Source organism: Lichenostomus cassidix, chromosome 5, assembly GCF_008360975.1.
Source record: "Lichenostomus cassidix isolate B80296 chromosome 5, HeHo_3.0, whole genome shotgun sequence".
NCBI lineage: Eukaryota > Metazoa > Chordata > Aves > Passeriformes > Meliphagidae > Lichenostomus > Lichenostomus cassidix.
The window spans coordinates 22,477,119-22,758,057 of record NC_139486.1 but is presented as its reverse complement, the minus strand read 5'-3'; the positions used below and the strand labels follow the sequence as shown (position 1 = coordinate 22,758,057).

The 280,939-nt window shown below is 45.1% G+C and overlaps 6 protein-coding genes across 27 annotated transcripts; 5 read left to right on the top strand and 1 right to left on the bottom strand.

Annotated features, from left to right (window-relative positions):
- The first annotated feature begins 22,477 nt into the window (after window positions 1-22,477).
- FOS (Fos proto-oncogene, AP-1 transcription factor subunit) lies at window positions 22,478-25,196 on the top strand. The gene is made up of 4 exons (XM_085061746.1): window positions 22,478-22,783; window positions 23,200-23,445; window positions 23,569-23,676; window positions 23,798-25,196. Exons 1-4 carry the CDS (start codon window positions 22,643-22,645, stop codon window positions 24,413-24,415), a joined length of 1,113 nt encoding a protein of 370 aa, XP_084917872.1. The 5' UTR covers window positions 22,478-22,642; the 3' UTR covers window positions 24,416-25,196.
- Window positions 25,197-63,883: 38,687 nt separating this feature from the next.
- Window positions 63,884-83,483, top strand: JDP2 (Jun dimerization protein 2). 2 transcript variants are annotated; one of them, XM_085061743.1, is made up of 4 exons: window positions 63,884-64,008; window positions 76,754-76,977; window positions 81,514-81,618; window positions 82,430-83,483. In XM_085061743.1, the coding sequence occupies exons 1-4, from the start codon at window positions 63,978-63,980 to the stop codon at window positions 82,613-82,615; spliced, it is 546 nt and encodes a 181-aa protein (XP_084917869.1). In that variant the 5' UTR covers window positions 63,884-63,977; the 3' UTR covers window positions 82,616-83,483. The 2 variants fall into 2 exon arrangements, with proteins under 2 accessions (XP_084917869.1, XP_084917870.1); XM_085061744.1 differs by lacking the exon at window positions 63,884-64,008 and adding an exon at window positions 65,386-65,528.
- On the top strand, window positions 65,420-103,653 carry BATF (basic leucine zipper ATF-like transcription factor). The gene is made up of 5 exons (XM_085061745.1): window positions 65,420-65,528; window positions 93,619-93,806; window positions 98,301-98,652; window positions 100,471-100,575; window positions 103,005-103,653. The coding sequence occupies exons 3-5, from the start codon at window positions 98,587-98,589 to the stop codon at window positions 103,209-103,211; spliced, it is 378 nt and encodes a 125-aa protein (XP_084917871.1). The 5' UTR covers window positions 65,420-65,528; window positions 93,619-93,806; window positions 98,301-98,586; the 3' UTR covers window positions 103,212-103,653.
- Window positions 103,654-113,262: 9,609 nt separating this feature from the next.
- Window positions 113,263-146,655, top strand: FLVCR2 (FLVCR choline and putative heme transporter 2). 4 transcript variants are annotated; one of them, XM_085061718.1, is made up of 12 exons: window positions 113,263-113,952; window positions 124,751-124,892; window positions 126,100-126,240; window positions 131,087-131,154; window positions 131,916-132,019; window positions 138,500-138,610; window positions 139,039-139,144; window positions 139,619-139,730; window positions 140,138-140,193; window positions 141,784-141,883; window positions 142,008-142,148; window positions 145,020-146,655. In XM_085061718.1, coding segments are annotated over exons 1-12 (1,596 nt in total). In that variant the 5' UTR covers window positions 113,263-113,439; the 3' UTR covers window positions 145,022-146,655. The 4 variants fall into 4 exon arrangements, with proteins under 4 accessions (XP_084917844.1, XP_084917845.1, XP_084917847.1 ...); XM_085061719.1 differs by lacking the exon at window positions 142,008-142,148; XM_085061721.1 differs by lacking the exons at window positions 141,784-141,883; window positions 142,008-142,148.
- Window positions 146,656-147,100: 445 nt separating this feature from the next.
- Window positions 147,101-149,762, bottom strand: ERG28 (ergosterol biosynthesis 28 homolog). 4 transcript variants are annotated; one of them, XR_014852538.1, is made up of 5 exons: window positions 149,398-149,665; window positions 149,119-149,209; window positions 147,784-147,902; window positions 147,455-147,627; window positions 147,101-147,240 (listed from the first exon to the last, which is right to left on the bottom strand). XR_014852538.1 is itself a non-coding variant. In XM_085061741.1 (4 exons), exons 1-4 carry the CDS (start codon window positions 149,528-149,530, stop codon window positions 147,548-147,550), a joined length of 423 nt encoding a protein of 140 aa, XP_084917867.1. In that variant the 5' UTR covers window positions 149,531-149,665; the 3' UTR covers window positions 147,101-147,547. The 4 variants fall into 4 exon arrangements, 2 of the variants coding, with proteins under 2 accessions (XP_084917867.1, XP_084917868.1); XR_014852539.1 differs by lacking the exon at window positions 147,784-147,902 and having other exon boundaries at window positions 149,398-149,762; XM_085061741.1 differs by having other exon boundaries at window positions 147,101-147,627.
- A 40-nt stretch (window positions 149,763-149,802) lies between these two features.
- On the top strand, window positions 149,803-278,751 carry TTLL5 (tubulin tyrosine ligase like 5). 15 transcript variants are annotated; one of them, XM_085061706.1, is made up of 34 exons: window positions 149,804-149,941; window positions 150,444-150,573; window positions 154,347-154,456; window positions 156,284-156,366; window positions 157,164-157,270; window positions 157,795-157,925; window positions 158,446-158,528; window positions 160,524-160,593; window positions 161,479-161,563; window positions 176,785-176,886; window positions 177,008-177,099; window positions 179,118-179,225; window positions 186,275-186,356; window positions 187,260-187,321; window positions 188,019-188,110; window positions 190,894-190,935; window positions 193,790-193,903; window positions 194,266-194,357; window positions 194,938-195,000; window positions 195,926-195,964; window positions 196,933-197,078; window positions 198,067-198,358; window positions 202,512-202,632; window positions 204,221-204,370; window positions 206,522-206,622; window positions 208,946-209,079; window positions 209,704-209,814; window positions 210,216-210,626; window positions 212,075-212,265; window positions 225,910-226,064; window positions 254,150-254,327; window positions 261,430-261,650; window positions 268,631-268,716; window positions 278,190-278,751. In XM_085061706.1, the coding sequence occupies exons 2-34, from the start codon at window positions 150,494-150,496 to the stop codon at window positions 278,228-278,230; spliced, it is 3,975 nt and encodes a 1,324-aa protein (XP_084917832.1). In that variant the 5' UTR covers window positions 149,804-149,941; window positions 150,444-150,493; the 3' UTR covers window positions 278,231-278,751. The 15 variants fall into 15 exon arrangements, 13 of the variants coding, with proteins under 13 accessions (XP_084917837.1, XP_084917832.1, XP_084917825.1 ...); XM_085061699.1 differs by having other exon boundaries at window positions 202,512-202,695; XM_085061704.1 differs by lacking the exon at window positions 278,190-278,751 and adding an exon at window positions 269,446-278,176 and having other exon boundaries at window positions 202,512-202,695.
- The last annotated feature ends 2,188 nt before the right edge of the window (window positions 278,752-280,939 follow it).

The following is a 280,939-nucleotide window of genomic DNA, read 5'->3' as shown; positions in this document are numbered from 1 at the left end:
TACTCTTTAGGAAGATAGCATTAAATAACCACTGACACCTCTGGGCTGCTGCTTGCCCTGGCATCACCTCGTCTCCATTCCCAGCCTCCCTCCCTGGGAGAGGGGCTTCTGGAAGAACATGCACAAGTGGGAGCAGTGACTTGCTCTGCGGTGTAACCTGCCTTCACACAGGCCAACAGGGAGCAGAAAAATCACTCAGGTGCCTGCCTGGTTATGATCCCCACAGTTGCAGTCAGCTCTTGGGGTCAGCTGCAGATATTTGGGTATGCTGAGAAATAAGGAAAAGCAAGAAGAAAGAAATGGATAGTAACATTGCTGGAAAGCAAAATACCTTTTTATTTCTATTAACTTGAGTAAAAAAAAAAAGACACAATTTTTCCACTTTTATTCCTTAAACGTCACTAGCTGTGTTCTCTCTCTGGTCAAAACATGTCTTTAATGACAAGCAATAACAAGGGGTCATTACAAACTTCCATCTAAAGAGGCTTTAAGCAGCAAATTTCCTGCCTGGATATTCACCTGCAGAGCATTTTACAGAAGAGTTCAACACTTTTGCCTACTTGTGCTTGTACTTACTGAGAAAATATGATGAAGCCCTCCTGCAGGAGCAAGCACTCAGCCCAAATGTACAGTGGTGGAGTGACCTCCATGTTTGGAGGGAAATAAAAAGAACCTTCACCAAAAACCCCCAAAAAACAACAAAATCCTCCCAGCAGCAGACCTTTGCCCTTACTTTAAGCTCCAGTTTATTGTTTGAAATGAGACTTACAGCCACTTGATGGACATTTCAATACATTTTCATTTCTCTTATCAGTTCACAAACCTTCCCTTACTTGGACAATTAAATTATTTGGAAACTTAACCATAGTAAAATAAATATTTAGCTCTTTCTGCAATATGTCAAAGTATATTTGCACAATGAAAACATTCTTTCCATTGCAGTACTTAAGGCAGAAATAGCTATTATTTCACAAACTTTAAGAAACACAGATTACTAGAATATGACGATATGAAATGTTGTACCATAAAATGCCTGACGAAACGTGCACAGCATGACAAATCTCTTCATGCAGAACATTCCTCAAACCAGTGATATATACCCAGACCTCTAGCATGTTTGAAACATTCAATAATGCCTTATTTTCCAGAGAAAGTGGCTTATTCGTGTTAAGGTAGCCTTATTTTCTAAAATCAAAGAGCAAATCTGTGACTGATTACAATCCCTTCCTATTGTGGCCATTTTGTCACAGTACATTTTTAGACAAGTTACATTTATGACCAACAAATTTATCCCCTGTTTTCTGCTGTAGTCTCCTCTCTTGTGGATGCATTATTCTAGAAACTGCCACACGGGCAAGTTCAGATCTAATTATAAAATCCCCTCAGAGATCCTTTAGTGCTCCAGTGTGTTATGAAAGAAAATGGTACAGAACTGCCGTGAGTCTCTTCACAATCTCCAGCTTTTGGCTCTTTAAAGCACTTAAACATGCAATGGGGCAATCTCCCTTGAGTGTGCAAAGTAACTTAGAGCAATCTCCCTTGAGTGTGCAAAGTAACTTAGAGCAGAGGGAAAGCATTTGAAGATCCTTTCAGCTGCAGGTTAGGAAATAACAGTCTTGCAGGGACATGCCTTAATGTTTCCACATAGTGGAGGCTGACAAAATGAAATGCTTCCTGTAATTCAGAAACACTGAACAGAGGTGAAGGAGAGATTGATAACTTGTTACACAACTCTCCAGATGAAGCGATGACCTATTTTAGCTTTATCTGCTGTGTTGAGCGTTGTGGGAGCTCAGCAGTCCGCTGGAAGCAGGTATTCATTCTCACTGCCACTAAGCCATAGACAAATGGGTGTATCCCTAAAGTAAACATTAACATCAGCTGCCAATCACAGCAAACTGCCAAAATTCAAACCATTTTGTCTGTGTATATCTTTTATATCTCCAAATATCCCTTAATGAAGTTTTGCTGCTGTCTTGAAAATTATGACGAAAGCAATTAATTATTCCGCTTTCAGTTCTGTTTTAGCAAAAGAGCACCAGAAACTTTTGGGTACCTCTATAGTCTGAGGCAGCAAAGGCCATTGAAGAAAATATGCATTTTTCCGCCAAGTTTCTATTTTTTTCCCAGCTGACAAAGTTCACAGTGTTGGCAGTAGTCAATTCCTGCCATACCAAAAAGTATCTTTTATCTATGATAAATGGCAGAAAACAACACTAATTTACTCTCCCTGTGAAACAATGTGTATGAATGTGTATGAATTACATAATTAGACCTTTTTTTTTACTGTTTCTGCGTCAGCTGCTGTGTCATTTTTGCATTTTCTTCTTTTGGACAATAAAAAGTTGAAACAATGCTCCTCTTAAAAACTATTCCAGACTTACTTTTATGCTCTAATCCTTTTGCATTCTGCCTTGCACCTGGCAATCCACTACAAGCTACTGAGAACATTCTATAAAAATTACATATGCTTTTCTATGCCAATCATTGTTTTTACTAACCATACAAAATTATTCATCCACAACTTCTGGAAAGTGCAATGCCACTTCTTTTAAGGGGCTATATTTGAACTCATTGCTGGGATATAACTCTCACAGTCACAATTGTGATCACAATCCAGATGGAGATGTTATTCAAACAACCAAAAATAAATCAGTAGCTAAACAGCCATGAAACAGCACTACTTTGCCTCTCCTGTAATCTGTCCCAGAGATCCCATGTATTGTGTGCTGGCCATATAGGTAAAATATATAGTGTTTGGATAAGAGGTGTGGAACAAAACAACCTTTAGATATCAAGCAGTGTAAATTGAACCCTCTGAAGAGAAAAATTATTGTTACAATATATTTACATGTATCTGCTTCCATTTCACCCAGTGACGAAAGTTATTTCTACTCAAAGTACTTCGAAATGCTGCATGGATGTGAATTGCTTGAAATCGAGTGTATGGAGCTTACTCTAAACATGAACATGAGTTCATTTAGGGAAACAAAACAGCCTTCATCAAAGACAGTCCAGGTTCAATCACACACAAACCGCTTTGAGGAAGTGAGCATTCACAATTCTTCTCTCATCTCTCCCCAGCACTTTTCCTGCTGCCAGACAGGTTTTTAGCTTTTAAGTAGTAGCCTGACAGCCCTCCCAGCTTTTTGAGGAAATCTCCCACTTCACTTCCCAGCAACTTTCACCTACTGTCCTCCTGGAGCTCACAGGAAGCCCATATCCCTTTCCATTTCCAACAGATGGCTCCATGCAAAGCCCTGCTTCTCCCACAGCCCCAGCAGCAAGCACCACACCAGCTCCCTGTCCAGCAGAGGCCTGCTGGCCTTTTCTGCTCACCAGCAACTGTGTTGGGATTAACTTTTCCAGCAAACACAGAGTTCACCTAGAAACCCCCAATCTCTGCAAGACGCAGCTGGCTTGTTACCTCCTCTCACCCCCTAGCCCTGTCCTCCTCTAACCTTTATGACAAACATGCCTCTGTTCAGGGAGGGTAACAAATTACTGTTTACACAGGCTTTCAAGAATCTCGACAAAAGGGGTTTTGTTACCTAAGCCACAACTCTAAAAAAAAATGGAAGCTTGGGGTATTGTCTTGTCTCAACAGGCAAACTCTCCAATGTTAAGTCATACCTTATTTTTCTTTCAGTTGTGAAACACAGTGCAGGCTCACAACACAAAAGAGAGTACATTTAAATTTTGAGGCATAATTTTATAGTTACTTTTTCCTTAAAAACCAGAGCTGAGATCTATTTTATCAAATGCCTATCTCTGCATCTCATGGTACAGGGGGGTTGCATCCCTTTCCAAGTAATGGAGAGAAGTTATTCTAGAGAGGTCTTCTTATCCTGAACCAGACATCTAAGTCTGATGAGATAAATCCCACTCCAGGTTTCTTCAAACTGAAATTATGCTGAAATCGAGGTCTAATCAGCAGTTACATTGTGTATTGTTGCTCTGCACAAGTCTGACAGAGTTGTCTCCTTACTCAGTGTGCAGCATCTTAAATAAGAGGTGGTTGGCCATGCTAGGTCCACTTCCCTCACTCACCTCATCCCTGCCAACCAATGGGGACCCCCAGGCCAGCTTCCAGACCACCCAGATCAGCTCCTCCACTCTCCTCTGTCCGGTAAGGCTAGATATGGATGTGGCATAGGACAATGGAGAAGTCCAAAGCAGAAAGACAGGACATATTTACTCCAGCATCAAACGACTGTGAGTTACACTCAACCACAGGCCCCCAGAAGAAGACTCACTATCCTTTTTGAAACATGTACTCATTTCTAAAAATCTGGATCTTTCTGCCAGTCATATCAATTTCAATGCTTTTTAATATTGCTGAACTCTTTAATCAGATGCTTTCCAGAGCTGCTGTCCAATGTCTTCTGTAAAGGTATTTACTTGAAATCAATTTTAGATTTTCATAACTGAAAGCCTGTTACAGAACCTGTCCTCCAGTTGTACCTCATGGGAACATAGTCGATTTCACTCTTAAGGAAAGTGGCTGCCTAAGCCACGAGGAGACAGCAACTGAGGGAAATAGATGAGGAAATGTACCAGGTTAGATACTAGGAAAGGCTTGAGTATCAGTGTGTCTAAGGGCAACTCTTCCAAATGATCCCCAGTTAAGACAAGCTGTGACCTCAGTGGCATTTTTAAAAGAAAAATTCTGAATTGAATTCTTAATGTAACCATCCAGAGAGACTTTCACATGTCAAAAGTAATGTGAAAAATATTCAGGAATTAAAAAAATAAACATTCATGTGTAGAGGCTGTATTTCTTCAAGGGCTAATTTTAATTACTTGTAACTTTTCAGATATTTAACATTTCTATCTGTCTTTTCTTAGATCTTTCCTTCTTATACATAGAGAATAAGTGCAAGAACACTGGGGAGGGAATACCAAGACAATAGAGTGCTTGAATGTCTATTTGAAACACAAAATTAATCTCAGCTGTAGCTATGGAGCCATGATTTCTGAATTATATTAGCCTCATATCACTTGGTAAGAATAAAAAGAGGACATCTATACACAGCAACACTATCTATTTCAAAGATATCTTCATGCTAGATTTAATAGAGTACCAAGCCAGATTCTCCACTGAAGACAATGGTTAATGAATTCTTCCAGACTAGCACATTTTTTTCAGCTCAGAACAACCTTGCTGATTATTTAAAGATTAATATGAAGAACATTCCTCCCTGCAACTCATAAGAATGGCCAGCATCTAACAAAGAGCATAATGAATATTAGCTCTTGTATGTCAACAGCAGTGCAGCTGAATGCTGCTCAAGTCGCCAGTTCTTGGGAGGAGGCTTGGCAGCAAAGGCAGCAGCTAGATAGGATGTTTATTGGATGTCTTCCACCAGCTGCACTGCGTGGTGGCTTGACTGTTAGATTATAAATATTTCCCCTTGTGAAAAAGGGAAGTTGGCTGGATGAACACTGATTCAGCAGGACATATTCATAGCCTCGGCAGAGATTGGTGTGTAAGAAAGCAGGAATGGGAAGCATTGATTTAGGCTTGGGAAGTCCCCTCTCTCCCCAGGCACATGAGCAGAGCACTTGTCTCTGGAAGCTAGTCAGCATGGCACGTGGGCAATAGGAATATTAATAACTCCTCTACAGCAAGACTTCTGGGGGCAGGATGGCTCACCCAAACCACAGCCTCTGTGGCCACTCCGGTGCAGATGGGCAACTTCTGCATTGAGGAGTTCCTTCTGCAAAGGCAGAGCTGCTGGTCTGTGTGGGGGTGCAGGAGGCCCCCCAAATCCCAGGGAAGTAGTACTTTGGGGATACTGCTTTACTCACTATTGGCCATCGGCAACAAGTCACTAAGTCACTCCTAAGCATTGTACCACAGGCTGGTGGGCCATGCAAGCTTTGCCAGTGTGCCAGGCTCAGTGAGCACCAAAGACCTGACTGGCCACTGCAATGTCTGATACGGAGAGTATTAGTAGACAGGCCCTTTGGAGAGCTGCACGTGGAATGCCTTCAGGCTGAAAGGAGTGGAAAAACAGACAGTGAAGATAGATAGGATGTATAATCGCAGGTTCTCATCCATCTTGCAGCATGGCTAGGAAGAGCTGATGAGGATCAAGTGGTAAGAGCAAAGTGGAAATTTCCTTTGCCCTGCAGAAGCCTTCCCAAGGGGTGTCAGAGTAGTGGGATAGCTCTGGAGTTTGTCTCAGTGCTGGCTTTGTGCAAATGGCTCTGACTCACCAGGGCAATTCTGGACCAGGGGGTTTTCCAGGAGGCAGAGGCTGAAATCCCCAGGGATGTTGGTCTAGACAGAGTGCTCTTCCCTTTGACCTCATTGAGGGCCTCAGCTTCCTCTTTATGCAAGTAAGACTAGCTACCAGGACAGGTTATTTTGAGCTACAGAACAGTTACGAAAGAGGAATATGCTGCGGGTTTGAGGAAAAAGGTGCTCCTGTTGTAAGTGTCCTTTTCAGACCACAGTTGTGCCAGGACACTCATTGCTGCTGCTCACAGGAAACAATTTTTATTCCTGACATCTAAAGAGACTCAAACAGCCTGAGAATGGCTCTTTGCCTGACACTGGGCGAGAGCTGTCAGAATGATCTCCATTTCCCCCAGGATAATCAGAGGGAAATCCCAGTCATTAAGTCTTCTGTCAAGTGTTGACGTAAGAGGGATTGCAAATTAATCCTGCTTCCCATTCATCTCATCCCAGCAGAGATCCCGCTAGTAAAACCAGTCCTCCAACAGCCGCAGGGAAATCCCAGACTGTATCACAATGCTGTCCTGCCCTTGCCTGTTACAAATATACTCTGATCTTTCATGTTCATGTGTTACATCTTCCATTCCTCAAGAGCTCATGTGCAGGAGAAGGCACAGGTGAGGTGTGGGTGCAGAGGAAGCACAAAAGGCTTACAATATTCTGTGCCATGGAGATATATGGCCCTCTCCTCACTTTCTCAGCAGCTGGTTCCTGGCTGTCTCACCTGCCTTTAGTGTCTCATAACTCTTCAGCAGCAGCCTGTCTGCCCTGAGCAGGGCTGACTTGTGGAGAAAGGACATGTTATTGGGCCCTCCTGGCCTGTCCTATCTTTGCTGGTCCTTTCCACCTCTGTCTTCTCTGCTCTCTCATAGGCTTTCTGCTACAAATAAACAAGCAATTTCAGTGAAATGAAGGAACTTGGTAACCTGGGCAGCCAGAAGATGAATGCCTCCTGTCTAGTGGCAGGAAGCACCAGGAGCTCTGCCTGCACATGGTGTCATTGTCATGGGCAGCACTGGACAGACCCCTGGAGCAGCATCACAGGGGCATGAGGCTGCACTGAGTTGCGCAGACACAGATGTTTGTGGCTGGAAGAGTCACACAGGCCTTGGTACCAACCCAGGGAAGTTGGATTTTGCTGTACAGTCCTTTGATTCCCAAACACAATTTCTGAGCTGCCTCACTGAATAAGCAACACCAGCCTGTGCCTCTCCAGGCACTCCATATCTCATGGGATTGTCATAGGCCAAAGAAGAAGATAACAGAAGATGCAGGGACACACCAGTTCTGTACTGTACAGCTGACATTTGGATTGCAACAGGGCAATTCCTCAGAAATCAGTGCGATAAGATAACAAGGATCAATGGATACTCAGGAAACAATGTCCCCAAGGATATGCAAGCAACTTCCAGCTGGCCTTGTCAGGCTGAGGGCAGGACCGAGTGAAGAGGCACCTCACTGTGTGACACAGATACTCCTCCTCTGATCCAGCCACTTCTCTCCTGTAGAGTTTTCACCTCCAGGAGCTCATGGGGGAGATGAACAGACTTAATTTGTTCTGGGTGGTTTTGGGTTTTTTTTCAAGCCCAGCATGAGGAACTGCTCCTGTGGCCGCCTCACTCACCTCTTGCCATGCTGCTATATATATATCAGTGATTCTTGCCTCCAGGATCTCTCTGGGATCCGAGACACCTCTCCAAAAGGAGAGGTATTCAGCACTGTCATATGACAGAGGCGGAGGAAGAAAGTGGCAGAGGTCCAGGGGACGCAGCATATATTACCTTCACAAGTAGGCATATGTCCTTCAGGTCAGGAAAACAGTTTTAAACCTTTTGTCCTTTTTTTTTTTATGTTGTTGCTTTTTCATAAGTAAGGAATAACACAGCAATTTTCTCTGGGGGTCATCATCTTTAGCGTTTAACAATATATTAACTTGCTCCCCTTCACAAGTTTTTAGCCTGTCAGCTGAATAAGGATGGAGAACATTAGCCCCAGAATTGAGGACAGGATACCAAAGCACCCATACAGACACACAGACATGGGGGGAAGATGTGCCCAAAGGTACAGAGCAGAGCAATGTCACAGAATAATAGACTACCACATACCTGTTCAGACTAGTAAAACAGGCAAAAAATATCAAAGCCAACTCATCTGAAAGAGAGCTGAAGTTAGACACCTTCATCTGTGTGTACTTTGGACAATGACACTATTACTTTTACCTAGCAATCAGGAGCTTTGAGCAATTGAGATTTCTCATGTCATCAGGGAAAGGCTCAGACCTAATCTCTGCATGTATGCAGGAGTGTAGGTGTTTTCCAGTTTCTCATCTAGGCTTTTCTCCTGGCTTTATTTTTCTGTACATTTTATTTTTTCTTAAAAGGGTCTGAGTCTCCATACAGTATTTTCTGAGTCAGCTTTTTGCCTCCTTTCAGTACTACATGGCCTGTGGCTCTACCAGGCTGCAAAGTCAGCAGACAAGGGGACCTGGCCAGCTCTGCAGGTCACCTCCCAGGGTACAGCAGCAGTTCTGGGTTCCAGCCCACAGAAGCAGGTTTGCTAGAAAGCTCTGGCAGACGTACTCCTGTTCCAGTGCTCCTCTGCTCGGGAGGTTGACCACAGACACAGTGAATCCAGAGCCTACAGAGAAGCCCTGATCTGCCCACAGTGAAGTCCATGCTGGAAAAGTGAGTGTCAGTGCAGTGCTGAAGCCCAGCTTGCGTGTGAACGCTCAGTCTGCATTCCCAAAAGGCAGCGATGAGGCATGGAGTGGTCCCTGTGAGCCGTCGGCAGCCGTGCTCCCCTCTGCCGCCTCCTCTTCCACACATCTATCCCCTGCGGCCACACACCAGCCTTGCTGACAGATCTTACTTGAAAGCTCTGGCAGGCTGTGCCACTAATGGCAGAGCCCTGAGCCGGCTCCCTCCGTCTCCCTGGAGTCCCTGCGCAGACGTAGGTGCACGTCATGGCCTGCTCTAATTTTATCCGTGTTTGATGGAAGAGACGAACTGAGCAGCAGGGAGGCAGCTATTTTGGTTTTCTCTGTGGCGGTGGGTTATATAAAGCATCTTGCCATGACCCGCGTCGCTTGGGAGCTGCTTTGCTTTCAGCCGCCACAAACCAGAGGCTCGGACACTCTCTGCCAGCAGCAGAGACCTCCATGCGTGTGGCGGCTGCGTGGGCCAGGTGTGCTGTATGTGCCATGCGTGCTGTGTGTGCCATGTGTGCCGTGTGTGTGTGCATGCATGTGTACAGCAAGGGAGAGTGGGTCAACGAGATTCAGGGGTAACCATCTCTAGGGCCAGACTGGCTGTCCTCCTTGCCGTGCGGTGTGACATACACTCAGGGGTTTCCCCCCGTTCCAGCACCAGCACATCACACGTGTTCCCACAGCAGCACAGCAGGCACAGGCACAAGCGGGCAGCAGGCTGCCTGGGGTGTGCAAGCTTTGGCTGGCTGCCGCAGAGCACTGCCACTCTCATCTCACCCGGGCAAGAGGAGTGGCTCCATTAGGTGGCAGCAGCCACAGCAGGAGCAGCATCAGAAGGCTGCTCTCCCGGGGGGCCATCTGTGGGTGTGCAGGAGGCCCGTGGGGCCTCAGAGGTGCTTGGCAGAGCCAGACAAGCATTGGTACCAAGCTGGAGAGCTTGCTGCCTTTGGGTGCAGGAAATGGGGGGGGGCTTGCCCTCACTTCCTGGTGCTCTGGGGTACCTCAGTCTGACACAGGCCAAGCTGCTGTGACACCCCAAGGGCTGCTGCCTGGGCTGTCCTCCCGCACGTAAGGCACGATGCAGTTAGCAGCTGATGGGGATCCTGTCCCGTGCTAGCTGACCGCAGTGCCCATCCTCGGCGCAATGGCCATTTCCCAACTGCAGGGAGCGGAGGCATTACGCAGGGCTTCTCGCCCATGTGGGCTGTGGCTCCCCCACGCCTGGCCCTCCTGGGTGGTGCATTAGTCAGCGATGCTCCGGTGCTTGGTCCCAGGCTAGTGAGGCAGGGCAGCAAGTTTTGGGCTTGCCGGCTTGGGAATTTTTGGCTGGAGGAGGCATGCATGACCGGGACTCCTTCCTGTGTCTGACACAGGAAGAGTCTGCCAACATCTGAGTTAGGAGCTAGAGCCCACTGCCTGGAGGGAGTTTTAGGGAAAGCCTCTTGCTTTTGTTTCTTGTACAAGCAAGCAAATTTAATAGCACAAGCCAAAGCAATTAGGACGTGTCACGATGTCGATTGGCACCTCTCTGCCTCTCGAGTCTCTAGGTACTTGCTTACCCTGTGCTCAGCTCTGCTGCTGACTCATGTCAAAGCCACCTTCTCCCTAATGACCAGGGGTCAGGCTAGGACCCAGCCTGCTCCGTGGCTCTCCTCGCTCCCACGCAGTTCCCGCTGGGCCTCCCGCCGTGGCACCGGCAGGACGCACCCACTTCCTAAAGAGTCACCTCCTGGGAACACTGCCCAACCTTTGCGGTGGCCACAGCATCCGACTCCCTCCCCCTCCGGGCATGTGCCTGCCTGAAAGCCCATACCTTCTGTCTGGCAGCTTCCGAGGAGGCACTGCTGGGTGAGGGATAACCCGCAGGACAAGGGGGCTGTGGTCCATGTGCAACCACCAGCCACCCACCCAACGAGCTACTGGCTGGGGTGAGAGAACTGCATCCTTAGGGTGTTCCCAACAGGACCCATATCTGTCTTCCGCATGCATCCCCCACTGGCGCCAGGAGCCCCAGCCCCCTCAGCACACCACCGCATCCCCTTTGCTGGCACGATCCCCGGGGAAACCGGCGGGCGCAGAAGGCATGCCGGAGGAGGGACGGCTGTGCGTGCAGGAGCGTGCATACGTGCACGTCAGGGAGAAGGAAGCGGGGTTGTGAATGCTGGAGGCGTTGTGAGCGCCAGGCACAAGCTGACAGGCAAGGCTGCCGCTCCCGTAGGAAGATAAACTGTTTCAAAACAGTCACGATCGCAGTGAGTAGTTCACTCCAGAGTGATCCTTCTTGCTAGGGAGGGAAAGGATAATCATAGCCAAGAGGAGGAATGTAGCATACGGGGGAGCATCCAAAAAATTATGCGAGTGTGTGTGGAGGAAGAGTATTTGTGTGGAGAGTGCAGCAGCTTTGTAAGCCCCTACAGATGGGGTGCAGACACAGGAGAGAAGTAATACTATTACACAGTAATGCAGTAACACAGTCCCCTCCAATACTGATATGGAATGCTGCCCGGGAGCAGAGGTCACTAAACCTGCCAGAACTGGCATCAGAGCAAACAAGAAATGCACAAAGAAACTAAAATGCTTCAGGGAGTGAAAATGTTATAGACTCGGAATATACTGGAATGGGAGAGCAGCCAACTAGCCTCCTCTCAGTTCTGCAGAGAAGGGCAAATATATTCAAATATTTTGTGAAAAGACTGGTGACACACCCCCAAGCCCTCCTGCAGGATCTCAGCTCCAGCTCTCCTTTCCTAGTGCAGCAATTCAGTAAAGACTTATCCCAGTCTTGGACTCACAAAGACTCTGCTGATTACTGGAGCCCTCTTAGCCTGAGGTGGCCTGTGTGGCCATGCTTACACTTTTTTGGTGCTGAGGCTGTTTGGAGTGGTCTAAGCAACTCCTTGGAGCTCGCTCAGATCCTCCCTGTTGTGCCAGTGCAACACTGTACTCGACTGCGTGGCAAACCAGATCCAGGAGCTGTTCTGGCAGAGGAGCCATCATCTTTTGTCTTCATGGGGTTAGTCATCTTGCTCATTGCAAAGCTCCTGAGCAGCACTGTGCACCCGGGCTCAGCTCAGAAGGTGCTAACTGTGCCTCCCAGATTTGAATCAGCTGATACAGAGGGAGTTGGGCAGCTGCCAGCACCACACCCTGTGTCGTGCCAGCACAGACGAGTCCCGGTCCATCCCGGTTGCAGCTCTGCAGCAATGGAAGCCGAGCTGCCGTAGGCTGGGTTTTCCCACTCCTCCTGGCATGGGACCTAGCCTTCTCCCTGCACTGGTTGCTGACTTGTGACTTTGCTCTCAATCAGTTAATCATGAGAGAATGGCAGAGGACACATTGACAAAAGACAGCAAAGGGTTTTCTCTGGGGTTAGCACAAGAAGGCAACTCTTCATCCCACAGCTGAGAGCTGGACCTGGTGAAGAGTGAGAATGAGGTCCCCCAGTGGGTAGGATACCCTGGCAGCAGCTCAGCCCATGGGAAGCCAGAGCAGCAAGCTGCTTGAGCTGACCTTCAACTTGCTGAAATAAAATGTCCTGTTTCCAGCCAGGTCAGCTCTCTGAACTGGCTTTCCACATGGCTGCATGCTCCTACATGTAGTGCAAAGAAATTAAATATGTGACTCCAGCAGGAGGGGACTAGGAGCACCTCAGAGCTACATTGCCATCCCCCTCACATCTTAGGTCTCCAGCTGCTTACTCTTGTCCCACAGCCTCACTCACCCGGGCCTATGTGACATGGGCCAGAACAGATTTGGGATGGAGCAGGAGGGGCAGGGTTGGGCAGACATACTTCTGGTTGTTGAACTCTGTCCTCTGCTCTGCTGCTCCTTCCCTGTCCTCTGCCCCACTGCTCCCTCCAGTCCTGAAGGTGAGGTCCTGCAGTAGACAGGGTGGCAACCCTGGCTGGCAGGATGGGGCACTGAAAATGCCAAGTTGACTGAAAAGAGGCACAAGCAAATGAGGAGAAGGACATTGGGCTAATTGGTCTTTGTGGCTCCCTGCAGCCCAGAAGCTGCGAGCGCCTGTGCTAGCAGCACTGTTGCCTGCACCCTGGGATGGGATGGGATGGGGCCAGAGGGCAGACAGCCTGTTCTGGGATAAGGGGAGCAGCAGGAGTAATTGGTGACATTTTTCCTTTCTCATGTGAATGCAAAACGTGGAAGAGAAGCCCTCTTACCATGGGTATGCGTCTGGAGCATCCCCCCTGTGCGGGTGTCAGTAGCAGGCACTGCCCAGGGCAAGGACTGTGGGAGGGTACATGTCCTTGTGGGACATCCCTCCGGCTGCCTTCAGTCGCCCTTGGCATGTAACTTTGGACATACTCTGCACTGCGGCCCCAGACCCCAGGCGTGATCCCTGCCTTTGACCACCTAGCCACACTTTCCCACACGGCCAGCGGTCTCCGGTAGCAGGTGACCGGGTAGCCGTGGAATGCGGGGAGCTGCCGTGACCATGCAGAAAGCTTTTTCTCACGCCCGCTGATTACCTTCCCAAACACCGGCACTTCAGGCTTGCCCTTGAGAAGCAAACACTAATTTGAGCCACACCCTTTCCTGCCCTGGGGCTGCAGGGCGAGGGTATCCTCAACGTACGCCGTGTTCCCCACCGAGGGGTGTGGGACAGGAACTAACCCTCGTAAAAGCGCCCGGATTGAACCTGCTGCCCTCAGCCTGCCAAACTAAACAGAGCTGATGTAAAGCAAACAGCAATGACAACAGCCTGGCTGCTGGCGAGGGTTGGGCAAGCAGCTGGTTTCCAGTTTGCTGGCCTCAGCAGATGGCGGCGGCGGGAACAGTCGCTGGGAGTTCCCACCCCGCAGGCACCCGGCGCAGCGGTCGAGGCCGGGGCGGCCCCGAGCTTCCCTCCTCTCCTGTCTGCCAGCAGCGCCTGCGCAACCCCCAGTGCAAAGGCAGCTTTTGGGATTTCAGGGGAACCACCCAGCCGGCCCTGGCGCGGGGAAACCGGGAATGCCGGTGGGTGGGTCTCTCCGCCAGCCACCCTCCTCGTCGGCTGTTTCACCTAGGAGGGCTCTGGCCGCCACACATTGTAAGGGAGGAAGCTGATGTCAGAGGGAAAGACGTCCGAAGCACACCCAAAGGCCGGCTGCCGGGGAGGAAAGAGTGCGCCAGGAGCAGGGCTCTCTGGAGCAGCCCCTGATGCCCCGGAACGCAGGGACGAGCTTTTGTGCTGTCTGGCCTCTGCTGGGCACTCCCGCTGCTGGCGACAGGAGCACGGTTGGCACTGGGTGGTCTGCTGGACAGTTTTGGCAGAGCAGGTTTTTCAGAGGATGCTGCTGGGAAAGAATGCTGAGGGATCAGGCCACTGTTCACGAGAAGGACCAGAAAACACTGCAAGATATGTGGTTCACTTCTCAGTTTCCACTTGTTTCAAGGCTAGATTTCTCGGGTTTGCTGGACATGCACTTCACATCCACACTCCACTCAGCAATCTGGATGATGCGCACAGCAGACCTGTGGCACATGTGCTGGGGGTGCTCAGCCAGTATCTGCAGCAGGGCAAGACCTCAAGTGCACTTCTCTCAGAGCAGTGCCTGAATGGTGGCCTCTGTGGCACAACCACCCGTTCGTCCGTCCGTCCGTCCATCCATCCATCCACCCCTTTGACCCTCCAAGCTCCGGGCTCTTCCTGCAGCTGGGCTGTTCACACTGCCGGCCAGGCTCCCCAGTGCAGCGGGCTGCACCGCTGATCTCAGTTAAAAATAAACCCTCCACCTCAGCGGCATTATTTTTAACCCTGGGCCCATCTCCCCGCTCAGGTTACCAGCCCGCGCTCTCCCGGCGCACGGCGCAGGGGCGCCCAGCAGCCACAAGCCGGCCGTGGGGCTGCCGGCTGAAGTGACCGCTGCTAACCCACGCCCCACACCGCTGCCTTCTGCCCGTGGGGGCTCCGGAGCTCCCCGGGCTGGGCCGGGCCGAGGTGCCCCGCCGGCAGCCGCGTGGGCAGGACGCCGGCGGGGGGGCTGGGGCCGCCACAGGCCCCGCCCGCGCTCGGCTGCCGCCTCCCAAACAAACAACAGCCGCTCCCGCTGCCATGGCGACCGCGCCGCGCCCCGCCCGCCGCCGTGGCGACGGGGCCCCGCCCCTCCCGCGCGGCTGACGCGCGCTCCGCCGGGGGGAGGCGGGAGGGGGAGGCCATGACGTCGCATGCCCGTTTCCACGGGAACTACGAGCCTACGTCACGGGTTTGTGTGTTGTCAACGTCCCGCCGTCTCCCGGGCAACGTCAGGCGCCCGGCCCGGCCCCGGCAACAGCGCCGCTATTGGCCGGGAGGGCCGCGGGGCGGGGCCCGCGCGCGCCGGCTCCGCCCCCTCCCCGCGGCCGTGGCGGGTGCGGCGCGCGCGGTGTGCGCGCCCGGGGCCGGGGTGCGGCGGAGCCGCGGAGCCGGGGCTGTGTGTCTGATGGCCCCGGGCCCAGCGGGCACAAAAGGGACTGTCGGGCTTGAGCCCAGCTGGAAATCAAGCACCACGCAGCTGCTCGCTCAACTCCCCCCTCTCCCCACCACCCCGGTGAAATGGGGAGGAGGTAAAACTTGTAGATTGAGATTAGGACAGGATAATAATTTTAAAATAGGTAAAATACAATAATAATGACAAATAATAGCAATAATAATGATAATGACAATAAAAGGGAAAGGAGATAAAACCAAACATGTGATGCACAATACAATTGCTCACCACCCCACTGGCTGATGCCAGACCCCAGCCCATCACAGCGATTTGTGTCTCTCTGGGGTTGCCAGGTTGACAGCACAGCTTTTTACAATATTTTAGGAGTTTTTCTGGATTCTGCACTTGTCTGGGGGTAAGATGCAAACACCTTGGGGGTGTCCACTGCCCTAGGTACTTACCCATACAATCCCACATGCACTACCTGCCATTCTGAACGTGCAGGCTGACAGGGTGGGAAGATCTGGAAGCCTGGCTGGGATGTTGGCATCAACAAGCACCCCAAAACTCCAGTGTCCAGTGCAGGTAGGCCTGGCAGCATGGAGGGGTCCTGCACAGCTGTGCTGCATGGCAGCAGGGAGGCAGGGTGGTGTGTGCTGGGTGGGGCCAAGTGCCCGGTGCCCCACTTCAGCTGCATGAGCTCAAACCCACAGCTCCATACTCCAATTCCTCACCGGCGCCAGGCCATTCTCTCCAGACTGTCTCCAGCTCCCTGGGAGATGCTGGGTTTTCCTTGGGAAGGCAGGAGGGAGCCCCTGTTTAGAGGAACCAGGGGCAGGGAGCCCTCCAGGCCACCCTACTGGGGCTCTGTGCTGAAGCACAGGGCGCCCTTCTCTCCAGGCTGGTGCCTGCCCACATCTGCACTGGCACTCAGTGCCCAGGGAGGCCAGCACCGTCAAGTGGTGTCTCACACGAGTGAGAGGTGCCAGTTTTGCAGCCCACTGAGCTCTGTTGAGATCCTAAAGCAAATAGTGACAAAACAAGTTATTCTGACCTCACTGGCTTGGCGGTTGTGCCCCTGGCAGCCAGGCTCCTGGGAGGAGAGCACAGAGGACAGGTCCTCCATGTGTAATCACCAAGTCAAACAGTCCCAAACTGGACTGCTGTACCTCTTCTGTGAAAGGTCCTTGAGTTTCCAGGCCTAGACTCTCTGGCATATTTATTGTCTACATGTTTAACATATGACCTTGACATGGAAGGAAATGGACAATGTCTTCAGATGCTGGTAAGGGCCTGGATGATGGCAAGAGCTTTTCTTGACTTGGAACAAGCTGTGATTTGGTAGCAGTGAACAAGAGAGACTCCTCCAGCCCCTGTTCACTGTGCCAAGGTGGAGCAGAGCACACAGATGATCTGTAAATGTCCTACTCCTCCTAGGTCTCTCTGCACAAGCATATGCTTAGCTCTGGTTGCGCAGAGACTTAGGAATGAGTTAACACAAAAGATGTTTCCTCTTCCAGGAGCTACCCCCAGCCAAACCAAATTGCTTGGCAGATCTGGATGCATGGGGAGGATCAAAGCCTTGGGGCTGGGCTGGCAGTGCTCTGCACTGTTTACATGTTTACGTATTCATGGCACTGTTCATCCAAGATGATTTAATAATATTGAGTTTTGTATTTGTTACGTTTCTTAAATACCATCTAAGGAACCTCAGCTTCCTGGGGTATTCCCGATGTTTGTTCCTAGGGCAGAGAAGGCCAGCTCACTGCAGAGACATGCCTTATTATTTATTTTCTTTCTCTGTTACTGGGGTCTCTATTCCTGCAGTGGCAGCATCTTTGCACTGAGCTGACTGTTCCCTTTGGCTCTGCCTTGAGTGCAGCCTGACTGTCCAGCCAGAGGCACGGCTCAGTCGGAAAGGGTGCAAACACCTTGCTTTCAAGTCTTGCCATTTCTTTTCAGCAGCAGCAACCGAAAGTCACTCCCCTGTGGGCCAGGGCGGGCTGAGTCTTTGTGAGTCCCTGTGACAGCCCTATCACTACAAGAGTCGAGGACTTGAGAAGGGAGATCTTACTTGTGTTTGTGGCTGTCCTTCAGGGCAGTCCGCCTGGCATGTTGGTCTCTGCAACTGAATGGCACAGGAGGAAGGTGATCTGGGGACTGCTTCCAGTTGAAGTAGGGTTATTTCTGCAGACAGTGACAAAAGCTCAGACTGTCCTTCTTCCTCCCAGACCATCCTCAGCTTTGTGATCCTTTGTTTGTCCTGAGTCCCCTTGAGCATTTCTTTCCCCAGAGCACTCCCCAGTCACAACAGCTAGAAGGTTTCTTTCTGTCCTGAGCTAAACAATTTTCAACATCCTGTCCCTTCACTTCAGCTGCTTTGTTCTCCATCTGCAACAAAATCTCCTTAGCTAAGCATAGTGGCATTTTCCTCCTTCTTCTCAGCACTTCCTCCTTTGCTACCTTTGGCCCATTTTACTCAAGAGCCACTGCACCAATAGAGGAGCAGGACCCCTTTACCCGGCCCCAGTCCCTTTACCCAGCCCCCAGCCCAGATGGCACAAACATCAATATCACTGCCCAGCCCCTCAGGAAAGAGGTAGCTTGTGCAATGTGACCATCCAGCTCCCACCTCCAGAAAGCTCTTGGACACAACAGGAAGCCCAAGTGTTCACTTGATTGTGTGGGGTTTTATTGCAGGCATCTTGTGGGGTTCCATCAAGGAAATCAAATCTGTGCTCACCTCGTTTGGATCTTGTCTGATTATCAGAAAAGTCCTGCATCAGCCTGTCTGTCACTGAGTTTGATCATGCTGCCTCTCATCAAGCACGTTTTCCTCTCCTCTCCTCCCAGCCGGTCAATGCCCTGGAATTATAACTGTGAGGATGCACAACGCCCTGGGATGGGCCTACGGTGCTGGGGCTGGCGGGGAGATAAGAGGCCAGCCTAGCCACAGTGTTCCAGCTTTGTCACACTGCCATGGCACACGTGGTGCATTAGCGGCGGCAGCAGCAGGAGTTTTGGAGTTCTGTCTGGAGAACTTTGTGTCTGAATTACTCCAGGTTGTGAACCCTGGCTCGTGGGGTGATGGCTGCCAGCCTGACCCTGGGGCAATGGGGTGCGGAGGAAGTGCCGCGATGGGCGAAGCTCTTTCAGACCTGCTGGCTGTGAGAGATGCATGGGTTCCTCAGTGTGTGGACCAAGGTCCAGCCGTGACTGGTGAGCTAGTATCCACCATGGTGCAGGCAAATAGTGGTAAGAGCAGGTGGGATGTCTTGACAGCATCATCCACAGTAATTGGCAGCCCGTGGCATGTGGCTGTGTGACCACGAGATGCCGGGATGTCTCTGCTCATGGTGTTTATTTTTTAGGATGTCCCTGTCACACATTCAGCTGCTGTGATTATTAATTACTATTTATACTTTGCTTTGGGTATGCACCGTACTTTTAAGACCAGAAGAGGTGGGAGCCCTGCCCTCCTGGAAGTTCCCAGGCTAGGTGGGAGGGCTATAGTGTCTTGGGGGGAGTTCAGGCCACTTGGATAACATACTAAGGGCCCTTCCTCCACCCTTTACTCCACAGCCACATCAACATAGGGGGCAGGCTCCCATCAGTGGTTTACCAGCCCCCTTTCCTGCTTTTCCATCCTGTTTTCTTCTGAGCCCTGCAGCCTCTGCCTGGCTCCACAAGCCTCCCTGGGGCCAAGTGGATGGAACGGATCCCGTGTATCATGCTGGGAGTGAATGCAGTGTGGGACATCAGGAACAGTGGGTGTGCAGTTGTGTGCAGGGAGAATTTCACTAATGCCCCTGGAGCCTGCCCACAAAGTCTGTACTGCAACAGGTACTCAGGTTGTGTGGCTCCTCTGATAGTATGGGCAGGATGCTTGGCCAGGCAGTGATGACTTCTAAGTGCAGGGGAGCTATTTCTTGGTGTCCACAGCAGTGCCCCTTGCATGCCAGCACTGCTGCTGGACTCTGACTGCCTGGTCTCCTTCCCAATGACCCCAACAGCCCCTGGTTAGCTGGAGGCAGATGTCCATCTTGTTGTGTGCCTGGAGAGGGAACATGGAACTATGCTGCAGTCAGTGCTGCTGACAGAGAGGGGGTTGGAGCTGTCATGAGACTACAAAAGGGCCATGCTGCTGGCATGAACTTTCCTCTGGTGCATGGCAAAATTTAGGCACAACCATCTCTTTCCCCTGAAGTGGGTTTTGGCTGTGCAATTGCACTGGCCCACACACGTCAGGTGGTTTTCTGGTGTGATTTTGCAAGGCCAGGCTCAGTTACAAGCTCAGATGAAGGAGGGGTGTGAAAGTAGGGCCAAGGTCCAGTGCTGCACTCTGAGACTTAGGAGCTCACTGTTCTGTTGTTAAGTCTCGGAGCTGCAAGCTTTCCCATCTTCCTGCTTGGAAGGAGCAGAAGTGGAGGCCAGGCAGGTGGAAGGGTTCTGTTGGTATGCAGAACAAGATCCTTATTGGATGAGTGCTATCCTTCTGCCCCGCCGGCACCATTGGGATGCCCAAGAAATGCAGTGGGTGTGGTCTCTTCTGTCTGGCCAGGCATCTGGGTAGAGCCATCTCCCCGCTGGTGATAGTCAGCAGCCACCTCCTCCTCATGAGCACAGGACCCAGAGGTGCAGCGGGCTTGTCTGGAGAAAGCAAAAAGTTCCTAGAAGTATGTGTCCCTGCAGCTGAGGCCCAGCCAAGCACCAACAGAGCCTGGCAAAACCCTGCTGGCTCTGGTTGTACAGGTTTAATAATGTAGTTTTCACTGAACTCATGCTCTGGTTCTCAGCTTGCACTAATTTATGAGGGTCTAATGTCTCTGCCCATTCCCAGCTGGTAAGGGAGGAGCCTCTGTCAGCCTGGCATGCTGGTGAGGGCAACTGTGTCACCCGGGCAGGAGAGTTCACACTCTGACTCTGTTTTGTCCCTGCGGTACTGCCTGCTTCCTTTTTTTGTTCTCACACATACTGCGGTAAAACGTGTGCACCCTGTGTTTGGAGCAAACAACAAACCCACGTCATGTGTTTTCACTTTCTCTGTTTCGGTGCCTCCACGTGTTAAAAATGTGTGGCGTCCATGCACTTTCCATTTGGTACAAACAGATCATGCTTGGTTGCCAGTGGAGATGGCAACAAATGGTTTGCATGAGCACCACAAAAATATTGTGGGCTTTGGTGAAATGGGTTATCCCCCCTGATTTCCAGACACTTATTTTGAGGAAAGTAGTTTGGCTAGAGGAACCCTGGGGCGGTTTGTGGACAGCAGGCTAAGCACTGTTTTTCTGAAATGTGCCTTGCAAATGCCTGGGATTGGAAACTGTGTCAGAGGCTCTTGACCATGCTGGGCACCAGTGCATCAACCCAGGCCCTGCTGCAGAAATGGCTGCAGAAGTTTGGCCTGTTGCTCACCGCTGGCGGGGTTGGCAGGGTTGTGGCTTTGCTAATCTGCTGGCACATCCCTCCTCTGGGCAATGCTGAGGGCCTCCTCTCCTGCAGCCTAGGGCTCCTGCAGAGACCATGTTTGCCCCACTACTTCAGCAGCTGGCATGAGGGAAGTGCTGGCGGGGGCTAAGAACCCGTGGTAGCACAGGAACCTGGGGTGACTGATGCCTGCCCTGAGATGGACTAGCCCGTTGGGCCAGCATTGAGCTGATGAGAGTAGCACTGGCCCCTCGGGTCCTTTCCCAGGGAGTGGTGTGGGCCGTGAGCTGCGGCAGTCCTTGGCTGTCCCCTCTGCTCTGACGGGCAGTTCAGAAATAGCAGCTGGCCCAGTTCTCCCGCCCCCGTGGCCCAGATCTCTAAGAACGGCGGTTGCTCGCGCAGCAACAGCAACAGCAGCAGCATCAAGCGCTGCATTTAGCCCATGAGCTCAAACAGAGGGAGAGGCTGCCAGCAGGATCCCAGCCTGGCTGGGTGACGCTCCTGCCTGGAGACTGCGCTGCGGGCTCTGTTTGTTGCTGTAAACACGCTCCCTGCTGCAGCTTCCCTGTTACTATCTATAGCCGCGATCTCTTGGCTCCCGTGCAAGGCGAGTCTGCGGTCTGGCTCCCACCTTAGCCTGACCTGAGCCAGGGCTGCCTGACATCCCCGTCGTGGGTGGGTGTCTCCGGGCTTCGCTGCAACAAGGATCAAAACAAAACCCAAACTGGAGGAAAGGACGAGCCTCACCCCTCTCTCTCCTCGTCGGTGGTTTCCCGGTGGCCTCTTGCCCATGCTCTTGGCGGCTATCCCAGCCCCCCCGAGCACTGCTCCCAAGCTCTCCCGACATTCCCGGGGGGCTGCAGCCCCTCAGCCTTCCCTGGCAGGGCTTCCCACCGCCCTGTGCCATTACCCTCATTCTCGACTCTTACAAACATACATAATAGACAAGTTAATAGTGACACATGAGCGTAAAGCGCTCCTCGCTGCAGGGAGGGGTGTAGGTTTAACTTTCCGTGCGTGGGTCCCGCCGAGTACCTGTGCCCAGTTAAGGGCAGACCCCGCTCAGTGCTGGCGATGGGGCTTGACTTGCAGCGCAAAGCGCACCTCTGCCGCACCAGGCCCCTTATTCGCCGCCTTCCTTGGAGCATCTTGCTCCGCGTCGGGGCTGTGCGGGGCCTCGCTGAGGGGAGGGGGTCACCTGCTGCGGCACGGCACCCCCAAGGGCAGTGTCGGTGCCCCAGAGCCCTGGCAGGATCTCGCCAGGCGGGAGAGGGGAGAGGGGGAGGGGCAGTCGCGTCCCGAACCATCCCGTCCCGCGCGCCGCCCGCCCGCCGCACTTGGCTGCAGCCTGGAGCGCTTCCCGTCAGTCACGCCCCCCATCTCACAGGATGTATCCCATATAAGGATATCTGCGTCAGTGGGTTCCCGAGACCGGCCGTACCACTCCGCGCGGGGGGGAAGCCCCATGGCCGCTCCCTCCCGCTCTGCCCTGGGTCCCCTCCGCCCCCGCGGCCGACCCCCACCCCATGGCGCGGGTCTCTCCTGCGGGGGGCGGTGGCAGACGGCGCGCGGGGCGGCCCCGGGGAGGCGCGGGGCGGGCGCTGGGCGGGCGCGGGCGGGTGGCTCCCCCCGTGGGTGCGGGTGGCGCGTCCCCGGTGACGTCGTCGGGAGGGTATAAAAGGGAGGCGCGGCGCGGTACTCCAGCAGCTCAGGCAGCCCCGGCGGTGGAGCGGAGAGACGCGCGGCGCGGACCGGGCACAGGGACGCACGCAGCCGACCCCTCCTCGCTTCATCCCCAAGGACGCTTCGCCACCGTCGCATCACCTCTCACCTCCGGCTTGCGCGCACCGAGCCGCAATGATGTACCAGGGCTTCGCCGGAGAGTACGAGGCGCCGTCCTCCCGCTGCAGCAGCGCTTCCCCGGCCGGGGACAGCCTCACCTATTACCCCTCCCCGGCTGACTCCTTCTCGAGTATGGGATCGCCTGTCAACCCGCAGGTGAGTCGCCGAGCGTGCCGGCTGCACTCTTGCCCGGGGCAGGAGCACTCAAGAGGGGAGGGGACGGGACGGGACGGGACGGCAACGGGTGGTGCCGGGCTGGCGGTGTCCCCGGAGGAGGTCATGCCGGGGACTGGCGTGGGGAGCGGCCCCGGTGCCGAGGCGGGGCGGTCGGGGGGTGCCGTGGCTCGGGCCGCGCTCTGCGGCGGGTGTGTAAAGCGGCTTCATTGATAAAACGCGAGTTCATTGAGGAGACTCCGGAGCGGCGTCTGCGTCAGCGCGGACGTCAGAGATATTTATAACAGGCCGCTCTCGTGTGGAGCCGGCGCTGGCAGCGCGGCGCCGCGGCCCCGGGGACGGCGGGGAGCGGTCCGGGCGCTCCGCTGACGGCAGTTCCCCCTTCTTCTGACCTACAGGACTTCTGCACCGACCTGGCCGCCTCCAGCGCCAGCTTCGTGCCTACGGTGACGGCCATCTCCACCAGCCCCGACCTGCAGTGGCTGGTGCAACCCACTCTCATCTCTTCAGTGGCCCCCTCCCAGAGCCGCGGGCACCCCTATGGCGTCTCAGCGCCCGCCCCCGCCACCTACTCCCGCCCCGCAGTGCTGAAGGCGCCGGGCGGCCGCGGGCAGAGCATTGGCCGCCGGGGCAAAGTCGAGCAGGTGAGCGCGGACTGGAGTTGTCGGGGGCATGGGGGGGATTGGGGAGACGCGCGGCCGGTGGGCTGCCCCGGCCGGGGCGCACTGGGCTGGCAGCGGTACTGAACGGCCTCTCTCTGCCCGCAGCTGTCCCCGGAGGAGGAGGAAAAGAGAAGGATCCGCCGGGAACGGAACAAGATGGCAGCGGCCAAGTGCCGCAACCGGCGGCGGGAGCTCACCGACACGCTGCAGGCGGTAAGTGCTGCTCGGGAGGTGGCGGGGGAAGAGGGAGTACCCGGGGGCGGGGGTGGCAGGAGGAAAGGGACTCCAGCCGGGAGTGATGCCGGCCCTGGCTGATAGCCTGCTCTCTCTGCAGGAGACCGACCAGCTGGAGGAGGAGAAGTCCGCGCTGCAGGCGGAGATTGCCAACCTGCTGAAGGAGAAGGAGAAGCTGGAGTTTATCCTGGCGGCCCACCGGCCCGCCTGCAAGATGCCCGAGGAGTTGTGCTTTTCCGAGGAGCTGGCAGCTGCCGGCGCTGCTACCGCGCTGGACCTGGGCACCCCCAGCCCCCCCATGACCGAGGAGGCTGCCTTTGCTCTGCCGCTGATGCCTGAAGCGCCGCCGGCCGTGCCGCCTAAGGAGACCAGCAGCAGCGGGCTGGAGCTCAAGGCTGAGCCCTTCGATGAGCTGCTCTTCTCCACGGGGCCGCGGGAGGCCTCTCGCTCTGTGCCCGACATGGACCTGCCTGGGGCCTCCTCCTTCTACCCGTCGGACTGGGAGTCGCTGACCGCCGGGACCAGCGGTGAGCTGGAGCCCCTCTGCACCCCTGTGGTGACCTGCACTCCGTGTCCCAGCACCTACACCTCCACCTTCGTCTTCACCTACCCCGAGGCAGACCCCTTCCCCAGCTGTGCTGCCGCGCACCGGAAGGGCAGCAGCAGCAATGAGCCCTCGTCTGACTCCCTCAGCTCCCCCACCCTCCTGGCCTTGTGAAGGGCTCCAGCATTGACTGACCTGCTGGGCCCCGTCCCCTGCCCATGCACCCCCACGGACTTGCAGCTGTGCCCCATGGGGCTCCCCAGGCCTGGGGAAGGCCCTGCCACCGCCACCCCCTGTCTGGCCTGGTGCCCCGGGGCCTGGCAGAGCGTCATGCACCGAGGTCTCTTACCTCTTCCAGAGATGTAGCAAATCGCATGGAGTTTGTCTTGTCCCCAGTGGCCCATCCATGAGAGCTGGTAGTCTGTAGCATGTCCCACATGGCTGGGTAGGTGACTCCCTTCCCTTCTTAGTATCACTAGCATTAACTAATTAATCTCTTGGTTTTAAATGATTGGAATTTAACCTGGTGCTGGGTATCTCCAACTCGTATCTAGTGCAGCTGATTAACAATAACTACTGTGTTCCTGGCAATATCGTGTTCTGATGACTTAGCAATGACCCATCTTACGTGGGGGGAAAGAGACTCTATTTTATTTTCTAGTAGGTAGATAAATAGCTATATCCATGTACTGTAGTTCTACATTGATGTTCATTGTAACTTTACTGATCATGCATTGTTGAGGTGGTCTGAATGTTCTGACATAAGTTTTCCATGAAAACGTTTTTATTGTGTTTTTAATTTATTAAGACGGATTCTCAGATATTTATATTTTTATTTTATTTTTTTCTACCTTGAGGTCTTTTTTGACATGTGGAAAGTGAATTTGGATGAAACTTAAGCATTGTTTGCTTATTTATTGTTCAGAGACATTGTCAATAAAAGCATTTAAGTTGACTGCTGGAACTGTCCTTGTGTTACCTTTTGCATTCGCTTCCCTGCAACCTCAAAGGGGTTCCCTAGGCTCTAATTTGGGCTGGACTTTATAAACAGCAGACATCTGCTATCTGCCTGAGGCTTAGGGTGCATCATGGTGGGAATACCATTTAGGCCAGCCCTGTCCTTGTGCTGGTGTTAGTCAGGGCTGGCTGCGGTTACACCCATCCTAGTGGGCACCAGGGTCACTCCTTATAGCCTTCCCTGGCTGATCTGTCTGGGTCTGGTCCCCTTCTGTGTGTGCCACCTCCTGTGGCCTTTCAGCAATCAGCTGGAGGTCTTGCTGTAAAGGTGGCTAAAGGGGCAGCTGAGTTTGTGCATCTGAATCAGGGAGGCCACCTCTAGGCTGGGGCCCACAAGATTATTTCCATGTGCCTAACAGCCCAACTTCCTTCTTCTCCTGGGTGAGAAGTGGGCATGCACCCTGGCTCTGGGTGGCCCTGGATGTGGTCTGGTTCCTCTAGGAGTAGCTATGGCCTATCTTCTTTGGGACATGAGGGGAGGAGAATTGCATTCTTCAGTTTGGGCTGAGTGGTATAAGGCACACCACTGGCCCTTCAGTTTCTATTAAAGCTAGCCCAGTCCTTGAATGAATGAGTTATGGCAAATGGCACACACATTCTAGGAATATACTGCCTCCTTGGGGTCTCTGCAACTGTGGCCTTTCCTGCTGAGTTAGAGGGGCTGTTACCCTCTAACACCTGCTGCTTGTGCAGTGAAATGTGCCTCGCTGACAGGACAGCTGTGGGGCCAGGTTACCCCTGCATGCAGAGCAGTAGTCTGTCCCCTCCCTAATGGCTGCATGTGAAGAGTGCCACGAGAGCACCAAGGCCTACCTGACAGCCTGCAGCCCTGTCACTCCAATCTGAGAACTCCTTTCTTAAAGTGAAAGCAAAGATGCCACCTGTGCTGGCTAGCATGTGTGTCTAGCGGAAGGCCACCTTGACACCATGCTCTCAGGAAATCACTGTAGGCTGGCATTCAGGGTTGGCTTTCTGTAACTCCACATTTCCTGGTCACTGCAGCAGGCTCTGCTTTTTTCATTCCTTCCCTAATCAGAACACACACAGGATCTATCTCATCTCAGTAGTGCGTATTGCAGCTCCATGGCTTGCTCAACAAGGCCTGCCCTGTGCAAAAGCAAATATTACATGCACAGCTTCCTGTCTTTCAACACTAATCTGTAGGCAGAGCTGACAAGTGATGAAGAATAACCCCACTTGTGACTGAGAAGCAGCTACTTTCACGTTGCCACTTGAGTTTAGACAGGCAACACCCAGGTGCAGCAAATGCACAGTAGCACTGAACCATGAAGCAGTCATGTAGGTGGTAGGTGTTGCTGCAAGAGTCAGACTTATGTGACAGGTAACCCTGTGAAGTCAGTAAATCCGGAATCACAATGTGCTGTGTTGCTGAAAGACGATTGAATTCAGAGCTGAAGAATTCAGGTCTCTGGGAGCCCATGCATGCTGCTGAAATCACCACTCAGCAGAGGCAGAAAGGAACAGGAGTTCACAGAGTCCGAAAATGCCACACAGTTCCATCTAAATAGGTGGAGTGATCCTGGCCCCATCATCTCTCATGATCATTGGACAGGCTAAAGCAAAATTTAGAGCTAAATTCAGAGAGACAGCAGTCCTGCAGCCTAACCAAGGCTTTTCTTTTTAACAACAGTGATAGTAAGTGCCAAGTCTAAGTGTCAGCTTTTGCACTGGTTGCGCAAAGATGTCAAACTCAGGGGTGGCACTGCATGAGACACGTTATGTCTAACCCCAGGCTCCAGCCCTACTCCTTGCCTTCAGCCACAAACAACCCAGAATTCACAATGCGCTACATAAAATTTATGGCGTGTTATGAATGTGATTTATCTGTTTCCTAGCATTTGAGAATTATGTAGTGAAGTTGCACTCAAAACAGTGGGAATCTGGCCACTATCTTCAACTGAGGAATAATGCAGCAGTCTCTGCCTGCAATGGGTTACAAGCATGTGCTTCAATTACAAGCTGTATCTGATACATCACACAGATATCAGCACAAAGCTTTGTGAAGCACAACACCGGAACGAGATAAGACACGCAGGTAACGCTCGTGTTAGTTCTGACGCCTCCTGCGCTCCTGATCGCTCTGAGGGCAGTAGTGTAATTAATTCTTAGAAATGCAACTGCAACACAACGCAAGCGGAACAGTGGAATTGTTGTTAAGACTTACAGAAAACAGAGCTACAGCACAACGTGAATATCCTTAAACGCGTTTATGGTAGAATACAGAAGGGCTGCCCAGCACAGCAGTACCTCCTGCCCGGGCACAGGAGGGTGCTGCGGATCCAGGGCAGCCTCGCTGCCGACAGCAGCCGCAGTCCCGACACGCTCCTGCGCGCCCCCGCCCCCCGCCTGCGCCGCTCGTGCCCCCGGGCCGCGGCAGGGCGGCCGCTGCCGGTACCTGAGATCGGCGCGAGGCTCCCGGTCGGGCCGGCCCGGCGCGGCCCCGCGGGGCTCTCTCGGCGGGCACAGCGCGGCCCGGGCCCTGCCGCGCGCCCCGCCCCGCCCCGCCCCGCCCGCCGCGCCTGCGCGCGCCCGTGTTTACTGTTTGGTTGCCGGGGCGCCGCGCGCGGGCGCGCCGGGGACGTGACGTGACGTCGCTCGCCCCGCGGGGACGCCGCGAGCCAGCGCCGTGACGCGAGCGCTTCCGGCGGTGCCCATATATGGCAAGGCGGCGGCGCCGCGCTTCCCGGGGCGGCGGTGGGCGGGGGGCGCGTGCCGCGGGAAGGGTCCGAAGGCGGGCCGGGAGGAGCGCCGGGACGGGCGGTCGTGTTCCCCGGCCGTGCCTCGGCAACGTCCCCGCGGCCGCGGACACCGCTCCCTGCCTTGCCCCAGCCCGGCTGCTCGCAGGTGCTGCCCGCGGTGGGCTGACAGGGCAGCCTGGTCTCCCGTTTCCGACGCTCTCGTTCCCTTTGCGGGGTGTCAGGAGAAAGAAGGAAGGAAGGAGTGGGGGTTTCATGCAGCTGGGTGCTGAGTTCCAGGCGAGCTCACACGTAGCGGCTCTCGCCGCCCCTAACTAGGCCTCCGTGGCATCACCCCTCCCCCTGGAAATCGCCGTAGTTAGCTCTGAGCTGGGAGAATTTACCCGTGATCGTGGAAGATCAAAGGTGATGCAATTTGACTTAACATAAAAAACCAAAACAACAACAAGCCCCCAAAACCCCCCAGAGTTAACAGCTGGCTTTTATCTCTATTAGGTGCAAGAAAAGAATTACCCTTTTTTTTTTTTACTGCAGTTGCAGCGCGAGAGCTGCTCTATGAACCTGGCTGCAATGTACGGGGTGACCAAGGCACCTCTATCCTTGAACACTTGCTCTGCCGGTTCTTGTGCCATTTGTCTTTTTGTTACTTTGCCAATAAATCTAACTCTACTGCTTTCTGTCAAAATAGAACAGGAAGCCTGCCAAAAAGTTATCAGAGCCAGTAGACAGTCAAAAATAAATGGATTATTCAGAGGAGATAAGGTTCTGGAGAAAATATAAATTAGTGTTTTGCTCTGTGCTCACTGTAGAGGAACTTAAGAATATTCCTGTGTTTGTACTTGACTTTGTGAAAGATTTATCAGAGGATATGTTTCAAGCTGAAGGCCTGTAGAAAAGGTAATTAAACAAATGGCTAAAATAAAAAGTGTCAAACAACTGGACTGCATTATATTCATCCAAGAGTTCTAAGAGAAGTCAAGACTTAAAAAGCTGAGCTGCTTACTAATGGGTTTTGTGCAACATTGCATTTAGAAGTGCTTTGATAACAGAGAATGGGAAGATAGTTAATATGCCAGCTTGGAAAAAAAAAACAGCCTGAAAATTTCTGGATAGCTGCTGAGCATTGAGCCTGTTCTCTGTACCAGCTAAGTTAGTGAAAACTTTAAAAAGGTGAACTGGTGGGTGCAGGGAGAAAATGGTGTACCATGAGAGCTGGCAGAGCCTTTCAAATGAGAAGTCCTGGCCTCACACATTGTTTGGAGTCCTGTGAGGAGTCAGCAAAGCATGTGGACAAGAGACATTCAGCTGATACTAGCTACTTGGGTTTCTAAAAAGCATTCAACAAAATCTATGAGCAAAAGCTTCTGAAGAAATTGAGAAGTTTTCATGTGGCTAGATGACACTGCATTAAAGATAGGTCTCTGTAAGATGGAGCAAAAATATTTCTCAGTAGAAGGAGTCCATATGTGAAGTTCCACAAGGATCTGAATTGGAGCCTGTGGACTGAAAGGAAAGGTAGTAAAATGTTACAATACAAAGTGAGTGTGTGGTAGAATTTGATGTACATACATGTAATGTGTTTTAAATAGGAGGTGAGCAATCCATTTCAATCATACAGAAACAGCCTAGAAGCTGATTTATCAATTGGGAACAAGATCTTTGCATAATAATAGTTCTGTGAAAACCTCAGCTCAAGGCTTGGTTAAATGAGCAAATCAAGTGTTAGGAGGTAAGGAATAAGAGCAAGAGAATAAAGCAGAGAGTGTCATTATGGCATGGGATAAATCCATGGTGTGCCAGTGCTTTGAATGTTGTGTACAGTTCTGATCTTTAGAAGAACATAGAGCACTGTAAGAGGTTCAGAGAAACAGATGAGTGTTAGGAGGTCTGGGACAGCTTCTAGGTCAGAAGCAGGTAAGTTAACTAGGACTTTTCAGCTCCACAGACACAAGTGAGGGGAGGTTTCTTTCAGTATAAGAATTACGTGCAACAAGCAAAACTTGGGGGAAATGTGGGATAAAACCAAACTACAAGGTTGCTCATTTCATATTGTGGGTACTTGTGGGTGCTTTTGCCTGATTTTGTGGATACTACAAGGGGTTTTTTTTGAGATGAAAAGTCCAGAAAATGAACACAAGTAAAAGCTAGTGAGGACTATTAAATACACAAATATCCCCTTTGGCTGTGGAAGTCCTGATTTTGAAATTTTTGGGGCCTTAGGGAATAAGGCAGTGAGGCAGCACTGCACACTGACCACTGATTTTGTCCTTACTACTGTCTTCAGGTGATTACTGCCAGGTAGTGTCAGAAGACTGTGGCTGATAACAGAGAGGGGCAAAAGCTGTGCTTGATTTCAATCAAATATGACTCTTTCTGTGTGGGTTTGTAGGGATTTAGCTGAACTTTTGCTCTTTCCTGTGCTTCCATATTGTAATGGTGTTTCAAATTTGTTTAAATTACCAGATGTGATCTCATATGTCCGTGCGCCTTATCTGTTCAGATCTTTTGCTGATAAGGTTGTTCTTTGGCTCTGCTTCCGGTTGCCTTTCCCGGCAGAGGTAAGCTGGTGACCCAGTGAGGTGCTGAAGTGAAACCAACAACACCCATTCTTCTCATTTGGAAACAGCGGATGTTCACAAGGGACCTGGATATTATATCAACAGGATATCACGGGAAAACAAAAGAAGGCTGTAAGCAGCATGTGGACAATGTATCTTTATTATTTCCAGTTAAGGAGCTCTTGTTCTGTCATGTGTTGTCCTTTGCCCTGCCACTCCCCTGGCATCTTTAGTCTGCAGAACAACAGATTTTCAGCTTTTCTTCACTGATTATATTTGAGCTCTGTTGTCGCTGTTGAGCAGCTAGCAGAGTAATGAAGGCACCACTTCTCAGTGGCAAGAAGGAATGACCTTTATTGTTTTGATTTCATCATATATATAGAGTTTTCAAAAGTCACCCAGATTGGTCAGTCAGAAGCCTTCCCCCAGGCCTGATTGGCCAGGCCTGCACTGTCCAAGTTCTGGGACACTGTTCCAATAACATCCAAACTTTATCTTTATTTATAAAACACAAGAAAAATTCTCATGGGAAAACCTGTGCTAGCCACACTCTGTTTTTATACAAATGTTTTGTAACTTGGTCTGTTAGCGATGGACAACCAGCTGCAACATTAAAGGAGTAATTTTAATTCTGATTGCATTGCATCTTCCACTTGGTAAGGATTGAGTGCTTTTTAAATAGCCCATCTTGAATCTTCTCATGCTGGGGAAGAAAGGAAGAGAAACCAAGTCATCATATAGTATTTATCTGGTTTTGTTGGCAAAATTAAATATTTCTCCTGAATAGGTAATGGTATTGCAAAGGCCATAAAATACAGGGGCAGTGTTAGTCTTAAAGCATATCATCTGAAAGGCACACAGAATTCAGATATCACAAGGATATTTGGATTTTTAAGTAAAACATAATTTTGACACTGCTTTGAAGTATAGTGGGTGCTTCAGCATGAGAGTGATGCAATTCTTGCTGTGAAGCGTTTGAACTCTAATTGTAGGAAAAATAACAGTAGCACACGGTAGAGAAGGACAAGCTCTGTTACAGCATTTAGGCACGTGGTATGGCAATTGAATTAAAATAATAACGTAACCTAATGATGATGTGTCACTAACCTCGAGGACACCAGGAAAGGTAAACCAAAGTAATTTGCTGTCATTACATGAGAACTGAATACAAAGCCAATAATGGGGTTTCGGCACAGATAAGGATTTCACTCCAAGACTTTCAAAGAATTCAGCTCTTCAAAACTTTAACTATTTGTGGGACTCTCAGATCCTGCCATTCTTCTCCCCCCACCCCCCCGTGGTTTTTTTGCTGCTACTTGTCAGCAATTTCCAGGTGGCACAAGCTTGGGTTCCTTGGCTTGGCCTGTGCTGCTAAATCAAAGAGGGTGGGAGTCACGCTTGGGCATTTGACTCCTTTTCCACTCTGCTCTACTACACAGTAATAATTCTGGTTTCTGAAACAGTCCTGGCCTGTGTCAACCAGCAATATCTAAGATGATGGCTGAGTGTAGTTCAGAAGCTAGAATGTGTCCAATGAGCAGTGAGCAAGACTGTGTGAAACTGGACTCCCTCCACTCTGCTGGGTGATCCAGCAATATCCTAGCAGGTTTCACACTATCAAACCCACCTGTGTGCTTTGGCATATTACATATCCTTTAGCTTCATGTTGCAAATCATCCCCCTGGGCTACGGCACAAGCTCTCATTTATTAAATTCTGGGTGTTTGAAATAACACTCCTGAAGTAATACTTACTTGACACCGTGTGTAGTTCGGAGGTGACCACAGGCCAGGTGCTGTGTAGTATGGATGTGGTGAGTGACCGCCTGGCCCTGAACCACAGAACAGTTCCTGGCCCAGCTGTGCTTGGCATTGTAGATGCTGCCTGTGGCAGGCTATAAACAAACTCTGGCAGGTTAGAGGATTTACCTTGCTGTAAGTGTTGTGTAACATATTCAGTGTTCCAAAAGGAATCCTGATGACTACAGTGTTTGATAAACTATCTCCAAATCATCCTAAATATGGGGTGGGATTTAAAAGAAACATGAACTGATGTTTACTGAATGGTAAATACATAGCTGTACTTGGTGGCAAACATGGTGAAAAAACACACAAGGAAACATGTTACTCTACCTGGTTGCTTATTTTCAAGATCTTTATTTCTGTCTGGGAGTTAAGCCAAGTGGCATGGGAGGCTGATGGGATGGTTTCCACACTTGAGAACCACGGAATAATTATCACATGAGCTACCTAGCCCGCATCCCTCAGAAGGGATGATCCTGATTAGGAACATTTATTTGAGAAAAGTTTTATCCCTACTCTACATACCTCTAGGTTCCAAGGGCAAGTGCTTCCCTGGGTCTGAGCCCCAACACATTTAGTCAGGACATAATGAAATTCTCTTTGTTGTCACTTTAGTCCTTTTTACAGAAAGATGCTACAGGAGTGCAAGACTCTTGCTCATTACATCAGTATAGTATTAGCATGGCTTCTTCATGAACTTGTCATATAGTCATATGTCATACACATAAGTCAAGATTTGCCAAGAAAGTTGTAGCACTTCAGAACTGAGGGGGGGGATTCATATTTTTTAGAACCTATAATTTGAGAAAGATTTTACTCTGCAAGTATTTTCATGCCAAAAATAAAGGCCTCTTATTTGCTTATTCCTTATAGAGTAGATAAGGATGGTCCTGGAACCAATAAGATGGTTCTGGAATGGTGATAAATGTGCCAACCTATTCCATTTGCTGCATGTATAGAGTGTAATTCCATGCAGTTAAACCAAACAAAATCTCTCTTTTCCAAATCACTTTATGACCAAAGTTGGCAATATTTTTCCACTCTGTGCCACTTTGTCACTTGCTGTTGTATCATCAGACATTAACTGTGGCTGAAGGCCTAGACTGTTGGGTGCACGTGAGAACTATTATCATAGCTAACTTAAGGCACGTGTACTAGCACAGGGAATGACCTCACAACTTCCAATCTTGTAATAAATATAACTTAATTACTGGATATTGCATGATAGTTTGTGCCCTGCAGGTGATCAGGCACAGAATGTGGTAATGACCAGCTCTGACTCTTAAGCAAAGGTTTGTATTTCCTTTTAAGATACATTATGCACTGAAATAATCATTGGTGTTTATGAGGATAAAGTATTTATTATATAATGTTTTCCACCTGAGGATCTTGGAGCTCCTTATGGGCACTAATGATTGAAGTGTTCTGTTCTACTTTGCAGCTTATCATGAACCATTCAAAGCAGCATCTGAGCACTTTCCCATTAACCTCAAAAGTGACTAATATGCAAATATGTGGTTTGTTCCCCTCTCCTCTCCCCAGTGGATTTGTGTTGCAGTGCGTTTTTGTTACAGGTGTAAGCAGCATAGCTTGCAGTCTGAATGGGCAGGCACTGAAGGGTCCTTAGGGAGCTCATTCTCCAACTTTGGACAGATCCTTGGAAAATTGTGTCCCTTGCAAAGGCCAATATTACATTATTTCAGAGGAGCTACAGTTACAGGATATCTTCCCGTGTGGTCCTGCTATCTTCTGTGCTTTCATCCATGTCATTCTATTTTATTCCTGGCTTCTACACATTTACTTGTCTGACCTCTCAATGAAATGGTTCAGGTAGTTACACTTCACAACAAATGTATTTATGTGAGAGAGTTAAGCTACTCTGAATCCCCAACCAAAGTTACTGCAGAACCAGTCAAGTGCTAATACGAGGCTAATGGAAGAAGCAGACTGTAGCTGACAGGACTGTATGAACTCCTGTAGAACAGCATATCCAGGGCCTAAGTGACTTGCCTAAATTCAGTTTATGTTTCACCATGAAAATGATTAAACACTGGAGCATGTTGCCTGGAGAGGCTGTAGAACTTCCAGCCTTAGAGGTAATCAAAACTTAACTGGCCCAGGCCCTGAGCCACCCCCTCTAACCCCCCTATTCTGAGCAGTGATGGGTAGGGTGGCCTTCAGAGACCCCTCCCAACTTTTGTTGATGCACTGAGTGTGTGAATGACACGATCAGTTGGGTCACGGAGAGCTGAGTAATGCCCTGGTGGTGTGTGTGAAAGCAGATGAGTGGTAATAGGGTTTGTGGCAATGAACTACTCCAGATGTGTGAAATGTCTCTATGTATATGTATGAGCATCTCTAAGATCTGGATGACATGCTCTGACAGATCTAACTACCAGTTTAAAATATTATCTTTGCTGTCTATAGTGGGTTGCTAGCTCTCCTGGGTTACAGCCTGTGCTGTACTCTTGCCCATGCCCAGAGCTATTAGCTAACCAAGTGACTGAGGAAAGGGGCTTGTGCAGAGCTCCCTGATGCCCAGTGACAAGGACTGATGTTCCCATTCCTCTTTTGCCTCCCCTGGAACAGATGTGTTAACCCAGGACAGGAGAGCAGGGTGGAGAGACTTACATTGGAATGCCTGAAACCACTGATCATAGTAATCCACCCTGGAGTTAGACCCCTGAGGCAGCACTTCTAAGCTCAGCAACCTCTAAACACTCTTGGGGTCCCAAGACATCCATTTGCTGGAGTTTCTTTTTGCCCTGTATCTGATTTTCTGTAGGTATTATTTGTGGATAAAGTTCTATGGCTTAAACCAACATGCTATAGTTTATACTGGAACTGACAGCAGTGTGCAAATGTGTTTGTGGCCTTGGTGCTCATTCACACGATGGATGTGAGCATGATCCTGAGCTGTAGCAAAGCTGGCCAGTAAAATGGCCCGTGTCTCCTGGGCTTTGGCAGGTCCAGTGTCAGTTGAAGAGTCTTGATGCTACTTGGGATTTCATCATCCCAGTGCCTGGAGTCATGTGGTTATGTAAGAATTTAAATTTCAGTTTTTGTTAAGCATGTGTTTATATCTCGAGATGAAGGAGGAGAGTTGGGCAACACGAACCCTGTAGCCCCAGACGCTTGAAGCAACAAGCAACGTCCAACGCTGACAGCAGGAATATGGGCAAGTTTTCGGGAATTCTGGGGGTCAGGCTCGCGGGCTGGCATCCGTGGGTGCAGCCGGCTGGGCAGCCCGACCCCCCGGCTGTAGAAAACGCCCCCGGCCTCTCTGTCCCTTGGCCAGGTCCCCGCGGCAGTCGCTGCCCGCGCTCCCTATCGCCCGCTCGGCTCTCGGGTCCCCGCGGCAGCTCCCCGCTCCCCGCCGGCGCTCCCGGCCGTGCCCCGTGCCCGAGGGGCGCATCCCGCAGTGCCCTTCCTTGGCCGGTGGCTGGCCGGGGCCCTTTCCTGCTTCCCTGGGCTGGACACGCAAAACTTCAGCCCTGGGCGGTTCCGGCATGTGTCTGCAGCCTTGCAGGAATGTTGCTGGTCTGGTGGGGAGTCGTCATTCCTCGCCTTTCACTGCTCCCTGCTGGTCTCCGGGAAGTTAAGCACTGGGGGCGAAGAGCAGAAGCGACTAGTCCCAGTTGAGGAGTATTGAATCAGGATGCTCTGACTCCAGAGGTCATTACTCCAGTCCCTGGCTCAGAGCAGGTCCAACAAGAGTGCATTGCTCACTGTGTTGTCCAGTTGGATTTTGGATGTCCCTGGGAATGGAGGTTCTACAACATTTCTGAGTGACTTGATCCAGTGTTTCATCAGTCTTACAATAAACAAGCAGGATTTTGGGGACAACTTCTGAAGAGTTAGTATTTCCTTACTGCTTTCCCAAATATTTCACAAATGTCAAACACTTTTTCAGTGAAGTGGCTTGTCAGCCAGGTGGCACCCAGTACTGTTTTATGGAGTTATTCTCTCCCAGCTGGGGGACTTTGCATTTGATTGTTTTTGGACTTCACGAAATTTTTATCAGCCATTCCTCCAGCCTATTTGGATTCGTCCAAGTGTTAGCACTGCTCTCCAAGCACGTCAGACACCACCCCTGATTTGGTGTTGTGCATTAATTTGCTGTCTGTAAGCTTTGTCACACCATTTAGGATGTTAGTAAGGGCATCACAGAGTACCGAACCTTAAGAGATGCCACTAGAGTCCACTAGTTGTCACCCGGACTTTGTACTGCTGACTGGCTTTGAGTGTGGTGATCCAGACAGCTTCCAACCCACCTCATTATTCATGAGGCAAACATGTGCCTATCTCTCTGTTTTGTCTCTAAGCGTATTAGGGTAGGTGTCATTGAGAGCTTAACTAAAGTCAATTACTGGCTCAATCAGAACCAAAGAGCTGATGCTCCGTCCCCAGTGCAGCAGTCTGCTTTGCCAGAATCCTCTAGTCCTCTCCACAAAACCTCTATCTCAGCCACTCATCTAATCCCATCTCCCATCTGCACTGACACTGCTCTCAGGCTGCCCTCCTTCCTCTCACCAGTCTGCTTTCCCATGGTTGCTGACCCTCACAAGGGTGCTCCCTGAGGTGGGACCAGGTAGGCAGGTAGACTTTTCATGGAATGGACAGGTTGTTGATACATGGCCAGACTTGTTCTCACAGTCCTTTGCCTTGCTGTGTATCTGCTGTGCAGTCTGATAATTGAAATTCCCTTTGATGAAATCTTGTTCTTAATCCTCTCAAATATGTACATGTTCTGATATTGAGTCTAGTTTATCTAATGAAGCTTTGGATAGAGTGGTCTGTTCCTGTAAACACTGGACAGACCAGGGGCCTGGCAACCTCTTATCAGATTTTGCCCTAGGAAACAGTAAAAAGTCAGAGAGACTGTAAAGTAGAATCTGGCAGGGACTGTGTGGCTGGGATCTGGCACTTGTGAGAAATGCTGAAGACTAAAGCACACCACACAAAGGGCTTGGACTACCACAGGCTGTGCTAGTCAGGGGAAGAGCCTTGCTTTTGTTTATTTTATTGTTTTTTTGACTCTTTGTGTTCTGCATGAAGGACTTAGAGAGATCACCTGTCTTGGGCAAGCAAGAGAGCCCAGTACTGATCAGCTGACAGAGACTAGATCCTGAAAGGAGTGTCATGTTGTAATTACCATGCTGGAGGTGCAGGTGGTACTTAGGCTGAAGGGTTCACAGGAGGCTGCTGAGCTTCTTGGATTAAAATATTGTGTTGTGTGTCTAAATTGTGGATCATTTCTAAAGGAAGTAAAAATGTAGGAAAATACATCCCAGTTGAAGGGTACCTCAAAACCTTCTGCACTGCTATTAAATTACTTAAGTCCTTGCAAAATGAATAGCAAGAAAAAAGCCCAGTCAACATATGCCACATTACATTTTTTTCTGATCTTTTGAGCCCAGGACAGAAATCCCTGTGTGGTGAGAAGTTAGGATCAAGATTTGGATAAGAGTTTAGGTAAAGCGTACAGTAGAGTAGCAGCACTGCAACTAGTTCACAAAAGTAAGCTTGTCTTCACAACCATTGCAGTCACTGCAGCCAGACAACCATTGTGGTGGTTGCAGGCATGCAATAGAAATCACCACTGTTGTGCTTGTAGTAGTGGTTAATTACCTGTCTTGGAAAGGAAACAGTTTGTTAGCAGTTATTCAGCAAGAGAGTCCTGCCTGTCTTACAAACTCTGCTCTGCTCTCAAGTCCTTCAGAATAAAAGTGGAGGCATAGTGAAATGTACAGGCAGTAATAAATGCTGCCTCTTGTTTTGTTGATGCTGGGAGCAGGGGCATTTTGCTGTGCTGACTTTCCTTGTGACTGTATCAGTCCTGGAGAAATTGACTGTCTCTCCTGAGGAATGTCAGGCGTATTCCTGACCTTCCATTTGGGAACCCTGTCATTGGAGTTGCTGAGCTGTGTATGCAGAACTACCTCAGAGACCCTGAAGGAGCTGGCTTTGCTGAGCAGGTTTAATAGCTGCAGTACCTGAGAAGCCTCCTCTGTTTGCTGGGCCTGACAGGAAGGTCCTTCTGCTCCTGCTAATGGCCTCTGCCCAAATACCTCAGTACATGAGCTAGCTCCTGTTAGAGCTGGAGAGGCTGGGTGAGTCCAGCCAGGTGTTTGGCAAATGCTTTATAAGGAGCAAGCTTTTCCTTTGCCTCTCTCCACCCTGCAAACCTTCTGCTGACAGGCAAGATGTTAAATTAAAGGCTATTTGTGGCCCCTATTGATTCTATCCAAGGCTTTTCTGTTTTGTTTTGGTTTTTTTTCCTGTAGAAGCCTGACACGCAAAGTCTTGCACTATGCCTTTCAAATCAGGCTCTGGATCAAGTCTTGCAGATTGTGTGCAGCTGCAAGATTGCTGGAGGGGTTTTTATCCTTACATCGATGGAGCTGGGGCAAAAAAAAAGCCAAACCAAAACAAGGGTAAATCACAGAGCCAGCAACTTTCTTGGCATCTCTGGGATTGTGGTTCCTCCTGCCCCTCCGGCCTTCAGAAATGTACTCGGCAGAGCTGCCTGCATAGAAAAACAAATGCTTCCCAAACCAAAACAGAGTTGGGTGTTGGTAGTGAATGGGCCAACACTGCGTGCTGGCGTCATCTCTGCCCACTGCCAGCACGTTGTCATAGGAACAGCTGGATTATTTTACAATCCAGCTGTGGAGCCAATTCTCCAAAGGAGTAGCCTGGAGGGAGGAGAGAGGGGCAGGCAGAAGGCAGCACTGCTAAATTTTCTGGTAACTGGAGGGAGGAGGATTATTAATGGAGGGAGGGAGGGAAGGATTACCATCTATCACAGCCCGAAACCGCAACTAGTAATTTCCAGATAACTGACTGCTGTTAGCTGCATCTGGGAATTACAGGCTGACCTGTGGGAGAAGGGTGGTGAGGAAAATGGCAAATATGTTTGTGTTGAGGCTGATAAGGTGTCTCACGGCATGGGGTCCTGCAGAGACCATGGCTTGCCAGCTTTGGGGAGTGCTGTGCACCTGTATGGCACCCCACCACCCCAGAAATTTGTAGCTGATCAATTAATGAGTGTTAGCTCACCAGGAAAATGATTCATCTCTGTTTCCCTTGCCCTCTTTGCAAGGTTTGTTGCCCCGTTTCCTTTCTGGAAGTTCCTTGGATCCTGTTTTGAGGCTGCAGAGCACTTAAGGCATTGTAGGTGCCTAAGAAGAGATTTAGTCCTTGTGCTGGTGCAGACTGTCATACCAAAGTGAGCACACTCGGTCCGATGGCAGGATGTTTGCTCTTCAAGTGAACTCCAGGCCTTGTGGTTTAGCAAGTCACACTGGTTCGGGGCTTGACGAGTGCCCACGATGAAGATTTGGTGACAAAAGCCAGGAACCTACAGCGGCTGGGAGAACAAAGGCTTTTGCTCTGATACAGCTGAGGCTGCCGCTCTTCTGAAGGGGCAATCCAGGCAGAAGGAATTTGTCTGCCTGCAGAGCGCTCCTGGCCCAGGGAGAAGTGACAGCAGGCAGGGAGGCTCGGCTGGAGGCGGCGGCGATCCCAGGTCACCGCAATGCCGTGTCCAGCGCGTCGGTACACCCGTGGCGGCTGAAGCGAGGCGCTCCCCATCCCGCTGCCTCCCGTGGCAGCGCTGGAAGCGGCGCGGTGCCGGGCCGTGCCGGGCGGGCGGCGGGAGCTGCCGGCGGCCCCTATGAGCGGCGGCCGGCAGAGGGCGCCGGCGGCGGCCGGGCCGCTTTCGCTCGCGGCGCGCGGCCCTGGCTCGGCCAGGCTCGGCGCCGGGAACTGCACCGGGAACTGCACCGGGAACTGCACCGGGAACTGCACCCGGCTCGGGAGCCGCGCCGGGAACTGCACCGGGCCCGGACTGTTGCGAGCGGCCTGGGCTGCAGCTGCTGGGCACGGCCGGGACACAGACACAGACCGCCGCCCCGGCCGCTGCACTGCCCCAGCCCGGGGAAGCACGGCGCGGGCAGCTGCCTCTCAGCTCCGCCAGCGTGCTCTGCAGCCTGGCTTGGCTCGACAGGAATTCTCCTGCCGTCAGTCACAGGGAGGGATGTCCAAGTAAGAGCTGACCATGGGTTGATTACCAGGACAGGGGAATTAGTCTTCCTTTCCCCATGGCAAATCATGCGGCTGCTCTGGTAGGCCTGACTGTCTGTGGAGAGCCCTTCCCTCAGTTCGCAGATGACGCCAGGTAGCAGGAGAGTGTTGATCTGCTGCAGGGTAGGAAGGCACTGCAAGGGGGATGTGGACTGGCTGAGGCCAATGGTACAAGGTTTGACAAGTCAAGTGCCAGCTCCTGAACTTGGGTCACAACAAATCCAGGCAGTGCTACAGGCTGGGGGCAGAGCAGCTGGAAAGATGCCCGGCAAAAAATGACCTGGAGGTGCTGGTCAACAGCAGCCAAACATGAGCCAAGGGTGTGCTCAGGTGGTCAAGAAGGCCAGTGGCATCCTGGCTTTTGTCAGAAATAGTGTGGCCAGCAGGACCAGGGTAGGGATTGTTACCCTGTACTCGGCACTGGTGAGGCCACATCTTGAGTCCTGTGTCAAATTTTAGGGCCCTCCCAACCAAAAAGACAGTGAGGTGCTCAAACACATGCAGAGAAGGGCAACAGAGCTGCTGAAAGGTCTGAAGCACAAGTCTTGTGCTGAGGGAGCTGGGGGTGTTTAGCCTGGAGAAAAGGAGGCTCAAGAGAGATCTTTTTGCTCTCTAAAACTGCCTGAAAGGAGCTTGTAGTGATGTGGGGGTCAGTTTCCTCTCCCAAGTAACAAGTGAGGGGACAAGAGGAAACAACCTCAAGTTGCACCATGGGAGATTTAGAGTGGATATTAGGAAAATTTATTCTCTGGAAAGGTTGTCAAGTATTGGAACAGGCTGCCCAGAGAAATGATTGAGTCACCATCCCTGGAGGTATTTATAAGACAATTAGATGTGGTTTTTAGGAGCATGGTTTAGTCGTGGACTTAGCAGTCCTGGGTTAATAGTTGGACTCAATGATCTTAAGGGTCTTTTCCAGCGTAAACAATTCTGATTCTCACATGCAGTCTTTGCCATACCTGGAAGGGCAAGTCCAATTTTATTCCTTGATTTTGAAGTGATGAGTGTGTGACAGATAAGAACTACAGATAAGAACAGAATGCCAGTGAGCTTAGAAGACCCTTACATAGTGATTTTGCCCTTTGTCAGAGCTCAGAAAAGATACTGAGCCTTGTTCCATACTTCATTTGGCATTTTTGTTTATCTCATGTATGGGTTGATGCTGTATGTGCAGACTAGAGCCTAAGAGAGGTTTGAAAGGGCAATACCTGTCCTGTACCTTTCTGGTTCTTAACATTTCAATTAAATGTAAGTCAGAGTTGCAAAGAAGTATTTTAGGCACTGCAGTACCTTCTTCCAGCCCTCCTTCCTCCATTCTTCTGGCTCCTCCCAGTGGTCTCTGTTGACCCTGCCAGAGAAGACTTGCAGTCCCCTTTAGGGGCACAGTTGGCAGGACTTTGAGTACTCATCTCCAATTTAGCTTTCAACATGTGGGCTTCTTTTACCAGCACATCTCCAAACTTGTAAGAGAAGCTCCAGTGAGAACTGGCAACTTTAAATTATTTTCAGGATTTGTACTTACTAGGGAAGATACCTGTTAGAAGAAAATTACTTCTGGACTTTTTAGTAGTGCAGTTCTGGACCTGGCACCTGTTCTAAAGGAGTTATTTGCAGATGAAAATAGCACTGGACCAGAGGTCAGGGTTTGGTCCATAAAATATACAAGGAAAATGCTTTTCCTTATATCTAAACTGCCATTCCAGTTAATTCCACATTTTTGAGGACATAGAGATTCCTCTTTTTTCATATTATTTTTGGTCTGTACTACTTTGGGGACATATTTAAGGAGGCAAACTGCAGGCAGTGACTAATGAAGTGTCTCAGATGTCTTTCCATGGTAAGACAGCCACCAGTGTGGAAAATATTGGTCTTCTTCTGAGGGGAATTTTGTCTTTTGCTTTCTGCTATAAGGAACTCACTTTCTTGTTCTTCTTTATTTTAGGCCGCAGCAGGGGAGAAATATTTAGGGGGTTTTAGGCAAGTCAGAAGGAGCTTTTTTTCCTAGATCTTCAGCAGCTTCTCATCACTGTGACTTTCAGGTGGACTTTCTTTCCAAGTTACCCCCACTCTGAGCTGTTACATATTTACTTGGCCTCATCTCCCATGCAACCTGGCACTGTGCCATCGCTTGGCAAGACTTGCCAGCTGAGTGGCTGTTGTGGATCATCTGTTGAGCAGAGTGATTTGGCCAGAGCTGTGGCACAGGTTCACATGGTGCAGCAACAGCAGTGGCAGCCCTGAGCCTGCTGATAAGCAGATAGGTGGCAGTTTCCAGTGCATGGATCAGCTCTTGTGACGTGTGTAATTAGAGCAGCAATTGCTGGGTCCCTAAGTTTTGCATGGATGCAATGCAGGATCTCTGGTTGCTTGTGATATAGCTGTATGGAACATTTACATTTCAAAAGTTTGGTGTTGATAGGTAACAGGACTGTCCACCAGTAGAAATTACTGAAGATGAGACATGGAAGCTGGGGCAGAATATGGGAAGGAAGCAGAGAGGAAAATAAAATTTATATGGGGTAACTGTGGGAGGGAAGGGGAGGTATGACATTGGCTTTTATGGGGAATTATTGCTGTGGCTCCAGGGAGGAGCAGGCAGCTGAGAATTGTCCTGTGGAATTACTTGATCCATGTTGGCACTTTGAGGGTGCCATGTGGTAGCTGGAACCCAGCTCCACTCCAGGAGCTGCCTAGCAATTGCATGTCCCTGGTAAGGTGAACCAAGACCCTGTAAGGAGAGGCAGTGTTCAGCACCCAGGCTGCTGTGCCACTGCTCCTGCCAGCAGTGCTGGTGATGTCAGTGTGGGAAACATGCAGCACTTAGAGCGTGCTGCTGCCCAGCTCCTTCTGCCTTTCAGGCTCTTTCTCTTCTTCAGTGGTCCTGTGTGATGCACTCGTGGCCAGTGATGGATCCTTTGTTTGATGCTTCATCCCCAAAAAATAAGCAGTTCAGCACTGAACCGTGCTTAGCTGCACTCTTTGACAGAGCTGCCCCTGCAAAGACGAGCTTCAGGCACTCCAGTGCATTGTTTGTCTAAGGGATTCCCAGACTCCTGTGTTTGAGACTTTCTTCTAAGGAGTCCAAATGCTTTTTTTTGGAAAGGGGTCATTAACACACAGTCCTGCAGAGCGCCTGAATGCTGGCCTTGACAACAAGCCCTGTTGTCTTGAACTGAAGATATAGATAGGTGTGATGTTGCTGGGTCTTGGCATTTGGTATCCTTCCAGGCATCAAGTATACCACTGACCTTCAAGTAGTCAGGCATTAAAAAATAATAATGAATTATGTCAGAGTTGATTCCTGTTCCTCTGACTCCAAGAGTTCTTCTTGCAAGCTTTTCAGTTTCCTGAGCTAGACATCAGGCTTTTGGTTTGGTTTATTTTTGGTAAGAAAACACGATCAGGTCAGTTTTGAACCTCTAGTGTAGTCTTTATCTAGAAGCAAACTTACTGGAATCACTTGATGATAAAAAATAAGTCAAGTGAAGACCCTTTCAAAAAAATTAGATGTGTCTTTGCTCATCATGGTTACAATCTTGCTATTGTAGTCATGAAATCCTGTAAAGGAGAAAAGCTTGAAGAATGGAGAAATGTGAAACTAATTAGCTTGGTGTCATTGTCCAAGCTGAATGAAGTGCTGAAAGAAAATAAACATTCACAGTGAAACACAGCATGGATCTAAACAAATTCTTTCAGCTTTAGTAATAATCTGTAGGGCTTCCTTACTAAATGAATGACTGGAAATTTTTTTATTTTAAAGCTGGGTTTGTACTCTGACACTACTACCACTGAGGCTGTGCAGTTCAGCATGGACTCGCTCTCACCACAGAGGTCCAGCCAGACTCTCTCTCTCCTGTCAAAGTGTTTCTTTCTTGCAGGCAATCATGGTAGCTGCATGTGTCTACTAAGCATGCAGCTGCACACATAGTTTTTTATTTGGACTCCTGCCTTTTAAAAATCAGACCATGAGTGATTATGGTTTTTAAATTTGCTTTGGAACTAGTATGATTCCTGAGACTGCCTTCATTTCCAGAAGGAGCTGGTCAATGCATTTGTCTTTAGATAAAGAAATTTCTATACTCTGGCCTGGATGGAACTTGTCAGCTGCAGGAAGGATTGTAGCTGCAGTTACGTGTGCTGTGAAATTCCCAAGATTCCCATCACCACCCTCGTTTAAACATCCCCCAGCCCTGCTATAAACAAGTGAGAGACACTCACCCTGCACCTTGGCTGTGAGCCAAGGATCCTGGAGCTCTGGCTGGAGACAGAAGGGGAGAACAGAAAATAGTGTCAGCTTGTGAATCATCTCAGTGGGGATCGACACCCACCATTAGCAAAAGCAGACAAACCTGGGGTTGCTGCTTAATAAGCAGTTTTATTTCTTGTCCAGGTTATAATGTGTAAGTGAGCTGGAAAGGCAGCAAAGCACCATTGGCAGGCAGCTGCCTGTGCTTCATGCACAGAGGGCACCTTCTTGGCCTGTCCAGTTGCAGCAAGATACCTGTAGAGCTGTGAATGTAGTGTATGAAGCTCTTGGCTGGTTTTGGATGGTTTCCTAAGGTGACAAAGTTTATGTAATCATGCTGTTTACCATGGGGCCCATCGGGCAAGTTTTGAACATGCAGAACAGTTTCAACCAAATTTGAGAGAAGGGCAGAAATTCCCAAGGTTGTTAGATTTCTACAGGTTTTGTGAGGTTCTAAAGATGGACAGAAGCATCAGGCCTGGTTCAGTGCAGTGCCAAGGAATAAATATGGAGAGTGCAGTTGGTTTGGACCCTGGTCTGGCATCTATGTCCAGGGATGTACAGGAATCACAGTGATGTTGGTACCACAGCCAGAACACACATACATCACATCAGGACTAGCCAGAACAGGGGATGGGAGAGGTGGGAAGAGCAAGCCAGGATTAATGCAGTGTGGGAGAGGCATAAAAAGGGAGGGGACACCAATGTGGAAATTGGTTCACCAGCTGTTTTCATCTGTTTCAAGATCCTTATCTAGACCAGCTTGTGCTTCTTAATTCTGGAAAGAAATCTAGGCAGTCTGTGCTCATGAGTGAAGATTTAGATACACCTCTATGTAGCTTCATGCTCCTGAATACAAGACTCGGTTGGCTGCATTTTCTAAGCTCCTCCTTAATCAGGGTTGAAGCTTGAAAGCAGTGCCTCCATCCTGAGGGACTTTGCAGGGATTTCGGTGCAACCTGTCAGCTCTTGGCAAGTTTTCAATGTGGCATGGCTTCTTCTTGTGGGAAGTCTTCACTGCCTGGTCTATATATGCTGTCCCCTGTTGCAATCAGGTTTGTGGGTCAACAAAGACTAGGGGGGTGCTACATAGCCCCTGAAGTTTCCCTTGGGTACTGCTTATGCAGAAACTTCATGGACCCACAGTCTTATGTTTGTTTGCTTTTTTCCCCTTTTTGTTTTGGGCATAACCAGCCTCATGCTCAAACCTTAGTGTTTGCCTTATGGAGCACCTTATCATATTACGCTGGGAGAGCTGTAGCCTAGCTTTGCAAGATGATCTCCTGCTGTACAACTGTTGCCAGTGGATCCTTGAGATTATTTGCATACCTTGGGAGTTCCTCCTTCATCTGTATTACACTGCACTGCGTGTAGTGAGCTGATTTGCTGGGTTGTCCATGTGCCCTGTGACTCTGGGGTCACCTTGACTGGCCACCCTCCTCTCCATTTGGATCTGGACCGCATGGCCTTCTTATCCGTGGTTCGAGGGTGCAACCAGCCCCCTCTGGTTGCCATGCTCCCTGCGTCTGCAAGGTTATACAAGGAAAGCTGAAACTTTCTTGCCAGAGGCAGGGGAGCAAATTCAGTCTTTGGCAGACCTGGAACAATGAACGGCTTGGAGAAGGTGTGCTTCCAGGACACGTGCCAGCACTGAACCAGCACCAGTGGCAGGTTTACAGAAATGCCACAGGCAAAACGAGAGCTCTGGCAATTCACAGGCTCCCCAGGTTTCACAGGCAATCATCCAGCCTCACCTCTTATATAAGACTGGCCCCTTCATTTTAAGTAGTTACCTCTGTCCCACACCCAATAATATGGGCTTGCCAGCAGTGCTTTTGGGAGGTTAACCAGCCTCAGTGCAGAAACCAACGGAGACAGGGAATCTACCGTGTGCATGGGTTGATCAGCCACACTCTACAACAGTGTTTTATTTCTAATCAGAGGTTGGCTGGTAATGGCATCCGGCTGTGGTTCCCGTTCTTCCTTTCTTCAAGAGATTAAAGACTTTTTGAGTGCCCCATGTTTACTCCCTGGGATTACAGTGGAATAAAGACACTTTCTTTTGTTCGAGATTCTAAACAGGCTGATCTTACTGTGGGGCAAATAGTGCAGCTCTCAGCCATTGCAGTCTGTCTTCCTCCTCCGTTCCCCAGTAGTCAACATCCCTTTTAGTCGGGAAGTGATGCTTTTGCCAGTGCTGTACGTTGGCATCATGTACTTTCCTTTACCCTTACCCACCATGTTCTTCTCTGAGTGTCTACTGTGAGGACTCAGGCGGGATTTTAACCCATATTCCCGAGGGGAAGTGCTTGGAGTTATTTTATATGATGCAAGGTGCATGTTGAATCAGAGAGGGACAAAACCAGCAGTAACAGAAAATCTCTTCTGATTTGTAAGGGCCAAAAGGAATTAATCATTGCAGGGAAATGGGCCCTCTCATCTACACAGAGGGTGGGAGAGAGAGAGAAAAGAAAGTGCCTTAGAACAGAGAAAGGAAAGAAAGGTCCTTGCAGTGCCCCTGTCAGTACTAAAATAAATCTCTGAAGAGAGGGAGAGGGGAAACAATAGCGGCAGAAAGCTGCCAGAGGGATGGAAGAGCAGAGCTTTAGGAACAGATCTCTTCCTGGTGAAAGGCTGCCAGCTCTGGACCTTTGTGGTTAGTTTGCTTTGGTGAACCCTGTAACTGCTGGCATGCACTTGTCTTTCTCATCCGTGGACTGCTTGCTAAGTAGGCAGAGTGGTGATATCGAGGACAGTATCCTAGCAGGAATGTAGCTGAGCCATTGGATCAAATACTGGATTTGAACCAAACCAGTCTTGTTTTGGAGCAACTAAACTGTCCAGTGGGCTGGAAAAACCTCTGGGGAACCTTGACTAAGGTTGCTAGAGAGCAGTGTAGCAGAAAGTTTCCATCCAAAAAGGATCCAGGCAACATGTCCTTACAGTAAACAGAAGAAAGCCTTGCAATTCTGTGATCCTAAACATAAGGGGGAGTAGATGAGGCAGCTGGGAGCAGGCTGACAGCCTTGGGATGTTTTATACTGACAGAGCACATCTGTAGAGCAGAGCTGCCAGGCTGTCATGCAAACCCACTGGGGGACCATCTCACACTTCAAGCACATGCTGTCTGCAACTCTGGGGCTCCTCACACCTTCCTGGGTGTGATTGCAGCAGAGAAGCAGGTCAAGTCATTGGCATTATTAACAGCAAATCTGACATCTGCACTGGCCAGTGGAACAGCCCAGGCATTTGGTTTGTTTATTTTTCTTCTGCCTTTGGCACTTTTTCTCTCTACAGAAGGCGCCTTGAGTGCATTGCTAACACACTGCTTGGGGTAAGCACTAAATGAAACTCCCACTATTTTGAGGAACCCAGCTCAGGCATTTTTTTTAATGACTGCTGTTTTTTTTGTGATTCTTGGATAAATTGAAACTAAAACCTCTTTGCTGACACACTGTTTTTTTCTGTTCTGCTGATAGGCTCTTCTGTGACTGCAAATCTCCACCATACCCAGATTCTTCTCTCACTTGGCCTAACTTGACACTCTGGACTAATTTCATTAATGTCAGTGGAGACATTTCCTCTTTATGCTGGCTCAGAGCTAGTTTGGACATGAGCCCCACCATACCTAGAGGAGAGCTGCAGCTATCAAGATCTGTGCAACAGAGGTGAACTTGCTGGAGTGCAGAATGTGAGCGCTTAACTGCTGGGGACTAGGGAGAGCTGCTCTCCTTCCTCCAGCTTGCCAATGGCTTTGCCAAGAGCAGGTTTTCAACTGGGAGCTGTTAGTTTCCCCAGGACTTGCTCTGCAGCACTAGGGAAATGGATCTTTGCATTGACCTTGGCCTGGTTGGAGATATCCTTCAGAGGCACCTGCTCTCCTCCTCCTTCTCCTACTTTCAAACCTACCTTTTAGCATCCTAGTGCCTGGAATCATGAGCTACTTGCTTTCTTGATCTTAAAAACAATGGGAATGTTTTTAGAATGTTAGGCTCTTTGGCGCAATTAGAGTCTATTTTTAGCTGAGTTGCTCTTGAGGGTAGTTGAGTAGGTATAGGTGCAGTGTCCAGAGATGAGATCTTGGGGGCTTGTGACTGCTAGGATGCTGAGCAGAGGTCTGGTGAGCCTGGCAGCTGGGATTCACTGGTCCCTCTGGGGGTGTTGCAGGGAGTGGGCTGGGGTGGGTGTAGCTGGTGATATATATAGGCAGCCAAAACCTGGTGTTGTAATGTCTGAGACACTCTGAGTTTGGAAAAGGCCCCGATGATATCACCGTGCAGAACTGTTAATAATGCAGGAAAGAAAATGTTCACAAGTCCTTTCCAGCTCTTTATTGGACAGGAATTAATACTCCCTCTTCCTATGCCCATCGCTCTGTTGTGAAATGGCTTTCTCTCACTGCCGGGCATCAAAAGGGACAGTTCTTTCCCTTTTCTTTCTTCTCCTTGCTGTTGCAATCCCCCTACCACATGTAGCAGTGAGTGTTGAGGGCAAAGAGTGTGAGAGCAGTGGCCCTTCTGCATGAGCTCCCTGTGAGGACACTGAACTCTGCATACCATCCTCCAGTTTTTCTTAATCCACTTCCAGAAGAGATAAACAAGCAATGGTGCATTTAGTGCTACCACAGATTATGCAAAAAAGAGATTTAGTTCTGCAGGAGCTCTCCCATGCTACTTCTCCTTTGTGGCTGCTCTATCTCTGCAGTTCTCCGTACCACACAACAGCCCAACATGACTACCAGCACTCGTCAGAGCCCCTTCTAAATCCTGCAATGGACATCTGCTTGACTGCAAGACTTTCCTCGTTCATTGTGGCTGTGGCCTGCTGCTTAAGAAAGCATCTCTTTCCTGGAAGTGGGGAGTGATACCATGCAGAGATTGCTTAGTTGCTCTCAGCTCTGCTTTTTTATCGTGATCCACCCACTGTCACAGGATCCTTGGGAGAGTGGGAAGGAGAAGCCCAAAACGAGCCAGTTCATGTGAATTAAGTGAGCAGTATTCCACCTGGCACGAGGAGCATGAAGAATGATGTCAACCAGTGACTGCAAGAACTAGGCAATTAGTTCTGTGATTATTCTCAATGAAAATGTGAAGAAGAACTTCATGTAAACAAGACTAACAGACTGACTGGGCTGGTGTGTTGTACTGAGAGCAAGTGAAAATAAGGGCTGTTAATCTGCTCTGGTGGGGGAACTTTCTCTTGTAGCCAGCTGCTCATTGCCAGTGCATAGAGACTTGCTTCCCCCCTTCCCTAGTGCATGGGCTGGTCTTCCTTCCTCCATCTGTGATGGATGAGATCAGTGTGGAGCTCCCGCCCTCCTGCTTGCAAAAGAGCCAAAGTCATGGGCAATTTGAGAAAGGGGCAAAGCAGGTAACAATGGTGGCTTTCACAAAACTTCATGTCCTGAACTCACAGATTCCAGCATGGACATTTGCCTTCAGACTGGCTGAAAAAGGACTGTGATAATTTGTTTGTGTTTGTGAGCAGCAACTTGTAACAAGCATGGTCCTACCCTTATGGAAACAGAAAGATAAGAGATTGAATTGATTTCCTAATAACTTTCACTAATTTTTGGAATGCAGCCCAAAGGACAGCAGTGGGGAACAAGTCAGGCAGGGGGTCTGTATTACATTATGCTTGCGAGAAAGGCCCTCTTGAGGAAGGGAGTGAGGATCTCCCCTGAACAGTTTACCAAATATTGTGGTCTGAACTGGGGGCAATTGGAGGTGTTGACAGACAGGGGAGATAGATTGAACATAATACTAATCAGTTTAGCCAAAAGATGACATAGGTGGGGGAAGCATTGCTGTCTCCAAACATCTGTGAGGAGATGGGGATTGCGTTAGCAAAGGAGAAAATTTAGACTTAGCATCAGGATAGTACTTCCTAGAAGTGAACTGTATCTCTCCAGGGAGGGGGTGGGAGTCCCATTATCTGGCAAGATGGAAACATCAGTAATAACAAATCTGATTATTTGTTATGTAATGATAGCAAATAATGTAAAAGGAGTCTTGATAAAGAGCTAGAGTTCTCTGATAGCAACCAAATGCACAAGCCTGGGATGAGCAGGGTGGGACTTGATGGGTGTCTGGTGCTGACAAGGGTGCCCCTGTGAGTTCTGCCTACTTCCTTGAGCCACAAAGCCTGTATTTAGGTTTTTGTTCACTCAATACTTCAGAGCAGAGGTAAGTTCAATTCCTGGCCCTTTCTCTGAGATTTTTCATTTGAAGGAGAAGAAGACTAGTACAGCAGCGATCAGTTTGTGCTTTATTTGCCGGTAATGGGATCCCAGAGACCTGCCCCCAACAGCTTGATTCATTCACATGCTGTTTGGAGTGGAAGGATCTCCCAGCAAAGAATGCAGAAAGGCAAATATATGTTTTGGTTGGGGGCTGTTCTATGATATGAGCAAAGGACTGGAGTGAAGTCCTGAATGAACAATCAGATCCAGAAGTATGTGAGAATCATCTCCTCTGAGATGTGGCCAAGATCCATGACACCCTGGCAAAAGGAGCCCCGCCTACAGAGCAGGCAGAGCTGTAGATGAGAAGAGCAACTTGGTCTATGGAGCAAAGTGAGCCCCAGACACCCAGATTACAGGGCCAAGCCACTGGGTTCCTCTGCAGCTAGTTTCTTTATACAACACTCAAAATTTGGGCTTAAGGCCAGTGTTTTGGGACTTTTGGTTTTGGTCACTGATGAGCCCTTGGTTTGCTTTGGTGCTCAGGAGCAAGATGGCAGCATTTAATTTTCTTTTCAAACTGAAAGCCAGTGCCAGCCCTGGAGTGTTAAAATGTGAAAGGGGAATGCCCGTCGCCTGTGCCCTTACCCACTTGGTCTGCTGGTGATTATGTCCTGAACAGTAATCATAAAATAAGAGGAAAATTATGACCTAGGAGGTGCTGGAAGAGCTGCACCACTCCTGTGCATCACCTGCCCCATGAGTGGAAGCGCAAATGGATGACTCAGGGCCTGAGAGCACAGCTGTGGCAGTTGTCTTGCAGGGTCCTGGCTGACAGTGGTTGAATACTCTCCATGGGGGCCAATTTCTCTCCATAACAAGCTTTGTGAGGGCTGCAGGAGAGGAGTTTCCTTACAGCAGCCCCACAGCATTAAAAGGTCAGAGCAGAGGCACCTGACTATGCAAATATGAGGCATGGGCAAACATGGGGAAAAAATACAAGAAAATGGGCTGGTGGTTGAAGACATTTTTTATCCTGAAGCACTTTTGTTGGAGTACACAAGGAGTCCTCTCACAGTCTATAGGAAAGCAAGCACAAAGGGAAAATAAACTCTAAGAATCAGGCACCTCAACAGCCAGATCAGCAAGGCTGTTGTCCACAGGTATCCCAAAATAGGCTGACTAATTTCAGAGACACTTGCACTCCCCTTAGTCCTGCTGCCTTCATCCATGAACAGACCCCCAGTGTGCTCCTGCCAGGTGTTTGTTAAACTGCCATGCGGCGCTTGGGGGAGCTGAATGCAGACAGGAAGGGCTGAAGAGTGGCTGCTGGCTTAGATGTGGTAGCCAGCCTGAGCAGGAGGAGCACAGCATGCTTGTTTGGAGATCCACCTGGATCCTTGGAGGTCCACCTCATGGACGCTCCCTGGTTCCCTAGGATTATATGAGATAGCAACAAACCATTGCTTCTAAGGATGCTTCCAACTTGCCCTGATGTGCAAACCATACCTGCTCTTCCTCCTCCTGCCCTTCCTCAGCTAAAGGCCCTCTTCATTTTTGTGTTGTGAAGTGTTCAGCTGCCTTGAGGCTGAAATGATGGAAGTAATACCCAATGCTGTCAAAGCTGTCAGGTCTGTTTTCCATCATAAGAACCCATGTGGCTTACCCAGAGCTAGCTCAGTACACGGAAATGGATCAAGAGGAGTGGCCTATCATAGGATCAGAGCCAGCCTGCAGTGCAAAACTGGTGGTCAGCTTTTCTCTCAGGTGTGACAGATAGATGTAAAGAGCCCCAGCTGGTGTCATGCACACCACGTGCAGTATGAAAGGAACCTCAGAGCTGCATAAAATTTATTTGCAATGTCATCTGTCACTTGTCTGGCTTGCTGATGGCCTGGCTGAGAGCTGACCAGTTATCCCACCAGCTCCAGCTCTTTTTTGTGACAGGGGTATCTAAACCAAGCAAGTCCTGAGCTCACCTGTACTGAAAGGGCTCCCATGCCTGGCTGCTTAGCAGGTGTGACAGTGCTCAAGAATGGTTGACAGCAGGAGGCCAAACTGATCTTGTCACAAGAAGAGGAACCACCACAGCCAGCACAGCCAGCCTGGCTTTGCAAACCACTAATGAGGGCAAGCACTTGGGGAAATGGTCAACCCTCCACCCTCCTCCAACTCTGCTGCTAGAGCCTGGCCTGATTTGAAGCCTGGATATGAAAATGTCTAAGAAATTAATGGAGAGTCCCATGAGGCCAGTACTGGGAATGATCTGGAGTGGAAGTTTCCCTCATTCCCTTCCTAAAGCAGACCTGCTCTGGGCACCATGAGAGCCCAGAACCTCTGGAGAGGTTAACTAACCATGGAGAAGTTAACTCTGCAGCTGGGGAGACATCTGTGATTTGGCAAGGATAGGTTCTTTCCACAGAGGCTGCTAATTCTGCATGACCTAATCTGGGTTTGCTGCTTTTCTGCGTTGTGAGTCACAGCGCGCACAGTCCTTTGGTCACTGTGGCAGACTGCAGGACTTCACGGTGGCCTTTTGCTCTTCCTACAGATGATGACTGTCTTTGACTTGGCTGTCATGTGCTGTTTGATGCTTTCCATTTATATCTAATAAGATCACCACAATCTGCAGCAACAGTAGTTTGTACACTAAGATTTTCAAAGCAAAAAGCAATATATTAGCTGGTCAGGAGTCTCACTGGTCCAGAATGAAGCCTGTATGAAAAAAAAGTCCCCAAAGAAGCCATTGATAACTTTTAGGAATTGAAGACCTTGGTGTGGCTGTATTGTGAAGTTAAAGCTTTACAGAGCTGGGTGGAGGCGAAGAAACGTGTGGTATAAAAATAAAGCAGAAGTTGATTATTCATTGCAAGGTGAGTGCTGTCTTCCTCATCAGCCTGCCCAGCACCCATGGAAAAGCTGATGCCATCAGCAAATCCAGCCTCTTGACCAGAGGACTCTCTACCCTGCTCTGCACCTACTAGGACAACTGAGCCCTGAGACTGCAGATTCCCAAGCTGCGAGCACTGGGACATGGGTACCAGATTAGCTCTTTTTATTTCCTTTCATTTAGCAGGATCCTGCAGAGCTGGGTAGCTGCCAGTCAGTCTGTCAAGACGCAAACTATTTTGGGAATTTTTATGATGGAACAATATTTTTTTGGTAAACAAACGGAAAGCTGTTAAACAGGGACCTTCACCTCTCAGCTCCTGGTTCAGCTCCCTCACTGCTGCAATGCCACAGTGACTGTACTGTCCACTCTGCAGAGCTCCCTTCATGGCTCCTGCAGGGGCAAAACAAATAGCAGCTCTTTTTTATTTCTTTTTCAGTAACTCCTCAACCAGAAAAAAAAAAAAGGAAAAGAAAAATAAAAACGGGGGAAAAAAAAGAAAAAAGAAAAGAGAGAGAAGATAAAGAGTGATTTTGCTTTATGCAGCAGAAGCACTTTCTTGGTGGACCTAATCCCTAACACACCTGAGGGCAAGCTGTATATTGTCTCTGTGTGTCATGTTATCTGACCGTGTAGCATCTAGTCATATCCCATGCTGGATTTCCTCAGGCCCACTGGTGGCACATGAACCCAACAAGCTGTGACAGAGGACTGACTGTGTACAAAAGGAAGACTTCCTTTTTCACAGTGTCTGTTAGTAGGAAGCCCTGATGGAGTCATAGAGTGCTCAGAGGAAGGAAGATGTTTGACTGGAAGAATTGAGCAGGGAAAGAAAGGGCAGAAACATTTCCCACTTTAAAATGGATGTAGTGTGTTCCTCAGGGAAAAACCCATAAGGGAGCAGTGAATCCTTTTTGCTGCCATAGGCTAAAATTAGTTTCACTATTCCTCTGTATTGGTGGCAGTGGAGAATCTAGTCTCACGGGGGCTATATGTACCCCAGCCTTTGGGGGAACTGATTAATGGCTATCAATTGGAATGAGCCAAGCCATTTGTCTGCTCCACATCTTTTGTCCACGTCATGAAGGCAATTTGTGGTTTTCCTTGGTTCCTGGAAAGTCCAGTCCAGTTTGTACAACAGTGCTGGCTCACGCAGTCCCTACTGGCAGCCCATTAACTCCAGAGCACGCAGATCACTGAAGAATCTCGAGGGATGCCATTCTTCTTGTGTCTCTGCCCCTTGTTCCACTCTCAGACTTATCAAGGAATTGTAGTTTGCCCCACTAACAACTCGCACAATGGGATCTTTTGCTTGCACCACCCTGATTCTGCCTTGGCATCTCTCCTGTAACTCATTAACTATTCTTACTCCTAGACTCTGCTATTAATGATTTTTTTAGAGAGGCCTTCAGTAAAGTTGCTGATGAGCAAGTGCACCTTCTCTCTGCCCAGCTGTCTTCCCATCTCTGTGGGCAGTTGCAACCCTTGCACTAATCCTCACCCTCTCTCATCCTCCAGTTTTTAGGGGTTTTTGCTTGCTTTTGCAGCCTCAGCAGGTCAGCTCTGGCCCTTACTCTTCTCCATTTCACTCTGATGCTTCCTGGGATTCTTCCCATGCCCATGTGTATGCATGAACCTCTTCTCACCTATAGGTCTTCAGCACCCTCCCAGGGCAGCTTCCCCAACCCACCGTTCCTGCTCCTCCTGCCCTCTGCACAGAGTGGCTTCCTTGGCTCTGTGTTTTGCTCTCTGCTTTGTAGGAGCAGAATTCAGCTGGCCCCACTGTGAGAGTGCCTGTGCTGTACATGAGTACTGACAGTCCCAGCACTGCTAGGGGGACACGGGCTGAACATCTTGGGAACTGCAGAAGTGATGCACACCACTCCTCAAGCTCCTTGGCATTTAAGAGACCCCCATTCTGCAGCTGAATGTACAGAGACCAATTTACTGAGGTCTTTCGGATCCTAAGTCTGCCTTTTAAACAGATATCTAAGCTCTCTGGAGTCCTGCAGCTCATATCTGCTGTGACTACAGCTTCTGCTGTCTATTATTGGAACCTCACTCCTATTTCCTCTTGTTTTGGCTTCCCTCTTTACCCACTAGCATCCCCTCTCTTCATTGCATGCCACATTTATCCCCATGATTTGAACTTAAGTGTGCTTAGTTCGTCCATCTGCCCCACAGAGAACATACTTCATCATCAGTAAATAGCTCCATGATTAGTAAATAGCTCATCTCTCTTCCTTTTGATCTCTTTTCTCCTGAACTGTTTGTGCTCTTCTGCAAGGCTTTATCTCTTTAGCACTCAATGACTTACCTAAATCAGTGCTGTTTATGTCTATCACTCCTGTTCCTCCTGCTCAGCCTTGTTCCTTCCCTAAAGATGGCTTATCTTTCTGCTGCAGTTTATTCCTCCAGCTTTTCTCCACCTTGGTCTCCACCAGGTTCAGGTGCATTTTGTTTTCCATGTAAGTCAGGAGCTATGCTCCAGAAGGATCACCACATGGGAGAGGGGATAATCCTACAAGTCATGCCAATATAATATGTTTTGCTTATGTTTATGTTGTGCCTCTCTCGGCCTTAGCCTATAGCTGTCCAGCTCTGTCTTCTTCATGTCAAACCATCAGCTTGGGTCTGAGCACTTGTCACCTGGAGGTGCAGCAGAATACATGGGTTTTGTCCCAGTGATGCCTCTGCTGTAACTTGTAGCTCTACACCCGAAGCACCAGAAGGACCCTCTGCATCTCTGGTTTTTATGGCTGTTTCTTTGGTCAGGTTGTAGATAAATATACCCACAAAGCTGGAAGACAACCTAGCCCCTCTGTGGGTGTGACAACACCCAGCTGTACTACCTGGTCAGGGTGCTTTGTACTTGGGAGGAGCAGGGAAGAGGTTTCAAATGGTCACACTGGCAGAAACAGCACTCTGGGCAAGAGCTCAGAGTCCTCCCTCATCTTCGCTTGGTCCTCCTATGCCTCCGGGAAGGATGTTCTTTCTTTCAGCTTCCAACCTGCAGGCATCTCTTGGTCCTCTGTTGTTTATGATAGTGCAATTTGTTGCCTTGGAAATAAGTGCTGGTTTATCCCAAACAGAGCCTACAGTTTCACAGCGCAATCAAGCGAGAGGAGCAGATGGTTACCCCATCTCTTCTGTTGTGTTTCCCATTATCCTCATCCACAGTTGGATGACAGTAATCTATGATTCAGTGCAAGTATCTGTGGCCCGGCTGCATCTACCCATGTAAGCTGGGGAGCCATGTTTCTGCTGGGATATGACATGCCTTTGTGTCTAGCATCACTATTTTGGCTTCCTGCAAATGGAACTTGACCAAAAAGTAAAAAAATCCAAACATCTTGCTGACTTCAGTGGTGTCTAGGAGCAGGGGGCAGAAGGAAGGTTCGATACCTGTAGTTTCTGTTTTCCAGGGCTTTGTAGTATCTACCCTTAAGCTTTCAACCATCTGCAACTTCATTTCACTGTTTTATATGTTGAACTTTGGACAATATACACCTTGTACTCTCTGTAGACACTGGCATTCTCCTTCTCTGGAGCTCTCCTGAAGCTCAGCTGCAGTTTGGGAGCAGCTGTGGTAGGTGGGACTCGGGGAACTGGGTGGAGGCTAGATCTTCATGCAAATACCTCTGCTTGGAAGCAGTTTTCAAAAGAGCTGGTGGTCCAGAGACCGTGACATAGTAGTGTCATGGCTCTAATATGCATTTGGAGAATGGAAGAGATGTGGGGACTCTACAGGGCTGAGAAGGCTTCAGGATCTGAAATGGCTGGGAGAATCAGCACTTCCAAACCCGAGATGAATGGCTTTGCAAACAGTTCTGCTCTCATTCCTCAGTGTTATTCTTTGTGATTCAATCTGATCGTTTGAATTCTTTTCTGAGGCTTATGTCCTACCCAGCACTTTGCAGTGAGTGCTGTCTTTCCTTGCCTGAGCACATTTAGGCTGGACATTAACAGAGTATTTTTTCCTTTCCAAGCAGTAAGATCCTTGGGGCAGCTTTCTAGTGAGAACAGGGAGAGCAAAATTCCAATTGGTTTCATGATTGAGCCTGGTTAGGGAATTATATAAGTAACACTGTTAGAGCTTGTGGCTGGATTTAGTGATCTGGTGTCTCTTTTAGTTCTACCTTTCTGGGAGCCAGCTATGTTTAAAATTCATTTGAAGAAGGGAACATTATCCTCAAGGTTCAAATGTTCTGCATTAAAAACGGAAAATGGAGCAGAGGAGATTGAAAACTGGTTCTTGCCTAGCAGCAGGGAGGCTGCAGAGCCAGGGCAAGAGAGGAGGTTCGGAAAGAAGCAAAATTACTCTAGTTCAGTGCGGAGATGTGGTATGGGGAGGGCGAGCCTGAGCCCTGGGGTGGGCAGTTGTGAGTGACCAGGCAAGGAGGGAGGACCAAGTGTAGCACCGGGTAGGGGCTTCAGGCCTGTGAGATCTTGGAGGGGCAGAAGGCAAGAGAGTTGCTGTTTCTGCACAAGCCATATCTGGCCCTTTTTATTATCACTGAACTTATCCTTTCTGCAATGAGTAACTGACTAAGGCTCCTTGTGCTGCTCCATTAATCTGTGGCTTTCCATTAACAGGCAGGTGCTTGTACCCAGGGGACCACCATGCTGACTGCCAGAGATTCCTGGCACTGGGTACTACAGAGTTAAGCAGCCAGGCTGGAGTATGCAAACAAACAGTGAGACCTGTACTAACAGCCCTGCTTTGTGTTAGTGGGAAGCACAGGCTCCAACTTCTTCCGATTTCTCACCTGTCCAGACTGGTACAGAAAGAAAATGCCTCTTGGAGTTTCAGAGAAAACCACACCTATTTACAGTGGATTCCCCAGGGCCCTCCTGTGGGGTATTAACCCTTCAGCCCCAGGCCCACAGTCTCCCTTTGGTAGGAAGAATTCCCCACCATCCCTGGGGAAGTCAGCCCTTCTACCTCCACTGCTAGGATTTTTCCTGCTTGTAGCCCAGGGCAGTGGCCCATCCACTTCCTAGAGCAGGTCACTGCTTTCTTTATTCTCTTCTCTGTACGGTTATCTCTGTCCTTTGCATAGCTGTGTGCTGGGGCTCCTTCTGTGTGAACTGGGCTTCCTGACCCAGCTCCTTCCTCCACAAAGCAAAACTTGCTATGCTGTGTTTGGGTTGGACCTGTGATCGTGTCTATGTGTTTGTCTCAAACCCCACCAAGTTTCCCTGAGATACCAGCTCATCCCTCCCCCTTGAAATATCCATGCTTTCTTCAGACTTCTTCCTGGTCTCACTGTTTGCTTTCCCTCCTTTCCCTGGTTTCTGAGTTTTCTCGGAAGGAATCCCGTGCTCTGGCCTCCTCAGGCTGGAGTGTTGTGTTGTTGTTTTTCCTTTCGTCGCTATGGGCAGGGATTTCGAATACTGAGCCAAGGAGAGGGAGGGAAGAAGAGAGGCAGTGAAAGGAGGGACTACAAGGGGAGGGGTGAAGAAAGCCAGAGAAGAGAGAAAGCAAAGTGTTCAGGGGAGCAGGGTAAGGAAGAGATGGTGGAGAAATTAAATGGAGAAGGAGCATAGAGGGGATTGTGGAGAAAAAGAGTTTTGGATAAGTATCAGAAGAACTTTTACATCAGTTCTTTTATTAATTAATGCTGTTGCTGCAGACAATGATATCTGGAGGAAGGCAAGGAGCCCCCACCTCTCCCTGTCCCCAACCTTTCTGGGAGGTTATTCCAGGCAAAGAGATCCTTCAGAAAATGAACATTTAAGCCTAAAGCTGCTGGTAGGTGCCTAGGCTGCAGCAGGGAATATGTTAGATGGGAATCTGTCAGATAAGGAGAGAATGTGAAGTACAAAGACCCCCCCCCCAAAAAAAAAATTAGAGGACCTTCATTCAGCCTACTGAAAGTAGGAAGCCTGGGAGAGGACTGACATACGTTTTGGGAACAGGGAAGAAAGCAGAGTAGCTAAGGAAGCTTAAGACACTGCAGAGAAGCTAAATAATTGGTATACCAAAAAAGAAAAAGAGACAAATTCTTCTGACAGTGCATCTCAGTTGCTACAGAGGACGCACCCTCAGGCAGTGGGAACTCTAAAAGCAAGGCTGGTGTCTTAAGAAACAACAGTCCCCAGGACTGGGCACAAGTGCCTGAGGTGCAGAGTGCTAGAAAGTGACAACTGTGTGCAGCAATAGGGGAGGACAGAGGGAGCCAAGGAATTGCAGACTTAGGTCTTGTTTCCATCTCAGGTAAATTGTTAGATATTCATTAAGGATCTGCAAGCTCCCATATACATGATTGGCTACACTGCAGCAAGAAATTTACAGTTCGCTTTCTCTGCAAAGGAAAATCATACTCCTGGAGCTGCTAGAAGTTATGGAGTGTTTCCTGCTGTAGGAAATAACAGCAGGACGTGGATTTTCAGAAAGCTAGAAGCACTGTCTTTCACAGGAACTTCTTGATGAGGCTAAGTGGCCACAAGGTGATTTGTGCTGGCACGGCTGAAATACTGCAGAGAAGTAGAAACTGTAGGCCCTGAAGGCTCAGAGCAGTCTGCCTCTGGGAGCCATATAAGGGTGGCTTTATAGCAGAATGGAAACTAATCCAGACAATAGTGAGTCTGGGATAGACCTTGAGCTGGAATACACATTCAGCTGGAATACTCTGTATGCTTCTCATCACCCATGCTGGGGAAAATAGGGGAAATAAGGCAGATAAAGAAAGTTACTAAAAAATGAAACTCTGTCCACATGAGCAGGGATTGCAAGGAACACAACATGTCAGTTTACAGAGAAGATACATGGGGAAGGGATATGAATTAGATAGAACTGTAACTTTTTTAGGAAATACTGTATATTTCAAAGTTTAAGCCAATGCCTGACACAGATAAGAAGGAAATACGTTTCTGGAGAGGTTATTCCACAACTGTCCAACATAAAGATTATTTAACTTAAGGATCTGGCACTGTCAGAGACAAGTTCTTGCACAGCATTTGCCAGCCATGGTATCTAATCAGTCCTATTTTTATAAACAAGGGGATTAATCAGCCCATCAGCCTGTGTGGCACTGCCTGACCACTGTGATGGTGACTACTCAGACCTTAGCACTGCCACCAGCCCAGACACAGCTGCTTTCCTCCAGTGCCTTAGGGGCAATTTACCATCCTCTCACTCTACTACTTGTGTGATTTTTCTCTTTGCTTCCCAGCCCAGTTCTGCAAAATGACTGGAAGTAATGTTTTTTGAAAGTAAAATTGGACTAGAAATGAGTTAGGGTTTCATGAAGGGAACAGTTAAGTCAGAATTGAGTTGTGGCCACTGGGGATGGTATGACATGTAGCCAGAGGTGGCAGAATGGCAGCTACATCTTGTACCACCACCATCCTCTCCTGCAGGGTAAAGCTCTTGCTGCAGATAGATATTGTACTCTGGCTTACAGGAGTTTGAATGTGCAAGTCCTAGTTCACATCCTTCATTGAATGGTTTTCAGAATTGGCCATCAGGATTGCATACTAATACTGAAAACAAAGATCAAGGAAAAGGGAAGCAGATTCATGAGGATTTGGGTGATTAAAGTGTATGGGTAACAGGTGAAACGCACTGTTTCATGTAGCAAATGTTAGATGGCAAGTGTGGGAGCAAGGAGCAGGTCTGAGGAATCCCAGTTAGGCAGAGACACAGCACAGATCTCTCAGCCTCAGTGGGTGGGAGGGGATCATTAACCCTGTCAGTCTGCACAGAGAAGCAATGCCAGAGGGAATTTTACATGTAGAACATCAATGTGGCCTTATGTCTCCCAGACATGTCCCACATGCATGTTGTTGTGCTAGTCAGCCCTGAAGAGGTTACAGAAAGGAGGTGAACTGGGGTGGCTAACGTCCTGATTAGACTAAGAACATTGATTAATTTCAAGCACATAAAACTGTGCATGGATATGCAATGAAGATGTTCAAGTCTAGTGTATCATTGGCTTTCTTGGCCAAGAATGTCCCAGGGAGGTTATTGGGAGCTCATCTCCACTAAGTGGCATCAGGAGGGTACAGAGGGCAAGCAAAGGACTACCATTGCTGTGGTCTTAAATATGCTTTCAATCCATTTGGACAGGGCACATTAAATGTCGGGAACCCTCAGGAGCCTTGTCTGTGCTGTGAATCTTGTTGCTGTGCCATGGACAGTGCTGAGAAACCTGGCAAGAGGGACTAGTGCTAACACTGCCTCCCCTGCCTACCTTCAGAAGACAAGGGCAGCATCCACTCCTGCTGTGAGAGGGCCACCACACAATCCATAAGAGAGCAGTGAAAGAACAAGGGTGGCTGCGGAGCTGTCTTGTGGTGTCCTGGCCTAGGCCTAAATCCAGATGATGAGCTGCATGGTTTGTCTGTGTAGAGAAGGCACAGGAATGCATGCTGGCAGGGGAGAAGCAAAGACTTTTCCCAAGGACTGAGAGCAACTACTTTGCAGTCAAACTTCTGTGCTGGTGCAGCTCTGTTTTGCTCTAGAGTTCTCTCTGTTCCTGATAACTTTCTGGCCTCATGTTGTGTTGCAGGGGCTGTGTTTCCACATCCATGAGCCTTCACCTTCCACACACTTTATTTTGGACAAAACTATGCAAATCATCCCTTTCATCTGAAGAGAAAGCCATCTGCCAAGCAGCAAGGTACTGACAGCTTTTTATGTTCTGTGCAGTGGAACTTTTGCTTTTTTTTCTCCTGTCTCCATTGCAAATGCTGCCATTCACATTTGGCTAATTTGTCTTTGTCAGCACAAGTTTTCACACCAGCAGGAAGACTGACCAGCCCTGGTAGGGTCAGACGTGTTTATCTGCATCATTTGGCAAACAGACTGTTGTCGGTGACTTTTTTGTTCACTTTTACCCACTGAAGCCACAAATTCTCAATGAATTGTTACGCCTTTTCTAGCCAAAATGAACCTATCTGAAAAGTAAACATGTTTGGTGTTTACATGAGGCAAAACACAGCTTGGGAAAACAACAGTTCAAGCACAAGCAGATGCAAGAGCAAGGAAAATTCCCTTGTGTGACAAGAGTTCCCAAGTCAAGAAAGAATGATGCAAGTTTGTCCCTTTAAACATGTACGTAAGCACTGTCCCAAACAAGGATTGCTTCCCTGCAACTAGCTCTTCAATAGTTAAGTTAAGTAAATTGCAGTTAGGACTAACTTGGATTATTATAATAATGGAGGCTTAGCTGCCCTCAGGACCTGCTTCCCTGGGGAAGCAGGGAAGGAAAGAAATTGTAGGCTGCAAGGCTCTCTTCCCCCCTTCCCAGTCTTCTTCAGCAATCTTGAAATCAGTGCACTGCAAACGTGATGCAAGTGCCAGTCATATACAGACTGGTGGATATTGGATCCCTGCTCCCATCCTGTGGGGGCTGTTTGGGAGGGAAGGGGTCAGTACTCAAGGCTGGGGCAGTAGATGTCTATGTTGCAATGAGATCTCCCAGCTCTGCCCACTAGAGAAAGGGAAATGAAAAAGGGGGAAACAGTGGAAGACTGAGGAGGGAGAGCTCTGTCTTCCAGCCCCCAGTGGAGAAGGGGAAATGGCACTTTCCCACCTTCCCCAGGGTAGGGAAGGGCTGCAGGAGGAACCACGTGCTGGACTGGACCTTGCTCAACCAGGTCATCAGCGTCCTCTGAAATCCCCCTGGTTTGCCCTCTTCACTCAGGATGCAGCAGTTGTGAGGAAACTGCCGTGCCCTGAAGGCAACTTGTCTGATTTGCTAGAGAGAGATACTGTTTGCCAGCCACATTGGGATACGTGCAGCTTAAGGCACTAGAAAAGTCTGTCCTATCTGATGTAGGAATGTGAAGGAATGCATATGGGAAAAATATATCTCGGCTCACATTTCTCTTTTCCCCTCAAGATGAGATGCCAAGATTAAGGAAATAATGGGGTTGTATGCAAAAGTGTATAAAAAGTATTCTGCCTCTCTGAAAACAAAACAATCAAAAAGAACAACAGCATGAGAAGATTAGGAATGAAGATACATGTGCAGTATCCTGCCAAGCCAGGAAGTTGTCTATTTCTGTAGGACAACTTGGGCAAATTATATCCTATATTGAACACAGCATTTCTGGTCCCCTGTTGCTGCTCAGTCTCAGATTTCCCCAACTGAATTCTCTTTCTCTTGCTGAGATACAGATGAAGAGGACAAGGCTGAAAGTGCTGATGTTGAGACCTTGTGGATGATGAATAATATGAATCCTCAGTTGTGAAAAGAGATTAAACTGGTGAATGCTGAAAAGAAACAATGACTGACAAGCTGGGGAAAGGAAAACAAGGTAGGGTGGATGGTGCCTCTCTGTGCCGCTGGGTGGGTCAGAGGGGTGGCACTATCACTTAGCTGAGTAGTGCTGCTCAGCCCAGTGGTTTTGCTAATCACTCTTAGGATTTTGTCTTTCCAAAGAAAAAGGAGCCTTTCTGTCCTGAAATGCTTTAGGAGCAGCAGCCCTGGAGCATCCAGTACCTGGCAGGTTCGGCATGGTCCTCCAGTTGTGCAAAGCTTTGCTTCCCAGAACAGTTTGGTGGATGCAGGTGGGAAGAGGCCAATGTGAGTGAGAAAGAGGAAGGAGACAAACACAAATCAGTTATCAGGAAAGCCCCAGTCTGTCACCTGCTCCACCATCCCCATGTGACATCAAGGTGCTCGAGCAATGGGCAACATGAGTATGCCTGTGTCTCAGGCAATGTCCTCCCAGATGTCCCAGTGATAATAAGGGAAAAAACCAAAACAGCTGAGCAGAACCCCTCTGCTTCCTCCTGGTTACTCTCCATGGACTGGTTACTCAAGGGACTGGCGGAGCTGGGGCTGACAGCCCTTGACCCTTCCTTGTGTGAGGGAGACAGCGTTGTGTGTGGCATAAGCAGGTCAGGCTGGGGTAGGGATGAGATGAGAAGGATCTTGTCTCCTACTGGACAGTGGAGTGACCCTGCAGCCTACCCTGCCCCTGTGCCTTTGCTGTCCTGGGTGGGGTGGGCTTGCAGCTGGGGGACACTGGAGACTCTCTCTGGTCCTTTGCCTCCTTCTTCCGAGGCGCGGGACTGAGAAGCAGAGGCTCCGCACCAATCGGGCTGGCTCGGGCACTGCTGTGGCGGCACCGGGCCGTGTCGCAGGGGCTGTCCGGGACCGCGTTCTGGCGTGCGCCGGGGAAGGGGGGCGACGTGGAGCGGAGCAGAGGGTGTGTGGAGGGGCGCAAATAGGAGCGCGGGGAAGGCGCGCACCCGGCTGGGGGTGCGAAGTCCCGGGGCGCCGTGGTGCGGAGGGGTCAAGGGGTGCCGGAGCGTGCCGGGGATGCCGGCTGCGAGGGCAGAGGGTTGCCGAGAGGTGGCGGGTGCGGAGTCCCGGGGTGCAGGATGCGGACATGCCGGGCCGCGAGGCGCGGGTTGCCGCTCCGTGGGGTGCGGGATGCCGAGGTGCGGGATGTCGGGGTGCCTCGGCTGGTCCCACCCCTGCGCGGCGCTCCCCGCCCCGCGGCCCCGCTCCCCCGCCCTCCCTGACGTGTGGCGCTGGCAGCCCGGCCGGTTCCGCATTCCCGACCCCTCCCCGCAGCCCAGGGGCCGCTATATAACCGGGGCTGATGCAACCCACCCCGCCGCCTGCCACAGCCTGCGGGAGGCGCGCACCGGGGCGGCGGGCGGTGGCGAGCCAAGGCGCCCCGGCGGCGGCCGGCACCGACATCGGCACCCGGCGGGGCCCGGGGGTCGGGGCAGCGGCGGAGGCGGCGGGGCTGAGCCTGCAGCCCGCGCCCGGCCCCTACGGCCGGGCCCCGCGGGCACCTCTGCAGCCCGGTCGCCCTACACGGTGGGTGCGGGTGCGGGCGGGGGACGCACCGGGCGGGCCGGGATTGCGGCAGGGGGCGGGCAGCAGCGCGGGGCACCGCGGGGGTGGCGGACAGCGGCGGCGGGGGCTGAGGCAGGGGGCGCCCGGAGGAGCATCCCGGGATCCCGCGACAGCGGGCAGGGTGCTGCTCTCCTGGCGGTCGGGCGCACCGCGGAGATGCCGGGAGACCCTCCACGGGGGGCGGGCACAGCCGCACGGGCGGCTCAGAGCGGGGCTGCTACCCCCGCACCCGGCGACGCGCGGGGGCTGGGGCTGGCTCTGGGGGTGCCTGGCTCTGGGCTGCTGCTGCCGCACTGAGGAGCGGCGGGGAGCGGCCTCCCCCTGCTTTCGGGCGCTCACTGCCTCCGCTTCACCTGTCGGCCGGGCGCGCAGGTGAGGGGCGCGGACTCCCTGCGGCCGCCGGCCCGTGCCGGGCGCGCTGGTTGTCGCCAGCCGTGTCTCCAGCCTGGGAGGCCCGGGGAAGGAAAGGGGCCCTGGAGGTGCCCCCACCGCGCGGTCCCAAGTCCGCTTTAGCAGTCAGGCATGGAGTTGAATGGAAGTTGCATTCTTTTGCACGCTCTGCTCCAGGAGGCACTTTTCTTTTTTCCACGGAAGGGAAATAGGTTTGAGAGCAAATTGGGGGAAAGGAAGAAATACCAAGGGAGCAAGAGCCACATTATGTTTCCATTTTCCTTTAATGAAGGCCCTGTGGAGGTGTATTTGAAAACACAGGGTCTCCTATGCCTTCAAGGAGGGTGAGAACACTGTGCTGGCTGGTTCCAGAACCATATGCAGCGTATGGTGGCCAATGAAACGGGGCCTGGCTCGTTCTCTTGCTTGTCTTGGCAGCCTGCTCCATGGCTTGCATTACCAGCCCTGGAACACAACCACTGCCAAACTGTGAGTGTGTGCGTGTGTGTGTGTGTGTGTTTGGACTCCGAGAGCTCAGCAGAAGCAAATGCTTCTGCAGCTCAGACCAGGATTTTTTTAGCTGGTTTTAAGAAAACTTGCATAAAAACTCTGCCTGGAGGCTCTTGACAGAGTCTGCCCTGGGAATTTGTTGATGAAAACTTGTGTGAGGGCATCTGGGAATGCCAGTCTTTGGAGTTCAGATTCTTAGTATGAGTGCTAGCGATTTAAAAAGGCAAAAACTTGCCCATCTCTAGGGGATGAGTGTGTGGGTGCAGGAGCTGCCATCCACACCATTCCTGGGTCATGCAGTGATTGGCTGTCTCTGGAGTCTGTGGGATTAATATCTGCTGAGTTAGTGTGCAGATTATTGCCTCTGCCTCCTTGTTGAGACACCTATGGATGCTTTTCCTGCATCTTCACAGTTGAGTATTTCCCTCCTTACAGGATGCAGAGGTCTGTGTGCTACGTTCCTTGCCAAGGAAGAGTAAATACTCCCTCACACCTCTTGCCTCCTCCTGCCCTGTCCATCTGAGCAGTGTGTCCAACTGCTCAAGCAGCACTGAGCATCTGCTCTGTGGTCCTTCCCTGTGCTAGTGTTTGCTACTTCAGCTGCATTGCCTGGGCCAGGTACTTGGCAGCACACAATGTCTTGCGTGTGAAGCTGTAAGAGAGCTCTTTTCACTGCAGTGGCTGTTTGTAGTCGGCTTGGCCCCAAGAGCAGGGGAGGCAGAGCCATGGTGAGTGGCATGGACCCCTTGCCAGCATGTGTGTGTCCTGCAGTGCCAGTGCAGCAAGGAGGGGGCATTGCAAACCTGATGCCATCTGTCTTTGGCTGCATTTCTCTGTTGCTTAGACTGTCCAGAGTATCAATCCAAACATTGCAGGCTATTTTAACATGCAGCCAGGGACCTGAAGGCACATACGGGCCTGTCAGCTGAGCAGTGCTGTTGCAAACTAGCCAGAGCTGGTCTTTATATGGATTAGAGGTCTTTGTGGATCACCCTGGTATTCAGGGCATAATTTTGAGGAGTTGGGGGGGAGGGGGGGTGCCTCTCATCTCTGAGGCCATCCTTTGCCCCTGAGGGCAGAGCTTTGTGCTGGAGTAGGATTGTGTTCTTGAAGATTCTAGCCCTGACCACATGTGGTTATGTAAGGTCCTGGGTAATTTCAACAAGTCAGTTAGGCTGCAGCTCAGATGCTGAGGTTTTCTCAGACCAGGATATTCCTTCCTTCTCAAATCCCTTTGAGCTGCTTCAGGTACAAATAGGATAGCTTTTACCTTCCTGCTCGGTACTGCTGTCCAGTGGGTGGTGCAGCCACAAATAATTAATTGCAATCTTAATAATACTGTGATAATTAATGGCATTTTTTCCCAGTTATTCCAATTAACTCTTACAATAGAGGAGCCTTGCTATGGTAGGTACTGTACAAAACCCTGCTGTCACAGGTTGCTTGCAAGTCAATCGCTGCATTGCAGTGGTGGAAGCAGCTAAACTAGAGCTTTTTACTGCCCTGTGAAGTTACAGAGGAAAATGCTCTGGGAGAAAGGACTGTGAACTGACTGCTTTGCTAATGGCAAATGCGGATTATTTCTAAAGCTGAGGACTGGAGAACCAGTATCCACTCTCTGCATAAAAGGGATAAGAAGTCAAAGCATTAGACAGGCAGGTGTGGAGGCCTCATGGCGGGACTCAGTTGGATGAGGGGCTGCAAAATGGCATTTCTGGCAAGGAGATGCTGTCTGTTCTGGGCTGCCCCGTGGGCACAATGTAGGAAGCTTTGAGCTTCCCTGATGGAGAAAAGGAGGGAGGGCAGCAGAGCTCTCTGCATTCCTCTTTTTAGAACGCTTTTCATAGCCTTCTGTCTGTGAATGACTCGGATGTTCCTCCTGCCAGCTAGATGTGCAGGACTGAGCCAGAATGTTCCCACTCATGAAATAGGTTTAGAATTCCATCTCCTGAGGAACAGTTCTTCACAGCTCCTTCCTCTGTTCAGAATTGTGGCCCCCCCCACTCACTCTGTGAACTGAGGGTGGGAGGTTACATGTATGGGTGTTCACAAACCCTGCAACTCTTCTCCCATCACATGGGGTTGCCTGTGGGAGGAAAGGAACAGCAAGAATGGCAGCTTGGAGTGTCTGTGGGAAGGGCACAGATGCATCTTTTCACCTGCAAACCTAGAACCTGGTTGTAGGAGCTGTCTCTCCCTCCTGGGATGGAAATTGAGTGTGGAGGTACTACAGTAAGTAGTGAGATACCATACTGTCCTGCATTCTGAGGTGATGTGCTCCACTTCAGTGCACAGGCATGCTGTGACCATGCCTTTAACTGGTCTTTAAATAATGGGGCATTACTGTGATGCCATAAAACACTAAGTTATGTTAGGTCCTCGGTAAAGAGAGAGCATGCACATTTTTATCCCAGTGGGTGTCACTGCAGCTTTTCAGTATGCTACAGGTGGTGGGTTCCTTGGCATCAGCAGGTTCAGGAACTGAATGAATGAATAAACAGTGGCTGTTAAAGTCCATGTTTACCAGCGAAATTGCATGGGTATCTGAAAACACTGGTTACCCCCAAAGTGCTTGTCTGCTGCTGTGTTCTGATGTTTGGCAAGTAGCTTTGACTCTGATCACTGTGACACTTGGCACTGGCACAGCAAGTTACTACTTTTAACAGGGCAGAGCAGAAGAAACTAGACAGAAGATGAGATGACCTGCTGTAATGTGTTACTCAAAACTAGATCCATCTAAAGCAGATAGCTGTTGTGTAGCAATGGGAGGGTATCATATTTTAGACAGCAGAAGAAAACTGTAATTGCATGGCAAAGTACTTGTGGCACTGGGACTATGAGGTAGTGTCTTTTGGCCTTTATCATGCTTAATGTGGTGCTCACTGGGGCCTGAAACTCACTACCTTCTTCAGAGTGGAAGTGGAGGAAGGCCTTTTTCAGACCATCAGCACCCTACAGTCTTCTCAGACAGAAGAGTCTAGATGGAAAAAAGCAAGTGGCTCAGAGCTTCAGAGGAGTGATAGCCAACTGCCCTGTCTTTGTTTAGGAAGTTACATTCTTGGGGCATGAGAAGTTGGGTATGTCAGGAAAGGGCTTTCATATAAATCATCTTTCTGCTAATAGAAGGAACTAGATAGATTCAATGTATGACTTACAGACTGAGCTAACTTGATAGCCAGGAGCTAAAAAATAGTTTTAAAATGGCAATAAAGCCATAGTAGAACCTAAGGAACTGGAAGTTACTTCTCATATATGGTAGTGCTGTTTCTGATCTCCTAAGCAGAATTGTTATTCCCTGTTGGCCAGGAGCAGATGAAAGGCCAGTTGCTGTGACTTAGGTGCTCCAAGACAGTTCATACAAATGGCAATACTGTGTAAGTGCTAACACACTGATGAAGAGATCAAAGATTGCTTGTGTGGTGGCTTGCAGACTTTGGCAGTGTTCTGATGCTTGGCAGCTGACAAGTAATGGCAGACACCCAGGTCGAGCCTGGTGAGAGAATAGCAGGCAAGCATGGCCTTCATTCTGCAGGCAGCATGGAAAGGGCTGGTGGGACAGACTATGCCTTAGTGCGATGCTTAACATGGGCAAAAGGGAAACATGCTGGTAGGTATAGAGAGTGTCAGAATCTGCTGGCTGGCAATATTAGATGCTGGACTGGCTCTCCGAGCATCAGAAGGGTACTTGGATCAACCATTGCAGATGTCAGCACATGTAAAATAGCTTATATTGTAAGAAACTATGATTGTATTATGGACAGCAAAATTGAAAAGAAGGCTGCAAATAGCCCTCACTCTTGCCAAGGAAGCTGACACCAGAGATAAGGCAGTAATGGCAATTTAAATTGAAGTGTGACCGTCAGAGCCTGCTTTGAAATGTCATGATCCTCTCTGCAGGATGATGCTCTTAATGCAACAGTGGCAACTGCATGTGGTTTAAAAAGAAACAAACAGCGCCTCTGGATAAGTGAGGATATATAGGATGGTGGATACGAACTGAGGCAGTCTATGTGCAGGGAATTGAATGTATGATTTCAACACAGGTAGGCATTTCTGTGCCAGTTTTAGTCTGTGGGTAAGAATAGCAGTGAAGAGGTGGCAGGAGGGGTGTGAGTACAGGCTAGCAACCAGCGTACAAGCCCCCAGGGATACTGGGTTATGTGAATTATGCCTACGCACGTTAGATTTATGCTGTAACTGCTGTGCAAACATCAGCTTCTTTAAAAAAACAAACCCCAAACCAAAGAGTCCCCTGAAAAAGCAGCAACCAGATCAGTATGGGAAGAGAAAATAAAACAACCCAAAAAACCAGAAGAGAGAAAAAGCCCAAGAACATGAAGATTAGAACTGTAGCAGAAAGAATAGAAGGGTATGTGGAGACAGTGTCACCAAGGAAGCTGAGAAATTGTATGGGACAATAACTTGGTAAAGCTTCGTCCCTCTAGGTTGTGCGTTCCAGAAGTTTACAGACTCTGACAATAGGGGAAAAACTAAGAGTAAATGGGTACTGCCTGTAAGAAATATGAAATCAACCAGTGTCAGAGACGGCTGACTATAAGGACATAATTGGAGAATAAAGCACAGAAACACTTGAAACTGTTAGGAAAGACGCAGCAAAACCAAGGTGAGCAAAGAAAGCTATACTGTTCTTTGCTTTTTGGGGGTGAGACTGCTGATAAAATAACTGAGTTGACTGAAACCACAAGAAGAACAGTGCCAAAGCAAGGATGCAAAAGTTACTGCAATAATTAGGAGGGTTTACAGACATTTCGGCAAGAGGTCAAGTCTTCTGTTACAGCATTTTAACCAGAATAAGGGAGTGTAGAGGCAAAGCTAAGGAGATGCAAACTGAATTTTGACCAATGAAATCACGTGTTGACTAGATTTTTGCTGCAAAGATAGTTGCTGAAGAGAGCGTTGAATACCATAAGCTACTCATCATTGAACTGAAATTGTAAGAATGCCTTCTCTGTTTCACAGTTCTCTCTGGAGCATCTTGATATCATGGCTCAAAATGATGAATAGCATTGGTGCAGAAGGCAGAGTTATGGTGAATGTAAACTCAAGAAGCTGGTGTCATGCTGATCCAATGGTCATATGCAAGAGTGCACATTCTCTTTCCCCTCGCTGTGTTGCTGTTGGCTTCATTACTTGAAAAAGTCTAGCAGTTATAATGCATAGAAAGGAGTTGTGTGGTTCAAATGTAGGACACTAGAAAACGTAGTTTTTACTGAAGACACAACTTTTCCAAGCTTGTGTAAAGAGACGATGAAAGACCACCTGACATTGAGGGGAAAAAGGCTGTGTTATCAATCAATTTTGAAAAGAAAAAAAAATCTAATAAGAATCCCAACTAAAGCACTGTGATAGAAAGTGAAGGAATACAGAGGTGAGTTGGTTCATGTGCCTTAGAAATAGCAAACACTGCAAGGGAATATCCAGAAAGGAATTAAGAATTGGCAAGGCATCAGCTGTATTCACCCCATCCAGCAAGATGTGGTTGTTGAAAAGCTGCAACTTAAAGATCAAACTCAGATGCTGAACTTTAAACTTCTGCCCTACCATGTGAATGTGGTAAAGTATGCTGGAGCTACAGGTAGGCATGTCCATGTCTGCCAGGGTAATGGCCTTGGGAAGAAAACTGAAGTATTAAATAGAATTCCATGCTCTGGCTGTTTTAACGTGATCAAAGTGCAACTTCTCACCTCTGGCACTCACCAGAAAATAATGTGAAAGTATCTGGGACTTGGGATGAAAAGAAACTTGTGCTTACATTAGGAAGAAGCAAAGGAGTGGAATAAACTTGGTGTTTGTTCAAGTTTGACTCCCTCCAGTCAGAAGGAGTGGCAGTGGCTGGGGCTGAGGGCCATCAAGAACTGGGGAGATTATCTGTCACTGCATCCCTGCTCTGCAGAGAGGGATGACACCTTTCCTCATTCCTTTTTATTTTTATGGTTATAGCCCTGCTGGGAATGGTGTTATGTTCCTCTCCAAGGTCTATCTCAGTTTGACTGTTGGCAGTTCTCAATGTGCTCCTGAGTGTTCTGACCCCTGAGCAAGATGTCACTTGTAGAAGACACTCTTCCCCCCTTTCCACCTAGTTCTCAGCTCATCTTAATGTGCAGGTTTATGGTTTTCCAGAAGGCTCCTGGCACTTTGGTTTGATCAGCTTAAGATTTAGTTTACGCTGATGCAGGTGTGATCTGGGCTTTGGCAGTGCAGTCCCTGGATCCAGGATATATTTTTAGAGCATATTGGATACTGGGCCAGCCCCTTTACTCTGACCTGTGTTATGTTACACTGGTATGGAGGCTATTTCAAGGCATATTAAGCTACCAGATCAAAGATGCAGAAGGAAAAGATATACCAGAGGAAACACTGTTTTCTCCAATCTTTAGCCAGTTGTCCCCAGGGAGCTGCCCCAGGCTCAGGAATGCATGGGGGAGGATGGTGAGTGGTCAGATTGTCCCACAGTCTGAAGAATGGATTTCTCCTTGCTCCTTATTTCATAAATTGCAGTGACCCTACATTCAGTCTACCTGAGGACCTGGACTGTCTAGCCGGGGTGCTGTTATCTGCATGTCATGGTGAATGACAATTAAGCACTGCATTGCCAGTCAGTCAAGGGAGGGGATTGTCCTGCTCTGCACTGGGGCAGCCTAACCTTGAATACTGTGAGCAGTTTTGGGCACAATATAAAAAAGATATTAAGCCATTTAGAGAGCATCCAAAGGAGTGCCATGAGGATGGTGAAGGGCCTGGAGGGAAAGCTGTGCGAGGAATGGCCAAGGTCACTTGGTCTGTTCAGCCTGGAGAAGAGGAGACGGAGGGGAGACTTCATTGCAGTTACAGCTTCCTCAGGAGGGGAAAGTGGAGAGACAGGTACCAATCTCTTCATTCTTGTGACCAGTGACAGGACTGGAGGAAATGGCATGAAGCTGAGTCAGGGCAGCTTTAGGCTGGATATCAGGGAAAGGTTTTTCACCCAGAGTGTGGTTGAGCACTGGAACAGGCTCCCCAGGGAAGTGGTCACAGAACCAAGCCTGACATAGTTCAGTAAGTGTTTGGGTAACAGTCTAAGGCACATGGTGTGATTCTTAGGATGTCCTGTACAGGGCCAGGAGCTGGACTTGATGATCCTGATGGCTCACTCCAACTCAGCATATTCTGTGAATAAATTAAAAGCAAGTCTAGAATGGATTTTGGCATCCAGTGCTGGGCTCAAGTCAACTCTTAGCTTCAAGCCTGTGAAATGGTGGGTCAGGGCCCCAAATCAATCTGTGGGAGACTTCAATCAGATGCTTATATACTTTAGCTGCTGATTTTTTTTTTTAAATTTTTTTTTTTTTTTTTTTACTTAAGCTGTTCAAGCTGGGGATGGACATTTATGGGATTGCTGGTGAGGGGTGTGCAGCAGCTGGCCCAGGGTGCGCTGCTGTTGGCAGGTGTCTTCCTCAGTGCCACAGCATGTCTCCTTGATGGCAGCATCAGGGAAATGGCCAGCTCTGCAGTGTGTATGGCTATCCCAAAATGATAGACTGAATTTAACTCCACACAGCACTGTCCTGTGGCTGTATGTCCTGGGAAGAACCTCTGGAATCACATCCCCTTTGCCATGCCACCTCATTGACCTGGTGCTTCCCTGCTAGGGAACAATCTCTGAGGAAGATGGTAGGGATTTAGGCACAGTCCCTAAATAACTTGTATTCTCCTATTGGGAGTGCAGCCTAAGGGTGTGATGGTGCATGTTTCTGGAGGGGTGAAGCATCTTAGCCATGTGTAGGCCTGAAAGGAAGGGGGAAGGAGGTAGCAAGCAGCTGCAGAGCCCAGCTGCATTGGGCCTCGCTGGACACCATACAAGATGTCAGTGCAGATTCCAGTACTAGGTGTTAGCACAAGATTCCACTGCAGATGTGGAATTACAGTTGTACAGTTTAGAGATTGCTGTGGAAGAATCAATACTTCACGCCAGTTCAGGTCCTTGCAATCTCAAGGAGTTGACCTGTAGTCTTTTCTGCGGTCAAGTATCATTATCAAATATTTTCTCTTTCTTTTCTGTCACCAAATGGGCAAGAGTCCATTTCATCAGGTAGTATCACTTCACTTGAGGAGTTACTTGTCTGTCTTTCCCTGTCTTCTCCTTTTCATGCTTCAACGACCTTATGCAGATCATCTTCCCCCTGCCCAGCTTCTTGTCCCACAGCAGTGCTCCCAGCTCTGCTAAGCACTGTCTCACTCTCCGCTTCCTGGTCTCCTAAGGGATGACTGGAGCAGAGGGCTTCATTCCTACTTGCCACCTCTTTATGGTTTCGGTCTTGCTGCATTTGCTTTCCATGTTCTTTCTCAAGTCCTGTTGGTCACAGCTGACCAAACTCTGTCAGGGGACATCTCATGCTGACACCTAGACCTCTTCATTGGCAGATTAGACTGTATGACAGCTCACAGCTCATTGCAGTTTATAGGCACTCTCTGCTGCAAATCCTCCTGTCTTGTCACACCAGTACAGCTTGCACAGCACCCGTGCTGGAAGCTGTAGAGCTTGCATTAGCCTCTCTGCCCTTGACTAGCCTGTATGCTTGTTTTTCCTTCCCTTCTGCTGCTTATCTCTGGTTCCTTCACATTAACAAATATATTAAATAATCTCCTGGGTAAAAAGATGTGCCAGCACCAAGAAAACCGTAACTCCTCTGTTGTCATTATTAACCCTGTTCAGCCTGCTTCGACTGACTCCATTTGAGTGGGGCGGCTGGACCAGGTCATTTCCAGAGGACCCTCCCAGCCTCAACTGTTCTGTGACTCTGTGATCCAGCAGTTCTATTTCACATGCAGCTTTACTCAAGTTTTCAGCCTGGTACTGACATACATCTGTCACCCCAGGATGACAAGTGCTAAGCAGCTGTGGCAGTTGGCGTGGCAATGTATGTGCAAGTGAGTCTGCTGAGCACAACTGTACTGCCTGGGCCAAAAGTCAATATTGCCTGTTACCTGGTCTCTCAGCAGATGGGAGGAGATGCTTTGGAAACAGCAGAACAAGTGTATGTTATCCCTCATTTAATGCTCCTGCTTGCTCTGACACTTGGTGCTATGAGAGTTTCCCCAGCTGTTTGTTGAATCCTGCCTTATGACTGGTTCTCATGGTTGCAGGAAGCTGCACAGTGAGATTTTGGGTCCACTCCTTCAGCCTGTTTCTCTCTTGACATTGCTGGTTCTTATCCCTGCTGTGTTGGTGCATCCTGCACAGGGGCAGAAGCAGGTAGATGCCTGAAGGCTCCTACAGTGTGCTGGGGCTAGTCTGGCTGGGCAGAGCAAGGAAAGCAGTGCACACGCACTGGGATGTGTGGTTGAGTTGAACAAGCGGGGCAAATGGCTACTGTGTGTACAGAAGTTGACACTGCATGTTGTAAATAGGTAACTTCTGAGTGTCCCAGGCCAGTTACACAGCAGGGATGTACTTACATTGCAGCCAAAAACCATTTGCTCCCATGGCTTTTGGACTGATGTAACAGCTCCAGTTACATGGACTTCCCATTTTAGGTTTAGTTTTTTTATCTCTTTGGTGCTTGTTCTTCATATTTATTGATAATTGCCTTTCTCCTCCCTATAACTGACTTGCTGAAGTTTGCCCCTGATCCCATTCTTACTTATACTGCAGCTTTTTCCTTTTTTTTTTTTTCTTTCATGGTAGAAGAAGCCTTTTGAGCCTTGTGCCATTTCCCTTCCTCTCCAGCCTTTGTTTCCTCATGCCTGTGCTGGGAGATGTTTGTAGAGTGGCAGATTTTTTTCTTGCGGTTTTATCCGTGGTCTTTTTCTGTACTGTGTCCCAGCCCTGACCAGTGGGCTGAGCCTGCCCAAAAGAAATCCATCCTAGGGCATATAACGGTCCTCTTTGTGCCATTTTCTTCTTGTACTAATAATCTACACATTAATTAATCAATCAATCAAGACTCAGTTAAGAGCAAACCTTGACCTGCTGTACTCCAGAAAAAGGTGTCCATGGGATCATGTCACTGTCATTGCAGCCAGCTCCTGTTCTTCTGGTGCTTTGCCTCTCAGGTCTCTTCCTTATCTACACCCCAGTAGCCTATTCTTCCTAGCAGGACTCATACATTTTCGCTTCTATCATACAGATTCTTCTTATTGTCTGTCTTTGCCCTTCCTGGGGGAAAATGTCTGCCTTCCTTGATTCGTACCCTCTTAGGTGATGGGACTGTAGCATGAGTTTGGTGTGTGCTGTGTCATGAGGCCCTGTAGCTGGGTTGTAATGGGATGTCTCACTCCCCCTCCAGCCTACGAAGCTGTTTCCCCTGCTATGATGCCAGGGCAGATCCCTGACCCGTCGCTGACGGCTGGCGCGCTGCCTGGGCTCGGCCCCTTGACAGGACTGCCTGGCACAGCCCTGACTGCCGAGGAGCTGAAGTGCGCCGACATCCGCAACATCGGGGCCATGATCTCACCACTCCACTTCCTGGAGGTGAAGCTTGGGAAGAGACCCCAGCCTGTCAAAAGCGAGGTGAGTATTGGGGGCTGCTGGCTGCAGGCAGCCCTGTAGGGCTGTTGTCTGCACCTGTCTGGGTTTCCCTTCTGCCTATGCTTGGCTGCCCTATCAGGGTGGCCAGCAGTGTGTTTATAAGCTTGTCAGCTGTCTGTTTGGTGATGTGTGTGTTGGCAGCTGCTCCACTAGCTGTCTTTTCCCCCTGCCTGACTTTCTGTCTCTGGCTGGCAGTGGTGGCCTCAGTGTCCCAGACCTGACTGGGCCCATGCAGCCAGCTGAACTCAAACCCTGCCTGTGGAGTGGGGTCACCAGACGCAGCCAACATGTCCCTAGGTTGGGACATGCACCCAGCGCAGAAGTTACACAACCTGTCACCTGTGTCAACAAGCCCTTGGTGCTTCTGGCATTGGTGTTGCCTCTCCATTGGGGATGAGGTGTGTGGACAAGTGGTGTGGAGCAGTGACTCAGCCTGTGCCAGAAGTGCTGCTGGCTGGGAGCTGCTCCTGTCCCATTGCTTGGGGTAGGCCCTGGCTTCACCTCGAGTCTCCTGGGAGAGGGAAGGTGGGTAGTTTCTGCTTAGTAATTTCAGGCTGCTGTGTCAGAACTGGCTGAGGGGACTAGGGATGTGCTTGGACAGTGTTTTCCTTGTATGGCTGTCCCATGTGTTGGTTGTCCAGTGTTTGACTCTGGCTGTACTGGTGGTGAGTGTTTGCACCTCCTACTGCCTGCAGATGGAGTTGGGAACCCACCATTTCGGAGGTCCCATGTTGGTGAGGGTGGTGGCTGCTGTCAGAAGGTCTGATAAACAGCCTTCTGAACAGAGCATTTGCTCCTGTGTGAGGTTACCTCAGATGATGCCTTGTGAGGATGGGGTGATGTGTGGTCTCTGGAAGCATTAGCAAGGAGGTACTAGATGATGTGAAAAGCTGCCTGTGATGGGCTGTGAGCTGAAGACCATAAAACATGCAGTTCCAGGGAGTAACCCACTCTCCAAATGGTGCTGATATGGGATTTAACCCAATTCTTTTGGCAGAAGCTCAACAGCAGCCAGGCCCACCTGTGCAGAGCATCCCTGTTCTTTCCCTCCACCTCTTGAAGTGGACTCCTGCAGGTAAAACTGATATGATGTAGTCCATCTGATCACCTTGCACAGGAGCTCTGTGGCCAAGAGAGTGTCCAGTCAGCTTGTGCACCCTGGAGATTGCCTGGGAAGGACTAGGCAGCTCTACAATGGCAGGAGCTGAGGCTAGGATACTGTGGGAGGCCATTGTAAGGCCCTGGGGGATGCTAATGGCTTTGATTCCTCTATGGGCAAAGCAGTCATTCATGGATTTGCAGCCGAAGCCAAATTCTCTTCCAAGCTCTTGGCCTGGGTGTCATGCAGCAAATGGGCTGCAATGCCTGCCTTGCTTCATGGGTTGGGGAAGAAAGAGGGTGACTCTGTGGCTATGCTGTCTTCCTGGGCCCAGCTCCTTTCCTGGGGCATCTCAGGCACTTCCAAGCTGGCTCTGCAAAAGCTGCTTTTGCTTTTTTAGGGCATGGGTATGTGATGTCACTGGCGTCTGTGTAACAGGGACAGGGCAGTTCTGCCCCACAGCAGAACTGGAATTGCTGAGTGTCCTCTGAGCCAGCTGTTGAGACACCATGTGGAGGAAAGATAAGAGGAAATCCACTGGCAGCCCCTGCACAGCTACCTTCCATGCAGCTGGTTCCTCCCCTGCCTGGCCTGTGAAGCTGAGGAGTTGTAGACAGCAAATGGAGCTGCCCTTGGCAAGGCTTTGCAGCAAAAGCCTGAGGGAGCTGAAGCAGTAGCAGCTTATCCCATGAGTAGCCAAGAAGCTGCCCACGCATAATTTTGCAATACAGTCTGCAGCTGCTTTCCTCTTGCAGGGAGCTGGAGCCCAGGAATGCTGGGTGCTGGCATGCCACTCTGTGTGGTGCCTGGGAGGACAGGCTGCTCCCCATGAGTGCAGGCCAGGCAGATCTCTCTGCTCTGCTGGGGTCACCAGTGTCTCCTGACATTGAGGTGTTTGTGCCTGGGGACACACACAAAACCCACACAGTGGGTGTTGGGTGCTGGCTTCTCTGCAGGATGATCAACAGTTCCACTGGGAAAACTGCTTTCCTCTTGGGGCAGCTGTAGACAGGTGCTGCCAGGCTCCTCCAACACTGAATGCTGTCTGGGGTGCTCCCTCCGGGTCAGAGCCCTGCTCTTCAGGCAGATGATCACCTCAGTCTCTGAGCCTGCTGCCTGTAGCAATTCAGGAGGCATCCCCTGACCTTCTACCCACAGGGATCCCCTGGAGATCAACTGCTGAGATAGGCTATTGGGTGTTACATCATCACTGTCCCTTGTGCCTCTCAATAACATCCTAACTCTCAGCACCAGGGCCATGTCACCTTTGTGAACTAAAATAAAGCAGAAGCAGACGGGGAAAACCTTCTTTCTTGAAGAGAACTTCTCTGCCCTGAGAATTTGTGGATTCTGCATCCCTGGGAATGTTCAAGACCAGGCTGGATGGGGCTTTCAGCAACTGCTCTACTGGAAGGTGTCCCTGCCAGTGGCAGGGGTGTTGGAACTAGGTGATCTTTAAGGCCTCTTCCAAACCAAACCTTTCTATATTTCTATGAAGCTACAGAAGCTGTGGTCAAAAAGCAGAGCTAAGAAGTCAAGATACTTCTCTCTGTGCAGAGCCACCTTCCTTGAGCATCTGTACTCCATCTGAAGGACAGACCTTTGGTGGGCCCTCTGTGGGGTGGAGTTGGGGTCAGAGACAGGTCACTTACTCTATAATTCTGGTTGAATGGACCAATAGGGCATGGAAATGTCAGGCAGTTCCCAGGGCTGGTACAGTTGCTGGTTGCTCTTTCAGGTCCTGTTACACCCCAGCATGTACTTTTGCAGCGAGGTTTAGGGGTTGTTTTTGAGCTTTGGAGCTGTGACCACATGTTAGCTCTCTGCACCCTCCTAGTAATCTTGAACTAAAAGGCCAAGAGCTGTCATAGGGGTAGATGAGTGGTTGGTAAATGTCCATCTCCTCTTAATTTCTGACAGGAAATTTTTTAAGAGCTAGCAGTGGAATGTAGAGTTAGAGCCTTCCTGATCACTTCTGCTAATACCTGTCACATCTAAGTTAAGTGGGTGCAGAAAGCTGTCAATTTCTGACTGGACTTGGGGGTATCAATGCAGTTCCCATCTTTGCTCTCCCAAGTGTGGTACATTGGTGCTCCATAACACTGCCTTGGCAAAGGAGTGGTGGCAGCCTGGCATTATGGAAGTCTGTGCATAGCTTGTGCTGGCTTTGCCTAATATTTTAGCCCCAGCTAAAATGGCAACTTTGATGTAAAGCTTGGAAAGTAAGGTAGAGAAGATGCAAAGCCTATTAGTGCTATGAAGCTTGGATGTTGCCTTTTACAACATGCCACGTGCTGTGTACTGGGCATGTAGCTTACTTAAGCTACCCCTTCACTCTAACTTTGCTGAGTCCATGTTTTGTCCAGTCTTTGTGCATCACATTGTAGTGTCTTGATTAGTGGGTTTTGGATTTGGTGACTGTTAGCAGTGTGCACAGTTTACTGTGGATGATGGCACATGCAGACTTCATTACCATCAGGTACTACTGGTGCACCTATATGTGGGGTGATCTGGTGGCCATCAGGTACCAGTCAATAGGAATGAGGCAGTTCAGACTGACACATCAAATTTTAGAGTCCTAGGCCAAATATGGGTGAAAGCACTGGTGACCTTTTCTTCTCTATCCATGCTACAAAGTATAAACTGACTTCACAGGGCTTTCCAGCATTCAGATTTGTCTTGAAGGAGCTAGTTTTGGTTCTTGGATGTAGGCATGCCATAGACCATTTACACAGGCTTTGTAGCATATATCCATAAATACCTTGATTATGGGTTTCCAGCCCATAGGGCTTATTGGCCTGGCCTGTGTGGTTTGAGTCAGAGAGCACAGAGAACTGAGTCATGGTGAGCAGTGCAGGCGCTGCTGTGTCCTGCCTCCTTACAGGGGACGCAGGACCTATCCCCAGCTTACTGTGGTGGCCCTGTAACTCAGGCAATGCTGAAGCTGCAGCAAACAGGCCCAGGTACTGAAATGGGGCAAGCCCAGCTGGAGTATCTTTTGGGATTTTCTGCCTCTCGTCCTTGGCTGTGTGTGTGATGCTTTCAATGTCTGTGCTCACAGAGCTGTGCCTGTAGATGTCTGTGTGACAAACTGCCCTTGTTGCTGGGAAGGGGCTCTATTCTCCATCTCTGCCCTCTCTCAGGGCGGGAGCAGCCCTGTGAAGGGTTGTCTCTCTCCTGCCAGCCATGTCCTCAGCTGTGGGTACAGGTCTCCCTCTGTGTTCCCACAAAGTGGAGTTAGAGGCTGTAGCAGCAGCACACCTGGTTCCTGATGAGGATTAAATCATGTTGCTGATGGCCCATGACTGGGTGGCTGCCACATTGCCCTGCCATGGGTGGGGCTGCCAGGTGCTCACCCCTACCTCCTGCCCTGACCCACACCTGCTGGCTCTGATCTGGGTTTCTCTGTCTTCTTGTAGCTGGATGAGGAAGAAGAGAGAAGGAAAAGGCGCCGGGAGAAAAACAAAGTAGCAGCAGCACGATGTCGTAACAAGAAGAAGGAGAGGACTGAGTTCCTGCAGCGGGTGGGTGCCCCAATCTGTCCCAGGGCACAGCAGGGACCTCCCTAGAGTGGTGCTCCAGCTGCAGGCAGCATTGCCTCCTGAACTGTCCCTTGCCTCCCCTTGCTCCAGTGCCCTTATCTTGGAAAATTCAGTCCCCCTTTTTCATGAGGCTGTGAACGTGGTGGCCATGTACATGCCCAGGCAGAGCTTACCTGTGCTACCAGGGCTGGAGGTGGGCTCTGGGCTTGGGGTGAGAGAGGAATGATAATGTCTCTGTCTCAGTGCTGGAGCAGGAGCACCCATATGAGTGTGGCACAGGACAGGTGCTGGCCCCTTTACCAAAGTCCTAAAGATTTTCCCACTCAGAGGCCAGATGCCCACTCACCTGTGACCCCAAGGCAGAAAAACTGTCACAGCACCTTGCTGCTTTTCTGCAAAGAGTGGTGAGACATGGGCAGATGACACAGCATGGGACAAGGAGTCATTTCACAAGGGCAGATCCTTACAGATGGAGTAGGTGAAAACTTAAACATGGGTTTGTTCCCAAGCACCTCACCAGACCACAGAAAGCATCCAGGCAGAGGTTTTGCTGTGGTGCAGCAGAGGCCTGCCCCAGGTGGTGGCTGTGTGTTTCCCTGTGGTGGCACACATGGCAGCAGGGCTGGGGATGAACTGCCTGGAGGGATGTGGTGCCTTGGCAGGTCTTCAATCTGCTCCCGTGCTGCAGGGGCTGAGGGGCAGCACTGAGCAGAGGTGACTTGTTGGCCAAATTGTTTCTTGTATCTTGTCCTGCTAGATAAAGTCACATGCGGTTGTGTTCCTGTCCTGCTAGGAGTCTGAGCGTCTAGAGCTCATGAATGCTGAGCTGAAGGCCCAGATAGAAGAGCTGAAACAGGAGAGGCAGCAGCTCATCCTGATGCTGAACCGGCACCGTCCCACCTGCATCGTGCGGACAGACAGCATCAAGACGCCCGAGAGTGAAGCCAACCCACTGCTGGAGCAGCTAGAGAAGAAGTGAAGGTGGCACTGGGCCAGGAGGAGGAGACAGTGGTGCAGGGTCTTCCAGGGTCTCTAATGTATGTACTGTACGAAGAACTGTGCACCCAGGCCTGGTGCAGCCAGGACCCAGTGGGCTTCCTTGGGAACTATGAACCAAACATGGGAACAGAGAAGATCAGGAACCTGCCAACCATGTACTCTGAGGCTGAACCTGGGAGCAGTGCTGGTGGTGCCAGTGAGGGCACCCTCCCTGTGATACCTCATCACAGCCCTTCAGCCTGCTCTCTGCCCTGGGACCCATGATGCCACAGCATGTCCTGCAAGGACCACGCAGCCGTAGGTGGCAGGGGCTGCAGGCTGAGGAGCGGCTGCTGTGTGGTGCCCACCAGCACCCTGCCCAGAGGCTGCCGCTGCTCCTGGTGCATGCTCCGGAGGGAAACCCAAACCCAAGAACCACAAACACTTGATGCAGCCCCGTCTGGTGGGCAGGCCTGTCGGGGCTCGGTGGCGCAGGCGCCCCCCACAAGCACACTCAGTATAATGTTTACAGCCCAGCTGTCCGTGTCGGCCGTGCTTTTGAATGCACATTTTTACTCTTTTTTAAAGTATTTTTTACAAAGTTTTTATACAGTGATCTCTATATGGATTTATATAATCACTAGATGTGATCCCATAGAAATGTATGTTATAATGATCTGTTTGTTACAAACACATATGCCACAGTTATCTCCATTGTGTTTCTTGTCTGGTAGCATCCAGCTCCTTTCCTGGCATGCTGGGAAGGGGACCAAAGCTGCCCTCTGCAGTGGTGTCACTACCCTCTCCATCCATGTATGTCCTTCATAATATTCAGTTCTGTATCTCTCAGTAAATGTTAACTTTGCTTATGCTGTCCTCCTGTAGCTCTGTTTGGGTTAGCACTGTGTCAGCATCTGCCAGGGCTGAACAGGCCAGGTGTGTTCCTGGCTGAGTGGGATGGTAGAGCAGATCCCAGAGCTGTTTTTGGTGATTGTGTTAGCAGCTGTGGGCCAGGAGAGCTCACCCTAGAAAAGCTGGGAACCTTGGAGGCAGCTCTGACTGTTGCCAAGCAAGAAGCGGCTCAACACTGCACCAAAGAGGATAGGCAGACAGGGCTTGCCAGCTCAGGTGAGGGAGGGAGGCAGAGGGATACCATCTCATCCTTAATTGGTCCTTCTTGTTTCAGTCCCACATACAGCAGTTTGAGCTCATTTCAGGGATAAGAAAGAGACAGGGGAGCCATCACGGTATCCTTGTGGTGGTGATCCCTTTATGTGCCTCTGTGTTTCCTTCTGTCCAGACCATGGAGCTTGTGGCTCAGATCTGACCCATTCCTCAGCTGCTGTCAGGAGCCAATCTTTGTACTTCGAAAAACATAATACCTCTGCCTTTCATCAAGCTCTGCTGAAAGGATGCAGAGCATGTGCTGGACTTCCTTATCTCTTCATGTCCATGCAGGAGCACTCTCACTCATCTGCCACCCTCTTTCAAGCAGCACTGCTTGAAAGCAGTGCTGTGGATGCAGGCAATGGCCCTTCTCTGGCAAATAGCCACATTGCAGTAAAAATTTCTGCTATGAAAACAGCTGGCTGGGAAGAGAATATAAGATGCCCTTTGAAACCACGCATGCTAGAAGCAGCTAGCAAAGGCAGTAGCATAAGAATGATATATCTACATCAATTTAATGCTCAGCTATTCCAGCCAGGGCTCAGGCAGGAGATGAATCCTAGCAGTGTGCAGTGGTTGGAATGAGATAATCTGTAAGGTCCATACCATGACTCTGTCAACCAAGCAACCTTTTGCTGCATTCCAGCCAGTACCAAGGGGTTTGACACTTGAAGTTTAGGGCATTTCTTTTCAGGGGATTTGGCTTGGCTGTAACACAATGAAGTTAAAGCAGAGGGTTTGTGCTTCTTCCCCTTTACGCCACAACCTATGAGTGTTGCATGGAAAGGGTTCCATCTCTGTGCAGTGCGCTGGAATGCAACCCCCTCCTGGTTCCTGTAGGACACAGGCTATTCGATGTTCTTGACTCTGGTAGCATCTGTCCTCTCAAAACCCAGCCACCACCTTAGCAGACTTAAAGATTTTGCTGGGACCCATGCAAGGTTAAGGGACAGGTGCTCCACTGGACAGGCTGGTGCATTACAGAAGGGTACATGCTTGGAAAAATCAACGGACACTTCCCAAAGGCCAGGAAGCCACCTCCTGGCCATCCCACACCACCACATCCTGTGCTGGGTGCATTGTGGACCGTTACCGGAGCAGAGCTGAAGGGATCTCGTACGTCTGGGACAGGGCTCTGTGCCGGGGATGCAGGAAGCGGTAGGCTGGTAGTTGTGGGGCTGCTGCGATCTCCACGTCCCCGGTCCACCCAGTCGCCGGGCTGCATCCCTCATCGTGGTGGGCGCTCACACATGCACACATAGACCTCTCCCGTGGATAGCTGTAGCTGGTGGTAGAGCCGCAGTTGCTGGCCCTGGGCTCAGCGGGAGCGCTGAGCACGACAGTCGCTGCTGCCACACAGCTCTAGTCTCGCTCGCTGGCTGCTCCAGCCTGAGGTTCGCCGTGCTCACCCAAACCCGCACACGAGGTGTCTGGGGACAGGCGCGCAGGAGCCGGTCGGCGGGCAGGATGCGGCAGTGCGCGGGCACAGGGCAGGGGCTGCCACTCCTTCTCACTCTGCCCCCCGAGCCGGCCGCTCTCGTGGCCTCGCTTCTCTCACGGCAGGGCGGCCGTGCGCTCCGGCGGGGCGGGAGGAGGCGGCGGGAGCTGGGGCCGCCGGCAGGAGGCGCCGCGCGGCCGCGGGAGCGGCGGGGCCGGGCTCTGGGGCCGGGCTCTGGGGCAGGGCCGGGCTCTGGGGCCGGGCTCTGGGGCCGGGCTCTGGGGCCGGGCTCTGGGGCAGAGCCGGGCTCTGGGGCCGGGCTCTGGGGCCGGGCTCTGGGGCAGGGCCGGGCTCGGGCTGGACGGCCCCGGCACCGCTCTCGCTCGGACAAGGCCCGGTGCGGGGCCCGGAGCGCCGGCTCTGCCCCGCGGCCTGGGAGAACCCCCGAGCACTGACCGCCCCCGGCCCGGTGGGCATCTCTCAGAGCGGGCCCGCGGCAACGCGCGAGGGGCTGGAGCACCTCTCCCATGGGGAAAAGGCAGGGAGAGCTGGGGCTGTTCAGCCTGGAGAAGAGGAGGGTCTGCGGTGGCCTCAGAGCACCTTTCCAGTACCTAAAGGTCTATGAGTAAGCTGGAGAGGGACATTTTACACGGCCGGTGTTGATAGGACAAGGAGCAAGAGTTTTAAGCTGAAAGTGGGTTTGGATTGTATACCAGTACTTTTTAAAATGAGAGTGGTGAGGCACTGGAACAGGTTGTTCAGGGAAGTGACGAATGCCCCATCCCTGGAAGTGTTCATGGCCAGGTTGGATAGGGCTCTGAGCAACCTGGTCTAGCAGAAAGAGTACCTGCCCATGGCAGGGGGTGAAACTAGATGACCTTTAAAGATCTCATTCAGTTCAAACCTTTCTGTCATTCTATGGTTCGTGGTGCCCATTCCATGGTGTCAGATGGTTCTTGTTAAACATGTGAGCCCACTTGGCAACACTAGCGTTTCCTGGCCATTTCACCTGCAGGCCTCTCTGCTTCTGAAGTACCAGAGGTGGCTCAACTACCAGGACCACCAGCAGGAACTTCCTGGGTGCCAGCAGCCTCTTCCAGGACATGCCCATCTTCTGTTTTCCGAGATCCACATTTAGGTCATAACTCTTGTGGTCCTTCTCACACTCACTAGTTCAGGCCAGAGCTCTCCCCAGATCAACGATACCATATTTTTCCTGAATCCCAGGGAGGTGAGCTGTGTCAGTTTTTCATTGCTTAGATGCTTGTAACAGCTCCCTGGTGTCCTTCACATACTATGCCAGTTTTCTCTGCAAAGCCACCCTTTCCTCTTCACTTCTAAGGAAAGGTAGATGCCACTTTGCCCCAAATCACCTAAGGCAGTGCAGGGGTAATGGGCTGAGGGCCCAGCCACAGTAGTTTGGTGTGAGTGCTCCACACTGCATGCCTGACTCTCTTCTTGCTGGACCCCTGACAAGTGTCAGGGGCCATGGACAGCAAGAATTCAGTTTCTCCACAAGGGTCCGCTGTCTTGCCAGCTCCTCACCCCTCTCTCCTGCAATCAGCTTATCCCAAAGTGGTTGAGCAGGCCATTGTGCTCCCAAAGCTTCATTGTGGCCCTCTTCCTTTCCTCCTCATCCTTTCCCCACCCACTGCCCCATCCCCTTGTAAACAAGGTGTGTGTGCAGTCCTGGGGGCAGGGGCATCCAGCCCCTTCCTCCCTTGGCTTGCAGCTGGTCATGGGCCAAGGATGCTTGGAGGTTATTACTTTGCAGTTTTTCACAGAATTGTTCTCACTTTGTCTTTGAAAAACTGCCTCCTCTGACCTTCTTGTCAGGGGCTGAGGGCGACTCCGTGACACTGTGGTAAAGCACTATTAACTAACCTTTGCCAGTGACCTGTCTCTCTTGTTTCATTTTGAGCCAAGGGCAACAGGTATTTCATTTGTCTTTGTCCTTATTGGTTCTTCTACTCAACTTGCTGGAAAACAAGCCCCGAAAATCCCCAGCCTTGATATTTACCAAGAGTCACGGAAACTGCTTTGATTGCTATGGGTGCCAGACTATGCTAAGCAGAACTAGCACCAGCACAGTCCATGGCTGGGTGCAGGACCAGAGCCAGGGAAAACTGTGCTGCCAGGATGCTTGTAGAGAGACGAGAAAAAACAACTGGTCTTTCCCTGAGCCTGGAAGCATCACCTGGCTCCCCATGGCCTTGCACACTTTTTGCTTATTTGTGATCACTGTTGCTGGTGATTGAAGCATCAAGATGGTCAAGATGGTGGGAGGTGGGCATAAGCTGAGGAAATGGGTCCATAGGATCCCATGCTCGCATGGAGGCTCTGTGCTCCTGCTATGCTCAGGAAACTGCTCTGAGGGCAGAGCTAGGTGGGTCACTTGTCCTTAGTTAAGGGCATGTGAGTTAGTTAAGGGCACATGGTAAGGGCATCTCCCCATACCATGTGGCTGGTGGGGTGGCCAGGGTGGGTGATGGAGGCAGGCAGAGCAGCTGCTGTCAGAGGTGTAGCCAGCCCCACCGGGAGGGAGCTCACTGTCAGCAGCTCTGCCACCAACACTTTCCATAGGAGGAAATGATCCTTCTCTACAAGCAGGAGGTCTTGCTGGGCTGGGCCACCAGGTAGGCCTGGCACCCATGACATCATGGCTGGAGTTTGCCTTTTCTCTGCATCTGAATCCCCAGGAGCAGAAACTTGGGAGCACCTGTCAGCTCAGGCTGACTCCTCCACTGCAACTACATTGTAATTCCAGGCACAGCCAGTGCCTCTGATGCTTCCCCAAGGCTCAGCGCTCATGACTGCCTCAGTGGCTCTGCCTGCATGCAGCTGGGTCTCCTGCCCAGCACAGGCACATTTCAGCTCCTCACCACACAACTGGGGAGAAGGTGCTGAAGGAGCTGGGGCTGAGGCTGGCAAGGAGACAGAGCAGCTCACAAAGGCCAGAACCAGCTCATGCATCCCCTGGGGCTGAGTATGGGCTGCAGATGCAGTGTGTGGTTGTGGGATGAGAGTGCTTAAAGGCCTTTTGTTTTGTCTGTCAGGATGAGCAAGAAGTTATTCCCAGTTAGCTAAAGTGATGGGCTAAGGTGGTGGTGAAAAACCCTCCTCCAGATGCCTTGCTGTTGAGTTAAAACACGTTTTCTTTCGTTTGGCTTTTTTAAGTGGAGTGACCAACTCAAGTGGACTTCAGCCCAGGGATACCTTTGGCAGAGCAGGCAGTGGTATGACTGCCTGTGCTGATAATTTCTTGGTGAGCAAAGCCTGCCCAGGGGGTAGGGAGTAAGCCCGGTTGTACCAGGATGGCTTTAATGCTGACTAAGAACATCTGCCAAGGAGTTTGTTGAACTTCCAAGATGGAAGGACTTTCCACTCTCCAGCCCTGTGTCCTGCTGTCCATGTGCAGAGTGTAATTAGGGTGCCGTGGGGACTGGGGAAGGGTTAGCCCCTGTGGAGGAGGAAAGCTCTTGCTACTCGAGGCAGGAGGTGGGTAAGACTGAGAGCTCTGCATCACTGTCTAGCTCAAGGGACTCTGTTAGACAAAAAGGTCCTGTGTTAGCAAGGTGATGGACTTTTCCAGCCATGGCTCCCAGCACTGCAGCCTGGAGCTCCTAGGAAATACCACCATGAAGCTGCTTCCGGAAGCCCACATGGGTTTCAGCAAAAGCAGAGCTTGGGTCTGTTTGACAATGAGGTTTCACTGCAGCTTGTCACGTCTCAGATGAAGCTTCAGGAACAGGATCGTTTGCCAGTAACCACCACCTTATTCTGATGTTATCTAGTTTCTGCAGAATGAAATTGCTGAGTTGTCATCTGTAACACAGTCGGGGAAGTCCTGTCTCTTGACACTGCAGTTCCTGGCTCTGCTTTGCCATGGCCCCAATTCCAGCAGCAGCATCTGGACTGGTTGGATTTGCTGGACACCTGCTTGTGCTGAAATATTATGGGGCTGTCTGAAGGAACTGGGCAGCAAAGTTGTGCTGCAGGCCTGCAGGCTCCCAAATCCAGTGGAATACAAGCAGGCTGACATGTAGTTTCTGGTTGAGGATAAAATGGCTACTGACAGCTCATCTCAAGGTGATGCTGCACACCCAGTGACCAGACAAGCAGCAAGAGGGGGTTTGCACTAGAGCTAACGTGTGGGTATCAGCAGGTGCCTCTCAGTATGTGGGCTACTGACTTCTGTGATAGAGCCAAACTCCGTGGGTGCCAGGCAGAGGCCCTGCTGCATTACGCAGGTGTTTGCCAAGTGAGGCATCCCTTTTCTTCTGTGCAGACCTTGCCTGGAGGCAAAGTGACCTGATTCACTCACTAGCTCCAGCCAGCAGATAATGATGAGTAGCTAAGGTAGTCAGGTGCTGGTGCATGCTGGCACTGCTGCATGACTGGGCAGTGCAGTGGCACTCCTTGCAGCCAGTGTAAAAGGCTGGCAAAGCCAAACCCACTGGTCTAAACAAACACCTCAGCACGAGGTGCTCTCTGTGTCTGCAAAGTGAATTCAGGCACCTCTTCTGCTGTCTTTTGGATACCTACAAAAGGATCACGTGCACAAGTTTTAGGACCAATGCAAGCTGCCAGTGTACCCTGCATGACATGGAGCCTCATTCAGGCAGGGCTTTGGGGCAGCACATTTCTTCACCTGATAACAACTATCTGCTGTGGCTGCAAAGTCCTGTGCTGCTCAGCAGTGAATCGTATGCTGGGGTAGCAGCACCTCAGCATTTCTCCCAGCCATGCTCTGGAACATGCCTAAGTGCCAGCTGGCACCAAGGTAGTTTAGTTGAATGTGCCAGTGGGTTCAAGGCTGTGCTCCAAATTCAGGATAGAGCTACTTGGTGGGTCTCTCTCACTGTGCAGCAGTGGGGAAAGGAGGAAGGCTGCATGAGTAATGGGATGAAGAAGAGTACATACATCCTTTATAACTGTAATGCCATGGTAGATGGGGAGAAACTTCCCTAGGTTGCTGTGTTTGCTTCTGTCTTCCCTGCTGGGAAATCAGGAGACATCCAAAGATGGGTGCTGACCTAAATTTGGGCTGCAGGCAAATTTCCCTTTGTAGGGACTAAAAGTCCCACTAGTTTGGAGTGGAAACCAGTGAAATGCCGCGTGATAGAGATATACAGAGCAATTCCTGGCTTTGAGATAAGTCTGTTCCTCTGCTCACCCCCTCACAAGATGTTCAAAGAAATGGAAAGACAACTCATTTCACACTGGTAAACTGACACACTTCTCACAGAGCCAGCAAACTGGTTTGTGCAGGTGGACAAGATGCCCTTTTGGCCAACAGTTTCAGAGGGCTCACAAAGGATCGGGTATTGATATGAAAAGCAAGGATACCCAAACTGAAATAAAACAGTTTGGCTTAAATAAGATTAAAGATGGCGTGATTCTTGGACATATACTTTGGGGTTCAGGTAAAGAACGGTGGTAAGGAGTTTCTATCTTTTTTTCTGTCCCTTCTTTGAAACCAATTTTGGTACTATTTGTGACATCAGGAGGGCCAAGTCTTCAAGTCAGGGCTTTGCACCATCACTGCTGTCATGGCTTAGGGTGTAGTACCTCTCCCTTGTCCCATCTCCAAAGCACCATCAGGGATGAGGTGCTACAGGAGGCTACAGATCACCTGTGTCTGGGCACTGGTGTTGGCAGCCACAGCCAAAGCTGTAGGAAAATATCCATGCCCCAGGAGGCTTGTTACAGAGCACCTCTTTCTTGCCAGGGTACCAAAATGCAAGGGTGGAAAGCACAGGATTGATGATCATCTGAAACTGCTCCCTCTTCCTCCCTCCATCTGCTGCTCCGAGCCCCCTGGGGAAATTTTTGGGACTTTACAAGCCCTTTGAAACAGCCAGCACTAAGCAGCTCCTCCCTTGGTGTTTGGGTGTTGGACCATGAGCCTCCCTTCTCATGTTTCTCTCAAAAAGCCATTGAAGAGCCCTGGCTGGGGACTCTGGGGGATGGACCAGGTTTGGTTCAGGGGCTCAGCCCTGCCGCTGCATCCCCTGGCAGCCTGCTCTGGGGCTCTGGGTTGTCTCCCAGAGAGCTGGCAGCAGGTGAGAGCTGTGTGTGCCAGGGTGTGACAGCACGGGCCAGTGCAGTGTCCAGGCTGATGGAGCTTACACCCATTTGTGTGTTTTGATAACTCTGCCAGTGTGGTTCTGCCATTCAGTGCTGCTTGCACAGGCACTAAGTGTACCTCCTGCACTGCTCCCCTGTCCTCTCCCTCACCCTTCACAGCCGCTCTGCCCCACACTGCCTGTCCTCCCCCACACTGCCTCTCATGTGTTGGGCTCCAGCACCACTTGTACAAGCACGACACATGCCTGAGCACAAGCTCACTGCATGTGAGCCCATTGCCACAGCTATTTGTGCTGAACACCTCCCCCAACCACGCTGCATGAGCTGAAGCATTTGGGAAGCTCTTGTTCCCACCAAATGGGGTGGAGAGAAGGCAAAACCAGTGTATACACCCCCGTATTCCAAAAGTGAAGCAGATCCCATTGGGAACATTAGAAAGTGCAGTACTATCATGAGTGTTGTTCACAGCCATCTCCTCCTGAGGTGGGTGTCTCAGAGTCTATCTGCAAGAACATGCTCTAAATAAGCTGTACTCAATCCTTGGGAGTCTTGAACATATTCTGTGGTGATGGGTGGTGTTGAAGAATATTTTCCTCTGAATGGAGTCATGAAGCAGCAACGTAATACACTCTAAGAGACAAGTAATGCATTCATCATCCCCCCCCCACGCCATGGATCACGGCTTCAACCAATGCCCAGCTAACATCAAATCTTTCATCAGGCAGTGGTCATCCCCTGGGAGCACAATTTTTGCTGCTTGGTCATTGCAGTTGGATTCACTGCAGCATTAGCAGAGGTTGAGTCCTGCTGTCACTGTGGCAGGGCTGAACACCCACATGTGCCTCTACTGCTCTTGTATGGCCTGGAAATGCACACACTGGAAAGCCCGAAGGAAGCTGGGGCTGTGGCCCCTTGCCATCGCCAGTAAGTCTGCCCCTGGGTGGATCAGCCCTTCTGGTTAAATGGGTCACTGCCCTTCCTCTTTGGGCCTTCCCCATCATCACCGAACGAGACTGCCACCGAGATGAGTCAAACCGTCAGACAACATCTGCACGCTCTGCACACCCCGTCCATGCGCTTGGATAGTTCAACTGGTGGGCACAGCCCAGGCAGCGGAAGCAAAGAAACCCTGGTTGACTGGGAGTGTCTGGTAGCTGAACTTTTCCATGTCCCAAGTATGGCTGGGTGATCTGGTTCATTTCTGACCAATCCCAGAAGGTAGACAAGGCCTGTGAAGACAGCAGTGACAGGAAGTTTGGCCTTGAAGGGATGTACTCTACCAGGGTTTGGGATCTGCTGACCTGGAGACTCTTCTAAGTGTACATCTGAGTACTTGCTCATGAGCTGCTAAGTCCTTGCCCGGAACAGATTAGAGGTTGCTCAACTAATTACACAACCAGTTGATCTGTACAGGACAAGAGGAGGACAGGACAAGAGGAAGAGAATGTGGTTCATCCCTTCAAAACAGCCTGGGGTGAACTCTAATAATCTGTGTCTTGAGACTGAAACTCCTGTATGTGCAGGAGGTCTGACCCTGCCAGGCTCCTATCAACCCTTCAGCTGGGAGCTCTAGCCAGGCTTGCTCTTCCTTTCCTGCAGAGTCAGATGGGCCCCAGCGACCTGGAGCTTGGTGTCCATATCTGGAAAGCTTTGCCATTTTCTTGCTACAGTTTTCTTCTTTTAAAATAAGGACAAAAAAGTGCATTACGAATGACATTCAAAAAAACCCACAAAAAAGTGGCAAAACCAGGTACTGAAGACCTAGAAATTGCCAGAAATGGGTTTGCCTGGGCAGCCTAGCTTCAGCTGTCTTGTGCATGTGATTGCTCCCAGCATTTTGCCACGGATTGCCACCTCTTCAGCACCCAGACTGGACCTTGGCTGGAGGGAGCAATAAGCTGGACAACTAGGCTTGCCTCCTTTCTTAGCAGGGCTGGGAAGCTTCTATCAAGTTGGTGAAGCAAGAGACTGCAGAAAGAAAGGAGGTTCTCCTGGGTAAAGAGCTGATGCCTCCCTGGAGAGCTGAGTCTGTGTCTACCCCTGCCTTGAAGTTACTCTGTGAGTCGGTGAGCCACATAAGCAAGAGCTTTCACAGAAGCGGCTGCGTCTTCCTCATTTCCCAGAGCTGCTTTACAGAAGTGCTAAAGGTTTGCAGATGCAGTAACAGACACCAGTATCTGGGGTTTGACTAAATTGAGTGCTATATAGTGCCAAAACCACAAAAAAAATAGATCCTAGTTGGTTCAAAATGTGTATCCAAAATGAATGGGTACTTATGACCTAAATATCTTTTGTCTCTTATTTTGCAGCTGTTAAATAGGTGTAAGTCCATCCCCTCATCCCCCACTCTGGACCGGACAAGGTGGCTGAGAAAATAACTTCATTTTAATAACCCTGAAGCACTCACTCAGTGCTGAAGTGATGAGCATTATAAAGAGTCCATGAAGAAATGGAAAAGCAGGATGTTGAAGCAGGCTGACTCCAGGACAAGATGAAGGTAATACAGCCCTCCCAGAGGAGAAACCTTAGTGGACCATGCAGTTACAGAGCACAGCATGTTACACAGCATGAGGGCATAAATGCAGTGTGCTTAAAGGATTTAATTATGGGATTTCCATAATTTTGACTGCTTGATTTACAGCCCTTGTCATTTATCAGATATTTGGGGTGTAAAGTACCTATTTCCTGTAATTTGGCTGGTTGCACACAGTAAGGACTGAAGGTGCTGGTGTAATGAGTGGTTGCTCTGTGCTAGGTGGGATGAATTTGGTGGGACTATGCTTCAGCTCTCCTGGCACAACCTCACTCTCCCAGTCAGCTCAGTCAAGATGAAATAGCCCTGGTGACAGAGGCTGGGGAAGCTGCCCACACCACAGACAGGACAATATGTGCTGGCAGAGCAGGCCATGGCAGAAGCATCTGGTAGAGAGCAGGGACTTTGTTCAACACAGCCATTTGCTTAACAGCTCTTATCAGTGCTGATTTCTACGCAAAGTCTTCAAACTCATGTGGGGAATGATAAGCAATTTGTTGCAGTTGTCCGAATATTGTAAGAAATTATTTGCATAAAATGCTACATGTGAAGCAGAGACAACCTTGGTGGTTTACAGGAGGCTGAAGTTGGTAGCTGCTCTAGGCTGAATGTTTAAATAGCACTCTGCACTGAATGGCTGTGCAAATGAGATGAGTGAAATGGATGGGGTGAGATGCAGTTTTGAATGTTGCTGCCATAAGCCTGCAGCAGGCAAGAGCTCTGGAGCAGCAGGTTTACAAGGAAACTCCAGCACCCACCTGTGCTGAGGAAGGTGGTTGCACAGGTGGGACATAGGGAAAGAGTCTTTGAAGCAAAGGTGCTGGCTGAAAAATGTCCCATGAGCTCTTTGTTTTCTGAGGAACCCATCCTAGTAGCTTTTTTCTGTTTTTAATTTTTTCCTTATTTAAACCCTGGAAACATAACATAAACCATCTCACAGAGGCAGGATTCAACCTGGACTTCTTCCGCAAAAAGGTTTCTTCCCAGCCACTTCATATAAAAGGGGTTTGAATAACTTTCCTTAATTGCCCATCCCAAGGTCTTCCTAACCTCATCCTGCTTCGAACCTCAGACCTCAACCTTTCCTGCTGCAGTTGGAGCCTGTTGCTTCTCATGCTGCTTTGGCTGCACAGAAACCAGCTGACCACCCTTTCAATTTCAACTAATGAAAGATTGTTCCTTCTTCACCACCCACTTCCCACCTCCAAGACCTCTTTTCTGGGCTAAATGGGCCCAACTTCTTCACTCCTTTCTCTTAGTGCAATATTTCTGTGTGTTTATCCTTTGTATTTTTCTCTTCCAGACTACTCCACTTCTTGGCCTGGGACTCTGAACGTGTCCTGACCCTGCACAGGCAGCACAGGGCAGTCATCTCCTCTGCCTTGCTCCACAACCCCAGGTCAATACCTGAGCCCTTTGCTGCTGGCAAAGCTCCAGTTTTCACTGCTCTGCAACCCCCAGATTTTCCCTGCTATTCTGCCACCTCGGTTGGTTATTCCCCCAGTCTTCTACCTACATCTCACTTTGCTTTACATTTGCATTTGTTCTTGCTGAAAACTACATCTTGCTGCTTTCAAATCATTTCTCTGGCAGTTGACATCACACTAAGCCCAGCCTCCAGGCTCCTTGCAGCACTCTGTCCTGGGAGAACAAAATTCTCTTCATCATTGTCTGCTGAAATTCACAGGGGACAAATACAGGACTGGTTGACCCTATCTTTCCCCTAAAAACCTCTGCAAATATCCCTTCTCCACCAAGCTCCTGGTATGGCAGTAGCCTAGCACTGATGAGTTTTTCCAGTGCCACTGACAGTGATTTCACAGTTCCTGTGATCAAGATCAAATAAAATTAAATGATCCCAGAGAGAAAGTCAGGGGATGCTATTCGCAGTGTAAATTTAGTCATCTAGCTCAAGCATAGAGATTAGGAGACTGGCTCCTGAAGGTCCCCCTCATAGCAGGGGAGAGCCTGGGCAGGGGCAGCAGGAAATCAGCTCGCCATATTGTGCCTGCAGCAGGTGCCCAGGGCAGTTCCCACAGAGCTGGGAGCAGATGCTGGTGGAGCCATACTGGTGGTTTCGGCTGCTCTCAGTTGTGGGTTCACATTTCTGACCAGAGAAATGGTAGAGAAGGGGCACTCAATGCCTCTGAGGAGACGACATGGCTCCAGCCCAGCCCAGAGAAGCATTGTGAAGGCTCTGCCCATCTTCCCATCAGGAGACACTTGTCTCACAGCATGCTAATTCACTCATAAATGCCAGGAATTCATTAACACCATGGCCAGCTCAAGGGCAAACAGCGTGTTTGGACAAGGCAGCAAAAGGGATGCTTTCTTAGTCCCTCTCAGAAAGACCAAGTGTTCAAATACTCTCCTGTGCTGTTGCTCTCTCCTGAGGAGTTTCCATCAGCTATTAATAAAAGCCCAGCTCTGGGCAAACCAAGGTGCACTCAAAGCTTCTCTCCCGTGGATCAAAGAACAGCCTTTGCCATGGCCACATTCTGGACAGTTTTGCACTGACTGTTCAGCTCCTGCCAGGACACTTGGCTTCCCTCACCACCTCCTGCAAACAGCCCCACTGCCTTCCCAACTGCCTCACTTCAGACGCTGGCCTCACCTAGATACAAAAGGAAGGAATTCAGCTTATTTGTCTGACAATGGAACAGGGATATTTTTCTCTGAGGAAGGAGCTCCCTGCATCCAGCAACCTGCAGAGTAGGACAGGACAGGCAGTCTCTGAGACCTGCTCACCAGCAGAGGAGTGTGGTTTCCTCAGGAGAGTGGGAATCCAGCAGTGTGGTTCCTGGAAAGGAAGTGCCACACAGGGCTGCGGAGTTCAGAGGAAGTGTAGCAATGCAGCAAGCTAATGGATCCTTCAAGGGTTGTGCTGCTAGCTGGTGCCTTGGGAGGCCTGAACTCAACACCCCTCACCTCACTGATGCTTTGGCTATTCCATTTCCCGAGCCAGCTGCACCAGAAGAGCCCTGCATGTTACAGGGGAACTGTGCTTCCAGGAAATTGGGTCTCTCAGGGTGGTTCATGCCGAGCAAGCAAACTCTTGCAGCCATGTTAAAAAGCGTGATGGATCCTAGCGTTTCCATGTGGCACACAGGGAGGAAAAATACGCTCAGTGCTGTGAAATGTTCAGATAAAAGGGCTAAAGGTAGAACACCAGTGCCACAAGATGTTTCTGAAGAGAGAAATGGAGCAGTTTTGCTACTGGAGCTAAGTCAGGCAATTTACCTGAGCCACCCAGCCTGCAGCCAACCCCACACAGTTCTTGGTTTTGGCCATTTTTGGTCCTGTGTTGGCTCCATGAGTGGCAAGGATGGGAAGAAATGGCAGCAATGCTCGTGTGAGTCTGCACTGTGTTCCAAGCATGTACTTTGCTGCAAGTGTGTTTTCTTTGCTGCACTACAGCTGCAACCCCAAAGCCGCCAATACTCTTGCGCTAATAACCACTGCATCTCAAGTGCCCTTGCCTATGCCCTGCTGCTGCGACTTAGCTCATCCTGCTGGATCTGGTGACATGAGTAGATCAGACAGTAAATGGTCCCTGCTTTGGGACTTCCTGCTCTTGCACTGTCACCTCCAGAGCCACTAGCATGGGGTACACTGAGGGCACCCCTGAAGCACTGCTGTCCCAGGGGCTGATTGCACATCTTTAGTTTCCTGAGGCTTGTAATAAGCATAGAAGTAGTCCCCAGAGAGCACAGACAAGGAAAAAAGAAGGGAATCCAATGCAACTTCTCCTTGCTGACATCTGCATGGGCTAATCCATAGATTTTTATGCTTACAGCTGATATTAAGGGCTGATATTCCCCTTATGGGCCAGTAATACACTAATGAATGTTTTAAAGTGCTAAACAGCTGTGCTTTATAGAAAATACTAGTCCTACCCAGTCCAGTCCAAGCATTCTCTGATCCTGAGCCTTTCTTCTTAAATGGGACTGGTTCTTCACCGTGCCCACGTGAACCTTCTGCACAAACAGGGTTTATGTGGCACCTGCTGAGGGTACCCCATCCCCGGACCTGCGTCAATGGTGTCGGGGGCGGCAGGAGGGGGTGGGGGGTTGTGGGGAGATGTGTGGCTGCCTGGGAATTTCCTCAGCTGCATTGGGGTGACCTAGGCTACCTGGGGCTGGACTGACCTCCTGCCTGCACAGGGCTGGCATGGCACACAGTGCTCCTGGAATTTTTGGGGCTCCCATTGACACCTCCTCCGCACTGCCCTCCTTTGAGGGTCCAAGTTTCACAGCCAGAGCTGGGGCTTTTCTTCCTTTCCATCGCTGCTGTTTGTCTCAGAGAAAACCCATCGTGTTGTTTTTCAACTGCCTGAAGGTGTTTTTCGGGGGTTTTTCAGGCTATTTTGAAGCTCATTTTTCCCAGATGTGCTTTTTTTTTCTTCTTCTTTTTAAATTTTTTTTTCTTCTTCTATAACTTTTCTTCTTTGCCCTAAAGTTTCCGGCCACGTGACTTTCAGCTTACATCCCCAAGGTTCTGAGAAACCACAGGAGGCTGAGACCTAAAGGGAAGGTGCAGAGGCTCTGAGAGGAAAGGCAGCGAAAGTGTTGGAGTGCTGGGCAGGAGGACAGAGTGCTTCTGGGACGGGTGAGAGCAGGAAGCCAAGGGCCATATCAGAGGTGGCAGAGGAGGACAGAGGAGAGGCAGAGAAGCAAGACAGAAGACAGGCACACCAAGAGCACAAAGGAAGCTGAAGAGACCCTGGGAGCCACAGGCAGGAGCCATGCCCCACAGCTCCGATAGCAGTGATTCCAGCAGCTTCAGCCAGTCTCCCCCTCCCAGTAAGCAGGTAAAGAAGGGGCCCTTCCCGAGCTCTTCCCAGCTGGAGACTCTTTTGGTGTGGGCCACGGGTGGCAGGAGATAGGGTGGCACCCACTTTTGGTGTTTTCACAGCACAATATGGCAGAGCTTTCTAAGAATGGCTATGGGGAGAGAGATGCAGGGCTCAGCCAAGGGCCCTGGCAGAAGCTCCAGCCACTGAGCTGGGCATGGGCAGAGAGAGATGACCTGGTTACTGGGGGCTATGCCAGGGGCAACTGGGGGCCCAGGACCCCCAGGCATGGTGGGTGCAGTGATACATGCCAGGCACGCAGGAAGCTTCAGCGTGAGTCAGTGCTTTGGTGAGGAGCCTGAGTAGGCATCTCCTGGCCATGGACCAGGGTGGCTCAGGGGCAGCCTGTCTGCTTCCCGCTTCTGTGGAGAGCACTCAGGACCCAGAAAAGCCCTGCCACTTTGGATCTGCTTTCTTTACTGTTCAGCCTCAGAGGATTTTCTTGTCAATAACGCTCCACAGAGGGATTTCATTTTGTTGCATGGCATACCTTAATGGTAGGTCTTTTGCTAGCAGACACAGACACAAGTCTGAGGTATTCTTACTGCCTTTTCTGGCTAAGCTTTATTTTATCTCTCATTTGCCATTTCTCTAGGGCTGGCAACAAGAGCAAGTGTCTGAGACTTTGCTCAGAAATCTTGGGGATCATCAGGGCAGATGATTTTTGGCTTGCAACCAAGGATGGGGATTGCATCCTGGCAAAGAAAGTAATAAAGCATAAGGTTTTCCAAAGTTAGGGACTGGACTTGATGCAGGATATGGGAGCTGCTATATCTGAGACATTTTCAGGGTATTGAAGGCAAGGATAAAACAGTTAAGTTCAAAGAAAAAAATGTATTGGGCTGGGGGGAGGGGGGAGAGGATGTGGACAGATAGATGGGCTGGGAAGATAACTTTTGTGGCTGAGTTTTGTAGTCTTGTGGAGAACCGGTGGTGTGAATGTTAAAGAGTCCACAAGAGGGGCAGTGCAGTATGAAAATAGAAGATGAAAGAGTCTGTGTGACAGTTTCAACTGTCGGAAGGCAGCAGCAGGACCAGACCTCAGCAGAGAATGTCTGATGCATGAAGCCCATGACCTGAAGCCTGGAGACCTCTGCTCTCCCCTGCCTAAGGGACTTGGGACTGTTGCAGTCAGCATTGCAGGCATTGCTACCAAGGGACTCCAGAAAAGAGCAAGGACAGAGATAGAGAGCTGGAGCAAGTAAGACCTGTGTTAAAAACAAAAGCTCTGAGTCTGTCTAGTTAGACAAAGTAGGGGCCATATTGTGTTGTGAGGGTCTGCAGCAAATGAAGTCTGAGACAGAAGGGTGATGGAGCGGGGCGGGACCTACAGGGGTGAAAAGAGGAAAACACAGGCTGAGTATCTGGAAAAAATGGTATATCCAAGGAGCTGGAATGTCTGCAGTGTCATTACCCTGCAGAGAGATAGGAAAGGAAAAGGTTTTCTGTACAAGAATTCAAATTATCATTCTTCCAGAGGGAGGTCCTTACCTTGGTCCATCAGACTATATCTCAGGCCTGTGTGTTGGTGAAGGGAGAGTGGTCATTTCCCAGCTGTGCTGGGATCCTCAAGGATATCAGATGTGCTCCTCCTGGCAACAGGGGTACCAAAATCATCACATACCCCTGGGCTATGGTTTTATATTGGTGTGGAGGGTGTGTATCCCATGTCCTGTGCTTCAACAATGTTATCTGCTGTGTCCCTTTCCCTACTGCCCTACAGGAAAAGAGTGAGGGAGGGAGTTACCCAGTCATTTCCATACCTTGTTTCCCTAGGACTCTTCTGATGACATGAGGAAAGTCCAAAGGAGGGAGAAGAATCGCATCGCTGCCCAAAAGAGCCGCCTGAGGCAGACCCAGAAAGCAGACACGCTGCACTTGGTGAGCACTCCCATCCTTTCTCATCCCTGGTGCTCAGGACTCATAGGAGACAATGTGCTTTTCCCCTGTGACTCGGAGCAGAGATGCTCAGTGGAGGCAGGACAGGAGAAGTGAGGCCAGGGCAGGATGTAGGAGTCAGCACTTGCAGTGAGAGCACACAGCCCAGGACAACTGCCACAGAAGCTTTTAGTTTTGCAGCTAATTGTGAATCCGTCTTTATCTCTCCGTTTTTCATTACTGATTTCCTTTCCCAGCCTCTTCTGACTGAGCTCTTTGAAAGCACAGTCTTATCTGGGCTGGCTCTCCCCAGGTTTGTGATTCATGCCATCACTTATGCAGAGGTGCAACGGCATACAAGGAGGCTTTTCTGTGGCACTGTGGGCACCCCCACAGTTCTTCCTGGCATGAAGAATTAGATGTTTGCTTTTCAGGTGGGATGGTCACTTCTGGCTGTGTGTGTTTGGGCAGGAGTATGTAGTCAGTGTCAGAGCACAGGGGCTGGGACACTTTACATTTTGCACATTGATACGTGCAGTCCCATGTATTTTGGGCCACTGGTGGGAAGGATGAAGAACACACAGTGTGCAGTGGGTAGAAACCGTCTTTATCCCTGTGCTGGGCTGGCTATCCTTTGAAAAGTGGTAGCTGAGGTCACGTTCAAAAAACATCCTTTGACTTACTGGTCTTCATATCCCATATTCCCATTTTTGGAAATAATTCTTGAGAATCCAGTTCTGAACCTTCCTCCTTACATAGTGTCCTTAGTCCATGGTTGGAGCTTGGTGTAAGACAGAGATTTCACTCTTTTCTCAGTAACTGCTGAACCTTCTGGAGCTGACATGGCTCTAGGCTGATTGCATTACATCTGCCAGCAGCAATGGCTCTGGGCAAGTGTGTCTGAGGGGGTGAAAAAACATCCTTTCCTTGGGGCCTGTGCTCTCTCCACAATAATCCTAGAGGTAGGTATGGGCTCTGATCTTCCCCCAGGAAAATCCTGCCTAGCTGTGCACCAGGCAGAATTGGGCTGCTTTTCTTAGAGCAGATGACAAACCACTTGCTTATGAGATAACTGCTGCTCAGCTATCATTGATAGCACACAGTCTTTGCCTTCCCATCAGGATGGGGCAGCAGGGCTAAGTCCAGTTTGTATCCAGACAGGCAGATGAAAAAAATGCAGGGAGGCAAGTAGATGATAGATGGTAAATTTCTGCTAGATTTTTTTTTCAATTCCAGTGGACAGCGACCCCCCTGCTGCTCCTGGGTTCATTCCCCAAACGTTCTTTGCCTCTGGTGGATTCTGCATCAGGGACTTTGTTTCTCTGATGTGGTTCTGCCCAGAAAAGCATGGCTCAGTTTGAGCTACAATGGTATGAAAAGAGCCAGCAGCTCCAGTTGCCCCAGGGTTTTCTAGTTGTGCTTTGAGGGGAATGAGTCATGGGAAAGCTGGGACTCCAGGCCCCTGGGTGATTCCTATCAGTTCCTGACAACAGTCACGATTTCCAAAGCATTTGGTCACCCTGAGAGATGCTGTTTGCTGTGTGAGCTCCTGCTGTGACAGCAGCTGCAAGTGCTGGGTGCATTTCACTCTGTGCACAGAGTGGACACCATCAGGAGTCAGCGTGGCAGTGGAGCGGCGAGCAGAAGGTTCACTTTGCCAAGGTGGCAGTGCAGTTTTCCAGAGCCTCCAAGTGCTAGGTTCTGCTTTAGCTGTCTCAGCTGAGTTTCCAATCCTCTGGTCCTGCCAAGGCTGCTGACTCCATGATCAATTGATGCCTGCAATACTTCGGCCTGGAGCTGACTGCACTTCAGCAGAAGCAGAGGTAGCAAAGGCTTTGATGCTCTCAGTATTGTTGAGACAAGGCTGAGCACCATTATTAACCCCTTTGTTGTTATCCTCTTTAATACCAGTATTAATTCAGTTCTTCTGAGGCCTCAGTTTCTCTTTTCTTCTGACTCAAGCGTCTCCCCTTCCTCCCCATCGTGCTGCTGCTTTCCCCGGCTGCTAGCAGGAAGCAGTGAGTCTCTTCTTTCCAGGGCAATGACAGGTTTCCTGTGACAGGTGGTTTTCTGGTTAAAGACGGCGGTTATTCAACGTGCTCTCCCCCGGGGGCTGGGCTGCCCGGGAAGGGCCCGGAGATGTATGTGTGCATCAGAGGGAGCGAAAAAGCCTGGGCGGGAGCAAGCCACAGTCAATTCTCGTAAGCCGGGGCCCGGTAGCGTGGCTGGGGCTGCCGGCATCACACCCGCACCCGGCCTGGCCAGCTGGGGGAGGAGGATTTGCCCGGGTGTGGCTATGTGATGAATTTACCAGAAATATGTCATTCTGGAAATTCTGTGAGGCAGAGAGGCGCAGGACCGCAACCCTCATGTTCCTGGCTTATCCCTGTGGGTCCCACGCTGAGGAAGCCCCTGTGGTTTTGTCTCCTCAGGAAAGTGAAGACTTGGAGAGACAGAATGCTGCCCTGCGCCGGGAGATCAAGCAGCTGACAGAGGAGATGAAACACTTCACCTCGATGCTGAGCTCCCATGAACCACTCTGTTCCATCCTGACATCCCCTCCACCGCCTCCAGAAGTGCTTTATGCCACACACTCTTTTCACCAGCCCCACATTAGCTCCCCACGCTTCCAGCACTGAGCCAGCCAGCAGGACAGCAGCCTGCCAGCTCCACTGATGGCAAGAAGTAACTTCGTGGAACTGGCATTTCCATCCAAGTGAAGGAATTGGACAGATGGACATTCCTTCTTAAAGTATGTACTCTGAGTGATTTGTCTAAGACTTGCTCCCTGTGCAGAAATGCCAGAGCCAACATGAGGCATCTTTGGACAGTTTCCAGCTTAGATTCTGGGAAGAAGAGGCAGTCACAAAAGGGCACCCCTTCTCTGCTCCTTGTTTGGGGAGACTCAAAGGAGCGTGCAGTGCGCCAGCAGCCTCCATAAAGAGTGGCTGGCTGTGACACACAACAGCAGAGCTCCAGGAAGAGGAAAGGGAACAGAAGAGGTGGAGGGGAAGGTTGGGGGCCACCAAGTATCAGGGAAAACTGGTTTATTTTTGTAAAATAAAGATTGAAAGTGTTTAACTCTTTGTTTCCAAAGTAGGATATGAGTTACACCTAAGGCCTGGCATGATACAGTGAAGACAAAGGCAGCAGCAGAATGGGGGAGCTTGGAGCCCAGGAAACAGTCCTGCACGTGCAGTAGACTAATCCAGGGCCAGCAACCAGAGCCCCATATTTAGGAGGGGGGGCCCATGCACATAGGCTGGGCAAGCTGAGGAACAATGGCTTGTTGGGCAATGGGGTCCCTAAGGAGGATTGGTCCCTCCTTGCTGCAGGGCTGGACCTGGCTAATGAGTCTGACATGCCACAGGTGTGTGGCATCACAGGTGTGTAGCATCACAGGTCTCTTCCCTATTGACCCTCTCAGCTCCCTGCTACTGGTGGCTATGGCTCCACATGCTCCCCTTGCATGTGTGGAGGTGCACTGCCATGTTGTGTCAGCTCACCTGCAGATCTTGGCGGGCTGGTGGAGCCTTCAGCTTGGCCAGCAGCACAGCTGGGAAAGAGAATCATGGCATGGAAGGAGCTGGTGATGTTGTGCTGGAGTGCACAGGAGAAGCAGAACCTAGCAGGACTCTTGCTCCAAGGCACCCTGCTAAGGCATGTGGCTGCAGCCTACATTCTTTCCCCTTGCCCATCAGTCACAGCTCCACAAAAGGCTGCTGCACTGCCTCATGCATCAAAACAGATGAAACCTGAAAGGTCAGAGAGGAGTAGATCAGTACCTCTGAGTCTAATTTATTGGAAACACAAGCTGGTCCATACAGGCAGTCTCTGCACCTTACCTTACACCAACACCAGCCAGCAGTCCATTTATCAGCCCCACTCTGTACACAAGGCTGAAGCCCACCTGCAGTGCAGGTTCCTTTGAAAACAGTGGCTCAGGACTGCTGCCATCTTCAAGGAGCATCAGCTGCAATCTTTTCAGCATAGAGTACCACAAGCAGTGCTGCTGATGTAGGCTTTTAAATGAGGGAAATAGACCAAATTTGTAGAGATCCTTCTTTCAGACACAGAGGAGCAGCTTTTCCAGATAGGTTTTGGCCCTCATGAGTGGTTGGGTAAAGTCTGAAATGTGCTGTGCTGTGCCCATTTTCTCTCTCTGGTTTGTACTAGGAAGATGATAACCAAACACTGCTGTGTCTCACCAAGCTGTCCTCAGGATATGTGCAGATAGCACTGTGATTTCTCCTACCGTGGCCTGTTCAAAGGTTTGTGAGCCTTCTGCCTCCAATTTCTGTGCCAGCATGGGAAGCACCATGGTCAGAGATGCCTGGTGTCAGCACATTGGCCTGGGTGTCACCACCCTACAAAAGCAGTGCTGAGGCAATGGGTGATTGCACTAGCCCTCCCTATCTGTGTGGCTCTGCCCCCTGTCCCGAGGGGGATGTGCACATTTAGGGGAGAACATAGGGAAGGATGGTGGTTTTTCCAGTCAAGGAGCTGGGTTTCTGCATATATGATATGCAGAATACATCTTCAGGAACAATTTCAATGTGTCTTACACTACCCCTCTGCTAGATCTCACACCAAAAGGCTTCACTCTAACCATGGTTCAACTAACAGAACTGCTGATTCCTTGCACAGGCCATGCTTTGAGCTAGCCAGGCTACACAGGCCCCTCCCAAGGTGCTTTTCTCTGGAATTTGTCCTTTTAAGCCTGAGAGAGACAACTGACTTCAACCCTAGATGAGCTTGTCTTTACAGGCTCTGCTTCTGCTCCTTGAGCTTCTGGTGGATTTTCTCCCAGATTTTTCACTTTCACTGTTCCTTAGGGTTCTGATGTTCCCATGCGTCCTGATTTAGTCAGAGAAAAAAGGCTACTGCTACCTTGCTTGGGGTTTGCTGTGGAAGGCACTGCAGGCCCATGTTCTTCACTGGAGGATGCAACAGAGTCCCACCAAAGCTTGCAGTGTTGCCTACAGGGAGAGGTCTCCATCCTTGCTGTGGCCTTTGTGTTTTCTCATGGCTATAAAATGTTACGCTTAGCTTTAGCTGCAGATGGAGAAGGTCCTACCCTGATGTATATGTCACCTATGCCCACACAGACATGAAGCCAATATTTTTGCCACAGAGCTGTCGAAGTCTAGACCCTTTAGGCTGGGTGGGGTTCTGTGTGATGCCTGCAGACTTGCTAGACCCACTCACTGGTAACGTCTCAGACTTATTACTGGAACTGAGAACGAAAATAAGCGGTAAGTAGTGACTGGGAGATAGGTTTGCAACAACATCCTCTCCAAAACCTAAACAATATTCTTGGCATCGTCAGTTTACGTGTCCTGCGCATTCTGCATGGCTGGCTATGAGCTGGAAGGCCTCCTAGCAGCGTTGTGCTCAGCCGTTCTGGCCAAACCGAGCCGTTCTGGTGTTTGCTGGTGCTGGGTGACACATCTTCAAATCTGACTTGTCCTTGCCCCAGCCTTGCCCTCAAAAACCTGATCACAGAACATGATCGGCATGGTTCAAGCCAGCTTGGACCTCTGCTTGCTTCTGGTAATTGTGAGGTGTCTGGGAGGCAGTCTCTCTTTGTTATGAAGAATGGTCCTTATCACCCAGGCAGCAAGGGACGACATATCCTTTGAGCCCTTTCAAATTGGCTGGAGACAAGATCTTTACCTGAGGCTATTTGCAGAGCTGCATGAAGAGCTGCTTTTTCCGGCTGTGTGAGGAGATTCCTTCACTTCTGTACTGGTGCTGTCTCTTGCTTCCCTTTCCCATGCTTCAGGCGTCTCCTCAGGGCTCCTCACACAGCTGCTTTTGATTCCTAAGTAGTCAAGTGCCTCTCCTCGGGTGTGGCCCTCATTGCTGTCTGCAAATGAACTGCAAATGAGGCTAAACGAGGAGCAAGGTGCAGGGAGATGGCCAGTGCAATCATCTCCGATTGCTTTCACTTGTCTGCTCCTACCAGCAATGCAATTCCTGTAATTTTCATTTCCATGGCATCTGGCATTTCTTAAGTTATCCGTGTGTTATCCGGCCATGCCCAGCCTTCAGGAGCACTGTGGTGCTGGCTGCTCCAAGGAAAGGGGATGCTTCTGGGCACACAACTGGGTAAACCGGGTGATGGCTGGGCCTGTGGAAGCCTGTCCCTGCCCCAGTAGGATGTCAGAGCCTTCTGTTGTGCTATATACTTCCTCATTGAAACCTCTCTCAAAACAGTACATAAACGATGGCTCGCAGGGGTCTGAGAGACTCTTTTCCAGCGGGGAAGGCCAGACAGGAGGGAGACAGCTGTGCTCTGCAAGCACAGCCTGCTGAGCACTGCGTGCATGCTGGCCTCTGCTGGGCAAAGGCTGAGTGCTCCCAGCCGGCACCTGCATCCCTCTTGGCAGAGACACTTTGGCAAAGGACAGACTAAGCAGCTCTGTTGCCCATTTTGCTGTGGTTCCAAAGTATTTATGTACTTGTTTTACATCCCATCTCAGAATTCACTTCTGTTAGAACTGCCACCCTTCATCAGCAAGAGGATAACCTCCTGCATACTAAACCAAAGCAGCAGCCCACAAAAAGACCCTCTCTCTGCTTGCTGCAATGATCATACTGTGCAAAACAGCACTTGTCATACAAAAATGCTCCCTGGATGCTAATACTTCAGCACAAAGAGATCAAAGAAGATCAGGAATCACTGCTAAGAGACAAAGTATTTTTATAAATCACAAGCTGTCAAGAGGAAAAACCAAAGCATGGCATGAAATGGTGAGACTTTCTCCTAGCGAACAGCACTGTGCTCACTTTGTGTTCTGCTGTGTTTCTGCCACATTATTGATTAGTGTTCTGGAGGAGATTTGTGTTGTGAGGCAGCAATATATGTATACATAAACTTTTTTAGGTTACTCAAAAATCCTACCCAACTAAATGTTAGGGAGTATATATTCATCGCTTGCCAGGGCAGGGTTACAATCAATGTGTTAGGGTTAGAACATGGACTATAATTTTTCTTGCAGCTGAGGCTGCAGATATCAGACCCTGAGAGTTCTGCTGCTTCAGAGACATCCACACAGAGACAACACACCTTCCTCCCAACTCCCAGTTCTGTGCTTTTTCCTAAGACACAATCAACTTTTTTCCCCTCACAGCAGTGGTGGTTTGGTGCCATGGTCCTCAGAACTTTTCCCAGGTTTGTCTTTTTTTCTGCAGTGTGAGTGGGAGAAAGAAGAGGGTCATGCCTGAGTTCAGCAGCGAGGCTATGCATATTTCCAGCACTCTTTTATTATTAATTAATGTCAGCTGCAAACAATAGAAAATTAAAATCTTCTTTCTTGTGTCATTGCCATGAACTGGTATGACTCACTGAGATGGAGGCTGGAAGATGCTGAGTAAGAAGGGCTTATATACGTCGAGCATTGGTATTTGGGGTTAATCTGTGACCCTGATCTGGGCTGGGCATGTAAATCTAGACTATGGCTCAGTTTTGAGACTGACTGGATCTTTTTTCACTCCTTTTATCCTGAGATGAACAAAGAGTTCTTCGTGTCTGTGTGTGCCTGGTGCACAGCAGAGGAATGAGGTGCGTTTTCTCCAATGACAGGGTTTATGCACAGCTTTCCTCACAGCTGTCTTTATCTCCACAGCTTTTCACAAGCAAGGGTTAAGAGCTGGGTTTACATACTCAAGCAGCACAGCAGGCTAACCACAGATACAAGGTTTTGGATTAGAGTCGGTTCTCATCTGGCCAAATCAGAGAATGGGGCAGACCAAGTTCATGTCTGTTTGCAGAAGGCCATGCAGAGGTAGTGTAAGCACCCTGTATCTGGAGAGGTGTGCACTAACCAGAAACTCGCAGCTTTGAGGTACCTGGCGTGCAAGCGCTTTTCCATTCTGCGCACTCCTTTTACATTTTTCTTGCAGCAAGGAGGCAGCTGTGAATATTAGCAGTTCAGCCATGCTCTCCCATCTACTCTCTGCAGTTCAGACTTAGCATGATTCATCCACACAAATATCACATCTGAACTGGACAGGGTTGAATTAAAGCCACTGCTCTGTTAAAGCCATGGTTTAACATGGTTTGAACAGGGAGATTGGATTTGCAAATAGGTGGTAGTTCAAGCTGCTGTTGGGCAAGCCCTTGCAGCCCAGGTGGGAAGGTGTCAGACTGGGAAAAATGCTGCCCCTGGCAGGGCCACATAATCACCATAACTCTTTGTGGCCCTGTAAAATAGACACAAATTATGCACCCTTAATGAAGCTCCCAGAGAGTGAGAGCTACACATGAAACATGCTGAAGGGGAGCAAAACATTATTTCCCTTCCCTGAGTTGTACTTTTGAAAGGCCTAAAACTTTGAACAGTATAGGTTTGGTGCTCAAAGTTAGCTGCTGCACAACTTTGATGGCTCTGAAGTCTTCAATCTTCTCTAGATGAGATTTTAGGCTGTGCAACTAAACCATTGTGTTTTGTGTAGAGGAAGGTAATATTTGCAAAATTCTGAGTGCTGCGGAGGTTGCCTGCTACACTGTTACGAATGGAGTTGTCCATCAGTGTTCATGTACCCAGATCTTTACACTGGCAGTGTAACAGGAAAGATTCTTGAGGGTTTAGGGTGTCAAAATAATTGTGCATCAAAAGTACAGTAACAAACGAATCCATTACCTTGTGGCTCTTGGGATGCAGGAAGCTATAGGTGCCAGCAGAGGGCTTGCAGGGTTCCCTGCTCCATAGGGGAACACCACTGGCTTTTTCCAGCGCAGAAGCCCTGCCAGCCCACACTGCACAGCGTGTCTCCAGCTGTGCACTGCATCCAGGTGTCACCCAGAAATGAGTGCCTCTGCCAGCTATTTGAGTCTTGTCATTTGGTCTTATGATACAACTACATGACTTCTGGAAAACGCCACTGAAGCAATTTGGATGTTGAACCCAATATAAAACCTTCTCCCTCCATTAACAAAGATCTTGTAATCTTTCCTGCAGTGGCTGCCTTGAAAAGTTGTGTGGGGTATCTGCTGAGAGTTCTTCTAGACCTAAATGCTATCAGTCAAAATGTGATACAGTCACCTAAGAGCTAAGCTAGTTAAGTAAGTGCAGTGATGAAATTCAGAGGCACAAGTAACAAGGCTGAGAGTTTGAAAGCAAGGGACATCCTATGATTGTTTGAGGTTAGATACTTCCCATTTAGAGGGAACCTAAAGAACTGTATGGATGTAAGATCCAGTAGATCCCTGAGTACTTGCTTTTCCTTAGCAATTTTCTTCTTTTGTTCACCTACTCCTTGGATCTCTGAACCAGTGTGGGAGAGAAAAGACACCAAGGAATTATACTTTCCACAATAATTTTCTACTATACCTTTTGCACACCTTCCAAACCAATTTTCACCACCCATTTGTATCACCTTGCTTGTTATTGAGCCCTGTTGCCATCTGGATTATCATTGCTGTCACCATCCCTAGCATTTATATTTACTGGGTGGACTTTTAAGAAGGGCAAGCTTGTTACAAGGTGTGTTCTTTAGTGCTTACTGAACATAAAAGAATTGTATATACTCATCAGTCATAAAGGCAGCATATATTGCAAGACAGTCCGTGTTGGATGTTACAGAGGTTAGAGGTCAGGCTCTATCTGATGGCCTGTATTGTTACACTTAATTTGGGTCCTGCTTCTTCCTCTGATTTAATGCATTCCAATCTTCATGGATACTTTTGGCTCTAGGATCCTATAAGATAAGCTTTTTAGCACTTATGTTAATCTCCATGTAAAGGAGATTTCCCTCTAGCTTTAAAATCCACTTCAAGGGGTTGTCCTGAAATATAAATAATTTTTCATGGCTAAGAAATTTTTATATGAATGTGCTGTGATGAGGGAAATCCAAAAGCAGCTGCTCTGTTGCTTCAAGAAGGGAAAGAGGCATGTGAGTAGAAACAGATGCAGCAATAGAGGAGGAAATGCAAAGCACAGGGGTTTTATTTTAGTATTTTATAATTAGAAATTGGCAAATTATATAAAGGGGTGATTGAACAGTTCACAGAGTCAGTAACAAAACAGCTCTGAAATCCAAGGGCAGGAGTTGAAGGAAGTGTGGGCCTTTAGGTACGAAAAATACTTGTGTGACTCAGCTTTGAGGAGCCGGTGTTGCTTCCCTGCCTGGCTCACGTTCACTTGACAGGGTGCAGTCATCAGAGGCTGGGAATTACCTTCATGCATCTGATTTCAGCTGTTATTTTCAGCAGAGTCTGTATTTTAGTCACTCTTGACTTAACAGTTGACTTTTCTGATGGGACTAAGACATTGGAGCAAATGGCTCCTTGCGTGGCAGGCTCTGATTTTCTACAGATCTTATGTTGATGATGAGTAAACCTGAGGATTTTTGAGAGGAACTTAGGAGCTGAAGGTGGGACTAAAACAAAACTCAAGATGACAGGCTGTTTCTGACCCCAGTTTGGTGTAGGGCTGGCAAGAAGCAAAGGACCCAACATGTGTTTCTCAGTCCTCTCCCATATATCTAAATATTTGTCTGTGTGTGTGTTCTTTTTTCAGTCATGTATTAAGAAATTCAGCTGTTCTCAGTGTCTTCCTGATATGTGACAGTACCTCCTCTACTCCTAATTTGTTTTCTTTATACTTTTCCTGCTTGTTCTTTTTCTTCAAATCACATTCAGTCACTGATATTTTCCTCTTTGCTGCCCAGAGACCTTATGACAGCAGATTGCCATACAGTACCTAATTCCATTATTCTGCATTTATCTGAGTTTACAAATTAAAGATGCCATGGACTGTGGCAATATTTTCAGTTGCAGAAAGCTAAAGCTACAGTCCTAAAGTAATTTTGACCTAAATACAGCATGTAGGTGACATATTTAAGTTAGGCTTGAGTAATTCACTAATGTCTTGACCATCTGCAAATTTTGTTCCTTGCACTGCTAAAGGGATTATTAAGAAATTATGGTCCTCTGAACAGATTGCCATCCTAAAAATTGCTGTGCATTTCTTTTCTTAAGTTTGCTTTTCAACTGCTCTTTAATTAGTGATAGTGATTACCTCTGTGTAACTCTGATTTCTGTATAAGACTGGAGAATTTTGTAAAGATCTCTTCAAATCTTATGAACCTAAAAGTTAATTTTCTGTATTATCTCATTGTTGTATCCTTAGAGTTCGCAGAATAATTTGCAGAACCACGACAATCTTTTTCCTCCTCCATTTCACCTCTGCCCTCTCTGCACCACTATCATTCATTGCATTCCTGATAACATTTAGACTACAACTTTGTTAAAATAAATTCCTTTGCTCTTTCTGTTGTCTCAGTGCAGAGCCTGGAGTTAACTTTGGTTGCCTAATTTAATAATAAATGGGACTGAAAACCTCTTTTTGCTCTTTTGCTTCCGAATTTGCCTTTCTTATTTATTATGTAAAAGGGCTACATTATGACTATGTTGTACCATTGCGAGAAGCATCCCAGGTGAGACTGGAGGTGAGCGGCAAAGCTGTGGGCTGAGGAGGGAGAGAGTAGGAGGGTTTGCCACTCTGCCCTGTGGAGCTTTCAGCACAGTACATAGGGAAGACTGCACTGGCTTTGCTGGTATCCAGATGTGCTTCTGACTGCTTTGTTGGGAGTAGAAAACCCAAGCAGGTGATGAGAAGCAAGTTCTGTGAGGATACACTGCAAGAACCACTGGAATTGACATTTGTTCTCCTTGGAATAATTTGTCCAAAGCTCTTCTCTTTTGGGGTTTTGTTTGTTTGTTTTCTTGCATGGTAAATAAGGACATAAAGACATCAAAGCTATTTATCTGTCTTTGCTCCTGACAGTAGGTAGATAACTCAGAGGACAGCAGCAGTAACCTGGGACAGTGTTCCACCAGGTCTATGAAAAGGCTACATTAGGATGTAGCTACCGAGTAAATACAAGCCAGAGAAACTTCACTTTTTCATATTCTGTATTCCTTTGTTTTAGGAATAGAACATCCTAAAGACACTGCTCCCATTTTTCCAAATGAATTTTGACCTGTGTGTTAAATGCTGGAAGGAAGCCGAACACCATCAGCAACCCTGCATCCTTGTGCTGAGGAATGTTTATGCAATTCAGGTAACATGATGCTAATTAAATGAACACTAGATCATAAATGATCTCCAGACAGGCATCTGCCAGTGGCGTGTTGCTAAAGTAATGGGAAAACAAGCGCTGACTCATTAACTGCGAGTTCCCTATGAGGATGGAAACAAACACCACTTTTGGCTCTTTTGCTTTAGTGACGCTGAGATGTTTTAATTTTGACTTCACTGGATATTTTCACTCTCTAGTGTGCCATGTCGTGAAAAAAGCCATCAGAGGCAAACCCAAACGAAACCCAAACTGGTTCCTACTCCAGAACCACACCGTGGCATCTCTGGCGGTGTCGAGCATTGCCCACTCGCTTACAGCTCGGCCAGGTCACAGTTCTGCTCAGCCCACGTCCCGTTCACCACTAGTGCCCGAAGTCTCTCCTGTCCCCGGCCCTCCAACACCGTGGGGGGGGGCGCTCGGTGGGGCCGGACAGGGGCTGGGGCACCGGCTGTGGGGAAGGGTCCCGGCCCCCCTACGGCGCGGCGGGCAGCGCATCCGCAGGGCCCAGCCCCGACCTGCCACCCCGCCGAGGCCGGCCATACCCACCGCGGGGCGGGGCGGAGGGCGGGCAGGGCCGGGCCGGGCCGGGGGCACCGCCCTGCGCGGCGGCCGCCAGTGAGCCCGGCGGGGGCGGCCGGGCGGGGCGGCCTGGGCAGGTGGTGCTGGCGGGAGGCCGAGCCGAGCGGAGCAGAACCGAGCCGAGCGGAGCCGAGCCGAGCCGAGCGGAGCCGAACCGAGCCGAGCGGAGCTGAGCCGAGCGTGGCCCGCGGTGCCGGCATGGTGTTGCAGGAGCCCGCCGGGGCACCGAGTCTGTCGACTGCGGCGAGAGGGGCCGCTGATGCCGCCGCCGAGGTCCGGCTGTCCCGGCTTCGCTGGGCCGTGCTGCTGCTCTTCAGCAGCTACTCCCTGTGCAATGCCTTCCAGTGGATCCAGTACGGCAGCATCAACAACATATTCGTGCGCTTCTACGACGTGAGCGCCTTCGCCATCGACTGGCTTTCCATGAGCTACATGCTCATCTACATCCCCCTGCTCTTCCCTGTCGCTTGGCTGCTGGACAAGAGGGGCCTGCGCCTCATCGCCGTGGCTGGCTCGGCCCTCAATGCCGTGGGTGCCTGGGTGAAGCTGGGCAGCCTGAAGCCGCATCTCTTCCCCGTCACCGTCCTGGGGCAGGTCATCTGTGCCCTGTCCCAGGTCTTCATCCTGGGCATGCCCTCACGCATTGCCTCGGTCTGGTTTGGCTCCCACGAGGTCTCCACCGCCTGCTCCATTGCGGTCTTTGGGAACCAGGTAATGGGCAGCTGCACCCCGGCTGGCCAGGCATGTGGGGCGAGCTGTCACCTGCCTGGCCGGAGATTGGGAATGCTGAGGGAGCAAACCAGGGAGGGGTAAGAGATTCACAGGGTCTGGAGGGCAGCAGCAGGGATAACATGAACTTACATGAAATTCCCTTCGGAAGAGGCAGCTGGTATTTGGGAGGATGCCACTGGGGTTAACCTGAGTGCTGATGGTGGTGGCAGAGGCAAGTAGGACCTACATACACAAAATTCGGTGCAGCTTGGGGATTAGATATGATTCTGGCTTGGAGAGGTCTTTGGCTCAGGCTCTTCTCCAGTGCCCTCCACCGCCTGTGTGTGTGAATCCTCAATCCAGGGCTGTGATTCAGTAGAGCCATGAATGGCCTGGAGGGAGAAAGCGCAGTGCTGAGAAACTGCTTTAGGCAGTGTCCTTCAGACCTCATATGGACTTGACATTGCAATATCCTCTTCCTGCTGACAACTAGATGGGACAAAGGAGATTAGCTGTCTAGTGACAACAGTACTTGTCATCGGGCCCTGGAGGAAAAGGACTTTGGCACTTTGATACCTCTTAAAAGCAGGTACAGAGTTTCCACAAGCAGTAGCTTTGAAAAAAAGTTCCATCAGGCGAGTGTGAGGTCAGCTCCCTGAGCACTCTTGTATCAGTGCGGGTGCTGGAGGCCAATGACCCGCTCAAGCCGTGACTGTCTTTTCTTGTAGCCAGCTAGTGCTCAGAGGAGATAAACTTTTACACAGCTTTGAAAGGATCAGGCAAATAGCTTATTGACCCTTGCACCGGAACACCCGCTCATACCAGCTGAGAAAGCTGATAGGCCAATACTGATACATAAGTGAAGTGAGTCTGGCTCAGCAGCCCTGACACAAAGAAGAGGAAAGTAGAACCTGGCACTAGCTGCCAGGCTGGACCTGTGCACCTTGTTTTGACATCCAGTGTACTCCCCTACACGTGACTCTGTGCACCAACCTGGGCCATTCAGCCTGTGGGTGGCTGCCATTCAGATTTGTAGGGTTTTCAATTCAGGTAGCTTCTAATGCAGGCTGCTTCTTCCTGTGTTTCTGTATTTTTGAGATACTGCTGAGGCAAAAAGAGGTGAATGCTTGGAGATGGTATTTAAGGAACTGAAGTTTGCAGAACAGCAGTAGGGATTAAGGAGAGTGCTTTACACCTTTTGGAAAGAGAAAACATACTTACATTTCTCTGAGTGCATCTAAGCTTTCCTTTTTGCTCTTATCACCCGTTCTAGTGGGTTGGCTTTTATGTGTTTTTAAATGAATCTTTAGAGTGGAAGGCATCTAACTTCGCAGGAGCAAATAAGTAACTGAGTGTTTCACTGTCAGACTTTTTAAAAATTATTCAGGTGGAGTTACTCAGCACTAGAAATCCAAACAATGAGGCTGTCCGCCTATGCTATATGCCTGTGTGGAGTCACCAGCATCCTAAAAGGAGTGGCTAAGTATGGCGGTTGTGAAAAGCAAACTTTGGCTACCCTTTTGGTGTTCCACATTGCTCTGACTGTTGAGCTGGCATGACAATGAGACCTCAGTTCAGTACATAGTCTTTGCTTTGTAAGCCCAGACTTTCCTTTTAGAGATTTGGAGAAGTCAGAAATGGCAGTGACTAAAGACAGAGCATACTCCATAGAGAAGACCTATTCATTCCCATAGTCAAACATAATCACAGTGGATGAAAAGTAGTTATTTTGTTTAGTGGTGATGTTGGGCAGGGGGAAGAAATAGAGGCATCAATTTTTCCTGACTGCAGTTAAAGACTGTGCATTAGGGAGTGTTAGCATAGGGTATAATACAGTGGTTTTGTAATTGCAGTATTGTAAATTATTCCTTATGCTCATTTCTCTACAACTATTTGGTTTTCCTTTCCTTGCCGTGTCACTTTGTGTAATTATTGTTATTATTGAATACCAAGCACTGTTGTCCCTCTCCATCAAGAGCTGCAAGCAACTGCATGAAGAAGCAGGGACGTGTCACTGCTTCTTTATTTGCTATACCTGCCGTCTTTCTGCTCCTGCCCTCTTGGCCCCAGGCTGCACTTCAGCAACGCTGTCCTGAGGAGAGTGCTGACTGCTGGCTCATCTCAGTCTGCCGAGCCCTTGTCTGCCCAGAGCGCTGCTGCTTGCTGGCTGATGGTATCTTTCAGGTTCAAAGTTAGCCCTGAACAGTAAATAATTTAATCAATCAGACCAGGTATTAAATATCCTTTAAAAAACCAAGCAATCCATAGTAAGGTATCACAATCACCTCACTTGTTTCTGGCCATGTGTTGGCTGGGGTATCTGAAGTGTAAAGAAAGGTTAGATTGGGCACTCTTGAATCGATGCTGGAGAGCTTCTAGAAGAGTGTCAGCACCTGTGGAGGTGATCACATTCTCTTGTTTACCCACTGCTGGTTTTCATGACGTTTTATTTTTCCACATTTTCACAGAAAGATATATAGGTGTTTTTTCCAGTCTTTTTCCTTGTCCTTGCAAGTTCTTGTGTGGGGAGGTATAGAATGAAGTTTGCATGTCAGATGCTTTGATGTTAATATATTAGCGTTATTAAAATATTCCTGGCTTCTCATTGTTTGAAAGACTAGGAAAAATCTGTATGGGGACTCTTCCTAAGGCTGAAGATCTGGGGTAAAGAAATGGAAGTGTTACAGAGAGTTCACTAATGTCCTTCAGATGTATTTTAATATTGGGAAGAATTTGTCTGACATGCTTATGAAAGACAGCTGTCAGTAGTAGTGATGTAGAACACTACATCAGCAGTGTTCCTTGTGGAGCACCTCTGTGCTGGATATCTGCGTGAAGTCCCACACACACGAGGCGGAGAGGAGAGAGCAGTCTGTGTAAGGCCGTTCTGCTTCCATTTTGATGTATTGATTCCTCAGCTGGGTCCTTGTTTGGGGCTGTGGTTCAGACCTGACAGGTAGCAGCGAACAGACTTCTGACATTTAGTTGGTGGGAGACTGTCTATCATTTTCCCTGGTGACAGGACTGCAGTGGGAAGAAATGCTCTGCTGAGATACTGGCATTTGCAGGAGTATGTGCTTGCTGGAGCAGCAGGTCTTGTCCCTTTATTTAACACACTTGCTCTTCTGTAATTTGGGGCAGAGGAGGCACATGGTCCTTTGGCATGACAGAACTAACGTGGTGGGGATGTTTAGGTAGTGAGTTAGATTTTCATGGCTTTTTGAAATTTATAAGCTGGAGTCTGATGGCCAGGTACCAGCTCTCTCCTTCGGCTGCCATGGTGCATGCTGGACTGCTGTGCCTGGGTTTTAGGCATATCTCACTCTTACTAGTTTATCTCCCTCTTGCCACTTGATGGGCAAGGGGCATGGGCAGCATGCAGAGAAGCGTATAACTGTGTTGCACACAGAGGAAGAACATTTGTGGGATTGATTTGTATTGCTTTGCCATCAGTATTGGGGCTTTTTTTGATTGAGAGAGACCTTGTTCCTGTTTCTTCTTGTTTTGACAAAGAAACAAGCAGCTGATGGGCTTGGGAGTAAGGATGTGGGCGTGTGAAATGATCTTTTTGCAGTAATTTAGCGTCCTTTTTCTTCTTTTCTTTTTTTGGTTTTTTTTTAAAATCAGGGGTTGATAAAAAGTGATGTGAATTGGGAAGAAAGAAAACATCAGCCTCATATTAAGCTCTGACTCAGGGGAAAAATCGTCCAGCACCTTACTGATCTTCAGGTGGGATCTGTCTCTGTTCTGTTGCAGCTGCCATGTGACTTCAGAGATTTAGGGTTCCATGACAGAAACAGCCTAAGGCAGAGGGTTTAGGTGATATCTGCAGCCTGGTGGGAGTGCCAGTCTCGAAGTGATTAGGTGATGGCTTTTGAAGTGGACAAACCGGATGATAAGCTGTGAATGAAATTCAGGGAAATGTTCTCACTTTCACTCCTGGTGGGTCCTTTCCTCCGGTCTTGAATTGGGGGAACGAGTCTGCCTGGGGTAGTGGGTGGGGTGGGTTTTGCCATATAATCGGGTCTGCAGCATGTGAATGGCCATTGCTCTTGTGCTGGTGAGCCTACAGTGTTGTTTGTGCTAAGCATGTGCCATTGTTTGATGCCTCACTGATAGCTCTGTTCTGAACCTTTTGCCCTTCAGGGTAGGCAGCACCTGAAAGTCTAAAAAGCATCCTGGAAATGTAGCATGCCCTATGGAATTCCTGTCTTCCAGCGTTTGAGTGGACTTCTGGATCTCTTTGGCTGTTCTGTCTCTGCTGGAGAATTTCCATCCCCTCAAATGATTCCATGTTAGAAATATTGTCAGGTGGTCATCTGTCTCACAGCCCTCTGTAACTTGGCCCTGTATCTCCCAGAGTTTCAGCTGTCAGAATAGAGAAGATTTTAGTGGCAGTAGCTAATGGTTGACATAGTAGGTTGTAGTGGCAATAGTTAATGGTTGACATTCTCCAGCTCTGTCTCCTCTCTCTCCCTAAAAAAAAAAAAAAAAAAAAAAGACTGGGTGGATCAGAGCACTTGGATCTCAAGGAGTGCTATGTGGCCAACTCTCCAAGATCCTGGATGTGGCTCAGCGTGGCAGGGCGTGCTGACCAAATAGCAGTGTGGCTTTCGCAGGAATGCCTAAGTTTCTATAAATGGACTTGAGAGCCTGAAATGAACTTTTTCTACCCATTTCATCTGATGCTCCCTTCCCAGACATATACCAAAGGCAGTTCTCATTTCTCTCTTACAGAAGAATTTGGCTTTTAGGTTAAGTTCTGCATGGGAGTTTAAATGAATGTCTGCAGTGTTTCTGATGGGAGGGCCTACCCTCAGCACTTGCCCTGCAGGATCCCCGGGATTGTCTGTATTAGGTGACTGTAGTAGGTCCTTGACCAAAGTATGATATCCCCACTGAGGATTCCAGTAGCAGCTGAGGTCACTATCAGAGCTGAAATTCTCTTCTGCTTTGTCCTCTCTGTTGTCTACTGCTGTTATTTTGCTGTGTTGCATTGCTTTCCCAGCATACTGGAGGAAGGTTCATTTAAGGCTGACAGGCCCTGAATGACTTGCCCAGGGAAATAGTCTTCACTGTACAGCATTGCATCATATTAAGCATTTTGAGATGATGCCACATAAGCAGAAGTATGATGAGGGAGTTTGTTTTGTTTTCAGAAGAGCTTTGGTTGTGCAAGTGCAGTTTGGAAAAACGAAATATCTTCCACATGGGTGATAAAATAGAGCTTAAGTCCTGTCTTATCACAAGGCTGGATTACAGTTTTTCCTTTCACAACTTCTGAACTTTCTGCTTCTTAAAACACTGCAAGGAAGTTATGTAAGCTATGCAGCTATGTACGTTGACATCCTCACTATCTGGATTTCAGTAGGCTCTTCTGATTTTGCTCAGTGGTATGGAAGAAGCATATTCTGGACAGCAGTGTGTATAAAAGTTTACTGTGTAGGAGCTAGCAGTTTCTGCTTGAACGGCACTTCAGTTGGGCATTTTCAATTCTCCTGTAGCCTTTTGTATGGAAAGGCAGCTGGGACCTGTGCTGATAACAAAGGATTGGGAAGCCGATGTGCAATTGGGAGGCACAGGGTGTGAGAAGGGAGTGGCTGCCTGCTCTATCCAGGTTGTCATCTATGAATTATAGGGTTGGAAAGTTCAGCTGCTCCTGTGAAATGTCAGTTACAATTTGGAGGGCACCTGTAGCTAGAAAAGGAGGGAGAACCATAGGACAGAGCCTTGATACACTAACGAGTAGAGGAGGAGGCTGTGTTGCCCACTGCTCTCCAGCAGGCATCTCCGCAAAGGGGTTCCCTGAGTGAATCCAGAGGGAATCTGGAGTCTCTTCTCCTAACTCTCCAAAGTCTTGGCTTGGGAACTTGCTAGGACTGTTGAAATCATGGAGTCTGAAAATCCTGTTTTATTGGTGTTTATCAGTGCATAGATCTTTTGATTGCTACAGTTTCTGCCCACGTGACCAAGCCAGCAGGGTGCTGGTCTCAGGATTTCCTGGGACTCCACCTCATGCTAGGCCTCTTAAAAATTCACATCACTTTTCTCTTCCTCCGTTCCTGATTTGAGTATTTGGTAACAGACCATTTGGTCTGTTTGTGTTCAAGTAGTGTGGATATTCTGTTGACTTGTTCTTTTGAACTCCTGGATCAGTACCAACTGGTTTTGACGCCTCATAGAAGAAATTAGTTGAAATAAATTGAGTAGTATCTTTCACTCATGATGCTTCAGATTTTTGCTATGTGAAGAGGTTCTCTTGATGTGGAAACCTGTAATAAATACCATGTCATGAATGATGGTGGAAGACCTCCCTCTTTCTCGAATGTTCTCGTTCCACACTGATCATCTTTGGGCCCTGCTGTCAGGTTTCCTGATTTTGTTGTATTTGAAAAATTTTGACTTAGTTTGTAAAGCTGTTCTGATGCCTCTTTTGGCCTAATTATGGTTTTACTTTAGCTTGGTCCAGCTTACTGTCATTTTTCTTTGCTTTAAGGAATAATGTCCAGTTTTTAAGCTGGGTGTTTTCTGGTTTTTTTTCTTTCTTTCTTTTTTTTTTTGGTATGTTTTAGTGGTGTGGTTTTTTGGTTGGTTTTTTTTGTGGTTTTGGTTTTTTTTTTACTTAACTGTGGTTCCTTTACTGTGTTCTAAAATATTTTGCTTATATTCTCTAGGCTTACACTGAGCCTCTGATTCAGTGTCTTTGCACAGTCTTAGTGCCACTTGCAAGCATTTAATTTCTTAGGCTTTTCTTCCTAATTTCCACTTAACACACTTCTTTGCGCTTGGGCAGTTTCCTCTTGTGAGTTATATATTGCTGTCGTGCTTTAGAGGGTGTTTCCTTTTTTTGTCACTGCTGCAAGGAAACTGAATTTGAGTGCAGAACCATTCTGTAATATTGATCATAGTCACACTGTTCTGTTTGAGGTCGAAATCACAAATTGTGCTGCCTCTTATAACTTTTCCTCAGAAAAGAGTATTTATGGAATCCAAAAATGCAGTCTCTGCATCATCGCTGTCACGACGCTTATTTAGCTTGCAAGGGCATTGTCAAAATTTCTTACTGTTGTATATTTTTGCTTTTGCAGCATTTCTCTCTCTCTCTCTGTCTTTTAACATTTTAATTGACCTTCTGGATTTGGTGGTCTCCTCTGTCAACATTTATACCTACTTACGGAATTTTATAGGGCTTCTGTAGTCCTGTTGCTGACTTGCAGTTTTCTTTGAGGTGGAGGTCTGTTCCTGCACTCCTCCATCAATCATTCATTTACAATTTTTATGCTCATACACCACTGGTTATCTTCCTTCAGCAGACTCTTAGCAGCTGGCTTCAGACATGTCATTTTCTATTTCAAGACTTTGGGAACATTTATACCATATTCTTAGCTACTTGCTCTTGGTTTTGTTGCCTGTTCTTGTACACACTTGAATATTGAATATGATGTTGTTGTGACTGGTCCCAGCAAAATTCAGGTAGGAAATACATTCCTTCTATCCTGTACCAGTCTCTAAAGAATAAGTCATCTGAACAGTGCACTCTGCTGTAGTTGTTGACTTTCCTGGTAGTGTGTTTAAAAACTACCCCAAAGCCTATTTTAAAAAAAAGTGCCAGCAGCCTGATCTTCTGGGGAGATCCTCAGAGGTCAGGACAGTGTTGAGTGTTTTTGGTGAGAGAATTGAGTGATGTGCCAAATTTTGAGAACAAGCCCATCTATATAGGTATCAGAGACCTATCTGCCTGTATGAATGTTGGAGATGCAAATTTATTAAGAAGGGCTGTACTGTGATCCACTATGACTGATGGTCTCTGTAAGGAGGGTAGCACAGACTTTTGCAGAACTAACCTTATTTTTACGTTGTGTTATTTTCCGTGATGTGCAAAGTGTGGAGAAGGGAGAAATGTTATTTTTCCCTTCCTAAGGCATGTTCTGAATTTTCTCGTTACTTGATCACAGCGTTTCTGTGGGCTGATGGTAATGTGTGTACTGACCTGCTGAGAACCAGGCTAAAAATCTCCTTGTGAAAGGTAATGTAAATACAGTGTAATACTCATCATGTTGTTGTTGAGAGCTTGTCTTCTTTGATAAAAATGGTATGAATAATCCAGGGTCTGTGAGTGTCATTCAGGAAATCTTCAGTTTTAGTCAAGTCAAGGGACCTCATCTTCGTAGAATTAATAGTAGGAGTTGCTCTAAAACATAAAATGCAGCTCCTATTGCTATGATTTTTTTGTCCATTTTGCTACCTAGTTCTTATCAAAGGTAAAATGAATTCCTAATGGATAAAGTTTTTCTTTTTTCGGGGAGGAGAAGAGAGAGGAGAAGATATCCATTTATGGTTAGAAAAATTGTTCAGGAAAATTCTTCTGAAAAGGCAACAAGTAGTCCAAGAAGGTTGGGTAAGTCTGTGACCCACTGGCTAAGTGATGAGTACAGAAGTCCCAGTGAAAGACTTTTAAACAATTTGCAACACAGACTCTCAATACCTTCTCTGCTAGTTATATCAGATAGATCCTTTTTCAGGAAGGAGCGGCTGGAGGGAGACTGGAAAAGATTGAATCTCAGCTGTGGTCCTGGAGAAACTTTTGTCAGAGGTCAGAATCAAGTGTGGATCTCTTCTCTCCTGTTGCTGATTTGCTGCTGTTCAGCAGCTCATGTGGCTAGCATGTGATTGCAGAGAGAAGGAAGCCAAGAAGTACCTAGCACAGGAATCCAGCCTAATTCCAAGAATGAAACAGTGGGAAGACAAAGAGTCAGGTTCCAGACAGGTGTTTGTAAACCTTACTTGGGAAAGGTGGAGGGCACATGGGAGACCTGATATGTAAGAGTCAATAGGACTTTTTCCTTGAATGGAAAGGAGCAATGTTGAGAGTCTCTTCCTCAGAGGTTAAATCTTTAGGAATGCTCTGGAGACAGGAGTGAAGCCCAGGGTGGCTGTGTCCTGTGCTAACCAGGCACACCAGAGTCACAGGCCTGCACTTGGCCTCAAGGAGTGTAGAATAAATGTGCTGCAGGAACAAGCAGGCTTCTGCGCTCTGCCACTGATCTCTGTGAGCTTCTGTGTTTGATGCCATTACTCTTCTGTGCAGCTGCAGGTTTGTGCAGGGAAGGGCGAGGCATGCAGTTTGATGGAGATCAGAGCTTGAAGCCTCTAAACCAGATGATAGTTGTGCTCACTGGGCGTCAGTGGGCAGTGCGGAGGAGGAGAGCTGGCCTGACTCGCTGTGATGAGAGGCTGGGGATAGGCCATGTCTGAACAAAACTGAGCTCTGACAAGTTTAGTCCTGTGTCAGTCTATCTGTGCCATGTGGGTGTTACGAAGATTTATCCTTCCTAATGGTCTTTTAAGTTTCCTTCTAAACTCTTTCACCTCTTGACTTGCTACCTGGGGTGGCACAACTTGGATTTATCTTCAGTCTATGTAACCAAACCTCAAATGTTCTTATTCCCGACAGTGCCTTGAACTGATGGGGCACATCTGTAATCTCTTGGTGGCTCTTCCCACTAGCTCTCTGTGATTTCCCAGCACCAAGAATTAATTTAGCATAGGTATCTGTTGCTGACCCTGACCCAGATTATTCCAGGTCCCAGTGGAGGGCACTGTTTGGCATGGGAGAAGTTTGGCCAGACACGGTTGAAAGTCACCTGTTTGTAAGGTAAATAGGGTGTCTGAGGGGTAGCAGATAGCTCTGTTTGAATCTTAAGCATTCTTCCTGTCTCAAAAATCCACCAGCTGAATGGAGGAGTAGGGATTTTGTGGAGAGTTTTCTGGGACTGGAGGACACAGCTAACTTTTATCCTAATTACTAGATATGGCAAATGAAATATATTTGTTCTAAGATCTTTGTCTTGGCCAGTGAGTGAGTCTTCCAGAATGAGTCTATCAGCATCCCAGAAACATGGAGACATGTCAGAGAAAGCATGCAGAAAGCACAAGGAGGTTTTGCTAGAAGCAGCCAGGGAAATGTGTCTGAGCTAGTGCCTGGGTTACAGGGCTCTTGGGTCTTCTGCTCTGTGTGCTGATGTGCTTCCATGGGGTTTATGGGCTGCACAGTACTCATCTTCCTTAGTCCTTGCTTTCTGTACCCTTCAGAGCAGTTTATCCAGGGACAATTGCTAAGCCACATCACAAAAGCAACCTTGACATCTAGGATATGTGCCATCAACACTTCCTTTGCTTTCAACCTTGATGTTCTTCTAGGTTCTCCTGATGGTCATAAGGTGAGCCTTGTCTTGGGAGGCTGCTCATTTGAAACTGTGTCAAAGTTGGCTGAGCCAGATTAATATCTCACTTATTTGGAGTGGTCAGGTTTCTGTCTTGGCCCTTGCACTTATCTGGTTGGAAAATTGGTTCAACTCGTTAACCCAGGAAATACTGCATTTCATTTTCTGCCATTTATAATGAGCAAAATCGGATTACCAGGTGCTCAGGCCAGCACTGGAGCAGGGGCAAGGTAAGGAGTGGCACATGTGTGTGAACAGCAACATGCATTTGTGGGGAGGTCAGGGCAGGCAAGACCTCCACCTTGATGGAGCCATGGATTCATTCTGCTCAATTCTGTTGTAAAACCTTGCCTTGAATATCCTGACAGTTGTAAATGCAGTGGGGAAACCTCTCTTATGACCTAATGGCAATGGGTATCTGGCTTTTATCTATTAATTTTTGGGCGGTAAAGAAGATTTTCATCTTGGTTGTGAAATTGGATTAGGCTCAGTTGAGCCTGTACTGAGGTGTAGTGTAATGGCAATTTTGTGGTTTCATGTCACGCCTCTGTTTATCCTTTCTCTCTCCTGCTCAGCTCGGCATTGCTGCAGGCTTTCTGGTCCCTCCAGTTTTGATTCCTAATGAGGAGGACGTGGACAAGCTGGCCTACCACATCAGCATCATGTTCTTCATGACTGCAGGTGTGGCATCAGCCCTGTTCATCCTGGTTATCATAGGTAAGGAGGTGGAAGTGTGCACATGAAACCAGATGGGGCTGAGAAGATCAGCTGATATGTGAGGGGAACCTGTGTGCCAGGAAATGGGCTGGGCAAGTCATCTGGGGATGTGTCCTAGCATGCAACTGACAGGGTCATGCAATACCATGTCTTGCTGCTTCAAACCCTTGATGAACAGCACATGTAGAAGGGAGTATAAGTGATTGTGAATGAGCCTGCCAAATTGTTAATTTTGTCCATTGCCTGCATAAGCCAGCCATGAGCAAGTTCTTTAAAAAACAACAGAAATCTGGAAAGTTTCATAGTCATCTTTGCTGCAAACAGGGTGCTGGGCCTTGGGTTATGTCTGAGACCTGACAACCCCTTCAGAGTAGAGAGAAAGAGGCAGATTATGTGGCATCACAGGAACAAGCTGTTCCCAGTTGTGAGTGGAGAGAATAAAGCATTACCAATAGTAGCAGGACACTAGAGGTGCAATTCCCCTGATTAACACCTGAAGTAGAAGCCAGATCTTTAGCATGAAAGACTGGCATGCTCACTGGAGGGCAGAGTTTATTTGCTGAATTCCATGCAATTTTTTTGATAGGCTCCTCTTGCCAGTTTGTTCATGTTGCTGATGGCTGAATCAGATGTAGATTTCAAAGAAAGTGGGGCAGGGAATAGGCAAGGTACAAAAATGCCTGTCTAGCACCTGGCACAGCAGTATTGCCTGTGACTAGGCTTTCTGGATGCTACTTTAATGCTAGTAAGGGACAGCAGATGGCTTGGCCTGAAATAAATCTTGGCATAGGTTATTGTGCCCTGGGCAGTGGGCACTGCAGAGCACCAGGCCACCTGTGTCAACTGACTTGTCCTATTCTGCTTTGTCATTTGTAAATCCACATAACACTTTTCCAGCTGGCTGGTTATCTTTCTAGAGGCAAAGGCATTAATTGTCCTGAGAACTCTTTTGTTGCTGCCAGATACTGCCTAAACAAAAAGCTGATTGAAAGCAAGGTGTTTCCCTAGTGGCAGGAATAACTGTTGGAAGAGAGCTGTGTTTTCCTGTTCCTCCATAAGGTCATGCGTGAAGGTCAAAGCTTAAGGACAATGGTGTGTTTCATTCACTTGGTTCTACTAGCCCTTCTGCCATCCATCAAATGGCAGTGTGTGCTCAGGCCTCTCAACTGCACCACTACAAACAGAGGTACTTTGTGTCTGTTTTCAGTCTTCAAGGAGAAGCCCCCTAACCCTCCAAGCCGAGCTCAGGCCTTGATCCAGTCAAGAGTGACTGCAGAGTATTCCTACGTGCAATCAATCCTCCGTCTGCTTCGCAATGCCAACTTTTTATTGCTTATGGTCACTTACGGTAAGGTCTGGCCTTTCTTTTTGTGCCATTATCACTGCTTCTCCCTCCCTCTCTATGCTCTGCTAAAGCAGTAACTGGCTTGAGTTGTTTTAGGGAAGCATAAGGATAGCTCCCCTGTGCTGCCACAGACCAGGAATCCTTATAGCCCAGTACTCTTCAGCAGTGGTTACCAGCAAATTCAGTGGGGAAGAACGAAGGGAAGGCAAGCACACAGAGGATGATATACCCTTACAACTGTTCTCCCAGTCTTTGACTGTTTGCTCTTCAGGGGATTTCCTTATCTGTTCTTTTTTTCTAGTTGTTTAGGTAGGTGCAGTGAACCTAAGTGCTTACCTAAGAAATCTGTGGAAGCATCTGAGTGCAAGTCACAGCACTGTGTGAAAGTCATTTCCCAAGGCAAGGATATGACTGCCAGGCACTTCTGTAGAGATCATGTGGGGTATGCAGATATACAGACTTCGTCAGCTTCCTAGGCAGTCCCTGTGAAGCAACTGGAAGGAAGAACTGTAGAACATCTTATGCCATCCTTGCACACTGAATTTGCTGCTTGCTTCTCTTCAGCAGTCCGGGTCTATTTCTTTGAGGGCAGTGTGATGTGTTGAATCTACTCCCTGATGCTGAATTGGCATATGGAAAAGTGTTATTCTTGTTAGCGGAAAGGCCATTGTGATCTGTGCATGTCTGCATAATAGGGTATACTGTAGCCAGCTAGTCTGTGGGTAGTTTTATCCTCACTCTTCCTACCAGCTTGCCATGGAAGCTCCTCAGTGGGACAGCTAAATATTGCTGAAAGTTCTGTGTGTTCTGCCAGCAATTGTATCTGAAAGACCATGTGGATGAGTAGGCAGGTTGGAGAGAGTGAGATGGTGGTTTTGTACTTGCTGAGGATGCTAGTGGTCTTTGGAGTTGTTGGAATCTCTGCTCCCTTCCCTTCTCAGTGCAGTAGACTTCTAGAGATGCCCTTCTCAGATTGCCCTTAAACTCTGCTGGTTTGCATTGCAGCTGCTGGGTTTGGCTTTTTTTTTTCCCTCCATAGTACATAATGCTCTCTCAGAAAGTGCAGACAGAAAAACCTGTCAGGCACACTGTGTCTAAAGTTGGATTGTATCATCTACTCAGTTCACACCTACCCTTCAGGATAAAGAAAGCAGAAAGCATTTGCTCTAATAGGTGTAAACAATTCCTAGAGTTGAGAGGAGGGCTCTCACTACAAAGAGCATGTTTAGAATCTGACCTTCCTGGGTTAATTCTTTTCTGGCAGTCACAAACAGTGTGGAAAATCCATTCAGTGGCTCATAATTCATTTTTTCTTGCTGCTGGTCTGTGCATTTATTCTCTTCCTTTCTGTGTCAGCCTCATGCCAATCTCCAGCTTGACTTGAGATGGTGACTGTTACTCAGAGAGGGAACTATGCAGTGAAACTTCTTTTTTTTTTAACTTGTCTGGGTTTAAAATGGGGACAGTTTTTCCTACTCAAGTCAAAAGTTACGTTGGCCAAAATGTAAGACATCTGCAGCCACATGAGTGCAATTGAGTCATCCTGCTTAGCTAACACAGAGATATCTGCAGCCTGTCAGCTTTTGTGTTAGTGTAGCATATGTCAGGGGAGAGAGGGGCAAACCTACTGCTTGTTCATCTCTCCTGGCTGTAGAAAGAATGGGGATCCTTCCACAATGCCAGGTCAGAACAGGTCTGCAGACCTCTAAAGTCTTGGTATTATCAGCAGCCAACAATTCCTTCCTTATGGCAAGACTTGCAGTGCTGGAAACAGTGGTGGCACTGCTATGTCAGTGCTAGTGAACTGTTTTTCAGGAAAGCTCTCAGAGAACCTTTTCCCTAAGGCTGCTGACATTGCTTCCATAAAGCTGTGGCATAATGTGGAATGGACATTAAGGAATTCCAAGTCTATGGGGTTGAGCTCTGCATTGGTGAGCACATTGCTGGTGGGAGGCAGTAGGCAGAAAAAGGGTGGAAAATTCTGGGAAAGACTGGTAAAATGGGAGTGATGAGACGGTCTTAAAGACTCAGCATTTGGAATGGTGATGGGGTAGTGAGGACGAGGCAGGGCAGTGAAATCTGCATAAGGAGCCATTGTTGGGAAGGATTACAGGGGTGAACAGGAGAGAGACCAGGAGTCTGGCATGTAGATAATAGGCTGCCTACCTGTGGGAGACCTGGGTTCTAGTCTGAGGCTTAGTAAGGGCTCCTTTTGGAACTGCAGGCAATAAACTTTCCTGTTCTGGCATCTATAAGAGACACAGGTATCAACACCATTTTTCTACATTCAAGAAAACCATGCTAACTAGGTAAAGAATCAGGTGGTGCTGGACCTTCAGATGTCCTACTCCCAGCTAGTTCTGGGCAAATGGCCACTTTCCCTTTGGAGACAACCATTACCTGTTTTATGGACATTCAAACAGAAGCTTCTCTGAGCAACTGTGACATATAAAGTGCCAACAACTTTTCTCAGCCCTCACATATGCAAATTTGACACATTGTCTTGATTCTTAGAATGTTTTGCCTGACTCTGGTGCCAAGTGTTGCTGCCGACTCTTACTTTCTGCCCAGCTTGGGAGCAGGGGCACTTCTGTCTCTTGCATGCATCACAGAGCTGCTGTAAAGCTGGTTACTGGCAGCATCAGGTACAAGCGCAGCATCTGGCTGTCTTCACAAAGCTGCTGTCCTCTTGGCTGGGTGAGAAAAAGAGGTGCGCAAATGAGTGGTTAATGTTTATGCCCAGCTTTGGAGTGAAGAAGCAGAAGGACTGTGCTGATCTGCCATGTTCTGGCACTGCAGCTTGTGGTGTCACCTAGTGAGTGGGTGCTCCAGAGATGGAGATAGGATGAGGCTGAATTAGGGTCTGTTAACTGTTTTGCCATAGCCAAGTGTTGCAAAGAGACAGCTTTCAAGGCTGGAGGGTGCCTCCTTGCTGTGAGGTCTCCAGTTGTTCTCCCTCATCTCTGGCTGCTAGCCCTGCTGGAGTTTCCAGCCTTCGTGAGTAACTCTTGGTAAGGATTGGGTAGATTCTCCTGCCTAAAGAGCATGTCACTCAACTTACTAGCCTCTCCTGTAACTTTCTGACACATGATTTTGAAGGAGGAAGCATTGTCACAGGCAATATTTGGGCTCACTTGCTTAAGAGTCTTAGTCTGTTGTCTGTGCCATACAGCTGTGGAGTGAGCTTTGCTTAATCATAGAATGGTTTGGGTTAGAATGGATCTTAAAATCATCTAGTTCTAACCCCCATGCCATGCACAGGGACACCTTCCACGAGACCTGGTCACTCAGAGCCCAGTCCAGCCTGGCCTTAAACACTTCCATGTACACCTTGGGGCAGCCTGTTCCAGAGCCTTGACACCCTCACAGTAAATTGTAATGTTGTCAGAGATGGTGTGTGAAAAAAGTGTGATGCACCCTATAGCTACCAATGTTGTGGCTCTTCATAGTGCTGTGTAGTGCAACAGTATCCTGTGTTCAGTGGAAGACTGGGCTGGGTGCAGGATTGCTGAGTATTTAAGGATCAGGGGAGCTAGGAGACTTCAGGGTTAGGAGAACTCAGGGGTTTGTTCCCTCTGTCTAAGCTCTGCCCACTAGACTGTACTTCTGTATCCTGTGAGTTTCTGCTTTTAGCTGAGACTTCAAGAGGTGAAGTAGGAAATGGGAACTTGACATGTATCTGTTTTGTCAGAATTTCAGGCATCTATGCCAGACTTCTTAAACCCATGGCTCCTTGTGGAGTCTAGAGATGTGTGAGCAGCAGTGGTGAAATCTGTCCCCTTCCCTCCACCCATCAGGATCACTGAAGCCTTGAAGAGAAACCAACTGCAAATGTAAATGACTTTCTGAGAAGAAAGCTGTGCTGACTGTTACAGACCTCATCCACTTGGGGGAGGTTTCTCAGTATCACCCAAGGTGAGAGTGTAGCTGTTGCAGTACTGCTGGTCCAGTGCACATGTGTATGTTCTTGCCTGCTGTAAGCAAGGCTGTTGGGTTTCCTGCCCTTTTGAGAAGGCGTTTAACCAATGAGAGTTGCATATAAGATGGAGTAGTGTCTGAATAGCGCTTGACCAGTATCAACCCAACAGTTTCATTCTCACCTTGGGTGATACTGAGAAACCTTCACCAGGTGGCTGAGGCTTTTAACAGTTAATATAACTTCTCTTTCTGAAATACAATTACTTTCACGGGTGTTTTTCAGGCCTCAGTGATACCTTTTAAAATGCAAGACTTTTCCCATGCAGATACACACCCCAGGTGCCTGAGGGTAGTGCTGTCTGTGCTTCACCAGTCAGCTCTGCATCTACTTCTGGCTTTTCTTGGCTTGGAGAGAATGTTATTTACCGGCTGTCAGCAGGGAGAATGCTGTCAGGCTCTCCTCTGGAAGGAAAACACACAGGTCATTGACACTGTTGTTAATTGAATTCCAGGTCCTTGTTCACGGTGCAATGCTGAGGCAAGTGCTTTTTTAGTATTTTGACTTGGCTAGAGGTGGAGGAGAAAATTGCAGTTCTAAAGATGGGTTTGGCTGTGAGAGAGAGTTGAGACCCCATGAAGGAGTTGCAAGACCTTTCAGTATCAGAAATGTGCACAGCCCATACTCTAGCTGCTTAGGTAAGAACCATCCTGAAGCTGCAGGGTGCTTCCTCCTGCATGCTGGGGCCTGGATGTGAGTCTGCATTTCCTTCAGTAACCCATGTCTAGCCAGTCTGGCTCACTTTCCTGAGATTCTGCAGCCTTGTTTTGGACCTATGGTCCCAAAGATTTCTCTCTCTGCATTTCTACCCTTTCACAACCCAGCAGGAGAGTAGCAGGCTCTGAATGTGGTGCATTTTTATCCCCTTCTCAGGTCTGAATGTAGGTTGTTTCTATGCCTTGTCCACTCTGCTGAGCCGTATGGTGATCCATCACTACCCAGTAAGTGCATCCAACCCTCATGGCCCTCTGATGCTTGCTGTTGTTCAGCACTGGCTGCTAAAGGAGAGTCTGTGAGAAAGGCAATGCCACAGCACTGATGGCTGGCTCTAGCACAAGTTGGCTGTTCCTTTTTTTCCCTTATGCTACCCCGTGTAAAAGCTGGTGAGCTCTAGAAAAGACAGCTCCTTTGCACCTTAAATGAAAGCATTTACTTCTGTGAAAATCTTCCAGCAATTTCCTCTCTTTGTTCCTAACTGGGATTTCTACTGGGATATCTGTTCCAGGAGGCTGCCCATGCTCATGCTCTGGTGGCAAAAGGGTGGGGTGCCTCAGTACCTGAGCTATTATACAGCTTACTGTCAGTGCTGTGTGCCACAGAGCTCCTTTCTGTGCTGCCTTATAGCGAGTCCCTATATTTCCCAGTCAGTCTGGCCCAAATCCTAACACCAGACACTAAGCTTTATAGAGTTTATGCTAATTCCTCTGAGAGTATCTGCTCACACTGGCCAGTGCACACCTTTTTCTCAGGGCTGGCTCTGAGACAATTGCCAGACCACTTTTTTCCACGGACCAGAAAGCACTGGCTCATAGTGAGCCCAACAGTGGTCTTGCGAAGGCTAGTAATGGTTAGTGTGTTACAGCAGAAAACATGTATGAAGACAAGCTTTGGTGTCTCTTCCTCTTGGTTTTCTGCACTTTGCTTTTTGTTGAATATGACTTAGCTCCTGCATTTGTATGAGTGTGTATGTGTCTCACCACAGGGGGAGGAGGTGAATGCTGGCAGGATTGGACTGACCATTATACTGTCGGGAATGGTTGGGGCTCTGATCTCCGGCATCTGGTTGGACAGAACCAAAACCTACAAGTAAGTCCCTTGTTTGCCTCTGAGCCCTGGTGACTGTGCTTTTCCCCCATACTATGCAAGGAGCAACTCTGTGCAGTTGCAAGGTGGCAGTCTGGAGACTAAATCACTGGTAGGATTTCTAGGGAAAAAAATAGCGTTCTTCAGAATCCAATTAGTTTAAAGTGAAGTTTGGAGCTGTGTGTTAGCCTGCACTGGGCCCATACAAGGTCTGGTGTGAGTGGTCACTAGGGAGGCTTGGAGAGAAGATGAGATGGCCCAGTAACTGCTTTGTCAGGGATGAGAGAGTTCTTGGCACAAGCAGAATCAAGACTGTACCAGACCATTTCTCAGCCCTTACAAACCAGCCTCTGTGAATTTTTGTCCAGCTTAATGAAAGGCACATTGAATTCAGTGCCCAGAGGCATTGTGTTGATGGCGTGTTGCTGTATTTAGGGCACGCATAAGGGTTATTGGGGTTATGGGTGGATGATTCTGTGTTTGTTGCCCAGTGAATTGGGAGGGCAGATCTGGCCAGCATACCTTGCCATCTGCAAAGGGACAGTTAAGAGTCTTTGCTTGTTCTGCAGCTCCTGGTGCTCAGAAACTTGGATCTCACTGAAACATCTCTGTAGGATGTATGAGGGGATGGAAAGAGTCTCTTGTGTCTTGTACTGGGATCCATGTAATCAGCTCTTTGGTTTCTCTTCCGGCTTTGAGAACTGTGCTATAACCTGTTGTCTGAGCAGGTTGGGTGAGAGGGAACCCTAGTGGTGATGTGGTGCTAATGACTTGAAAGCAATTTTAGGGTTTTTTTCCTTGCAGCAGCTTTTCATCTGGGGGAGTCCTACTGCCATTATCCTACCTTGTATCTTGGGCCAGAAAAGCACATTCTCATTATAGACAGTTTAGATTAATCTGGCAAGCTGTGAGCTTGCAACTTCTGAAGTGGCCTCTGGCCCTAGCTGTAAAGTACAGGGATCAGAAATAGAAAATTGGCTTCTCCAATTAGAAAGAATGGTAAGAGAGGACTCCTGGGTGCTGGGAAAGAGGAGCCAGGTGACTAATACAGAGACTGGCAGGTTGTTAGTTGCTGTGTCTAGATGGTTGTGTGGCAGAGTAGTTTTCCTATGGGAGTCCTGGGAAATAGAAACACAGCTGTTAAAACTGTACTAGCTGACCATACAGTGTGACTTGTGTCTCTTTCTAGCCCAGAGCTGGTGGTAAGGTAGCTTCAGCTGGCACTGCTAGACTGGATGATCTTCATGGTACTGCATAAGTGAGGTTAGGTTGCAGCATGAAGGCTTGAAGTGTGTTGTGACTCACCATACAGAATTGGGACTTAAAATTTGGTACAATGGGAGAGAGAAAAAACCACAAACCCTGTATTTGTTTCATGTCCCCTCCTTCCTTGGAGGGATTGCATAGGTAATTGTTAGAGCTGGCTAACAGTGCAGAAAAATAGGGGGTCTGTAGGATAAACTCCATGCCATCCATGGAGTTTATCGTACAGACCCCAGGACCTGTTGGGGGATAGTTTTAGCCTTAGGTGAGGAAAGACCCTGCTAAGAATTTGTTCTCCATTACAGCCTACAAAATGGATTTCTGTGAAATTGGCACTTTTTTTTTTTTCCTGAGTGCTACATAGTCTTTATTTAGCCCCATTTAAAAGTCTATTTAAAAAAACTGTCAAGATGCCAGATGTTTTAGGTGGGTACCCTCCCCCTTCCCTCTGTTGCTGAGATAGTGGCAAGAATAAAATGGTAAGCACATGAAAATCAGGAAGGAAAGATATCAAGTCCTTTTTTTAGTCAGCTTGGAGAGAGAGGGAAGCAAATGAATGGGATCCAGCTGTGACTGAGGGGAGCAGGGGAAGGTTAACAACAGAAGGAATTGCAGAGCTCTACATGTGTGTTTGATCTTTACTGTACCATCAGCAGTTCCTTGAAAGGGTGAGGCTGTGCTAAGTCAGGCTTTCCCCATCTGTCATGCTCGGGCACCAAATGGCCTTGCACTCTTGCTTTTATTTGGCAGGCAAGTCCCTGCAGCAGCCCCTGCACTGTTCTTGTTTTTGGAATAGCAGGCGCAAATTTGGTCCATACAAATAAGTACACGAGTTATGAAGTGATGAGCGAGCAGTGCCGGAACTGGGGTTGTCTCTGGTGGTATGGCTTGTTGAGAACAGCCCACCTCTTTGAATCATAGAATCGGGAGAAGACCTCTGAAGTTTTGACATCAAGTTAAATGGGGCTCCATGTTCATCCTTCAGGTTCCTGGCTCAGAGGACAGATGCCGTTGTGACACCTGGAGACTGCTGGGTGTATTGCTATTTGTAGGGGAGTCCGGCTCACAATGAGGTGTCTGGGGACTGAATTAAACATCACTTCTCTTTGGCCATGCTTTTCTTTTAAGTGCAGTGTTCACATGGCCTTAGGTCCAGCTGGTTGCAGTCAGCTCTGCTTTGATTGCTGCATCTCTGTAAGGCACGATGTCAAAAATATCCATCTCTCTCCATTGACTAGGCAGAGGACCACAAGTGTCTCTGTGTTTTAGGTGTTTTAGGTCTGTACAGATCCAAAGTGCATTAAAATCTGGGGGAGGGAGGAAAGACTTGGATAATGGAGAATGGGATGCTTGGGTCTCTTCCACTGAAATGTGAGTGCTCTCTCAACCTAGCCTGACCTTCAGTTTGGGCATTCTTATTGTAGCCCTTTTCCAGGTTAGTCCTTGTGTAGTGGATATGTCTTCACCCCGTCCTGCCATATGTCTTACATAAATAATTTACAAAGGCTGTCCTTTATTCTGACCATCATACAGGAAGAAAGTGGCATAAAACTGAATGCCAAAGGATGAGGGTGTGGTGAAAACCAAAGCAGTCTTCTCCAATTCAGCCCTTTCTCCAGCATCTGACACCTGTGTCTTCAGCAATGAGATCCTTGTGGGAGCACAGGAACAAGGCCTTTATTCAGGGTCATGTGCAGCCTGGAATGTGCTGTCCTCATGGCAAAGACTGTCATCCCCATCCATACAGCAGAGCATCCTGGAGCTGCACACAACATGCCTCACCCCACCTCCTACTCCCAGCTTGTTCATTTGTTGCTTCAGATGTTGCTTGACTGTAGTGTTTTTGCAGCTGCAGTCCCCTCTGAGTCTTGTCCTGTCACTTTTGCTTTCCTCATCCAAGTGACCTTATGAGACAAGGCTGGGCTGGACCATACCAATTCCTTACTCTGAGGCTTCTTCTGGAGTTGACTGAACAGCAGGAGTTGTGTTCTTCATTTCAGCCCTGTTCCCTGCTGGTGCTGGCCCTGTCTGGCTTTTTCCCCAATGTCTCTTTTTTCTCACAGTCCCTTGTGTAAGCTCTTTATTCTGCCTCTTCAGAAGGTTAGGGAATGTGACTGGGAGGGCAAATGAATGTCAGGGCAGGTTAGGTTCATCTAAGTGACAAGCATGTCGGGTCCTGCACAGATCTCCCTCTGGCTCTGCCACAGAGACTTGGCACTGGTGCCTTCGTAGCAATGCTTCTACATGGGTGCACTAGGCTTCCTTTCCCCACCCCAGAGCACAGGGCTGGGTTAACCCCAGTTTTCCTAAGGTGATGCCTAACTTCCAGCCTGTACTGGATGCCTAACTTCCAGCCTGTACTCACTGCACTAATCAGCCTGTTAAGTAGACAGTTTCTGTTCCAGACAATGAAAATTGTCAGTCCCTGTAGAGCCATCATGGGAGCAGGTTGCTAAAAACACCAGAATGCAGTGCTGCTGTCCTCTGTGAATCTGCTTCTCCTTCTTTGTGCTTTTCTCACTCCCATGAGATTTACGGCTATGATAAGAGGCTTATTAAGCTAAAGCTGGGCATTTTTCCATACCCTGGTGCCCCTAGGGCCACAGAGTGTTCTTGTCTTCTGGTGAACAGGGTGTCAAAGGCCACTTCCTGAGAACACCCTGCCTTGGTGTCTTTGCCCAGGGGTTTCTTTGTTTCCCTAGGCACGAGTGTCTATCAGTATCTCAGTTAAACCTTCTTAAAAACTTTGTGTATTTCTTGCACTGCTGAGCACTAAATCTCATTTTCTTGTCATGAGTGGCATGCTTGGAGGAGCAGGGTTTTGCTAAAGTCCGGTTTGGGAGAAGTCTGCTTGTGTGCTTAAGACTAGTTCCTGCAGCAAGATTTGCATTCAGCGCTGTCTGTTCAGGTCCTGTGAGGGGCTATGGTGAGCAGGCAGCAGTTCATGGCTTCAGGGCACTTCCTGGTCTGTGATTCCCATAGCACTCAAGCCCATGGTCTTGTTCTTTCACAAAGGTCTGTTGATTCATTTTGTCTTGCTACAGCCTAATGATTCAGGGATGTCAGTGAGGAAAACTTGCTAGATGAGGTACCCATGGAAAGATCACTTTCTCCATTTTGTCCTCTACGTAGTTCAGTTTCAGTGAAGAGCACCTTCAAGAGCTGCCTGCAGCTATGAGTCTGCCTGCTCTAGTTCTCAGTGGGGCACAACATGTTCTGGGAACTTCCCTCTTGCAGCTTGATTAATGACATAGCACCAATGGGAAACAAAGTCCTGACCACATCTGGTCACCATCTCATTCATCACCTTTGTCTGGAGAAGAGTGCCATAGTACAGAACTGTAATTCTAGCTTTGAATTCCTTTCATTGTCATCGTTTTCCTCCACGGCTGCTTATTAAGGCATGGGAGGCATAAAAGCTCATGGGAGATACTTGAGGAACCTGTATTGTGCAGAAAAAGACTTTTACTTGCAACTCTTTGTGGGACTGCTCTCTGTCTGCTCAGTCTTTCAGCTCTTCTCCTTCTGCAACCTCTAGGTTCTGTGCCAGCCATGTAGCAGCTCTGTGCAATGGATTATAACAGAAGTGAGCAGCCCCTTTATGCTGCTTTCACAGATCAATTTTTTCCTCAGTGAAACATTGGAAAGAACATATTCTAGAAATGATACAGCATTGGAGGTTAAGGGATTTAACTACTCCTTTGAAACGCAACAAAATTACTCACCACAGCAAAATGTTGTTTAGCCTTTCAATACATTAAATGTTCTTGGTGAACCTTGTGTATGGATCAATAGCTGAAGCCTGAAATTAGCTTCTCAGGCCTGTATTTAGATAAGAATTGATGCATGAGCATGAGCCCCACTGACTGCAGTCATTGCAGCAGTGAGGGACGACAGAACCTTAGCTGGAACAGACTGGATTTATCTGTAGTAATTCAGTGTGCTGGAAACATTTTCTTACACATTGTAATACTGACTGCCTGCTTGGGGTTGGATTTTTGACAGTGGTCATCTGCATTAAAAAGGAAAAGTGAAAATAGTTTGAGATTTAGTTTCTTCAGTAGAATTGTAGGAACTGATATCAAAAACATTCTTTAATGGATTAAGACTTAAATCTGGGAGAAAGTACACAAGTAGCTTGTGGTAATACATTTAATTTCTTCCTAAAAGACAATGATCGAAAGGTTTTATCAACTCTGATAACTGTTCTGCTTTCAAAATCCTGGTGGAATTTCAGTCAGGTAAAATATTTACCTTTTCCCTCCTTTCCCTCCTTTCCCTCCTTTCCCTCCTTTCCCTCCTTTCCCTCCTTTCCCTCCTATAAACTATATACTGTGAAGACCTACTGCTACCTCTTGTACTAGAAAGTGCCTTGTTTTTTAAATATGGGAAGGGTTTTCTTGGTGTCTAGTCAAGGATAACAATTGCTAAATGTTGCGGTAAAAGCTGGCCTGGGCTGCTGCATCTCGCAGTACTGAGTCCACTGGTCATCCTTGCGTGGCCTGGCTGCAGGTTTGGCTGTTCCCAGGATCTGTCTGGCATGCTTCCTGAGCACAGGGTATCTTTGTCTCCTTTGCACAGACACAAGAGCTTGTGGCTCAGCTGCTGTTGGCTGTGGAACTAGCACTGTCCCTGCTAAATGCTGACATGGCTTGAGGGTGAAGCTGTGAGGGCAACCTGGCTTTCATGTCAGCTTTCCAAATGCAGCAGGTAGTTTGAACAACAGAAAGGAGCAGCAATTAAGGCTGTTTTGGACAGCACTGAAAAATACAGGCCCATAAGACTCTAGCAGTGCTGACACGCTGACACTTCTTTCCTTTATGTTCCTGCTTGAGAGTGCTTGATCTCCTTGGCTTCTGCTTATAAGTAAGCATGTTCAAATCATTACATTACAGAGGATGCTTAAGAAATATTAATGATCTCTTTAATTGGCTCTTGTTCCCCCCCTCAAGTGGCAGGTACCCATATATGACCAGGCTCCTTTCAGCCTGTGGTAGGATCTTTCTTCTTCTGCTGCCCTGCTTTGTGTGCAGGTCCTTCTGTGCTCTCTGTCAGTCCAGTTCCTCTCTCTGAGTGTCAAGAGAGCTGTGAAAATTAAAATCTTTTTTTGTGTGGCACCATGTGCCACAAGCTTTACCAAGATCTGTGGGCAGAAAGGAGGACTGGGTTAAATAAAACCCTGACTGGATTAAATAAAATCCTTATTGTTTTTTCTTGCAGGCAGACAACACTAGTTGTCTATATCATGTCTCTGGTGGGAATGATAGTCTACACCTTCACTCTGAGCCTGGGCCGCCTCTGGGTGGTCTTTGTGACTGCTGGCTCGCTGGGGTGAGTTCATATGCAGGCTGCTTTCCTCGACATGTGAACTGCTAGGGGATGAGCAGGGAGGCAGAACTTCTGCTGTGGGAGGCATTGTGGAGAGCCATAGCATCTGTATGGCTCCTGCATGGTTTAAGGACAAAACGATCTGCCCTTCCTATCTCTCACTTTTATGTGTTTCATTAGTCAGGGACATTATTGTGACCCTGCTCAGCTGCAGCTGTCTTAATTGTTCCAGGTAATCAAGTGGAAGCATTTGGAAAGTAAGTGGTACCCACAGCCCCATAGATGATCAGTGAACAAGAGTGAAAAATATGTGGGCTGCCGTGGCTATTTGTGCTGACAGTGATGCCCCTTAGAGTTATGGTCTACACTGTGCCTCTTCTGTCTTCCTTCTGGCAGTTGCCAAGTCGTCCTTTCTGTGTACTTCTTTACAGGTTTTTCATGACAGGATACCTTCCCCTAGGCTTTGAGTTTGCTGCAGAGTTGACATACCCAGAATCAGAAGGAACATCATCAGGGCTCCTTAATGTCTCGGCACAGGTAGGTGTGCTGTTTTCCCTTTGCTTGCCTCTTTTTAGGCAAACAGATGAAATTGTAGTTCCAAGCCTAGAGTGCTATTTCTTGTCTGTTATTGGTGTAATGTAGTGCAGATCTAAGCACCCTGGGACCTGGCTTTTTGAATGATGTTCCTCATGGCATTTCTCTAGTTGCACCCATTCTGTTTCTGTTTAAGAAAATACATCAGGATGCCAGTCATCCTTGCCTTTTCCGATATAGCTCCTAACAGTCTAGGACCTGGCTCATCTCCAGTGAGAGATGAGATTCCAGCCTTTAGGGTCATCTGTCATCCCATGATCTGCAAGGAGGTGCCTCTGGATGTGTTTATAACCGAACTTTAATGTTGCTAGGCCAACTGTTTGGCTGGCTTGTTTGCTCTGATACTTTGGTGAAGATGGAAAACAGTTTGGGCTGCTTTATAATAACAGTACAGCTTGACGTTATCTTTCTTTGTAGATTTTTGGTATTGCCTTCACCATTGGCCAAGGCCAAATCATGGATCGCTTTGGGACAAAGGCAGGAAACCTTTTCCTTTGTTCATTCCTGCTCCTGGGGACTGTCATTACAGGTAATTAAAATTTTCAGTGTTTTTCTGCTCTGAGTTTGCCTTGGGCTTGGCATATTAATTGCAGTGCCTGCAGCAAATGGCAGAACCAACACAGCAGTCGCATAGCAATGCTGTTGTTCTTCTTTAAGCATCTGGTCTGTGTTACAAAGAAGAGCCAAGGCTTTTTGCCCTGACTCTGGCTGGGGTCTTGAAGTTGTACCTTTTACATGCTGCAATAAAGAACCTCTATTCTGCCTATTTAAAAAGTGCTCTCAGCCGTATCCAGGAGAATGGTTTCCCTTGCTCAGTGTAGTGTGTTCCTGTCCATTCTGGGGCTTCTGCTGCTCCTTTGAGTCCTGGGGAAATTGATTTGGGTGCTTCATGATGACTTAACTGCCTTCACATCTCTTTTCCTCTCTCTGTTCCAGCATTTATTAAGGCTGATCTCCGAAGACAACAGGCCAATTTGGAAAAAGAGCAGACAGTGAGTAAAACCCCCTTCAATCCCTGCTGTGCCCCTGCTATTAGCTCAGAACAACACTCAACCTCTCGCCTTTCTAGGAAAGGGGGTGGCTCGTGGGGAAGCTCCTTGTTGGCATTTTCAAACAGGTAGATGTAATTCCAATGCTGCCAGCTGCTGGGGCTTCTGTTTGCTCAGTGTTAGTGTAATGCAGAACCTGTAGGCTCTGGTCCTCTGGGGGGCTTCATACCTGCTAGGGCCAGATGCAGGGCAGTGCTGTGCTCACTTCTCTCCCTTGACAATGTCTTGAGGCCTTCAGTGCTTTGCTCCTTTTTAGAGCTGAGAATCTATGATTCTAGGCCTCTAGGCTGGGAAGTTATTCCTCTTACTGTACCTTGCCATCAGCTGCCAAGTGAGGTTCTGTGTATGTGACCGGAGAAAGCTAAGGTGACAAAGCCCAAATGAGGGCTTGAGCAACCTGGCTGCTCACACTTTGCATAGTACTGCTGACAAGTCTGCCAGTGCAACTTGCACACCAGAGCTTGGGGTGTGATGTCCCTGTGGCATGCTGTACAATAAATGGAGCTGTTTGCACGTAGGAGAAGGCCTCTGAACTCATTGCAGAGGATACTCTCAGAAGTTCTCCCTCTAGGAAAAGGGAGGGGACTGGTTGCTTGAGGGTATTTTCCATACTTCTCTGGGCTCCTCTTTTAGGACGTTAGCAGAGATATCTATTCAATGGTCAGGAAACCATCAGCAACCCTGACTAGCAAAGTGTGAAAACCTCAGTTCTCTGTTGGCTTGAATCAGCTCTATTCAGAAGACAGTGCTGCCCTCCTCCAGTGCTCGTAGCACTGTGAGTTTAGTTCATAACACGTATGTGGAAGGCCCAGGAAGGGACCTGAGGTCTTTTGGCAGTGAAGGTGATGCCTCCTAGTAGTAAGGTCCTTTCTCTTTGTTTGACATTTCTCTCATCAGATGAATTGTACATTTTTGCCTAAGCCATTTTTAGTATAAATCTTTTTCAGTCTAAATACTATTGTTAAGAGCTTGCTGCAGGATGGGGAAGAGCATTGTGATCAGAGCAAAGGTGGTGCAGGTGTCATTTGTATAAGCCTAAAAGCCTCCAGAACTGACAGTAGTAAGAACCAGAGGGATGTGTGTGGGATAACGGGTCTCAGTCAGTCAAAAATTTCACAGGCAGCTCCTTCCCTCTGAGGAGACATGGTCTGAGGAAGTCATGTTGCACACCCCACTACACCCCCAAATGTGGCCTCCACATGGCTGAGCTCACCTGAGTACTTTTCAAACTTAACAACCAACCGCAGGTGCTCGACTGAAGGTAGGCTGAATCTGGTGTTCTGCACTAAGATGGATGCCTCGGCCAGGGGATCAGCCAGCTGGGCTTGGGCACTGTGTGCTGCCTTTGTGGAGAGTTCTGACAAAGTCAGGTACTGGAGCTTTTCTATGTGGCACACCTGCCTTACACATGCTTGGGTGATTTTACTGGTTTCTTCCTTTGCCTGTTTCCCTTTCTTATTTTGCTCCGCTTTCATTTCCTTTCCTACTTGCCTCCGTACTTTCTGGGATGGTGACTTGTGACTATCATTACAGAGACTCCAAGGCAGCAATCAGATCATGGATTATGGAACTGTAGCTTGTTACTCTAACCCCATCAATTCCCACTCCTGCTCACTAGCTTATACACACCAAGGTATGAGAATTGCACTAATCTGCTTCTCTGAACACTTATGGGGAGGCACAGGCACCAAGCCAATGGCATTTCTGGGGTGACTGCAATGGCTGTAGAGTATCAAGAATCTTTCTGACCTTCTCAGGTATTCAACTGAGAGGAAAGACAAGACAGCTTCCAAGAACAGGGTGGAGATCCTCCCAGACCCATGTCAGACAGAGGTGTAGGGATTCAGCTAGGTGCAGCAAAGCAAAGCCTGGTGCTGGAGCAGATGGAGAACTGAACTGTGAGTCATTTATTAGGGAGAGGAGGTGCAGACTTTCGAAGCCTCTTCTCTGATGTTATTTTTACAGTCCAGATTGTTGGCTGGAGGTGATACCAGGAACCCTTTAAAGAAATGGCTTTGGTCACAGCCAGGGTGCACAGCCAACTTAAAGAGTGAAGTTTGAAAATGTAGCAAGAACAGAGTCATTGGGTTGGTGCCTTGTGGTGTAAGAATGCCTGAAAATGGTAAAACTCCGTGCTTGTTGATTTGCTAATCTCTGTGGCACTTTGCATTTTCTCAGCTGTTGCTTGGGTGTGGTATGCTTTACTACTCATTGTCCACTGCTTCACACTGAGAGGCTGGTCTGCTAAGTTATCCATGCTATGCTTTGGTTTTCAAGGTGTGATAGACTGTGTGTATCACTTAGTCACAGACAACAGGACTAACAGGCAAAAGCAGAGTGAGTCCCTTGGGAAAATCAGCCTTAACTCAGCTAAGACTAGAGCATGTGCTACAGGGACCATGAAACTGCTGCGGTTTGGTGGAAGTATGAGGAAGAGCCGCATGGGCAGGGAAAGATCTGTCTCCAGGCTAAATGCTTCTGAAGCTGTCTCCATGATGCAGACTGGCAGTTTTAGCAGGGTACATGTGGTGTTGATTTGGGACCAAGTTGTTGAGAAGCTGTGGCTGCATGAACTGGGCAAACCCACTTGAGGTATACCGGAACTTTTTTGATGGCTGAAGTCTATGTCAGAGCTTTTGTTAGCAGATGTAGCTTGGTACAATTGCTAGTGTTACTACTGATATCCAGGTTGCAAAAGAGACACTGCAAGGGAGATTCAAGCATGAGGCTGTGTTTGCCCTGAATCAAAACTGCTTCCGTAAAGAAAGATGGGCCATTATCCTGGGGAGTCCTTTCTGAACAGAACAGAAGGCCCAATATGGAGACTGAATTTGTTTTGTAGGGAAGTCTGCACTTCCCTGGCACCCAAGTTAAAGATGTGAAGAGAAAGCTTCCTACCCTGGTACAGCCCTGAGATCATTATCCATTATTGATTTTTCAGCTGGGCAGCAATGAAATCCCAAGGAAAAAACTAATCTCCTTCTCTGGCAGTGTGACCCACTTAGTGGATGAGGGATATAGTATTAGTGGATGTAGTCTTCAACACTATTTCCCACAGCATTCTCCTGGAATAAGCCTTCTTCACCTGTCCTAATGCCATAGGCAGGCCACCAGTACTGTGACTCACAGCTGTGAGTGCAGCCTTCCTTTCCCAAGGTGGTGGAGTCCTGCAGACTTTCTAATCTAAATCTCTGTTCCTGTAGCTCCAGAGCAGATGTCTGGTGCTCAGATCCCAGAGATGATTGGGGAGCCTGTTTGGAATTGCTAGAGTGCTTCCGTGGTGCACTCTGGTGGAGTTCCCCAAGTCTAAATGCAGATTTCCCCTTATTCCTACCTCTGGCACTGCTTCATGCACCCCTTGCCCTTCCTGCTTGTTGAAGTTCCCTCTTTGCACTTCCTGGCTTTTGTTTCCAGGCATCTCTTTGAAGCTTTCTTTATCACACTCCTCTGCTTTGGGATATTGCTGCTGACTTCTGTAAAACCTTTCTACCTACAGATTGCATAAGAGTCTACTCAAAATGAGAGACTGTTTCATATCTCTTGTTTACATGCTGCCTGGACTTCTCTCGAACTGCACTGGGGATGTCAACCTCTGTCCTGTGCACCTCTGATTTCTGCCTCAGATATCAGTCTTGCCATGCAGTGAGTAAACTCAGAGCCCAGGCAGCAGGAAACTCCACATTCACCCTTAAAAGTCAGCATGCTGTCTTCTGAATTGGTGACAGCTGGGCTGTCTCACTGTAAGCAGAATCAGAACTCGAGACATATCAGAAATCCACTGATTTCTGCGAAGAAGTCGTCTCAAGTTTAATCCTAACACACCCAAGAAAGGCTCAGAAGCCAAGCTTGTCAAACCACTCAGGAAGGCTGAACTGGAATTGTGTCAGTTTGGCTCTTCCGTGAAGCTAAGGATAGGGTGATAATTGGGCAGCAGTCTCAATTTTCCTTGCTTTTCCTCTGGGAAATGACTCTACTGCTCCCTCCATCTTAAGGTTTCAAGAAATTAAGCTAATTCTTCTACAGGATTTTTGGATGGAAAAAAAACTTGTGTATGTTTGCCTCTTATTTCTTATGGCTCTTTTAGATATGAGTAATGAACTTCGAAGAAGGAACCACTCTGTGGAATTAACTCAGCTGTAAATCCAAGCTGGGGAAAGGGAAGAAGGACAGAGAGTGCCAGCCCTTAAATGGGAACTGGGGGTGGTGATGAAAAGACTTGAAGATGAGCAAGACAAGCAATGTGTCAGAGTCCTGAAGAGGCCTCAGACATGCTGGAGTAAGGATGAGGAGCTAGTTGTGCTCAGCCTGCTGAGGATGTTCAGGATGCAAGTTCTCTCTGGTGCTTGCACAGACACTGCTGCCTCATGGCATGAAGGAGTTCCCAAGACCTTCCCTTGGCCCTGCAACTTCATGCTTTGAGGCTGAGCTTGTGCTACAGTGCAATGTTGCTGGTGAGTTAGCTGTGGGTCTGATACCTTTGGTGGTATCAGGTCCACACTGAATTAACAGTGCTCTGAGGACTACAGTAAGTAGCTTAAAGTCAGACATTGCACTGTCCTGCTGCCCCAGTGCCCCTTGCTTAGGCAGCCAAAGTGTCTAGAGAAGGAAGAGGGAACCAGCTGCACTCTCTGAGGATGGTGATTCTTCTTTGGGGATTTCTGCACACTAGTAGGGTACTATAAACTAGCCAGGCTCTGGCCAGTTGATGTCACTGAAGCCTCGTCTGGCCACCCAGGATCCTAACCATATTGTTTTTCTCTGACTTGCAGAAAGTGTTGCCAGAAGCCTATGCTAATCCCATAGTCCTTGAGGAATCACGGCTATGAAATGGAGATGTGGCAGAGCTAGGACATACAGCCCCCCTCATTCCCATCTTTTCTACCTGCACCATCATGCTGTGACATGCACCCCATGGCATGAGGGGGCAGCCTCAGGACAGGAGCCCAGTGAACTGCTTGTGGAGAGCATGAAAGAGCAAAACAAGAGGGGGGTTGCTCTCTTTGGTTTTATCTTTGCATCTTGCTGGTTTGAAGACTTTGCTGTTTGGGAGGAAAAGTTGGGAAAATCTGCTGTGTCCCCCTAGGCCCACCATGTATGCTTGGAAAAAGCACATGTGCCAAGAGAAAAGCCACAGTACCAGGCTTAACTCTGAGCATGAAGATGGCACTTGGCATGTGGCTGTGACATGAAAGGCAGAAGCTGAACCACACTTACTCTGTGAGCAGCCCTGGAAGAGCTTTCAGCTGGATCTTGGGAAGAGTGATTGCTCTGCCTTGGTTCCCGTGATGCTCTGTGCTGCACAGGTGGTAGCAGAGGCCTCAGTACATTACCAGCAAATGCAAAGCAGTGCACTGTCTGCTGCCAGCTGTTTTTATTATTTGGCTTTCCCAGATGAATTACTCTTAATCTGGATAAACCTCTGCTCAGAATTCACTGGAGTTGCCCTGATGTTCCTATATATTAGGAGTAATTAAAATATACCAATATGCCTCCTTCTAGCTCAAGGGAAGGACTAGTTCTGCAGCCTAAATCTAGCTCATCACTACATTAGCAACAAGAGTGAGTAAAACCACAAGTTCCCTGGGCTGAGAAATATCTTTCTCCTTCACCATAAAGTGCCTTTTGCATGTTTCAGCAGCACATACAAACTTTTGTGAAGTGTTGTTTAGAAAACCAGCCAAAGCTGTGTTGGCTCTTCACAGCCACAGAGAGGGGTATGATGGGAATCCAGTGTGGAAGCTTCCCATTTCATAATAGAGAACAGGAGAAGGTGCCCATTTACCAGCATTTGTGTCTTATAGACACTGCCCATCTGTATGCTCTTTATCTTCTGAACACAAAATGTAGATCCTTTTAGCACTTCTTCCTTTCCAGCATCCCACCCCTGCTGGAGACATCAAGTATCCTTATACTCCTTAGATCATACAGTTACGTGTGTATAACTTGAGGCAGGGGATAAACGCTGTACTGAGGTGGAATGGTTAAAAATACTCCTCTCTGACATACTATTTTTGACAAAACATATTTTTTGTGAAATTGTGACAGTTTTTTGATACACTACATATTGATACAGCCCGAGTTCATTAAGTGCTTAGACAACACTCGCAGGGACATGGTGTGATTCTTGGGGGTCCTGTGCAGGACCAGGAGTTGGACTCAGTGATCCTGATGAATGCCTTCTAATTCTGCATATTCTATGATTGAAGTCCTATCTTTGATAGTTTGGGATTGAAAACTGGGGTTTAGAATGATTCTTAATAGAAATTTCAATGTAAAATAAAGCCATATGAATTGTACAATGAAACCTGACACATTCATATTAAATGGTTGAAAACAGTCTACATGTGGCTCATTTAATAGCCTGAAATGTTGTGCAGAATAGAATCATCTTTCTGCCTAGTGCTACTACTGTGTACTTTTCCTTTGTTTTTCCTCTTTCTCTGCCATGTGAATTGTCTTCCCAGCTAGGAGTTCCTGTTGCTTCTTTTCTGCATTCTGTGTGCTGCCCACTGATTTGGACATTATCTTCTCCATGTCAACGGAACCTGTTGCTGTTTTCTTCATCTTCTATAGTTACAGCTGTGTATTATAGCTGCACTATAGCTCAGTCCTCACTCACAGATGCATAGTTTGAGTTTGCTGTCACCAGCATTCTGCAGAAGAGAGAGCTGCAACAACCATCTTCATGTGTGTTATGTGACCAGTCAGACCTGGAATTTTGTGGCAAGGAGTCAGGGAAAGGTAGGTTTGCTGTAGAGAGATGATGTACTCTGCAGCATACAGTAGAAGCTGCTGTTGGCTCTGATCCTCTATTGCACTGCTGTGTAGCAGAAAGACAAACCTAGCACACTGCAGTTTTTTGTCATTTATTAGAAATGGCCCCTGGGGAACACACACATGCAAGTTACACAGCACTGCCAGGGGTAGCACCTGTTCTCTCTTTCTGGCCTGAAGTGTTCAGCAAATCCTGGGTAGTTCTGCACCTTCTCCCTACAAGTACACCAGGAGAGAAGCCCTTAGTGCTTTGGGTATGCCCGAGACTTTGCCTGCTACCCAGGGAGTCAGTCACCAACTGCCTCCCATAAGCTTTGACGCAAACTCCTCTGGGACTTGGTCTTTGACATCACTCAGTTGAAATGTTGCCTGGACAAGACAAAAACCACTTGGTAATGACAGTGATTGACAGAGTCCAACATTGACCCACCAGTGGGATTGGTGTTCTGGAGAAGTTCAGCTGAGTTTTGTGGAAGTCTGGCAGTGAAGGTAGATGACTACGACCTACACAAAGCCCTCAGCTTCAGTTTTTCTTCTTGTTTTGTGATAGTGCTTCTACCTCCAGGTACTGCAGCCCAATCAACATCCCCATAATAGAGAAACCTGTGATAGAGACACAGGGTGAGTTGTGTAGAAAAATGCTGAAAAGAGGTGAGGTATCCCCTCCCTGCCCTTAGGCCATAGTTGCATGGGGAGTTTTTCTGGGGTGTCATAGCTCCAAGGAGAGTTTGTAGGGGGAGGATGCAGAGCTTTACTTACTTGCTACCATGAGGGGTGCCATAACTCCAATCGTCAAGGCTGCAGTGTGGTATATGAAGACCTCGGAGAGGAAGTGAGCAAGGGCCAAAAAGAAGGTAAAGAGCGTGATGTGATAGAGGCTGTTGAAAAGCAGAAAAAAGCAAGTAATCATATCATACTACAGGCATGAGTTTGGATAACTGGAAGAAAAGGCAAACCTGCATGCTGCCCCATCTGCTCTCACTGGCAGCACAGAGGGCACTTTGTCCCTTGCCTAGTGAGGAGCAGCAGCTGAGAGGAGAATAGGGCAGCATGTGCAATGGTGCCTTGAAAACCACAGGCATTATCTGGCCCAAAGGCGGGTGAAGACGGAAGAGCATGAGTAGGGCACCAGTAAACTGAGAAGTATGTGCACACACAAAAAAGGTGAGAACTGGATGAGCAGAGAACTAAGGTGACAGGACTTGGCTGACTTCAAGCTACATCATCCAATGTCTTCCCACCTGTGCTCTGCTACCCTCTGTGGGCCACAGCTGTTGAAAAGGGAGCAGATCCAAGAGGTGCAAGATAAAATTCCTCAAAGAAACAACTGATTCACAGTAACTGGCATTGCCATCACCCCCTAAAAACATTATTTAGTTCCTGCACCTCCCTACCTCAGATAAACCTAGGTAATCCAAGGGCATACTGCCAGGTGAACAGTGACCTCTGCTGCAGGGCTGGGGGAAGCAGTGACAAAAGTGTTTTAGGCAGCCTTCAATAAAAGCTTTGTCTAGCACAGACCCCAAGTCAGCCTGCTTAGAAACCCCTCTTGGAAACATTTCTGACAACACAGGGAGAAAACAGCATGTCCCTCACTCTGCATCAGGCTGCTCCTCAGGCCTTGTCCTCAGCCTCAGGTAAGAGTGTATGAAAGAATGCAACCTGTTAAGACCACTCCAAAGGGGCATCTGAAACTGTCCCAGACTTTAGCTGAGCTGCCATAGTAAAAGGTGTTCAGCATCAGTCAGACCACAGCATTAGCAATTACTTCATTTAGGGAGCAGCAACACCATTAGAAAACACTTTCCAAGCTGGAGCTCAGAAATTTGTGACAGTAAGTTTCTCACATCTACCAGTTTCTGACTGAGATAAGAACAGAAATCAAACATGCAGCTGTCCCCACAGAGGCAGAAGGGAGCAGCAGCTATCACACAAATTACACACTGCAATTTGAGCTGCTTCAGGGGAATGCTGTCAACACTACAGAAAGTTCAGGAACAGCTTCTGATTCCCCACCTCCTCTGTGCTGCCCTCTAAACTCAGGCTGCGACTAGCAAGCAAACCAATGGATTTCTCGAGTGCTGCTTTACATACGTCCTATTACGGATGTCGATTGCGCAGAGACAGCGGATCACTGATGACAACAGGGTCCAGACGCCGAAGGTCCGAGCCTGGAGCCCATTCACTGCGTAAAGAAGGGGGGAGCACATGGAGACTACACACGGCCTGCCTGCCGCCCCCAGTCCCGCCGTGGAGGTGCACGCCGGGGCAGTAGGCGGCTCCCGGGCCCCCGAGGTAGGACCCCGTGGAGCTCCCAAGGCCCATGGCTGGAAGGCGACCTCCAGGCGCCGGGACGGCCGGCGCGGCCCTTACCGAGCCCGGGGCTGGCGGTGTACAGCTTCTCCGAGAGGAAGCCGTGATCGCGGAAGCTCTGCAGGGTATTCCCGGCAGCGATGACCGACACCATCACCAGCCAGCTGCGCAGCACGTTCAGGAACCGACTCATCCTCCCCGCCGGCTCGAACCGCGCCCGCCAGGCCCACGGCGAGTCCCCACCCGTTACCGGCGGCGCTCCCGCGGCGGCACCTGTGCCCAGCCCGCGCCACCGCCCAGCGCTCCGATTGGCCGCTGCGCGCCGCTCCATGCGCGCGCCACGGGACGTAAGGGCTTCTCCCGCCAATCGGATCCCTCGCCACGGCTGAGGCGGCCCCGCCTCCGGCCCCCCTTGGTCCCCGCCCGCCCGGCGGGTGTAGGTGGGCGGGGCTGCGGCGGGGCGGGGAGAGCGCGGCTGCGCAGTGAGGTGGCGGGGGGCCTGCGCGCCGGGGCGGGGCCGCCGCCGGCCGGTTGTTGTAGTAACGGGGAAGCGGCGGGAGGGGCCGCGGTTGCCTTGTGCGCCCGGCCCTGCCTTGCGGGGCAGGTACGGCAAGCGCGGGGACCCGCTGCCTTAGGCGCTCCCCGCCTTTCTTGGTTCTTCTGGGGTCGCCGGAGGTCGCCGTGCTTGGCCTGGCGCGCAGTAGGCCGTGCCGTAGCCGCCCGTCCGGGCCGGAGGGCCGCCCCTGCGCCGGTGGAGGCGTTACGGTGTCCGGCTGGCCCCGGGCGGCGGGGCGGTCTCGGCGGGCGTTTCCCGTTGGGGCCGGGCCGGCCTGGCGTGGCTCTGCGGCCCGAGACAGGGCAGGGAGGGACGCGCGTTACCGGTAAGCGCCCGAGTGGCTCTCACGGCAGGTGTGGAGTAATCTGCTGGAACGTGATGCTGCTTTCTGCGCTCTCCTGGCTCGGAGGTGGTGTTTGACAGATCACAGATGTTTAACAGACTTGTTGATAGTCCTGTGAGAAATACGTTCTGGTAGGAGAGGGGAGTTACCTGATTTCTCTAGCTGCCCTGCTCAGCTATGCATTCCTGCTTTTAATCCTTTTTGCAGGTAACTGCTCTTGCAACTGGGACTGGGCTGTATGAAAACTCCCAGAGGAAATGCCAGTTGAGATGGCTAAAGATCTGGAGGAAACTGGCTCGTCCTCAGAGGAGGAAGAAGATGCTCTAGATGGACTGGAGTAAGTAGGAAAAAAACCTCTGAGCTGTTTCTGTGTCCCTGTGCTTTCTGGTCGATCTGTGGCAATTTGAAAAGACAGATGTGTTCCTTACCCTCTTACTATCTTACCTATGATGGTTGGTTTGGGCCTCAAGCCTATGGGCAGGCTACCTACATCTGTAGCCTAAAAGACCACCACATTCATCAGGGTTGGATATGCAGCTTTTCCTTGTCTGCTTTGAAGTCCATAGTTTCATGGATTTCTTTCTGTCATGTTCCTTGGCTGGGAACGTTTTTGATGAAATCTGTCTCTATGGGTTTGGTTTTTTTTTTTTTTTGGTAGTTGTTTTGTGTGTGTGTGTGTTTTGGGGTATTTTTTTGTATTTTGGGTTTTTTTTTTTTGCTTTTACTGCTTCAGAGAATAGAAATCTGATGTACAGTAGAGTGATATACAATATTTTATGTCCTTTGAAAAAAACTGTTTTGTGATAACTCAGCTACTGGAGTTCATATTGCTTACTAGTACAAGTACTTACAAGTACTAGTACTTGTTACTAGTAACAAGTCATAATGCTTTTTCCATCTTTGTTTAGTAACTTCTTTTAGCTTTGCTTGTGAACAAATTGCTCCCTTATTCTTACCCGTAGAAAAATCCCTTTTCTCTTTCACCTGGACCTTTTTCACTATGTCCTGTTAGGGTATTTTTGGGTGCACATTGGGACTGAGTGCCCAGCTGCAAACTGGAGTGACTTAAGACATTTAGAGAAATGTTGCTTCATAGCAAGTGGTTGCCTTGGATTAGCTAGATCCTTATTGATGGAAAGGTCCAGAAGTAACTTCACCTAGACTGTAACTGTAACAGTATGTCTGCATCAGGTGACCAAGGGTCATGCTAGGAATGAATGACTGTCACCTAGAGGATTGAGCCTTGCTGCAAATCCTCAGGACAGGCTTAGTATAAACTCTTGTCCTGTTGCCTCAGCTCCTTTTCCACTTACATAAGGCTCTGGCCTGCAGTGTCAATTCTGGAAGCTTCTTGGGTCCCTTCCAGTCTGAATAGCTAATTACACCCCAGTTGTAGTGTTTTTTTTTTTTTAAATCATTTTTTAGAGGTAGATGAAGCAGATGGGAGTGCTGTGAAGTTAATTTGTCTGGGTGATAATGGTAGAAACTTTGTTAAGAGGACCAAAGCTATGCTTGAGAGCCCTTGTCCTAGCATCCAGAAGTTGCCCTTTTATCTCTGTTCCTGTGTTCTAAGTGTTGGAGGTGTTTTGTCTTGTGTAGCTTCTCCAAACCTTTTGCAGACAATAATCTTGTATATTTCATAGACAAATACCTCTGTGTATCTCTGTTACTCTTTGTATTTCTTTTTGTTGGTGTAGATAGACGTCTCTCCATCCCCTCAGTTTGTTTTCTGTTAACTTTTTGATGTTTTTAATTTCCTTGCACAGTGGTAATAAACAGCCTGAGTTTCATTTGCCTAGGGAGATTGACAGTTTTTCTTTATGTGATCCTAGAATTTGATATAACAGGTCTTAATTTTTTTTGGTGTGTCCTTAATTCCTGAGAGGAGATGATTTTTCTCAGCGCAGTCTTGTTTTTTACAGAACTGATCACTGCATCTCACAGACTGTAGCTTGAGTGATGCACTAGGGAGCATCGTTCTTGAATCCTGGGCATGCATTCCACTGTATCTGACAGGAATTAAAAGGAAAGAATACATAACTTTATCCATTGTGTTGAGCTTAGTCTGTTCTAGTCTCTCCATCTCTGCTTTAGTGCTTTTTTGTGAACTCTAGACTCCAGGCAAGAACAGCAGACAGACAGCATTGATCTGCAGTTCTAAAGTTGGCGGCTGGAATCTGCATTGCAAGGTCTGGTTGTGTGGATACCAGCAATTGTGGTTTATTGTGAATTATAGATTTTGTTTTCAGGCTATAAATTCAGAGCACTGTAGCTGTGAACGCTTGTAAGGCTTCTCCCAAGTTATACCCAGTAAAATAAATGCAGAACTAAACAGAATTAAACAGAACTCAGACTGGCAAGACCAACTCAAAAAGAGGGTGATCTGGAAGGTTCCCTTTATAGCTGAGTACCAAGGGTGCTTTATTGTGTTTGTGTGGCCTGGTTTTGGTAGTGGGAGGGCTACAGGGGTGGGTTCTGTGGGAAGTTGGAGAAGGTTCCTCCGTGTCTGACAGAGTCAATGCTTCATAATGGATCTGCCACTGGTCAAGATGAAGCCCATAAATTATGGTGGAAACACCTCTGTGATAACATATTTATGAAGGGAAAAAAAGTTATTGCATGAGGGTAATAGTGCCCAGAGAAGAGAAGAGTGAGAATGTGTGACGGGTAGAACTCTGCAGACATGAAGGTCAGAGGAGAAGCAGGTGCTCCTGGTGCCAGAGCTGGGATTCCCTGCAGCCTGTGGTAAAGACCATGGTGAGGCAGGATGTGTCTCTGTAGTTCTTGGAAATCTGTGGGGGTGCAGAGATCCCATGGAGGAGCCCCACACCGGAGCAGGGGGATGCCCAAAAGAAGGTTGGGAGCCCATGGGCAGCCTGTGCTGGAGCAGGCTCTTGGGAGGGACCTCCAGACCCATGGAGAGAGGTGCCTACACTGGAGCAGGTTTGCTGACAGAACTTGTGACCCCGTGGGGGACCCATGCTGGAACAGCCTGTTCTTGAAGTACTGCACCCTGTGGAAAGGGATGCATGTAGGAGCAGTTCATGAAGAACTGTAGCCTGTGGACAGGATTCATATTGGAGAAGTTTGGGGAAGACTGTCTCCTGTGGGAGGGACCCCATGCTGGACCAAGGGGTCTCTCCCTGAGGAGGAAGCAATGGCAGAAACAACATGTGATGAACTGACTCTAACCCCCATTTCCCTGCACTGCTGAGGGGAAAGAGGTAGAGATTCAGGAATAAAGTTAAGCTTGGGAAGGAGGGAGGGGTGAAGGGGAAGCTGTTTTTAAGATTTGGTTTACTTCTCATTATCCTGCTCTGATTTTGATTGGTAATAAGTTGACTTAGTTTCCACAGGATGGGTCTGTTTTGTCTGTGATGGTTATTGGTGAGTCATCTCTCCCTGCCAGTCTTTTGTTACTCCTGAGTTTTGTTACTCCTGAGTCTTTTGTTACATTTTTTCTCATCTGTCCAGCTGTGGAGGGGAATGATGGGGCAGCTTTGGTGGGTGCCTGGTATCTAACCAGGTTGCAGCCTGGAACCATCACAGATGCCTAGCATGTGTGTGTAAGTCAGCACAGCAGAGCTTAGGAACAACCACAAAACTACCGCTTCTTTTCGTTACCTTTCCAACTGGGGCAGCACCAGAGGCATGCAAGCAGGGAGGGATGTACTGTGAAGCTTGGTCCTTGCTAGAAGTCACCAAAGCTTCTGTTCATACCTGTTTTTCAGGGATTCTTGTAGGTGTAGTTTACCACTGTGCTTTGACCTTTCCCACAGCAGGGCAGGAATTTGAAACATGTTAGATAGAGTGCCTTGAAGTCTGTTGCAGTCCTGTGTTATCTGCCATCAGATGTTCTACTTGTGAAACACACGAAAATAGACAACAGTTAGAATGTTATATGTATTTTTCTATACCCAAGCTGCAAGTCACTTAGACGTGTTTACAATTCTCGTAGCCAATCTTCCATTACTTTCCCCGGTGTGTTTGCTTATGTAGTGTCCATAGGCTAGATGGGTAAGTATGGAGAACTGCTGTGTCATTATTGTAAGTAACTGCTGCGTGTATGAGGCTCAAGAGTTGCTTTTACCGACTATGTTGTCATTTCAGGCATCATCCATGTATCAAGTGGACTGGTGGTGGCTGCAGACGGGTCCCTGTCTTGGTGTTTCATGCTGAAGCCATTCTGACTAAGGACAGCTACCTCCGCCTAATTGGAGGTGGGTGCTACTATGTACCAGCTTTTGGCTTGAAGGCGTGAGGTAAAAGTCTCTTACCTGGATGTTCCCTTCACCTTGTGGTGGGAAGAGGAAAGAAATTCTGGGTAGGAAAGAAATTACAATGCTCTCTGGTCTCTGTCGACTGAGACATTCAGAAATGCTTAATCCATTGGTGAATGCTTATAATGTCTTTGGATTGTGATAAATGTCTGTCCCTTCACTGGGCCCTGATGTGTTTTGAGTTGGAACTGTCTGCTTGCATATTAAACTTGGAGGCTATGCTAGAATTTAGAACCAGAATATAAATTCACTATAGCAAAGACCTTCAGTCATTGCAGTGAGTTTTGAGAGTGTGTCACTGGAAAATAAAGCAGCCAACCCCACAGTTGTATGAACAATAATAAACTGTAGTAGCAAATATCTGAGTCTACAGCCTCACAATTGTGAGAAGGCCATAAACAAAATGATTACTGGCAGCACTTGAGCTGGGAGACCACACCTGCCTAGTGTCAAAAAAGGGAGAGTCTCTAAAGAGGCTGGGTTCTTATAAACTGTCACTTTGGATTTGAAAAGTTAGTACTTGTGGGTGTGTACAGCTGGGAGCTCATTCTAGATGTGCTGAGTTGGAGAAAAGCTAAAATCTACTCATCATCTTTTTGTGAAGGTGCTGACACTTCTTTCTTCTCTTGCATTTTCTTTTCTTAGGTAATTGGTGCTTTCATTTGTAATATCCTATCCAAGCAGAAATGCTTCTGGCTCATGGGGGTAAGGGGTGGAGAAGGTGATTTATATGTGGAAACTCCTGATCCTTTTCATGTGAGTTAAAAACATACTTGGATGGTGCCAGAAGCTGATGGTAACTGTAGGTCGGATTTTATCTGGAGCATGGAGTCTCTTCTGCTTTTTCTCACGTGGTTTAACAATTTTACTGCTGAGAAGTGCAACTTGTTAAATTTCCTTCAGCTTTGTCTGGTTACTGATTATGATACTTCTTACTTTTTTGACTTACTTTTGTTGATAGAACATATTTCCTGAAACTTAATCTGATTTTCATTTTTTTGTTCTCAGTTTGAATAAATTTGTGAAGTGCCTTTTCCAGGCAGTTCTGTATTCTAGCACTGCAATTTCTTTCTCTGTTTCTTTGAACTGTCTTAGGGATTGCCGCATCCTTTTATATGACAACTGACCTCTAGTCTTTCTACTTGCTTTTGGTTTATCTTATACCTCCAGGGCTGCTTACTGCTTTCGTTTTTATGACTTTCTACTTGCGTAGTGAGTTTATCTCTTTATTTCCTTGTACTGTTTACTTTATTTCCTGTTATATTTGTAGTTACTTTTTGGGAGATCAGTACAGGTGAATGAGATACAAACAAAAATTCACTGCTTTATTTTGGGTTTTTGGGATCTAAAAAGTGATCATATAAGCTAGCCGTGTCAGTGCGGGGTATAAGACATAATTACTTTTAGCTAGAAATGCCAATGTTGAATAGAGAAGAAAGAGCAGAAATCATGGTTGTAGAATTATAAGGCCATCTATATAATGGAATGCTTTCAAAAAAATAATCTGGGTATTGATTAGGCTGTCCTGTGCTTTATTTTTATCTGATGGGATTCTGTGATGCAACTATATTATAACTAAGGACTGATGTAAGTCAGTTCAGTGATGGATAGGCATTTCCTATCACCCTTTGCCTGTTATGTGCTGCTACTCTCTGTGAATTAAGTGCAGCTGTACTTTGATGAGTCCTTTTCTTCAGTATCATCAGTGACTTTGGTTTATTCTTCCAGGTGCAGACTCTAATCACATGTCTCTTTGCCTCTTTGCAGAGCACTACCACATGTCCTATAAGATTGTGCGAACTGACAGCCGGCTGGTTCGGAGCATTCTGACTGCCCATGGATTCCATGAGGTGAGTGCAACAAGCTTCTCATCTGATTTTGTGCTGGGCTGGGAGGTGATGATGATGTTTGTGGATTTTTTTCTGGGTTTTGTTGGTGGTTTTTTTTCTTAACTCTGCAGGGTTAGAACCAGAAAGTTGCTGCAGACCCCCTTGAGGTTTTTTGGTTTTGTCTTTTAATGTACTCTGCTATTCAGACTGAAAATACGTCATGATTTTGCCTTCTCAAAGGAGAACCCATTAGCTTTAAGCATGCAAAAATAGGGAAAAAAAGAACGCTGAAATTTGGTCATGTGTTTCTTCTCTTTTTGCTTTTAAAGCATTACACCCATGGGAAGATCTGAAGGATTTAATCTTTCAGCCTTTACAAGCTCGCAGAAGTATTGATGTAGTATTTCACACTTCTCTTTTAACACCTGTCTTACTCTAAAGAATGTCCTGTATGTAGCTAATGACAATTTGAGAAATGTGTAGGGTTGATTTTTTTTTTTTTTTTTTCCTGAATAACACCACCTTAAGACATTGGTCTGACAAGTTTCCTGAAGATATTTAAAATGCTTTAAAAACTGTGTTTAAACAGTCTATGAAAATAACAAACTCACAGGTTTGTTTAGAAAAATTTGGCATGGTTATTTCCCAGCATGGGAATACCTTGGGGCAGCAATTTGGCTGGAGTTGCCCTTATATTAGAGATAGTAGAGGAGACTGTCTTAAACCAGAATTGCTTTGGCCTTGTAGATCTAGGGACAAGTGGTGTTGCTTTTCATTAGTTCTATGTTTTTGTGTGTGGTGTTTATGTTGCTTTTTAGGTTCACCCTGATAGCACCAATTACAATCTCATGTGGACAGGATCACACTTGAAGCCCTACTTGCTGCGCTCCCTTACAGATATTCAGAAGGTCAATCATTTCCCTAGGTAAGGCCTTGATACCATGTTTTGTTGAACGTCTGTGATGATTTGTAAAAATCTGAACATAGATACCCAAATAGAGTATATGTGGTGCTGTAAAATCCCAACTGGATTGTTGGGCCAGTGCCACATGCTGTCTTCATTCTAAATGGTCTTTAGGGTTTTTATGGGATAGTATTTGAGTTGAAATGCTTGTCTGTATCCCAAATATCAGATTTTTAATTTCATTTTCTTTATAATATGATTAAATTATTTCTGACTTTGGGTTTTTAGTTAGAGAGATAGTCCTATGTCACCTGCTAAAGTTTGTAACCACTGTTATAACAGATTGCTGTGCTTCAGTCTGTCTTGGGAATTGCAAGAAATTCTACAAATGATATTAGTACAGCCATAAGGCAGAGGCAGTAAAGCTCAAAAGTAGTTGCAGGTTGGCGTTTAGTCGCCTGACAAGGCTACACATACTTCAGTAACTAGGAGAAAAGGTTGCTGTAATGTTGGGGGAAAAACAGTCTCTTGTTTTGGGACTTCAGGTCATATGAACTGACACGAAAGGACAGACTGTACAAGAATGTCTGTCGAATGCAGCTGGCCCATGGGTTCAAGACGTTCCATATCTTACCTCAGACCTTTATCCTCCCGACAGAGTACCAGGACTTTTGCAGTAAGTGAATGGCTGGTGATGCCCATAAAACAAAATAGTGGGGTGTGGGGGGAAGGGGATTATTTTTAATATCTTAGCCTTTTGATCATGCCAGTGGTCAAGGCAACAAAATTAGAGGAAGCTGAAAAGACAGTAGAGAAGGTCCACATGATTTCTTTATGTAATTTCTACTCTGCTGTTTACTCCATGCCTGTGTAAGTTCTCAAGAAGCTGATATGGGCTTAAGACGCCAAAGTTGAGGGCTTTTTATATGCCTGCATAATGCCTGGGAGTACTGAAGAGAGAAGTGCCAAAAGGAGTCACAGGGCAGAAGAGTGTATGTATTGGAGCTGCAGGAGGGGCTTCAGGGAGGGGCTGTAATAATTGCAGTGATTACAAAGGGGTAAAATAACACATCAAAAAAGCACACTTTGGTCTCCTTGTGGAGTTCTCTAAAGGTAGGCAACATTCTTGATTCTTGCTACTCTGTTAATAAGCAAAATGGAAGATGTTGCAGGCTTGTATTGTTTTCTTTAACCAGGTACCTATACTAAGGACAGAGGCCCATGGATAGTGAAGCCCGTGGCCTCTTCCAGAGGTCGAGGTGTCTACCTGATAAACAATGTAAGTATTCACTGAAAGGGCTGCTCTTCAGTAACTCTATGTCTTCAAAACTATGTCAGCTTCTAGGCAAAAGACGTCTTAACCACACACTGGCCTTACTCTGAATTTCAGCCATATCCTGGTGAGCAGTTCAACAGCCCTGAGCAACTTGCAAAGCCTGCCTGGGCCTGTGCTTTGTAACCAAAAGCAGTTTATTTCTTTGTATGCTGTGCTGATCTTGCTGTCTACCTTTAAATTTTAGCTTCTTAGGAGCAAGCCTATACACCCTGAGACAGTTTGGGAAGCTGTGCTGCTTCATGTTCTCTTTGTGGCTGACAGTAGGCTGACCTTGGGAAGACTTCCAGAACTCTCCTTAGTTGTTTCCCTCTGTGACCTAAACAGTCCTCAAACAGACGCCTTGTCTCCCACTTTCCCATGGAAAAGGCTAGTTTCAATTAAACTTGATACAGTAGGAAGTGTATCAGTCTTAAAGCTATGTTATCTAAAGGCTAGTGTGCCTTTCCTGAGGTGTAATGGGGATAGTTCTTTGAACTCAACATGCTAGTTTTAGTGTCTTTTGCTCTTTTTGGGCTTTGCAGGGAGTTAGGTTGTAATAGATAATGAACAGGAGCCAAACACATGAGGGGATTCCAATAAGTATGCTCAGCAGCAAAATGACTGTTGAGTCATTTTGTTTTCACTCATTTAAACTGCTTTAGCCTTCCCTGCACTGAAGAGGTCTTGCTGCCTCATCTGTTCTGTACTTGGATCATTTCCCATAAAATAAGGGAGCAATTTGCCAAGTATATGAGGTAAGTATTTCCAGAGCTACACTCAGGTTTTTCTTTGCTTGAAAAGGAGGAATGAGCTCAGGCTCATATGGCAGTTGGCCATGACCTGGGGAAAATACCCTCTGGGACCAATATCCCTTTGTGTATTTCTGTTTGAGAAACACTGCAGCTAGTTTGGCCCACAGGCCAGTTTCCTTCAGTGTGATGCTATTGAAAGAGTGTCTTTCAGAGTCTCATCACAAAAGTTTTTGAAAACAGCAATACCTCCCTACCCCCAAAATAACAAACCTTTGCATTTCCCTGATCCATGCAGAACAGTCTGTCACTTCTGTGTAATGTTCTGAGGGAAGTTGAGCTTGTTCTCTCGCATTCTATATAAGCACTTCATATGCTTAGGTTTTCTGCTCATGATGCTGGTGTTGTGGCTGAATGCATGCAAATTTGAATAAAGGTAGAATCCTGTGGTTCTCTTGCCTCTTTTGCAAATTGAAGGCAAGAAAATGTTGTACAAGAAATTGTTGGGTAGTTAAAACTGCTTACAAGAGAGGCTTGCATACAGCAAAAAGTAAAAGTTTTTTCAACAGATTCCATGACTTCACGATGTGTATTTGTTATAGTTAGAGCTTTCTGTTCTGAGCTACAAGTATAGCTTCTTTTGAGTACATGAGCTTCTGCTGTGAACTGAGACTCAGTAGAAGGTAGGCAGAAAAGTTGGATACCAGCCCAGGATGTAGTTACAAAGATCACAGATTGAGTCATTTTCTTCACTTGTGACTTCCTCACCAATTGTGGTTACATACTTCTTCCTGTGTCTTCTAAACCCCTTCTCCATAGGTTTAGTTAAATCCTTGAGAAGCAAACAGAGTAACAGTTATTTCTTAGATGTGGGGTTTTTTTTTCCCTGCCTACTTTGCATCATTGCCATGTCGCTGTTAAATCTGTATTCTATTCGTAAGTATTTTACTGGAAAATTCAATGGGCAGGCTTCTTTGGCAGTGTAATCATTCCCAGACTTCTCTTTAGGATCTAATTACCTTAAATGTGTTGTGACTGACAGTCTTGTTTTTTTCGTTTTGGTTTTATTTCTTCCTTCCTTAGGCATAGTTACCAGTACAGGGTAGCTTTAGGAGGGAAAGGCAGGAAAAAATGGTGGATTTGATGTAATTTCTTCTTACTCCTTACATCTCCTTTTTTTTTCACTCTTGAATTCTCTGTTCTTCTGCAGCCAAGCCAAATTATTGTGGAAGACAACATCCTGGTTTCTCGTTACATCAGCAACCCCTTGCTCATAGATGGTGAGTGTGCTTAGGAATTGCTTTTCTCCCTTCTCCCAGCCCTGCATCTGAGGATTTCTGCAACCTTTTGTCCCGGGTTAATGATAAAACTCTCCTCCGAGAGCGAAGGGCCCCGACACCCCCTCCCCCACCCACAACAGAACCTCTTAGATGGAAGTGAAGAAAAAACTATTTATTTAACAAAACCACGCAGAGTGCCCTACAAGGCACAGGGGAAGGGGAAAAAACAAGGTGAAAGGCAGTTATTCAACCTGATTAAAAAGTCCTTTTCTCAGACGCAGTCCCTCTCCTCCTCGCCCCCACCCGGGGCCGGGTGGAGCTCCCTGGAGAGCTCTGCTGTCCTCTGGCCCTCCTGGGTCTCCGGGTGGCAAAGCAGATCGAAGAGAAGGGGTCCAAACAAGGAAAAAGAAGAAGAATGGAAAAAACGGGAACAGAGCTCACTCCGACCCCCGTCCAGCACGCAGTCTCTGCCGGGCGACGAATCCTCCCCCGGAGCAAGGCTTGGAGAAAATGTTTTCAAAACAACCCGCGTTTCTCTCTGCGGCTGGGTGCAGTTAAAGAGACAGTACCACACATTTTTACACATTTTTTTCTTTCTTGGGCATATAAGCCAACGATAGGGGATAAAGGATTATCATATCATCAATCCAAGACACCTTTGCAGGAGTTTAGTTGAATAATTGAGTGGTCTACCTTGGTCTAGCACCAGACAAATATAACTAGAGAATTCATTAAACCTGGAGGCTTTTCAGCTGGGATAGCTTCAGGTACCTATGTCGGCAGCAGATAATGGTTTAGTCCTCTCAGAGTCTGTTGAAATTCTTCAACTGGATATGATGTCTGAAAGATATTTGCAGTCACTGACTCTTGACAACTGTATTTCAGATTTCAAATTTGATGTGCGTCTCTATGTTCTGGTTACATCCTATGATCCACTTGTCATCTACCTCTATGAAGAAGGATTGGCCAGGTATGGAAGAATTCTTCTTTTTCAGTGTCCCTGCACTTGGTGATCCAGATATTTATTGGCTTGCCTCTCTACTCCTGAAACAATAGTAAAATGAGAAAAGTTCCAGTTAGGGAATTCTGCAGAGTTTAAATAGATGATGCTTCTTCATGCTGTGTCCCATCAGGCTTCTTCATATGGATTATAGGATCTTGGGTGAGGGATTTTGTTGTTTTTATATGTAATAAACAAAGCAAGTTTTCAACTCTCAAGGGCTGAATGGCCAAACACATCATTACTGGCATATTAATTCTCAAGGTTGGGTTCTTCTTGAAACTTGGGATTATTGGTACTTTTGTGCCTCTTCTTAATTTTCCAAGCGTCAGGGAATCCAAACTTTCTCAAATTTATCCTAAAAAAAAAAAAAAAGCAGTTGAGGACTTGTTAATGTCTGTATTGGTGTTTGTTTTAATACTTTCAACTACTCTTTTAAAGTTTAGGTCAGTATTTGTATTTTCTGCAGTATCCCCTAAGTGGTTTTAGGCTAGTTCACAGGTTTTGCCCTTCAACTTTCCTTTGCATGTAAGACGTGAAAGATATCTAAGATTCCCTAGAATCAACACTTACCTACCAAAAATACCTATTTTTTTTCATCACAGAAGTTTAGCAAAATATTTGTCTATAGGAATTAATAGATTTGAAGCAATCACCCCTCTGAATTTACAACAGATCAGAATTTTAACTTTAGTAAAAGAGCACCATGTGACTGTGTTCAGCAACAGTTTTAAATAATGCTGTATCTTTCTCATAAGCACATTTGATATACTCAGAATATCTCTAGGGTTCATGCCTGACATGGCTCTGATTTGGATAGACGGTGAATCCAAATTATATTTGTCCAAAGAAGATAATGAATCCCAAACAATACATAAATAATGATCCCACAAGAAATATCCATTAAACCCTTCAGGTTTAATGTGAAGGGAACACCCTTCAGGAAGTGAACACCCTTCAGGTGTGTTGTGATGTGCCTCTGCCTGCAAAGATAATGTGAACACATTTTTTCCCTAAAAGGAAGCAGAAAGGGGAAGCTTGTCTTGGTAAGTGAAAAGCTTGACAGCTATATTCACTTTAGAAAGGGAGTCTTAAACATGCCAGGCATGCCAGACTTTTCTCTTCGGAACTGGCAACTAAATCGTTGGCTGCTAATATTACCTGTTTTTGGAAAGTGAAGGGGGAAACAAGATAGAGTAGATTGCCAGCTTGTTCTCAGAATGGGCAGTACATATCAGGCCTTCAAAAACAGGATTTGCACCATCATTAATATCTTAAAGGTGGTTCTGCTGATCTTGGTGTAACTTAGAGTTCTGGAAAAATTCATCTGTATAAACACAAGTGTTCTACTATGAGGATAAGTGTGCATTTTTGCCAGTAGAGTAATATATTTTGCTTGGGGGTAATAGTGTGGAAGTGTTTATGGGAGTGTATGTGGTTTGGGGTGTGCTTGTTTTTGTTTTTCTTTTAACAATTCCAGTCATATTAGAAGTCTGGGGAAGGAAATGAGAAAGGAAATATTCTTTTTGATTGAAAGGTATATTCTTTTTGATTGGAATACACTGGTCAGACGGTTGTAGTGAATCCCTTAAGATGTAATCATCATATTATTTAGGTGGGAAGCGTGGAGATTTTTAGTCCAGCCTCCTTCTTAAGACAAGACTTTCTTCAAAGTTCAGGCACATGCTCTGCAGTCCTACACCATAATGTTTTTAATAACTTCCAAGAATGGAGATTCTGTATGAAAACAATCAGATTTCAACATTTGATTGTTTTCACTGTGAATATATGTGTGGTTTTTATATCTAATCAGAATTTCTCTTGTTGCAGTTTGACTGTTACCTCTTGTCCTTTTGCTGTGCATCTTGGAGAAATACCTGTCTCTGTCTTTGTATCCCTGCACTAAGGAGTTGAACACAACAGTTACATCTGTTTGTACCCTTCTTATCTGCAGGCTAATCAGCTCTCTTCCCAGCTTCTCCTTATACATGATGTTTTTCAGCCCATTTTAATTGCTCTCTGCCACACATGCACCACTTAGTCAATGCTGGGAGTCACTTCTACTGGGAGGCTCATAAGTGGACGTGATGTTCTAGATGTGAGTGTTTGGCAAGCACTGGAAACACAACTAAGAGGTACCAATCGCTTCCCTCAACCTGACTACACTCTTGTTGTAGTCAGGTTGAGGGACAAGCCCAGCTTGTAGTTAGTCTTATTGCAGGAAAGGCAAACTGCTAATTTGTGGTCGACTTGTTATCCATGAGGACACACCTAGTGTCTTTTAGTGTCACCTAGGGGACCCAGGGAAGCCAGTTGATGTAATCTTTTTGGATTTCAGTAAAGCTTTTGATGCTATCTCTCAGAGTATCCTTCTGGACAAAATGTCCAACATGCAGCTGGATAAACATGCCATGATATGGGTCAGCAACTGATCGCAGGTCTGGCAGAAAGGGTTATTAGTGAATAGGATGACATCAGACGGGAGACCTGTCACTAGTGGGGTTCCACAGGGTTCCATCCTTGGCCCTGTGCTCTTCAACATCTTCATTAATGACTTGGATTCTAGGGCATACTGAATAAGTTCGCAGATGATGCTAAATAGGGAGGAGCTCTTGATTCCCTCAAGAGCAGGCCAAAGGCCCTGCAGAGAGACCTCGACAAATCAGAGAGATAGGCAATAACCAGCCATATGAAGTTTAACAAGTGAAAGTACTGGATTCTGCACCTGGAATGGGGCAACCCTGGATGTATGGTCAGACTGGGGAACGAGCTGCCAGAGAATAGTGCTGTGGAAAGGGCCCTGGGGTGTTGGTGGCAAGTTGAACATGATTCAGCAGTGTGTTCTGTCAACCAGGAGGGCCAACCCTGTCCTGGGGGGCATCAGGCACAGCATCACCAGCCGGGAACAGGAGGGAATTGTCCTGCTCTGCTCTGGGGTGGCCTCACCTTGAGTCCTGTGTCCAGTTTCAGTCACTGCAATGTAAGAAGGATGTAAAGCTATTAGACTCCAAAGGAGGGCATGAAGATGGTAGAGGGACTGGAGAAGCTGTATGAGGAGGGGCTGAAGTCACTTGGTTTGATAAGCCTGGAGAAAAGGAGACTGAGGGGAGACCTCATTGCAGTCTACAACTTCCTCATGTTGGAAAAGGAGGAGCAGACACTTCAGACTGATGAGCAGTGATGGGACCTGAAGGAATGGTCGGAAGTTGTCAGGGGAGGTTTAGGTTGGATATTAGGAAAAGGTTTTTCACACAGAGTGGTTGAGCACTGGAACAGGCTTCCCAGGAAAATGGTCACAACACCAAGCCTGACAAAGTTCAAGAAGGGTTTGGATGATGCTCTCTGGTACATGGTGTGATTCTTGGGGCTGTCCTGTGTGAGGCCAGGAGTTGGACTTCAGTGATCTTTGTGGGTTCCTTCCAACTCAGGATATGCTATAATTCTATGATAATTTGTGAGCCAGTGTCTCTGCTTGGTAAATTGGATGTTGTCTGGTTGAATTGCTTTGTTCTTTTGACAGGGTATTCAATTCTAAAGCTTGAAACAGTGTAGTAGTAGAGCCTGAGCAAACAACTCAAACTTTCTTTCTGGCTCAGAAGCACCAGTCTCAACAGTTCTGAACTCTCAGTCTTGCTAAGATCCCATGTGGCAATAATGCTTGCAAATCACTTTTCAGTGTTCTGAAATCCTTATCAGTTTTATGTGTGTTTAGATTCCATTTGTTTAAACTGTAATCAAATCTGTAGCATGTGGTGTTGACACACATGACAAGTGGAAGATGTATCTACAGGACACCACAGTATTACTAAATAATGTTTTCCTTTCTTTTAACTTGCATCCCATCCTTCAGCCTTCTGTGAGAGATAGATAGTATATGGAGACGAAATGTGGCACTAGGTATCTTAATGCTGCTTCATGGTGTGGTCAGCTTTACCAGTACAGCTATTGAAGAACTGTAGAAGAAATTAAAATAATGAGCTGTTATCTCTCTTTCAAGGTTCTTACTCTGGAGTGTAGCTCTGGTTCTGTTATTGAACTTCAACTGCCCACTGAGCAGTTTCAGCTGAAGTGGCAGCTATGGCAAAAGACTTGTAGTCGAATGCTTTCACTTGATAGGTATAAGTTTATAAAAAACACTATATTTAATTGTTTTTAAGCTTTTCCCATTTACTGTGGTTGCACAGCTGGTATGTTCATGCAGCAAGCGCTGGCAAGCTGTCTTTGGAGGACAACACTCAAGGTGAGCAGAGACTGGTAACATTTGAGGCGGGCTCTTGTAGGTGGTCGCCAGATGGCAGTAGTGGTCCTTAGGTGAGGAAATTCGTCCTTTCCCGTACCCTGGATTTGCAGATGCAGTTGGTAAGAGGTAAAGAACGTGGAGCTACTGGATTATGGTTTCCTATTTAGCTGCTTTGCCATTTGTTTTACAGTGTGAGTTATGTGCTGGGAGAGAGTATTGCATTGCCTCACACACTGTAATGCTCTGGTGTAAAGCTGGGACAAAAGTTTAGCTTTGCAGGGAGAGGGAAATGTTTTAAACTTGGGGAGTAGAAGTTGTTTTCAATTCTTTGCTTAAGAAAAAAAACCTCATGCTGCTTAATGGTAGAAGAAATTTCTAGCAGAGAACTGGAAGGTAATACCAGGGTCTGGAATCAAAGGTGGTATAGAAGCAATCTAAGGTGTAAACTACCAGCAGAACAAAGCAATCTGTTTTTGGAACCTCAGCTACTGCTTGTGGTGCACTATGGTGCACCATGTCTTGAATTTGCTTTCTGAAGGCAGTCAGTCTCTGAAGTGTAGTAAGGGTGACCTTCTGGCTTGGTGTTTTAATTTTTTTCCATTTTCTTAATCTGTCTGAAAGGTCTTATTCCTCTCTAGTGTTATGCCTTGCATATTCCAAGAGGAATGTGACTGTTTCAGTAAACTTGGTAGCCTCTACCAGAAAAGGAGTGCTACCAGAAAACCCAAAGATGTAATGATTTTTACAAGGAACAGGCTTGGTGTAACAAGCCTGTTAGTGATGTTTGTGATATTTGACTAGATACTTCCTTAGGCCTTGTTTCTTTTGGCTCAGCCAGACCTGTCATGACATGATCTAGAGCGGAATTTGAGGCTTCAGAGTTGAGGAAAAGTGAGGGATTGTGGATCCAACATTTGTACCTTCTGTTTCACTTTCCAAGTTTCCTCTGAGATAGGAAGGGTATGTACCCAGATGTGTATAACAAAGCCTTCAGCTGTTGTGCTGGAAGTACTGAATAACTGTTTGGTTTGCCGTGGCCAAAGTTCTCACTCTCTTTTTAATTTTTTTAATGCAGCTTTTCAGGAAGATAATGACTTCAAAATGTTTGTGTTGAGTTTTGTTTGTTTGTTTGTTTGTTTGTTTGTTTATCCTCTAAAAGAACACTGAGTAGAATTTAGGAAGCACTAATGTTGAGTAGGTTTCTTTTCTAGCTATTTCCACCCCACTCCATGTGGAATAAACTGTATTTATCAGAGGCAGAGCCTTAGGCAAACAGCTAAGTATGAGACTTCTGGAGAATTACGAAGAGTGGTATCAGTGAATGTGCTCTGTTTTTCTTTTGTTACGATACAACTTTTCTAGCCTTGCCTCCCTTTAATTCTATCAAAACTCCTTGCATATTTTGTGCCTGGTACACCTCTAGAAGGAACGCTGCTAATAGATTCATTTGGAGATATTCAGTGATCTCTTTGGAGGGAGTGGAGTGGGGTGGGGATTTTTCTCTTCCTTGAGGCTTGAAACAAGACTCAAGCTGTGCTTAAGACATAAAGCAGCACTGGGTGACTTAAGGTCCTCCTGTTGGGTTTAAAAATGTGTTGAACACTTTTCTAGTACATATTAAAAGAAAAGTAGATAAAGTGTGCTGCCATACATCTGTTAAATTGGCAGATATTTAGTAACTTTGTACTGGAAAGGACAATTTTAATCTAGATTGGTTGTCTGTGATCACAGCCTGGAGAACTGTCGCTGGGACCTTTGCATTGAAGGTATAGGTTTGGAAAATAAGATGGTCATGGCAAGCTTGAGGCAGGTTTGCCTGAGGGCATAACTCTGTCATCTGATCATACATTAAAAATCTTGGTAGTTTTATTTATCTGAGATTTCCAAAACAGGCGCTGTAATGTATTTATTGACATACCTTTTACATCTTAGTTTGAATAAGAACTACATTGTTAATAAACTACAGCCTTAATTACAAACTTTGATGTGCTTTTGAAGGTGACTCACCAAGCCCAGTTATGTGGGAGTCCCAAGGCCTCTTTTACAGCCAACTGCTGAATTGGTGGATTATGCTGGTTTTTAGAGGGGCATTCATATAAGTAGAGAATAACAAGCCTGACTTGTGCCTGAAGTACAGCTGAAGAGAACATAGGGCCAGGAATAGCTTGTGTGGTTTGTGAGCCTTCCCTGTTTTGCTAGTTCTCCCTCCTGTCTAACTTCTCCTTCTACTGGGACAGAAAGGAGCCTGGTGGACCTCTCTTGCTTGGTGCCTTCAGGCATAATGGGGGCTCAACACATAGTGTGGGGAATTCTTAGTGAAATTACTCCTTTTTTTGGGGAGACTTTTTGATAGACTACTTTTTCTCCTAAACCATGTTTAGGCAGCCCTATTTCTGAGCTTGAATAGCTGGAAGGGTCCTAGACCATCAGGAACTTGTCATTCAGATTTACAATGAATTTGAAAAACAGATTAGAGAGGAAAAAAAAACAAAACTGAGCTGAAACCCAAACATTCTTGCAAAAGGCCTGAGGAGCAAGCAGCAGTTTGGGGAGATTTTCCAGTGGGACACAAGGGTTCACTCGGGGGTTAGACAGCTGGGCTTCACAGCACCTGCCACCAGCTGCCGTACTGCCACCTGAGCTCATACCACTCAGCTTCGTGAAAGCCTTCCTTCAGTAGCCTGGCTTCCTAATTGACACTGGCTCCTCTGGGATGTTCACCATTTCTGTGCTGGATTCCTGTGGTTTCCAAAGAATTCAGGTGCTTGCTTTGAGCCAAGGAATTCACATTACCTCACAGGCTGTGCTTAGGCCAGAGCTGGCTGAGCCAGCCGCAGCAGCCTCATCCCTCTTGCAGTAACCCCTGCCCTGCAGCCTCTGCTCCTTAGGGAGAGTAACTCATTTATTTCTGCATGGGCACCTGGGATCAGGCTACAACCACTTCAGCAGACATTGCCCCACAGAGAAGCTGTGGAGCAGTGTTATTCACTAGATGTACTTGTGGGGCTTCAGGCCAGTGGATAATGCATCAAGCCAGAAGACTTTATGTTGCTTCCTTACTTTTTAATTAAGATTGTCAGATTCAGATCACTGAGGTGTATAACTACATGACCCTACTGTTGTGCTTAACAGACAGGCTACTAAGCAGTTGTAAAGGCTGGTCAACTCTTGGTGGCTGTCTGTCCGATGAGCAACTAGAGAATGTGAGAAACAGAACAGGAGAGGTTCACCAAATCACAGAGTGGCTGAAGTTGGAAGGGATCTGGTCCAACCCCCTGCTCTAGTGGGGCCATCTAGGTCTGGCTGCCCAGGACCATGTCCAGATGGCTTTTGAGTATCTTCAAGGAGGGAGAGACTCCACAACCTCTCTGGGCAATCTGTACCAGTGCTTGGTCACCCTCATGGTGTTTTCTTATGCTCTGAAGGTTCAAAATCGTGTTAATGGCAATCCACAAGTGGAAAACATGCAAATTTGTTGTGAAAAGATTTTAAAAAGTCTTTCTTCCCCCTGCCCCATTCCTGCAGACATCTGATAAAACTGCTCCTGCATCTTGTTCCCTAACATAGAACTGTTTGAATAATTTTATTCAGCTTTGATTAGAGAAACTGCCGTCATAGAGATGTCACCAAAACTCCTTTTTATATTTAGTAATTCTCTTACAAGCTTTAGCTCCTGTTCATACTCGATTACTAACTGACTTATCAGGTGGATGCTGTGAAACATATTAATGTTGGATGTAGGAGGATTGTGATGGTCTTTATGCTTCTGTTTTCTGTCCTGTACTGTGAGGGAACTGTATTCCCTAAACAAAGTGGCAGCTAATAGACAAAGAAGGAGGCTAAAGTTTAATGCATGGGGAGGAATGAGGGACTGGCAAAGTGACTCCAAGCATAAAACGTGAGGAGCATGCTTGTAAAAGCTCTACACTGATTATTTCCAGGACATTTATGCAGGAACTCTCTGTGCAGTCATGGAAAAGTTTATCATAATGTGTGCTTTTTTGTAGCACTCATTTGAAAGAAAAGGGATTAACTATTCTTTCCTTCTTCCCTCTCCAGAGTCTTTTCTCCTCTTCCTTTCCCAGGCCCTGACTAGATGCCTCAAATAAGCATTCCAGAGCTGTCAAGTTTCATGCAAAACCATGTAACATCTTCTGTAAATATTTAACGATCCAGTTTACGTGTTTCTGAAATGACTTGCAAACTTTACCTTGTGGTTAATTCATTTCCTGAAGTAATTCTGGAGATAAGGCAAAGAGCGTTGTACAGTCCCTTGGGTAATGTCCTGCCTGAAACTGTGACAGTGAAAGGATAGTTGTTTGGGTTAAGGCAGTGTAGGGGTGTGGGTCAGAGGCCAAAGTTTGGGGTGGTGGATTTGGGGATTTCTCAGTGTGAGCTCTGACATGTTTCATAGATTGCTAGGTGAGCAGGAAAAAAGCTTGCATGTCACTTGTGGAGAAGGTTGAGAGTAGTTCTGGAGTCTGAAGGAATTAGTAAGGATTTTTCCCTTAATTTTCCTTTTGTGCTGGCCAGGCTACCTGCTGCTACTACTGCCATGCTTCTACTTGCTTTTGATTGCTCTTTCTCCCTCTCTGATCCAAGACAAAGTATAGCTGAAGGGAAGGGAAGGGAAAAGTGCTGTTGGTGAAGGTGAGCTGTGTAGCAGTGTGTAGTTGCTGGTGTAGAGAATGGGTTGCTGTGGCAACACAGACTCCCATCGGAATTTTTTTTTCTTCTTGTGTTTTTATAAATAAAGTTTGGATGTTATTGAAACGGTCTCTGGAAAGATAGGCGGTTCAAGCCTGGCCAATTGGCCTAGGGGGAGGTTTTGAATTGGGTCAATCTGGACTACTTTTGAAAGTCTATATGAGTTTTGAAATTAATTAATAAATTTAGATTTGTGCTACGTGTGATCCGGCCTGGTTCTTTCAATCCGCTAGCGATTCAACAGCGACAGGTTGTTGCCCATCCAAGCTGGCATATGCCTGTGTGACTTGGCTGTGACCAGCTGTGACATGAGCAGATGTATCAGAACAATGGAATGCATAAGTGTCCCTTCTCTATTCTAAGCTTTGAATTCAGAAATGAAGGGCATGTCCTCTGTCCTGCTGGGGAAAGAGAAGCTGCAGTGAAAGGAGGGCTGCTAAGGCTGTTCTTGATATGATTGCTGCTACTTCTGCCTGGGAGGCTGTATTACAGGCAGCAGTGTGCGTGGAAACTGAACAATGCACAGTCAACCTCAGTTTAACCTTTCCTATTTCCAGCTGTAGTTTTGGGGTAGAAGCTCTCCTATAATATTTCTGCTTTAGAGGCTTTTGGAATCTAATCTCTTGTATACCTTATTAGTACATGTTCTTAATTTTCTTAGCCCTTTCCTCAGACTTTAAAAGGACAAGATTCATTAGAAGGGGAGGATCTTTGAGAGAATGGAACTGCAGTAATGCCAGGTAAACAGGTTAATGAAAGTGAGTATCTTTGGTATGAGTTGCAGTTCATTTTTGACAGTGAATACAAGTAGTACATAACATAAGAACATGGGAAAGTGCTTCCTATATTCTTGCTGCTGTGAACTGAATTATCTCTGTGTAATACATATCTCAGACATGACCCAGGTTAATGCTGTGAGAGAGGACCATTATTCTTGCATCTTATACCTGTCTCCTCAGCAATCCTTTCCAAGTACATTGGCAGGTGAAAGAAAGTTCAGTCATTCAACTTTGCAAATGGTGGTTAGAACTTGTTTTATAGAGAAAGCAAATCTGAATTCAGGCCAAAACAGAATTGATATCCTTCTGGTGGTGGATATAGAACAGACACCCGTTCCTTTCTTTTACTACCTACATAATATTTCAAATTGTTAACAATAGAACTGCTGGTGGGGACAGAAAAATACACTGAAGTGGCAGAAAACCTTCCTGTCTGACTAATAGTGGAAAAATTCACCTTTTCCTATTTTTTTTCCACTTGACAAGTCCTACAGGAAAATTCTATGTAAGTATTAAGAGCAGTGTGAATCCAGTTGTTGAGCCATTCAGCCCACACACACTTTATCAGCAATGCCTGTTAAATGTGTTGGATCTCTGTGTTGCAAGGCTTATGGCATAGTCCAGAACGTGGATGGGAACAGATTACAGTGGGAGAATATGACAGGTGCTTGAAGGAGAATGAGAAGAGATGGTATTAGTAAGCAGGAGATGGTGTTTAGATAAATTTCCCTTGGTAAAAGTCTCTTTTGGCTGAAGATGGGCCTCCACGTGTGGACAGTCCAGCCTCTGGTTTAGGAGTACTCTTGGATTCCTGTCTGACTGCAGGCTCCCACATAGCAGCATCCACGAGTAATGCTTTGGCTCAGAAACAGTCCTGTCCTGGCAGATGCTGACCTGGACTCATGTACTTGTGCATTCATCACTCTTTGGCTGGATTATAGCAATATGAGACACCTGGGCATGATGCCTTTAGTGTTTAGAAAAATAGCTCATGCAGAATATTGCAGCATATGCTTGTGGTAAATTCAGTTACTGGGAAAACACGAGGCTTGCCCTTTATCTTCTGTCCCTGCTTAGCATATAGTTTTTGAATTGCTTTTAGGATCTTGGCCTTTATCTTTTAAGTGACATATATTCTATTCTTAGTAGGGGCCCAGAATGAAATTGGAAAAGAGCATTGCCCTGAAATGAAATCATCTTCTAAAAGATTATAAGATTCCTCAAGAATTTATTCTAATTTCAGTTTAACACCTAGAGAATTTTACAAGATTGTTTTTCTACTTTTCAATATTACTGTAGGGCCTTTTCCTGTGACCTTGGTTTCTCTAAAATAATAGGTAAATTTCTGCTGAAGCAAGACATTCTGTAGCATGCAAGTCTCTTGTCTTTCCTTTAAAAAGTTCTCTCTCTCTCTCTCCCGGAGAGGACAGGTATGGTGGATGAATAGCGTAGTTACTACAGTGGCAGAAAGACACAGTGAAGTATACTCTGGAAAGCCATAGAACTGTAGAGTACTGAAGGTAATGGTAACTAGTATTTCAGAAGTATAACACTCTTCCATCTCAAGCAAGTGCAAAACACGAAAGTGTAAGGATTGTGGGCTATTGCTAGCATTGTACTTCTGATCTGTTACTATTCTGGCATCCAGAGGCTGTTGATAGAAGCTCTAGAAATAGCTTGGATTTTCCGTTTGCAGGCTTGCACTTAGTGTGAGGCTAGTCAAACCAGCTCTGGGTGAATGTATTTAGCATTTGATTATGTTGTTTAGAGCTTGGGCTTTTTTGATAGTAGATAGGAGTAATTTAATGGTTTGGGTTTTGGTGCATTGCTGATGTTGCTCATGTCCTTAATGATGATAGCATCCTAGTAAAAGAGAAAGTTTATGTACTGAGAGCTCTGGAACACAGTGAAGTACCTTCTGTATAGATAATTCCCATGGAAATCTAAAATTCTCTGAGCGTGGAACTCAGACCACCTTATAATTAAGGACAGTCTCTCTAAAAGAAACCTCATGCAAGCATTTGAAGGTACAGAAATACTGTTGTTTAGAATATTGTCTGTGTCTGCCAGGGGTTCCTATTCTTATATTTGAGTATGAAAAATTAAAAGCATAATCTGAAAAGCATGGTGAACCTAATTGCCCTCTGTTTGGAAGTACCAAGGGAACCATGACTTGAAATGGCTCTCTGATTGTGCTTAATATCTTCCAGGATCTGGCTGAAAGTATATTTCAACAAATATTTTCATAATGCTGCCAGTAAATGATTGTTAAGATGGAGATGATGAAATCATAATTAAGAAAAAAATATATTATAGGGCTTTTGTCACTGTTTTCAAAACAGAAGTGCTAAATCCAGGAAATTTACAGTTAAACTGAAAAGAGATTCAAATACTTTAAGCTGTGAAAATATGTGGAAAGGGAATCCAAACTTCCAAACTCTTTTGTTGCCAGATGCTCTGACTTCATATGTAGTTAAAGCTGAGAAAAATATGGTGCAAATGTTTTTTACTCTTTTAACCTTGACACTTAAAATTAGTTATATTGGGGTGGGGTGGTGGGGTTTACCCCCCCTCCCCGCTTCCACATGTGTCTTTAAAGATAAGTGTAAGCATCTTCATGGATTCGCTGGTATAGTTCTTATGGCAACAGGTATTTCTCAAAATGGCTACCAAGTGAGGGCAGTAGTGGCATTGTTTTAACTGAGAAATAAGATCTTTGGTTATTTGCCAGTTCTTTCTAAAGGAAGGAATTTTTTTTTTTTTTGGTGAAACTTGTTAGCTGTCTTTGTATAGCACAGCTTCTTCTAAACTGTGGAAAATAATTGGGGAAGGATGAAGAGAGATGACTATTAATAAAAATAAATGGAGGTGCATTCTTTTCTGGATATTATTTCATTGCATAACCAAATGATCCAGATCTCTCCTTCTTTCATTTTTCCTGAATCCTGTCTCCTTTTTGCTGCATTGAGGCTTCCCCCATATCTGCTCTCCTTTTCATGCAGCTAACCCTGCTCTTCTTGAGACATACTTTTCGTCTTGCTGGGGCCTCTTTGGATAGCATGTGTTTGACTCTCCCCTTACCCTTTCTTACTCCTGTTTATCTCTTTTGAGACATTGGCATCTTAAGCTCTTATGGTACAGGAGGATTGTCAGAGTGAAGGTGTTTTTTCTCTGGTTGATTTTCTTTTTGTTGTTGTTTGGGGAATCTTTGAACTGGAACATGTTTGGTGTTATGAGCATGGTGATTATCAGTGGCTCATACTGCTCATTCTGCCAATCAGATGCCCTGGATTCTACCCTCAATTTCTTCTTAATTTTCTTTTTTCTCCAAAATCTGAGGCCTAAAATATGTATTGAATCAGGATTACATGTAGTATAAGAAAACGAATGCAGTTAGGCTAGATGACTATTGTAGGTCCCTTCCAATTGCAACTTACTCTATTAAATTATATTCACATTCTATTACATTATTTTTGTTTGATGTCATGTCCTTGTCTAGATGTAATATTTTGCAAATATCACCACAAATGGTATTATCATCTGCTTAATGCTTGATTTTTATTTTTTTTGTTTTGTGAACTGGTCCTAAAATGGAGGCACTGCCCACTTTTTGTCCTGACTCTTCATCCTAACACTTTTTGTTGTGTTTGAAAGAGGGTGTACCTGCATCTGATGGAAAGTTGGTTGGTATCTTTCTTTAATATGCTCAAGTGGCTCTTCAGTCAGATCTGTGAAGTGATCTGACTTCCCTGTGACCACATAATTTGTGGAGCAGATGGAGTATGTGGAGTGTGCACCTGAGCAGGCTTTCAGCTGCAGTGCATCCTTGGGCTGACAAAGGCTGATCATGCAACTACACAATTAAAAAACAACTTTTGCACAAGATGTAACTTTAAACACTTTAAACTGGCATGGCTATCAAAAGAAAGCCTTTCCTGAGGACTTCCTGAGAGAAAACTCTCCCTGCTTGCTGTTCCCATTCTCATGCTGACCCTGGCATTTCCTTTTCTGGCACAAGTATATGATCAGTTCTCTGGCTGCACACTGCAAGTATCAATGAAGGGGTAGCACGAGCAGCCAGCAGTTGGTTTCAGGAAGCTCCTTCCCCTCCTTCAGATGCTTATATTGTTTCAGCATTCATTCAGCCTCTTCTTAAAGAGGTGTGCTATTGATAAAGTTACTAAATTGCTTCAGAGCAGTTTTGTGCTGTATTCCTGTGCTCATCTAGAGGCTTGTGGTGTCCATTGTTTTATGTCATCACAAGCATATCTGTACCCATGAAGTGAACTGATCTGGTTTAATAAAAACTCACTAAAAAGGCTGGCTTTAGATGGCTTGCTGTGCAGCACAAGTGCTTTTGTACGGCTAAAAATGCATGTGAATAGGTGAGGAAAGAGAGTTTGGAAAGCTCCAAGTGGAGCTTTTCTCTCTATTACATTCTATTCCCCCCTGCCTGCCCCTCAATTCAAAACAAAACAAAAATCCCTAAAACACCTTACAGAAAAAATCCTGGACTGTTTTCCAATTGAATCAATTATTTGATTCATTTCAACACACACATCTGTGATGGTAGTGCATGGCTAAGTGAGTGGTGAAGGGGTACTTGATTACAGTACAGGTAATGCCTTTCAATCCAGAGGTTGCTAGTGTTTTCATAACAAAGAGGCTGATTTAACTGCATTATTGTTGGCTGTAACAGGGTTCATATGGAGACTTCATATAAGCTTGTCTTGCTCCTCACTGTGATCTTCCTACAGTTCTTTTCTCTGTACTCTGCCAGGTGATGTATTTGAGATATAGAAGGGCTGTGTAGTCCCTGAGAATGACAGCACCCTGAGGGAGGTGCTGTCTTATTGATCAAGTTGGTCTGGCTTGTAAGTTGTACCTGGTTTCCTGGATGCCTCTTGAGAAAGTGAATTGGCAGTTGCAGGCTTTGTAGTTGGTGGTAGAAATCTGTTTCCACCCTCAGCCCTTTCCTAAGGTGTCCTTATAAAAAACTGAGCTGTACTTGTATGAGACTTCAGGAAATATTGATGGTGGTATGCATATGTAGCAGTGGATCTTAGATATTCATGGTATGTCCTATTGCCATTGCCTGTCTAAAGCAACGTGGCCTATTTGGCCAGAATGTCCAAGGACAAGAAATGTAAGAAGTAAAGGAAAAAGAAAAGTCTGGCATCATGTGTATACTGTTAGGCTGTGAAAACTCACAGGTGAACAAAACTCCCTTCTCTAAGACGCTGGAAAACAGACTAAAGGTACCTGTATGTGTCCTTCAAGGATAAATTGTATTTTTTGTGAGGAAAGGTTGCATTTGATGAAGTCTCATTACATGCATTCTCTCCCTAGCTGTTGCTGTTGAGGGATCTTTATGGCAGTGTGTGGTTTGTAGTGACATGCTTGCTGTATCTAGCAAGAATGCCACTTGTTCAAGAAATACTGTGAATTTTTATTCCTCTTTACAGATTTGCAACAGTGAGGTATGACCAGACAACCAAGAACATTAAAAACCAGTTCATGCATCTGACCAACTACAGTGTCAACAAAAAGAGTGGAGATTATGTCAGGTATTTGGCTGGATAATGGAACTTGTTCTCTAGAGGTTGGGTCAGTTTACCTAAGTTGGTCTAATGCTGTTCCACAGAGGTAGGCCAGTGGTGTCAATCTTCTTGTTTCCTTTATTTTTAGCTGTGATGATCCTGAAGTAGAGGATTATGGAAACAAATGGAGCATGAGTGCAATGCTGAGGTACTTAAAACAAGAGGGGAGAGACACTGCAGGTCAGTAGAAATCTTGTTCTTTTATTTCTTTGCTGGATCTTGATCATCTCACTAGTGTGAATTCTAAAAAGTCAAGGAAGAGCTCAGTGAGTCCCATTTAGCACCAGAGCAGGGTGGAGGGAAGCATTGTTCCTTACTCACTACAGCTGTGCATTTATTCCCTATCCCCAGAGATAAGACCTAACCCCTTCCTTTTTGCAACTAGTATTCTGAGACTTTCTCAGGGTGTGTTTCTTAATATTTTACCTACATTTCCCCTTTCTTAAGGTCATTCCATTCCTTCTAAAAGCTTCCCTCCCTCTACTGCTCCCATGGCCTGTTCAGTCTGATGAGTGACCAACCTCTGGACAACTGTGCCAGTTTGAATGACTCTTGGATGTGGTGTCATCTTTCCATGGCTCAGGTTTTTGCTGAGTGTTTTCATTTAGTCTGTGTTTCATATAAAATAGCTCCCTCTTCCACACCTTTGTCAGGTCTGCTGGGAGTAACTGCATCTGCAGAGCAGAATCCAGGTATATCCTTTAAGGGATAAATTACCTGTGATACTGAGGCATCAGTAAAACTACTGATAGCAGCTATGGCCCATACTGCAAATGTTGCCAGGGAACATTTGAATGTTGGAGAAAGGGGTTTGAATCTGGCTTTCAGATGGAAGTAGACTTTTTTCCATTGTGTGCAATGCATGGCTGTCCAATTCCTTGCACCATATGTGTTCAGCAAGCTGTGAATGCACAGTTATTAATATTGATACATCTCCGCACCTCAGCCCAGCCTAAAGTATAAAATATACACTCTTAATAATTAAGTAAAGTACTGAGCAATGCAAGCATATTTCTTTAACTATCCGTTACAAGACTTCTCGCACCTTTCTCTGATGCATCTGGTTCTGGTCATAGGGAGGCAGAATGCTGGCTGGAAAGTGCTGGCCTTGTCTGGGCTGGCAAGGTTTTTGTGCTCTGGGTTGTTTATGTGTGCTGGGATCTTTCCATGCTGTGTTGGTTTCACTTATTTGTTTTCTGGTACAGAAGTTCACATCTGAATTTGCTTGCATGTTCTTTCTGTAATTGTTCAGGTCTCTGCATGTCATCATCTGAGCATGAGAAATAGTAATTGTAGACCTAAAGTAAACTCTCTAGTCAAGTGGTTTGTAGAAGATACTCTTTGAAGCAGGGACTGCCAAATGTCTGTGTGGATTTGCTCCCTCGAGGGGTGGGGAAGGCTGTCCTTTCATCCATACTAACTTTTGAGACTATGAGTCCAGTATTTGTTCATTTCTTCCTTCTCTCACTTCTCTATTGCTTGTCCTTGAAAACAAAACCAGTGTGGTGTTCTTTCTATCTCATGACTCATCCCTAGTCCAGTGTAGAGTCCAGGTCTACGTCTAATGTGCATCTTTTCTTGCCTTTTGCTTTCTCTGTCTGCTTAGACTCCTGTTCCTGAGCTCTGTTCACAGGCTCATACAGGACCTGGAGAGAGCTTTCTTACTGGGAGCTGTCACTAGTCATATAATTTTGAAAAGATTTATGAATTGTGATATGGGAACAGCTGCTTTAGAGGAAGGTGCAGTGTCACAGAATAGTTACAAACGTTCACAAGAAAAAAAATTATATCTCACTGGCTATGACTTATTCTGTGTAGTTTAAGGGCTTATTTCACTAACCCACTCTTGTTTAATTCTTCCTGATACTCTGTCTGAGTGGGCAGCGGTCAGACTCCAGCTGACTTGTGCTGATGTGTTTGCCATGTTTCTGCTTACCTGCACTGTACATATACTAGCATTTATCATTCTCACATTCTCATTTGTGAGTATTTTTGCAGTAGGATACTTATGCATGTCTCTATATACTTACGCTTGCATGGATTTCCAAGCATCATTGCTTTGTCATCCATAGGGTCTCATATGCTTTGATTCACAAAAGTATATCTCCATATGCATATTTTCATGCCTTTCTGGATATTGTGTGTTACTTCACAATCTACTTTTTTTCCTTTTTCCTCCCCTCCTCCCCTCCTTGCAGCACTGATGGCCAACGTGGAGGACCTGATTATCAAGACCGTAGTTTCTGCTGAGCTGTCCATTGCCTCAGCTTGTAAAAGTTTTCTATCACATCGTGGCAGCTGCTTTGGTAAGGCACTGGGGACATCTTTGTTAATTGCCTCTTGAGTACTGTTTGGAACCTCCAGCTTTGTCATGCTAGAGAGAAATATTTGTTCCCTGTTGCAAGGAAGAAATATGTATTCCCTATTTGCAAGGAAGCTGGATACTGTTTTGGTTGTTTTGTTTTGTTTTGGTTTTTTTTCCTCAGCATAGGCCTCGGTGAGGGCAGGGGGTGTAGAATCTTAGTTCAATGTGTATCAGTGTCATTGGTCGGAAGCTCATGCTAGGAAAGGAAAATGGGATGATGAAATGGGACTTGAAAGGGAACTTGGGGAAGTGCTGGAAAGCTGGTGATCTACTAGCCCCCTCGCAAAGAATGGCTGTGGGTGATTAAACATGGTTTTAGAGCAATTGCTCTTTTCTCTTGAGCCGTCCAGCGTGGCGTAGTTCAGCATTTTTCTCCGTGAGCGTGAGGATGGGAGCAGCGTGTGGGAATGCCGGTGGCAGCGGCTGCTCCGTGCTGGTGCGCGGCGCCGCGTGAGGGCGTCGGAGCCCTTGCTGGCAGCAGCTGTGCGCGCAGCTATGTGCTGGCACAGGGACTGCGGAGCTCGCTGCCAGCACATGCTGGGACGAGCTCCAGAAAGCAGCGGCTGGTACCACAGTGTGCCTTCTCCCACTTTCCAGTGGCTGCTTCCCAACCTTCCCTAAAGAGGCCTCCTCCTGCTCCTAGCTGTCCTTCACTCGTGGATGCATGCACGAAGATGAAGTCTCAGTGCTCAAACTGAAGGCCAAGCTTACTTAAGCTATCCTGTGTTTAGGGATTGGGACTTATATTTAAACTAGCTGTGACAGGTAAAGTAAATCCATTTATGTGGTCCCTGCATTGCACTTAGATATTGATATTAAATTCTACAGCTTTCAACACTCCAGTGTAAATGCATCTTTGGATATTTGGGAGTGGTAAGACAGTCAGGAATCAAGGAGCCATGACTGATAGGTTGTTTAGTTATCTCCCAAAACTAGCTACCTCTCCCACCATAGTTTCTCCTGACTAACTCTGACACCTTTGTTCAAAGTTGAAGAACCTGGTCATACATGGGGGTTTATGAGTTAGATAATCGTCTCAATAAAACGGCACTTTATTGCCTAGTTGAAAAAAACCTGCACCAAAACCACTTTAGCTGCCTCTTTTTTGGCTTCTCCCTTTTCTTCCCTCAGTTGTGTCTCTAGATTCCTCTGAGCTGTGTATGTGGAAACTAATGTTCCTCATGTGCTTTCTGCTGGGCCTGGCTCTGAAGTTATCCCACTTCCTGCTGCCTCCCCAGGGCTGCACTAACCACCCTCTCAGATGCTTCCCCACAAATAAACTGTTTTGTTCCGTTTATTTCAGTGTAAACATAAATTAAGAGCTTCCCAGGAAAGAGAGCTTAAGTAGGAGCCATACTGCTTCCCTAGGGAGCCTTAGGCATTTCCAGAGCTCAGTACTTTCTGCCACCTTCCCCCACAATTAAGTGGTGGTCCTTGTCTCCAAGATTTGAACTTGAATCATGCTTATGGTTCATTTGTCATCTGTGTGTCTTGTTCTGACAGTCTTTGGTTGTACCACTTTTAACCCTGTAAAATTTAGTTTTTCTAGCTGGAAATGTTCATAGCTGTTAGCATGAAGGAGAAAACTGGGAAGGAAGATTTCAAGGCAGCATGAAGAGTCTCAGAAGAGCCCCCCCCTTTTTTTTCCCATTCTGAGCTGAGAACAATGAAACTGAGTGTGTGTCCTGAGAAGGGCTGATCATGTGAAAAGTATCTCAGACTTCAGAACCTTTATCTGAAACTGAGGTGTAGAGATTGATCGTGTTTGGAAAACTTCTAAAAAATATAGCTAAATTGTATTCTACTGTAATCTTTGTAAAGCTGTTCTAGGGAATACAACTCCTCCACAATTGCCACTTGTTCTTAAAAATTAAATCACGAGTACTTATTTGTCTAGATGAGGTTGCCCACTTTATTACTGTAACAGTTTAGTACTGCTGTGGCCTTTCCGTTCTTTCAGAAGTAAATGTTTTTATATGTAATATACTTGTTTCCTAGATTTAAAGGAAGAGAATTTATTCCTGGCTTCTAAGTTTTGTAAAATAAGACTGGTGAGACGGGCTGATTCCTGCTACCAATGCTTGCCTAGAAAGTGAGAGTGGTAGGTCAGGATGGTTCTTTTTCTAATGTCAAAGTGGAGTGCTGGTGACAATTTGTGTAAAGACTGTAGTGAGTCCCATTTTGGCCATGTAATGTGAGCTATTTACTGCATTGTAGTAATAATCAGTTTTCAAAGGAGTTGAGGTGCTTAGGTTTGTTCCTTTGAAGTGCATCACAGAACTCAATTACTACATGATTATGTTGCCTTGTTTATGCACTGTTATTAACAAAGTGATCCCAAACCTCTATTTTGTTCTTTTTGATTAGTTAATAATTCCTCATGGAAAATTAATTTTAAGTAAAAATTGTCTTAACCTATAAATAACTCCAGGGGAAGACATGCTGCAGCTCTCCTAACCACTGCACTGCCCTGAAGTTGGTCACCATCCGAGTTGTTGGTTACCTCTAGAGCCTTCTTTAACAGAAAGCAAGATTTTGCACTTATTTGAGGAACATGACATGTCAGTGTGGGAACAGGAGGTACAATAGGGCTGCATATACCCAATTACAGACTGCATTGTTCTCCCTCCTGAAGTAAGCACTTCTGGGTAGGCTAGAAAAGGCAGTATCCAGCAGGAAGACCTGCTTCCAGGCAGAGTGAAAAATCTCCCTGTGGGATGGCTTAGTAGGTCATGAAATGAAGGCAGTTGGGTGCAACATATATTTTTGCCAGCAGCCAGTGTAGCACCATTTTCTGCACTCATTGAAATGTGAACCTAAAGAAGCAACAGACTGAAGTCCTCTTGTTTCATTTACAGTTCTAGTAAACCCAGTTGTGACACTGTGCAGCTTGTCTGCAGTCAAGAAGGCAGGCCAGGATCGGGTAATGGGCATATTGATTCCACCAAAATAATGAGTTTCTTATTTAGCTGCTTCTGTATCCTAAGGCTGAATTGGTCAGGCTTTTGCTTCTAATCACATCTATAATGAGATAAAAGCAAACCATAAACTGTTGCATGACTTGAGTGATGCTGACCTGGAGCTAAATGCTTAAAAAAGTCTTCATTTGTATCTCATCACCAGTTTTTCAACTGCTGATGTTGCTGTTCTTCACAAAGATTTAACTTTCTTAGTAGTGGCAGTTGATCTGTTTGGGGGAAGCCTTTTGTTGTTTTGAACAGTGAAGTGATCCCAGTACAAATCCTGTCAGGATTCAAGGAGTGTCTAGATGATTCCTTACATAATATGATTTAGAATAAGGTAGTTGTGTGAGGAGCAGGAGTTGGACTCAGTGATCCTTATGGGTTCCTTCCAACTTAAGTTATTCCTTGACTCTATGTATGTACCCTGAAATTAATTCACTTTTGAAGACTTTTATTGAGAACATGAATAATTGTCCTTCAGGCTTCAGTAGAAGTAAAGAATGTTCTCTGCAGAGAAGTGTTCTTAGGAGTGATGGGCTTTCTCTGGTTAACTGGAGTGCAGAAAGTGCCTCAAAGTGGGGCATTCACACATTTGGCCAAGCTAGTATGACAAACTGGCAGGTGCAGGCTGCATCTCATAACGTAGACAAGAACACCAACGTGGAATAATGTTGTGCCCTCTTGTTGGGTCCTTTCTGTAACGACACAGAGATAAAACCTTCCTCTGTTAAAATAAAGTTCTCTAAAAAAAGGGAATGAAACCTTTATATAAGAACAGAAAGACTAGGAAGGAAAAATGGAAGACTTGAATTTCAGTGGCAAAGGTGTAGTTGCTTGCATTAGAAATGTCTGTAAATATGCTTCTGCATAAAAGCAGGCGATCTGTTTTTATTGCAGTATCAATAAAAAAAGAATAAAATAATAAAAAAAAAAGTTACATGCTGTGCAATTTTTTTCCCACTGTTTGTGTCCTTCATAACTTCAGGTTGTCTCCATTTCATTGCAGAGTATGTACTTTGCAGTAAAGCTTCTTTTTCTCCAGGGAATAAGCTGCAAAGAAAGAAAGATCAGAATTACAGTGAGCCTTTAGGAACTGAGTTTATTCATGGTTTGTAAAATCATGAAAAATTTGTGCTACCATGCTGTCACTTGTGACTTCATTTCTAGACTTAGAGAGAATGACAGATTTTTTTGGGATATTTTGTGAAAGAAAGTCCCAGTGCAGTCTGGGAGAGGATTAGAATATAAACTTGGAATACATGGCAGTTTACCAGTACGAAAAAGCCTGAGACTATGTCTCTAGCCTTCATCTTAGTCTTAATGTCATTGACAAAAAAATCTCTGGTTGAACTGTTGCTGTTAGACTTCACTCTGAAGCTAGGCCTTCTTCTGGGAGGATGGGAAACTCAGTCAGTATTGACTTCTCTATGGGGATTAGAGGAGGGACAGGCAGGCTGTTCCTGCTGAGTCTTGGCAACAGTTGGTATATCCTGATATAATTCCAGTCTTTAGTAAAGTGCAGGGGTGAAGCACGTTTTTGTGGATTATAGTAGCAAGAGAAGGCACTGTGGAAACTTGGTATCTTAGCTCTTCTGTTCTTCTCTTAGTAACAATAGTGGCACTAGGTGGCTTCTCATGAACCTACCATTGCCACAGTGTGAGGCATGTTTTTCTCTTTCAGTCATTGTTTTCTTTACTCTCTGCAGAGGGAAACGGCAGCCTTGCTTAAGTTGGCAATTGCAGAGGATATACTTTTGATCATCCTACGCTCATGTTATTCCACATCTTGGTGCTTTCTATGTATTTATTTTAGCAAGCAGTAGTGGAGTTTCACAGTGGAAAGGGTACTATGACTGCTATGTTTGTTCTAGGAAGGACGTCTTCTAAATGAGGAGGAGGGCCAGCAAGATGTTTCTAGGTAAACTCCTGACAGTTGAGCATATCTCTGTGCTAAGCCCTAGGTGGAACCCATGAGGCTTGATTCTGTTGCCCGAACATGGTTATTACATAGCTCCTGATGCCCTGAGGTAGCAGAGACATCTGTCTAGGGCTTGTAGATACAGTTCAGAATACATAAAACTTGAGGCATTGTGGAACAACAGTGGAGACTTCCTAAGAGACACTAAGTCATTACAAGTGGCTTTAGATTCTGTGTTTAACAATGGAATTGAGTCAACAGAGATACCCTGAAGAACTTACTGTCTTAATAAACAAGGCAGACACAAGGGAAAGGAATGTGAAGCTCCAGCAGCATGGTTAGAGCTAGCTGGGGTCAAGAGGTTTCTCGTGTATTTGTAAAAGTGGACAGAGTGAGTAACTGGGTGGGAAAGATGGAGCTTTAAAGAGCAAGTGATTTGCAAGAGAATTGTGTGGGAGAGGAGAACAAAGTCAGAGGAGCCAAAATACTAGCAACGGTCCTTTGAGGGGCCAAGGGAAGGAATGGCCAGCAGCAAAAGAAGCAGGAGCTAGTCAAAACAAAATGTGCTGCTTTCTGATGGGGGCTGGGAGGTTGCAGACCAGCAGCTGCTGCAGTCCCACTCATTGCTTCTCTGCATTGGGCATGAGCTGCTGATCCACTGGAGTTTTCTGTGCAGTTAATAGTCATGGGTCTTCACCAAACCCGAGACTGCATTTTGAAATAATGTATTAAAGTAATCAGAAGTTTCTCCTGGTCAAAATGCTTTGTTAATGTTTACACTTACAATCCTCACCTCCTCCTTTTCCCTCTACTGCAGCCATTCCTGTCTGGGGAGCAAGAGAGCCAAATGTAGATTCAGCCTCATTTCTTTGGAGTGAACCAATTCTTTAACTCTCTGCTGTTTTGCTTCCCACTCAATGTCTGGCTACAGACTCTAGAAAAGTGAGCAGGCAATGCTCACTCTGCTGCCATTTCTCCCCTTCCAAGCCTCCCCCCCTCAGCTCATTAACTTCCCATTATAAGCTACATGAGCTTTTGCACAGCTGTCTGCATAGGAAGATTTTGTCAAGCAGTCCAGCTCCCCAGAGCCAGCATCAACGTCAGGCAGGCGACAAAAGGCCAAGGCCAGAATTCAAGGAAAGGAGCATGGCAAAGAAATTCTCCTGATTTTACTTCATGCACTAGGGAACTGGTTAATTCCATGAAAATCCTTCTCTGCCAATGTGATGTTTTGAAAAAAACTTGCTTACATTGCCCTGATGATTATTAACTGTATTTCTTAGTGCTGGAAGAGGGAATTGTATTAATGCCAACTTCTGATTTACACTCATCTTTGTGTAGCATCCTTCTTGCAACCCTTTCCAAGCTAGAGAGAACGTGTGTATAGAGTGAAATAGTAAAATCATCTTGGATTGGGAAGCTGGCTTCAATCTAACCTGTGTAGAGTGGAACATATCTAGCAGATGTAATATGCTATAAATATTTCAGAAACTAAGGAAAAACTATTTCTATTGTGGTTTGCTGTAAAGTGGCAAGCTGTCAATAAGCTAAGAGTTATGGGAGGTTGTCCATATCGATGGAGTTGCAGAGGAGAAGTCTCTTGTAACCCCATGGGGATATTGTAGAAAACACAGGAATAATTGAAAAGGAGCTGATGCTTGAAAGAAGCAAGATTTTCACTAGCTGACTGGAACAATGAATAAAAGGATTAAAAAGTGAGAAGGAGAATGAAGTTCTGTTGTTTCCAGGATCCACTGGAAAGGCAGATTGAACCTGCTGTGTTTTTGTCAACTCTATGTGAAAGCAAGTGGTAGAGTTTTGCGTGAACTACAGTTTGTGGGCAGCAAAGCGTTTTTATTTTTCTATACAATACTTTCTGAAGACTAATTTTTTTGTTCCCCTCATTCCTCCACAGACAGAATATATTTAATTTTGATTCTGAGGAAGTGAAAATTGCCACTTGAGGAATATTATTTGTTCATTCCTAGAGAGTTTACGGGGTTTAACATATATAATTTAGAAATGGCCTGATAAGAGGTTCATGTTGGACCTTACCTGAAAGCTTAAAGATGCAGTAAGGTAAACTTACAGTGTCTGCTGTGTTTTCAGAGCTGTATGGTTTTGATGTCCTTATTGATGACACTCTGAAACCCTGGCTGTTGGAAGTGAACCTGTCCCCATCATTGGCCTGGTAAGTGATTCCCATTTAGCATGAGGCAGGGACTGTTACTGGAGATAGTTGTCCTAGAAACTTGTGGTCCTAGGAGGGCACTATTTCATAATGCCTGCAGATTTTCTTGCACTGCTAATTGGGAGAGAGGATACTCCTTTGCTTTTTTCCTTCGCATAAGCAAACTTATTGCAGCAATCGGTTTTGAAAGAGCTCAGTTGGGATTCCATTTATTTTTTAATTATTTCTCTTCCGTCATCTTTGTTAACACTTCATAATCTCCCATCATAGATAGATGTTGGAGGTCTGTCAAACTATTGTCTTGGGTTTCGATTTGCTTAGCTGATAGAAGCTTTAAGATTTTGGAGTCCAAGAAGAGTTCAGTCAATTATGCTTTACTTGAGTGTGCTGATGAATGCTTGGGCTCAAATGTTCAGTCTACTACTCTCATTAGATAAATTCTAAAGTGTGAGTGTTGACTTGGCCCTTATGCCAACCCTCATGCTGTAATGGAAATTGAGGATTTATTTTTGTAGGTCTCTCACCTATGATTTTATGTGGAAGAGGCATAACTAAGTGTGGTTTTTAAGAATTCTACAACAGCAACTTTTGTCTATGTCATGAAGTGTGACATACGTACTTTCAAAGAAAATATTTCTAGCCAAGTAGAGTTAAAACAAAGCTGTCTATGTCTGCATTAGTACACTAAAAGCTGTGGAAAAAGCATAAACCAATTAATCTGTTGCTCTCTGATCTTTACCTGTGTATGTGACAATCACCTAGTTTTCCTCCCATGTTGTTCTTGCCTGTGTTAGGAACAAATACAAAGAAACTGTATTAGGAGATATACTGAATACTGGTGTATTCCTCTCATTTAATGCCAGACAAATAATTCCTCTTATCCTCTGTTGCATGTGGGAACAGTGATGCTCCTTTGGACCTGAAGATCAAAGCTAGCATGCTCTCAGATATGTTCACTCTTGTAGGTGAGTGAAACAAGAGAAAAGTCCTTCCGCTATCCCTCATTTAAAACCAGTAAAAGGTAGGTTTGTGAGCTGCATGTTATTAGATGAGTATAATAGAAGTGAACTCCAGTTACGGAGAGCGACTGTATTTAGCACTGAGAAGTGATAGATGGACATTTCAACTTCAGAATAATCTGTCTGTGATGCTTAGGTGGTTTTAAGAGTCCCTAATTTGGTATTTGAAGACACTACTCTCACTTTGGCCTTCAGAGTTTGTATTCATGCATCTTTTAGGTTGAGTGTGTGGGTTTTGGTTAGGTCACTAGAATTGGAGTACTGTCTAATGCACAGTATCCTTTGCATCTCAATTCAGTTGCTTGATGCAACTTACCTCAATACTGAAAGATGCAGAATTACCATCAGGTACTCTGCTCAGCTGTTTAAGAAACTGAATCTATTTCTGTGTTGCTATTCAGCAAATCATTTATTGATTTAAGTACTTAATTCTGAAGCAAGTTACAGTTTTTATGCAAAAAATGTAACCCAGTGTACACTTTAGGATTAAACAAAGCAAGGTATAAAAAAGAAAAGCATCCTTATTGGTCCTTGGGTGGGGGCAAGAAGGTCATGTATAGACTAAAATTGTGAACAGGAATGCTAGATTTGTATTTCAGGGTTTGTCTGTTTTAAAGTTCTCGGTGGTTCTTGGTGCCCATAGGCTTCGTATGCCAGGATCCAGGCCAGCGGTCAAGCAGGTCCATTTATCATTCATCTGAATCTGTCAGAAGAAATCCATATCAGAAGCTGCAGGTGAGTGACGTTTACAAGCTCTGGCTAAGCAGCATAGCAGGAAGTCATTCTCACTGAATATGACTCACAGGTGAGAGAGGCAGTGACTGAGATTATGTGGATTTCTAACATAACTACAGGAGATGAAATTTTAAACTGTGTGGGTGGTGCAGCACTGGAACATGTTGCCCAAAGAGTCTGTGGACTCCGTATCCCTGGAGATGTTCAAGACCAGGCTGGTTGGGTCTTTAAGCACCCTGGTCTAGTGGAAGGTCCCCTGTCCATGGCAGGGGAGTTGGAGCTAGATGACCTTTAAGGTCCCTTCCAACCCAAACCATTCTGTGGCTCTCAGAGACTCAGGAGATGCATCTGAATCTGGGCTGTTCAGGCACTTTGATTTTGTTGTGGACAACAAGCTTCCAGAACCCTAGAGCTCTACGAAAGTCTCCATGACCTCCTTCTAGGTGAACAGCTTCTTGCATTTGAAGTTTAAGGCTTCTTTACTATGGATTGTTGGACTGAGGCCTCATGTGGCTTGCTGTGACTCCCATTACTTTTTCTGTTGAGGTAGTGCATTCTCAGCACTGTAATGTTGAAGGGCAGTTGTTCTGTATCTCTTTTTGGCTATGAAATGGATTCCATAAATATCTGTAGAAATGGAGCATTCACAAAAGGCAGGGAGATTTGTTACATCACTTAAACACATTTCTCCTCAGGCAAATAGGCAGACAGTGTCCTCTGACATCTCTGCAGCTGATGCTGCTGTGACAGACATGCAATATGGCTGAATAGTTCAACTTCAATTAGGAAATGACTAGTTATTTTTGTTCAGTGACAGTGTGCCAAGACACTGTCCATTTTGGTATAGGGAAAACTCACAGAAATTGCAATATTTTGTCTCCTGTAAAACTCAGTCTTTGGTCACTGTGAGGGTGAATAGCTGGTAAAATGGGATTTGAGTATCTTTAGGATGCATGTCTGAGTCTGAAACTTCTAAGACAAATATAATATATAGTGTTTTAAATACAGATCCCTCTGACTGTGTAGGTGCTTTTTGTAACAGACAAAAGGTACATGAGATAAATTAGGAGCCATTCCAAAAAAAGTACCCCTCTCTCTTAGAGTAATGTGATCAGATCCTGGTGGTTTGACATCTTTTATCTGAAAAGAATTTTACAAGACAGTCTCCGAAAATTATGCTGCTGGGAAGCATTGAATTTTAAGGAGCCTTTAAACTTTTTTTGGCTTTAAAAATACCCACAAAGAGGTGTAAGGCTGGCCAGTTGAAAAGTGCAAAGATTAGCATGACAGAGCGGTGTTTATGAGATAGGATTAGGGTGGTCCTCATAACCTGTGTTTAACAGGAACAGGTTTATAATCCAGTGATAAAGTTTTACAGTGTGTTTTCCTAAAGTACCTAAGTGGAAATCCCGTGGCTAAATAGGTGTTTTTTTGATCTTTGATGCCTGTTCCAATTCTCTCTGCAAAGGGTATTTTGAATCTCTTGTTTTTTCCTACCTCCTTCCTGATGTCTTAAGTTATTATCATTCGCATAGTCTGTCTTTAATCATTGTAAAAGTTGCTGCTTGGAAAAGACTTGTTGGTACCAGTGCTCTGGAGAGATTCTCTTGAATGACTTTCTTGAGATGGTTACTCCTTCTTTTGAGTTTCACCAGACTAGTTTCTTGTGCAATTTCTTTGGTTTGACTCTTTAAGCATTTCTCCCTCTAGGGAAATGGACAATTTAGCTGCTTCCTTTGTAATTTCTTGTTGATTTGGGTTGGAGCTCTTTCAGTGAATCGTAAGCAATAAGGGGACCTTGATTTGTTTTGGGTAGACCAACTGTAGAGAAGAACTTGTCAGTAGTACAGCTAGAAATGATAGATAAGTCTTCTGAGAATTGTTTCTTACACCATTTGCTCCTCTTGGGTGTTGGAGAGGAGGAAGACAGCCTGAATACCACTGAAGGCAGAAAAAAATCTAAGCTCCAATGATAATTGTTTTCTTTCAAACCTGCCCTCATTCTTAAACTGGTTTTGCTTTTAGGCCTGATACCAGGTAAATAATACAGGGTACTTCTTGACATTCTGATGTTTCTACACCTGTTTTAGAATATTAAATAATATCTTGTTTCTCTACAAGAACTGGAATATTGTTGAGATCTTTAAATGAAATCACTTGCAAAATTTTGTGGTTTTTACTTTTTTCCCCCTCTGTTCTACGAACAATTTTACTTGACAGCATCTGTTTCTCCTTGATGCATAACTCTTAAATATTTTTATATGGGTGACTCTTACAAAAATACGAATTTCGGTCATCACAGTTGAATTCAGTGTGCTTTTGGAAAAACATATGTCCAGATACATTCTGCACAGTTGAGCGCATCTGAGGTTAGAATGAGTGCTGTGTTTCGAATGGGTACAGGATAAATTTGTGCAAGATACGAGGAAGATCTGAACTGAGGTCATAGAAATGGTTAGCTTTATCTCTGGACTTTGGTTATCACAGAATCATAGAATGGCCTGGATTGGAAGGGACCTTAAAGATTATCAAGTTCCAACCCCACTGCAATGGACAAGGACACCTTCCACTAGACCGGGCTGTTCCAAACCCCATCCAGCTGTCTTTGAACACTTCCAGGGTTGGGGTATCCACAGTTTCTCTGACCAACCTGTTCCAGTGCCTCACCACCCTTTGCTTATACTGTTTTGTTTAGGGTACTTGCCAGTCCTCAACATCTCGGGCAGGGATCATAGTATCTTGGAGAACACAAGATTTTTATTCTCTTTGTGTGTCTCTTGCAGCGTCCTGTGTCTGCACAGTCACAAACAGCAAACAGTAGATTGGTAAGTACCCTTCAGCTCCCATCACCAGCTTAAGGTCTGCAGTTTCAAATGTTACTGTGTACAATGCTTTTGGAATAATTAGTTCCCAAATATATTTTACAGTTAGAGTAGCCTGGGGCAGGGGTGGGGGAGTGGGAGGAAGTCAGCATGAAAGGAGGAGATGGCGCCAGCATATGTTTCCATGTGGCAAAAGCAAATGTTGAAAAAATATTTACATCACTTCTAGCAGCTTAAAAAAAAAGTGTGTGGGGTGTGCTGAGAGTCAAGATCAGCTGGATCAAATCCCACAAAGTTTTTAAGACTACAAGTCTGAATGATAAGGTAAGCACAGAAGAATCTTGGCAGACAAAATTCAGGTGGCTCTACAAAAGAGGTAATCATTTTCTGTGAGACAGTCCTCTGAAGGACACTGCAAAAATCTGAGAGTGAGCTGAGTCAAAATAGATGCAGACAAAAGGAAAGATTTCTTATAGTTAATGGAAAAATATGGGACAATTGCTAGCCTAAGTGAGACTAATCTACCTTTCCAAATGTTCTAGTTGTCACCCTTCTTGCAAGCCATATAGACAAACCAATTGTTAGTTTACAATTCTAACCACCTGGCCATGGGGGTACATGTTAGGCATTATTTTGCTGCTGGGCTTCCTGCACAAATGTAATGGGAATTATAGGGAATTATTTTCTTTTTTTTTTAATGACGTTTCCCATTAAGAAGGGAAGGTAGGACAGATGGAATCATCTTGAGAACCTAATTCAATCTATTCAGGGCTTTTAATGTAATTCTGTGTAAGTTTAGCTGAAGCTCATTGGAAAGAGTCTTACTGTATAATGATGTTTTGTAGAGAATAGGAAGGATCTTTATGCCAACTGCTGTCAGTGCTTAGTAAAATCAGAATCAAGATTTGGAAACCAGGGATACTTGCAGAATTTGGAGATATACCAGAGTAGTTTGATTTATCTGTACTTTCATAGATAAGCTGGGTCGGAGAGGAAACAAAATCTTCGTGAAGCTGGAGACGTTTTTGTGCTACAGCCAAAGGGTATTCTGTAGTGAAACATGGAAAAAACAGTTTGTGCAGGAAGTCCAGCAAAGAAAGAGTTTTCTCTAGCATTTTAACAGTGATGTAGTTTTGTTCTTAGGTAGGAGGCAGAGCTGCCAATATGTGGACATATGTTTTCTGTTTGTAATCAATTAAATCATCTCTGTTGAATTGAGACAATGGAGATGATTTCATTGAAGTGTTTTTCTAGCAAAGCAGATCATTTAGTAGGATGAAAAATTTCCTGTAATACTGTCTTTGAGCAGCAGTTCTCACATGATGATAGATTGTTATGGTAGTGTCAGGAAATGGTTTTTAAAAGAAGGTTACCTATCAGGAGATTTTGGAGGAAGTTGTTAAGCAAAGTTTTTGAGCTGTGGATTTGAAATGGAAAAAACTTAGGAAAAAGATTTAAAGCCTTTCAACTTAGTGCCATCTACAGCATCAAGCAAACCTGTTTTGTTGCTGGCATTTTTATTTCTTCTGCAAACATTTCTGTCTCCTGCCTTCTCATCCAAATTGTCTCGTTTTCTCTTCCCTTTTTAATCAGTTTTAGTTAGGCCTAATGAAGTGTTTCAGCTGATACTTGCCATGACTGTTTCATCTTTGTATCTTTCTGTGCCAATCACTGAAGGATAACCTATTCTAGTGTAATGCCTGTTGCTTTTGCTGTTGCTTTTGCTGTTGCTTCATCTACAGATTCTGAATAACCACTTGCCATTTCTAGTGAAACAGAGAGAATGGAATTAAATTCCAGTACTCTTTACGAATAAAGATGCATCCTGATCTTGCCATGGGGATTTTTTTGTATCTGAGCAGTATGGGATATTCTCCTGGACTTACTTATCCAGCTTAAGATTTCTGTCATGTTTTTCTCTTCTTTCTAGATTAAGGCTTTCTGTGCATTCTTTGCTCAGTATAGAGCTAAAAGAAACTTTGACTTTAATATAAATGCTTGAGACCTTCTCAGGAGATTCTTTTAGTGCTGTATTTGCAGAGGTAGTTTATCAAAGCTTAGCCTAAGACCAGCTTAAATGTACTTGAGAACAAGTTCAAAGATTTTGGTCTTGCTTGGATTCTATGATTTTTCAATCCTGATGATTTGAAGACATTTTGAATTCCTGTCCTTTTGTTATAATTGACCAGGATTGCCCATCAGGTTAAAAACAAGCTTATTGAGACTACAAATTACTGCTTTTCTTATTTTAAAAAAACTTGCATATTTATGCAAATTTGCATAAGGTATCTGTGTACATCTGCAGGATGTGTCTGTTAAGTGTGAGAAGTAGCAAGTTGACATCCAGCAGTATGGTAACAAAAGAATAACAGGTGGTGAGCTTTTCCCTGCAATATTTATCTCACTGGGGAATTACAGTTCTGTTGTTCTAGTGTAGCAACACGACTAGAACAGAGAATCATGGTTCTGTTATCATTGATGTGTGAATCCAAGCATATTTGGGTCCACGAATGCTGGCTCTGGTGCCCCTTGGGTGAGGATTTTTCTGTATGACATTCTGGCTTTGCTGCTTTTGGTATGTCTCCTGTTTTTCCAGAAGAGGCCAGGGGTGTAAATACTGGCACTGATGCCTCAATTGTGCCTGCTGTGCTAAAATCTAAGAATGTGAATACTCACATTTGGTGCCATCTGGGGTGTGGACTCTTCAACAGCTGGTGTGTACAACTGTGAATTCTGGCTGTAGTGCTCTGGAGTGTAGATCCTGCTGGGAATGGGGTCCTGGAATTTGAATGGTGCTTTTTTAAAAATTAAAATTGAGAGAGGGAAAAAAAAATCCAAATTCACACTGTCTCTGCAGCGTGCCCGTCCTCTGTCTGCCTGTGATACTGAAGTTAAAAGCTCGATGCCTGTAGGCAGGGAAAAAGCAACAGGAAGGCATAACAGCTCTGTGCTAGGCCTCACCATGGAGGAGGTAAGTAAGCTATTAAATAGCTTTTATTTACCTTGGCTTTTACGCAGTATATGGGGTTATGTGCTCAACAAAGAGCAAGTGCATGTGTAAGGCAAATGTGACAGAAGTATAATTTTTGAAACAGAATTTCTGCGTTTTACTGTTGGTACTGCCCTTGCCCTCAATCATGCCAGGCAGACGTGCATGAAGCAGTGATGGACTCCTTCAGAATTTAAATGCAAGACAAAATTTCTTAAGGATATCATATGTACCCAGTCCGTTTGCAGGACTAAATAGTCTTGTTGTCTGAAATTTAGAGATTTTTGTAAGGTTCATTTTTCATTGTTACCGATTTTGTTGCCTATTCTCTTTTTTCTTTTCAGATCAGAGTTCTCCGGCGAGTGAGAGAAGAAAATGAACGGAGAGGAGGCTTTGTCCGGATATTCCCTACTCCATTAACATGGGACCTTTATGGGTAAGAATAAAAGTCTGATAGGGTGGCACTGATGCGCTGTGTTGAGGTTTGTGTAGATCAGCCATATTGGCAATCAAAAAGACATATTGAAAGTTTAGTAGAATTTATTTTAGTGTTGAATATTCTTTTCTCTGATCCCTTGTTTTTATCAGCTGCTGCTTTGCGTAACTGAACCCCATGGAAAGCTGTTGGACATTGTTTCTGGTATTGCTTTTCTGTTAGAATAGAAGTGTCTTCCTTTCAGGTTTTTGCAATCTACTTTTACATCCTCAACCTGCATACTGTGTACTCTTGTCATTAGGCTGTAAACACCATATAGGACACGCTCATTCTGAAAATGATACTGTATTACACTTTCCTAAGTTTATTTTCCCAGTCTGTACTGTTTTCTCCATCTCTTGCATCACCAGGAACTTCAGCTGAGAAATGATAGCTCTCCTCCTTTCCTCACTTCTGTTGTGGTACAGCATGTTGTCTGAATCCACTTCTGGGATGTTTTTTCAGAGGTCATTTATTTCTGTGTTATGCTGCCTTTTATTGTGTTGAGCTCTGTCTTGATAATCCTGTAATTTTTTTCTAGATCTTTTTTGGAGCACAAGACATCAATGAACTACATGCTGGCTACACGTCTGTTTAAGGACAGGTAGAAAGCTTTTCTGTTTGAGTGAGAGGTAAAGGGCACAAATAGTACAAAAAGAATTGATTCCTCACTTATCCAATGTTATAAACACCAGTCTGGGATTTATAGGGGTGATGATAATTGTGTATCTCTTCTCTAGTGTGTCGATGACTGCTGCTCATATATTTATGTGTTGCTCTTTGAAACCAAAGGCAAAAAGGACAATACTCAAAAGGCATGGGAATCGTTGGAATACTAATATTACCATGGACATGAAAATATTAAAAAACCTAGGTTTCTCTGTGAATGGATTATAGGTGGTCCTAGCTTACCTTTTGTTTCAAATTTCAAATCACATTAAAGCTTGTCTTCTTGTAAAGTAAGCCCTGAAATTGACTTCAATGTTTTAGTATCCCTGTGTCTTGACCTGTGCAGTCATGATCTGATGATTCTTTCTCTGGGTGGTGCTTGGGTAGAAATGACAGTTCATGCCACTAGCTGAGCTTCCACTGAGAGTTATATGCTGTGTCTTTCACTGTATGTTTAAAGCACTTCCTTCTCAACAATTCTTCCTGTGCAAATTTGAGATCCACTGTAAAATAACTACCAAGCAAAGACAAGGTGGCTGAGAAAAGAGACAGTATTTACAAAAGCTCTTCCTGCATCAGCACTGTACAATTTTTTTTCTCTGTTTACAGTCAGGGATGTGTCTAAAGAATAGTTCTAAATTATGCCTCCTCCAGCTTAAGCCAGACAAATGCAAGCATCAATTATAGTACAGCTGCTCAAGTCCCCTCTTTTGGAGCCCTTTTCTTTCTCCTTTAAGACAGAGCTCATAAGTAATTCTGTAAATGTGTTCTTTCCATTGTACATGTGAATGACTATGGAGGCTTTTTAATCAAGGCTGATCCAGTATGGAGGGTAATTTTTAATCTTTTTCTCTTTGTAGAGCCAAGATTAAAAGAGAGTTCTTCGCTGGGAGATCCCGGTAAATTGCTTCTTAATTAAATAATTTGGGCATTGTAGGATTTATTTTAAATTTAGATTCCCACCTCTTCCAAGTTGTGAACCAACACCTTTTCTACCTGAAATCCATGAAAATAATTTTAGAAACATAAATACAGTGAGAAGGGAATATACCCACATGTGGAGAGCTCATGTTTTCTTGGATTGGACCTTAAAATTTTTCTTCATAGGCTCCTCACTTTGGTATTCCTGCCATATTGATAAGCCTCATCATTGAGCTCTCTCAAAAGATCCTGTAATGCATGAGAGTTTTGGACTTCCTATACTCATATATTCACTTCATTAGATGTAAAAAGATAAATGAAACAGTAAGAATTTTCTGTGCTTGTTTCCACTTATAGCATAGGGAGCACTTTTCTGGATCTTTGTGCTTTTAAAAGTTGTTACTTTTGTTTATGTTGTTAGTTTTGTTTATGTTCTCCTTAAGGAATCTGGCAGGGCTCCTTGTCCCTTAACTTAGGCAGAAATTAAAGAAAGTCTGACGTTTCCCACTTTTATTATGTTAAAATTCTTATTTCTAATCAAACAGTGAAGAACAAGCTGTCTACATAAATTGTTCAGTTGACTGGATTTGTGCCCATGTGCTCTCTTTTCCATTCTCTTTCATTGTTTCATACTCCTGCAAAATTTCAATTTCCCCTATTAATTGTGCCCTGAGCTGTTGCATGGGCAAATACTGCTCAGTCATGAAAGTGTGACACTAGATAAGTGTGTCTTGGGGCTTTGAGAGATTATGTTCTGTGAAGTACTACAAGACTTTCTTCAAACATTTGCAGGCTTAAATAGAGCAGAGTTAGACTGATGATAAATATTTCTTCCCTGTATCAGGAAGAAGGTTTCTTGAAGAAATTTGTTCTATTAGGTCTCTTGTATCATCAGGGAGAGAAGTACAAAGGGAGACTGAGGGATTCTCTGTACTATGCTTCCCAGAGCAGGTCTTAATGGAAGGGCGGATATGAGGATGGAAGCTGTGGACTCTCATGCTCTCTTTTATGAGAGAAAGCTTGTTTCACTGGAGTTACGGAAGCGTCGTCACTACCATGGCAAGGCTCGAGCACCGCAGAGAAGATCATCAGGTATGCATGGCTTGAGTTTTAGATGAGCAGCTAGTCAAAAACAAGCAAGCAAAGGACTTCTTCATTTGAAATGTGTGTGAATGGAGTTGTTCCGGTGTCAAATGTTAATAGTTTTCACTTCATTCCTTTTCACTTCATTTCCTGAGCTTCTTGTTTGTTTAGTGCCTCAAATTTCATTTCCACCTTTCCACATCCCTGTGTATATGATTAAAGGTAATCAGTGTTTGCTTGGACATGAGCTTGTGGTTGCATTTTCAGTAAAGAATGCAACAGTATGTGTGCCTCTGTAATTCTTCAGCTTTTCAGAGAAGGATGGGATCTTTCAGATTGGTTCTCCTCGGCAGCAGTGACTCTAAGCAGGTGGGAAGAGAAATCTTTATCCAAGTGGATGTTGGGAAAACTTGAGTACAGAGGTGTATGATCCCCACAAATAACTGTTCCTGAAGCCTTTATCTAAACTGTTTCTAGTAGCTGTGTGATACTGACTGCAGTAGGAGAGATTGTATGTTATGATTTTTGCTGCTGTGTTAAAGTATATGCTCTTCATTGGCACATGTGGAAGTTTCAGTTTTGTAGCTTTGTTTTGTTTGACATACAGCATACAAGAAATGTGTGTTTATATATATATATCGAGTATGGGTGTATATATGTCAGTATAAATGTAAGAATCAGGATAAAATACAGAAAAATATCTTTGCCTCTTTGATTTTGTGTGGGCTTTTTTTTAAATTTGTAAAGTTAAAACAAGGATCTTGGTCTGTATCCTATAATATTGGGAAAATGGGCTTCTCAGCTGTTTGATGCACAAGCAGAAAGAATAATATAGGACAGTGATACTTAAGATGCTGTTCTAAAATGGTGGTATTCTGTCCTTCTAGCAGAAAAGAGATCAGGGGTAAACCAAAGGATAGAAATAGTAGAACAGTCCTCTCCACTTCTTTTTTTTTTTTTTTCTTAACAAGTATAAGTGATTTTTGCTTTTCTACAGGCACATCAGAACCAACAAAGCTGTCCCTCAAGTCAGACACAGAAGGTGAGGAGGAAGAGGAGATGGATGCAGATGAAGATGAAGAGGTAGATAGAAGTGTTTGCTCTCCTTTGGACACCCCAGTGAAAAACAAGCCAAAGCTCTCTGACTCAGTGAAAACTCCTTCCAAGGACAAGTTACCAAAAAAACTTGACAAGAAAACTGGAGATGGGGAAGAACTGTTTCTGCAAAAACCAGACTCAGAATCTCAGTTTGACTTGCTACAGATTCTTCAAAAGCATGGAAACTTGAGGTGAGAGCTTTCTGCATATTGCCTCTAGTTCTGACTTGAAACTAATGTGAGTTAAAAAATGGAGGATGTACATTTAGTAGTAGCATGTTATGAGTGCGAGGAGATAAGATGACCCTAGAAAAGGGGCCTGGATTTTTATCTAACTGGGGGCTGCCTTAACATCTTGTTGGCACAGAAGAGAGACTATTGCAAGGTTTGACAGTTTACCTAAATGCCTGACCTGTGAGATCAGTGTAAAGCATGACCTATAGTTTCCATTGCTGTTCTTTAATCTGATCATGTAAGCTGTTCTTTGTCAGCTCAGGCTTCTAAAATGCCTCTCTGCCTTAATGCAAGGATGCCTGCTACTGAATTCTAAAATTTTTCTTCTCATTCTTTGCATTTTCTAAGAGGTGGTTATTAACATATGTTAAATTATTCCGGAAGGGTTGGATAGGAGTATCTCAGTGCTGTCTCTCCATAAAATTAGTTTTCTCATTTTTGTACTTTTATTTTTGATGATAGAATTTTTACCACTGGCACTAATCTTTGCTCAAGGTCGTCACCTTCTGAGAGCAAGATTAGGAGGTAATTTGAGGGTGACAAATTACTGAAACCTCTCACTGCATGTTGTTGAATATGATGGTGTGGAATAGTGTATGTTCTGATGCATGACTTTGTGTCTTTGAAAGAAGGGATGTGCTGGAGGATATTTTGTAGGAAAACACCAAGCAGGGTCTTGCCAGATGTTTTGAAGTATGATCCTCCCCTTAAATGTGGGTAGCAAAGCTGTCTAATTGCAGATGAGCAGAAAGTGCAAAAAGAAAGCATGATCATGTATATCTGTGTAGGAAGATTTTACATCTTCTAGACAAGAAGCAGCATTATGTTTTCTGTGAAAAATGTCCAAAGGTAGAGAAAGTGTTTCTTGTTGTTGCTTTCTTAATGTCATTTCTGAGAGAAATTATGCATTATTCAATATTTTTGGGGATTGTTCTGATGTCTAATTGTGGCAAGGACATTTGGTGTTGTGACAGGGAAGATTCTGAAACCTCTTTTGAGGATAAACATAGCAATGCTGTGTCTATATCTAGGTATATATAGAACTGACTCCTGCCAAGAAAATAAGCTCTGTCTGATGTTGCTGGCAGAATCTTGCTCAGCACCCAGCACTGCTGGGATTCCCCGCAGAAGTGTATAAGGCTTGTGGTGACCTCATCTTCCAAGATTGTGCTGGGCTTGGCCCCATCTGATCTGCCATTGATGTAAGCTTTCCTTTTGGGCTCAAAAGGCAGAGGAGCTGGAGTAATTTCTCATCCAAGAGAAACCAGGCCTGTTCTAGTAAGTTTTTGTAAGTGGTAAGACTTCTCTCTCCTTTAGTTAGACTGATGAGGAAATACCTCTACCTTCCACACTGATGGGGTGTTAGTGATGAAGAGGTGATGGTCAAAGGGAACTTGTTCCCCCAGCTGTGCCATTCCCAAGGAATTAAAATGAAAAGGAAGTTAGTTGTTCCTGCATTTAAGGCCTCAGGTTTCAATATCTCCCACAGCAAAGGAGAGGCAGTGTTAAACAGAGACATTCTTTAGGTTTTAGTCATAGAAGTATCAGGTGCAGGCAAATAACTGTATTACTGTGCTGATGTTGATAATGGGGGGCTCCTTAATTTCGACCAGCACAAATGAACTGGCTATGAGATGTTTGAGTTGCACCTGAAACAAACCTGACAGCTGTAGACAGCTGAGGTGAGAGCCTTTTCTGATACGTGGTGGCCTGATGTAGAGAATATCAGTTCTGAGCTAGGATTCAGAGAGTTCTCCTGATGTTCCACACATGTGGAAAGAGAAGGTAGGTGTAGTGACTAGTAGCACACAGCTCAGAGTTGTTACAAGGCCTGCTGTGCATTCTGGAGTTCAATGAAGTTCCTGGAAGATAGAAGTTGTCAGCAGGTATTTTGATCACGTTTTAGTTGCTGCTGTACAGCGATGTTAGCTTGTTAGGCTTGTTAGCTATGTTAGCATGTTAGCCTGAGGCTCTTGTGAACTTGTCAGTGGCGTAGCCCCCTGTGTGGCCTTCCAGAAGCATCCAAAACTGGTAATTAAGCTGATCAAGGAAGCTTCCAATGTATTTGACTTCAATTCTTACCTAAATTGATGCATTGATTTCTCTAAGTGCTGCTATGGTATGTATTCTGTGTAAGACTGTAACACAGTGTTCCTGAAATTTACAGAAAAATGACTGGCAGAAAATAAACCAGAAAAATACAGAAAAATAAAAAAATAGATAAAAAAATTTTACAGAAAAATAAACCAGAAAGACTAAATTGCTGCACAGAGTTTTAAATGGCATTTCAGGGACTCATGTAAATGGAGTTATAAGGACCATATGAGTGCCTGAGAATATTTATAAGATGCAGACACTAAGTAGAAAGAATATGATGAGGTTCCTCAGGAATCAGTCTGAGGCTGATGTTAATAATCAATTCAAGAATTACACAAAATTACAATTATGCTAATGAAATTTGCTGATGGAAAATATTTGAGAATTATTACCATGAGAGAAAAGTAGTCGGCTAAGTATGAGAAAAGCTGGATGACCTTGAGTGTATAAAAAATATAACTAGGATGAAATTCAGTAGCACGAAGTGCAAGGGGATGCTTATAAGAACTAATAATTTACAGCAGAAGTTCTGTCAGCTGGGTGTTCATCAACTAGAGATCAATTATAAGGAAAAATACCTTGCATGCTGGGTGATCACAGGGACTTTGCAAAGCTCTAGCTCATGCAGGCATGAAACCACCAAATGTGTTCTAGGGTTTATCACTTCATATACTTGAGACTTCATGTGGAGTATTGTACACAGACACTGTCACCCATGTTCATGGAAGGCAAATTGTGAGTGGAACACAGGTGGAGCTGGGCTGCCGATCTCATAACATCACGTGTGGGTGCTTTGTTTAGAGGAGACTGGAAGATGTGGATAGTTCACACTAATGCAATGAAAGGATGTAACTGTTAATAAAGACATTCAAGGTGGGAGACTCATCAGGGATTAAATTTAGGATATAGGACACCGTTGGAGAAAGAAAAAGCAATTGTAAACTGCTCATGAGTGAAGCTGGGCTGGGTATTAAAAGAAGGTTCATAATTATTAGACCAGTAAGCTCTGGAATAATATTTAAGTAAAGTAATGGGTTCAAAACTCTAGTTTGTTTTAAGATGATACTTAAAATTTTACAGAACATGTTAGGGCATTTCCTGTGATAGAAAGGAAAATCTGTTGCTGACACTTATGCCAATCTGCTGCTACATCCTTATGATGTAGCATATGAAGCTTCTAGCTACTATGGGGAAAACGGTGAGGAAGAGCAGAGACTGGGAGAGCAGAATTTTCGAGGATAGGGTTTAAACCAAGAGGACAATGAACAGAATTAGGCAAAGCTTTCTGCAATTTCTCTTCACTACAGATGCAAATACTAAAGTGACTACCATTGTGAGGGAATGAGAAGTGATGTGTCCCTCCCAGTCCTCTCCTCAGTTCATGCTTACAGCTTCCCAACATGTTCAGCCAGCTGCACAGCAGATTTTGCTGATGTTCCTTCATTCCTCAGTGGTGCCTTGCTCAATGAAATTTGGCTTTTATCCCTGAGCCAGCGGGGGAAGAGCTCACTTTCACAGATTTAATTCTTTCATTTCCAATGAGAATTACAGGGCCTTTGTTATAACTCTGGCACCAGTACCAAGTCCTTTGTTTATTTTATGGTCTGTTGTTGTGGTGTTCAAAATGTTTGTGAAAACAGAGGCCCAGTAGAGCCTCTGTTGAATTTGTTTTAAAAATACACAGTTTTGCTGATGTCCATATTACTGGCTTTTGGAGGAGAATAACTAAGGCTGTAAAAGGCAGGAAGAACATTCCATTTTTAGAAATTGTGTTAGAACATAAAAAGTGTCTACTATATTTTGTGCCTCCTGCAATACCTACCCCATCTTGGTGAACTGATGGTCTGCTTTAAAATGCTGATTGGGTGAAGGGGTCCTCCTGTCTTTGCACTTCAGTATTAGTGCAGTTAGGAGGTTCTTGCTGACTGTACTTTGCTCCATAAGCTGTGCCTGACTGCTGTAACTCTTCCCATTCCTGTTCTGAAGATAGCTGATTGATTCTTTCTGTCCACAGCAAAGTACAAGCTCGTACAGCTTTCTCTGCCTATCTACAGCATGTTCGGCTCCGACTGATGAAGGAAGCTGGTGAACAGATCCAGAATCCTGCCTGGGCTGCCAAAGAGGATGAGCAAATGGTAAGAAGCTTTGTGTTGGCCAGACTGAGAAGCCAAGTTGAAATCTGCCTTGAGAATTTTGAGGTCAGTACCCCTCCTTGCAAGAAAAGAAGTCCAACTGAGATGATGGTTGTTTATTTTTGTCTAGCTGCCAGTGCTGTATTTTTAATATACAGATGAGGTAGGACTGCTGACTGACCTTGGAACAATGATAGGCAGCTCTTAATGACTGGAGTGTTGTTGACATTCAAGCTTCTCAGATGTCTTGTTGGTTCTCCTTCACTGATTTCTGAGCTTACGTGCTCTTGAATTCTTCTCTAGAAGATTCTTTAAGAATATTTGTCAGGATCTGGTTTCTTCTGCATTAAGCAAAGCGTTCACCAACGCAAATAGAGCAGGTACCCAGTTAAATTTTTTTCTCTTATATACTGTTGTAATATATCCAGACATCTCCATTTATGAATCTTACATCTTACTTGCATTCTAGATAGAGGAGAAGAGAAAGTAAAAGTGATGGATCTTTCTAGGCAGTGTTTTGAAGTCCTGTGTTTGATATGTATGCATTTTAAAAAGCGCAGCAAGCCCAGATCCCTTCGCAAACCTTCCTAAAAGAGCTTTGTACAGTAGGCTCTTGAGCTTATGCATATATTCTCACTGAGTGCATGTTGCAGGGAAACAGCCAATCCAGTTCAGAGATAAAATTGTGTGTCAAGAATAATCATTCAACTCAGTGGAAAATGTTACCTCTGCTCTTTCCAAGTGGAAATTAAAACGGGCTTTTTGAGAGTCACTTTGTCTGCTGTACTGTGAAGAATAATGTTTAAAATAACAGATCAAACCAGCCTGGAGTAATGGCAGTGAGAGGCGAGCTGTGAAATCCAATAGTTTGGCTGTGAGGCTGCTCATTTATGCATTAACAGAGCTCCTAAGCAAAAGCAAATCCAGAGGTGAGACAGAAGGGTTCAAAACACCCACAGGATGCATCTTGCCTTAGGATCTGCCTTGCCATATGTTTCCCCCTACCAGAGGTCAAGCAGACATGGTGAGGGATTGGAATTACATGGCTGTAGATGTAGTCATCTGTTGCTGCAGAGAGGATGTAGCAATAGTATGTGTATGAAAAATGGTGAAATGGGGTACCCACTGTAGTGGAGATGTCTGACCAAGATCCCCTTTCCTGTGGTAGTGCTGAGAAAGTTTTATGTCCGTGCACTTTATCACAGGCCTTCTTTAACACATTGCAGGTGGGTCTTTGGAAACATTCTCATAAGATCATGGACTTTACAGATTATTCTGTGTTGCTGCTTTTTGCTGATTGGTTACTTTTTTTCCTTTATCTGCCATGCTTTTGAAACAAACACTTCTCAAGTGTTCAAAATGCCGACCCACCTCAGGCAAGACATACCATTGTTCTTCTCCCCCCACATTGGATTTATAGGGCTGTATTAAAAATGCATATTGCAGAATGCCTTTGCCTGCCAGTTTAAGCTAATTTTCTCAGGACAATGTGTTTAGTTTCTGCCAGTCATTAGCTGCTGTAATATCTCTATTCTCTTCGCCCCACATCTTGCAGGTAGCGCATTGTTAACTCCATCTCTCTTGCTTGCAGGATCTTGTTGTCCGCTTTCTGAAGCGAGCTGCCAGCAACCTTCGTCAGTCCTTCCTGAGGCTGCTGCTCCCCAGCCGGAATTTAGGACTAACTGAGCGTCGTCGTATCCTGGCTCGCCAGCTGGGCGAGTTCATAATCTGTTACAACAAGGTGACTAATTCTTTTTTTGATTCTTCTTTTGGTTTCTCTTCTCATAAAGTAGCTCGTGTGGGGTATTTCAAAGGCACTGTTCTGTTATTTACATGGTCTGCTTGCAGCTGTGCATCCAATAAGGGTACTTTCTTGAAACTGTCAGATAGACAACAATATTATTACATAATGTATGCATGCCAGTAATTATGTGCTTAAAAAGAAGTGCTGAAATGAAGTGGAATTTAACTGGCGGTTTGCTTTTTCTTTGCCTTGCCTTTGATTCTAGTGCTTTGTAATGCCTCTTCCCACTTCTCATTTTTATGGTGCTTTTTAAAGATATTTGGTTTTATACAGAGCAGCATGAAATATGTATTTTACTGTTTGCTTGGTCTACTGAGGGACTGCTACATATCTGCAGTAAGGTATTCTGCATGCTCAATGTTAAGGAGATGTAGGTCCTAAATTAATAATTTTCACATCTTTAGATGTAGAAGGAATTGTTCTTAGCACAGTGGTTTGAACCTAATCTTCATTCTGCAAGGACAGCTTCCCCTTTCGTTTGCCCACTAGCATTATGTTAGTGTTAGAACAAGGGTAATTGAAATTTAGCTTTCAGAGGTGGCTGTGCAGAGGCCTCCAAGCTTCTACTCATTATGAAAGGATGTTCACTTACATTACCTTGTCAGAACTGACATCTGGTAACTTGATCTGTTGAAGCAAGGTTGGTATTGAACCAAATCTGTTCCAGGGAGTGCCTTGTATGCCTAATGCTTGCTGAATTACTGTGTTAGGAGTAACCACAAAACTCTTGGGTGGCTCTGTGGTGAGTGAAGAATGCAGCTGCGTTGGATATAATTTCCACTCAAATTGTATTCAAACATTAGGATTTTCTGCTAACTCTTGAGTAAATTCACAAAATAAAGCTGTGTAACTAGTAATAAATCAGTGCATAAACATCTTTTCTCAATTAAAACAAGTGAGAACATATCACTTGAGGTTTCAGGGTGTACGTGTTTAAGCCCTTGAGAGACTGTTAGGCTGTGAGGTTTTTTGATTTCTCATTCCAACATATAGACTTCTTTCATTGACTTGTAACTTCAGATTTAAGAGGAGCTCCTACTAGCCATTATATATCATCTGCAATGACACAGAAGAAAAGAATACAACTCCAGCAAATTAAGTAAAACAGATCATATATTGTCCAGACATTTACTTAACTAGTAAAGGGTAGAGATGTCCTAAAGTGGCTTTTTCTTCCCTGTCTTGAATTATGTTTCAGAAGATGTGTCTAACCCTTTTGTCCTAGGAATGCTCAGGATACCAGCAGGAAGAAATGAAGTGGAGGTCAAATCTAGTCAGATAAAGCTTTTGAGCTGGTACTGGTATTTCAGAGAGGCCTCAAGGTTTCTTTAATGAACAAAAATGCTTGTATCAATCCAATGTTAACTCTAATGTTAACCAGTTCTACTGGTGTAAAATAGACCATTTATATCTGAGAACTTGTTCTCATTTTCATGCACAAAGGCTTACCATTTCTTCCAGTATATTTCAGTGTATAAACACATTTGCCACAGGCTGTACTGTTTTACTTTCTTCGTTTTTGCTAAGGCAGCGTGGTTTTGCTATGTTTATAAACCCTCAGCAATTTGCTGCTTGACAAAAGGAATTAACTCAAGGGAGCTACTAGCTTATAGTAGAAAATCTGTTGATTTTCTACAGACATCCTTCAGTTTCTTGAGGATTAATTTTATATTTTTCCCTCCTTTCTTATATCTGTCTACTTCTGGAACAAATGCACAAATACAAGCTGTTTGGAGGAACTCTGTAACAGAAATAAGAAAAGTGGAGAGGGGACCTAATATCTGCAAAGAATTATTTTAATTTTTTCCCTTCTGTACTTCTTTATGTTCCATCAGAGAGTGTAGTTGAAGGAACAGCACGTATTTCTGAAGACTTGACCTTTTCTCAGCAAATCAATTGTGTCAGGTGGAGGAATCAAGGGTTTAGTGTATGCTTAGGATGCTGTCTCTGGGGCTCTCCGTATTATTCATGTTGTTGCACATAGGGATCTTCTTTTTTTCTTAGATCCCATGGAATTGGGTTTTGTATTCTGCAAACTGTAGCTATGCCATGGAACACAGAGACACTTACTGATACTGCTTATTACAGGAAACGGAGCAGATGGTTCAGAAACAATCAAAAAAGAAACAGGAAGAGGAGGAAGAGGGAGTGAATCCTGAAGGTTTTCAGAACTTTATTACCAGAGCAAGGTAGGAATAGATTTTATTTCCTTTGATGAAGGATCTCTCAGCCCTGAAAGTGATAGCATTGTTCTAAAGATGGTTTGATTGATCTAAAGTCTTTAGATACCTTTACTGACTGTAGGACCTGTTCTTGCTGTGGGACAGAAAGCTTGTCTTCTCTTATCTCTCTTCCAGCAACCAAACACTTGTAACATCAGCATCTGGTGCATAGAGAAGAACAAACAATAGATGTTTTGACCATTAAGTAGCTTCCCAAAGGATGGCAGTGGTTGCCCTGGCCTGTGTAAATTTCAAACCTCTGCTGATGACTTAATGGTCTCCTTTCCTGTGATGCTGGAGCAAATAAGGCAGCACTTTGGAAGGAGAATGAAAATAGAACTGCTGCTCAGATGATCTTGAGTTGCTGTGGTTGAACAGTTGTTACAGCTCTGACTCAAGTTTCTGCTCTCAGAAACAAATCTCATGCTTGCTGCCTTTCTTCAGGAATTTTCCAGGTCTGGATTTTCTGAGATGAGCAAGGAAGTGAGTTAGACCTCTTATTTGGCCTGCTAAGGCAGTTCAGTGCAAGCAGTTACTTTAACAATGAAAAAGCAGCATTTTCTATCACTGCACTTTATCTGCTTTAAACTTAAAAGAGTTTGGTAAGAAACAGATTATGAAAATAGTTAAGTATTCCGTAGGGCCTGTAGCATTGTATGAAAAACAATGGCATTATAACTGTCTGACTATGGAGAGGTCTGAAATTGTTCAGTGAACCAGAATTATTTTTTCAAAGTCTCTGATTCTTGAGCACAAAAAGCAATTCCTCGTGACTCAATTATTTGACCCATATATGACATACCTATATGGGCAAGAACCCCTGTCGGTATCTGGATAGAGTTTCCCTGCCTTTTTAATGCCCATCTTCCTTTTTTCTGTGAACACTGATGGTCACTTCTTTTCTATGACCACTTATTAAACTGCTTGTTCTTTTTCTCTGTTTGGATAGCACTCTTAGTGAATGATTAAAAGTGGGTGGTAGCTGAGGCATCCTAACTAAGGTCAGGTAGTTTCACAGTCTCTCTTTATGATAGAGTCTTTAGAAAACAAGTATTTTACCTTTTACAAATATAATTGATGGAGTCATTACTGCAACAGATTTACAGGATTGCAGAAGAACCTTGCTGATTTTCAGATAAAGGTATCTGACTACCATACACCATAGTATCTACTGCTCATGTTAGAAATACATATTACGTAGGTCCATGGCATGCTCTTGGTTCTCTGACCCTTCTGGCCACTAAAATGTCTGTTGTGTCCTAGGACAGGTAATTTTCCTTTTTGTTAAATGTTAAGAGATAGCTGTATGGAACAGAACTGCAAACTCTTCTGTTTTCATGTTACTGGCCTGATGCACACTCTCTAGGCTGGGGCTGGAGATTTTTGCTGGGTTGTTTGAGTGATATAGAATAGTTTGCCAGTGATCAGCAAGTTTCTAGCAATGATCTTTCTGCTTCTTATGTGAAGTATCAGGTATGTTTGAAAACTGATAACTGACACTACTTGGCACTGTGCTTCAAGCTTGAATCAGTGAGCAAGTCATTTGGAGCCAAGCAAAGGAGATAGATTTCCACTTGGAGTGTTCGTTCTGCAATGCAGTGAATGCAGCAGTGGAGAAAATGGGTAATAAATGTTGCTTCTTAATTGAGAAGCTGTGATAGGAATGGCCAAAGTACTGATACTGGTTTGGGACCAATAGCTGTTTAGGATATTGGGGCTGTTGCACTTTGTTCTTGTAAAGAAAGTGAGGAACATATCTAAGTTTTGTGAGTTTCACAGAAGTATTGACTGTTCTGTTTGTTCTGCAGTTTTGGCTGTTCAACAAGCTTTTACCTTCTTTCCTCTTCTCCCCCTACTGCTGAATAGAAACTAGTAATGGTGACTATAAAACAGAGGCTGAGCTGAGTTCTCGCGTGAGAAAATACCTCCTTATTCAAAAGAGCACCTGGTGAGATTCCCAAATTTAGCTGTGAATGGAATCTCTCATGTTGAGCTAATCTCCCCTGATGTTGCTCTTTATTTATCCTGGGAAGGCTCCTGAATGCCTTGAATTTTCTACTGCATAAGAAGATGGTATTTTAGTGGGAATCTCAGGCTTAACCAGAAGGCATGTTGCCTTCCTTCTGCTCTTACCCTGTAGAACTGAGAAAATCATTAGCTTGTCTAGTGTCACCATTTCTTTCCCACTCCCCTCTTCAGTTTTGTTATTGTTTCTTGTCTTTGATTGTTATACAAATGCAGAAAAGCTGTATGTCCTCACTCTACATCCATTTTTGTCTCATTATTGCAGTGAAAGTGACCTGGAGGAAGTACTCACATTTTACACACACAAAAACAAATCAGCAAGTGTCTTCCTAGGAACAAAATCTGCAAGCACAAAACACAGCAATAGCAGTCACCAGTCAGAGAAACAGCCTCTAGGTGGTAAGTTTTGCAGGCAGTTCTGAGATGATGTTGCCCAGACAAATCTAGTTTAAGTCTATGAAAAGAGAGCAACCCCTCCACAATGTTACTCAGGTTTCTTGAGGTTGCATATTTTTTTTTAACTCAGTCTTAATGTGAAGACTAGAGTAACTGTACTCCTACCTTCTTTGCCTGAAGTGAAATGGGATGAACCTAGACTGGCATTTATAAGGAACTAGAAATGGCATTTTTTACGAACTATAACATTTCATGACTGAAACGAGAATGTGCAAACTGCAGGCAGTAAGAATTGAAATGAACAGAGAATTCTGAAATCAATGTAAGGGATGAGTGTAATCAAAATCTGTTGAATTTTGCTGCGTACAGTGAGTATATCCATTGGAGGGCAGAGACTGTGCATTTCAGCCTAATTAGGCATTTCATGGGAGGAGTAGTGTGCCAGCCATATGTATTTAGTAGTCCATGCTCCTGTATGTAACAGCACAATTCTCATCATAAAGTTGCGTGGGCTACAGGAAATATTAGCAAGGAAGTCAGTTATAGCAAGGGTAAATTCTGCAGTCTTGTTTTAATGATACCACAGTTTACAATGTTTTACTTCCTAACTCCTTGATTTTGTTACAGAGCATCCTGAGATGGTGAAAAAAATAAAAGATCATCCCAAAAGTTCAGCTGCAGATTTGACAGCAGAAGGAGCACTAAAAGGCTATAAACCCAAAGAAGCTAAATCAAGCTGTGAGTAAACTGACTTAAATAATCATCAAGAAAAACATATTGAATGCATATACTGGTTTAATACTGTTTTAATCAAAGGTTGGAACCTTTGTGTTCAAACTGAGAGATTCAAATGCCCAATTTTTTTGAAGATTCTTCAGTTTTACCTTTAAACACAAGAGAAGATACTGTAGAGTAGGCAGTAGGAAAGAGTTAGCTGCCCTTCTCTTGGGGGGGAAGATCTAGATACGGCAGGCTTTGGAAGAGGATATTTATTATGTAGAGCCTCTTGTTGTCTCTGCTGATAGATGAGGTCATTTTGGCTTCAGTGTGTCTGAATACAGGCATATGGTGTGTTGATATTATCAAAGGACCTAAAAAGCAGCTTTTTCTCATACACTGTGTTGATTATCTTTGTGTAGTTTCAGAAGGACGCACCTTCTCCTTAAATGCCGAATTGAAATTACCTCGGTGCAGCACTCTTAGTGCTTCTTCCTCTGTTCCTGGTGCCACGTTCCAGAGAAGTACCAGTTCCTGGATGCCATCTCAGCCTTCAGCCTCTGAAAATTCAAAGATAGCTGGTCACCCTTCATTGCCGGCTCCTCCAGCTGGTCCCAGACTGACTCAGTCCCCACCCCCACTATCCTCCTTGCAGAGCACAGCTGCTGACAGCTCTTCTGTCCTCACAAACCCAGTGTCTGCTGAGACTTGTAATCTTGCAGGGTTACCTCATTGTCGTTCTGGTAGCTATACCATTGGCCCATTCTCATCTTTTCAGAGAGCTGCTCATATCTACAGCCAAAGATTGTCCCGATCATCCTCTGGAAAAGTAGGTGAGTGTTCTGGGATTCATAATAACCTGCTAGTTCAGTACAGAGGTTGTGTAATTTCTGTTGTGGAGTAGGTAGAAATTTTACATTTCCAGAATTGAGTCTTGTTGAATGGTCTTGCTAAATTTCTCAGGGAAAGCAGGAGTGCAGGATGTAGCCCTTGTTAGCCAAAGATGCCCTTTTATTCACCAGGTGAGCAGTCAATCAGAGAATCATTTGGCTTGGAAAAGACCTTTAAGATCACCAAGTACAACAATTAACACTACCAAGTCCAGCACTAAACCATGTCCCTGAGAGCCTCATCTGCATGTCTATTAAATACCTACGTGGATGGTGACTCAACCACTTCCTGGGCAGCCTGTTCCAGTGCTTGACAACCGTTTTTGGTGAAGAAACTTTCCCTAATATCCAATCTAATCCTCCCCTGGTGCAACTTAAGGCCATGTCCTCTTGTCCTGTTGCTTGTTATTTGGGAGAAGAGGCTAATCCCTGCCTCACAAAAACCTCTTTTGCAGTAATTGTGAAAACTGATAAGGGCTCCCGTCAGCCTTGTCCTTTGAATTCAGCCTTTCTTGTTCAAAAAGAGTTGTGAAATCAAGTATTGTATATTTTCTTTGTTATGTTACTGATCTCATATATCTTTAGTGATTATTTTCATTAGCAGAAGTCTTGTCTCAGTCTGTGTACTATTCTTTAGTTTTCTGGTTGTCTATGAAGCGTAGAAATCTTGTGAAATGAAACCTCAAAAGTGTTGAATACTTAAAGGTGTACCAAGACCTCCAGAAAAAAAGGCTCGGAATGAATCATTACTGTACCTCATTCTTTAGGGTGTTTCAGCACTGCCATATCCAAGGGTATCCTAAAAACAAGATTTAGAGGCCTCTTATCTACCATGCTGTGGTAGAACACAGTTGAGCAATGCAGAGTTATGGTGTAAAGAATTTGAAGGGCAGAAGAAACTGTAGGAATTTGCATGCAGACTGTAATCTATTAGGAAACTTTTGGGAACCACACACAGGCTAACAGCTGTGGTCCTGATAATACTTATTTTTTTGTATTTTGAATGATGGTATGTATTTGTTCTAGGTTGTGTGTCAGGGTCAGCACATATTCACTAGAGTTGCTGTATATATTGACAACCCTCCTAGCATGAAAATAAATCTTACTTCCCAACTGAGTGGTTTATTTAAAGAGATCCATTTTTCTTTAAGGAAAACATTAACTTGGGTAACAGCTGCCAATGTCTCTGGAATTGGGTGCCATTAGATACATTGTAACAAAGTTTAAACATGGGTTTGGAATTGCTAATTGTCTTACGAGCAATACCCATGCAGAATAGGTGTATTCTATATTCTTCTTGGTATCTTCTCTGCTTTTGTGTATCTGTGATCAGCAGGCTGAGAGGGTCTGACATAACGCTCATTAAGCACATTGCGATGTTTGTTTGGTAGGTTTGTGCCATCGTGGTTCAAGCACACAGTGTGTGGGCCCAGCCAGGATGCACAAAGATGCAGAACATACTTCTCCCCAGGACAAACGTCATGGCCCCAGTGTGCTAGCAGCAGAACTGCAGCAGTTGGCAGAAAAGCAAGCAGCCTGCCAGAATTCCCCACCAAACCACATCGGTCTCCTTACACAGCAGGTATGTAAGCACTAAAGTAGAGTTCCTGTGCAAGGGAGAATTTTGTTGCAGGCTTCTGTGTCAGCATTGGGCTGGGCTGAGATATGCTGTAAGGAGTAAATCTCATGAAAATTCATTTCTGTCATCCTGTTGTTTTAAAGTGTTTACCATCACCAAAATATTGATTTTCTGTGAGATGACAAGGATGTTGCTGAAGTCATTTTATAGGAGAAAAGGCAGAGGATTAGAAAATATGTTCTAAAAAATGAAATCCATGCATTATCTTATTAGACAATAAAATCAAGTCTTCTCAGCTTTGTGCTTCCATGCAATTTGCTTCCTCATTCCTCCAGTGTGTCATCACAGTGCTGGGAATGAAAGTCTGCAGAATGGTTTCTGCTGTATATTCAGTATTCCAATAACTTTGTAAAGACATAATGAAGTACTTACTAGCATGGGGAATGATAATCCTTTTGTTAAACATGGTGATATACATGAAGCTTACATTGAATTCTGGTATAATTCTACTTAGTTTCATATTTCTTTTTGAGTTATGTCCTAAATGTCTACATACAAACAATTTTTTAAGTTTATAATATGCCATAGTTGTGCTCAGCAAAGGTGTTCAAGTTGGACACTTCTCAGTTAATTAAGCTGCCAACTGGAGATTTTCCAGCATAGGCACTTTGCCTTGGAAAATAATTTTTTCTCTTTACTTGCTAGAGACAAAACTATTTGAATGTCTTTGCTTTGATTCTTTTATTTTGGAATTACTGTTTTAACAGTTGTTTTGCTCAGTTTTCTGAGACATGTTTATTAGTTGCAACAGTTGCTAGTATTTGCTTCTTTCAGTTTTGCTTCTTTCAATTTTATTGTTATATGTTTGGATTTTGAATATCTGGTTATGCAATTGGCAATATATTTATTTGGGGGTACATTTATAACTTTAGGAAGGTGAATAGATTTTTCTTTGCAGATAGGTCTTCAACTTTTAAAGGATATGTCACAAAAACAAAGTCCCTTCTGGCTGATAGACTCAGGAGACAAATTGAGCAGTGACTATACTAGTGATGCTGAGGCGTGGTCTTGCATAAGGACAGATCCTATTTAGACAATTTGTTCTTGTTTGCTTGTCCAGTAATACTCAGAGCTGTCAGTCTGGTTCTCAGCTGGTATTAAGTTAAGCGTTGTCAGTAAAACTGTTCAATAACTTTGATAGTGGAACATTTTCATTCAGGAAATGCTGATTTGTTGAAAGCTAGATATAGGATGGATACTGCCTCCTTGTATAAACGTTAGCTTCTAAACAAATACTTGGGAAAAAAATTTGAAATGGATCTATTTAATTTCAGTCTTTCCAGAAAGGAACTTTGAAAACCAAGTTTGTAGACCTTTTCCCTAAAATCCTTAATTACCCATTCTCCTTCAACTGCTGTGGTTTCTTAGGTCTGTGTAGAGAACCCAACGTGTCTTCCTGCAGCCATTTGTGTAGCTAGTAAATGATTTTTAAACTCCTGTATTCCTGCCGGGGCTAATTACTCCAAGTTAAATCAGGAAGTACAGAAGGGGAATTCAGAGAGAAATTCACAAAGATCTGCATGGGAAGAGCAGTGCAGCTTCTTCAGCATGGCTGTGTTGGGTGACAAAGGCGCATGCTCTGGTGGCAGCTGAAACTTTAGCCAGCAGTCAGTCAATCAGTGACTGCTTATACTCAAGCTTGAAAGTAGCTGTGAAGTGCAGGAGTAGCCTGGAAATGTGTTGGTTGTAGCAAATGTGTCTGCATTGCTTTTTGCTTCTGGGTTCTTCCTAGATGCTTTCCCACAGAAGAGGTGGGAATTGTATAGTAGGAGAATGATGTTGCTAATTCCCTTCCTTGCAACAAGCAAACAAAAGACACCTAGGAGAGACTGCAGATTTTTGGGCTGCTATTTTTTGTATTCAACTATGCAGTGTTTGCTCAGGCTTTGCTTCAGTAGTGAAATACAGAAACATGGGTTGGGTTGTGTCTTTGTCGTCTTCTGTCATCATGAAAAAGAGCCATGTGGAAAGGAATTCATGAGTCAGTGAAAAGTTTAGAGCTGGAGTTCTATTTGACAGTGAGTTTCCCTCCTGAGCCTGTGTCCATTCAGTTCTAGACATCTGCTCTCTACTGTGATTCTTCTGGCCATGTTTTTTAAATAATGCCTTTGGAGAGATGAAATCTGAATCTGAAGCTTGCGTAGTATGAAAATTTGGATTTAGTTGAGAACAGTTTTTAAGGCAATTTGATTCTTCAGTACTCAATTTCTGGCGCATAGTAATTTCTAAGCCGAGACCATTATTGTAAGCATGCTTGATGCAGTGATGCTTTGGGAGGTTCAGATGTAGCTGCAAAGCCCAATGGATAACTAAAACATTCAGTTACTGCTTATCCCTTTTTTTTTTTTTCACCTGGACACATTGCATTCTTCTGTCAGTCATTAACGAGTCATTCTGATTATTTTTTTGATCCAGCCCAGATTTCAAAGTCTTGCAAGAGGGACCCTGGGGTTTTGTGAGAAGACAGGGCTGCCATGACAATAAGGGGAGTAAGAGGTATCAACATACAATGAAAGAATAATAGTATGGCAGCAAGGCTTGGGCTTATTGTTGATGCACCTGGAAGCAGGATATCTGGCTTTGAACTGCTTGGTATGGATGTGGATTTGAAGTAGGGGCACTGAATATATAGAAGTGCAGGCACTGCAGAGTAGGCTGGCGGTTTGGAAAGTGATTTGCAGAAGAATAGATACTGTTGAAGCTACTTGGCAGTGCTGTGTGGACTGTATGCATTTGGACAGACGAGGATTTGGCCTGAACCAGGAGAGGGAAGGTGGAGGCAGATGAGACAGAGAAATATGTTGGAGAGGATTTAGCAAACACCTGGAGAGAACTGGGAAGTCAAAGACTAGTGGTATGAGATAAAAGGGGGAAAGGCTTGGGATGGGAGTGTTTGAGGATTCTGGGAAATGAAACTCTGGTGGCTTTGGGACAGGAGAATTAAGGGATTGAAAACCGAGAGAAGAGTAGAGATAGGGCTTGTATCAGGGTCACTTAATTAAACAGGACACTACTTTCCTATACATTTCTAGACAGGAGATTCTAATTTGTTTTCCCTCTTTTCACTCTTCTGTTTAAAACACTTGAAATATGATAGTATTTTTAAAAAAAGCATTCTAAAATAAATTGGCATGAAGATGAGAACAGTACTTATCTAATAATAAAAATAGTACAATTATTTAAAGCCATTCCAGAATCTTGGAGTTAGTCTACCTTGTTGGAAAGTACCTGGCTGGTAGGAAAAGGACTTGATATATGGATTTAATTATGTTTCATGTTAAGATTAGGACCACTGATTTGGAGGGAGTATATGAAAGAATGACTTTTGAAAATATTACTATTGCTGTGGACTGTATTTTTGTGAGGGGATTTTGTTTGTTTTGTTTTTTTTTTCCCCAAGGGCAAGAACTTCTATATGAGAGTTGAATGGCTTTGTGCATTGATTACCTGTGCTGTGCCAAGCTGTTTCTTGGAGGCTGGGGTGCTCTGAATACATACCTCCTTCCAAAAGCAGATGGAAAGCTTATTTTCCATTCCCATTTTTGTGAGAATTGCTTCTGGTGTCCATACTGTAGTGTGGGTCTCTGGGGTTTCCAGGAATGTAGCCTCAGCACTGTGCTTGGAATGGTGTCGTTCTGGCTGGGAGTCCACCTCTGTCCCTCTCCAATCCCTGATGTTCTTCAGTGTTTCCTACCCATGCCACAAGCACCTGTTTCATATTTCTTCTTCTACATTCTTGTTTTCTAACCTCTGTATTAATTTAGTTTATTATTGATTTGTTTTATTGATATTATTGTATTGCTATAATTGATACTATTTTATTATTTACTGCTAAAATATTAATGTTCAAAGGAAAAATCTAAAGTGTAAGTATCTGAGGAACTTTGAAAAAGATGTTTAAAATCTGTCCTCTTAAGAAAACAAGATTTTTGTGATTACATCAGTGTTCTATCTTGTCAGCCCTCTCCATTCACTTCTGAAACATCAAATAGGAACTTCACACTAATACTCATGGAATACCCAATTCTTAATATCTGGGAGATGTAGGAAGGTAAAGCGTTACTGATGTGCAGTTTTGTTCTGTTGTACTCAGTTTTCAGTCCTGACAGATTGTCTCACAAAGTGTGTAAGAACATTTTGCCTTTTCATTACTTTGTGTGTTTGCAAAACATTTTCTATTATATTGTATAAAATTTCATCAGAGCATCTTCTGATTTCATCAGAGCATCCATCTTCATTCTTGCAACCTGGAGAAAGCAGTGGTGTTTTCACAGTGATCTGCAATAGAAATATTATTTTAGAACCCTGAAGAATCATTACTTAATTCCTTTGCATCACTGTACAATGCCTTACTGCACAGTTGTAGGAATGAATGAGAGATGAATAGAGAGCAAATAGGAGCAGTATTATTCTGTCTTTGACTAGAAAAGAAGCAGCTTTTTGGTTAACTTCGGAGCAAGCAACAGAGATCTCTATGGTAAATGTGTCTTTGAGGGTCCAGCATTAACCTGGTAAGTCAGTGGCTGAGCAGGATAATAAGGATAATCTGATCTCAAAAGGTCATAAGAAAATGAGTAATCTATTATGTCTTTTCTATTGGAGTTCTTTGAACTGAGAAAAATAGCATCCAGTGTAACTTGTTCATATTCAAACTTTAAAAAAAGTTTTTGCCAAGCTTTCAGCAAGTGCTGTTAAGATGGACAGGTGTCTGTAGGATGAGAAAGAAAGAAAGTTTTATTATAGATCAAAAAAAGACAAAAACCAAAAGAATAACTAGTCAATTTGCTATATAGCATGTGCATAACTGAAGATGCATATAAAACAGAATGTACATGATGGCGTGTAAAGCTAAAGATTTGAAAGGAGGAGGTTCATAGAACATTAATAAGGCATTTTATTACTCCAAGAATGAATATAAAAGCAAGTTATTGCGAGGTAATTTAGGGTGTGAACTTACAGTAGATTAACTGCTCTATAGTGTTCATCCATGTTTGTGCAGCTCATGTTTACTACATGAGGTAGCTTCTTGTTACCTTCAGTATAATGTGGGCTGCCAGAGTCCCATGTTCAATTACAATTAAGTTAGGTGTGTGCTGTAAACTTTAACTTGAGCTTACCTCCTGGTAATTTGTCCCTATATTTTAATTCTCTTTTTGATTATTATGAGTAAAACTAATAGAAACTTAAGAGCTGCATTAATTGGGCAAGACACTGGCAGGTCAAGTTCAGAGTTTACAAATTACATTACTGACTATATGATAAGCAATAATTTTAACCTCTTGAAGGATCAATCTAAAACTTATTTCTTTAGGGAAAAAAAAGAAAGAATTATACTTCATTGGAAGCTCAGTGGAGATACTGGTTCCAAGTTAAGCAGGAAAGTCAGCAAAGAAATATGATTAATGTGTTTAAGGAACAGAATAGGACATATTTTTATTAGGGTAAGCATCAATTAAATAACCTCCCTCAAAACTGTTTTCACTTCTGGTTGGCATTCCTAAAGTGAATTTAGGAAAAATAACTGGGATTCACAGATGAATGGCTGCAAATGCAGTTTTAATGAGGAAGAGAAAACATTAAGTTTTTTTAGGGAGAAGATAAGTGTGAAGGAATTACATAGAGCAATGAAAGACAAGATAAATAAAGTTTATCATATTTTTCATCATAAGAAGAGGATATTCATTTTAGCAGGAAGATGTTGGAGTAAAAAATTATAACAAAAGTGAGTAGTTATTGTCACAGAATATATTTATTTACCTTCTGAAACTTCCTGAAATGGGAGTATCACTAAGGCTGAAAAACTACTAGGCCATAGTTTCCTCAGACAGAATAATGAGCATTTTGCAAATGTTCGATGCCTAGGTTTTACCATTAAAAATAAAAAAACCACAAATTAATTTTCCTTATCAATAAGATCTTTTAGTTATACGCATGGAAATTAAAATTTCTCTCATCTTCTGAAGTATGTCAGACAGGATAACGAGTTTGTTGGACCATTGCACTGAACTGACCTTTTATACTAAAGAACATGTGCTATGCTGCTGCTTCCATGGTTATGAGATGTTCTTTGTTACATTGCTTTTCTGTAGTCAAGCTAAATATTTCCATTATGGTAAGTGGGCTACTGAGACACTTGTGAGAAACTCAGTATCTGAAATTGGTGATTTCCCTAGTTATGTCAATCAGATGATTGCTAATTATTTTTACAAAGTCATGATGTCTTTGTCAATGTGTGTAGTGTAATGGTTAACTGTGCATGTTAACAATAAGTTTTTTAATTTCCTGAAATTTTCTTGTTCAGTTTGTCCCTTGCCTCTCATGAGCCTAAGACGGTGACAGTGCTGTTGGGGAGACAAGGCAGTTATATTGGTGGTGAGTTGGGGAATGAGGCCTGAAGATGCAGTTCACTGAGCCCCTTTCATTGGAGAGGGACTTAATTGCCTTTCTTGCCCTGATTTGTGACGTAGAGATCTTCCTGCTACTTTGTGACTTCTGGACAGCTGAACTAAGGGGGGATTTTTGCCTGTACCTACTGTAAGCCATTGGCCTTTCCTGATGGACAGATGGATGAAGACTGTGACCAAAATAATCCAGACTACTTTTCATTCTCTTGTGCTCCATACCAGGCTTTAATCCTAAAGTCTTTATTTCATTTGTGTTTAGCATAAAATATTGCCATGTGTGTGCATTGCAGGACTTTCTGCAGGGAGAACATTAAAATACACAGCATGTGTGTACATCCAGAGCCAGGTGGCTGGATCCTGGATATGTATGAGTATTTTTCTTTGTGAATAGCATGCTATTTCTTTCTGAAGTAGGCTCTGAGGTAAAATGAAGGTTCTCTTGTGCAATGCTATATCTGTGTGAGGTCCCTATCACTGCCTGGTGAGGGGAGGCTGCAGTTGATATCTAGCAGGCTGTAGTACTTTGTAGTTATTAATGCTAGGGAGCTGAAGAATGTGTTGAATTGGCCAGCTTGACCAAGAGGAGGAGGAAAAGAAGGAGGAGAAACCTGGTGGGAGCTCTGACCCTCTCTGTGTGTGGGAGAGTATGAGATTTCAGGTCCCAGCTATCATCAGGAATAGCTCCAACTCTTGCAGCCGGGGAGTTTAATCACAGGGATAACATCAGACCACCCAGGCAAGGGCTACACAGAGTTGCCTCCTTCTCTGCTTATGCAGCCAGTCAGTGCCCAGGATCCAGCAGCCAGGATTCCTGCAAACATACTGACAGATTCATTGGAGGATGGGGCACTTGTCTTATTCTATGTTTTTCATTTGGACAGAAGGTGGAAATTAGCAAGAAGCAGATGAGTTTACTAAACCTTAGGACCAGGGAGAGGGAGTGAGGAGGAATTGAATGGAGCATTTTACAGTGTCCCAAAGGGGACCCTGTGTATGCTACAGGAATCCCCAAATAGTGAGCTTCACCTTAACATCAGCTATAACAATATTGAAAGTCACACCACTCTTCATTTACCTGTCTTAATTACGCAGTGTGGTACCCTCACCTGCCTTGTCCTTGACAGAGCAAACTGCCAGTCTGCTGAAATGCACTGTTCAGGTCCCAGTGGGTGTCAGCTCTTTCATGTCTAGACTCGAGCAGCACAAGAGCATTAAATTCAGGGTGCAGCAAATACTTACAGAAATTTGGTGAGGCTATTTTCCCCACTGAGGAGTTTTATTTTTTTCAGTGATGATCCCTTGCTTTGACTCAACCCACTTTGTCTGAGTCTTAATCAGTTTTATTTTCTTTATATAACCATTTATTTGATTTTTACCCTTCTTTACCATGGAGAGATGGTCTGATGGAGAGAAAATGAAGTGTAAAGAAAAAGGCATCTTACTGTAATTAGTAAGAGGAGCAAGAAGCAGGAAATCAACTCTGAGGGGCATTTTTCTTTCCTCTTTCACACACCTCTGCACTGGTGCTGGGCCCCATTGTCTCTTCACCCAAGCTGTTAACACAGGAGCTGGAATTACTTTTATTACTACTGATCTGTAGCAGCAGCAGTAATGTAACTAGTTGGTCTCAGCAGAGGTTGTAGGGAGTGAAAATATCAATTTTGTTTCTGCAGTGCTCATTTTGAACTCCTTCTGCTCTGAGGCTCCACGGGGAATAGGAGCAGAGGGTTTTGTTATGATGCAGCAACATCTGCAGATCTGCAGATAGTCACCAAACAGGCCAGGCTGAGCAGCTAGATCTCATGTTATGGGAAAGATTACACCCTGATCATCAAACTTTTGGCAGGATTGTGCCTTGTAAAAATCACTCCCACTGGGAAGTTTTGAGGCAGAGAGTGTCTAAATGAAAGCCTGACTTTTCCAAGAGAAGGAAGAGGGGGAGTTCAACCATCCACAGCAGCAGCACTAGCTTGGGTTTTCTTTTTTCATTGTTAAATGGATGCATATGCTGGAGACACTACAAAGGAATTTGCAAGTTTGTCAGGTTTCCCAGGAATGTCTTTGGCAGGTCTTTGTCTGGAACATTTTCTGGAGACTGGAACACTTGCACTCTGTATGCATATGTATATCCTGTAAGCTGGTAAGCTCAGAGAGCAAAGAAGGAATGTCACAGGCCTTTGGCCAGATCAGCCTTGGTACACACACAGATTTCACACTTTCCAGCCTGTTAGCCCCGGTTCTTGCATCCTGGCCAATTGTTCCTGCAAGTTCAAATCTGTACATAAAATAAAGGTGCTTTAGTATGGAGTGCAGTCAGCAAGATGGCCTGGGTAACATAAAGGTGGTTCTAGAAAGCTCTGTTTCTATTACATGATTTTACTCACAGAGTTTGTAATGGTATATTTTGTGCCACTATTCACAATGATTGTGTGTGTGTGTGTGTGTGTGTGTGTGTGTGTGTGTGTGTGTGTGTGTGTCTTCCCCCCACCTCCCATACTGGGATAGCCTGTTGGATTCCAGTATCTTGATGCATTAAGAAAGGCAAGGCACCTGGACTGTTTCCAGTAGCACTGGCAGACCTGCAAGCTGTGTTAGACCAAGTGCTGGTTGTGTTAACCTGTGCTAGATCACAGATGTACCTGGGAGCTCTGTGATAAGAGCCAGAGTATTCATATTGTTGTAGCATCCTATCAGTAATCTCTGAAGGAAGAAAAAGAACTGAAAGAATACAAAGTAAAATTTTTTCATTTTTTTCTTTTTTTTTTTTCTCCACCTGGCAAGTTCTTAGCTCTTCCCTTCTGTTCAAGATTTCATGGATCTTGAAAGCTTTAGGGTTATCTGTTTCTGAGGAAGGCTTGGCAAGTGAAAATACAGTGACTGTGGAAGCCAGGTAATGAAAGAAAAGCACATTTCATTTGCAAGCTATTGAATAAAGATGGCATTGCTGGATAAACAATAAGTAATAAAATGGAGAATTAGGGGTTGACTGAAGGGTCTTGAAGGATTCAAACTGGATAAACATATGGATACTTAGGCTTACAGAGCATATGGGTAAAAAGATCGAAAGGCAAAGGAGAACACACTACAAATGGTGAGGAATTTTGCACACTTTCAGTTTTCAAGTGGAATGGTTCCCTGTTTGAGCTTATGATACAGTGTTATCTTGTCCTGTGTGACACATCAAAACTTAAGGATTCTTGAATTTGGGTCTTAACTTAAGGTCTGATCCTAAGGCAAGGAGCAGTGATCTTATGTGTGTCTTACCATGGTCCTTGTACAAATCCTTCTTTATACAAAAAGGTTTCTCAGTAATCTGTATATTCATATATGCCTTTGTAACTTGTTGATAGGGTACATTGTGTTGAAAGCTTTGTTTCCTCCTGTTTCTGACTGTGAATATTTTATCACTTGTGCTCTGTATGTATACGTATATCCTGTAAGCTGGTAAGCTCAGGATGATTTGTCTTACTTGGAGACACACTGCATCCTCCCCAGTTCACACATCTCACATTTCCATTTAGATCTTTCTGGTGAGGAGGAAGAGGGGTCCAGAGCTCAAGTTATATTTCATATGTCAAGCCTAAGAGGTATGGCAAAAGAATGCAGTAACCATAGCCCAGTAATCTTACCAAGCAGGAGAGTTAAAACCCACCTTGGTGCAACTCAGTTTGAAAACTAATTTAATTCTTGTAGATCCACACCAATAACCATCTTCTCTATTGAGCCTCACTAGCCTTTCTTGGTTTGGGGGAGGTGTTTGGTTTTGCTGCATTGATACTATTTCTGAAGCTACAAGCTCTTTATGGATATTTTGGTCCAGGTGCTCTACATTACCTTTTACTAACTACATTACCTTTTACAAAGTACTAACTGATTTACTGCTAAGTATTTGCCTCTGTAAAGGGAAGAATGCAGTTCCGTCAGGTGCAAAGGAAGACTAGAAAATGAAGCCACTGCTGAGCACAGATATGTTGGGGGTGCCTCACTGATCCTCCAACACAAAATCCTGGCCGGCTAATTACAGCAGCTGAAATGTCTCAAAGCATGGCACAGTAACAAGCAGTAACACCTATCTGGGTGGGCTGGCTGCAGCTAAACCTTGTATTATTGCTGGTGTTCTCTCTCTCTTTTTGAATCCTTTCCCTGTTTTTAATCCTGCTGTAGTTTAAACACCTGTCTATCTGGAATGTGTAAAATGTCCCTATTACCCATGCTAAGCTATTTGCTCACCTGCTTCGCTTAAAAAGAGCTTTTAAATAAACAATGATACAGTATTAAAGAGGAAAGCATGTCACAGTAATAGAGCAGGATTGAGGTGGTAATTCATCAGACTAAATGGTTCTTGGCATCAAGAGGATGAGGAGAGAAAACTGGATAAAGTCATCTTCATTTCACACATTAGATGTGTTAGCAAAGTTGTGATTGCTATTGCTGACAAGCTAAGAACCTGTTTTATTTACCCGCTTGCCTTCTGTGTTTGCATCATTTACCATTCATGCTTCTTTTCAGACAATAAATTCTTTGTGACCAGCAACTGTCATTGTTAGGTATTTGTATAGTGCCTGGCACAATCAGAACTAAATCTAATTTGAAGCTTTCTGTTACTGCAATGAAGATGCTTTAAATTTTAATTAAATTCTCCAGAACACAGCAACATTGAGGGTGAAGTATGACACCAAAATGACACCTAATACTGTTTTCCAAATGAGGTGCATAGCACTACCCATTACTAAGCTTGCCTGATAATGTCCCACTGCAAGATCTTGTCTTAATTTGCTTATAGTGTTCTAAAACTTTATTCGTTTGAATTAATGTTTTCTGTGCTTACTGTTCAGTTTTCAGAACACTTCAGGCAAGGTCAAATATTCCAGCCAAAACCAAGGCTGGATTTAAAAAAATGTTTTGTATATTTTGCATTTTAATGTCTACAGAACTTTTCTTTTGAATCTCTTCATCCTCCCATGCTTCAGAATAGCAATTTGGAATTTAGAGTTTGTCCAAGCTTGATAACAGATTAACTGTTTGAAAAGCTTAAAACAAAATATACTCAGCAAGACCTACTAGACCTTTTCAGCTTCCTGAAGGTTCCCTCCACACTGAGGATCCTAAGCTGAATTTCTCTGTATTTGCACCTCTAGTGTACTTTGGCTTGAGCTTCAGTTCTCCTGTGTTTTCAGTAAACTGGTACATGTTGGGTTAGGGACCTGTCTGACTGGACTGCAGAATGAGTAGGAATTCTACCAGGGTGTGGAGAACAGCTTGGATATGGAGGCTGTGAAATTTGTATCTGGACATAATTTAGGAGAGGACACTGAGAACCATTCAAATGGAAGAACAGAAGTGGATGGAGTGGTAGTGTGGTAAATGTGGTCCAGTGAGCAGCCCACATTTAGGGACTGGATGAACAAAGAGGTTAGCAAAAGGAGTGGACTGAGGAGGGGAATAAAACCAGAACTACTTGGATAGAGGACATGTGAGGAACCAAGAATGGAAGTGTGGAAAGACAGATCAAGTAACTACTCCTGTGGAAAGTTCCAGACCTGAAATGGTGTGGGTCAGGGGCCAGAAGTGGTGGGGAGGCTGGTGCTGGAAGTCTGTGACTGTACTGAGAATGAGACTGTACTGAGGAAAACAAGGAGAATGACACTTGAAATGCAGAAACTGAAACTGACTGTGTGAGAATAATGACACACAGATGAGGAGCAAGAATAGGAAAGGATAGAGCTGAGAAGGGATGAGATGAAAGTGGCTGCTTTTGGAGAAGTGGGCAGAAGCCTATGGTATAACCACTAAAATTTAATCCTGTCCAGAGCTTGAAGAAGGAGTTCTGAACTTAGAAAATGCTTAGGTGCCTTGTACTACTAAACCACGGGAGAGACAACCTACTGTATTGTCATTCACAATGTTACTTCATGGTCCAGACTTCAGTGAGAGGACTGTCTGTAGTTCTGAACAAGCCCATTTTGAGTGTAGTGTACTGCAATGAAGATGATATGTATTTGTTTGAGTATTTGCGCACAAGTTCTGTTAAAACAGCATTTTTGAGCTATTAAGTCACACTTTAAGTAGCTTAGTAGGCATCACCTTTGAAATCGGGAGCAGATGCAGGGCTAGTTGCTAGACTCTCCTGTCTGTGTCCTATGTCTCATTGGCTGTATGGTGTCCAAGGGCCAGTACAGGTAAGTCTTGTTTGTTATATGATTCTAATCTTCATTCAGAACCTGATGTTGTTGCTGCTTCTAAAAAGTAGCATGTGATCATGTAATTTAAGTCTGTTGCATGCCACGGCCTGACTGGGATGCCTTTGCAAAGTTGGCTTTGCAACCTTTGTATTGTTTTGTTACTTTCTTTTTTTTTTTTCCGAGATGTTAACTGTTATACTGCTATAGTAGATCCATTGCATTATATATTTAAGCTTTCATCAATACATCAACAGATAGTGTCTGCTTGCAGAGTTTGATCTTTAAAGAAGTTAAGCAACACAAGAAGAATGTTCATAGAAACAATGGAATATATGTTATGTGCTTAAAAACTCATAGATTTTAGAGCTTGATATAGCAAATGTACACCTAACACTGTTTTTGTGTCTTTACTTGTGTGAACACTCAGTAGTTTGTAAGCAGTTGTGTGAGATGTTTCTTTGATGTGTGGTTGAGTTTCAGTTTGAATTTTATATCCAAAGTGTGTATGCTTCTGGGTTGTGCCTATATGTTTGTATAGAGAGGGGTAGAGACAGGACAGGTGCATATAGTTGGCTTAGTGACACAGCTCACAATGACTGGAGAGATACTCTGGTCTCTGCTCCATGTAATATGAGCTTGTAGTTTTTGATCAAAGCATCTGCAGTTGATTTTTCACATCAGGAACTTTCTTACTATGGGATATTTTCCCCATCTTTGTCGTTTTCCTCCTCTGTTCTGTGAATGGAAGGGTTGTAATTTTCATGCTGGCCCTTGAATTGATCTCTGGCATGGTGGATGTTGGTGTCAACTCTCACTGCTTTATGCAGCTAGCACAATGTTTTTGCATTTGAAGATTTCCATTATCTAGCAGTTTCACTTCTCTTAGCACATATTCTATCCCCTTAGTGATATCTTTTGCTCTTTTCTTGCCTTTTAATTGTTTCTGATAGTTTGTTTGGGTTTGCTTTTGTTTTGTTTTGTTTTGTTTTTTGCCTCTTTAGTTAACAAACCTGGATTTGGCAAGTGGAGCTATAAGCAAGGGGAATGCAGCTGCCCCACAGAGCCACTGGTCACCACTCAACAAAAGAGGGTCAGTGTGGGCTGTTCAGTCAGACACTCATAGAGATGACAAAAGATCTGTCTCTTCAGCAGTCAGGTAAGTTAAAATTGCTGCTCTAGCTTTTTGAAGAAAAATGTAATGCACTCAGGAGCTCATTTGTAATTTGTGTTTGGCTTCTTGCTCAGATGCAGGAGCAAATCCAGAAAAGGGCAACAGAGCTGGTGAAGGGCCTGGAGCACAAGTCTTAATGTGAAGCAGCTGAGTGAGCTGAGGTGGTTTAGCCTGGAGAAAAGGAGTCTTGGAGAGTGGGGGCAGGCACAATATTGCTCTGGACAACTCCCTGAAAGGAGGTTGTAGCAATGTGTGTGTTGGTCTTTTCTCCCAAATAACAAATGATAGGACAAGAGGAAATGACCTCAAGTTCCATCAGGGGAAGTTTAGATTAGATATTAGAGAAAAATTCTTCACCAGAAGGGTTGTCAAGCATTGCAATAGGCTGCCTAGGGAGGTGGTGGAGTCACCTGGGGCTTTTTAAAAGATGCGTGGATGTGGTAATTAGGGACATGGTTTAGTAGTGGACTTGGTAGTCTTAAGGTTAACAGTGGGATTTGAAGATCTTAAAAGGACGATCTTTTCCATCATAAGCAATTTCTTGATTCTATCTAGGGGCTTAGTAATGGATCTTCTCAGGTCTAGAAACTAGCCCTATGAAAATAGCTTTATTCCTAGAGCTGTCAGGTTCATGGTGAAATAAGGGCATAGATGAACATGGTGGATGAGAGGGAAATGTCTGTTTCTCTTTGATAATTTCCCATCCCTGCATCTTTAGGTTTGGGTTTGCTGGTGTTGAGACATATATGAAGAATGCAAACTTAGACCTGATGCTGCAAAAATCTCCACTAAGTCCTCATCTTCATGCATTTTCCTTGAATATCAAGTTTAGATTGTTCAAAGATAAAGCAGTGTTTGTCAGAGTTTCTTTTCCAGATGTCTTCTTTTTATTCTATATTAATTTTGGACATTGGAATTTATATTTATGGCTTATACAGTCATGGGAATCAGGGCAGAGGACTGATTCTGCAGTAAAACCATTCTTCTTGTGATTGAAAGACCAGCAAGATGTGCTTGCAGGAGTCTGAATCTTGGAAGCTGGAAACAAGGCAAATTTGCTGCAGTAATCAGGCTAGAATATAAGCCCAGAACTGCTGGAGATTTGAGTTCTTCCTTTGCCATTCCAGTAAATATTATTTATTCCTTTGCCTAAGCATTCGTTTTTGTCTTTTAAAACAGAATAATAAAGCAGATCTTCTCCAAGACATGAGTTTAGGTCTGGAAAGTGCTGTACACATGAAAATAATAATTCTTATCTTTGGTGCTTGAATGCTACTGGAAAATGGAGGGAGGTGAGAGAGGGAGAAACCCAGTGCGGAAGGCATGTGATCTGAGTGGTCATCCTTTCCCAAATGGGTCCTTCAATAGAAAGATTATAATGGGATTTGGAAAGCTCAAGTAAAATTGATCTTATTTCATCAGTCACTACTTTTCATCCTGCCTAAAGAAGAGGAATGTGAGAAATGAATTCCTGGCCTGTTTCTGTTCCAGCACAATGTTTGCCGTAGGGGTCTAAAGTTATTGAGAGAAGTGGTGGTGATTCTGCTCTTGGACCCCATCCAGGCAAGCTATTACCTAATCCAAATAAAGAACCTAACCAACAGGTGTAAACTGCCTTCCCCTCCTACATGGCTTGGGAGAGCAGCAGCGTGCAGGCTGTGCTTGAGTTTCTGTTCTTTTTTCCACTGTGTTTGCACCTTTGCATGTGCTCACAGACATAACTGCAAACCCCACCACTAATGCCCAGAGCTCCAGTCTGAATGACTTCCAGGGCTGTGCCTTGCCTAGCGCTGTGTGCATAGTTTAATGTCTTCAGTTAAAATTTCTGTTTTATTTTGTACAGCAAACTGAAAATACTTCAGAATTTTCCAGTCCCAACTGATAGAAGATTCCACCTTCAAACCTTTTATGAATTATCTAGTGTTTCAGTATTTCAGTTGCTCTGTTTTTATCCTGAGAACAAGGGACAGAAAGATGCCTTAAGACTCCCTATTGCATTATTTTGTCTTCATGGCTGCTGCTATTGAATGGGCAAAATACCGGGAGTTAAAAGTTTTGTGTAAATCTGGAAATGAAAAAAAAAAAAATCTTGAGGCAGTGCTGGATTACTTGGGCTGTGAACTTGTCTTTAATGAGAGAATTCCAAAAGGAATATCAAGGTCATGATATATGGAGATGGCTGTCTTGTATTGTAAATGCGTTTTCTGCTACTTGATTTGTTACATTGGTGCAAGCAATTCATAGAGGGTCATCTGATGGGTGTCAGCCTGTGCTCAGTGCTGGATGACTGAAGAAAAGCTTCCTGTTTTGTTCCATTAAGATTCTTGTCTATCAGTTGCAGAATTCAGCAAGGATGGAAATGTTCTGTAAATGGGTCTCTTATCTAGCTTGCACTTGGCTCCAGTTCAAACATCTGTCTCTGAAGTGCAGTCCTCGCAGTTTTTTTATGGCTCTGTGGTAAATCTAAGCCATTTTAGTGCTGCTGAAGTTCGTTAGAAAATTCTGGTTTGATGCTTCCAATCTGTAGGATTTGGGCTATTCTTTTTCACAAATCTTCTTCCCCTTTAATTTCCACTCTCCCAGTACTGACTTATCTAAATGTATCTCAAAAGAAATTATCCTTTCTTTAGTTGATTCCTTTTGTTTGCATGAGATGAGGTGCCAAATCAGTAGTCTGCTTGCCAAAAGGCAAAGGAGATCTTGAGTTTGTAATACAAAGACAGAGGGCAGTTCTGGATATGTTAAAATGTTATTTTATAAATCTGCACTGCTGTGCATTTTGAGATTTTTTTTGTGTCACTTTCTGTAAGCATTGGCACTATTCCCACTTGAATGATGGCTTAGCCTGTTGCCCCTCAGACAAAGAAGCCTGCTGGGCTGCACAAGAGGTAAAAGATTCCAAGTTGTATGTGGGCTTACTTCTGACTACTGTAACATGCCTGTCAGGCTCTGCTGGATTTGCTGCAGACTTCATCTTGTTGCCCTCTGTATGTCACTGAAGTTATGTCAAATCTGTTCTCTCCTCCTTTAACCTTAGTCCTGCCTCAGTGCCTTATTTCAGTTCTGTCTCAGCTTCTCAGTCCATTGGGCAGGATTGCCACACCTTCCCATTGTGCTGTAAAAGCACAAAATGTGATGACATGTTTTGTAGTAGAATTATTAAAGATTACCATATATAATTTTTATCACAATTTTAGTAATGTATTCCAAAGCCCACAACTATGAAAGTGATTCCTCATTATCCAGTGAAACTGTGAGTCAACTGAAGCCAAGACCACACTGGAACTGCTCTTGAAAAAGCATTCTCTTGAAAGCATTCTCAGTTGCATGATAAAGGTAAAAATCAGTTGTTTAACAGAATTAAGCTTGTTGATTCAGAACATAAACTAATTTTCAAGTACCTGTTAGCAAATAGCTGCATAATCCGTAGTGGTGGGTACAGTGGATGGAGGTTACTAGAGGCTTCTGGCCCTGGAATTTGCAGCTGCTATGCCACATTTTTTTTTTTTTTTTTTAAAGGCAGTGGATTTCTTCTCCAAGAATTACTTGGGCTCTGTAGGTCACTAAATCTCTAAGGCCTGGACCAAAGCTAGCAAGAAAGATTTCTTTCTAGCTGGTACAGATTTGTTTTCAGTGGGCACCTTGGATTCAGCAGCAGTCATCCTTGCTCATGGTCATCCTGTAAAATTAATGTGAGCAGTCAGTTAGCAAGAATTCAGCAGTGAAATGGTGTTTTCTCAGATCTCTGTTTCATTAGCTTCTTGCTCTTTCATAGTATGTATCTCACACCTGAAGACTGATCTTGCACTTCTAAACTGCTCAGTGTATTTTTTCCTTGGATTTTTTGACAGACTTAGCTAATTTGGTTAGGGCAGGCAGGCAAGCTTCCTTGTCATCTGTCACAGGGTAGAATGGCAGTCCTGTTTATACCAGAGAGCCTGTGAAGGGCTATTGCAGTTAGAGAGAAGGGATTCTCCTCTTCTCCTTGCTTGACGTGTCTGAAATACTTCTTAGCTTGTAATTTCTGCCAAGGTGCTCAGGTTCATCAAGAAGCGATGTTTTGTTGGTAGGCTGTCTAACCTGGTTTAAATTATATAAACACATGCTTTTTCAATTTTCTAATTTCAAGGGTTTTAAGTATAATTTACTATGGTGTCACTTTCAGTGATAGTAATAGCAACAGCTCTCAGGGCTTCACAGGCTGTGTGCATATACCTGCTGTATGTCCATGTTCCCGAATGATCTCTGCCTTGAGTATTTTCATTTTTATTTTTCCTTGTCTAGAAGTATCAAATAGGGTGGGAAACCAGAAGATGCTGACCAGACATTTAGCATCTCAGATGCTTCTGGGTCACGTTGCATATGTTTGCTACTCATGTACAAATCAGCAATGTGGGTGCAGGAAATCTGGTACTACTTAAAAAGCAGTTTTCTAATTTTTCTAAAAGCATATTTTCTAATACAAAATATGTATTCATTTATATACCAAAAATCCTACACAGCAAAATGATTGTATACTCTGCTCTCTTGCACAGCCCAGCTCACAAACTTAAGATTGCTGTGCTGTATCCCCTGACAACCTTAGACAGTCTTCCCAAATCAGGACCTTGCTTTTAATTGCTGACTTTCCTTAGCCTTGGCTGGGTAGTGGATACTTTATATCCTCCTTCCCCACCTAGTGCCTACTACTGCTCAGGAGCATTTAATTTCCTGCTACGGGTGCATATCCTATGTGTTCTGGGTTTCAGATGTTCTGATCATGCCAAGTATACATCCTTTAGACTTGTGAGGAAAATTCCCAGGTCTCTTTTGAGAGTTTTTTCTGAGCTGGTGTATTTGGTTTCTGTAGTTTCACTGAATCTTTGAGTTTTGCCAGAAAGACCCCAGACAGCAATCATCAGCTAATTATGGTTCACTGGTCTCAATCCTTTGTGTCAAAGGGACAGGTTGCTGTGTTTGACGTGAAGGGAAGGTGAAAGTAGCTTTGTTGTTTCCTCAGTATTTATTTTTAAATTTTGGAGTTGTGGAATGTAAAACAAGAAATCAGTCTTGGACCCTGACTAGACAGGCTTTGAAGACCAGTGAGAAGAGGGAGACTGAAATAGCCAAGAGATGTGCAAGGGTGATTCTTACAAGGATAGAAGGGTGAGCAGTTGATGGGACAGTCTTGCTTTTCGCAAGACTCTTGAGCTAGACCAGGGTGGGCTTAGCACGGCAGAAGCAGCATGAAGGTTGCAGTAGGGGCTGTAGGAGAGAGCTAACTGTGCATGGGCTTGCAGCCAGAAGTAAGGACAAGAGAATTCCCAGGGATCTTGGCAGCTAACACCAAGTTTTTATAAAAATAAATCTCTTTCTCTATGTTATTTAAGTGTTGCATTGTAATTCTGTGTTGATGGTAACTTTATTGTTTTCCAAATAATTTTTTCAAGCTCTCTGCAGTTTCTTGCTAAGTGGAGGCTACCTGGCTGGTCTCTGGTGCTGCATTTGCCAAATGTTCAGAGCCTATTTGTTTGCACATCTAGGTGTAAGGAGGCTGTGCTGCACTGATGCCTCTGGAGGAAGTGAAGGGAGAAAGCAGCAAGCACTGAGGGTTACACAGTAGGCCCTCAGTTCAGTCTGAGCAAACTGCACTGACCTTAACATCTCCCTGGCTAAGCAGTACAGAAGTGCCAGAGCAGCAGCAGCCCAACAGCACTGAGTCCAGCCCTGTGCTAACATAGCCACGTCTGTTCCTTCTTCCCCAGAGTGCTTGTTCTCTTTTCTCTTTACCTTAATGCCTGAATTAATTCCATTTCTTTATTTGTGGCAGGGAAGTAATTGAGGATTGTTTCAGTGATTTTTCTGTGACCTCTGTGCATTACCTCAGCTGCTCTGTTGATTCTACTTGTGGTCCTTGAGAGGCAGCATTTCTAAGAGCCCCAAATTTTAGGTTTATTACTTTCTGCTCAGAGGAGGTTTGAGGAGGGCAGGCAAAAAATAGAACTAATACCTGGGTAGCTGTAGATTTTTGCAATTCATCACATTTGTAGTTTGTGCATGTTCTTCGTCTCCCTGTGCATCCATGCATATTTGTGCCTGTAACAGCATTCTCCTGCCTCAACAATTGTTGAGGCTTTTTTTGGCTTTTGTTGGCTTTTTTTTCCACGCATGTCTCCCGGGGTCACCAGTGACAACTTGTTAAGTGACGAAGTGAATTGGCGGACTTAAATTTCAGAAATACATGGCTTGCCTTGTATTTTTTTTCTATATATATATATATCTATACGTTGGTCACACTAAGGAAGCTTATGTTGTCAGGACCAATTGCTCTCCATCCTGCTTGGAAATGGCTCTGGGCCTCAGCACCATGGATTGGCACAGTCCTGAAGGATCCCTGCATCCCACAGCTAGGCCTTGGCTCTGTCTGTCTGGAGGCTCCAGGAGAGGAAAGGCGGAAAGCTCGTGACTTGCCCAGACAGTCTGAGGCCTGGCCCTGCAGCCTCAGCTCCCCAGACGCTGTTGAGTCGGAGTTGGCTGGCAGCCGCCGCACTGTTACTTTTCCGAGGTAATAAGTGAGATTAATCACAGGACCCTTTCCAGAGGCAAAGGAGGTTTGTGCTGCATGCAGGGAGACCGTAGGAGCCAGTGCTGGGAGCTGGAGGCGAAAACTGGGGCCTCACAGCAGGGCAGAGCAGAGCAGGGCACCAGCGGACTTGGGCAAGTGGGGCTGCTCTGCTCAGCTGCTTTTGGGAAGCACTGCTGGAGCTGCAGCCTGGTGTCTTCCCTGGACAGGCCCTGGCTGAGCACAGCATTACCTTTGTCTGCTGGCCTTGGACAATTACAATTTTTGCAAATAACTCTCAAAATTTGAGGGGGACCAAGCTTGTTTTTGGCTGCATAACATCCTTCCAGAGAAGATATGAGTGTCTTTCCTACTATTCCCAGAAAGCAGCCCATGTTGATAGGTAGAGGGGAGTGACAGGGGTCTCTTATCTTCTCCCAAGCCAATACTGCATAGTAGTTGTGGGTTTTCTCATTTTAGCTGCCTCCACAAACTGACCTTACCCTAATGTAAACACAGGATTTGCCATCCTGGACTGGGCTGCTAATCTCTTCAATTCTCTTGTCCTCTGCTTCAGAGCAACTATCACCACCATCATCAGGAGAAACATAGAGAATGTTCTGATGAGCAGCAAGGAAATTCCCTTTCTGAGGGGGAGATAAATTTTGTCCTCTAACTGCCAACAGCTGGCATGTAGTTCTTGCAATACTTTTTTCTGAATAGTCTAGTGTGGGTATTGTTGTTAATCACATATTTTACCTTCTGCAAAAAATGTAGTCCCACTGAGTTGTAGCAGTGAGTTCCACAGGTGGAATGCATATTATGCAAAAGTTTCCTGTTTCAGTTTTTTCCCAAATTTTGCCAAAAGTCTCTCTACCCTGTAATAAGATTACACAAAGGCAAACAGAAATGCTTGATGTACTTTCTGCATTATTTATTCTCTTTTCATCATCTCCCTTCTTGTTTGTCTCTCCTAAATGAAACAGTTCAGTTCTTTTCAAATTCTAAATGGAAATCTTCTTGGCCCTCTAATAATTGTCTGGCTATCTTTATAGAGATTACAAGAAATGAAAAGAGTACATGAAGTAGGAGCAAAACATTAGTTTCATGTAAGTAACACTAGTGTATCTTTAATTTCTATCTCACCCTACATATATCAATATCTTGTTAGCTTCTGACCATGCTAAACACTGAATTTTTTAGTCATATGCAGTTCTTTTCGTTTGATTATTACAGTAAGTGTCAAACTGAGCAAGAGGTAAAAGAAGTTCATTTTTTCAGGGGCTTTTTTTCCTTTCCCCATTCCTTGCTAGGGAACTCTCCTTTTCCTGCACTAGTGGATTTTGTTGGCTGTGATGGAAGTTCCTTACTCTTTTCTGTTCTATTAAGCACCGAATTCAATATAGAACAGGTTGAAATCTTCAAGTATCTTGCACTCATAATGTCCCCCCAGTTATCCCTGATCTCAGATGTCTTTGAAATACACTGTATCAGTTCCAGGTATTTCGTGTTGCAAAGTGACCAGCACATCTTCCTTTCCTCTGCATTTATTTAAACCTCCCATTCACCATTAAAACAGTTGTTTTCCAGAATGGTTTTCAGAGGGTTAATGTGCCTGTACCTCTCATGGGGGAGATCTACTCTGTTCCTCACATTCTTGTAGGAATGAGGGGACCCTATAGTCTGGTGCTCTGTAGAAGTGGCTCTGGCTACAGCAGCTTTCCTCTGTAGAGGGGTTCTGAAAGGGTTACAAGGGAGCCTTGGCTGTTTCTTTGAGCTATTTGGAAAGGACGGGCCTCAGACAGCTTGGCAGGAACCTGGGGCCCTGTTTTTTCCAGCCCAGCCCTTCCTTCTGCACAGAGCTGTCAGGGAATCCCACAAATGTCTGGTTTTTCCCCTTTCCTAATTCTTTTAACAACATTTTTATCCATCTGTGACTCTTCCCCACACAAGGACCTCAATTTTTGTCCATTGATTTGCCTTGCACGTAGTGAAGTATAAATGAAACCTGGGCTACTGTGCCATAGCTGTTGGAATTGGTTCACAGTTGTGCAGCTGAGAAGGGCATTGGGAAGTTTCCCAGAAGAACGTCCTCTCTGGCATTGGTCTTAGGGCAGGTCCATCTGGCCTAAGAACAGAGGGATTGAATGGGCCCATCTTTGAGCTGTGCTATTCCTGTGGGCTATAGTGAGGCACTCTGAAATCTCAGAGCTGCACGCCCTGTATCCTCTCTGCCAGACATACAGAATGCTGCTTTGTAAAAATGGAAATCCCCTTTCTAAGCCAGGCTTATGAAAGACAAGATCGGGCTAGCAACTTCTTCCTTCGTTTGCCTCATGCTCTCCAGGACTGTCCTGAAGGTGAACTCACTGTGAATAATTTGAAAATTTCCAGGTCTGCCCTGTGCCTTTTCACTTCAAGAAAATGGAGGTGTAGTGGGTAATGTTAGAAGGGAAGTTTGGTTACTCATGAGAGCAGAGGTTATGAACAGATGTGTTGAAGACGTTGGTGTTGTACAGCTGAGGAAGAGAAATTGAATTAGGATTACATTGCTATCTCACTAAGTTTGTCAAATTCTGGGAGTAGGGTGTGATCTGAGTTCCATGTAGAAAGACTTCCCAGAAGGCAGCCCTTACGTGGGGCAGTCCCTGGACAACCCTGCAAAGTCAGCAGCCAAAGGGCCTGGAATCAAGCTCAGTTGAGCTAAGGGTTCCAGTGACCAAGTACAAATGCCAGAGCAGAAGGTAGCAAAAGGGGCCAAAGATTTTTACTTCCTACTAGGTTTTGTTTTGGAGCTACCTTCCATTGTACAGTGAAGTTTCCACCAGCAATGCACATTCATATTTTCCATCCGGCCCAAGGTCATGCTTTAGTTTGTCTTCCTCAGGATGAACAGTCTTCTTTTTGGTGTTTTGTACTGTGATATAAATGGGAAATCCCTCCAAAAGCACGAAGAAACCACTGTCTTGTCCCTGAAAGTGTTAGTTGACCTTTCCTGTGAAGATCATGCTTTCACCTAATTTCCCCCAGCTTTCTGACTGGTAAAGTTTTGTAGCTGACACCAGAGTTTGTGAATTGCATGCTGTTGGCTCTGTGTTAGTCTGTTATTCCATAGGATTTCTCTCGGCTGCAGATCTCAAGGAACAGCTGTTTGTGAAGCACACAGGGATCCAGTATTTAAAAAAAACTTCTTTTGAAAAAGGGGAAGGGAAAAATGTAAAAAAGTCAGGATTATTTCAGTTCCCCTATGTATGTGATGACAGCTTTGCTTGGTAACCCTGGTCAGTAGCTCCTAGTTGTAGGTATGTTGTGTAATCTGAAGGAGATGCAGCAACCAGAACTGCACTGTGGGAGACCAACTCTTTGTTTAGGGAATAGTGGGACTTGTAATATTGAGCAACATTTGTGGTTACTAGTACTTTCTTAGTTTCTACACAGCACTGGATACCGTCAGCCTTTGAGTAGTTTGACCAAAACGCTCTGGGTAAGACCACTTTGGTTCGTAAGGAGCAAGAAAGCTCACTCAAAAAAGGTTGTTACTGGTTTGTCCAGAACCAGTGCCAATTACAAGAATTTTTAAGTACCCTGTTAAGACTGGGCTCTGCAGTGTCAGGATGAAAATGCCAAGAATCCTTTATTACAAGCAGTTATTTCTAGGATTTCATTCTGTAACAGTTGTTGAAAGATATCTTCTAAAAAAAAAAAAAAAAGGCAGGAGAGAGTGGGCAAAAAAAAGCTAGGTAGTGCTTAAAGATACCAGTTTCCAGATACTCTCCTATTGCACACATGGCATTTTTTATTAATATTTCTTATCCAAGTACTGTTCACAGCAAACCAGGTGGGGAGATGCCAAGCCAGCCTGGCTGATTCAAATCTACTTAAAACTGGCACTGAGACAACAACCTTTAGTAAAAGGAATTTCAAAGTAAGAGAGCTCTGCTGAGTGGCTGTGCATGTGAGCAGGCTCCCCAAGGAAGTGACTGTAACACCAAGCCTGCCAGAATGTTTGAACAGTACTCTTGGGCACATGATGTGACACTTGGGGTGTTCTGTGCATGGCCGGGAGTTGGATGTCAATGATCCTTGTGGGTCCCTTCCAGTTCAGGACATTCTATGATTCTGTGTTGCTTGGCTTCTTTGCTTGAATTTCAGATTGCATCTGGCTCAGTAAATGTCTTCCACTCCCCTTTCTATCTTTCTGCAATCTGGCACTTGGGACTTAACTGAAAAGTTAGTCAAAGAAGATCTGGCAGTGCTGCACATGCTATTGGCAGCTGCCTGTCAGGGATGCTTAGCCTGGGCAAGATTCATACTTTGGAGCAAAAGGGCTGTGACTTTCATGTTCCAAACCTTTTGTATGCATAAAGATTTCTTTATTTGCTTGTTGCTGGGGGGAAAAAAAAACCCAGAATCTTCTCTGTGAAGAATGTAGTTAAAGAATGTAGGATTTCATGGGCCATGAAAGTCTTCAGTGCTGAAAATATGAATTTTGTCAAAACTCATCTGAGGAAATTTTCATGTTTGGTAAAAAAGGAGGAGGAAATCTCAATTCTGGACCATCTGTGTCTTTTTCGATATCGGGATAAAGATGCTGGTAAGTAAAGAGGTGTCAGTTTATCTTTATTCAACATTTTGAAAAATTGAACTTGCAGAGACTTGAAATGGAGTAAGTTTAGGAATTTTGTTTCTTAGTATTGGTACTTAGTTCAGAAAAACTTTTCACTGTCAAATTTTGGATATCAAATGAGAATTTTTGTTACTTATAAAAGACAACATACTCCTGAGTGTAGTGATTTCTACTTCCTATTGCTGTTTCCTAAAACTTAAACTGTGGTGTTAGAAGAAGCTTGAAATAACTTGTTAGAAAGAACATTCTGTTCAATAAATTCCTGATCTCAGCTTCCCTAGACACTTGGGTGTGATTCTATGACAGTCCTATGATGCTAAAAATTCTGGCTTCTCTGTAAATATCCTCTGATGGATCATAATTTGAACAACAATTAAAGGCTTTCTGATTCAGGCAGTCAACACAACAAAAGAACACAGTTTCATCTTTTGTGAAGAAATCAGTAAATCAAACAGTGTATGTGGAAGACTTAAGCACAGGCCCAAAAACCCAGCCCCAAAAGTGATTCTTCATAGACTTTGCTGTTCTTAAGATTTGGTGCTTTGATGAACACATCCCTTTCCAATAAGGAATTGTGTATAATATCTCCAGAATATTCTCCAGGAGAAGGAGATTTTTGTTTCTACTAACAGTGATCCCCTAGCCTCCTGTTTACAAAATTCCTTACCAAAACCCGAGGAAGTTTAGAGTTATCCCTTATGAACAATTCCAACAAAGGCTGCCAATTGAGATTTTTTGGAACAGCTGTCTTTCATAGAGTTTGGTTTTGCATATTGACAATTTGCTTATCTTTCTTCAAAGTTCAAAACCCTCAAGGAGGAGTTGTGTTTTAATGTGGAACTAGTTTTGTTAAAAAATCCATGGGAATAATAACTTCTCTGTTATCAAAGTTCACAAATATTTTAATTTTTTATTTTATTTTCTATAAGTAAGGACATATAATATATTTTAAAGTATTAGGTTAAATAATAGATAGTGGCAAAATAATTTTGAAAACCCAGTTTTAGTAGTTGGATTATTCTGGTATATTTAAAGAAACTTGGATCCTATAAATGTTTAGTCATTTAAATATTTTGGTTTTCTGTTTAGGACATTGTTTGCATAACTGATTTTGCTTTTCTCAAAAGTCAGAGTCATGTTTTCATTTGTTTCTGAAATTCCACTTTCTTGCTGCTGATAATAACCTGAATGATTTAAATATTAAAGTACCCTCCATGGTCTGTATAGAGAGAACAAAAATTATGCATCAGTTTCTAGGTTGTTTTGAGGTGTAGGGGACAGAATATGGTTAATGTAGTGCAGAGGTTTTCTCTATTGATATTTTCTAAACAGAAAAAAATTGTTAAATTCTGTGACCTCTAAAGCATTGCAAAACCTGAATATGAGTGTGGACGTCTTACTGAGAAGCATTGCTGTGAAAGGGAGAACTGTGTTGCTGGGTATTTTGCTGTTTGCATGTTTCACTCTGAACTTATCTAAACTCCTGGTATCATGTAACTGTATGAATTGTGAGTTGTTATGCCTGTTGCTACACGAGGCATAGTTGTTTGCGTATTGTTTATCAAAATCTCACTCTGGTGTTTATGCTGTATACTGTTTGGTAGCAAAACCAGGTAACAACTACTCTTGTCATTTACTTTCAGTTTTTTGTCTAACACTGTTACCTTTATGTGAGACCTTGCTTACTGTCTAATACTCCAACTCATCTCTAGAGCCTTAAACAGTACACAACATGAAGTTTGACCTCTTTGCAAATGTTGCTGTGTTCACCTCAAGACTTCTGAAGGCCATGTTTGGACTCTTACTGGTCTGTACTGCATTTCTCTGGATTTCTTCGGCCTTTGAGTCTGCTCTATTTAAAATATATGCTGAAACATCATGAAAGGCATCAAGTATAAAGAATCAGCATATAATGGAGATTTCTCGATGGACACTGTTGTTACTGTCCTTGCTTGATGTGTCTTACCTCTTCCAGGAGGGAAGTCTTGAAAGGACATTGTTCCTCAAGTAGTTGGGGTATTTTAGTCTGCCCTTTCAAGGGTTTAGCATCTGCATCTTTGAGGTGCTCATGCTCAGAATTACATGCAATCACTTGGTGAAATTCCTGAGGCAGTGATTCCATGGTTCCTATCTGTGTTCCTGAGTCTGGGAGCTTCTGACTAATTATACAATTTTCTCTGTACTTGTAGGAAACAATTTCATTTTGGCTCTAGAGAAAGGGATTGAGTTGGAATGGAATATAGGATTGCATAACTTTTTTCATGTTTAACCACAAATTCCACAAATGAAAGCTTTTACACTTCCTCTGAAGAGACCTACTCTTGGATTTTGGTTTCCAGAGTCAGTAGAAATATTCAACGCCTATGTACAGTCCAAAAGATGTAGCAATTAAAAGGCTTACCCAAAATCTGTCATTAATGAATCCAGCAAAGTTGCATCTCTAAGGAAGGTGCACCATCCCTAAATTCCTATTCTCAAACCCCAAGTGGAAAAGATGGATATAGTATGCAGTTGGGATGACCAGCAGAGCTGGCACAACTGCATCATAGACTCTTCTGTCCGTGCTGTAGGAGCAAACATCACAAATACAGGTGCCTGGTCAAATGGAGATAATTTAAAGGCTTTTTTTCTAGGTGTTGCAAACAAAACTACTGCTTACAGTCTCTACCTCCTAGCCTGCAGTTGTAGGTGGAGACAGAAAAAAGACTTCAGGCACTGGGTGATCAAGTAAGTTTTGTGCAACTTGAGCATCTTCTGCAATCAGGATCTGACAGAGAGGGATCTTTCAATGAATGCTGGACACGTCTGTGTTTTAGAATGTGCTGTCTCATCTCTTGGTACTATACAATATAATTATCTTAACATTCTTTTACTCATCTTCCTCTAATGACAGACTTTGTCATCAGATGTATCAGTTTCCTGGAGAAAGGTTTTGTTGACCCAGTTTACTGAGATAAGCCTGAGCCTTTTCTGTAGTTTCAGAGGTTTAATTACAAATTTCCAGTTCTCTGTGCTTAATTGTTTTCTGTCACCTGGCCTTCTTGGTCGGCATGTATGTTTCTGCCTGCTGGGGAAAAGGAGACAACTGAATGATTTGGGGCTGTCCCATGATTTTCCACTGCACCACCTGTTTTGGAAGTGGTTGTAGAACTGCCAAACACGCTGAAGTGGTTAAGTGTACCAGCTCCTAAAGAAGCTGAAGGGGAGGAGTGGTTCTTGCCTGATGGGTTTTCAAAGGGAGCTGAGACTTTGATGTTCTGTTTTAGCAGCTGCCAGATACGGTGCTTCAGCCCTGTGCAGCACTTGTGGCTCCAGCCTTCATGCATTGTATTCTTCTTTACACTGCCAAAATGGAGAGAAGAAAATAAAATTAATTAAACCAAGGGCATGGGCATTAGCAATAGTTTTGCTTTATTTCACACTTTGAGTTATAGTGCCTTGTGCCACATGCTAGTGAAGTACCTTGCACTTAATTGGGCCTCTTAGAGTAGAAATTTATTTCACTTTAGCTTTCTTTGCCTTTCTAATTGCTTCTTCCTCACTTCTTCTGATTTATATCTGCTCCCAAAATAATTGTCGTAATTTTGGTATTTTGTTCTGTAATGACCACATAAAATAGGCAGAGATTTACATGTATGGTGCACCAGAATTCCTTGTTGAGTCTAGAGGGACTAGATCGTGTTTTCAGTAAGGATTGAGAGAGACAGAGAAATGTGGTGGCTAAACCAAGGCTTCATGCAAAGCCTCTGTTAAAGCAGGAACAGACAACACTCTGCTATGTCTGCTTAAGGCAGTTCACTGGGAATTTCCCCTTTACTCACTTAACTCCTCACTGCCAGAAATAAGAAGCCAAAATACAGCTATGAACAAAATACAACATATTTGCTCTTTTTAAAAAAGTAGTTTTCTCCATGTAGGATATCTTTTAAGGATTCTTAGGAGGAACACTACGGACCAGGAAAACTCCTGTCACTTTTAGTCTGAGATGAACATTGCTAGGAATTTGTGCTACCTTGGTTGAAATAATAAGCACTTTTATAAAGTATCTTTCTTTACCTCTAAGGAAGTTGGGTGGAGTGAGGGAAAAATAGCATTTACCTTTGACAATACAAATACAGTTCTTTGTGGCCATCAATGAGGCTTGTGGGGATTTAAAAAAAACCAAAAAAGCTTTTTAGCATCACACCCCTGGTATTGCCTTGGTGTCAGTGTGCCACATTGCTCTTAGGATGGCTGAAAGTCTACATCATGATAGTATCTATCCGTGGTCTCTGTATAAGTAGTCTATTTTCTTATATTTTTTAATTTCCCTGCAATGTGTCGGATAGGATGGTCTCATCTATGCAGCATATACAGTCAGTGGGCCAGCTTCTTCAGTAGGTAACAACCCATGCTAGATTCTCTCTTTGTGTATCTGAACAAACACCACCAACATCCCCCGATTTTATTTTACGTAACTATGTTGTTAGAGACTTTAGAAAGTGTGTGCTGACACAGATACAGTGACTTCTTCCTCTAGTCCACTGTTAAATGTTCTGGGAGCCACAGCAGGTGAGTCGATCTTTGTACAGGAAGTGGGGGTAAAAGAATTCTCCCCTAGCTCCAGCATAAATGAACTGCAAAAGGAGGGAAAAGTTCAGTTTAACAGGTGGGAGATCACTCTCAGATAGTCTATTTAGTGTTATTTCACTAGATAAGAATGCTACAGGCACCTCTTTGGCCAGCATATGAGTATCATCGAGCTTAGGGGACTGTGCAAGTCTATCTTTTTATTGGGAAGCTAACTCAGCTTCATTACATTGAATGTAGGTTGATAAACTTCAGTTGTTTAAGGGTAGAAGTCTCTTAAGGACCTTTACTCAGCCCTTATATCAGTGCTTGGGAAATTATTCAGAAACAAGAGACTATTAACCACAAGCATACAGCCTCACAGCAAGGATCCAGAGATGTGATCTTCAGTTCTTGTTTTGTACTTTTTGTCTTCTTTTACTTCATTTCAGCAGATAGATGTTATACAGCTTCAGTTGTGTCATTGAATGGTAGCACAGCAGATGCATCTTGCGGTGCTGTGCTGCTTCTCTACCTCTTTTACCTGGAACGTTTATCTTAATATATCTGTGGCAAGCTGACTTTCAGGTGATGCTTTCACAGTCCCTGATTAGGTGAATTTGTAGATGTTTGCTCTGGAAGTGCAGAACAGATTCTAGCCTTCCCTTAAGATATATAGATTATTAATGGAGAGGCATTCCTTCTTTTGTGAAGTTCTCTGATCTGGGTATAATTCTTGAAATGTATAGTCACGATGTCAGGCAACTGTACACTTTAGCTGCATTGTCCCCATAGGCAGACCATCTGAGCTGCCAGATTAATCAAATCGTCTCTAAGAGACACTCATAAGAGAGTCTTCATCTACCACATTACAAAGTGATAGTTGTACTGGATGTCAAGCCAAGTTAATTGCTTTGATTTCACTGCAGATTTTGTGGAATCTAGAGGCTTGACACATTCTTTAGGGGTCTCTGTGTATTAGATATTTAATATTTATGCAACAAAACAGCCAAAATTAAGTGCATGAGATGTCTACTGCATGTTCATACAGCACTAAAAATTTTATTTGGGCCTCAAGTGGTACAAGATGTGGACAGCACAACCATAAGGAATCCTTAAGGCCCTGTAGTGTAACACATGTGCTATGCCTTTTGGGATACTGATGGTGGCAGGGGCGTTTAGTTCTGGGCAGAGATGGGGCTTTGAGTACTCTCTCCCATCTCATGAATCCTAACCCTGCAAAACTCAACAGCTTGGTTTTTGTTTGTTTGTTTATTCTTCTCAAGTACTCTAGATTTCACCAGTTTAGCCCAATTGTAACTTTTCACTTGCCCCTTGGGATTTAAAGAGGAGCCTGAGCTGCTTTCTTCATTCCCTGTTTTCTTTTTCATTGGGATTGTGCAGCTGCTGCTTGAGCGCATATAGCAGAGAGCACCACACTCCGGGAAAGCTTACGCAGGAGGAAACTTAATGGAAAATATGAAAGGGAAAAAAATGTGTTTGATGGACTTTTAATATAAAAAGGGGGTAAAAAAAGAAAAGAAAAGGAGGAGGGGGAGATTTATTCACTGTAATAGGAACCAAATGTTGGCTGGGACAGCAGCTACAGTCTCACTTTTTCCCTGTAAACTCTGTGAGCGGCTTTTCAAAGGCATTACAGGGTGCAGGGCTAATTTAATGGTCTTGACTTAACCCCTGCCTCTCTAGAGAGAGGTAAGGAGTATGGGTTTTCAGGAGAGATTAGTGACTTTAATTACAGTCTCAGTCAAAAGCATATTCGAGACAGATAACAGTGCCCATTTACTGTTTTCATCCTCATGTGCTACTGCAACTATCCACCCATAAAATGCAAAATCTGCTTGCATAAAGCACTAAAAAAGGCTTTATGTCTAGAAATAAATAGAGCCTCTAAGTCTTTTTCAGTTTGGTTTTCAATAAACATGTCTACAGCAAAAGAGGGAAAAGTAGAAGAATGTTGTTACAACTCATGTTCATCAAGTTGGTCCACTTGATTCAGGCTAGGCTTTTAGAGTGGAGCCTCTTTAGTGAGGAGTACCTTTCCCATCTATAAGTGGTGCAATGCTGCATCTAATTTGCTGGTACTTTGGATTCTGTGAGATGAGTATATTCACCCCAGAAACTCTGCCTGGACTAGGATAAGTGATCAAATCTAAGATGGCACTTAACGCATGTTCTTAGTCTGAACGACTTACCTTAATAAAAGCAGATCCAGACAGTACAGTGTGGTAAATTCGTTGAGTCCACCCTGCTTGGTCTGAACTTCCTTAATTAATTAATACTTTACAATTAAGGTGGGGTGTGCAGGGCCACACAACACAGTTCAGGCAGTTGCAGGTAATCTTCTCCAAAACTTCCTTATGAGAGCAAAATGATACCAGGTTTCTGTTTCAGTCTTACTGCATATATGTCTTGCTGTTAAAATATTTTTGCAGAATCTGACTGTGTTTGCAGGTGTGGAAATACATGCAAGAAACATGAAGCCAGAACTGCCTTCCACTCAGTAAAGCTTAACCCTGCGTTTTCACTAACTGGGGGTAGAAAGGATGTGTGATTTTGTTAATCTAGATCAGTTGGAGGAGATATGCTCAATTGCCTTCATTACTTCTCCAGTGACCTGATGAACCACAATAGGATGAAGACACTGAACTTTGCAGTCAGCTGGCTGTTAGTTATCTTCCTGATTCAGCCTTTCTGCTGGTGAATTTCAGAGCTGCCATGTGTAAAGGGAAGAAAAAAAATACACTGTTTTTTACCTGCCAAATATTCCCCAGGTCAGAGAGACTGACAGTATTTTGTAACAGACAAGAAGCCAAGGATGCTACTAGGGGCCCAAAAAAAAAATTTTGTCTCCACTGGAAGGTAAATACTTCATTAAATTTGCTGAGACTGGCAAGTTTAGTGCTTCTGAAAGTAAGATGTTGATAACGCCAACTAAACCCAGGAATAGTTGAGATAGGTTAGGCCTTGTCTAAAGAGGTTTTCCAGTGCTCCATAATCTCATTCTGCCCTTCCCCTCCTAGACTGTCTCAAGGTTGTTTTGATGCACCTTATTTCTAACCTAACAGGTTAGACACTTAACACTCATGATCTTGCCTGTATATACCTACATATACCTAGAATGTAAAAGGCACTTAATTCCTGATCTGCACTGCCTTTGTTATAGGAAAATACTTCTGTTCCAAAACCAGGTTTATCAATGGCAGGGAAACAGCAAGAATCATTTTCAGAAATCAGGGAGCCAGGAAATAAATTATACAGCAACATATACGAGAAAAGAAGGAAGCCTGTGGACTTTGGTAGTTGTTGTAGAAAAAGTGAAGTAGCAAGCAAGCAATGGGCTTTCCTTGTATAGCTATTGTGCATGCACATCTGGAATAATAAAATGGAAAAGGTTCACAGAAAAACAATGTGCAATCAAGGCCAGAAGAGACTGAATTGAGGAAAAAGGAGTTAAGTGTGCTAAGGTTAAGCGTGCTGAGCTCAAAGGAGGCATAGTTCTAGTAGTGAAAGTTTAGTCCTGAAATAAGAGGAAGGTCATATAGTGAAACAGAGAAAATTTAAGTTTAATTGGGAATCTTGGGGGAAATTCTTGACATTGAATGCATACCTGCTTGTGGAGTTGTGCAGCTGAGTGTGACACTTGGACTCCTACAGCCACTGAAACATGCATTGATCCTGCACCCCAAGGAGATGAGTTGGATGCTTTTGATCACATCTTTGTTTCTTGTAATATCAGTTCTTTCAGCTGAAAGGAAGAATTGTGAGAATAGCAGAGGGGGACTTCTGACATTTGCTAGATATTATGTGTATTAAAATGTCCTGGAATGCTTGAATTGGGTCTCTGGTAGCTCTTACAGTTAACCTGTGAATGGATCTGGAAATCGTCGTTAAATCCACACAACTTTTCGTGTTCTTTGCCTAGACCAACTCAGTCCTAAGGCTTTGCACATGGATATTATACATCTTCTGTTTCCTCATGGCACAAATATACTGATGGTAAGAGCCCCTTCTGTAGGTAAGAGTAGCTTGAGCTGCTGGGAAAGTGGGGAGCTGAAGAACTATGGCTGAAATTATTTCAAAATGCCTCATCACTAAGAGGGGAAAGTTTCATTGATGGTCTGTGACAGAAACTCTCCTGCATCTCTGCACCACTTCTACCATGGGAGACTGTACTTGTCACTTTGAACTGGATTTGAACCCAAACTGCAGTTCTGCAAGTTTGTTGTGCCAGTGCAGCCTTAACAAGCTTCTCATTAACTTTAAAAGCTTTTCTTTAGCTTTTCTTGAAAACCACAAAAGTAGATTGCAGGTCAGGTGATAGCATCCTGATTTTATGCAGGCCAACTGCTTCTGGCCTCTTCCCTGTGTCCAAGTACCTGTACCATGGTGAGTTCTGGACAGCTTCCCGTGCCTCAGATCTCCAAAATCCCAGTCTTAGGTCTTTTAGGAATAGTCAAAATGCCTTGTTTGCCCCTGGTGTTTTGTGAAACTATTTTTTCTTTAGCTTTGTAACACAGTTTATGCAATGTTACAAAGCAGGAGGCTTTTAGAGGCTTGCATGTTCCAGCAACCAAAGCTACAGTCCATGCTAAAATGCAGACTCTTGCTGACTTGCACCAGTCACTCTTTCACAGACACTCCTGATAACAGCAGAGGCCAGGATCAAACCATTCTCAAAGACTTGCTGCTCTGTTTTTCAATTTTTAATTTATTGCTTTTGAAGCTGAAGGGAAGGAAAGAGGGAGAAAGACAAAGAAAGGCCTCGAGGCAAGTGAGAGGCCCAACACTCCTGCATCCCAGCCAGGCCCCCAGCGTCCTGGGCTTTATCCCACTCTGTTTATCATTGCTCTGTAGCCAGCCCCAATCTAGGACCTATTGTTAGGGATGGAAGAAGCACATAGTGTGCCAAAGAAAATGTTCTGTGTTTTTCTGAGTGCCTGAACATAAGTCAGCAGGATGCTGGGAGCTGCCACACTAGACAGACTCATTAGTTACTATGCCAGCTACTTTCTAGCAGCTGGTGCTCACCAGGGATTTGTACTGAAAACTTCCTAGGCTTGTTCATACCACCTGAATGCCCTGTGGGAAAGAACCTGCTGCCCAAGATTGTCTTGCATTCTATGGCAAGGTGGGAGCACTGATTTATAAATGCACCGAGTTCTCTCAATGCCAGCAATGGCCCTTGTTCCTCCTTAGCTTCAGCTTTTACAGGAAAGGATGCAAAGTACTTTCATTGTCAGCTTGTTTCCTTGTTTAATAGGAAAATAATTATCTTCTCAGTCTGTGAGACCTCCAGCCATACTGATTTCTGCTGTGATCCTGTCAGTTCTCACAAACTAAACAGGGTTAAACAGAGGAATATTCTTCATGAATGCTGAAGCGTCATTTACACAAGTAATATGAGCCTAGTTTGCACTGCCTTTCAAAGGGATGTAGACACTTTTCAAGCATTTCAAAACTGGCTGCTTAGTGAGTGGTATATGGGGAGCACCAGTGTGCTTCATGAATTGGTATTGTTGCCTGCTACACAGGAATTGGTATCAAGCAAGTGCCTAGCTGTGCCATTGGAAGAAGGCTTCAGTAAAATATAAAAGTAAGCCTGATGTGTAATTATTTTAGTACAGACTTACTGTTTGTTATATAGTTCTTTGTAACTGTGAGATTCTCCGTGACTGGTGTTCTGGGGTCTGGTCTCATCTATAATTTCAGTCCTTGGAATTCTGTTCAAATTTTTTTGAAATGGAAACAGAAGTCAGCTCTCTCCTTTCTTCTAAGAGGTGATAATCACATGCCTTCTGTATGGAGACTGGATTTTTTTTCCTGTAATCAATGAACAAATGCATTAACATTTCAGTAGTATTCATATTTTAGTACACTGACATTAGTTTCTAGTACAGGTGTGAGTAGTTGATTGCATAAAGGTTGCTTACATCAGAAAAGAGCTAATGAATTGGAGTAGGGTAGGAAGGTAGTTTGGAACCAGAAAACCTGGAGATGAATGTATGGTGTTCTAGCACTTCTAGACTGGATTTCAATCATAATTGCATGGTGACTTGTTGAAAATGGTCTCAGAAGCAAACCTGTATCTTTTGTGGTACAAAAAACTGCAGCAGAGAGGTTTTATGCTGTCAGTGAATTGGAAGAGGGAATTCTGGCCCAGCCTTTATGAAAACTACAGTTGAAAGAAAGGAGCACAGTGGGTTTCTTGCCAAAAACACTGAGTAGCCTGAAGAGCTGCTGGAAGGACAGAATCTTGCTTACAAAGGATGGGCCATAATGCCAGAGGCTGAAATTTCCTGTGCATAGTGAAGGCCTGAATCCTGGCCAGGTCTCTAAACTAAGCAACTCATAAATAATCTTGAGCAAGCTGTGAGAAGATTGCTCACAACCAGCCTGGCTGACAGAATGAAACCAAATCTCTTTTGGTGGCACAAGCAGGAATTTCTATTTCTCATTTCTGTGTGAGTGCATCTATGCCTAAATCTGTTGTCTGTACATGTGAGGAAGTGAATACTCAATCATTAGTGTTCAGACAATAATCCTGAATTGAAAACAAGCTGGTCTGTGAGTACTGATTGTACAATCCTCATTTCTGTTGGGGGTGTGGAGTTTTTTTCTGGTTATTTTTGGCTTTGCCTGAGACCGTGTGAGTTGTGAGAAAGGTTTTAATTCAGTTCAGGGTATTTATACAGTCTCCCTAACAAGTGAACTCTTTAGTGTCTCTTAAGATGTGAAGTCCTCTACAGCTGTGTTGCAGCCTTCATTATGGTGCTGAGCCTGTCGCAGATTTCCTTAGGCAGGAGAACTAACTTCTGCTGAAGGGTGCAAAAGTGTTGTCATGCTTTGATAAATCATCCAGCAGGCAGAGACTGAGAATAGGAGATGCTCCATGATGCATTCCTGTGAGCATGGCAAACAGACTGAGAGCTGGAGCTTGTCTCTGGCAGCAGTGTATTGAGTCTTGGATCCTAAGCTCTGTTCTGTACCAGGGCAAGCGTCACCTTAGATGTAATATCAGTGTTTCACATAACACATTATGTGGGGACTTTACAAAACTGCAGATGAAATATCTCTTTATGAAAGTGACCCTAAGACTGGCAAATACACTGGCTTTCTGTTGTCAAGTATTGCATGTTTATATTATAGAAGGTTGGAGTTATATTTTGCAACGTTCTGCATAAATGCCGAATAATGCCAACAGAAGCAAATTCAATCCAGAAGGATTCTGCAGGCCATGAGGATAAATCTAAACTTCTTAGACAAGCAATAGTGTTTTCAATATAGTGTCTAGAAAAAAAGTAAGTCCTGTTTTGTTGTGTCATGTGGAGAGAAGGTATTGGAACCGCAGGGAGTTGTGTACCAGATTGTGCTGCAAGCAAATGTTAGCCAATGTCATTGTGGTTTTGTTTGGTATTTTTAAATTCAGTTCTTCCTAAAGATTTAATAACATAATTTTGACAGTGCTTTTCTGAGTAGTTTAAGCTAAGCTTGCTTGGGAAATATTATATCCTAAAGAATTTATTGTGGGCCATATAGCTCATATATAGGTTGAAACAGAAACAGTGAATTAAAGCAGATTGGAGACCCAATGAGAACATTTCACAGTTCATTCAATTGGACAAAGGTTGGAGAAAGGCAGCAATCTTGGTGCTTTTTTAAAAAAATCAGTCTTAAGTATTTGTAATTCCATAACAGTTAATCCTTTGCAAATGTCTCAAAACAAAGGAAATGAGGATCAGGGAAATGTTACTAAAATTCTGCCATTTGGATGGTGGCACTCACAGTACTTCAGACTGCAGTCATCGTACATCATCTCCATGGCACAAAGTCTGGCTATTAGCAGGTCCAACTTTAGTGGAGTTTTCCTTTACATCAGTTTTGTCCCCTCCATTTAATCTTGACTGTTAAAGTTTAGAAATAATTACTCAATCTTTAGCTTCATGAGCATTCTTTTGGATCAAAGGATGAATTTGATATATTGCAGGTTCTGAGCCGGAGGTAGATATGGGAGGAGTTGGAACAGATGTTAGTTTCTAGAATTAATAATACAACTTGAATACCTTAAAGAGTGCTTGAGTGAATTCTCTTACTTCTGACTTAAACCTGAGACAGGCTTCAAACCCCTGATGCATAAACAACACTGACTGCATTTTCACAGAGCAGATGGATTATCTGGTTCAATGTCCTGCTTAGACAGGGCCCACAGAAGATTCTGCAGGAAGAGCACTAGGTGGTGTTGCGGAATGGCAATACTTCTCCAATATTCTCTGGGACTTGGTAATCAGTGATTTTTCTGGCCTGGAGATGGTATCTTTGGCTATAGATAGTGTAGTGGCTATGATAGTATACATAGTGGCTCTTTCTTCTTTGAGTTGTCTAATAATTTTTGAATCCCTGTAGATTTTTGGCATCCTTAACTACCTGTAGTAACAAGGCCTCCACAGTTTAATTTTGTATTATGAGAAAAACTGCTGCCCATTTTTTTGTTTTAACCTGCCCACCTGATGACTTCATTTGGTTCTTCCTGTGTTTTGTAGCATGAGAGGTTAGTAATTGTTTCCTGTTCTCCTTCTCTCAGAGGCTTGTGATTTTATAGATATTTTTCCTATTTCCCTTTAGTTGTCATTATTCCAAGCTGAAGAGTTTATTTAGTCATCTCTCAATATATAAGCTGTTCCATACCTTTGATAATTTCTACAGCATTTCTTTGTACTTTTTCCAGTTCTACTGTATCCTTTTTGAGAAGGGAGGAGGGACATGGGTTAGACCCATCCTCAATATGCAAGAGATGCAACTTTGGTTTATGTAGTACCATAGTAGTGTTTGTGGGCTTGTTCTCTATGCCTTTCCATAACTGCTCACACTGAATTTGCTTTTTGAAAGTATTTACACAATGTTTTCACAGAAAAAATCTACTATAGTTATACTCGTAAAGTCTTCTCCCTGAATAGAAATAACTAGTTCATAGTTCATCACTGCGTAAAACTACAATTGTTTCCCTTTGTACATGACTTCATAGTCATTAAAATGAATGCTACCTACCAATTTAACTTCTGATTATTCATTATCATTATCAATGTGGTTTTTCCCACTTCTCAGTGACTTTCAGTTTTTCACCAGAAAGAAGACTTTCTTTTAATTTTACTCTTTTTTTCTGCAGATCACTTAGAAAGTTTTGAAAAGTAGAGACCATAGCACAGATTCTTGTGGGACCCCAGTGGTAATCTCCTTCCGTTGTGGTAACTGCCCATTTCTTCTGGCTCTGGTGTCATGTGTTTTAACTAGTTATGAAATCCATGAGAATTTACCCCATACGTTCTATGTTGGCTTATTTTCTTCAGAAGTATTTTAACTGAATTCAATCTGATTTTCTCAACTGAGAAGAGTTGGTGTGAAAAAGTAATTCAAGGCAAATAGATATATACAATTGTTGTTTACTTCAAAACAGAGGTATTGAAGATCATATTCTTTCAGAAGTTCTGATGAGAAATGAATGAGGCTATTTACTGAGCACTAACATGACTTTGATGGAGCTCCTGAATGCTCTTCGGCTCTGTACCTGGTGCAGTTGATGTTTGTTTCAAGGGGTTGGTCTGCAGTAATTCCCAGATCTCTCCCAAAGGCTTCATCCCAGTCTCAGCACAGTCCTTTGTGTTTTCACCTGTCAGTATGACCTGGCTTTACTGGAAGGATAACAGAGTCCAGCTGCTTTACACAAGGGAAAAGACCAATGAGCTTTAGCAGAAGGAGCAGATAAAACCCTTGGGATCAGAGTTGAGTCTGGGTGACAGCAACCTGCTCTTACCCCATAGGGTGAGCTGGTGGGGCTGGGAAGGAGATAGCTGGAGATAATTTCAAAGATTCTTTGTTCCTTGTCCATTCTTCCTTTCAAGTTACGCTTTTTGTAGCATCCTGTGCCTAGTAGGGGACAGTGCTGGGAGGCCAGCACCACACACACATCCATGGATCCAGAGCTGAGCAACTGCAGGTAAAACCACAGCAACAGAGAGAGGATCATGACTTCATTACTGGGACAGAAGAGGGGGGAGGCATGTTCAGAAGAAGGAAGCAGCTCTTCCAAGGTTAACCACAAAGCCAGCTTTGGACCTTGAATTTCAAGGCCTGAATACTATGAGTAACATCGTAGTTGTCACTTTTCCAAGTACTGTTGAAAGGAAAAGAACCAAAAGACTGAGAATCCTATAGCAAAAAGTAGCAGGGAGTGAGAGTCATTTATCCAGTGTTGCATTGGAGTACAATGGAAGCAAAGAAATGAGGGAGCATAGGTGGTATCCCTTGAGCAAAGAAGCCTTGAGAAAGCTGCCTACAGCCAATGGCCCATAAGAGTGAAAGTAATAGTGGTGCTCCAAGCAGGGGGAGGCCTAGAGGATGCAAGGTGAAGATGCTGCTGAACTCCTTTTCTGCTGGATTATGATACTCTTCTGTCGTTGAGGAACTGAGTATAGAAAGTAACCATTTAGTGTTTAGAGTCCTTGTCCTCAGTTTGCTTTGAAAGGTATGCATTAGGTTATTTTTGAGGGAGAGTAAATATGGCTGGCAGTTGTCTCTGGTCTTGTTTGAAACAGCCTTCTGAATATTTTAAGGGTTTGTGTATTGGTTTGAAAACAAGCCAGTGAGAGATTGCAAGTCAGGATTAAAATTTAATAGTAAAATTAAATAAAATAAGTGCAATAATAGAAGGAAAAACACTGACATAGTCAGATACAACCTGACACCCTGTTAGGGTGGTGGTAGCAGTCCAAATGAAGTAGTTCAGTGGAAGCAGCAATCCTGTGAAGGTCTGGTCTCCACCTGAAGATCCAGTGGTAGCTCTTGTCCTCTGGGAACCCAGTAGACAGGGCTGACTTGGGCAGTTCCACGGCCAGGTTATATCCAGGTGGGAATGCTTGGCTCCTCCCTCCTGGGTGGAGCATCTCACAATAGGATGAGATAATTCCATGAGTCATGTGGTGGGTTCTTGATGGCTCATTGTCTGTTATCAGGGGTGAGTCACAGCAGGAGATAACAGCTAATGCCCCACAGCTGGTGGTAATAGAATACTGAGTACATCTATATTGTAACCTAGGACAGTTTGCAATGATGACAAAGTTTTTGGGTGAAGGAGCAACATAATCAAGGGAAGCTGTGATAAGTTTAAAGAATCTAGGTTGTAAGTTTTGTTAGGATCCTGAAGCAAAGAGATTCTAGTTAACTGCCTAGCCAAAACCACGACCTACATTCCAAATCATGGCATGAAGGACCCTAATTATCTTTTACGTCCCAGTTACCTATGATGTAGATAGGAAATATAAAGGAAGTCTGCCCTGGGAATCCAAAGGAAATATTTGGAAGGAGTGGCTGAGAGAAACATGACAGAGATCAACAGACACTTGAGAAGCTCAGGCATTGAGGCTTGAAGGTTATATTAGTCAGAGTGCCAGGATTCGGTGGGTCATATGGCATCTGTCTTGTGAGCACAGAATGTGTGAATTGCTGGGCCATTGTAGCCTCTTCAGGACACCTCGTGGTCCTGTCAGTCTGCCACCTGCTCTCTGCAAAGCCCCTCAGCCTTGTGCAGAAGTGTGCTGGTGCTGCCTTCTCATTCTCACTAAGGCTTACAAACTTCAAAGCAAGCCAGTGAACTTCTGTTGGTACTTATCATGTTGCAGGCCACAGCTGAACTCCTACCATGTAAGCCTGGGTTGTAAGAACTCCTGTAACTTTGCAGGAGGCCTTTTGTCCTCTGGGAAGGGCTTGCATTGCTCTGATGATGAAAGAAATGAGCCTCTCGCTCCCCCCAGGTCTTGTGGGTTGTAACTGTAAGGAGTCAGTATGTATCCTAGTTGCAACCTCACCCAATCAGTCCTTTGTCCTCTCTGGAGATTGTACTGCATGTCTGTTTCTATTCCATTCTCACTGCAGCATGTATGTGCTTAGTGTAAGCCTTATGTTACTGTGTTGAAGTCTCTACAAATCCAAATTAATAATTATCTCATTAGTGATGGGAATTAGTTTTTTTCCTGCTGCTATTCTGCCTGTCTTCAATGCTAATTAGCCACAGAAATGTTCCAGTTTAGGGTTTTTATCCTCTTTTCCTTTTTTCTCCTCAAAAGAATGTCTAGTAATATAGCCCCAGCCTGGAATTCAAGAAAGTGCTTAGCAGGACAGCACTTGGCACATGGCACCTCTAGCAGGTGTTGTGCTTGTTAAAGCCACTTAATGCAAATTCATAGCTGGCTAAATATTAAGGGATTTTTTTGAAGTAGCAGTGCCTCATGGGCAGGAATCCTTACATGCAGAGTGGTGAAAATATGATGGCTCTTCTTTTTTCAGGGTTCCAGAGAATCATCATTTTGCCATTGAAGGAGAGATGGAGAACAGTGTCTACAACAAGGTGACACGAGGTCCTCTGGCACCTCCCAACTATCAGCTTCAATTTGCTGTGCAGCAACTTCAGCAGCAGAAACTTCAGTCACGACAGCTGTTGGAGCAAAGCCAAGCACGGCAACAGGTACCTATGAAAAAGTCCTGCCTGGGATGTAGCACTGCTGACTGAGTCTTAGATGTGCAGAACAAACCCAGAGACAGTACATATGGCACAGATTTTGTGAAGGAAGTAACTCTAAAAGTGGGTTGCAACAAAACTAATACTAGCTGCAGTGATTTTGATAGCATTTTGATGCTGTGGTTCCCAATAGCTTCTTCCATTCCACTGACATCCTAAGAGCTGGAGGAAATACGAAAGAGGGCTTGTATTATTGATGTTCTGGATGACACCTAGATGCCAAAGATGGGCCACTGTGTATGGAACAGCATTTCCATCCTGCCTGGGGAATCTTCCAAGATTACAATAACTTAATTGATACACTTGTTACCTTACTTCATTGTTATGGAGAGAGAGATGTATTTCAAGTGATGTCCAAAAGGCTTCTCTGCTAAAAGGAAGGAAGCCTTTGGGTGAGCAAACCTTCATTCAAAAGAGCTTTGTCTCCATTAGCACGGAGCTGTTTGTTAGCAGTTTGGCATGACTGGACTCCCATGAACAGACCTAACACATGGAGGTCTGAACACCCACTCTACCTCCTGTGAAGGAGACGAGTCATTAGTCAGGGTTCTTGAGAATAGGTTGTAGGCAAATTGTCCTCATGCTTTTCTGGGAGCATCTTGAAGGAGAGGCCCTTCTACTTTTGCTCCTTGCACTCCTTCTTTCAAAGCCCTTACTTAGTCATGTAGTTTCCATCTTCAACTTCTCTAGCCTACAGCCTTCTTGCTCCCACTCCACACAGGATGTCTTCTTTTCACCTCTGTCCATGGGGCTCTGGGTGGGCAGTTGTGGCTGCTCACAAGATCAGGAAAGGCCATAAATTGGCTTGTGCCGTTGAAGAGGCTGGAGCTGGCCATGGGGCCTGGCTGAGCCCTCTTCTAATTGCTGATATTGAGCTGATGTTATTCTTGGCCTGGGGCAGAACCATTACTCAGGAGTTTCTGTTAAAATGATTCTTTGTTAAACCTCCACTCACCCCCACAATGTCCCCCCTCCTTTTTCTCCCTCCCTTCTTCTTCTGAGCCAAGCATTTTGGAGTTGCTGTGTTGAGGCTAGTGCCATGCTGCAGGGCTCAGGCTGTACTGAATTTGCTGTTAATGAAGAAAGATACTTCCAGTCAGTTGCATCGATCCTCTGATGCCCCTGCCAGTCACAGCACTAGTCTTGTCTTCCCCTGCACCCTCTCTAGCTTTCTGTCACTGACCTCTTCCTTGTGCTAGTTAGTTTTTCAGACTTCAGTCCTCTGACTTGGCATTTCTAAGAACTGCCTTCTCATTTGTGTTGCTTATGCATTTTCTTCCCTACATCTTCCTACTCACACTGCTTTGACTTCTTCACCACCCTTTCATGCTGACCCTCATTTGTCCTCCCTTTTTAGCTAGAGTTCATGTAGCTTATCCTAGCCTGCATGGCTTTATCCCATTTCCTTGTCAGTGATTTTCCTTGTCACCTATGCTACCTATCTCCCATTGCCTGCTGTTTCCTTTCTGTTCCTTCCCATGTATTGAGATCTGCTCCATCCTTTGTTGTCTTGCCTGCTGCATTCAAATTTGTCATTCTCCTCTCAGCAGAAGAAATACATCCCCCAAGATTGAAGGCCTATCACTTGAAAGAGTGTCATCGTCTCTCTGCTTTGGTGAATGCATGCAGAATATCTCCAAGACTGTTTCATCTGGTTGTTCAAGTTCTTATTATGGTTAGAAGGCAGACTAGCCATTTGTCAGTAGCTGAAGTACATTTGTTAATTAATATATCTTGAGGCACACCCTGAGTGTGGCATGACCATGTCATGACTAGATGGCAGTCTTTCCTTCTGGCTCTGGCAAAGGGACTAGTTATATGTATGACTCTATATATGTGATCAAGTAACAGAAGTGCTGTGATTAATAACACAGGCAAATGCTTCTCCTTTACATTAACCAGTTCAGTATGTTGGACATGATGTGGATGCATTGGAAAGCATGGGCTTTTCTAGTCAAGTATTTGTGTAATGAGAATCCCTCCATCTACCATGCACTAGATCTGTCTTATCATGTGTGTTAACACGAAGGCTTATTGTGTGCTTCTTTGTTGCAGCACCCACTCTTTGTTGAGCACTTTCCAGACTCTTAAGAATGATGATGATTTCTCCAGGCATTTAACAATTTGCAGAATAGCAAATACTGTGTGGGTGGAGGAAGAGGAATAATAATGAACAGTTTTCACTCATTGTATGCAGAAGTTAGTTCACACAGTGTAGTACAGTAGAAATAGACCTTTGATGCCAGAATAGGTACTTCACTGCCTGAACAAAAAGAAAAACACCAAACTGATGAGATGAGAATCTAACAAACAAATAGGTGCAGTCATATGGACCTGGAACAGAGACAATACAGACCTTGAGAAAAGAGAGCAAAAATAGAAAGGGGAAGAGTTTGACAGTAGAGACAAGAAGCTTAAATCTGATATCAGTAAAATCAAGGAACAAGAATTACAAAATCAAACCAAAAGACAAGAAAACCAGGCTTGTAGTAGTATTTTTACTGTTTAAAGACTTCATGTGACATGCTATGACCTAGATGTTAGTATCACTGCTGCAGCTAGCAAGACAGTTAATATACAGTCATTGTTTATTCTCTAATTGTTTCCTGTACTGGAAAGATGCCATTAGCTGTTAGGGAGGTTCTTTTTTTGTGTGGCTATGTTCTGTCTGCTTAGCCTAGCATCTACTGGGTTTAAAATTTTATGCCAAACATTTCACATGGGAAAAAAGCTAAATTAAAACAAGGAAAGTACAGTTGTATTGTGGAATGATCCCTGTCAGTCCTGCTTACATCAAAAAGGCTCATGTTAAACAAGACATGAATCATGTTAATGAGTTGTGTGGGCAGTTATGTGATCACATTTTCAATCACAAGTTTAAGTAGGTTTTATGCTGTAGAACATTAGACTAAGTTAATCTTAAATTATTCTCCTCTCAGTCATTTAAAACTGTATGTGCTCTGAAATATTCCTCATTTTATGAACTTCAGGATATTTTTTTCTTTTAATATTTGTGATTCTCATCTGACATCCTTACCATTTATTTAGATCTGACTGGAAATGCTGAGTACTGTGAGTAATATTCCTTGTATTACTAGAGCTACATTATTTCTGCCTGAGGATACAGGGCCTCTTTGAATGCAGCCTTGAACATCTTGAACATAAAACTAACAACTAAACTGTTATACATGGAACTGCTGTCAGATTTGCAGTATCTCTCTTCCTTCAGTTTCTTGTTCATTCTTGTTTTGCAGCTTTCTCCCTCAGATTGTTTTCCCACTAAATGTGCTAACTGCCATTTTTCCTATTTGAGTCTTGTGATACTGATGAGTCAAAGTCTCAGTCTAAGTAAAACAGAACAACCATTCTCAAAGCAGTAGTCTGAGCTGATTTATACCAGCTGAAATTTTGTCCCCATGTTTCTGATGCTGTCACTATTATTAGAATTATGGTAACGCCCAGATGTATTAACTATCTTTCCAATACAATGATACAGCCCAATCCTTGCCCCAGAGAGCTAGCAGTACCAAGAGAGAAATAAAGCAGAAGGCATCAAGTCAACTGAGTTTAGTATATTTTATTCGTGCTCTGAAGAATTTGCCAAGTAGGACATGGCTCAGGACAGTCTGTGCATACCATGAACTTATTCTTCTTTAAGGCCCCAAGATACTTCTCTTAGTGCAGTTTAACAATATGGAAGTTAATAGTGCATTTTGAGCCTGCTCTTTATTGCCACTTCGTGAATTTTCAGTTCAACCAATTGTTGCATCCAAACTTATTTAACTTATTTAATATGTGCTCAAAAGAATTTCCACGGAACAATTTATATGACTGGAACCTATTAATAGTCCAACCCTATTAATTCTCTGCATTTTTGCAATGTTATCTGAAACACAATTGCTTTTCTAAAAATGGTGGGTAGTATTTTGTTGGGTTTGCTTTCTTTTCCTTTTTTTTTTTCCCAACTTAAATCCCCATTATTGTTTATTGCTTATAAACATTTCAGTTTGCAGCACCAGGGATTTGGAATGAGCTGCACAGGTCGTTATGCAGTACATGTGTGTGTGCATCTGTCTGTCAGTTCTCATGCACTGCTGAATCTCTCATCTTTTTTAGACTTGCTGATCCAATTGAATGTGAATGACTATGGGATAGAAATGTCAAAGCTGTGTTTCATACAAATTTCATTAAAATCAAGAGCTATATATCTGGGAAGGGGATTCAACTACTGTTCCCATTAAGGAAAGGCTGCAGCATGGGACCACTCCTAATTAGCACAAAATCAACACAAGACTGCCCAGACCCATGAAGGGAGGCATAATTTGGAGTATGCTTTATATTAGATACTGTAAGACAGATTCACAGGAAATGAGCTTCATTACCTCCTCTGGTCACACAATGAACATGTTTTTGCTTGCAAAATTTGTTCCATTACAGTGCTAGGGATGGGTGTTAGATACAGGGATGGTAAGTGCCAGGAACATTCTTTCTGTTTTTGAAGATCATTAATATATCTGCTTTTCTTCAAAGTACTACAGTACCTCTCTGCTTTTAATCACTAACAGCCCAAGCTTAGCTGCTACTGACTAATACTCTTAGATGCTCATTGTCCTTACTGACAAGCTGTACACATTGAGATTTTCTAATTAAAAAGTACTTTTTTTTTGGTACAGATATACTTTGTGTATGGCGTTCATGTTATAGATGTGGAAGCAAGGAGATATTGCTTCAGTCTGTGACTTAGGGAAAAGCACTTTCTCTGTCAGTGCTGACTTTGATCATGGCCAAGACAGGGTTAATGCTGTCCCACCTCCCCAGAAAATTGTGCATGAGAATTAACTCACTAACACTTTATGGGAATTTTAGCTAAAACATCTTATAGCTTTTTTAGTATTTTTCAGATTTATACTCCTAGAGACTTGTTAGGGTGGCAAAAGTCTCAACATTAAGTAAATCTGCCAGCCTGAGAGCTGTGATTGTGAGCTTTTCACTTGAAGCAGCAGCAGTTGTAGGGTGCTACCTGCTTCAGGGCTGCATCTGTCAGAGTTTGCCTGGGCTTCTGTTCTACCTACACCCTCAAAATCCTGAGTGATGAAGTCTGGACGTGCTGAAAGCTCTTCCCAACTCTTCCTTTGTGTGGTCAGGCTCTGCTCTCCCCGGCTATCCTCTTTATTTGCACAGTAGCTTCTCCTGGTTTCCTGCCCTGTCCCCATGGAGTTCACAGCAGGACAGTATACTTTGTAGCTGAATCCAGAAGCTGTGGTCTGTGTCAGCTTCCAGTCTCTCCATCCTTGCCTGGAAGACGGCCAGAATCTCAGCACAGTGTGGAGACAAAGGCCTTTCCGGAAGTCTGTAACCCCCAAGGAAAATATCCGTGACCTTTCTTTAGGCAGGTTTCAGCTCAATTTTTGCCTATCAGACTCTGTTAGAGCATCCATGCTTGCTGTTTCTTCACAGTCACGGACCTCCTTGCCAGTGCATATTAACACAAGGAAAGGGTTATGACTTTATGCTTTGTGGACTCGAGGATCTTAGTGATTTTAGTAACAAGAAAAAGAACTTACAGGAAAAATGCCTAATATCCAGAGAACTTAGAGAAAAGATGCACATTATCATTTCACAGTGAAATGTCACTGCTGAATAAGAAGGGGGTGCAATGACTTGAGGGTCTCCATCCTAACCCTGTGATGTGACAGGCTCTAAGATGCAAGAGACTAAACCAAGTTCCATTTTAGTTTGTTTTTCTGGGGCGAGGTGAGGTGTGACTGCTGTTTTCCAGACTTCTGCCCTTGTGCTAGCTTCTTAATTCAAAATCTGGAAGCTGCAATCAAGGTAGAGCTTCAGGGAAGGGAGAGGTTAAGAAGGATTGGGAGCTCAAGGGCGTCTTGTCAGTGAGCTCTAGTTAGGAATCAGGCCTGTTTTGGCTCCTGCACTTCCTTTTCTCCCTAGAGCTCTGCCTGACAGAAACGCCTTCCCACACACCACTGCTCTGCCATTTGCCAGAGAATTGCGGGGGAGAGGGGCTTTTCCTGTCTGTGTGCTGAGACTCAGCCAGCTCTCAGACTGTGGTTTTCTCTGGAGCCTGGAGCCCACTCGCTGTGGCTTTGTGTATTTTCCACCAGAGGAGAAACTGAGGACAAACTCAGTGAAGGGCACTGCTCCCAAGGTCACACTGAGGGCTCAGCTCTTCCCCTCATCTCCTATCACTGACCTCAAGATGCTGAATTACAAGGTTATGGTATTGCCTCTGTGCTGGGAATCTGACTGACTTCGAGGAAAGACAAAGCCCAACTCCCAGCAGTCTGCAGAGCTCCCATAAGGGAAACAATCTCCATTCCCTGCTTTGCCAGTCCACTCAGTTCTCCAGTGTCTCAGAGCATGCAGATCCTTTTGTTCCCTGTGTCAAATCTCCAACATACTTACTCTCCCACATCCTATAGGAATAGGAATATTTTGTTCCCTGATATTACTCGGGATTTCCTTTTTGTCAGTGGTGGATTTGAAGTTCCTTTTTCAGAAGAAGGTACCCTAGAGCTTTTCTATTATTCCAAGCACCTACAGAGTTAGACCAAATAAGTGGCACTGTATCATCTTCCCCATAACACTTCTCCTTCCTAGAACCTAGATTGAGCAATCCCACCTCCCACATAAAGAACAATTTCACTAGATAATGCAGAAAGTCAGTGTAATAAAGATTTTACTCCTTTGTGGATGGAAGCCCGCTGCAAAATTAGATTGAGGATTGGACGTCTTGTTTTTTAATCCAAAATGGTATAGTTCTGTGGCAGTTGAGAGGTTTTCTGCCTTCCTAGAAACTAATCCTGGCTTCCAAGGGCATAAAATTCAGCTCTAAAAACTGACTTAACAACCGAACTCTTCTTTTTATGTGTGGGAATTTCCCTGGAGCCCTGGGGTTGCCTTCCCAGGCAGATATTATCCCTCACAAAAATGTCCCCCACCTCCATCAGCATTCTCAGCGATGTTCACAGAGGTAATCACCAGTTACTATGGGATTTTTGTTTTCTTTTTTTTCCTTTTTTTTATCCAGGCTGTCTTTGCCAACTACTCACAATCCAGCACCAGTCATATATCTATGCCAGCTGGCTCTGATGCCCGCAAGACATCAATTGCCACTTCTGGTATCCAGAAGGCAGCCAGTTTGCACAAAGTGGTGCCATCCCAGAGTACACCTCCTCAGCTGGTTCCAAAGCCTCCAACAAACCACAGACAGGCAGTGATCAGAAAGGCTGCAGCCCAGAGGATTTCCAAGTAAGTTTTATCTGTTCCATCCATAATATGGAGTTGGCACTGGTTCCCTTGAAAATGAATACTGGAGAAGAAACTGTGTGCATCTGACTCTGACAGATCTTTTTGGCTGTGTTCTCCAGGATAAATCTCAGAAGAACCTGAGGTGTATGTACTATGTTGCAGTTGTGTTTCACAAGTGTATGGAACGTAGCTGTAACATCACACAAACCTAAGGATGTAGGAACTGTCAGACTGATCCCCACAGTGGGATTCAGTAATGTAAGTACAAGTTGCTAGTGGCATTTTAGATGCTCAGGGCTATTCTACCAGATCTCCAGCTGCTGTTCCAGATGAGTCCAGGTCTTCTGTAGAACTTGTGCTGTATCTGTCAGTCTCATGCAGCTGTCTCACATAACTTGAGAGCACCAATTATGGTACATCTATGTTTAGGCGCTTGAGTCACTCCCTCTGTGTAATCTTTGATGGGGGCTAGAATCTGGTGGGTTAGAAGAGGGTGCCAAAAAAAAAGCCAAAACAAAGCAACAAAGCAATCCAATACCTTTCACAAGATAATCTGCCCTTGAGCCAAGTTTTCCCATAAATTTAACACACAATGTTAGATGTAGGCCTTCAAGCACAAGTGTTTATTTAATTTGAAATACTTATATTGTGCTTGATGTAATGGTAACTTTTCTCATTAACTGTAGAAATCCTTCTTTTAACTTTTAGCAAGCTTTTAGTTATATAGTGCTTACTATTCTAAGGTAAATGGATGGATTTTGACATGTGTTATCTTTCAAAACAAACAAAAATATTCACCATGAAATGTTGCTTACTGATTGTACGTTTCCTTCCTTTCCATTTCTTGGTATGTCTTCTCTTTCGTGCTTTATGAGAAAATGTGAGCAAGACTTTTCGGTTTTCAGCTTCCTCAACTCTCTGTTTATCTCCTCTTAAATGGCAGAACTGTTTTAGTCTAAATCCTTCATCAGGTTTTTCCTCATATATCCTTGGACTTGTTTCATCCTGAAAAATTGCTTTCATAACTTCCTCCCTTGTACTTACTCTACAGCCAGAAGGTCATAAAGCTTTCAGAGCAAGCTCCTGTGGAGGTTTCCTGATTCTGTTTTCACTTCCTGTTTAAAGAGAGAAGTTTTGGATTTAGATTACTAATGAAAGACACTTTATGAAGATGCAGGCAGTGTGTGTGAATCAAATCTGGAACTGCAAGGCATATTTAAGGAACTTGGACAGAACTGCTTTGGGGAAGTTTGTGTGTTTCCTGCCTGTACTCTTGCTATCTTAAGAGATAGCACACAGAATTAATCCCCAAAAACTATTTAAAATGAAAACAAGATGTTAGTAAATTTTGTCAGCTCAGCAAATGCAGATGTGAGTATCAGGTCTGGCAGGTATGTTCTGGTAGGTTTGCTATCCAATTTCTTTTATGTTGGGTGGCTCTTGTTAGTACAGGTGACAAGCTGTGTCAGTGGGTTTCTCTGCTGGGCAGCAGGGATGTGTATTTGAAGATGCCGGTGTGCTGTGCTCACTTCTTGGCAGAGGAAATGTTTATCCTTGTGAGATGGAATTGCAGCTCCTTGGACAGACTTTACTTTGCTGCATTTTTGTGGTTTCTGCTTTGTGACAGGCAGGAGTGTGGGAAAACCGGAAAAAGTTCAGCACCAAAAATGCACAGAAGGGGGAAAAAAAGCAAAAGATTCCTTCAGAATTTCAGAAAACTAGTCCAAGTATTGAAGGCTGCAAGGAGCCACTCCGGAAATATTTTCCAAGTTGCCTTTCAGTCTCCAGCACAAGGCTCCAAACCCATTCTTGCCATTCATGGGATCTTGCAGTAACATTTTTTCACTTACATGGAAAACAGCAGTGCCTAGCTATATTTCCAGCATACTGAGAGCTGATAGTTTAGAAACTGCTATGTCTCAGACTAATTTAATCCATTCATTGTCGTCAGGAAAAGACCAGATATACATCTACAGAGGGGAGTGAATGGAGAGAAGCCTTATGTCAAAGGAATATGGACTAGAGAAGAAAATTATGTCTTGCATGTTCCAGCCTGTTTTCTAAAGTCCGTGATAATTTTGTACAAAGTATTCTTGGACATGATGTGTAATCTGCTTTCAAAAAAGTCCGGTGGTAGAAAATCTACTGTGTGCTATAAAAGTCAATTTAAGAATCTTGACAGCCTTTTTATCAGCTAGTTTCTCCTGATGTGCTGAGTATTTCCTTTGTTTCAGCCTGCTGTACCTTGTTCCTCCTTCCTGAACCCTAAACACTTTCTCACGTAAATACTTTCAATCTTTTGAATATCTTTTACTTCTTGGAGTAACCTAATTTTGCTTAGATTTGTTGAGGTTTTGTTAACCTCAGATAGTAGTTCTACCTGCCAAGACCTTAATTGTCTTGAATTTACTGTATTTTCTTCCGTTTGTCAGAGTGCTTGGACTGTGGCACCCAAAATTGTACTTTTCCAATGTAGGACTACCATATCCTTAGGTTATGACATGGCAAATATCCCTCTCCATAACATCTTTTTGGCTGGTTAATTTGTCTGTCAGGCCACTTCTGATTTGCTGCACTCTCTCACCCCCTAATACTTCTTGGCTGTTTTCCTGATCTCTTTCATCGAAGTGGATCTCAGGGCTATGTATTATTTCCACAAGACTCACTGAAACTAATCCCATTCTGTTGTTAAAGTTCTCATGTCTCCTTTTCTGCCCCTATATATTTTAGTAAGCCAAATTTATTTCTGTTTGCTCTTGCACTGCCTGGTTTTTGCTTCACATCTTTAATAAGATTATCTTTTTAAAGTTGTTTCTAGCATTTCTACAGAGACAGAACTGTGATGACAAAACTAAAATCAACTTTGTCTCTTTGACCTATCTCCTCCTTGCATGTGTTATCAATTCTCTCCCAGCCAGCACACGTGGCTTCCAGAATAGGAGGAAACAAGAAGTAGAAAACTCAACTACAAACAGAATGAGATACTGAAGATGAACATTACTGACTAATTCAAAAACTATCTAGTAACTTGGACACTTCCCTGACTGAAACATAAAGGGAAAAAGTAATGGAACAGCTAGACAATTCAGTCTTGTCTTTTCAGTTCCTGGCTTCTCTTGTTTTTGTAAAAGGTGGTAGGTTGACTTTATAATGGATTGTGTCCAAAGCAGACTCCTTGCTTAAACTAACAGAGTGGAAAACTGGGGCCCGTATTAATGTGTGGAAAAAGACTAACTGGGAGAAATGGTTTAATATGCAGCTCTGTGCTGAAATATAGTCCCATGAAATGGTCTCATGGGGCTCCATAGATTTGATTAAATGTGCTCATATCACTAGTAGAAAGATAGGTTTTGAACAGCTAACACAACAAGCTCTTTTCTCTTTTCAAGAGTCAGACTGGGTCTTTCCCAATCTGTTCATGTTGCCACTACTATTGACAGATCTGTGAGCCATGAAGAGACCTGCTAATAGCAGATGTGCTGGTATTTTGATATGGAGATCACAGATACAGTATTCATAAGCCATGTAATGAAGGAGATGTTCCTGGGAGCAGTATTTGGTGTATGGAATCTTCACTTTACAAATGACAGCATGCAAAGTAGAAAAATATGTTGGCTCAACTGTTCACCAGAGTGAACTGGTACAGGTGGTAGATGAAAAATCTTTCTGCTTTTAGGAATGATGAAGTTGTAATAAATACACATTTCTGTGCTATCATTCACATAGTAACTTTTCAGAAACCTCTCTAACTGTGACAGCATCAAGAAGAGCAAGGCTTTGAACCTGTGAACAGAACCGTCAGTCATAGAAAAAGATCTCAGAAAAAATTGATCTGTAAATATTAGACGACTGTATATAAAGAAAGGAAATGCTAGGTAGAGAAAAGGAGCATATAGTTCAAGATGTAATCAGAGAGACCAAGAGGATCACCAAGTTTACCAGCAGTAGACTGGAACATTACAAACTATTGGGGATATTGATCAGCATAGCATAATTTCTTGTACTGAACATATCTGTAGATGTCATAGCAACTCTATTCAGGAAGCCTTTTGAAACAAGTATTCCCTTCAAGTCCCACTACCACAGCACAAAAATCTTTCTACTTTGTTCTCTCATTTTACATGGTGCCAGCAGTAAAAGAGCCAAATTTCTTCTCTATTGTAACCAGTACAGAAATTGGGTAGAGGGGATGCATTTCTCTAGGATTCAGGAAATCTATCCCAGAGTGGGGAGGAGTCCTGATTGCAATTGGACACAGAAGTAGCCAGCTTTTCTAGGATGGGCTGGCCAAGCCTAGCAAATGTGCCAAAAGTAGATGATGATTACAGAGTGAGCCCTGTGAAACGCTAGTTCTGTTTTGTATCCTGTCTTGCCCATGCATGAAGTGTCTTAAGTGAGCAGGGTACATCACACATATAAATTGAGTGCCCATTGAAAAGAGGACAGGCAGCAGAGCACACATGTAACAGTTACTGGAACCCCTTCGACTGTTTTGCTACTGCTGTACTGCAGCACGCTTGTTTTTTCAGCTCCTGAATATCTGGGTTAATCAGGCTGCCTTGACCCTTAGACAGTTTTGGCAGTAAAAGCAGTGCATCTGAGAGACATGCCTTGATTTAACACCCTGACACAGCTGGGCTCACTAGACCTGTAGCTCGTAGCCCTTGGCTAGCCTCAGATCATACATACAGATACGCATGCAGGGATACCACATCCAATAACAGCAAAGAGGAACAAGCCTCCCTGGCTCTGGGTCTTTACATCTGTTGCTGTCCTCTTGTCAAACCTGGGCTTTTTTTTATGTGATTATGTTAGTGTCAGTTCTGTCTGGTTCCACTGGACCTTTAGATGCATCTGTAACATCCCAGCAATAGGTTGTTAAAAGGAAGGTATTCCAAATTCATTCAAAATAGTATTTGTCTTTCACGTGTGGAACAGAATTTGCAATCCAAGGCTGGTCAGCTTAGGCTGGTCTATTACCTAAATTAAGGAAGGCAGTAGCAGTTTCAAGGAGGAGTTAGCTATATAGGAGATAGAAAAGGGCAATGACAGATATTTGAATGGGGGAGACAGTTGAGATAGTGTTCTTGTTAGTGTTGAGATGGAGAACATAACAATGGATAGCATTGGAGAAGTGGAAGCAAAAACAACACAGACATTAAAAGTAGGAAACTGCAAAAAGGCAGTAGGATTTCAGCCAACCAAAGGAGGAAGAAAGTTGAAAGGGATTAAGTGAGTTTAAACAGTGAATATGTCCTGGCACTGAAGCTTCCATCAGGACAGCACAGAGAGTATGAGGGAGTGAACTTAGCATGGTTGGAGATCCCAGGAGCAGAGCTGAGAATGAGCTCTCAGAATGAAGTGACAGTTGAAACTGCAAGAATCAAGGTACATTGTGGGTAGGCCGAGAAGGGCAAGTCTGTAGAGAGAAAGAACTCTGAACAATAAGGTAGAAGTGTGACTGTTCTCTGTCTTGCCTTTTTGCTGTTGTTCTTGCTGCATTCTTGATTACTTTTTCAACTAGTAGTCTTGCATTCTACCTACAGAAAGGTGAGCTGATTTTGGCTGTCAGTCATGCTGTGTTTACAAAGTGGACAAGCTAATTATGAGCATGGAACCTCTATGTAAGAAGCATAAAGATCCATTTGGATTCTCAGCTCCCAGAAGGACTATGCAATATCATCACAAAAGAAACCACAAGTACAAATCCAAAATTCTCTCCAAGAGACAATAAACATTGAAACAGACACCTCATTTGACAATAGTGTTTCCAGTTAAGGCTAACTGAAGGAGGGGGTTGTGGTGTGCAAATGTATCTGCATCCCTCTCCCTTCATGTATGGACTCAAATTTATTTCACTGAAATCCAGCTGAGATAAAATTCAGGAGTCCCTCAAAGACCTTTTAGCTGTCAGGAACACCTGGGTTACTGGCAACTTGCTGACCTTGAAATCTGAAAGCAAAAGGTTTGAGATAAAACTATAGAAATTGCACATGTGTGTCAGTGTCTGTTAGCTGTCAGGGCATCCCGTGAGGATTGGTGATTATGGTGCTCTTCTAGGGAAGAGCAGCTGTAACACTGCAGAGCTCAATGAGTGAAGAAGGACTCTGGCAGAGATGAGTGTACACACAGAAGTCTGGAGTCATCAGAACTGAGTTGGACAGGAAGGAAGAAAAGCAAGGAGGAGTAAGGCAGGAGAGGACAAACCAGGAATAGATGGATAATTGTATAGATTTTTAAGGACAGAATAGATGCTTGCAGCTGTATAGCTTGCCCTTCCCTTGTGAGTAGACCCAATTTTTATGTAGGAGAACATGGTCTCAGTTTGGTAATGAATCTTTGTAAGTTAAAATAAGTGCAGTTGTAGTCTACAGAATATAGTTTTGCTCTAATTCAAGTGCTGAGATCAATGCAGAAGGATTTGCATAACATATCTGCTTGAGGAGTGGCACTGGACTACTGGAAATTAGATGCATCCCATGTGTCTCAGTTTCAAAGACAAGTGAGAAATCTCGGCTAAATGAGCTCTCTCTGCTGTGGCAAGATGCAAAGACTTAACTCTTGAATTTAGCATGTTTTGATAGCATGTACATTTCTGTGCAACAGTTGTTTAATCACTTTAACTCAAATCATTGGACTAAGATGACCATAACATTACTAGATGAGATGTATGTTGGTTGTCCAGTACAATTTACTATCTTCTTTATTCTCCAGAATCAGCTTCCAAGGCACATGAGACAATGAAGTGTTTTAGTCACATCCAAGATTTCCTGGTGGCTTGACTGTTCATCTGTCTTGCTCTGCTTTTTTGGAGTCAGTTTCTGTCACTGCCTTTTTCATACCACGTTCAGGCGCAGCTTCATGGTTACAATCCCAGTGAGATTATGTAAACTAGGGGAATTCTCAGGTTTTTGTTTGAGACTTTTATTCTTCCTTAAAATATCACTTCTTATCTGTAATTTTATGGTTTTACCTCTTAGGGTGACCTCCACTGAAAAGCAACTGAATGGATTCCAGAACAGCCTTCACAGTGCTGGATCCTGTGAGCCAGGGACATATTCCACAGGTGAGTGACAGTGCCAAAGACCATGAAAGTTGGGGTGGGCATGCTGGGATGCTTTCATCTTTTTCAAGAACTGGCAGAGAAAAAACTTTCTCAGCAAGAAGAAACACAGCTGCCCCCTCTGCATGTAGTGGTTCCTAGGTAACAATCTGGGTTCAGCTGTGCAGGGAATTTATACCTCCTGGGATTAAAAAGACTAAACAGAAGGGAGCAAAGGCTGAGTTTCATAGAGTTGAAAGACCCCTTAAAATGTGGCTGGGGGGAAAAATAAGCACCTTGGCTAAAATGGTTCCTTTTTTGCTTCAGACTTTGGCTCAAGATACTCTGTTGTTTAAGCTTGGCCTGTAATACAGGGCCAGGACATTCTTTACATTTTTCTTTGGTCTTGCAGAATAGCCTCTTAGTTCAGAAAGACAGCTGAGACTTGTGAAGTCAATAAGTAGAGGTGAAAGTATCTGATAGAAAATCGCTGAGACTTACAGAATCAAACCTTCGTCATTCCCTAGTGACTAATTAATTCAAAAAAGTTTATCTGCTGTTAAATTCTCAGCAAATGAGGACCCAATCAATTTTTTCATTGATGCAGACCTATTGGCAGGTAGAGCATAGTCTTGATAAACCCATCCTACCCATGGGTCACAGTAATTTGTGATAGTACTGTAATGGAATATATGGACAGATTATGTTTCAGAATGCTTTGATCAATTATGTTTCTGACCTTCTGTTTTGCAGCGAAACTGTAAAAACATGACTTGAGTGTCACTAATGCAGTGATCTCTGTATTTTCAGAGGCTGAAAGAAAAGTTTGTGTAGGGGTGAACTATCTAGTTCATCTCTTGGATATTTATCTTTGAAACTAAAAAGATGACATTTCCATTATTAATGTCAGTGTTTTTTTTGCTGATCCTCGAGCACAAACATTCTGCTAATGCACTTAACATACAGTTCCAAACTGCCTCCCACGCTTTACCACCTGCCAAAAACTCGAGTTATCCTACCAGAAATTTTACAGGGTGAATAGCCATAGTCAATATAAAACACCCTATGACATATAATGGGATTATCAAAATAAAGAAAATTATGTCAACCCTGTGGTATATGTGTAGCTGAAGCAAAAATGTTGGTCTACTGTATAGTGCAAGTTAAGTTTTTAGTACAGTATATAAAGCAAGGTTACAGATAAATTTAAAAGTAAATATAAAAATTAAGTTCTTAATATATTGACCAAACTGGTTTGTTGAGCTGGCTTACATGAAGGTGTTTGTGTCCTGAATTCTGTCCTGAATTCTTTTTCACATTTTCAAGAGCACTGTTGGAGTTGCCACCCTGTAATTTTAACCTCTCCAAGTGACTCTCTCCATCTCTTATGCGTACTGTTGCTGTTATGTGTGTCCATGATAACTGTAGGTAGCATTTTGCTATCCTTCCCCATTTCTGTGAATATTTGTGCAGCCCATGCATGGGGATGGTTGATAGTATTAATGCTGGAATGCAATAGCCAGAGCTGTAGGAATAATACAGGCTAGATAACAACTGTAAAGTTCAGGGTAGTCACTTCTCTGTGAATACTTGTAATCCGGTGACAAGTGAGAGCTTCAGCTCGTTTTTTTCTGTAGAACTGCACTAGCTGCACTGTGCTAAACTACCCTCTCTGAAGCTGAAACAAAGTGTTAGCCTGCTACTTAGCAAAGAGTATCAGGGCTTTGGTAAAGCCCAGGTTTGGCTAGGGGTAGGCTAGTAGAACCGTGGTGGTTGGGTCACTCAAAGCTTCCTTGTCGCTAAAAGAGGTGCATAGCTCCAAGAACAGTGCTAAATATTGCAGTGATTAAACTAACTAGAGCAAAATGTTTGTTCTTGGAAACTGGGGAATGATATTTTCTTCAGCTTTGCACCAAGCCACTGGTATGTGTCAGAGGCTGCTGTGCCCAGTTTGTGTGTCTCAGAAACTACTCTGGTCCTTGCTGCAGGAACAGCTGTTTTTCTTCTTCACTCTCTCCGTTGATTGCTTACACTAGGGCCCCGATTCCCCCTCAGCAGCAGTTTACTTGGGATTACTGTTTCACATGTATTTAGTATCCTAGACACCAGCTAGAGAGGTTGGACACACAAGTCATAAAGGAAATCACAGAATAAACTGCAAGCATTTAAAGACAGAAGGCTGTGAAAAACTGCAGAGATAAAAGAGGAATCAAGCAAAACCTCTGTATAAACACACACACAAATGTTCAAAATCGTCTGAGAAGCTTGAATAGGCCTCCTCTAACAGCCTTCAGAACAGTTACGGGGCTCTGTGGAGAAGCAGCATACAGGTGTCACAGCTGATCTTACCTCAAGCCAGGATGATGCTCAATGGAAGAGAGAGCCAAGGCAGTATGGAAACGTTTTACTAGATTTTCCAGAAGACCGTTCACTAGTGGTTAGTGCTGCAGCTGTAGAATAGCAGTTGTAGATGAGGTTGTGCAGTGGGCTCAGGCTCTTGAGAGCAGATCCCTGAAATAAAAGGGAAGATAAAAGTCAGCATTTCTGCAAAGTAGCTGAGGATTTTGAAACAAGCCACTACCACAATGAAAGTAGCCTCATCCTCATTTCATAGAGAGGCAGAAGTTGTAGGAGCTGTCTGTCACTGGTGTAATGAGAGAGAAGGCAGAGACACTCATGACTCTATACAGACAGGAAGCTAAATTTGCAAGATAGCAATTGGGGGTTATTTGTAGTATCTGAACAGACAGGTTCTTATCAAAATCTGTGAAAGTTTAACAGGATTTATTCTAATAAAGAAATACTAAGAATTGCTACCTCTAGGGAACATTCAAAATGCTTGTGACCTGATTTTTCACTAAACACCCAGCCACTAGTGGGTTTCTGAAAATACACCCATTGTCACACTGCCTTTTCTTCTTCGGTGTTAGTTTGAGGGTCCTTCAGCCCTACATTGATTGTTTCCTGTTTCATGGAATTTAGCAATTCAATTAGTATTATTGAAACACGGTAATTTTGAATTCAGGAATCAGTTCTCTTTTCAAAATCTTCTTCAGGATATAGCTTGCTGATTAACAGCTAAGCTGAGTAGTATGGCTGGTTGTTCAGTTCCAGGTTGTCTTTTGGAGGCTGTGCTCAATATGTGGAGGCTGTGCTTGAGTTTAAATGATGAGAGAAGGTCAGGCTGGTCATTTTTGTTTTATTGTATATTTTAAGAATGTAAGGTGTGTGGAGACATTTTGCCATGCTTTGTGGTTTATTTTCCATCCCTCTCAAGTGGTATTAGGTAAACAGTGTGTGAATTTGTTTTCTCAAGAAAGTGAAGGTCTAGATTAAAAACATGTAATTTTTCCACCAGAATTTAGCTTTTGAACAAGCTGGCAAAAAACATCAGAGAATTTTTGTAGTTAATGTGTCAATCTCAAAGTAAGCAATTAATTCTATATGTTACTTTTCATTTTTGAAAATGCCAACACAAATGAGGTTTTAGGGAAAATAGAGGATGAAGAGCACTTTATGAAAATATAACAGCATAGTCCCAAACAGCTTCTCTGTTCCTGAACGGGGCTCTTGTCTGTTAGAGCCTGGAGATAGGAACAATCTGAAAGTATAAAAGTATAGTTAACCTCTCAGTGCAGTCGTGGAGTGGATGCTCAAGTTGATTTCACTTGGTTTGGTTTGATTTCGAAAGGTAACAGCAACTGTTGAGTTGCTGTATGAGTGAAATCTGTGTTCTTTAGGCTTTTCTGCTTTATTTGCTGCCAGCATCTTGAGAGTTTGTGACATTTTTATTTGAAAAGCTTCAGAAGACAGAACACCTCTGAGGTTCTGTCTGCTGAGAGGAGAAAAAATCATTAGAATGAAGGGAGGTAAAAATTAATAACATGCACTTCAAGTTTGACAGCAGTGAAGACCACCAATTCATGCAAAGCCTTGGATCTCTACCTAGTCTGGTTGAAAACATGAGTCCAATGCTAATTTATTGGTATTTTAGTTCTCTTAAGAATACTTGATACAGAAGGTGAGTTTCAAAACTCAGTCTGAAACTAGGATGAAACTTCTTGAGCTAATTGGAATGGACTTGATTTTATTCCCCATGATTCTCTGTATCTGAGCTTAGTTTCAGGGTAATGAACAGTTGTCTGTTTATTTTAAACATTCACCTGGCCCCCATATCTGCATGGATGCCAAGTCCTGAAAGTATGCAACTCTTTGAATTAAAGTGTATTATCATCTGTAAAGACTTAAAACTGGATCCTGAACTGCCAAGAGACTAGTTGAAGAATATGGGGATTAATAAAATGGTTTGGGTCTAATCCATATAGAAGGCAGGCTGCTATTCTTCATTTTCTAGTGATTCCCTTCTTTAGGTTAAGGTGGAGAGCAGTGTACAAATTCTGTCCAAATGTGATGAGTGTGCAAGCAGTGTGGTCCAGTATGGAGCAATGAACGGAGCCTGCTTGTAAACTAGTGAAGTAAGGAACAGTTTTGTACTTACTCTTCTCACCATCTAGCACACTCCAGATTTTTTTCATTTTACAGAAAATCTGCAAGTGGACTGTATATTTCTGAAGTTTTTTATATCCAAGATTTTTGTATGGACCTTCAAAACAAGGTCATGTTATTACATGTCTTGTAATTTGCGACCTGAAATTAGAGATAGCATTTGAGGTGCTAAGCCTTGACTGGCTGTTGTCTACCCACTGCTTGAACATTATTCTTGAAATGCAGCCTGTTTAGATTCTTTTAGAAAGTATGCAAAAGTACAAGCTTCAAAATTGTCCTGGTCCAGGAAAAAGAAAAAGTCAAGTAAACACAGCAGACCTATAAACAAGACACACACTTCATATTGTTTGCCAGATCTAAACAAACAAAAGAAATGTGTGGAATTTGGAGAGTGTTTTATCAGCCAGAATCTCCCAGCTCTTTTGGAGCATAAAGGGTGGAGATGGGATGTAATATGTACTGTTACCACTGTGCGTAGCCTGTGTCAGACTTCCAGCCATATGTTACAGTAGGGTGGAATTCCCAGCTGCCCAGCCTTGTCCAGGCTTCCTCGGCTTTTGCCAGGTTCCCTGCAGCCTTGGAAAGCAGTAGATTGTTGAACACCAATGTATTTATTTTTATGTTGTTACCACATTCCCAAGAGGAGCCTTGACTATGATTTCAGCTGGTCTCACCACACTGTCCAAATCCCTCATCAGGAGCAGCTGGGAAAAGAAATCACTCAGGTTTCTGCACAGCACATTGCTGGTACGCCTCCGCCCTCTCACTAATCCTATTAATTCCAGTCTTCATTTGCCACCCTCCTGGTTCTCTCTGTTGTTGCTGTGACTGACTGCACAAATGTTCTTCACTTTAAAAGATGACCTTCAAATGGGCACCTCGAGTAACCTCTACCTCAGACTACTTTGACTACTCAGGCACAAGATATCTTATGACACAGAAGAGCAACTTTTGATATCACCTCGTTATTTATCCTAGTCTGGGGATGGAGTCATGATGAGCTCTTCCACATAAATCCTTTCAGAACCACCTGTCTGGCTGAGAAGCTCTGGGTGGATCATTGAAGAGGAATCCTCCAGTGTGATATTCAGCACTTTGTATAGAACTTCTCTGGTGCAGCCTCTCACACTGCATACAGCCTTTTCAACAGCAGTTCTGTCAGTATCTCTCTGTCTCCAAGCAGAGAAAGGATCATTGAAACACAGAATTGGTCCCTTTTACCATATTTTGGGAAGCCGTGGAGCTTGAGTTGAATCCTACTGTTGTGCCTCCCTTTTTGGGAGGACAGAGAATTGGTTACAATGGAGGATATTTAGTTGCACATTTGTTTTTATAGTTATCTCCCTAAAATCATTGTTTTTTATTCATCACAAAAGCATCCTGAATAATCTCTCTCTTACCCCCACTGACTTCCACAGTTTTATAAAGAGAGCAAACAGGAGAGGGGGGGAAATAATTTCTCTCCCTGCTTTAGTTGTTGAATCAGTCCCAGGTCAAATAATGACACACAAGCCTGTAGTACCAGATGGGCCTGAAGGGAAAGAAGGGTGAAGAGACTTTTCTTTTTACCCCATTTCTTAGTACTGTTTGAAGGGGCAGGGAACCATTACCTTATGACTAACAATGAGCAAATATTGGTGTTTCTAATCACTGCCTTTAAAATAGATACAGGTTATCAACAGGACATGACTATGTTTGAGTTTATCCAGTCCTGAGAAAAGTGTATGCAAGTCTCTTTAAATCTCAGCAGAGTATAAAGCACTGCCAGAAACAGCATTCCAGGCCCTTCTCAGATGATGTTAAGAAGATAATATCCAACTCAGCCCTTGCCTCTCAGATGGAACTGAGGGTCAGTGTTCACTTCTAGTGATGTTTATTCCTTAACTTGTGAGAGCAATCTGTCTCTCACATTTTTACTCAACGTTTTGCCTTTCTTTAATGAGAGGTAGGAGCTTTTTTCCTGTTGCTCCTGATCTCATGCAACTGAAATGACATCCAAAGTCTCAGGACTTTTCCTGAGAAAGCAGGAGAAAAAAGAAAGAACAGTCTTTAGAAATCGGCTTCTCTGAGAACTAGAACCCAGCTTGACTTTTAGGAGCCTTCACTTCTGACAAACTCCAAAACAGAATAAGTAATGATTTCAGGCAGTTGGCATTTTTGCCTGACTGGAGGCTGAGCATTGCTTGTTCTCAGTAGTGAGGGGATGGCGAACTGCCTGTGTTGGAAATGTCATTCAAGATCAGGTATGCAAAGACTGGGGAGAGGTTATATAATGTTTTGGCTGCTTCTGTCTCACATCTGGTCCTTTGGCATTAAGCTACCTATAGAGGGGATGACTTTGCCCATCCAAATTGGATTTTGTTTTAATCTGGCTTTTTTTTGTTGAGACTAAAAATAAAAGCCAAAATGTGTGTGAATAGGTAAAAAGAGTGTCTGAAGTTATGAAATTACATGTGGAGAAGAGCCAGAGAGGCGAGAGCCACGGTGAACCAGAGAGTAGAGAGGTGAATAAAAGAAATCAAAAAGAAGGCTGTCAAGGACAGAATGAGTAGTCAGGATGAGTGTGTGGCACAGTGTGTTCAACATGGGGAGCAGGAAGGCTCATGCTGACTTCCCACTGGTATTTCTCTACTTGCTGATGAGTCTGCTTGCTGCTCTTTTCATGGAGGAAGACTTCTCTGGAATACTGTTGTATGTACTGTTTGTGACACACACATCACACTCCATACACATATACAGATATCCACCCCCACCCCCCCCCCCCACCTCTCCACCGCTTAAGAAAACTTTCATGACTTGGCATTGCTGCTTTCCCTTGCCTTCCTGGTCCAGTAAGTCACATTGAAATTGTTCCCAAAATAGGGGGGGGCAAGTGGGAGTGGTGGGGTCTGGCTTTCTGTTGTCAGCTGTCCTGGCTTCCATGGATATAGATAAACCCCATTTGTTTATTGGCTTTCTTAGGTGCACTGTATATTATCAAGAGAAGCTGGGCATCATTCTAGGATTAGAAATTCCCTCTGGGATAAAACAAAAAAAAATCTGAATTTCTAGGACAATCCTAGCTTGTCAGGGAGAAAGGAAGTTCCTGTTTTCAGCACCAGATTCAGGAGACTTCAATATGTTGCTCAGTTCTCCCACAAACATTTTGCAGGTATGATGAAACAGTCCAAACTAACTCTAAAAAATATTAGCCATAGGTCCCTGACCCAATACAGTTGTCTAGCCTTGTGCTCTTCACTGTCTTATTCCTGCATCTTGGGAGCACAGTAGATTAGGTGCTGATTTGTGACCAAGGCTGTGTACATCTGTGCTGGGAAGGTCTGTATGGCACTGAATTTTCGTGTACAGATACCTCTTAAATGACTTCACACAACTCCTCTGATTTTCTTGTGACTCAGAATCATATCCATAAAATGGAGGTAATCCTTTTCTTCCCACTGTGTGACTGTTCTGAGTTTTTGAGGTGCAGTCATGGATGACATAATTGTGTGTAAATATGTGGACAGACACATGAGTGGGCAGATACTTTTGACACCTCCTGGCAGGCAGAGAATAAAGGAGGCTCATTCTGTTGTATGTGGTGATTCACTGCAATGACTCTTTATCACTGGAGAGAATCAGCCCTTGATGTTGGCTGCTGTCAGGAATGAGCTTTTTTTCTATTCCCTCTTCTCAACCAGAACCTCAATCTAGTCAACTACAAGGAGGTGGAATGCTTACCAGTATAATTTTTCAATGATAAAACTTCATATAATTATGTAGATTAACATTTATGAAATTACTGAATTGGCAATGAGTTGCACTCTTGTTGGGAATTTACATATTTACTTGTAGACATAGGAATGCCCCTCAGTGTGCTGAGTCCTCAAGGTAATCATACAAGAACTCAAAGAAAGGGACTTTAATTCAGTTTGTGAGGAAAGACAAACTGTGCTGTGCATTTCTGTAGGAATAGGAAGGCTCAAACATCTTCAAAACAGGAAAATGAGGTTGAAGTTGGCTGCCTCTCTCATATGCCTTTGTTTCCTTAATTTCAGCATATTGCCAAGTGATAAGTTTCTGGACTGGTATCCCATCTTAATGCACATGGTTGACAGTTTGGTTCCTAATTCAGTTTCCAAACATTCTGTGCAGTGACATAGCTGGCAATTCCACTTTCTAAACATCTTTCCAGATCCTCTTATGCTCTGTGATGTTTGGCTCTATGCTGGACTCTCAAGGAGAGTGTATTTTTAAAAAATATAGCAATATTTTTAATAAACAGCTCTCAACAAATGTCACTCGTGTTTAGGAGCAAGCTGACGTGCCAAATACACAGGACAAGCTTTACCTACTAGATTAGCTGTAAAATGCAAACTGTCCAAAATAAACTTGGTACATTTCTAAGTGTTTTGGATTTTTCTTTTTAAAGGGCTGTCTAAGGATGTTTAAGTAAAAGAAATTAAGATAACATTGACATTTTCCCATAACATGCCTAAATAGGAAAATGCCACAGTATGTAGAAGTCAAAACTGGATAAAATGGGGAAAAAAATTCCTTATTCCCATTTTGTTTCTTTTAAGATCAGCCTTGTCACACCCCTGTCTTTCCTGCACCAAGGTCCTCAGCATGTGTTGGAGTAGGGAAGTAGACTCCCATGCAAGCAAATGAGTAAAAGACCCAAAGAAAAAGATAAAGCATAGTGATATGGGAGAAGGATTTAGAGGAGGGTGCATGTGAAGAGATGAGTCACGTGAGTCAGAAGCTAAGAGTGAAGAAGGTATTCTGGTGTTTGAGAGGAATACCAAGAGTACTTTTTCACACAGTAGTTTACTAAGGTTTTGCTATACTGATCTGGGGTCTCATCTATTATGGCAGAGAGGTTGTGTGATATGGACACCCAGGTTTGTGGTGATGCCTGAGATTTGCAAAGCAATGCAGCAGTTTTTCCCACAAAACAGTCCTCCATGGTTACTCAAAATCTTTGAGTAAAAAAACTGTTTTTTTCCCAGCTTCTGCTCGCAGAGAAGGATTAACACAGAATACCAGGTGAGGAATCCAGGACATTGCTTCAAGTATGGGACAAAGGAGAAAGCAGCAGTAACTTCATACCACCACATTCCCATATCAGCCAAAAGAGAGAGAAGAGGAGGCCTTGGTGAGAGGACAACTCACTGAAGAGGGTATATAAACATCTGTAAAAGCAGACTGTCGTGGTACAACCGCAAGCTGAGGTGCATGAATGCTTCTGAGAGCTTCTGCTGCTGAGTCTTTGGGTCCCTTCCTTCCATTTTTTCCTGATCACTAACTGCGAGATCTTTCTGTAAGACAAGAGGACTGTCCTCCAGCTGTTCTTCCTAAAGTCCAGGCTTGAACATAAAGTCTCATTTGCTCAGCCATTTCAGTCTGTTCTAGTCTGGTAACAGCCAAGATTCCATGCTTTCATCACATGGCAACCATCAGCAGAGAAAAATATTAGAACATACGAGTGGAGAGGTCTGTGTTGGTTGTCATCTTGAATTTTGGCACAGAGCCATAGAAATGATCTGTTTGAATAAAGTAATTTCATTTGTTTGTTTTGGTTATAATTTTATTTATTAATTCACACACCCAAAATATATGCTGCTGTTCTACTGGACAGGATTTTAAATCTGTCTTTATGTTTCACTGTTGGATGCTTGTGTTCTGTGTGGTTTATTTTGTATTTTGATTTCTCTTTGTTTAGGCTTTATAAACTTTTTTAATGGGCTGATGTTTTCAGACTCAAGCTTGAACCCTAAGGCCCAGGTGGCTCTTATCAGTTGCAATAGTGTCTTGGTGAAGCACTCTAGTTAAAATTTGCCTAGTGTTATGGAAATTAGTTTACTTGTGTTAGAAAACAGCCATTTTCCAGCAGCTGGAAAATGTATTGGAGAGAAGGTCCACCCATCCTTAAAATGAACATGAAGTGGCCTTGGCTCTGGCTCTTTGTTGGTGCCAGGTAAAAGGAAAGCTCAGTATTTTGCAACTTCTGCGTTGACCAACAGCAAGGGGTGTGATTGATAGTTCTCAAAGGTAAAAAATATCCTGTTGCTCGTGTCAGAGTCTTCAGAGGTTGGATTCAACATCCTGTTTGATCTCTTTTCTTACTCCACATTCCCCTGTCATTTCTAGTTTGTACAGTCAGTGTTAGGAGATCATTCTAATGTGTTAACAAGTAGATAATGATCAACCCAAAGGGCTGGCGAAAGAAATTGTATCAGAGGGAAAAGGTGTTTTCTCTTGAAATGATTGTATTTGTGTTCACTCTTGGATTCCACATATTTTCTGTCACTCAAGACCAGATAAATTGTGAGAAGATTAAATAATTAAGTTCATACCTTATTACTTTCACCATCACTTGCTTCAGGCATGAATTCATAGGACAGAACATGCATTTTTCTATTTCTAGTGTACTCACACATATGACACACATTGAATATTTCACTTGTCCACAGTGCAGCTCTCTGATACAGCTGTTCCCTTCATTGGCTTATCTTTCATTTCCATTAGACAGTCATGATCATGTTCACTTTGCATTTTTTTTGGCTCATGATTAGTGAAAGTTCAGTTGCAGACTTGTGCACATACTCACCAGCTGTGGGCTTCAAGACCCTAGGTGTGTCTTCTCACAGCCTTCTCACACTCTACTGTGTGTGGTATTGGCTATCGCCTCCAGCTCGGTTGGAGGGGCTATTTCCATGTAAGATTTAGCTTCAGTAAATAACAATTCCATTTCTTTCTTCCTCCCAAAATATCTGAGTTATCCTTATTCCACTGGGTTTTATGTACAGGATTGAGTAGCTGTAGGATATACATCCTTGTGGAACTCTCATCTCTGTTTTTCTTCTTGAGTTTGTTCAGGTTATCACAGTCACCGCTGAAAACTGTAGAGAGGTTTGGAGGATAGAGATTTAGTTAGCTCAGGAAAGGTGATTGTCTTATGAGAATCATTGTCAGAAGCAACATTCGTACATCTTTGTCAAGAAAATTACCAATTAGTGCTGGCTTATTATGAACACAGGTGAATTGTTTTGTCAGCTTTGCCAGTCTTGCACCCACTCATTTTGGGATAATGATTTGAACTTAGTTACAACCATTTCTTTCTGAACTTTGCATTGCATATTAGATGTAGCCAACTTCCACATCTGTGACTGTGATGGCTTAGTAGCAGTATATCAAAAATCTTGTCTGTAAAATTTTTTAAATATTCAGGAAAATGCACGGTGGAGTCTAAGACCCTCATTTTGAAGGGATGAATTTTGTCAGTGTCGGGAGCAGCGAAGACTTGCATCCTTTTGCCCAGGAAAATTTTTCTTCTGCTTCCAACAAATTAAGTGAAAACCAACCCAGGAGTATCAATACTGGTCTGTTACCTGAAGCCAAACACCTAGACCTCAAATTCCTGTTTATTCTCAGGGTGTGTTAGCCAGAGCATTGAAGGACATAGCAGTATTCCTTTGCTTTGAGCATCTGCTAATCCCATCTCTGAACACAAATGCTGTTACACTGGGAACATGTGCAATAGAGAATCAGGAACAAATTCTGTGATTCCAGCCTCTTATTTTTTCCTTCCCCCTGTATTCTTCAGTCTGGGGTCCATATGTCTTTGTGAATGGTGGGTACTGTGTACTGAAGGATCACCTGTGTATTTTGTATCATCGCAGCTCTGCTACCTCCACGTCTGTCCCCTTCCATAAGCCTCTCTGTGCTTCAGGTGAGAGGTTCAATGGGGAAGCATAGA

Excerpts from the sequence above, each read along its gene's own strand:
- TTLL5 (XM_085061699.1), top strand. The coding sequence starts at position 150,494 with ATGCCAGTTGAGATGGCTAAAGATCTGGAGGAAACTGGCTCGTCCTCA. Across the intron at positions 157,271-157,794 it reads AAGGTCAATCATTTCCCTAG|GTCATATGAACTGACACGAA; the intron begins GTAAGGCCTTGA and ends TTGGGACTTCAG. Across the intron at positions 188,111-190,893 it reads ATCCATATCAGAAGCTGCAG|CGTCCTGTGTCTGCACAGTC; the intron begins GTGAGTGACGTT and ends TGTCTCTTGCAG.
- JDP2 (XM_085061743.1), top strand. The coding sequence starts at position 63,978 with ATGACTGACAAGCTGGGGAAAGGAAAACAAG. Across the intron at positions 76,978-81,513 it reads CCCAGCCTGTCAAAAGCGAG|CTGGATGAGGAAGAAGAGAG; the intron begins GTGAGTATTGGG and ends GTCTTCTTGTAG. Across the intron at positions 81,619-82,429 it reads GGACTGAGTTCCTGCAGCGG|GAGTCTGAGCGTCTAGAGCT; the intron begins GTGGGTGCCCCA and ends CTGTCCTGCTAG.
- FLVCR2 (XM_085061718.1), top strand. The coding sequence starts at position 113,440 with ATGGTGTTGCAGGAGCCCGCCGGGGCACCGAGTCTGTCGACTGCGGCG. Across the intron at positions 132,020-138,499 it reads GACAGAACCAAAACCTACAA|GCAGACAACACTAGTTGTCT; the intron begins GTAAGTCCCTTG and ends TTTTTCTTGCAG. Across the intron at positions 138,611-139,038 it reads GTGACTGCTGGCTCGCTGGG|GTTTTTCATGACAGGATACC; the intron begins GTGAGTTCATAT and ends ACTTCTTTACAG.
- ERG28 (XM_085061742.1), bottom strand. The coding sequence starts at position 149,668 with ATGGAGCGGCGCGCAGCGGCCAATCGGAGCGCTGGGCGGTGGCGCGGG. Across the intron at positions 149,210-149,397 it reads CACCGCCAGCCCCGGGCTCG|TGAATGGGCTCCAGGCTCGG; the intron begins GTAAGGGCCGCG and ends TTCTTTACGCAG. Across the intron at positions 147,628-149,118 it reads ATCGACATCCGTAATAGGAC|GTTTCTCTATTATGGGGATG; the intron begins GTATGTAAAGCA and ends TCTCTATCACAG.
- FOS (XM_085061746.1), top strand. The coding sequence starts at position 22,643 with ATGATGTACCAGGGCTTCGCCGGAGAGTACGAGGCGCCGTCCTCCCGC. Across the intron at positions 22,784-23,199 it reads GATCGCCTGTCAACCCGCAG|GACTTCTGCACCGACCTGGC; the intron begins GTGAGTCGCCGA and ends TCTGACCTACAG. Across the intron at positions 23,446-23,568 it reads GCCGGGGCAAAGTCGAGCAG|CTGTCCCCGGAGGAGGAGGA; the intron begins GTGAGCGCGGAC and ends CTCTGCCCGCAG.
- BATF (XM_085061745.1), top strand. The coding sequence starts at position 98,587 with ATGCCCCACAGCTCCGATAGCAGTGATTCCAGCAGCTTCAGCCAGTCT. Across the intron at positions 98,653-100,470 it reads CTCCCCCTCCCAGTAAGCAG|GACTCTTCTGATGACATGAG; the intron begins GTAAAGAAGGGG and ends TTGTTTCCCTAG. Across the intron at positions 100,576-103,004 it reads AAGCAGACACGCTGCACTTG|GAAAGTGAAGACTTGGAGAG; the intron begins GTGAGCACTCCC and ends TTGTCTCCTCAG.